The 287,767-nt window shown below is 31.6% G+C and overlaps 18 protein-coding genes and 1 non-coding gene across 57 annotated transcripts; 9 read left to right on the top strand and 10 right to left on the bottom strand.

The window, feature by feature from the left end:
• The first annotated feature begins 68,479 nt into the window (after window positions 1-68,479).
• LOC148229190 (putative ATP-dependent RNA helicase CG8611) lies at window positions 68,480-83,727 on the top strand. Its single transcript, XM_088198405.1, has 12 exons — window positions 68,480-68,618; window positions 68,755-69,731; window positions 69,796-69,964; window positions 70,034-70,191; window positions 70,253-70,315; window positions 70,387-70,880; window positions 70,952-71,664; window positions 82,697-82,785; window positions 82,847-82,948; window positions 83,013-83,185; window positions 83,255-83,453; window positions 83,524-83,727. Exons 1-12 carry the CDS (start codon window positions 68,568-68,570, stop codon window positions 83,690-83,692), a joined length of 3,357 nt encoding a protein of 1,118 aa, XP_088054531.1. The 5' UTR covers window positions 68,480-68,567; the 3' UTR covers window positions 83,693-83,727.
• On the bottom strand, window positions 77,357-78,656 carry LOC148229191 (zonadhesin-like). The gene has a single exon (XM_088198537.1). The coding sequence runs from the start codon at window positions 78,606-78,608 to the stop codon at window positions 77,469-77,471; it is 1,140 nt and encodes a 379-aa protein (XP_088054663.1). The 5' UTR covers window positions 78,609-78,656; the 3' UTR covers window positions 77,357-77,468.
• A 5,835-nt stretch (window positions 83,728-89,562) lies between the features above and the next one.
• Window positions 89,563-90,587, bottom strand: LOC148229189 (uncharacterized). Its single transcript, XM_088198566.1, has 3 exons — window positions 90,552-90,587; window positions 90,175-90,493; window positions 89,563-90,106 (listed from the first exon to the last, which is right to left on the bottom strand). The coding sequence occupies exons 1-3, from the start codon at window positions 90,573-90,575 to the stop codon at window positions 89,676-89,678; spliced, it is 774 nt and encodes a 257-aa protein (XP_088054692.1). The 5' UTR covers window positions 90,576-90,587; the 3' UTR covers window positions 89,563-89,675.
• A 1,501-nt stretch (window positions 90,588-92,088) lies between these two features.
• On the top strand, window positions 92,089-92,795 carry LOC148229188 (uncharacterized). The gene is made up of 2 exons (XM_088198588.1): window positions 92,089-92,177; window positions 92,246-92,795. Exons 1-2 carry the CDS (start codon window positions 92,145-92,147, stop codon window positions 92,657-92,659), a joined length of 447 nt encoding a protein of 148 aa, XP_088054714.1. The 5' UTR covers window positions 92,089-92,144; the 3' UTR covers window positions 92,660-92,795.
• Window positions 92,796-101,213: 8,418 nt separating this feature from the next.
• LOC148229187 (xaa-Pro aminopeptidase 3-like) lies at window positions 101,214-103,946 on the top strand. The gene is made up of 9 exons (XM_088198489.1): window positions 101,214-101,425; window positions 101,497-101,771; window positions 101,832-101,984; window positions 102,049-102,185; window positions 102,598-102,839; window positions 102,917-103,087; window positions 103,155-103,399; window positions 103,471-103,591; window positions 103,657-103,946. The coding sequence occupies exons 1-9, from the start codon at window positions 101,377-101,379 to the stop codon at window positions 103,827-103,829; spliced, it is 1,566 nt and encodes a 521-aa protein (XP_088054615.1). The 5' UTR covers window positions 101,214-101,376; the 3' UTR covers window positions 103,830-103,946.
• Window positions 103,947-105,223: 1,277 nt separating this feature from the next.
• awd (nucleoside diphosphate kinase) lies at window positions 105,224-105,841 on the bottom strand. Its single transcript, XM_088198587.1, has one exon. The coding sequence runs from the start codon at window positions 105,820-105,822 to the stop codon at window positions 105,307-105,309; it is 516 nt and encodes a 171-aa protein (XP_088054713.1). The 5' UTR covers window positions 105,823-105,841; the 3' UTR covers window positions 105,224-105,306.
• Window positions 105,842-109,780: 3,939 nt separating this feature from the next.
• Window positions 109,781-115,712, top strand: LOC148229185 (uncharacterized). Its single transcript, XM_088198469.1, has 10 exons — window positions 109,781-110,019; window positions 110,094-110,289; window positions 110,358-110,734; window positions 110,805-110,892; window positions 110,966-111,094; window positions 111,228-111,342; window positions 111,402-111,844; window positions 112,015-112,182; window positions 114,696-114,866; window positions 115,349-115,712. The coding sequence occupies exons 1-10, from the start codon at window positions 109,870-109,872 to the stop codon at window positions 115,621-115,623; spliced, it is 2,112 nt and encodes a 703-aa protein (XP_088054595.1). The 5' UTR covers window positions 109,781-109,869; the 3' UTR covers window positions 115,624-115,712.
• LOC148229184 (uncharacterized) lies at window positions 115,692-139,078 on the bottom strand. The gene is made up of 7 exons (XM_088198551.1): window positions 138,492-139,078; window positions 117,707-117,822; window positions 117,504-117,638; window positions 117,283-117,436; window positions 116,907-117,157; window positions 116,724-116,837; window positions 115,692-116,621 (listed from the first exon to the last, which is right to left on the bottom strand). The coding sequence occupies exons 1-7, from the start codon at window positions 138,577-138,579 to the stop codon at window positions 116,394-116,396; spliced, it is 1,086 nt and encodes a 361-aa protein (XP_088054677.1). The 5' UTR covers window positions 138,580-139,078; the 3' UTR covers window positions 115,692-116,393.
• Window positions 139,079-141,936: 2,858 nt separating this feature from the next.
• On the bottom strand, window positions 141,937-143,129 carry MED18 (mediator complex subunit 18). The gene is made up of 4 exons (XM_088198579.1): window positions 142,969-143,129; window positions 142,771-142,902; window positions 142,379-142,708; window positions 141,937-142,305 (listed from the first exon to the last, which is right to left on the bottom strand). The coding sequence occupies exons 1-4, from the start codon at window positions 143,074-143,076 to the stop codon at window positions 142,186-142,188; spliced, it is 690 nt and encodes a 229-aa protein (XP_088054705.1). The 5' UTR covers window positions 143,077-143,129; the 3' UTR covers window positions 141,937-142,185.
• Window positions 143,130-145,622: 2,493 nt separating this feature from the next.
• Window positions 145,623-181,677, top strand: fzr (fizzy and cell division cycle 20 related). The gene is made up of 9 exons (XM_088198494.1): window positions 145,623-146,116; window positions 176,190-176,443; window positions 176,616-176,726; window positions 176,809-176,931; window positions 180,113-180,247; window positions 180,321-180,435; window positions 180,510-180,800; window positions 180,871-180,980; window positions 181,205-181,677. Exons 1-9 carry the CDS (start codon window positions 145,912-145,914, stop codon window positions 181,379-181,381), a joined length of 1,521 nt encoding a protein of 506 aa, XP_088054620.1. The 5' UTR covers window positions 145,623-145,911; the 3' UTR covers window positions 181,382-181,677.
• Window positions 181,678-187,847: 6,170 nt separating this feature from the next.
• On the bottom strand, window positions 187,848-189,516 carry LOC148229181 (uncharacterized). Of its 4 annotated transcripts, XM_088198540.1 has the most exons (5): window positions 189,443-189,516; window positions 189,312-189,379; window positions 189,184-189,250; window positions 189,057-189,124; window positions 187,848-188,989 (listed from the first exon to the last, which is right to left on the bottom strand). In XM_088198540.1, the coding sequence occupies exons 1-5, from the start codon at window positions 189,468-189,470 to the stop codon at window positions 187,997-187,999; spliced, it is 1,224 nt and encodes a 407-aa protein (XP_088054666.1). In that variant the 5' UTR covers window positions 189,471-189,516; the 3' UTR covers window positions 187,848-187,996. The 4 variants fall into 4 exon arrangements, 3 of the variants coding, with proteins under 3 accessions (XP_088054666.1, XP_088054667.1, XP_088054668.1); XR_015811477.1 differs by having other exon boundaries at window positions 188,911-188,989; window positions 189,057-189,250; XM_088198541.1 differs by having other exon boundaries at window positions 188,918-189,124.
• Window positions 189,517-190,679: 1,163 nt separating this feature from the next.
• Atf6 (bZIP_ATF6 domain-containing protein ATf6) lies at window positions 190,680-196,140 on the top strand. 2 transcript variants are annotated; one of them, XM_088198455.1, is made up of 14 exons: window positions 190,680-190,780; window positions 191,051-191,207; window positions 191,268-191,356; window positions 191,428-191,540; window positions 191,609-191,669; window positions 191,733-192,139; window positions 192,198-192,389; window positions 192,463-192,596; window positions 193,327-193,668; window positions 193,729-193,841; window positions 193,903-194,091; window positions 194,496-194,804; window positions 194,865-194,968; window positions 195,036-196,140. In XM_088198455.1, the coding sequence occupies exons 1-14, from the start codon at window positions 190,738-190,740 to the stop codon at window positions 195,444-195,446; spliced, it is 2,664 nt and encodes an 887-aa protein (XP_088054581.1). In that variant the 5' UTR covers window positions 190,680-190,737; the 3' UTR covers window positions 195,447-196,140. The 2 variants fall into 2 exon arrangements, with proteins under 2 accessions (XP_088054581.1, XP_088054580.1); XM_088198454.1 differs by having other exon boundaries at window positions 191,600-191,669.
• Window positions 196,141-200,025: 3,885 nt separating this feature from the next.
• LOC148229179 (protein 5NUC-like) lies at window positions 200,026-206,249 on the bottom strand. Its single transcript, XM_088198479.1, has 4 exons — window positions 206,198-206,249; window positions 205,906-206,133; window positions 205,682-205,835; window positions 200,026-201,498 (listed from the first exon to the last, which is right to left on the bottom strand). Exons 2-4 carry the CDS (start codon window positions 206,073-206,075, stop codon window positions 200,104-200,106), a joined length of 1,719 nt encoding a protein of 572 aa, XP_088054605.1. The 5' UTR covers window positions 206,076-206,133; window positions 206,198-206,249; the 3' UTR covers window positions 200,026-200,103.
• A 52-nt stretch (window positions 206,250-206,301) lies between these two features.
• shi (dynamin-1 shibire) lies at window positions 206,302-235,501 on the bottom strand. 28 transcript variants are annotated; one of them, XM_088198412.1, is made up of 15 exons: window positions 235,267-235,501; window positions 235,121-235,194; window positions 218,718-218,867; window positions 217,953-218,559; window positions 217,685-217,892; window positions 217,322-217,617; window positions 217,136-217,260; window positions 216,885-217,072; window positions 216,696-216,815; window positions 216,585-216,617; window positions 213,690-213,902; window positions 213,384-213,621; window positions 213,038-213,209; window positions 210,127-210,285; window positions 206,302-207,734 (listed from the first exon to the last, which is right to left on the bottom strand). In XM_088198412.1, exons 1-15 carry the CDS (start codon window positions 235,428-235,430, stop codon window positions 207,674-207,676), a joined length of 2,808 nt encoding a protein of 935 aa, XP_088054538.1. In that variant the 5' UTR covers window positions 235,431-235,501; the 3' UTR covers window positions 206,302-207,673. The 28 variants fall into 28 exon arrangements, with proteins under 28 accessions (XP_088054538.1, XP_088054547.1, XP_088054539.1 ...); XM_088198421.1 differs by having other exon boundaries at window positions 213,453-213,621; XM_088198413.1 differs by having other exon boundaries at window positions 216,885-217,069.
• Window positions 235,502-239,475: 3,974 nt separating this feature from the next.
• On the top strand, window positions 239,476-240,454 carry LOC148229177 (uncharacterized). The gene is made up of 2 exons (XM_088198567.1): window positions 239,476-240,117; window positions 240,182-240,454. Exons 1-2 carry the CDS (start codon window positions 239,530-239,532, stop codon window positions 240,359-240,361), a joined length of 768 nt encoding a protein of 255 aa, XP_088054693.1. The 5' UTR covers window positions 239,476-239,529; the 3' UTR covers window positions 240,362-240,454.
• Window positions 240,455-244,251: 3,797 nt separating this feature from the next.
• On the bottom strand, window positions 244,252-262,552 carry LOC148229176 (uncharacterized). 8 transcript variants are annotated; one of them, XM_088198361.1, is made up of 18 exons: window positions 262,362-262,552; window positions 262,061-262,234; window positions 258,234-258,385; window positions 257,362-257,494; window positions 257,147-257,285; window positions 256,964-257,076; window positions 256,761-256,883; window positions 256,358-256,488; window positions 256,121-256,286; window positions 255,884-256,039; window positions 254,656-255,692; window positions 250,585-254,575; window positions 250,357-250,510; window positions 248,499-248,684; window positions 247,764-248,293; window positions 247,569-247,693; window positions 246,989-247,077; window positions 244,252-246,913 (listed from the first exon to the last, which is right to left on the bottom strand). In XM_088198361.1, the coding sequence occupies exons 2-18, from the start codon at window positions 262,175-262,177 to the stop codon at window positions 246,717-246,719; spliced, it is 7,539 nt and encodes a 2,512-aa protein (XP_088054487.1). In that variant the 5' UTR covers window positions 262,178-262,234; window positions 262,362-262,552; the 3' UTR covers window positions 244,252-246,716. The 8 variants fall into 8 exon arrangements, with proteins under 8 accessions (XP_088054487.1, XP_088054488.1, XP_088054490.1 ...); XM_088198362.1 differs by having other exon boundaries at window positions 250,585-254,545; XM_088198364.1 differs by having other exon boundaries at window positions 256,358-256,443.
• Window positions 262,553-265,860: 3,308 nt separating this feature from the next.
• LOC148229175 (leucine-rich repeat-containing protein 20-like) lies at window positions 265,861-268,841 on the bottom strand. Its single transcript, XM_088198583.1, has 4 exons — window positions 268,523-268,841; window positions 267,143-267,286; window positions 266,914-267,081; window positions 265,861-266,851 (listed from the first exon to the last, which is right to left on the bottom strand). Exons 1-4 carry the CDS (start codon window positions 268,683-268,685, stop codon window positions 266,688-266,690), a joined length of 639 nt encoding a protein of 212 aa, XP_088054709.1. The 5' UTR covers window positions 268,686-268,841; the 3' UTR covers window positions 265,861-266,687.
• A 7,860-nt stretch (window positions 268,842-276,701) lies between these two features.
• TRNAV-AAC (transfer RNA valine (anticodon AAC)) lies at window positions 276,702-276,774 on the top strand. Its single transcript has one exon. It is a non-coding gene; the product is annotated as a tRNA-Val (tRNA).
• A 3,394-nt stretch (window positions 276,775-280,168) lies between these two features.
• Window positions 280,169-285,502, top strand: UbcE2M (NEDD8-conjugating enzyme UbcE2M). Its single transcript, XM_088198585.1, has 4 exons — window positions 280,169-280,346; window positions 280,583-280,716; window positions 284,510-284,677; window positions 284,744-285,502. The coding sequence occupies exons 1-4, from the start codon at window positions 280,244-280,246 to the stop codon at window positions 284,882-284,884; spliced, it is 546 nt and encodes a 181-aa protein (XP_088054711.1). The 5' UTR covers window positions 280,169-280,243; the 3' UTR covers window positions 284,885-285,502.
• Window positions 285,503-287,767: the final 2,265 nt, after the last annotated feature.

The raw sequence follows: 287,767 nt of genomic DNA, 5'->3' as shown, positions 1-287,767 counted from the left end.
ACGGCGGTCGTGAATGACGTCCGGACTGTGGCTTCTGTCACGTACAGCTGGCATATTTGCGCGCGATCGAAAAATGTGCTAAATAATCGCAATTTTTAAATTGTCATATTATTAAAATTACGCTACTAATAATTATAAAAGTTTGTATGGGCACTAACCAATACAATATCAGTGAAAACTTTTCGGTCGTAAATATTCAACTTACGAAAAATCTTTGTCGGCTTTTGCAAAATGCCATAAGGCATAAAAATGATACTTCAGAATACGATCACAACATGTGTGACTATCCTAGAATTTGTGACCATTGATTCTAAATAAGAATTCGTTATGGTGTGACATTTATATAAACCGATCTAGAAAAATACATAAGAATATTTGAAACGATTTTTTTTAACAAAATCAAGTAACATTAATTATTTTTTAATCATTTAATTTTATATGAAAAAAAATATAATAACGATATCTGTTAGAAGAATATACTATCAAAAATATAATTAATCACTTTTGGTGCCCTAAAATATTCAAAGATGTCAGTACGAGTCTGTTGAAGTCCCCGATAAGCATGTGGTATTGTAACTTGACCACGTGACGACGATGCAGCGCTCGACATGCGTGTTGACCATAGGACCCTACGCGCATACTAAAATTAAAGCGAGGGACTCGTTCTATCTCAATTTGCGAACCACCATATCATTATCTCTCTCACTCTCGTCACTTAACATGCAAAAAAGCGAAAGTATCTCACCGCTCGCGCTTGAAAGAGCAGCTCCGACTTCGGACCCTTTGACTCTGGTCCGTTTGCCGACAATGTTTGGAAGTGCTCGAAGCTGGCCAAGTCGACTGAATTACCCCCACTTTACCTCCCGCTCTCGGTAACCTCGGACAACTTCCGAGAGATTTTAGAGCGGACAGAACCGAACTCGACCGAAGTAATCCACTATATTCTCCGTCCTTGGCCAACCTTGGCCAACTTCCAGAGAGTGTAGTGTAGGCATAATACAGAAAAGTAGTATAATAAATCAAAGCAATAAAAATAATAGAATCACTGTTTTTTTCATTATTATTTATTATAAATAAATAAATAATAACAGAAAAAATTATGGAAATATACGTAAAATTAACTCACTCCCAAGTGTATACTAACAGCTCAACAAATGTTTACAAATTAAGGGTTAAGCATTTGTTTTTTTAATAATAATTAATATATGTACATAAATGAATTAACATATAGTTCATGAAAACTCTCCCTACAAAAATTATTATATATACAGCGATAAAACCCAGAAATAATATAACCAGCACCAATCGGGAGAAAGCTGAAATGCTGGTCAATGCTATTTTGACGTACTATATGCTTACTCATTCGCAAATACAAAAAAGTCAAGTTATGTAAAATAATAATAATAAAAATCATTTGTACTAAATATTTTAATGGTATTTCTCTACTATCTGAAAAAGAGTGAAATTATATTTAAATAAAAACTTGAAATATAAAAATATAGAAATATCTGTAACACGTATATATGTATTTAAAATTGAATTAAATGATATTTCTGATGAGTTAAAAGCCTATGATTATTACTTTTATGGACGAAGCTGACTAATAGATCCTTTCAATGTATTACATTGTATAAAAAATATTTAAAAATAATAATAAAATATCAAGTGTCAAAAATAAAAGCCAACCAGCTACTATATACCATGATAGCCGATCGAAATTATTAATAGCCGTCAATCGTCCGCGAGCAAAGCATTGATTAGCTTTTTGCCCCTCGCATTGTTCCGCCGAGGCCCCAGATACAGAAGGCCCCCATCCACGGCCACTTTGATCGGCGCCATGGGGGGCCCCATTGTCCGCCAAAAGCCAAAGATAGCCGAAATTGATCCTACACGAGAGACAATCTAAGCGAGATCGTTACGCAATCACTGCGTGTACCTGTTATGTATGTAGATAGCACACCCAGCATCCGGGTCTCGATTTTTTAGATAATTACATCTACGTGTGTAACTGCTTGCTGACCGCCTGTGTCGTAATTAGGGTTTTGGAAAAACATGACTAAATCGTTCTGACCTCGAATTTTGTTCAAATGAAATTTTGGTGTGTGTGATACTTTCTAGATGTGTGTGTTTGTGGAATAATTTCAATTAACCCCTTTAAGTAAAGAAAAATTTCTACAGCTCTTCAGACTCATATTGGAGATTAGAAAGTGGCAATTAAAAAAATATAATATTTAGTTCTGAAAGCGTCAAAAGAATAAGATTTAAAAAAAAAATATAGGGCTTCAATCAGCCAAGTTTTGCAAAAATTATAGAAGTGATGGAACAATTAAATTAAATTTTATTATTTTTGGTAGCCAAAATTTATTTTCACGGTTTCTATTTCGTCCTAGAATATTTTCGATATCTTTACGTAGAATAAATATATCGTGCTTTTTTTTATCGTGCCACTAAAATTATTTAGTCTCCTATATTTTTCTTTGGCTTTTCTAGTGTATTTTATTTATATGTTTTCTTATTTTAATAATAATGTAAAAATTCTAATATACAATACTTTTTTCACTATTATATAAATCAATTTATTTTAAAATAGTGTTTATTTATCTCTAATTTTCATACTTGCTTCTCTTTCATTCATTTTGCTAACATCTGTTCTTAAACTATTTTTTGCCACCTATTTTAAGTTTCAACTTAATTCTTAACAAAGTTTTATTTTTATTACTGCTTACTGATAAGTTTTGACAAATTGAAATATAAATATAATACTTAAAAATATTTTATAAAACGTGTATTAATCATTATTCGATTCCTTATATATTTTAGTAAATAATGGCATAAAAAATAAGAACACATATTACTAGATTTTACTTGTCTATGCGGTGACAATCATAAATCGAATTATATTAATTATTTAAAATATAAGTACATGAATAAAACAATTATAAAAAAATATGCGACAGTAATTAAGCCAACAACGATTCCATAAAAATGCATATTTTATCTAATCGATCTAAAAATAAGCAATAAACTAGTCGAGCTCACGCGAATTGAGTTAAGAGTTGTTTAAAACAATTTTAAACGCATATTTACACGATATTTTGAAGACTCAAGAAAGAATTATATTTTTTGTCAAGAGTAAAAGAATTCCGCCAAAGTCTGAACATCGTTTTCCAGCGCTGACAGTTATGATTTTCGAGGCAAATATTATTTTATAGTTTTTTATGATTTTCTTAAAGGTTTTTTTTTATAATAACAATAAGGCTAGCTAACAAACTTTATCGAAATATTAATAATATGTATTATTAAAAGACATTTTAATTGATTTACATTTTTTTTAAATCATTAAGTAGTCACCATGGGTGAAAGTTTATGACAGTTGCGTAAACTATGAGTCCTGGCCCCCTTGGAGGCCAGGAGAAACTTTTTTGATTCAGAGAAATGTATTTGGTAAAAAATATATTAAACTAAAACTGCACAATTTGCAAGCGTTGCTTTGGCGTCAGTCTATTCGTGGTGAAATGGCAAACCAAACTGAGCACAAATCAGCTGTCAGCTGTCAAATTGGCTGTCACTGGAAAAAGTGCTGCTAATTCGAAAAAAAACCTTAAAGAAAAACACCATTTAAAATCAATTTTATTTGAAAATATATATTTATTTTTGTGACGGCAAACAGATACTGCCAAATGGAGTGCCAAGCGACGCGCCGCAGATCGCGTACTCTCTTAGTCTTAAATTTATAATACAGATTTGAACACATTAAAAGAAATTATGAGTTCTTTGCAAGCACATACCTCACATTGAATTCGTATATGTAAAAAAAAATTAAAACTGTTTTAATAAAAATTAAATTTTATTAACACACACTATTGTTTTATAAAATTGTGTGTTTTATTCAGACGTTTAACAAGTCAGAAGCATAATCGTAAGTCCCACAAGAATTTCACTTAAACTACATTAACCATAAAAAAATGTCTATAGTTGCGCAAAATTTAAAAATAAAATTATGTATGGAAAATATAAAAATAGTCCGCGCACTACTAGAATATGATACTAAATGGAAAGTTTTAAATGTATGCTTTTTCAATAAATATATGTATTAAAAATTCTATTTATTGCTATGATATATTTGTCTATATATTTCATAAGAAATTTACTTATTGCTGATTTTATATTCAATACAGCCAATACTAATGGTTTTGAAAAATAAACAAAAACAGCAAACAATAATGGATTTTTTATTAGATATACCTACCAATAATAAATTACGATTTTTAAGCATTAAAAAAATGTCCATATTGCAAAATAATTACTACTGTCTTTAAAAAAAATTCTATACAAAATATGATATTTATTAAATCTTCGTTTGTAAAACTAATCCAGTTTTTCATTAAAAATGTTAACAAGTGAATTTTGCAATGGTTATTTGATTTAAAAATATTATTCCTAAGCGAATTAAAATTAATATGGCAAATATTGTGTAACTTCTGATTATTAATAAATAAAAGTGAGTATTGTAATTCACTATTTTAATCAAATCACTTATAGTTTAACAATTTAAAAAGCATTTTTTTTAATTTAAGAAACTATCCATCCGAAAGAAAACGGTTTTAAACCTAGTTTTCAAAAAGCCGACAAGCCCTACATAAGCATTATTTTTAAATTCAAAAGCAAAAAACATTATTTATGATAAAAGTAAAGCCATTATAACCGCATACTGTATGGATATTAATATTTTTTTACATCATACAGAAAAAATAATGACAAGATTAATTAAAAAAGGTTGTCTACCACTACACGCTAAAAATATTATATACCCATACGCACAGGCAACCATTGCATGTAATAATGATTAATTGATCCGATCTCGTAGGCGGTAGCATTTAGGTGAAACACAATCGTGATTGGATTGTGCCTCTAGTAATCCACCTCAATTTGGTCTAATTATTTCCCTTTTATGACCATGTCCGACGCGCGATGTTCGAAACAAAAAACTTTTCGGCCATGATATCAGTCACCGTGATTAACGACGCTTTCTGAGCATTTTAAAATTTAAAAATTCACTCGCTATAATATAATTGCAATTTGAAATAAATTGAAAATAACAAGAGTTCGCAATCATTCGCCTTTTATTGTCGGCGCGCGGTTAATGCTCGATTTTCGCATCGTTTAGGTCGATCGTCCATCCCCGGTAGCCGCGGCTCATTTCAAAACGGAATTTCAATTTCCAATTTCAAATAATCAAATAATTTTGGAACGATTATTTCAATCATCGCAGATTATTAGGGAGCCCTGTGTGCGCCGATTGGACTCGGCCAAGGAATAGCGTTGCAACTAGATTCGAAAAAAATATATAATTTAATTTTATATTTATTATAGGTATTTTTGTAGACAACGAATCCACATTTGTGCGAAATGAGTTCTCAATTGCTGCGTTTTTTAACGTTTATAAAAAGAACGAAGAGCAGAGGACACAAATTGGATCGCTGCGGTACTCCAAAACGAGCGAAAAATTCAAAACAATAAGTGTCAGAAAAAAGCTAAGAAGACCGTTCGAAAAACTTCAATAAAAGTTTATGACAAACGTAATAGTGGAGTAAAAATATACTGAAAAAGCGTCAACGATAGCATTATAGTCATCACAGAATTTTAATGGCGATGCATCACTGCCTAAGCTCTGATTATAAGCAAAAAATAAACTAAACCCTTTGGGATACATTATAAAGGAACATAAGATCATAAGAACATAACTCGCAAGAAACTTTGTTTCTCGACGCCTTAAATTTATTTAGAAAACATGTTACTTCTTAAGTATTGAAAGAAAATTTAGGTAAACCTTGCCTTGCGGTCTTATTTTCTATATAAAAATTATCAAACGCACCATAAATTTTGATATAGAGAGCGGTATGGGTTGCATTCACGTTGTCGCACACAGATTTGCGCCAAATTATATTTCACCAAAATATTATTTGCTGCAAATATAAAATATTTATGACTTTGATAACAAAAAAGAATATTTTTTTAAAAAACGTATAAGATTTTAAAACATCAAAATAAAATATTTTTTCACAAAATTCTAATTAAAAAAAATTAAATATTTTTTTAAATCAATGATCATTTGCCTGTGTAGCGAGACATTTTACGACATACTAACAACGAAATAAATAGATTATTTATACCTGAAAGAACTGTGTTAGCACCATATAAGGAACCTAGCTTTTTTAAATTTATATCGTATCGGGAATATCAGAATTAATAATTATTATATTTCTATATTTTTTATCTATCATGACAATTAAGGGTTTCCTAGATTTTTATAGTCTTACGGATGAATATTTTGCTACTACGGTGGTTTAGAGTAATATTTATATTTTATAAGCTGTAATAATCGTGTATAGTGAAAATATAAATTATTTAGCATGTATTATTAAAATTATATGATTTCAATTTTTCTATATGTAGTAATATATATATTTACATATTTATCATTATTTATTTACATCCGATGTATAAATGTTACAGTGAATGTATACATTTTGTTATATTTTCACTAGTAAAGTCCAAACACATTTTCACCAGTTGATATATATTTCAACTAGCGAAAATATAATTTAACTGATTTAACGCTAATATGCAGCTCTAAAATGTCTATGAAACTCAATTTGACAGTTGTGAAACGGCTATTTGCTATTCAAACCAAAACCTAACTTTATGAAAGTGCAAAAACTAATTATAGTCTTAGAACTTTTATTACGTCAAGTGCAAAATACATACATAGTCAATTCATCTCTCAATTATATAATAAGCAGAAAAATAAGTACAGACAGACATCACATTTCACATATTGCTTCACAGTTTGTCTACATATCGATATTACGCTATGTTTTAAAAATATGATAGCTATCCTTACAGATATTACTATGGATTTATAATATAAAGGGGCTGATCAAAGTATATTTAAACCGAATTTTGGTCAATAGGAGAGCGCAAAAACAATGATCACTTTTCAGAAGGCAAAAATTCACGTCAAAAGCAATAAAATCAGGTCGGCGTCGTCGCAGTGGAAACGCTCACTGCGACGGTGACGGTTTAAATGTGCTTCATTCGATTCTTATTCGTAATATTGTTAGAAAAAGTCTTTAAATATTTATTTATTTATTTTTATTAATGTTCCGTTGTAACCTAACAGGCGTAAGCCGAATGTGTTACAACGGAGAAATCTGTACCAATTGAATAAGTCAATTGATACATATTCATTATGTCTAATTGACTTACTTAGTTGTCACAGATTAACCCTGTTGTATTATTCTATATATGTGACTCGCTACTTACTTGTACGATTTTTTTAATTTTTTTTATGTACTTCCGCATGAGTAAGAAATAACTCACTTCAGAGATAACAATTTAATAAATTTAAATTATAAATTGAATACGTGTAGTTTAAGAAAAATAATTAAATTGCTGATTGCACTAATCCCATAGTAACGTATTAGGCCAACGCATGTCGTCTAATATTAAAAAATTACAATAAATAAATATTTACTATATAAAAACTGTTTGCGGAACTTACGTGACTGGGTACGAAAACAATATTATTTAATAGTTTTTAAATAAAATAATCAATGATTTTTTTATTTCAGAGTTACTACGCTATACCCAAGAATCGTCAGGCAATTTTCGACGCGGCGTCTGTGCAATAAAGTGAAGTGATTGGTTCAAATTTGAATCCGATACAACACACCGACTGCCAGTTCTGCCAACGTAACCGGCAGCTAGCGAAATTGCTGTTCTCCAGTGTACATTAGCTACCATATTATATACATTTTGCCTTTATATAACATTATAAAGAACGTGTTACGCGCAGAAATGCTGTGATTGTGCCGTGATACTACCGTTTTCGCTCCGAATGAACGTCAAATATTGTATTTTAAACGAAACTCGATCATCTGCCCAAAATCGGTAATATTTAACAACGTTGTCATTCTATGAAATGTTAATCCGGGGATGAGAAATGCACCGCTCTTCGAAGTGCTTTGAAACTGTATATTAGATGATACGTAATTATTTAAAAATACATTTTAATTGCTACATTATTTTTTTATATTTTAAGAGCAAGATGTTTTCGCACGAATTTTTAAATAAATCCGACATTAATCCTCCAGAGCGTCGCATCCGAGTGATTAATTGATCGTTTTCGGTGTTTGAATCTCCAAAGCGCGGTGGTTGATAAGAAAGGTGTCCGTATACAAAGTGACAAAGGTTGTCTCTTATCGTCCAGCTGCCAAACGGTCCGACCGATCACCTCATTAGCCTAAATTTGATAAAAGCTCTCAAAACACGTTCGATTTCAATACACAAAAGTCAATTAGCGTATGAATGCGTATTCGGTCTGAGATAATATCAATCTTGCGGTTTTCGCTCCTCGATTTGTGATTTGTGATTACAAGACCGACCGGTGCCTATGTATCGCAAAGGCAATAATATCGAAGGGGAAAGAGATGGAGATAAGGCGCTCGAGATGACAGAGCACATTGATCGATAATATCCTTTGGCGCTCTGTGTTGCAAGTTAACAGATATTTGTCATTAAAGCTCCCGTTGAGGAGCTTGTTTGGGTTGCCGTATAAAAAATCATCGCGATACAAGTACAAAATCATTATTAACTTATGTATTTATTAACTGTAAATCTGCTATTCCTCATAAATAAAAGTATGTAATATACAATTTTTAAACCTTAAATTAATCCTAGTAAAAATAATTTGAGATATGCACAAGATGGAGTATATTATACTGAACAATAATATTTTTACTATAGATACGTGTTGAATTTAATGTCGTCTAATAAGGTCGTGTCTTTAAATATCATTTTAGCTTTAACTTAAAGAAATTACTCAAATATCATTAAAATTCACCTACTGTGAAACTCATCTACGGTTTAAGAGCATAATTCGTTCCGAAAACTTTAGTATACTAAAGCAAATTACTCTACAAGAAATATTGGAAACTTAAGTTGATTTTGTTCCAAAAGCTAAAATATCGAAATATCTATGAAAATGAATAATACAAAATGCACGAATATTTTTTACTATTTTTATTATTAAATACTTAAATTTATTAATTACAAATATATATATATATATATATATATATATATATATATATATATATATATATATATATATATATATATATATATATATATATATATATATATATATATATATATATATATATATATATATATATATATATATATATATATATATATATATATATATATATATATATATATATATATATATATATATATATATATATATATATATATATATATATATATATATATATATATATATATCGGAATCATTGCTGTCTATCACTGGTATAATGGCTCAATTAAATATTTTTTTTTTCGTGGAACTTCAACTAGAAACCTTTCCTATAAAACTTACTTTTGCCTCCTTTTAAGGATTTGACAGTAAAGTAACACTGCATTGTGATTAGAGACGCTGAAGTCTCGAGACTTGATAATTTTAACACATTGAATACTGGGCATTATTCCTAAAAATGGAGCCGTGCGGCGGGGATTATTTGCGAAAATTAGGATACAAACTTATTTTTTTTAAAACATCGTAACTCTTTAATTAGTCAACGTTTTACCGTCAAATTTTAAAAACAGATTTATGGTGATCGTTTTTTTGTATTCGCAATGATAAAATTAGTAAACGTCAAACTGTGGATCGCGTACCAATAAAATAAAATATAATTTTTAGTTTAAAATAACCAAATATATATATTTTTGAATAAAAACAATAAATATAATAATAAAATGATGATAAAATACTGTTGTATATAATAAAAACCGAAAATATCTAATTTTGTGACCTATACAATCAATTCAAAATTTTTAACACTTAACGGTCAAGTTACGCAGCGATATTTGCACGACACCCAACTGTCCAATTTCGAACAAACGTAACGTTTGCCTATGGCTAAATGTAATCTTTTATTGTTTATGTATTATTATTTTATATTTCTGTTATAATTTATGTATTATTATTTTATATAGTATATTTAATATAATTAAAAATTATCAGTGATTATAAACATTTTATTGCTTTAATATTATATATTTACCACTTTTTGTATTTTTACCACACGGTACGCAATGTGTTAAAATAATGAAAAACGCGCACTTACTGTATACTTCGCATCCAATAAAGACTCGAACCACCAATGTGCTTGGATAGTTACACAAATTAAAGTCCTAATTTTTGCAAATAATCCCCGCCGCACGCTCCATTTTTAGGAATAATGCCAGGTATTCAATGTGTTGGTAATTGAAAACATGTTGAGAACAGTTTATTTAATTTGAACAGATCGGGATCATTTCAGGTTTAAATATTATAAAATATCACATTTGGGATTGATGAATCTGCATTTAAATGCCCACGATACCTCTACATACATATATATAACAGAAAATAATGATAAATAAAAAACATTATATTTTATATTGTAAAAATATGAATTTGATTTACTGTAATTTATTTCTTAGAAAATAGTATCAATAAATGAAGGAGTACGAAATAAATAATAATTACAAAAATATATTGTAAACCTAACAAAATATAATAATGCAAAAAGTTGTAAAATAAATTAACGCAATTAAAAGTTGAGAATCACTGATTATTTTGTTATAATGCTTCGGGTAGATAATATGTACTTAGATATTAGGTCTAGCTCAACATTTCTTTTTTTTATGCGGTTACCTTTGAATATTTTGGGTTTTTTGTAATTTTGTAGATAAGAATTTCAAGAAACATATCTCTAAAAAAATTACCATCTTTACCTGAATCAAACCGATAAGGTGGGGTTTTTCGTTAACATTTTTATAACAGCGTGCGCTTAGCCTAACGAAAACGTTACATTTGTTCGAAATTGGACGGTTGGGTGTCTTGCGAATATCGCCGCGTAAATCGACCGTTAAGTGTTAAAAATTATTTAAATATATTTATATATTATTGATACGTGATTCGCAATTTGGTATTGAGTGATTTCACTATTTCTAATAAATAATATGTGAGATAATTCCATAGAAAAAAATTGTATATATATATGTAAACATACATCTTGAAACGAATTTATTTTACCAGAGTTTTGAGCCTCTGGAATTTAGAATTTCTACTTTTTTGAACTATTTTTAGTTAATATGATATTAGTAACATCTGTAGGTAAATCCCTAAATAAATACGTTACAGTAAATACGCAGTTTACGTGGGTTTTTTTCATATGAAGTTAAAATGACGAAACGCACAAATTTGTGCACACCGACGCAACGGAAGGTTTCTGAAACGCACAAATTTGTGCACACCGTACGCAATGTTCATCAATAAAATTAAAGAAAAAATACTAAATATTTTAAGTATAACGGTTTTGTGTGTGTTAAAAAAGCTAACGTGTTAATTTACTAAAATAAATCTAATTAAAAAACCGTATTTTTTTAATATATTATTTTTAAGAAAATATATAATATATTATTAAAATAAAAAATATTTCCAAATTATTATGTTAAGCATATAGATCTTTAAGAAATGATCCAATTCATTATTGTAATTCATAAATAATATCTTACAATAGAATGGAGTTCTAATAAAATTATGAATACCATTTTAATTGGAAAAAACGTGAGGATTTTCATACTTCAAAAATAGAAAAATGGGCAAATATATTTAGTTTACGATAATGTGTCAACGAAAATACAAGTACAACTAATAACTAGAGTACATTTTTAGATTTAGTTTTTACAAGTAATAAAAGAGTAAAATGTAAAAAGAAGAAATGCAAGAATTACTTATCATTTTATTATATTATATAATATATATATTTATATAAAAAAATAGATTTTAACAAATTAAGAATAGAATAGAATAGTATATTTATAGAAATATTATTAGTAAAATAAAAAGTCAATATAATTTTAGAACAGAACCCATGGTCCTGTATGCGCTTTTATTTTGTTTGACAATAAAGCGCTTCTTTTCAACAAAAAACTTACTTTAGCGCCTTCGAAAAACAGTTTAAATAACAACAGTAGTAATAAAATGTTTATCGGCCGTATCTACTACGACCGAAATTTGGAGAATTCTTACGTTAAACGAAAAAAATGTTGGAAAAGCCCATCTTTTATTATTGTTTAACGCTTATCTCAAAAATAGGTGTGCGTGGCATATTTTTATGAATCATATGTAACGTTTTTGTATTTATTATTTCAAGCGTAGAGATTTTATTTCAATAATTTGATCGCTTTTTATTTATTTCTAGTTAGCACAAAACAAGCGCCGATACGGATCAGATCTTTATCTACATTAAATTCGTTCCAAACATTATTGTATAATATGCAATAATCTGTATAGTATATTATATTATAAAATAAATTCGATAAAATTATGTATTAAAACGTTCCATCAATTTTTCTGAAATAATTCAATCGCTGCTCATTTTAATTTTTGTGGCTTTGAAAAAGCTAAAGTCTCGTCCCTGATCAACAAGTATGTAACAATAAATTGACGCCCTCACATGAATTATGAATATTTTATAAAATTAAAAAAGTTCTACGACAATGAAAGTAATTAATAATCAATTAAAATAATCATTTTAAACCAATAATTATTTTTAATTAAATTATATTTTACGTGCAATTAATTGATATTTTGCTATTAAAATAATCAAATACTTTATCCATTTTTTAATCAATATTTGAATAGTTGAAAGCTATGAATAATTGAGAGCTGTATCGCTGACCCACAGACTGAAGTAATGATGTAGCGATGGGAGAAAGAAACTTCATCTTAATGAACTCGAATTTCTTCAGTAAATCGTGCTCAAGATATAAAGGATGAGCAGGAGCATTACCATAACCAGAAAGTGGCAAATTATTTTCTAAAAGGTATGCTTTTATTGCAAGAAGAATCAGTAACTGTTGAAAAGAATCATTGGCTCAGTTGTGAGAAAGTGACACAATATGTACGACTTATATTGCAATACATCGCTCGCTTATCAACTAAAAATTGATTTCAAAAATGCTCGTATTGTGAAGCACTCGCAATCAGAGGTTCCACTGATTATGATTAGTCAACAAGAAACCTAACCAATAGACAGTATACAGGTGGAAGAAGACGTATATGAATGTTTAAATAGCTTCAGCTATTTAGGATCTAAACTTAATGCCCCATAATATGCTGAACGAAAAAAAAACGTATTATACATAAAAGCCAATGTAAGTATGAATGCTCGAAGGTCATTCATACTTACATATTCAGCAGAAAAACGAAACTCACTATACATATATAAAACTATCCACCCCACCATCGCTCATGGTAGTGAAACGTGGACATCCACACAGAGGGAGGAAAGCCAGTTTGAAATCTTTATAAAAAAAAATGAGAACAACATTTTGTACAAGAAAGCAGATGATACATACAGAACACAGAGCAAGAAAACATCTTACGCTTCTACAAAATCTCAAAGACTACGATGAGCTAGACATCTAATGACCCCGTGGAGACCCCAGAAGAAGCGTCCAAAGGACAGACAGTGAGCATGAAGACTATACGACACTATGCATAATAAATTGTAAGAGAGAAGTAATGGATCGGAAAGGCTGGAGGATTTTAACGGACAAAGGCAAAACCAACCACCTTGAGAAAGAGAAAAATGTTGGAAAATATCTGTTTTAATTTTTATAAATAGTTTTTTGATCACCATTTAATTTAGTCATCAATAAAATACCAGAAGAATTTATATTTATTAATTGGATATGATTTTCTCAAATAATGTTGCTCGTCTCTGATTTGGACGCTCAGGATTGTTACAAAGCAAAGGACTTCTTCATTATAAAACGTTTATTAACATATCGAAGAAAATTTAAAATGTGGTATCCTAACTTTGATTTTACACCGGCGCGTGTATAGCGTCAAGTGGTGTTGCGTCGCCGCATTAGCAGGTAGTCCATTAGCACCGCGGACATGTGCGCTAATTAACCGTCAAAATTATTACAACGAACCGCTAATGGCTGTGGCTGTCGGCTTATTGTCCTGGCCAAACTGCAATACCTGGTTAAGCGCACGAAGCGGACACTTCCGCCGGAACTGGCGATTATCCACACGCATCCGACAAGTGTTTTGTTACACAAATTCGATTAGCGCGTCGCTGACGTTTTCACTTTTTTTTAAACCATCGGATGGAACTAAAGTTTAGCAATGTAATATTCTAAAAAAAATCTTCGTTTATTTTATATATATAAAAAAGTACGGTTTGTGCCGAAACTGAAACATATATTTTTTTTAATTCAACTAAAAATAAAAAGACAGAAATTGTCTTTTAATTTTTAATTAATATCTGCTCTCTCAAACAACTATTGGGTGCCATATTGTGCATTTTACATACTCGGTACTTTACTCTAAAGCGCCTTGGTGTGTTTGATATGACATATCTTATATGGTTTACTGCTAAGATAATTTTATTGCTAAAAAGAAAGCACTCCTTCAATAAGTTATGAAAGAGATCGGGACATTTGTCTGCTCTCAATGAGTTATGAAAGTGTTTGATGTATTTCTGCCATCACAATTATTACAAAAGTTGCCAAAACTAAATTTATAGTCAAGAACTTCGATGGGAAATTTGTGGATGATTCACAAGACAGTTTCGCGCAATATTTATACGTTCGCTTTTTATACATCTTTTTCGCCGTCCACTCAATCGTTTCCTTTAATGGACGTCATTTAAGATATTTCCAGGGTTAGACAAAAATTGGCCAGTCAGTGCTAGTTTTTTTTAATATTTCCACTTCAATAAGATTCACAGTTTTTCATTTAATAATATACATTTTACTAGGCAGGTTCCTTGTACAAAATTCACGTCAAAAGCAATTAAATCGTGCCGTCAGTGGAAATGCTCGATTATCTAGCGTTCATAATATGACTTACAATAAGTGAGAATCGAATGAAGCCTATCTAAACCAAATTTTGATCAATAGGAGGTCGCAAAAAACAATTATCCCTTCTCAGAAGTCAAAAATCCACGTCAAAAGCAATAAAATCGTGTCGGAGCCGTCGCAGTGGGAACGCTCGTTACCGAGCGTTCCCACCGCGGCGGCGCCGACACGATTTTATTGCTTTTGACGTGAATTTTTGACTTCTGAGAAGTGATAATTGTTTTTGCGCCCTCCTAATGACCAAAATTCGGTTTGAATACACTTTAACCAATACTCTCATATAATAAGTTTGGCTTAGTTTGTATTTTGGAATTGACAAAAAAAAGTTTTAAAAATAAAATTTAAAAATACAATTAAGTACATTTAAAAAATAAAAATTCAAAATAAAATCACGGTTAAGTTGAAGGTAAAATTACTCAATTTTTAAAGTCATATAACTATAAGAATCTACAAAAAATTCAACTTTTTTGTCTGGATCACATTTGACTATAAATGTAAATATTTCGGATCATTTCAAAAAAAAAATTAATAATATCACAGAAACTGGTTGTCAACGTTTAAATATGATTGTATTGGTTTAGTGTGCGTGTTTTTTGGATAAAAAGTGTTAGCTCTAGCGTGATTTGCTTTCCGATTAAATTTTAAATGGTATCAAAGTCAGTCTCGCTGCATTTCTAAGATGTATTTTTTATCTAATTCTCAAGAAATCGTAATTTCCTGATTTTTAGAAATGCACAATAGTCACCACAATGCATTAAAAATGTATGGGTTTGAACGGCAAATGAACGTTTCACTACTGTTTACATTAAATTTATAAATTCTACTTTGCAATATCAGTGAAACTGTATTTATTATGAACCATTACAGATTTCACGATGTTTCACCTTAAGACTATTTTTAAGACAAAATTCGCTAGTGACATACATGAATAAACAAGTTGCATTCACAGCTTTCAGTTCAATGACAGTTTAGAGCAGAGTTTAATTACACTAACACCTTTCAGATAAATTTTGTTTTAGCTAATATAAATAAATATGTAAATGTATTTTGAAATGCCAGTAAAAATATATTTTCACTGTAACACATGATTATGCAAAAATGAAATATTTTGAGCCGCAAATCAGTCGTTTCGTATTAGCCAGAGTAACGCCTTTAGATAATTAAGATTTCCACAGTCGCCGCCCACTTTTCTCCCGGCGAAAGGGTTTATATCTGAGGGTCCGCAGATGGAATCGGGCGGATTGGCACAAAGGCTTTGAAGAGCCGCCCGTAATGAAATTACGTCTAATTAACGTCACCAACCGAACTCGCCTCGGTTCCAGAGGTGACATGCAAATTGCTTTCAATTTAATCAACATTATCCCAGCCATTGACGTCCTGTGCCTACCCATCTATCCAGCTGGCTATAATATGGCAAATGTAGACGTGTTTGTCACCAAACCTTAGTAAAATGCTGTGGTAAAATAAATAATCAGTAAGTAATTTTTTTAATATTTAATCATAATAGTGTTTTGGTGAATAACCCCATCCACACATCATCTTTAGGAACTAGAGAAAATATTTTTAAATTAAAATCGATAATGTAATGATGATAAAAATCTATATAATCAAAATAAATTTGTAAACAAACTTTTTTGATCGTATTATAAATAATATGACCAAAATAAAAGCATCAATGGTTGAATTATCTGGTGTATTTATACAAACATGTGAATATAGACTCACACACGCACACGTACCCATACGCATATAACGTATTATTATTGTTAAAACTGTATGTGCTTATTACTCATACGAATACAATCATTATTACACGTCTGTATTATTTATTGTAAATGGAAGTTAGTAGTAGTAGTTTTTGTCAACCTTTTTTTTATAAAAAAAAATGTATCCATAAAACTGATTAAATTATGTCAGTGTGTAAATTTTGTGTGGAAAGGTCATAATGATAACGACTCAGATATGTATCAAATCTCTTTTGCAATTCCTAGGAAGTGAATTCCTTGTCAATATTTGGATCGTCGTACTGGCCCGGTGAATTTGTCCCCTCTATCCCCCCCCCCCTCTCAGCAGGCCTGATCAACATATAAAAATTTTCTATGTCGTTAATAAAGAATGAGCATAATCCTCATTGGAACGTTGATTGCCTTCACTAATAAATAAATAAATCGCCGAACTTGATTTAATGCGTCAACGATAATTGTCTGTAAACACAAACTAAGCATCCAATATTTTTGATAATTGACACGCTTATCACATGCAGTGAAACTAAAGTAAGTAAATTCAATATTCTAATCAAAACAGTTGCTATCTTATTTTATTTTTTTTAGATTAAATTAAGACCATCGTGGCCTAACAGGTTACCCCAATGCGCCACGATGGTCGAAAACAAACTTTAAATTTATAAAACATAAAAAAAACGTATATATACATAATTATAACAATACTTTAACATAACAAAAAATTATAAAATATCAAAATTAAATGATACAAACTGGATCAGATTCTCGTAGCTAACATTAAATAAGTCAATATGTAATGCCAGCGTATTAAGGAGCCGGATGGCCACATCTATAGGCGAGTCGGCAAGTGCGGATGTCCTAGCCCTAACGGCCATCAAAAGAGGTCGGGATCGGGATTCTCGAAAATGTTCCGGAACCCAAAATTGTAATTCCTCGAGAATAGCTGGATTGTCGACAGCACCTTTTAGTAATTTGAAAAAATGCTTAGCGACATACAGCTTTCTGCGAGAACTCAGAAAATCATATCCCAACGCTCCTAAAAGAAAGGCGCTGGGATATAAGTACGGATAATAACCAAATGTCTTTTTGTAAAGGTATCTTAAATATCTTTTTTGAATTTTTTCCACTAAAAGGGAATATTTGGCTATTCGGGGATTCCAAATTATAGATCCCGATTCAAGAATACTACGAACTAAGGTGTCATAGAGGATGCGAATAACTGACGGATCGTCAAAGTGAAAAGCATTCCTCATAACAAAGCCGAGCATCTTGGAAGATTTATCACATACGTCGTGTATGTGTAGAGAGAACCTCCATTTGCTCTTGAAAGTGATTCCGAGATCTTTAGTGGAAGTTTCTCTAGTCAAAATGTTACCACCGTGATGGTAGAAATAAGCTGATGGCGAACGGGTTCGAGAAAATGACACAGTATGGCACTTTCCGACACTAAAGGGCAAACGATTAATGGAAGCCCATCTCCACAGAGAGTCTAAATCACTTTGTAGAGAGGAGTCCACAACAGATCGAATGCATTTATATAATTTTAAATCATCTGCGTACAGACGAAAACTTGAATTAGTAATTGCTGTATTTATGTCATTAATAAATAACACAAAAAGCAGAGGTCCCAGATTGGATCCTTGAGGAACCCCCGAAGGGGTAAAATATTATTTTGACAATCGGCCACCATAGGTTACAAACTGTCTACGATTGCTTAAATAACTCGAGAATAACCAAGTTAAATTATCCGAGCAACCGAGGTTCGACAATTTTTTAATAATAACCCATGACAAACTTTGTCAAATGCTTTCTCAAAATCTGAATACACGACGTCTGACGTTTGACAGTCTACCTAAAATGGCTACGCGGACGAAGTCTTAGTCATCCCTCCTCTACAAGTTACCTTTTTATCGTATTTAATTTTCAAGCTATGTCGATATAAATTCCCTAATTATATACACGGGACCAATTATACGATCCTTGAAATTAATCGCGTCCTTTGTGTGTCGAAGCGAATGTTTTCGTCCCTCGGTTCGCCGGGTGGTTGGTTGGGTGGTTGGTTATACATCCGCGTTGATTAGCCGGCTGAAATCCAGAAGGCCCCCGGTAACGCAATTATCAATAAGAATTCTCCGAATTGAATCACCTCGTCGGTGGAGCCTTTGACTAACGAATCGGTTAGGTGGGATGGATTTCCACATTGTGGATAATTAGCCTGTCGCTAATCGAGTTAATTCGTCTCTTTAACGACATCCATCGGACGCGAACTTTTGCGAAACTCGATTTGCACGCCGAGAGGTGACGCGCCCTAATCACCAAAGGGGTTTTTGTCTCGTCGTTCTTGCCTCATTTGCCCAATCGAAAAGTTTGAGACCCGAGCCTTGGGTCTGACGTGACAAAATAAGGAAACGCTTTTCGTTTTATTATTACTTAATAGCCTAACAAAAACAATAGCCAGTGAACGCGTCATCGCACGAGATATGATTTAAGTTAAATATGCTATTACCTATAGATATAAATCTATATAGCAATGACTACCATTTTTTTAATATTCATGTTAAATAAACTACAAAAAAATATTCAATGATATGATCCAAATATTAATACACGAAGTTTTTCATTTCTTCCATTAAGAAACGCGAAAAATAATCAGTAATGGCGGACATAAAAAGTAAAAAAAAAATCAGTCATAAAAATATCATTTAAACTATTGTATTTTTCCTAAATGTAATTTTGCAGAAAAGCTCGTTGACGATCTTTAATGTTAATGATAAAATTGAAAGTATGATTAAGAAATTAGATTTTTGGAAACAGTGTATCGAAAACAATCAACCGGAAGTATTCGAAACTCGACATACTTTTTTGGTTGAAAATAAGGTTAGCTTGTCTCAAGATTTACGAGAGCATATAAGTTCATTTAACAGGATTAAAATCGTCTTTCGTGGAGTATTTTCCAAGCCCGAAAACAAAGATAAAAATTGTATTTCAAACCCCTTCTATGCAGAAAATTTAGAAAAAGTTTCATCGTTATCAATAAAAGATAAAGAAAATTTAATAGACTTATCAAGTTACAAAACTATAGAAGTAAAATTCGAACGAAACAATCTAATTCATTTTTGGTTAAACATCGATAAAGAATATGAAGAACTTTCTGAAAAAGCTCTCAAATTCTTATTACCGTTCACTAGTACGGAATTAGTAGAAAGAGTTTTTACTTCATATGTTTTTTTAAGAAATAAGTATCGAAACAAATTGGAGGCAGGTGTAGATTTAAAGGTATATCTCACATTTGTTAAAGCAAATTTCAAAAAATTATGTTTTTCGAAACAAGCACAAGGATGTCATTAAATTTATTTTGCTTATATTAATGTGCTTATATTTTCGTAAAATTTGTTTAAAATTAAACTTATAACTTGATAACAATGTATTATAATCATAAGCAACACTTTCATAACTATTATTTTCGATAATAAATAGAAAATTTCGGTAATAAAAATATTTTTAAATACAATTTCATTAATATTATTATATTTAAATGAAAAATTTTGCTGTACAAATTTTGCTGTTTTGTGACAACTTTAAAATTTCACACAATGAACCTATCTGCTATAGATATATTTAACCCAAAAGCTAGAAAAAAATACAAACACTCAGATACGTGTGTAACTAATAAAGAAAGTCGCAATTAAATATTCTTTATATTTCTTTTTAATAAACGGCAACCAAAATTGCAATTGTTATTAATCAAAATATATGTGCATGTATATGTTAAAATAATAAAATTATCTACTTTATATATTAAAATGATATTGCCTGATTTCTTAAAATACAACAATATTAATCTCACGCGTCTTATTTAATTATAAAATTTTAAAAAAGTTTTTTTTACAAATTCAGAGCAGAAATTATTTTTTACGATTAGAATAATAGGTTTTTAGTTGAAATATATTAATTGTTTTAATTTTGCGATACCTTAAAATTTACAGATATTCTAGATTTTTACCTAAACTGACTATTTAATTTTGAAACTAAATTCGAAGTTGCCTTTTGATCTTAAATTAAATATTTTTTTCATATTAAAGAAATTAAAAAATATTATATTTAAAAACTCAAATTTTACTTAAAGATAAAATTTACTCAAACATATAATTGTAGCTGAAATTTTTATTAGACAAAAACAAAAAGTCTGGTTCCGCCTCTAATCATTTGCATTATTCAAAGGACCGAAAATAGGAACGTTGGATATTTTTACATTTCTCAATAATCTTTAAGCCAAAAACTTTCACTAGAACCACCAAAATTAAACCACAAAACACCTACTTCGCTTAGTCTTGGAATAACGACATTTAAGTCGCACCCGTATTAAGCAGAGCTACGCTGAATCGACCAAAACGTGCCTTAGAAGCTTGAGAAAAACTTTTTACTTTGCCAATTTTAATTTGACCGTCCGATATAATCCGGTAAAAAATTATGATTATGGTGAAAAAAGGTTAAAAAATTGTAAACATGTTTATAGCAATATATTACTCAATATTTATTTGAGTAATATAGCAAATAATATTTGTTTTAAAAACAACAGCAATACATTGCTTCTATAAAAATTTTAGATATACTTTAAAATAAAATTTAAGTTAATATCTAGTCACCGTAAATTTCTAAGAAAAAAATCTTCTACTGTCAAAGAATTAGCTATAATTAAAATGTATAATAAACAATTAGATTGTCAACATACACTTGTATCAAATTCAATTCTAAGTAACTTTAATGCAAACTTCATAAATAAACTTATTTAAATAATTATAACTACTGCAACTAAATCTCTTTCTTTGTTGTAAAAGTAAATTAAACATTAAAGTTACTAATATATAAATCTGTAGTAGGACATGCTAAATATTTTAATAATAATCGCATAAACTATGTGGTTAATAAGAAATTTTATATATATATTATCTGTATCCATTTTAGAAAAAAATAAAATAGGGGGTGATTTTAAACAATATTAGTTAAGCAGGTAAACACTGCAAGGATCAATAGATTGTGCAAAAAATATTTGGTTAAATTTCAAACCTTTTACTTTTTTAACTAAATTTGCACTTTATTTTAATACACTAAAACTTATATTGTATTTCTGTGTATACCATATCTCTAGAATTTAATAATTAATAATCTTATCGAAGCCCATAATCAAATAAATTAAAACATAATTAAACCCTAATTCGAATCGATTTTATAATAACACTATGTGTACAATAACCACTATGTGTGAAACATAAGTAATGTGAGTCTCGTATTTCGGATTAGCCCACCCCTTCTGACAATCGGGATGATTTATGATATCGAACTGTTAGGGTGTTGCTATTGTTGCTTGTCAAATAAGTAAATATAAAGTGATATTTCATGAAAAATTAATTCACTCTCACTCTTAATACGAGCTACGGACGTATAATAACTACAAATAAACACATAATTCAATTTATAGCACACAACGTAACGTAGTGCGGACGTTGAGACGAAGGAAGACAGGTTTGTCCAGTCGATTAGTCCGATTTCAATCTGCAGGCAATATGCCGTACTGAAATTGATTTTCTGCAGCGTCTACTAGGGCTGTTCGAAAAGCTATCAGAATGAATTGATTGTCTTTTGAACGTTCTTCTTAGTGCTCCTGATCGAGAAATGGAAAACTAATTTTTATACGTAATTTTATTATTTAAGTTGAGTTGTCACAGCATGATATGCGACTATAGAGATCACAGATGTGCTAATGCAACAAAAAATACAGTAATTCTCCAGTTAAAAAGTGACTAAATATGAGCTTTTTCAATCAAAGTTCACAACGAAATAAAACGAATACGATTACCGCTGGACAAACATAAAAATAAAAACTGATCCTTTTGTTGAAACGTTATCGCTTATTTTACAACCCATCAATAAAACGCTTTTAAATCCGACCCCATTGTCTCAGGGCGTTATACGACTTTCGCAAAACGCGCTTTAGCAACAGAAACGATATAAAACACACTGGCCATTATTCATTGTTTGGCACAATTAGCGTCCGGCAATAAAGAGGGTTGGTTTTTTGGGAACATCTGCGCTTTGTGCCAAAGGGGAGAGTCGTCAAAAGCGGAGATTAGCAGTATCTTATCATATAGCGATCGCATCATCCACCTAATCGGGCGTCGATGATCTACAATCTACAAATCCTTCCATGGGATGGATCCATTAGCGAGAGGATAGGGATCTATCTATCTGGACGTGTGGTGTAAGCGGCTTAACGCCATTGTGACGATGGACTATTTGGTATTATCTGTGGTGTCAGATGATAATTATTGTCGTGTGTGGCGCAATATATTTTTTAAAACAGGCCGAAACATCTATTTCCAGCAGAAAACGAAAACAATATAATTATGAAGTTGATTTATACTATTTTATTATCTTTTAAATCACAACAAGGAAGAGCAAAAGTATTATGGATATTTAAAAAGACTAAGTGGCAAGCTATATTCACTGAAAGAAGACTTATGCAATAAATACTGCTCGTATTGCAAGACATAGCTCGTTTATCAAATTGCAATTGATTAAAAAAATGTTCGTATTGTGAAACACACATAAACAAAGTCACTCGCATTCAGAGGTTGTTCTGTATATTATATGATGCAATTGATGGAGCTGCTTCAATATTGTTAGACATTGAGGATACATCTTACCTAAAAAAAAATACTAAATGTTTTTTAATTAATAGCACTAAATGTATCGCATGTAATGTAATTAGTTGCAAAGCATTTGGGAAAATGTTTTTTCAAAACATGGAGTAACAATTGTCTTTGTCCGGTTCTTTCACTTTGGAACAGTATCACGTATTTCTAAAGCAATAAAAAAATGAGAGTTTATATAATATTAAGTGTGACATATTTTACTTGTCAGGTAGATTTAAAAAGCCTAATATATTATGTGAGTTTCCATAAATTGAAAAAAAAAATTTTTTTATATATCTGAAGCATTTAACCCTTTGAGCGTTATCGCCGTACATGTACGGTGGTCGCTCTTTCATAGTTTTGAGGTACCCTAAATTATATATGCATATATAACTGAAGAAATAATAAATATAAAACGTTTATTATTTTTAATTTGATTTAATATAAATGATTTCTGCAGAAAATAATAGCAATAAATTAATGAGTACGAATTAAATAAACATAACAAAAAATATGTTAATTTATTTAATTAAAAATATTGCAAGCCACTGAATTGCTATAAAAAAAATCTAAAAACGCCAAATAATATACAAAAAACATGTATAATAAATTAATAAATTATTAAAACATACTAATACAAAAAAGTAGTAAAACAAATCAAAGCAATAAAATATTAAAATTCTCTATTTATTTTTAATTTACCATAAATTCAATATAAAATAATAATAAATAAGTAAAAACAAAAATAATTATGTAGAAATACGTAAAAATAACTAACTCCCGGTAGTATACTAAAAAATTAACAAATGTGTATAAATTAACTCATTTCTAAAAGGGGTTAAAACAATAGTTTATTAATATAAAAATCTAATGATATAAAGATTATGTGAATATAGCTCATGTTAAATTATAAATTCAAGAAAATCTTATAAAACTGCAAGGTGATACGAGAGCTGAGATTATATACAACAACAAAAAATAAGATCGCGAAATATCTTAAACAGACTACAGACTCACATAAAATTCTGAAAATTTTATGTTTTGAATATAATATTTATGTATTTATTAAAATTATGACCATCGCGACCTGACAGGTTAACCTAATGCATCACGATTGCAAAAAGTATAAAATATATTACAATTCTAAAATACGTATGCATAAATACAAATTCATATACGCACATATATACACATATAAGTAAAAATACGAAAACAAGATAAAAGAAAAGACACAAATTACCTCAACAGGTGTGCATTGTCCCACACGAATTAAACCAAAAGCAAATGTCAATATCTCCATACACAGTATTGAGCAGACGGACGGCTTTTGCCAGAAAAGAGTTGGCAAGTGCTCCAGTTAGACTTTACAGGCAAGAACAGTGGACGCGACCGAGAACTTTGCCTTTGAACAATTTCCAGAAGTGTTTAATTATATAAACACTTCTGCGAGTTGACAAAGAAACGTATCCCAGCGCTCCCAAAATAAAAACACTGGGAAACAAGAACGGATAATATCCGTATTCCTTCAAGTATAAATATCGAAGGAATTTACGCTGTACTTTTTCCAGCTTCAATTCATTACATTGACTCATTACGCCTGGAATCCAAATAATAGAGCTAGTTTCTAGTATGCTGCGGACTAGAACATCATAAAGAGTGCGTATTTTTAAGATAAAACCGAGCATTATTAATAATCTGCTGTGAGTCTCTGCAATGTGCTGTCTAAATTTCCAACGTTCTTCGAAAGTCACACCTAAGTCCTTAGTAAAGGAAGACCTATCTAGAATATATGACCTATGACGACCTTTAAAATGAAATTGTGTGACATTTATTTACACTGAAAGGCAATCGGTTATAGCAAGCCCACTTTTATAAAGAATTGAGATCCTCCTGCAGGTCGAGGGAATCCGAAATCGACTGCATTTTCTTGAAAATTTTTAAGTCATATGCATATAATAAAAAAATTGAATGATGCATTACAGTTTCTATGTCAATAATGAACAATAGAAACAGCAATGGACTCAAGTTGGATCTTTGAGGTAATCCAGTAGAGGTCTTATATCATTCTGAAAAAATAATGCTCAAAATATTTTTTTGTAAATGTATCGATATATAAAATATACTTATGAACAATAGTTTAATATAATCTCATAAATATATTACATATACAAATAAAAAAATGTAAAAAATTATCCTGCATATTTTGTACAAAAAATATAACTTTTTTCTTCAAAATTTTAATATAGTTTCTGTCACTTAAAATTGAATAAATATATTTAATACAGCATCATCTAATCTAATCAATCACATATAAGTAATTTTTAATGATTTTTTTCTATTTTATCAAAGTAAAAGTATTTAAAAACTATGAACTGTAAATAACTTAACAGCTAAACGCCCGAGGACTCGTATACGAGTCTTGAAAGAACTCAGGCATGAGTCCTGCGTTATGTGGTTTTTTATTAAAAAAATACTGGGATACCACCAAGTTTGTCTCAATATGATAATCAGAGATGGTAGTATACTATTTCTACGTACTGTCTAATGAAAAATTAATTATATTTTACTGAAATTTATTGTAAAAGAGACGTCTTATTCCATTGCAACGCAATGCAATGAGACGTCATTTTTGGCGCATGTGAATTTTTTTATGCAATATATTATATAAACCATAATTATTTATTTCATATAAAAAATAATATTTTGTGTTACACTTATGACAGAAATAATTTTCAGGGTCAAAGTGTCTGGCAAGGTAAACATAAAATCAATCCAATCAAAAGAAATTGAAACATCCCAGTTGGTACATGTTAATGTAAAATTAAATAGTAAAATAGTTACGCTATATGTAGATAAATTAGATATCACAGTAACCAAAGAAAATATCATCCATTAACTTATGAACATTTTTTCTCGGAAAACCGCAATGATTCACAAATTAAGAAACCAGGGGGGAAAAGCTACAATTCGGATAAATTATCGCTGTATTGTAAAATAACTTATGAAAAAAAACAATATTATTGCACTTAAAAGAATTTCTGAGGTATAAATTCATATGCGAATAAATATGTATTTTTCATTCTTAATATTTTGTGTAAATTGCAAATTGTTGCAATGGCTACAAATCAGTTATTTATAATTTAATAATATGCATGTTTAAATGCTTCAATAATTTTGTGTATAAACAATTTATAAAAAATATCCGTTTATAATATAATATAATTTGCACTCACCAAATATTTCGGCGTCCCTTTTCTGCTTACAACTGTCACGGACACATTTATTTTTATCATTACACTTATAAACCACATACACATTACACTTATAACGACCATAAATATATATCATATTTATATTTATTTTTATTATTTACACTTTTTTTATATACACTATTCACATTTTTTAATACGTATAAAAACACTCAATATGAAGAGGAATTTTACAACTTCTGCTATCTCTCCTTATTCCACATGCAGAATAAACACGATATTTTCTTCTCACATATATCACCACACTTTTTATTATATTGACTGATGGTTTTTTAGCTTATCCGAAAGCCATTCCAGTGGATCGGCAGCACGGGCATGGCAAGATGTGGTAGAAACCCGTGAAATGTCTTCAGAATCAATATATTCCACTGAATTCTGCATCCATCTTTAACCACACTCAAAATAAAATCATTGAATTTAATTTTGCTGTTACGATTCAAATTTTGATAGACACTGAACGAAAAAAACAACGCGCATTAAAATAAATAATAAACAACCGTTTTTATTTATTCCATTGTTTTTTGAAATATTAGATAACTAGGGATCGTAACTAGGTAACCACATTGATAGGTGCGATCAACACTTAATATATTTATTACAATCCATTATAAATACTGTAAGGCCGGTTTCACACGTGCCGGATGGATTTGCCCGGCACCGGGCTGGCGGCGTGTAGTGGGGGTGGTGTTGTATGGGCAGCGTCGGGCCGGCGCCGGATGGATTCTGCCGGCACGTCTGAAATGGTAGGTACTAGCCCATACAACACCATCCCCACTACACGGCGCCGGCCCGGTGCCGGGTGAATCCATCCGGCACGTGTGAAACCGGCCTAAGGCCAGTCGCTCTTTTTTTTACTATAATTATAATGTGTGGAATTCCCGAATTCGTCTTATACTCTAATAAATGAATTTTTAAATGGTATGCTTCAATATATTTATGCAAAAAATCATAAGAAAGCTACATAATAAATTTCAATAAAATATCTTAATTGGTTTAAAAGTTCCAGGGAATTTACTAAGAAAGATAATTGTTTGCCTTTATTCTGAAAAATGCCCAGAACACCAAGCAAAGCAAAAAAAACCCGGGCGGTAAGCAGTTAAAAAAGTAAGACCTTATTCAATTATAAATTTATGTTCTACTAATACATTATTTATACTACTATATGTAAAGACATGATTTCGAAAAAAATATCAAACATTTTTTATAATGATTTGTGTATAAAAAAAATACTTTTTTTCTAATTACAAATTATTATTTGAAGTTATCAACCAAAATAAATTCAAAAAGTACGATATAGCATAATATATCATAATCAATCTCTAACTGTGTCCAGTCAGAAGTGCGCAGAACAAAAGAACACGGACAAAAGGGCGCAGCGCAACGACAAAAAAAATTAAAGATTAAAGTACCTTTTTGCCAAAAATATTTTTGTACAATGTTATTAAAATTTACTTTAAAATAAATAAGCAATATAAATATGCATATATAAATGACATAGATATATTTAGTAGCAAGATCAAAACAATCATTAATTTAAACTTAAAAAAATGAGGCTGAACTTTAACGAGCATAAAACACCGTATTGTAAAGTGACATAAAACGAAATTGCCTTTCTATCAATTTATCATTATCAAACTTTAGCACCAATAGACAATACATACATTCATATATTATCAAATTAAATTATTTAATATCACAATGTTGAACGCAGCTGCCACATTTACAATACAATACGATTGAACAATAAACACAGAAAAGTCGAAACACAATCCTCGAAAGCTCGAGGCGAGTTTAAGTTAAAAAAACTCGCTCCGCAATAAAACAATAAAATAAACAATGAATTGTTTAAGCAATTGGAAACATTCGGGTGTACAATGTATCTAATTTAATTCATATACCTAGGGTTAGAGGGCAATTAGTGGGTTGTCGCACACTTGTCTCGTGATTATTTGATGACATGTCACTCTGTCATTGGTTCCGATGATAAATAGCCGAGTAAAGCGATGAATTTATGTTTCGCCAATGGAAGCGGAAAAAATAGTAAATAACTATTCAACGATTTTCCCCCCACAAGGGTTCAGAGTGCAAAGTGATGAAGAAATAATTTTCATTGGGTTTAAATATGCGAACAAATTATATAAATTGGAGTTATGAAATGGTGTTGGCGTGTAATTCGTGTGAATATATCATTCGAGTGCATACTGACAGTATAACATATTAAGCGTTATTATCTCATTTTTTTATGAGCGGCTATCCTCTAATAGGATCGCTGTTGTATTATATTTTTTTATTTGTGAAAACAGAAGCCGTAATAATTTCCGAAACGTCGGCATTAAGCCGACAAACATGGCGGCCTTTAGAATGAAAAGACTAATTTATTATGTTCTTCGATGCGGTGTCGCAACATTGTAACTTAATTATCAAATATAAATTATACAAGAAAAAAATATAATTTACACTAACAGCTTACAAACTAATTCTTTCCAAACGCGTTGTTTACATTAATTTTGTGAAATGATATGCATCCGATTAATTCTCCAAAGGATGCCGAAAAACACTTTCGGCGAAACGTTGAGAATAAAACTTTAACAGACGCAGAGAGAAAAATTCATAAATATAAAAACTATTTAATTAAAATTGCAGTATTTGAATACCAATTTCATTACCATTCATCGGCTACTTGATTTTTCAATTTTATCCCGAGTTTGAAAACTGACACTATCTCAGTATTTCGCGAGAAATATATGATTTTTTTAATCAGCGTTATTATAACACATATCAGTTTTATTGTAATCAATAATTTCAACACCGGTTAGACTTTGAACAATAGTTTATTTTAATAGTCATACTCTCACATATTTTACATCGTAATAATATAATTTTCCATGACCTTTTTATAGTTATAATAATTTAATCATAAGTAAAAATGTAGTTTAGGGTTTTGAATACTGAGTGGTGTTAGTTTTACAGACAGTTAGATGCTGAAAAATATATGTTATTAACTGTTTTTAGTTAATCATGACGCATTGGGGAAATCTATCAGTAAAATAAAAAAATTAAAAAATAATGCACTTCCTTCTTTCATTCTTTCACGTGAATAAATGTCATTAAACACTTCCAACAGATACTCCTGACTTAAGACACACTAAACTGCATTCAAACTCTCTCCAAGCGGAGCTACGTCGAGCATATACCGATACTTAGAAGACTGAGAAAGCAGCCGCTTCCCCCTTCACGTCAACCCGAATCCAGCTACAAATTCAGAGATCGAAAGACAACTGGATTTTACTAGACGCATACAAGGTAATATTAATTTATATGAAAATAACTTTTCTTAAGTAAAAAATAGTAGTGCGAATCGGACGTGTGCATATGTATCTGTGCATATGATTTTGTGCAGCAAATTGCGATACAGTTGACACTTATAGATACGCCAATTAAAGCGCTGGGTATTAGTTAATCCATAGACTCAGCGATAGGTTAGAAGCATTTACATAAAATTAGCAAACCAGAATAACAAAAATGCGCAAAAAAATATTTTTTAAGATTTAGGTGCGAAAAATTATTATTAACTGTCCACTAGTTATTGGATAGTAATGAATTAATATAATAAAGCTCAATATTGCTGTATTAGTATTTATGAATATGAATATATACGTATATATTCTTGTATTAGTCCGTACGTAGAGCTCTATACGACTACACGGATTCCCAGGTTGCAAATGGGGGAAAACTCTTAGGAGTCAGCTATCGTGGTGACGCGAGTCTTGGACAAAGTGACGTGTAAGCTTACAGAAACGCTTTTCTCATAAAATGTCACATAGTTATGACGATTTCGGTACAATGCCCTCGCTCTAAAATAATCACTTCTCGACCTAGAGGATTTTTTTATTTATTTGCGGGTAGAAAGGGATCATCAGTGTTAGCACATCACCTTTATATGTAAATACAATTTTAAAATTCAATTTGTGGAGATATTTTTCATAAGTATTGTCAGACAACTAATCTAAGAGAAGATGACTCTGAAAATAAATCTGAAGAGATAAGCCTCATAAACCTTGAAAAGATCGATAAGGATTGGAAATAGACATTCACAGTTGTATTAAAAAGACAACGTCTGGAATCGTACATGATAGCAATAGAATAAATATAAAACATTAGCCTTTTTTAAACGAAATTCAGTTAGGTCAGATTCAACAACATTTAATCTTAAATTCGAGTACTAAAATTGTTTTTCATAATTCTTTTTTCGCTAGCAAAAATTATACACTTATCGCGTTATGGTTCTACGCCTGAGATTTATAATCCTTTAAATTTAGATACAACTGACCGCTGTGTATGATTGATTGATTACTCGCCATTAGCGATCGAACGAGAGGGAAAATGGGAAAAGCGAACGAGAGAGAACGAGACGGATATATTCAATGGCGTTTTACTTGAACAGCGTCGCCTAATGATCGTACTCACCTCGTTCGTGGAACACTTCAATTTTAATTAAAATATTTAATTGAACCGTAATCGCGCGCTCACAGTTTGATATGAACAGTACGGGTGAATAACAAAATGTTAAATAATAATAATATTAATGTACAATTTAATATATTCTGTTATTTATTTATTTATTTAAATTTAATTTAAAGTATCATGACAGGTGACTCCAATGCGTCACATTGGTCAGAAAAAAAATATATAGTATTATTACTAGTGATGGGACGAATGATCAGAATCGGAAATTTTTTACTTAATTTCTTTGGATTTATTTCTACTTTCGCATTAGTACACCACAAATTAGTTTTGTTAAATGCCTCATCGATTTAAAAAATGGACAAGATAAATATTAAAAAAGGAATCAATATCTACGGGAAGACATTTCTTGAAACGTGAAATAGAAAAAAAATATTGCTTTAAAAATATAAAAGATTATGAAAATCCCCTTTGCTGGTGGAACTCAAACAAAATTTAATTTTCGGTCCTATTATTACTCTTTGGTTGAAAATGAACGATTATTTAGTGTTGGAGGTAATATTTATTTAGCTTGAAAGGCGAAGCTGGAAAGTTAATAATGTTTTTTACTTTATAATTTAAGAATTATATTACTGAAATATGAATAGCTAGGTAGTTTTAAGGCATAAAAATGATGCGTTGCACAAATAAGGTTTGAAAACTCAGGCTTAAATTTTTACGTCAGTATTTATAATAAGCATAATGTCTTAATATATTTTATAAGCTTTAATTTTCGATCAAAAAATAGGACTTATGCATTCTGATTTCTCGATGATTTTCATTTCTCGAGAAATATTAATTCTCGACTTCACCTATCAAATCTTTATTTCATTCATTAAAATTTTTCGATAATTCTCGAAAAATTTTAATGAATGAAAAAATGTATGTAATACAACATATATTGCAAATACATTATTACATGTTATTCCTAAAATAACCCTTTAAAAAACACATGCCAAATATAATAGAATCAAACATCCTCGTTAGTTTTTTTTTTTGTTAAAAAATTTCGGTCATGGAAAAATCCTCTCATTTTGTATTGATTTTATCTTACACTACTCTCTATAATGCTGAAAGAAATTTCTTTCACTAATTGTTGCACCAATGATAAATTCTTAATTTTTTCGATGAATAATCTGATAGATTAAATAATCTGCGAATAATTTCTTTCCCCATTTTACATATTTCTGCTTTTAAAAAATAACTAAACATGTCATTTTTTGTTTTGACTAGTAAAAGATGCAAAATTTTTAATTAATGACTTTTAATTAATGACTTCTTTTTAATTAATGACTTCTTTTATTTATAATCGCTAGACTTTAGAACCACCGATTGACACATACAAGTGTCCAAAATCTCCTTCGCGCCGTTTTTAACGACCGACTATAAAAATTCGCCATTGTAAAACGCAAACGAATTTATTGCCCATAATGGCTTGTGTAAAAAGACACTTTAACCCTTAACAGCTAATTGAGACCTCGGGACATTTGATTTTTTTTATTTATAATTCACTCTTAATGTCTTATATTTTTTAAACATACTGTATATATATATATTGGACTGAGACGGGGTGAGACAAAGGGAGATGCAAGGTGTAATCTTGTGGGATCGCATTTATCATTTTGGCGGTCTCGTGTCTTGGTGTCGCGTCAAAAGTTTAATACGTTATTAAACCCGTTCGCTTTTTAATTTCGTATCATTTGTTACAGATTAACCCAAATAGTGGCAAAAAATGTTGGGAACCGCTGAGCGGGCGATCAATCAAAGCAGGCGCGGCAAACCATCAAAACGCGTCGTTTTATTTGACGCGACGCAATTTATTATGTAAAAAGTATTAACTCAAAATATCGTCAATTGTGTGATGCACTATAAATATACAGGGGTGTTCAATCAGCTTTTTTATAATAATAAATACTCATAGTCTTACCTATTGAATAATTTAAACAATAAAAAATAAGATAATTTAACGTGTTCTCGATACCTGTCTTTCTAATAGATACATATATTTACAATATAATTTTCTAAATATTTAATTGTAGTAAATACATAATTAAAATACCTCTTAAAAATCACATTTTAACAGTAACATATGATACATATGAAACTAAAAAAACAATTAACAATAACTAGATTTGAGGTAATGGGTGGGGATGTGATTGGTAATTGGTAATGTTTGTGTTTGTGAGGGGTAGAGTTTGGGTCAAGGTGTACTATGTATTGTAATTGAGCTCACTTTCGACCTACTTCTTCAGACTTCTTCAGACGGACTCCTTAGACCTCAGAATTACGCCTCGCTTATCACCTCCAGGACACGCGCTCAAGAACAAGCACTGACGCCTTCCAGAAGGAGATATTCATAAGTGTCACTGTAGACAGTTCACAGTAGAAACGTCCTCCACAAATCATCAACTAACGCAACCGAAAACATCTAAGCTACTATCCACGACCAAAACGCTAAAAAAAATTTTGTAGATTTTTATAAATATATGACTTGAAGAATTAGTATTTTTACTTCCAACTTAACCGTGATATTATTTTGATTTTTTATAAATGTAAATAATCGTATTTTAAAGTATGTATGTATATTTTCCATGTAAATTTTCTGTAAATATATTTTCTATATATGTAAATTTATATCTATTATATGTATGTAATTTATATCATTATATAAAAAAAAAAATTTTAATTGTATTTTTTAAATAATATATTATATGTGTAAAATTGTTATCGACCTCTGCTAAACTCGCCAAAGAATGCCGATACACTGCAGTTTCTTGATAATAACCATTATTGCAGCACAGGTAGGAACAAAAACAACACACAATCATATTTTCGTGCAACGTATACGGCTCTAGCATGCGCGAAATTCTTAGGATTACATTGATAAGTTAAAACCATGTTAGTGTACAACTTAAAAATAGTAATCGTGTTATATTAGACATCCTGAAAATTCTATGAATAATCCTTTATAAATATATTAGAATTATTTAACTGCATTATCATTATTGCTTTTGTCATTAGTTCAAATATAAATTGCCAATTAAACATCGCCACTTCTCAGAAATTGAATCATATGATCACTAATGGTCGTGATTTCCACTCTTTGGAGCTTCCAGGAACTCTCTGGCGCCACAATACTCCACGCGTAATTGTCAACTTTTGTTGACAAGATGGCGTCTTTGCTCAGACATATATGGCAACACCTGTCGCAATCGATCCGGATGCTGTGTTTTAACGTCGCATACAAAAAATATCATTAATGCGGAGCCGATAGTAATTAAGGCGGCATAACCACGCCGCCACGGGGAACATGTCGGGTCGCGGTGTTATTCTTGTTATTTTTTTCTTCATATTGTTATTATTATTATTTTATTTTTTATCCGTCTCTCGCTCTATCAGAAGAGAGTGACCCATAAAAAGTGGATTGGTATTCCGCGCGATGGCAGCAAAGATTGATGATGCTGCTAATGGAGTAGGGCTCCCGTGCGGTCGCAGCCCGCCGCTTGCCCACCTCTGGCCGCTGGCTATTAACGACTTATTTTAAATCGACTCTATTAAGCTAGAAGAGTAAAGTTTTCCGAGGGCGATTTGAGCAACGCTCGACGGCGATTTTCCGTAAAAGATTTTTAAACAAACTTGAAGTGGCAAAACGAAATATTGATGCCCCATTTTTACCGAAATTTTGATGAAACTCTATGACTCTTCGGAGATTCCAGGCTTAAAGTTTATCGGGATAGGTTTGAGGTCTTGTAATTAAACTCTTAGTAACTGCATATTCCATGTTTATAAATAAACTAATTGCCGCAACAAAAATAATTGTTATCAAGTGAAAATTTATATTATAAGTGTCCTGACGGACCATATAATACGGAATAATTGTGCCCCCACCACATAACGAAGAATATCTAATTATGATAATTAAAAATTCGAAACAAAAAAAAAAAACATTTTTTGTCATACTGCCTAAAAATAGCTATACAACGTTCATAGATCTATACTATAAATCATATACTACGTGTGTCTGCCACAGGAACTTCTCCCAAATGATGAACAGTGGTGACATGACATTTGCACGTGTCATTATGTTTGCCATTTCTAGGTGCAACGTACTGACGACCGAATACGTGAAACCTCCGAAAAAACTGTTACTATAACACATAAATACCAGATATTAAAAATATTGTAAATAAGCAAGTACTGAAATAAATTTGTGATAGTAGGAGGAATAAAATTAATTATAATGAATGAAAAATGAGTACAAATTTATCCCAATTTAATTTCAATAATATATATAATTGTTCTAAGCCGCTTCCGCTTCCGGACACGCTTATTTTTAAAATAAATATTCCATGCTCAATTTTCTATGCAAATCGTATCGCTTTGTATGAACGGTGTATATAATAATACACGTAAACAAATGAAATATATTTAATTATAATAATAAAAATAAAAATTGAATTTGATCCATAATAATGCATTCTGTTATTACGACCAATGAAAAATAAGCATTCAAATATAAAACAAGATGGCCGACAGTAACGTGACAACCGTTTAAATAATTTTGCTACGCAACAATAATTTTTATTATCTTGTCATGTGCGCTGTTCGATTTAACTGAATATAAATATTCGGATTGTAAATTAACTATGTGTGTTATAACTATGAGATTGAAACATATACATATTGTGTGTGAGGATTAGAAGAATACATTGATTAAACTATATATACAATCATCAAATTTTGAATCCGAGCCGAGGCCGAAAAGTGAGTTTTTCCTTTTACAATACATACAAATTATCATTGCTTCTGATTTAATGCACATATTCGTTAGATTTGACTGAATTTAATCACTCGAATAGCAAATATATGCTTAGTACGTATGAGGATTGAGGTTAATGTCTATCGATCAAACCATATAAATGCTGATAAAACGTATTCTTTTATTTATTGGTATTTGGGAGACTATTTTTCACGACGATCGCGTGACAATGATTGTGATGCAGTCAGTTATTTAGCTGAAGAAATTTGGTTCCATTTTTGTGTAGTCATCTCATTGCTCGCTCATGGCTTATGAAAAATAATTATAAACAATAAAATTATGTATTGTACAATAATTAAAATCTAAGCACAATACTTACATACTGACAATGATATGACATAATAATTTGGCGAGGATGCAAATATTTTAATTTTAATATAATAATTATTGATAATACTTAGGGTAATAAGTGAGTTGTTGTATACACCACGGTATATAAACAAAAGAAATTAAAACCATTATTGCATCAAAAAAAATCACCTAGATCGTTCCGTTCGGAGCGACGATTCGCAATATGTATATCAGCCAATGGCCAGCTTATAAATGTGTAGTTTCTTAGATGCTATCTATTAGACGACATTTTACAATGATTATAAATAAGCGATTGAATGCCTGTAATAATCAATAGCCAAAATATCTAAAAGTGTTTTTTTTTTAAATTCCGATGTGACAAAATATCATTTTTATCAATTTTTATTCTGTGCAGTCATTTCTCTTTCGGAACAGTCAAATTCAGAATATTTAGTTACATCAAACTTATGTAGTATTCTTTATGAAAAGATAATACTTGCCGACAGTGACTTCAATTTGAGATAAAAATTACCACCCTGTCTTCCCTTAGTGGCTGAATTCTCTCGCTTAATTACTTTTAAATGAAATAATAATATATTTTTATTGAATAATTCAATATTTTTATAAATATCAATACCACAATGAATGGAATAATGATAGTGATGATAAAAAAATAGTGTATTATTGGATATTGATTCAAATTGCATTGCCACACTTGAAAAATAAATATTAATAATAATGCTAAAGTGTGACGTAGTCCTGAAAGCCATAGTACTTTATCAAATAAATTTTAACTTTTTAAATAAAGTAGCAAAAGTATTTACCTTGGGAAAAAATCATGCTATTTTTAACTAGTTATTTACATGTTAATTAGTTAATACAATAATAGATTTACTAACTCTAAAATAAAATGTTTCACATTAAACTCGGAAGTCATATATTTAACAACATATATATGTATAAGGTGTAAAATTTTAAAAACGAGTGTTGGAGTCAATGGCGAGCGACTACTGGTGTCACAACAGTAAACGCTTGGATGCAGATCATTAAAATTTAAATATCAGTGAGACACGCGTTAGTTCTCTTATATCGAAATATTTTACGGATTCTAATCTTCGACTTTGCAAATAGAGTTGAGCATTTTTTCTTAAGCATTTATTTTAGATTATGCCTATTTTTCTAAATGCAATATCGGATATACTGAGCCGTACAAGAGCTTATTATGTCAGCAGTGAAAGTATCATAGATTTATATAGCAAGAGTTTGTTTTTGCTAATTATGCTACTTCTCTTTCTGGGTATTGAAGCCATAGTTAAAATATATAAAAGTCCTTTTACTGGGGAAAATGTATTCTGATATGATTTTACTGAAATGATATATTTTTGGGATAGATTCAAGACTATTTTTTTAGATTTTTTTCTATGAATAACCACATGAAACTGGATGTTTTATTTATTTATTTTATTTTGATCCGAAAATTCAGATCAAATATCTAAATTTATTACTACTAATTTACATTCCTTGAATATTTTCTCTCATGTCTAATATTTTTCAAACGTTCAAAAAGCAATAAAGTCCGGAATAATTTGCAAACTAATTTTAACACCAACGGAGCTACGTCAAAAAACTACGATCTGTCCCTTTTAATAATAATATTTATTGCGAAAGTACTAACTAGAAAGTGGGTGCTTTTGAAGGCAATGTTCCACTCCTTATTTCTTATATGTATAAAAAGGGCTGAAGGAACTTATACTTGAAATACATCAGTACATACATCTCAAACAACTGTAGTTTATTTTCGATTCATTATTTGAGGTCGGTTTTTACTTTTTTTATACGAGAATTTGCCACCTCTTCCCCTTCCCCTCTTTCAGCAGGGCTAGTGATCTGAACACATATATTATACATATACGTTTTTTCCTTAATTCTATTAGTTAATTATGATTATCAGTAGCTAATTGACGCTTAATTGCACCAGTTTAAATTTAATAATAATAAAAATATTATTTTCCTCCGCATTTTAATTACTGCTTGTGCTTTCCCGGGGTTTGAACTTTAACATCGATTCTTTACGTCTGCCATTAATTATTACAACACAGCCTGATGGATAAAAAATAACCATCAGAGAGAATATCAAAGGCGGACCGCCAATCATTAAGGAGACTCGGCGGGGGCAAAGGTCTTTGTGGCTGGGAGGGTCTTTCGGACCCCGTATTTCCATTTTTGGTTTTACAAGTAGCTACTACCACCGGATGGCAAATTTTTTACTGGCGAAATCATCATCAGCGGTGACGTATCCTATCGCGAAACTTTGACCCCAGATATTACAGAGCTACCAGCTAATGTATCTGAGACTCGAGACTAAGAACGCGCCGGAGATCCTTAATCAAGTGCAATTAACTGCATGCAAAAAATAGTAAAAAATGCTTATTCATTGGAATTAAAATTAAATAAATATGCAGGTGAAAGAACGAAGACTGTATGATGTAAAAATATGAACTCTTTTTAACATATTATCTTAATTTATTTCCAAATCTAAATCAGTATCGTAGTAAATACAATTAATATAATTTAACTGAAAGACTTTTTATTTATTATGCAAACACTAGTTTTCTCGACCATTTAAATGCATTTTAAATATTTGCAAAAATAATTTTAAAATCTGTTATTGCGATATAATTTTTTTTTATTTTCGGGATTATTAAAAAAAATTTAATTTTTTCTAAATCAAAAAATAACATTATTGTTAAAATGTTTATAGAAATCCATTTGATCCATCGCATTCGTTTCTCGGTCGATGAAGTGGGTACCTTCCATTCCGGAATATAAGAAGCACCACCATACCACCTGATCTCTGGATTTCACACCGTATTTTTTATGTATTTTTCGCTACATTAAAACCAACGTAGTTTACCCTATCGTAATCGTATTAATTTATTTTACTTACTGTAGAAAAAGTCACTTTTTTTTAATCCAACACTGTCCAGCGTTTGTATCGATTGGCCCATTTAATGCGTGCTACACTCATTTCTTTATTCTGCAATGATTTTTTGGCTGGTATTTGATTGCATTCACTCTCTTGGTCGTGGTCGGTAAATAACTGTAAACAAAAAAATGGTTATAATCCAGTATATTTTATAAAATAAACTTGATCTTCACCAACGGTAATTATTTTTTAAATATATATACCTATTTTAATATATTTATAAATATTCATTTATACCTGATAGATCATTGTATTTGTCCTATCAATCACATAATTTACGAATACACAATGATATCGCATTTTTTACTCATACTAAATTGTGGGAAATTCGACATCAATATTTTAACCACGTTATCTGATTTTCATTTGCTTATGTAACTACTTAAAAAAACCCTAAGCGAATGCTTAAAAGAATATAGAATTATAAATAAGAAATTCTTATAATATCGATAAGTAAAGTTTTATTGTATGAAGTATATAAAAGTACGATTAGAATTGTAACTAGATTAAAAATGTCATGTTTAAAAAATAAACGTTAATTTATTACACTCAATGGAAATATATTTTACATTGTAGTAAAAAATAATTTGTAAATTCTATATGTAGCTTAAGACATTTTTTTATTGTCGATTTGCTTTAGAAGAAGTGAGTGTTAAAGAGTAATTTTTTTTATGAAAGTTTCTCTATTATTTATTTTTATTTTTAAATAACCCATTGACATAAAAATATTACACCACGCGTTTAAAAGGCAATCTTCCCATAGCAGACCGCAGCCACTGAATATGTATCACACATGAACACACACCATACCACATACATACATGTCGATGTGTATGTATGTGTTCTTGTTAATAAAACGTCCGTCTAGTGATCCGGTGTCGCAAGTAATCGATGCGACAGTGTGAAATGTGATTTTAAAACGGTTTTATATTTCACGCATTAATTCCAGGGGGGCGCGTCAATCACACGGCCAACACTTTTTTCATCTTTTTTCACCGAGCTTACGCCGAGAGAGCTTATTCCTTTTTTATATATATCAACAAATATTCAATAAAAAAAATGGAGCTAAAAGGACGCTCATCGACGACGATCGTTATCGATGGCGGAAAATTAACGTGTCAAACAATATTTAAATTGCTATGGGATTAAGTCAAAAAAAGTTATAATGAGCTAAGTAAAAATACATTAAATTTGCTTACTTTTAAAAGATATATTCAATACTATTGTTAGTTATGATTTAGTACCCCTAACAATATTGAATATTTAATGGTATTATAAAATATATTTTTCAATGCGATTTTAGCGTCAATGTTAGCGTCAAAGTATTCTAGTAATTTCTCTTTTTTTTTAACGTTAAAACAGTTTATTTTATTATATTATAATGTACATAAACATAAGGCTTCCAAAATCCGTCTGAAAAAAATGACCGATTTTCGATTTTTTTAATCAAAATCCAGTTTTACCCGTCCTCAAAATAATGAGATATTTCGTATGTTTTCATTTTTTATTTCAAACAATAAATATGTAAATTTTTGCTTAAATGATGCAAAAAATAAATTATAATTTCATTGCTTATAAATATAGTATTCGTAGTAAAATAACCAGAAATAGGAAATGAAATGCACGAAAAAAAATATGTATTATTTTTAATAATATACAAATATTTTTTTTGTTTACATAGAAGATGTACAAAATAAATTTAAAATTGTGGAAAATTAACATAGGTGAAATTTGGAGGAATTGCTATATTTTTTGTGATATTTTTCTATTATAATTTAAAACATTATATAAGAAAAATATCAAAAATACAAAAATATCATCTATTGATTATTGATTATATTACACATAATAATTTATAATTATTGTAATAATTTATGTCACCTATTACTAAACTTTTAGTATGGTTAGTAATACTTAATTGTAGCTAATAATATATATTGTCTGATTTACCCCGTTGTAACACACTGGGCTTACGCCTGTCAGGTTACAACGGAAGATTTATCTCGACCAGAAAATACGTTTAACTCCCCATTATTGCTATTCCTAATTTTAATACGTGTGTGATAATATTTATTTATTTATTAATATTAATTTATTAATTATCTATGTATTATTATTTATTTGTACTATTTTACATTGAGTTGATTTTCTTTTAAATATTTTTTTTTAGAAGAAGCTGTTCCAATAACAAAAATAAACTTTTGTTTATAATCAATACCAGGGGTGGCTAAAGCGTCGCCCGCGGTCGACTGGTCGACCGCGTAACTATTCCTAGTTGCCCACCAGAAAGAGAATAGAAAATAAAACAACATATTTTTTTATTTATAAACTATTTTTATGTTTGTGTGAAGTAATAATTAATATCTGTTATTAAAATTACTTGATATTGAATAGGTATTGGTATTATATATGTTTATTTTAAATTAAACTTATTTTTGGCTTTAAATTACTACTTTTCTTATGATCACTTAACTCATACGATGTTAGTAGACCGCCGCCAATAATTTAAAAAGTATGTCACCCGTAGTGAGCAAAAGTTTGGCCATCCCTCATCTATACGATCGCTGATGACATATGTCCAGCATGTTCGCAAAATATGTATTTTGCAAAACAAATGCTTAAGAATTGCCTTAAATGACCACCCTAAAACAAACGTCAAAGAACTTTTGCCATAGACAGACACTTCTCTTCTACAAAACTTCAAAAAGCAGAAATATATATATAACATCTATCTCACTGATAATAATCAGCTACCTAAAAATATATTAAGGAGGGAATCGTTTGAGTAGTTTAATGATCTGCATTCAGGTGCTTATTATTGTGACACCTGCAAGACCCCGGAGAAAGTGCGAGCGTCAAATTTTCGGTTTAAAATCAGCACAAAAATTATCTGCCGCTATCTCTGGCACTCAACATTGAACCAAAAAAAAGTACATCCATTAGTACAATTATTAAAACTGTTAATTAGTTGTACGTTAAAATTGTATTTAAGATCTTTTTCGATGACTCGCCGAAATTGTTATTAAAATTGTTAACTATTTTTAAAAGTATTTAAATTAAAAATAACAGATCCGAAAAAAGGTTTTGGTCAACTTTTTTAGTAAATATGTTATTAATAATAAAATTTAAGGTTTCTAACCCTAAGGGACGCTACTTCATCGCCAGAGAGACACTGTTGGAAACTAGTAATTATTTATTATATAATATTACATATATTACGATAAACTATGGTGGGCAAGTATCGTTTTTCTCTGAGCACTGGTAGAGAAGCTGGCGAAGGAATGATGTCCAGCGAATGGTCCAGTAGTTGTGGCAGCGACGATTTAGTGGAGATTCGTTCCTCTCTGCTGCGGCGATCGTCTCCCTGAGTCCCTCTCTGGCCCTGACTGTTTATGACCGTATGGACAACCGACCTCTCCTCATTGATGGAGAGCTCAGAGACGATTCACAATCATGCAGCAACTATCCAGCCAATTGTTACACTCGTTTCTTCAATCAACGAAATATGTCTATGATTCTATACAATCTTCCGAGGTCATGGTGCAACAGGAAGATTGTGGCTTTATGTTACTTTTTGTCGTTCGTGATGTATTGTTTCGCAACAAATAAATATTCTTTCAATGCATCGGTGAGTAATTACGCGTTATTTATGTGAAACTTTTTTTTTCTGGACGTAACGAGGTCTTTTGTATGGTGTCTTATTTTACACTCTATGTAGTAGTTACGGTAATAAAGGTCCCCACAAAACTATTATTACAGCTAACAATTATTATATGACACTATACAAGACCCAGTTCAATTTATTTTTTAATCCCGATAATCATCCGTGAGATAAGGAAAATTTAGAAAAGCCCATTCTGAGATGATCTATCAAAATTATATTTATATATAAAGTCGGAATAGTGCAGTCAGTAATATCCCAGACTGGTATTCTAAAAGTTGCGGGTTCGAGTCACGTTTTAAATACGCTATTAATAAAAAAAGGTCTCAGCTGCAAAGTTACATCTATTGATTAAAAATTATAATACACATAATTTATAATTAATTATATATATTCCCAGACTTTCAGTCTGATGGTTAATACTTATAGATTTACGTCTTACAACAATTACTTAGACAACTTGAAACCGCCACACGGTAAGACTTTATTACGCTAAATGCTTGTTTACTAATTATACTAATTCTGTTGAAATTTCAACGCATTTATACGTTTTTAACGTTGTAAAAATAATATACAGCCAAGATTGATTAACGACAAGTTGTATTATATACAATGTGCGGTAGTCGATTGTTTATTTTTATTTTCTCAAAATGTCTTACATATGCGTGTGTGCGTATGTGTGTAATGTTATAAAGCTCGTAATGAAATTGTGGTTTTTATAGTTTAATAAATAAGAGTCGTTATTAAAGTGTCCGGGGGTTGAGTGACAGCGGCCACCGCCGAAACGTAATCGCATTTAACTACACATCGCTACTTGTATGATAAGCGACAGTGGTGGCACGTGATTATTTTTTTACAATATCGTATTGAATTGTGAATAAACATATAAAATATATAACCTCTTTTAAAAGACAAAAGTGACAATGAGATTGTTGTCCTAGAAACATCCAAAACCTAATTTTAAGAAAAATGATTAGAACTGCTTAAATTCATTCCTTACCGTTTGAATGGCGTAAGGACGCCGGTGTCTACTTACGAACGACGACATGAATGCCGCTAGGACGCGGGTGTCCGTTCCTAGATTAGTATATTTTTTTATTTTTTTTTGTAAAATTATAAATTAATTTTTTTCGATACGTTTTGAGTACTTACTTGTAAAAACTAGATTTTATTTTGTTCCTATAATAAATAGAAGTTCACACAAAAAATGCTTGGCATTCTTAGCATACACCGTCTAATTTTACTTGGCACTAAAAGGGTCAACCTTTACCGGACATAAACTTTTTTTCTTATTGAATCAACTGTGGACCAATTTATTTAATCACAAAAATTATGCTTCTTACATATTATTTTACAGTTCCCCCATACAGCGAAGTTTTCTATAGCGTATGCGGCAGTCCCTCCTATAGCGTTCCCCCATATAGCGTAGTTTTTGTAATGTTTGACTTTGCTAGACGTATTCTGTGACGGGCGAATATGAATTTATTAAACCCAAAATAAATGTGTAAGTGAAATACATTTATTTTATTGATAAAATAAATATTAATATAAACAAAAATGGCGCGCCGCCTATGATCATAACTAATAACCGTTCAGATACTAAAGGATTATGTTCGTAAAGAATTTGTGGTGAGCAGCAATCTTCCATTTAAGAGGAGACACTTGATGGTATCTATCCTAATATTCTACAACAATTCATTCTTCTTGTCTTCTATCATAAAAATCAATTAATCAAATTTGCATTCAAATAACAACGAACACAACATAAAAACGTTTCCAAACACTATAAAAATAATTTATGAAGTATATCAATTCTTCCTCAAACTTAAAATGATAATTCTAACTTTTTTTAATCCGACCCCCACCTCGATGCGACCCCGCGACACCTGAACGATGACAAGCCCTGTCAAGCATGGGGTTTCAGATGATCGACAGCATCAATGGAATGCTCGCGGCTTCCGTAGTGGGTGACACGACCCGAGATGACGGGATCGACTTTCGATCCATCATCTTCCATAGACGTGAGAACCTCGCGAGCCGCCGTTTTAGAACCGCTCGCGGCCATATTATAATACGATTCCGTCGATTATCATCATCCTCTGGCTTATTTGCGCTCTGTCATCGAAATTAATTAGTAATCATCACAGAAGCATGTTTTGTCGGTGGGTAAACGGCGGATTTGGTTGTTTGTTACGTCATCAACCTCCCTCTCCCTCTCTCACTCCCAGGTGTGAGAACCTAATTATTTTAATAGGAGTGGGGGTAATTAGCTATAACATATACAATTAATTACAATTTAAACATGCGCTAAATATTTTTTTTATTTTTTTTTATTACTCGATTAACTCTAAACTTTTTCAGTAGCTCGCCCCTAATTCAGATACAGTTTTACAGTCATATAGGTAATATATTACTAATTAATAAGCATTGTAATTTTGATCAATGTAATATTTTTTTAATATAAATCAAGAATCGATCAATTAATTTATCTTATACTATTATTATTAAATTTTTAGTGACGTTTTTACTTAATACTTTTTACGTACTTTTCTCTGATTTTTTTATTTATAATTATTATTTTTTTAATAATTAAATTTTATATTTATACAATAGCCAATATTTTATTATTTATACAAAAATATAGAAATTCATTAATCATTTAAAATTTATTTACCGACCGTTTATAAAATTATTTTCCATTTATTACTGATTGCTTGTTATAAAAAAAACTGACAATTATTTTATTTTTTTTATTTAGGCATTTTAATTTCTTGGTCCATATTTTTTTAATAATATTGATATATATATAAAAAAATAATAATAATATTAATATAAAAACAAGTTATTTTTATATAGTTGCTACTTTTACCACGTTATTAAAATAAGCATTATTTACCGACTAACTTTATGAACGTTTTTATCTTATTTATTTTAGTGGCGTTACATAAATAGTTCTCCCACACATATTTTTTAAAAAACTATTTTTATTAATATAATATCTTATAATTAGTATAATAATTATAAAATAATTTTAAGTATACGTGAGGGATTTTTAAACGCACAATTTAACATTTTATTCTCTCACTCTCACTCCCACTTTTACTTTCGCTCACGACTGTTAAATGAAGAGTTGGACTAATTAATAATCTGATTAATATGCTTACAGTGAATTATTAAATAACTTTATAGCTAACCCTGCGAACTTTATTTTTTTAATAGCTCAATAAAACCTATTATTTTTATTAGAGTCCGAAAACTATTAACAATTAATTTGTTAAAATATTTTTTTAATCCTTAAGCTTCCACTTCACTCTCCGAAAGTAGGCGACAGTTGGCCAAGGACGGGAAATATAATGTGAAAATTCGGGCTTACTTCGGTCGAGCTCGGTTGTCCCCGCGCTAAAATCTCTCGCAAGTTCTCCGAGGTCACCGCGAACGGGAGGTAAAATGGGGGTAATTTGGGTCGAGGCGGCCGACTTCGTCGCCTCCGAAAATTCCCTCGCTTTCCGAAAGTCATACCCGAAAACGCTTCGAGCGCGAGCGGCGAGATACTTTCCCTTTCGCTCTCTCGCGTGACGAGAGAGAGAGATAGAGATGGTTTATCGCAAACTGAGATAGAACGATTCAATTTTAATATAGGCGTCTTCACGATCGCGCCACTGTTTGGTATTTTTGCCCGATCTGGACGGCCAAAATTATTTCTCCACTTTAGTTGATTCCATAAGTGCTCTTAGTCAAATATATAATATTATAAGTGCTAAAAAATACAATTATTTAAAGTATTTCTTTAATTGTAGGCCCGAGGAATAGGAATTCCGTGTTGAACGGTCGTGCGAATTTCGCCGCGTAGCGTAAAAAAAAAATTGTATATCTCACAAATTTGCTGTTTTTTATTAAGAAAAAGTATTTGACTATCATTTTACCATACTCGGTATCGTTTTTTTAAATATGTATATATTTAGTCATTCCAAACAAATTTTTATTTTATTTCATTAGTACGCGATCCACAATTTGACGTTTACTGATTTTACCACGGTAACCATATTATTAAAAAATTACAATCATTACAAAACTGTATTTTAAATTTGACGTTAACATTTCTTTAATTGTAGGCCCGAGGAAGAGGAATTCCGTGTTTAACGGCCGTGCGTAGCGTAATAAAAAAATTTAGCCGCGTAGCGTAAAAAAAAAAAATTGTATATGTCGCAAATTTGCTGTTTTATATTAAGAAAAAGTATTTGACTAGCATTTTATCATACCCGGTATCGTTTTTTTTTAAATATGTGTATATTTGGTGATTCTGAACAAATTTTTAGGTCGTAACTTTCGCGACTAAGCCCCGTCCCATTTTTAAGAATAATACATTTTTAAGGTATGCAATGTGTTAAAAACCGCAAAAATCCGCAGTCAATTTTGCATGTATCATAAAGAGAAAGACCTAAGCTATATATTGTATATAAAATCTCAATTCAGCAAATTGACTTTCCATACTTTTCCTTAAAAAATAATAGAAATTATTCATTAGTTGCACACTTGAACGTTTCCTGTTTATTATTTATTAGTGACAGTGAAGCCTCGATTCAACATAAAATGTCTTATTTACTAACATTGATCTATTCCGGTGCATTGCAATCATCCACCATCTCCTTTTTCTCCATTTGGCTTTAATTTTTTTTGTGTTTAAAACACGCACGTAGTTATAATACGCGAGGTTGAGAAGCGTGCACGCGTATGAAATTCCCGGCTGTGCGAACGCTCTTCGAAAAACTGCGACCTTGACCGACTTCGGTCGAACTTCCACTAGGACAACTTTCGGAGAGTGAAGTGCGGGTATTAGTGTTTTATTTAAAATATATATTTCAACGGACATTATATGTATAAAAATAATATGTAATATTATGTAATAATACAAAATTCAATTTAAAAAATAATAATCTAATCCTTAATATGAATTATCATTGCTTATATCATTGTATATGATAAACTTCAATCGATAATAAAACGCAAGGATAATATTGTTTTATTTTATAAAAACATGCAACATAATTTTTTAATTACTTTAATATAATTTTTACTTGTGTATTATATAATATATCTTGAATCGTATTTAATTAATATTTCTGCAAACACGTGCTTCTCATTATTAAGTAATTATCATTAATAGTGTGTTATGTATTAAGTATTTAGTATAAATATGGAGCGATTCAAATAAATAAAGGTCATTAACCAGTCATCACAACAACACACCGTCGTATTATTGCTGGAGCACTCACTTGCGCTAAAATGGTGATCTATCGACGTGATTTGAAAATGCAAATCTAATTCAAGCCACGCCATTCAAGACCAGGATGGCGGGTGCAAAATATTTAAATTTTATATCTCATCTTTAAAATGACAGGCAATTTTTAATCGCTAATTAAAATATTATATCTTAGCTTAAAAATACAGGATAATTTCAAACTTGGCAATGATATCAAGATGTCTTCCTTCAATTTTCTGTCAACCTTAAAATTGTGCTATTTTTGGCTATAATATAATCACGACCGCCGAGAACAAAATGACAAAAATGGCACTTTATATATTTTTTAACATCGTAATATAATTTCTTGAATAAATAATAATAGGTACGAGTTAACCCTTTCTATGCTACAAATAAATAAAAAAATATTTTCTGAAATCATATTTTATGCGAAATATTTTATTTAGACATTAAAAATTAATAAACATATCATAATATTTACCTGATAGTCGTTTTTTTTTTTGCTGCTCAGTGTAGCCATATAGTGAATTTACAGTCCAGGTCAAAATCTTTTTTTATACATAGATTCTTGCTATGATTTCTCGGATGAGTTGGATCCCCTCCTCCCCTCTCGTCAGATCTGAATATAATACAAATATAAAAGGAGCGTCTTAATTGATCGTCGCACTAAAAGATATACATATTTTATTTATATTATATAAAAAACAATTTTAACTGTCTAGATAATATTGTTTTTTTATTATTTAGTGATTGATTATGATCTGAAAATATACAGATATCGATACTCTATTTTTTTATTTCACGGCTATAATATTACACGATTTACTTGAGCACGATCGGATGTCTTCAAACGTCTATTAGTATTATATGAATGCTAATTACTACCAAAGTGTCGATTCGAAACGACACTACATAAAACCGCATCGATATAAATGCAGAGAAAAAAAAACGAAATAGACTTAGTGATGTCAGTGTTTGGAAACCAGTTAGTTGGTTATCAATAACGGCGATGTAGTAGATACATTATTTTTTTTATTATATATACATTTTCCACTTTGTCCCCTATATATGGTATCGAATAACGCGTTCAGCACCACTGATTGACCGCTAAGTGAAATAACTGATATTTAATGAATATTTAGTTTCAATTACAGACTGTTAACCGTCAGCGCATTGATCATTGGATGTCAATGTGTTTTTATTTAAATATATTTTAAATCATGTATATTTTTTGCAGTATATAATTCTTTTGTTTCACAGTTTGGAATCAGTATAAATAAAAATTGAGCCGGATTAAAATAAATCATAGTATTATATAATTTTTTATTTTATATTATTACCATTAGCTAATGGATGTATAAAACAATTACATATTTATTTTTGCTATAAATTTATGTTTTAATTAGCTGAATCGCAATTGAAACGTCCCCTTCCAAAGCGTCTCCTTCTCTTAATATATGTTAGGGTAGTGAATTTGTCGATCAGACAAGGGTGCGTTCCCTTATTAACCATCCGGTATAGAACCGCAGGATTGAAACGGCTAAGACACACAAGACTGGCAAAGCCCCAACTTAATCTAATAATAAGCCACATACTTGATAATCTCCATAGCGTGATACTTAGACAAGTGTAGGTATCTACCCTGTGTGTCTGGTCCAAAGTTTGAAACTCCCCCGCGACAAACAGTATCACAATGATTTAATTACTATGCAACGGAGAAGGTAATGATACTATGTATACAATCTAAGATTAATTGCGTTTATTTTATATCAAATAAATTTTAAATATTATTTATTTATTTATAAAAAACAAAATATAGTTAAAAAGGAAAAAATATATTAATATTAAATAATAATATTTAGACCAGCTTATTGTATATAATATTAAAAAAAAACAATGTGTGCTTCCAGTCTATTAAGGAGCTTGATGGCGACAGAGATATGTGAGTCGGCTAGTGTGGACTTTCTGGCTGGTGAACGCAATCGTGACTCCCGAAGACGTTCTGGAACCCAAAACGGAGTCCGAGCAGACTGAATGCATCTACACTTTAAATCATCTGCATACAGAAGAAAACTGGAATTTGTAACTTCTGTATTTATGTAATTAATGAATAGTAAGAAGAGCAAAGGGGTTAGGTTAAATAATTGTAGAACCCCCATAATGGGTTATTTTTAAACTCGGCTGTAATATGTTACGAACAAATAACTTAACGCCGAATTCGAATTATTTGCCCGATTTTCAACTACATTTATCGAATTTTCGTTTATATGTACTATCTCGAATAATATTTGATTTTTTTAGAATAAACCAAACAATTTGTATACTCAAGCAAAACGGGTGGTCGTTTTTACCAAAACGGGTGGTCGTTTCGTGACTAGTGCCGCTCTAAAATCCTAGAACCGGAAAATTTATTGCAACAATTCACCGCCAGCAATTAATCGCTAGCAGTTTACCACCGCGTCAATTGCTCCCATAAGCAAATTATAACCTACAAAAATCGCTTGCATATTTTATCGCCAGGAATACATGTAATTTATATAAATAAATTGGTCATTTTAAATTAAAAATAAGATTTTTATATAGGTCTTTTCCGCTTAAGACAGTAATTAAAAATATTTTTTTCGAAGCACATACCATTGTTTCTAGACGTTAAATTACACTAGCGATCATTTGTAGACTATCAATTGCCGTGGCGGTAAACTGCTAACGGTTAATTGCTGGCGGTGAATTGCGAGCGATAAATTTTCCTAGACTCCCAAAATGCCAAAAGTCCTTTATGCTCTTTTATTTTGCTTTGCTTTTTTTCTTTTTATTTATTTCGTCATTCTTCATATTTTCCGAAAGTCACTCATATATGAACTGTAAATTTCTTTCCACGGTAATATTAAGAAAAATTTTAACGATTTTCGAAATAGTACATCATAAATAGTTCACCGTCGTCGAGAAAATGTAGAGGAGTTGAGGTGTTTGAATCTTTAAGCAATTTTTTTGTCTAAGCAAACTTCACGGTGTATTTTTTAAGAAATATTACTCAAAAACATATCAAAAACACTTGAAATTGTAATTTGTGGCACTCTGATACGAAATAATACAAACTGACTCTACTGCGCAGTTTTAAAAGCAGTACAAATACAAACACACAGATGATTAGCTTTAAAATTAATGAGCAATCCGAAACCAAGCTCCAATTTAGCAAGCGCGTCGAGAGTCAAAAAAGCTTAGGAACTACTAGGTAAATCTAAATAAAAAATCTAAATAATTTGCTTTACTTTTAAATTGCCTATTGATGTTACTCACAATGTGCTCAACACTTCCAGCAATTGTTTTCACCAAATTCTGATAGATTTAAATTAAGCTGCAATCGTTTTAAGAAGTGTTTGTCTGGTAATGTCATCGCACAAATAACATAATGTTTTGCCATTTAATTCGATAACAACAAAATTACACTCCACTTTGCTTTAAAAGCACGATATTCAAAGTTCTAAAAGTCTTTTCTTTTCTTGCTTTGAAAATGTCAAGACGGTTATCCACGTATAATAAAATAACACAAAAATTGTTACACTTTGCACTAAAGACGCTGTTGAATCATAACTGCGTCACAGTAGTATGCGAAGCAATAGGAGCACCACATGCGTTTATATCTTGCAACTCTTTAACTGCACGTTTGGCCATTACAGATTAAATAGGCAGTGCACTAAATATGCTATACTAAATACAAAGAAAAATGTTTAATTAAAACTTATAGCTACCTGCTTTTGCCTAATTCTTTCTGTAACTATAGAGAATGTTTACAATATTAATCAAGAAGTATATGGCAACCGCTACGTCAATTTAAAAAAGCATCTTTAAATCGCTGATTAAAGTTAGAATGAAGTGCTGACGATATGTAAGCAGGTCTTTATTATGTTTTATCTAGTATTTTTTTTTAATAAAAAAAAACAAATCGAGAATCTTCATTTCTTGAAAAATTTTCTGATAGCTCAAAAATTTACAAATAGCTTTTTTTGGTGAAAAACTAATTTGTTCGAATATGCATTTGTAATTTACAAACCCTGCATTTTTATACCATTGCATAAGAAACGGTGAGTCCGTGATAGATGCTTAAAAATATGTATGCTTTCTTTAAAGCCTTTAGTATGTACAAATGAAATAACGTTTTTTTTCTTTGTATTCAGCTTATTATTTTGTCTTATTAAATTTGTTATACAACTAATTTTTAATATACCATCTTTGCTTTCTATTAACAATGAGTGATATAGTCCATAAAACAAAATAGCCAAAGAACTTTTGTATCAATCAGCAAGTTATTGAATTATTCGTCGTTAATAATTCAAAGATAAAAAATATTCTGTGGCTTATTAATTTGCTTCTGATTTTGTTGATTGCTTTAATGCCATAATGTAGTGCTTTATGTAGAGGCTCAATTTATTTTATGGAGTGTATTATAAGTCAAGTTCTACGGAGGTTTAAATTGGTCTTTAAATATAATTTTTTTATACATTTCATATTTGTTGAATACAATACAACTAATAACATTTATACACATGCGTTCGGTAATCGTTTGTTCTTTTTTTCTCAAAGAGCTTCCGCTAATGATCGAGCTGCCTAATCGTTCAGTAAGGGTTCAAGGAGGTCCCAAGGGGTCCTTAGGAAATTGTGGGAACATCTTCGAAAACGGTAAAAATACGTTTTTAATTTAATTAATTTATCATATGTGATTTTTTTAAATATTCTTAGACCGACGCTCGTTAATTATATCGCCGGCGAGAAAAATTAATACGTTAGGAGTTTTTAGATTGATTACCACAGTCCATCCCTAGTAGCTTCGCATCTTTATAAAATAAGCAATCATTATAGAATATATACAGATATAATAAAGTATATTTATACCGTCGCAAAAATAGCGTAATAATACACTGGCTATTGCGAAATGACCATATTTTTGACTGGTTAACAACAAAGCGGTCCTTTTAACATGGTCAACATAACAAATTATCCGTGACGAATGCGATTTTGCGATGGCAAGAAATTCTGCAAACGATCATGTCTAGGAACGCCCATGTTGTTCGCCAAATTGTAACGCTTTGAGTGTGTAATATTATAGTTTTGTGCCATTGATTGATCTTGTTATGGATATAAAAATTGTTTCTCAGGAATTTAGAAACATTAGTCTTTAAGACGTTTTCCGAGCTATGACCACTGAACCATCACGATTGAAAATTGCGTATCGGTTCTGGTCTCAAATATCACTCTCGTTCTTGTTAACGTCACAAGTTATAGTCGGATATCATTTTGCGGTTTTGTAGCTGCTAGTACTCATTTTTTATGACTGTAATAATAATAAAATAATTGTAAATAAATCTAAATATGATGTGGTATAAATGAACCGTATGTATTGTATATTTATTATTAATTAAAAAAATACATTTTTTATTTAAAAAGCACTTCAATTCAATATCTAAAATAATTGATACATATACTAATATATAATATTTATAGTGTATTTTATATAAAATACACTATGTGTGAGAATAATCTTTATAGATAAATTACAAAACAGATATATCTGAAATATGTATTTTATTAATATTGTATTAGTTTCATTTATCAGTAAACCAAGTATTTTATATTAATTTTTAGGAAGAGATACTGACCCGTGAAGAGAAATAACAGGTGACTCACTAAAATTTCACTGGCGTTTAAAGGGTTAAATAACAATTAAAAGCACTATGAAAAAATACTTTACTGAGTATAGTAATTTTTACATAAAAAAATGTTTAGTGTTAATTTGTTTTTTAAAAATTATCTATATATTACCTTAATGCATACTATTTTTAAAGTTAAATGAAAATCACGATTACAGTGCAGTGGCGTAGCTATGGGGGGGCGGAGGGGGCGGGCCGCCTCGGGCGGCACTTGCTTGGGGGCGGCATATTCGCGATGGAATCGTCTAGTGTGGTCCTTAACCCTGAATAAACTAAAATTTATGTAAATCTACGAACAATAATCAATTTATTATTTTAAGAAATACTGATTTTATGACCCTTCAAAAAAATGCATGGAGGGGGCGGCAATTTTAAGGATTGCCCCGGGCGGCACATACCCTAGCTACGCCACTGTTACAGTGTTTTGTTAGAGAAAACGAATTATGTTAAGCCTATAAATATACTAATCTAAAAAATATTAGTTATTTTACATAAAAAAAATAATTAAGTTTAAATACATCCAAATATTTTAAATAACTACACGTCACACTTTGCCATAAGTAGCCGTAAGAAACAAATAAAAAAACTATAAAAGTTAAACTACATACAACAACAAAAATATAGCCTTTGTAAATTAAAATATTTTTAGGTTATTCTAAACTGAAGTTTTAAATCATGCTTTGGCGGTTTTTTACGTATTTTTTATATCTGTATTGTCGCAAATTTAGACTACATATTTTAATATTAAAAAAAAAGTGAATAATTTTAATAAATTATTTGTTATTTGAATTTGAAAAAAATGGTAACTACGGCAACTAAAAACATTTGTGAGGTGATTCATTTGATATCTATAAATGTCAAAGATGGCTTAAGAAATTTCGAACGGGAAATTACGATATCAAGAATAATCTTGGATATGAGAGACCAGCAAGGATAGACTGCAAATATTCAAGTAAATCATCAGCTGGCCGAAAAATCCGATTCAACAGTGCATATACATTAAGAAGATTGGAAAGGCTTGGAGACAATATGTAAGTTTATTTTTTAGATAATATTCAAAATTTGTATATAAAAATTTATCCCTAGTAAAAATAGTCTATTTCCTTTTCTCTTTCGATTATAACACATAACTTAAACTATCTGAATGTCGATATTTTATTTAAATTCTCAACATGAATACACTTTTAAATGAGCCTGACGTGTGATGATGATTCATATTCACAACATCATAATGTATGAATAAAAAAATACTTCTTTGTTATAATATTAAAAGCCGAACTTCCATTGCAAACCGCCATGTAAATGATGCTCAAGATGTGTAAACATTTACAGAATGTTTTGAATAAAAATACTATTTTTTATAAAATATCTGCAAAGTCACCGCCATGACTGTCGGCAACGGGAGTGAGCTTTGAGCACAATGCACAGAAGCATGAGCGATGTTCGTCAGGGGCTCTCAACCGTTTTTCAATAAACGCAAAACTATTCACACAATATATCAATCATGTCTAATACAATATAAATTGTACGGCTCTCGAGTCGAATGTTTGCCATTTTTAATGTATGCATAATGCGGGAATGATGAGCGTTTTTCAATGTGGGTATGAATAAAAAATATGTGAGGCATTCGATAACCTTTCGAACACTAAACGATTTACATAAACTACCCTTTGTACTGCTAAAGTCACGTAATGACGTATGAAAGAAAATCAACGGCTGCGAAACATAGCACCGTATTTCATCAGAAATAAAATTAAATATATATATAAATTTAAGAGTCAATTTACTTCAACAAAAAAATATTTTATTCAAAAAAATCAGTGATGTAGTCAGAAAATTATCATTTTTTTAGTTGGAAATTTTGAAGAAAATCCATTTTTTGGCCACGAAATTTTGTGTTGATGAATCACATTTATTTTATTAGAAATGTAGCTACACATTAGAAAAAGACAATTTATATAAAAGTATCTATTTCATCATTTAATTGCTTCATTATTGCTGAATGATTACAATTTCTTATAAAACCGTCAGATTTATATTTATAAAAAATAATTTATATTAAATTTTAAGCAGATTAGGTGACAAGATTCATTATTATTTATACATTATATATTATAACATATATAAAGTTAAAGTGTTACGGTTTGGACATATCTTTGCTGAAAAATTGAACTTAAAACGGCCGTTCATATCGTCGTGAATAATATTTTTAAGAAGAATGAACGATGACGTTGTGTTTTGCCGAACGATTGAAAGCTTTAAAGTGTTCCAAAACGTTTTATTATTAACCCAAAGGCCCTTGCCGAACACAAAATCGACACGAACGTGTTGATGTATATATAATATATCAAAACACACATCTATACGAGTCATAAAAATACATATATCTTAAACAGATACTTTTATACAGTAATTGTATTGTATAAGTAAGTTAAAAGAGGGAAAGAATTTTGTGAGGGGGAAGGATCTTTATTGTCTAAGGAACAGATTATTTTAGAATATGTACTATTGTTAATTCACTAAAAAATATGTTCGAAGCTCTTAACTTAAAATTCCTCAGTGCTAAAATATTGTGAATAAACACCTTTATTCTTTACTCAAATTGAAATGAGGTTCATTAGCAAACAATTAGGGGCTGTAGTTACTTTTTTACTAAAACATAAATTTTTATTTTTTAATAAAATTAAATAAATAAATTGTATTAGGTATACTTATGCCTAGGAATAAATGGTGTGCGTGTGTGTGTCTACAAGCGCTCAGTTAGTGCGAAGTAGTCGGTTGGAGCATTAAACGTGGATGAAATCCTCGTATAAAGTGTGGAAGCTGGTGGAACGGAGTGGGTGGGTTGGGTTGGATTTGTGAGCAGACTGGCTTTTGTGCGCTACTAAAGCAAAAATCGAGTTAATGTTTCGGGATGGTGTTATAATGGTGGCCAATTCCAGTAGAAATGCTGCGAGCATAACACGCTCTAATATCTACACTAGGGGAAACAGAAAGCGACCGAAAAAATATACATTAATAATATATATAAAAATGTAGATTGGATAAGTTTATCAACGTTCTGTTTAATAATACTATTGTGCAAAATATACATAGATAGCTCTAGGGGTGTAATTTTATTTTAGGCATTTTTTTAATGATAGTCAGTTTTTTAAATAAATAATCAGTAGCTTTTAAATAAAATGGTCAGCAATATAATTAATATTTACTAATTTTTTGCCATTTGTTACTGATTTTTTGATTCTAGAAAAAAAAAATATTTTATTTAGGCAACATATTAAATATTCAGAAAATTTTTAATGAACATGGTTTTAATTATAAACGATCAGTAAATTTGTTATAAGCTGTCATTTACTCACTCTACTTTTATAAAAATCTAATCAATTTTATATAATAGTAATATTCTATTTAAATTACAGCATTATTAATTAATAAAATAAACTTTTATTAAAGCAGTTTATAAAAGTTTCTGTTAAGATTAATATTTTTAAAGGCAATTAATTTATGTTAAAATTTTTTAATAAAAATTAAGTAAAAAGCCAATAAAATTAAATTATTTTTAATATGTGGTCAGTAACTAATTTATTACTGATTGTTTGTTCTTCGAAAAAATCGGTTGGTTAAAAATTGGCGGTAACTATATCATAAATTCTACGTTTATGGCAATCTTATCTATATGATATATTGTATAATAACACACTGACTGATTTTTAAAATTACAACATTATTATTTTCACGAAAATTATTATTAAAATACAATATGATAATACCAGATTTTAATTGTTAGTATAAGATTATTATTTATAAAAGCAAAAAATATTTTTTAGTGTTAGCAAGTTTTTTTTACTAAATGATCAATAACTTCATCAGTAAGACTAATATTTTTAAAGGCAATGGTTTTAATGTTCGGATATCTTAAAAATAAATTGTCAGTAGCGTTTATAGAAGACAGTCAGTAATATTATAATAGTATTAATATATTATTAGTAACTAATTTATTTTTTCTTCAAACAAATACAAGAATATTATTTTATCACCTCATTATTGCTAAAATACAACATTATAAAAACAAATTTAATTGTTTATAAAAAGAAAAAATATATAGAAATAGCAAGTTTTTTTATTAAATGATCAGTAGATTTTTAATTAAATGGTCAGTATTCAATTAATATTTGGTAAGTCTCTAACCATTTAATATTGATTGCTTGATTTAAAAAAAAAAAAAAAAAACTTTAACGTGAAATAGTATTATTAGAAAAATGAGAGAAATGGTATTATTTTTAATAAACGGTTGGTGATTATTTATAAATTGTCAGTTATTTTGTGATAAACGGTCGTTTTAGTACTCTCTTGATACAAATTTTTTTTTTTTTGTATTATTAATAACATTATGATTAATTGTATAAAGTACAACATTATTATTCTCACGCTTGATAACCAATAAAATACAACATTTATGAAAGCAGTTTTAGGTTAAAATTAATATTTTTAAAAGCAATTGGATTAATGTTCAGCTATTTAAAAATCAAAAAGTTAGTAACTTTTAATATTAATAATAAATGATTAGTAGCATACAATTTATTACTGATTGAATATTAATTAATGAATCAGTGACTCTCTCATAAACAGTCGTTTCCTTACTCTATGTGTATGGCAATCTATATTTAGTATCATACTGATTGATTTTATAAATAACAACATTATTATTTCCACGCGTCATAATAATTAAAAGCATAAGATTATTACACTTTAAAGGCAGTTTTTTTAATAAATGTCAGTAATTTTTAATTAAAATGGTCAGTAAAATAATCAATAAATGCTCAGTAACTTACTATTTTTTAATACTAATTGTTCTTTAAAACTTTTTGTCTTTTTTTAGGCGACAACTTTAAGGGTCAGTAATTTTTCAATGAAGCGAATAGTAATTTTATTGATTAACGATTGGTTATTAATAATTGCGGCTACAAATTCCGTGATTCCGGACGATTAATAAACTCAATCCTGATCAACCTGATTTTTTTGTAAAAATAATCAAGTTGCTCTCTATACAAATTTTAAATGTTGAATACACCTGCACTTGTAACGTGCGGGATCGTCGGATGTTCACGGATAAAAAAGTCATTATTTAAATTAATTTTTAAAATTAAAATAGATATATATATATATATATATATATATATATATATATATATATATATATATATATATATATATATATATATATATATATATATATATATTAAAACAGGAGCTCATAATTTGTAATAAATTACATTTTGATTTATTTAGGGCAAATATAAGATTCTTATAAAAATTAAATGTTTTACATAAATTGTATTTTATAAATGTTATAGATATATAAATTTATGTATATAAAAATATAAATACTAAAACATCTTTTTCATTCTTAAGAACAGTATCATTGTCCTAGTTATACAAAAAAAGCGTTACAAATAATATACAATACAACTATCTATATACTTTTATAAAATACAATATAAATATTAATCCACTAATCTGTAGAATCAATGTCTAGAAAACCAAAGACCAAAATTTTGAAAATATATTTTTAAAATGATTAAACACAACTTATTTTAAATGTTTCAATTAAAAATTCAGTAGCTTTTAGTCTCTAGCTAAGTAAATATTAGGTTACTGAAAAAAATATTTTTCAATTGGTTTATGGCCTAAAATTTAAATACATTTTCCTTAGCTATTAATTAAGTTTATTTATTTAAATTCAAAAATTGAGCTGATTAGATCTTAAAATGTATATTTGAAAGCAGTTCGGTCGTTAAAGACATTAAAATCCTTACATTTTTGCAAGGGCAATAATGAGTTGATGTGCAAGAGAATTATGTATAATTAGATATAATGAAATTCTTTAGAGCATAATTTTTACTCAACTATTGTACAAACCGCCTTCTGTTGTAGAGAATCTCCTTCAGTCGTACATTACAAAACGATAAAGAAATTTATCGTTAATGTTTAGTAAAAAAAAGAGCAATTTTTTTTATTCATTTCTTGCGGTACCCATTTGTCATTTTTTAGTTTTGTTTTTCTAGCTATTTTAAATGGTTCTGATTTAACTAACACCTTCAATTGGTCAACATCAATTGAAGTAGGACACACCACGGCCTTCTTCAGCTTCAACGCTCTCGTCACCAGGACGAAATATTTAGAACCACTTAACATTACCCACACCAAAAGCATTGCTTAGTTTATTTTTACCGTTTCTGCTACTTTACTACTCATTAACTAATCATTTGTTTTAATTAAAGTGATTAAACAATAATAACTTCCAAATATTTTGAGTTCAGATTATTAATATTTTGAATTCCAATTTCACGTCCAACTATCGACTGATTCTCATCGCCACCACGTCTGCAAACGGTTAATTTTTCATCAAGGTCCGTCGAGCGTTAAGGGGACGGAGAAAAAACACATTACCCCTTTTCCGCGACAATCGTCGCCGTTTTCCCGAGTTTTCACTTTGGTACGCCGGCGTCCGGATGACGACGCCATTTCCACTTCTTTCAGCTCCGAAACGTCCTCCCGCACCCGCCTCGTCCTCCTGGCCACCTCCCTCCCTTTCGAATCTCACTCCCAGATACCCACTCCACCCCCCTCTCCGCTCTTCATTCTCTCTCTCCTCGCACTATTTTATTGGAGCCGAAGGCCACGCCTTGCCACGCCGGACACCGATTCCAATAAAAGGGCCATTCTGCCAATCGAGCTGTTGATTTTGTACGTTTGTTTGTAATATACCTAACAACCTATACATAGATATATGTTATATATTTATATATACATGGGTATATCTCATATACTTACAACTAATGAAAAACCAACGAAAAATTAACATAGATTTATGACTAAATTAAAAAAAACACTAGCTAATTACTCATATAATAAATATTTAGCACAACATTTTAAAAAGCAGTTTATAAATGTTTAGCTTAAGATTAATATTTTTAAAGGCGATGAATGAAAACTTCCCCCCCCCCCCTCTTGAATTTGGCCAGAAAAATCCATGTCATTTAATGAAATATTAAAACGACCAGTGAGGAGAAAAATGTTGTCCCACCTCCCTACCTTTGAATAAAGGTAAAATAACGTCCCTGATTCTAAACCAAAATCTCTTGAAAAAATCTAAATAAAACAGTCTCGAACGTTCCCGAAAATATTTTTTTTAATTTGTCATTTAAATAAAATCATATCTGAATACAATTTCAACGGTATATATATATTTTTACCAGTGAAAATATAATTTATCTGGCAGGTATCAGTAAAATTATATGATTTTAATTTTTACATACGTTACATTTTCCATTTATTTACATGCGATGTATATGCGTATTTTTCGGTGAAATTATATTTTCACTAGTGAAGTCTAAATACATTTTTATAAACTTCTACCCGCGGAAATATAATTTTACTGATAGATGCTAAATATGCTGCTCTAAAATGTCTACGAAACTCAATTTCCTAGTTGCGAAACGTACATTTGCTGTTCAAACCCAAACCCAACTTAACATTATGAAAGTTCTAAAACTAATTATAGTTTTAGAACTTTCATTAATTCGAGTCCAAATTAGGAGAAAACAAGCGAAAGAAGTACGGATGTTTTAAAAATATGCTAGCTATCCTTAACGAGGACTTCTAATATGAGAGCATTGGTTAATGTATATTCAAATCGAAATTTGGTCAATAGGAGGGCGCAAAAACAATTATCACTTCTCAGAAGTCAAAAATTCACGTCAAAAGCAATAAAATCGTGTCGGCGACGTTGCAGTGGGAACGCTCGGTAACGAGCGTTCCCACTGCGACGGCGACGGCATGATTTTATTGCTTTTGACGTGGATTTTTGCCTTCTGAGAAGAGATAATTGTTTTTTGCGCTCTCCTATTGGTCAAAATTCGGTTTAGATGATGATATGACGCTAGATAACCGAGAGTTTCTACTGCGACTGCGACGTCACGATTTAATTGTTTTTGATGTGAATTTTTGAATTCTGTGAAGGGATAATTTTTTTCTGCGCTCTCTTATTAGGCAAATTTCAGTTTAGTTTTTCAGCTTTGCTTGACTTTAAAAAGTCTTAATATGAACGCATTTAAACTGCGATTTTATTGCTTTTGACGTGGATTCTAAACTGGGACGTCATTTGGGAGAAGGGCAGGTAAGAGCATTTGCGCCTTTCTTGAATTTGGCTGGAAAAGTTCATGTTGTTTAATGAAAAATCATGAATCTTAAGTAAATCTAATTAATATAAATACGACCATTGACTGGCCAACTTTAGCCCCCCTGGAAAAAGCTGAAATGACGTCCTTGATTCTACAAACTATTGTAAATGTATTCTATTCAGTCTTCAATGATGACATTTGATCCAACAATTTTCGCCGAAGTAACAAAAGTCGATATATCCGATTTCGGCAACAAAAGGGTTAATGTTTCTAACGCCTCATATAAATTTATTTGTCTAATTTAACGCTGTAATTTTTTTATTTTATATCATTATATTACTTAATTGTAAGTTTCATCCCTATAAATGGTATAGAGGCGTCAACCCTGACCGCCAGGGGGCGAAGGCGCCACCCCACCCCCTGCACTATATATCTCGAGCTTACATCGCCATTTCCTCAGCAGTTTATTATTTCTTTTCTTTTCATTATGCGGCGTGTGTTATTTCGCCGTTTGTTACGAGACAGAGGAGCGCTTTATTTAATGTGCCGTTGTATTGTCGGGCGCCCATTGTGCGTGCACTCACTCGCCAAAAGGAAAATCGCCGTTGGTCGCCATTTGTACGGTGTTGCTAGTGCGATTACGCGCGTCTGATTCGAAAGTCTACTACTATTATCTATAGTATAGTTACAAAAAATGAACTGAGTAACACTTGATTTGACTAACAATTTTCTTTATACATGCCTACCGAGAGGGGGAGAAGAGAGAAATTCCTGGGGCCAGTTCTCCTTGAAAAAAATCATGGCAAAAATATATTTATAAAAAAATTAAAAACCGATCTCAAATAACGAATCCGAACTAAACTAGTTTAAAGACTGTACTGATTGCGTCCAAGGTCAGGTTGAGGGGGAGGCTGCACAGGCGGGCACTTGGAGCGATTTAATTACTATTATATTCTGTGTTCTGTGGTTACCATACAGTTGTATTCGTCGCTCTTTTTCAATGTTAATATATCATTTTTATGTCTTGAATGCGTAAATTTAATAAATATTTATAATACAATAAACAACCACTATGTAGTTATTTTCATTTTATATAAATTTGGAAATTATTAAAATAACATTTTGCAATGTCATTTCATTTTTTTCATTTAGACGACGAAGGAGTCATTGCATTTATATTTTTGTGTTGAATGGTGAATGTTTAAGGACAATTAGTGTTGTTTTTGTATCGTAACATAACACTTACATCAAATATTGTAATATATTGTAAGTATTATTTGCAATTCTCTGTCCTTTATCGATACACCGCGCTCACTACCTGTTCTGTATGCAGCTGATTGTAACCTTTAAAAAACGTTAAAAAATATTCGTAAATATTATTTCACAACAAAAATATGGTAAAATAAATCTCTAGAAATTTTCAAAATCACTTTGCATTTTTATCGATTATTTTTTGGGAAATAATTAATGAAAAGTATTAACAGGTAATGATCATGTGTTTATCGTACAAAAAAACTGTAATGCTACTTAGAATAATGTCCAAACTATTAAGTCGTGTAGAGATATAAGTATTTATTTTTAATCTTTTGTCGTAAGCCCAATGCGTTACAATGGAATAAATCTGTAAATTATTCTGATAAGTATGTATTAACCACCAGACTTTTCGGTCTGGGAATCAGTGACAGCTATATAAATAATTATAATTATTATGTATTAATTAACTTATAATCAATAGATGTCATTTTAACTACTTAAACGCCAGTGACACACCGGTGAGTCACTTGTTGATTTTTAATAAACAAATTATTTCTTTAAAACAAGTTAACGAGTTATTTACATTTTTTTTCTATTTAATTATTAAGGATTATTGTACTAGCTTGATATATCAGTAAATCAAATATTTTATTTTTATTTTTAGAAAGAGATACTAGTGACTTATTAAGATGTCGCTTGCGCTTAAAAGGTTAAAATTGGAAACGGTTTTAAGAAATACTGTATTTTTGTAAATAAAATTGTAATGCCGCTATCGTGGCTTAAAGTTATCAGTATAGATTTTTCGGACCTTAAATATATTTTTTATATTAAAGGTCGTAATGGTGAACACCTTGGATATATTTTTCCTAAAATATTTTACTTAAAAATTCCTAATCTTATTTTTTATTGCGCAGCACAATTTTTTGCATTAACTAACATTTTACTTAATAAAAACATTTTACTTAACAAAACAGTTTATTTGATATTTTTACGTTTTTTTTTTAAATATTTCACATTAATTATGAAATAGTCTTTCGACTTTTTTTTCTTAAATATGTTTTTAGAAAGCGCAATTATTTAAATAAAAAGAGCAACGAAATATTTTTTTTATAAATTTATAATACAGCCATTTTCAAAGTCCTAGATCGTAAGATTAAAATAATTATATTTCATAATGATTGAAATACAGAAAATAATCTTATAATTTTTTAAGCATTCAAAAGAGCAAAAAATCACTACCTTTACCGAAAAAACATTTAAGCCGATATGCTTAGAAAAAATCAAGAAAGTCTAAGAACTTTTTATTGAACATTTAAGCAAATTTTTTTTTTTAATATGTAATTTCAACGCTTTAATGTGTATTTCTTAGTTTTTTCAAACAAAACATTCGATAGCTAATGCTTATACTGTTAGTATCATATGTAAAACTATTCACTTAATACTATCACAATCGCATTTACTTAGGGTTTTATAGCAATTAATCGTCCTTATACATATTCCTAAGCAATTCGCGGGGATAAAGTAAGTGAATTCGGCCATTAAGGACGATTTTGACGCCAAAGTCCATTAAGGGTTGAAACCGCATTTTGTCGGAGGGATCGTTCCTACCGCATTATTAATAGCAATTTGCGGATAAAATATAAATATATTTTTACCACTAAAAAATCCCGATGTGGGTCAGATTGAAAGTCACGTGCGCAGTAAATTTCGCAGCAGTTTCTTTGTTAAATAAATGATCCCGAATTTGGGAAGCGGGGATGGGTTCAAGGGTGAAAGTCCTCTACAAAAAGATCCGGTTGCCCTACGGCCCTCGCCCTTTTACCCTAACAGCCTTTTCTTGTTACTCCGTGACCAGAATGCCTCTGATCCTCTCGGTGCCACCATCATTTCCGAGAGCTTAATTCCGATTTTCAAAAGGCTTCATTATTGAAATTAATTAATCAAAGCGCTGCTGTGGACTTGAATTAGCCAATTCAAATTGGGTTGATTATCAATTACTGATCATAATCTAGTTATATTAACAAACACATATTTCGGGTGTACTGTAAAATATATTAGTTATTATTACCCTATTTATTTATTATATATTAAAAAAATCTGTTCCAAAGTTTATCAGCAGCATGGTCACCGATTTTTTCTACTGTGGCTTAACTCGGAGAGAAAAACGGTTGATAGAAAAAGGTTTTGAAATCTTTTACGTTGCCAAAACGACAAAGAACCTATTGATAAGGAAATTGGAAAACTATTTATATTGAGGGCTACAAAAGAGGGGCGATTTTCGGAACTAAATTCTTACAAAGGCGAAACTGTATTACCTACATACATGCATACCTGTATTCAGTATATACATATGTATATAAATTTTAAATTATTATTTTTTTATAATGTTTATAGCTAAGTATAAAAAAATCAAGAATTTATAATAACTAGATTTTATACAAAAACCGACTTTTAAATAACTCGCTTATGAATTTATATTATATTATATATTAAATTATTATTATTTTATAATTCAGTTCAATGTGTGTAAAAATTAAAAAATCTTTTTTATTATATAATTACTAGCGTTTATACAAAAACCGACGGTAAAACAACTTTTCTATGAATTTTAATATTTCCAGAAACCGGTTTTTGAACTTTTACCAAAAAAATAACAATAAAAAATTGTATTTATTACAATTAGGTTTTTAATGCTATTTTACACTTATGTAACTAAATTACTTAATTTTACTCTTTAAAGTTTTGTACTTATTCTAAGACATATTTTGGATTTTATGCTTAAGACTTTAAAAAATACGTTTGTGTTATTATGCTATTTATTTACATATCGTATTAACTTTTGTATGAAAATATTTATTCAAAGAAACCGAATAATCTTAGTGTTAATATATTCAATATATTAAAAATAAATACGTTTTTTACAATTAAAAAAATATTTTGCAAAATAATTTTTTAAGTTTTATTTTTTTTCAAAAACAGTCAAGTTGCCCTCTGAATAAATTCTAAATATTTGATACACCTGCCCTTGTTAGGTGCGGGATCGCTCACAAGTAATAAATAACACTTTAATGATACAAAACGCAATCATAAAAATCTTAGAAATGTGATTAATCTCATCAAGTAAATTAATTTTAAAATTGAATAATATTAAATAATAAACCGAGATCTCATTAATTGCTTAATTTACTTCAGCCATAGAATTCAGAAATAAATTACGCTATATAAACAAATAAATGTATGCTTCTTTTAAAATCGACTAAGGTAAGAATTTATTTGCATATTTAGTGGTAACGCAATTTTTTATTGTTAAATTTTTTTTTTTAAATAAAATAAAAACGAATTATGTATACTGATGTATCTATTAAAGGATGAAATGAAACTTATATGGATGTTAATGAATATCCACTATTCACATAATTAAAAACAATATAAAGATATAATATAATATGTAGTTATAATATTTTATAGATTATACTTTCTTATTTAACTTTAAACCCTATTTTCCTTAGTATTTTAATAAGACGTAATATATGTATATAGAATTTTAAATTCGAATATTAATTATTAATTATATTTAATATGTACGAAATACTCTCTTTATTTGCTTATAAATAATTGTTTATTTTATGGGATTTTTTATTATAAAGTATAAAATTCTATACATATATATACTTAAATATATGTTTATAAAACTGCTCTCACTTTTGTATTGTACAAATCATTATTAATTTAGAATTAAATTGCTGCACAGTAAGAGAAATATATACTTTACTTAATACACTATTTTTCTACTATTATTATAATTTATTATCAATAATTACTTATACTTTTTATTTTGAACGATTATTTTTACTTTATTAACCGTTAATCATTTTTTTAATATTTATTTAGTCATTGTTTGATAAATATTCAATATACTAATACTATTAGTTCAAATTAAGAATTTTCAGGTCTGTTGTCTTTGCTATTCACTTTAATCTAATCTTTCTATCCATAGTTTTCAAGTAATATTTAAAATATTAGTACAATTATATTATATGATAACTTTTAATGTAACTACAATAAAATAATTTATTTCATTGCACAAACACATAAAACTATTTGCACATCTTATTTTATTGCATCTTGCTAATTCAACGATTCAATGGCACAAACGAAAAAGCATGTAACTCGACAAAAGCACTCGCGAGCTTTTCCCCATATCATCATCAATTCGCCACAGAACATTATGAATTTAATGTGGGGTTTATCTTTGTTGAAACGAGAAGGGGTCCCGTTGCGACACTTTCTTTTCTCAGCCACCGTGGCATCCGTGAACCGAATTTTATTTATGTATTTTAAAAATTATAAACCGATCGATGGGTTGTTTATTACTTTTCAATAGATAATTAGGCAGTCGCCATAAGCCGTTTCGCCGCTGGCTATGAAGCGCTAAGAGATTTATCTAATGGCATAACTAAGTGGGTTTATTGGCTAATGCGGCCTGATAGAGGGTGCGGGAGCGGATTCGAAACCCCATTATGGGCGCATTATGCCGTTAAACTAATATAAAGCGAATCACTTTTGTACTCATTGTTTGCCATGATTTCGCCAAGGGATGCCAAATGACATAAAACGAATTGGCAAATGTATAGTAATCTAATTTATCACTGAAAAAATATAAACATAATTGCCATAAAAGATAAAGGAATAAACTAACAAATCAAAGCAGATATAATAAAATAATATATTGATCAGAATATATTTTTGGCAAAAAGGGAGAATTTTGCTTTTTCGTAAATATAAATAAATACATATTAGCATCTAAAAATCGTTAGTTGAACTAAATTTGTGCATTCGGCTTATGTTTAATTATTTTAATATTTATTTGCATGACGTATTCTATAAATGTTAAAATAATTATGATCTTATATATAATATGTATAAGGATTTTTGTACTTCTTTAATTAAAATATTTATTTATGTATTTAAAAATTAAAATTAATATTTTTGTTATTTAATTTGATAAAATAATTCATTTGTTAGAATTAATTTGTTATTATAAACGTAATAATTATGTGATGTAACTTGATTATATTTGTAAATGCCATGGTCAAAAAATGCGCTGTTAAGGCCGTCGCTGCTTTGCGACTAGCGTGTTTACTCGAATGACATTTGCCCGTAACCTCAAAATCGCACGTGAATACAACACTGTGTCTATATACAAATGATTTTATGATGGATTTGCAATTAAATCTATCAACTAGTAACAAAAAACAGAAAAAGGTATGAAAATCGTTCATTTAATGTATAAAACGCGTGCTATAGATATGTATATCAATATAAATGATTTATTTTTATTTGCAATACTGATTAAAATAGTGTTTTATCTGTTCTTTTACATGTTTGTTCAATCAAAAAGAATTGGAAGGTCAGCAAACAGACAATAAAGTTAGATACTTGTACGACGATTAATTTTGTAAAGAATCCGAAATTAGTAGGAAAGACTATTGCTAAAAGAAGGAATGTGACTGAAAATACGCCTAAAAGTTCAACGTTTACATTTCTAAAAGATATTTCAAAAGATCAAATTGATGATAGTCCTTCGAAGAAATTAAAGAATAAACCTGTGGAAGATAAAAGTATTGATATTGATGAAGGAATAACTATTCATATCAAACAAGAAAAGCCTAATAATCAAAAAGGAAAACAAAAAATTCAATCACAGTCAAGTAATAAAAAAGATAGTCAACCTGGAAAAAGTTTTGAAAAGAATAATGTTGTTGAAAATATAAATGTTGCGGAAGACGGTGGGTTAACAATTAACATCAAACAAGGAAAGCCTAAGACTCAAAAGAATAAAGCTAAGGTTCAAGTAAACTCATCAATAAAAACTGATTTTGATCATGTAAATAAAAAGAGGAATACTTTTGAAAATGAAGTTGAAGAAAAAGTGGTTGATTTTGATGATGATGATGATTATGATGAAAGTATAATGTTTGACGCTAAACAAAGCAAACCTAAGGTTCAAGAGACGAGAGAGAAAACAATAAACACAACTGAAAGTCCTATGAAAATCAAGCAGAGAGAGGAAGAAAATAGAGAGTTCAATATGAATGTACGTAAACAACTATCAGAACATGCAATAGATGGAGACAAAAATCCGACGTTTAAACAGATATCGGCTTTATTTAAAAACAATCCTGAAGTACCCAAAATCGGACAGAGACACGTAAAGCCGGTGACTGAAAAACTGTTCACCGGTAAAAACTTCAGCGACTTGAAGATACATAGTTTTAGCATATCGAACTTGGAAAAAAACATGGGAATCAACCAACTGACGGTTGTGCAACAGAAAGCGACGCCTGTGATTCTGAAAGGTCGAGACGTTTTAGTCAGGTAATTATGATTTGCTTAAAATGTGCAACTAAATCATTATTAAAAATATTTTTTCAATATATAGATCACAAACTGGTTCTGGAAAGACTCTAGCGTATGCTCTACCGATCGTCGAAGCCTTACAATCATTAAGACCGATGCTAAAACGACAAGACGGAGTTAAAGCTTTAGTGATCGTGCCGACGAGAGAATTGGCCATTCAGACATATGAATTGTTCATTAAACTGGTCTATGTATGTTTATAAACATATTTATTTTTATTATTATTGATTTATTCATAATTAGTAATCGTATTCATTCAGCCGTTCACTCGGATCGTTCCTGGATATTTGATCGGAGGAGAGAAACGTAAAGCTGAAAAGAATCGTATTCGTAAAGGCTTCAACATCTTAATCGGAACTCCGGGAAGAATCTGCGATCATTTAAAACACACTGCTTCTTTGAAACTCGGCGATATAAGGTTTTAAACATTAGTATTTAAATAATATATATATATAAATTTTACACATATTATGTTTTAGATGTTTGATATTAGACGAAGCCGATCGACTATTAGATATGGGTTACGAAAAAGACGTATCTAGGTATAGTATAAAATACTATTTCTATTCTTTAGATTTTGTTCTTACTATAAAAATAAATATATGTATTTCAGTATTGTGCAGGCTCTTAAAAATCATAAGAAAAATGCAGGTTATAATCCAATGGCTATATTCCGACAGACTGAAACAAGCCACGTTCGTTTTGATGATGCTAAAGATACAGAAGACAAACCTGAAACTGAAGAAGAGCATAACATTAAATACGAACACGAGCTTTCGAACGTATTCTTATCTAATAAACGGCAAACTGTTTTACTATCGGCAACGTTAACTAAAGCTGTAGAAACTTTGGCTGGTTTGACTATGATAGATCCTGTTTTTATCGATTGTTCAGAAGATAGAGGAACTTTGATAGCAGATTCTATCATTAAAACGATCAAAGATGAAGTAAAAGAAGAACCCGATAATGAGAAAGATGATTTAGAAATCGTTCCGCAAGAAAGTGGTAGTAGTGATTCAGAAGATGATGATGATAATAAAGAAAAAGAAGATGATAGTAATGAATCATCTGAGAGCGACAGTGACGAAGAAGTTTCTGTTTATAAAGGTTATTATTATAATACTTATTTATATAATACATATATATTTACAGCATTAAGTTGTTTTATTATATTATAGGTTTAGCGGCATTTAAAGGTCTTCCAAAAGAAAATCCGGTGCAAAATAAAAAAATAAAGAAAAAAAAAGAAGTCAAAATCGTAGTAAAAGAAGATGATTCAGATTCTGATTATGATTTTTATGCTGCCACTAAAGATAGTGATGTAACAATCATCACTGATAGTGGAGATCATAGCAATCCTTTCCAAAATGCTATTAAAACTGCGATAGCTCAAGACGAGATGGTCATACCGTCGTCAGTCGATCAGATTTATATTGTTGTTCCGATGAAGCTTAGGCTCGTCACGCTGGGTGCTTTAATAATCGAAAAATGCGTCACACCAGGTCATGGAAAAGTATTGGTCTTTATGGGCACTCAAGACTTGATCGACTATCATTGCGAAATTCTATCGCGTGTCTTAACCGGCAAGAAACCAAAAAAAATTGAGGCTCTGAAGAGCGAAAAGAAAAAAAAGAAAGACGATGCCGTTGACGATCAAGTAGAAGAGGTAAAAGAAACTGTTTCTTCCAAAGAAATAATAGAAAACGGCGACGAAGATTACGAATACGACTATGACGGAATACCGCTCCACGTGTACGAAGCGAAGTTGAGAGCTGAGAAAGCTTTTCTGGACGTCGAATTCTTCCAACTGCACGGCTCCATGGACCAGAAGACTAGGACGGAAGTGTTCAAGACGTTCAGAAATGCCAAATCAGGCGTGCTACTTTGTACGGTGAGTTTAATTTTCAATGATCCTATAATGAACTCGTTTCGTATTTGCAAAACACAATCGGCAAATGATTGAAATAAATTGTATTGCATATAAAAAATGTGCAGACTGTTGGCGACCGCTTGAAGTCGGTCTTAGGAATGATCTGAAATCCGAGGCATTAATCATGTAGAGTTGTTTATTGTTAATATTACAAATCGTTTTTCAAACGTAAATATTTATTACGACATTGTTGAGCCTCCGGCCATTACAAGATGAGGGTCGTTCGATTCTTCGTTGAATTCAACTCCGGATTCATTTAATTTACTATATATTCAATCAATTCAATACTTTCTATTGTACACACATTTAATAATCTTCTCTACTTCATTAGTCGAATCCGTAAAGAATGAACTCTTAAAAGAGTACTTTAGCTCCCGTTCTTTAAAATTATTATGCTTATCCTTAAGTGACGTCAGCCTATCGACAAAATAAACCTATGAAGGCGACTGTTCTTCAAATATATACAGTTGTAAAATGTCTTTGGGAATGATACAAAGTAATATCTAAAACGCAATAATTTATATTATTACGTGGATGATCATGCACGGCATCGTAGTGTTTGAAGATTACCATTGGGTTGAACCAAAATTTGCTGATTGCAATGGAAAGGCTGCTTTGCTGTCCGGGCTGATTTCAAGATCTATACTTATGTGTCCGCCTTGAAGGGATGTTCCGATTTCAAATGGTGGTGTCATTTGCGACGGCCCAAATAGGAGGTTTTAAAAAATTCACTCTGCAACATTAGCAAAATGTATTCAATACTTTTTTTACGATGCTACATCGCATCAGGTACATTTGATGTTAAATTCCACTATCGAAATAAGTAATTTTTGTAACCTCTTAAGGGCAGTTTCTTATTATGTGATTAAAAATTCTTGATTCAGAAGGGGCAGTTCATTTTTTCAAATTTAAATTCATTAAAATGTAAATTAAACTGTCATAAAATGAGCAGAACGCAGAGCTGAATACAATAAACACAGTCACAGAACGGCCACGCAATGAACATTGTGATGATATAAAATAAGATACGACAAAATTCGTCCCTCCCATTAAAAACGCTAAAATTTGATGACGACTTTTTACGTCACGCCTGTTATGTATGAAATAACATTACAACGCTTTTAGGCGTCATGCGCGGTAACAGAATAAGCAAACGTCATACTTGTGAGCCGGATACTGACGAAGCTATCTCAATATGCTTTACTAGTAGGTATTGTTTGTATCTGATTGACTTAACTCTGGTTCCCCACCAGCTCAAATCTGATTGACTTGTCCAGTAAATACTAATTTACCCCGCTGTAACGCATTGGTCTTACGCCTGTCATTACGAATTTCAATAATAAAAAAAACAGTCAATACCGGTATTATTGGTATTGACAATTATAATATTACATTTAAATTTTCACATTATTTATATTATGCTCTATAAAAATTATTATATGTTACACACTAAGTGTGAAATCACTGTTGCTGTAAACTAGTCTGAAATAAAGTTCTTCTAAATTACAATTTGATATAGCTTAACCCAACACGTGACCCTCGATCAAATATATTTCACAGTGTGATACTAGCTCGTGTTGAGACTGTATTAATTAAAGGTTAAGCATGTTGAACACGAACCATTTAGTGGCTTGTAACCGCCGGCCATAATTCAGTATACTTCGCGGAGGCCCCCGCATTTCTGGGCTTGCCAAAAAAATCAATAATCGCACATCACCGCCATGAATCAAGAGGTCCAAGGGATTGAATCGTTCGAGAGGCTTCTGAGAGAGTGGCGGCGATTCCGCTTCTTCCTATTGTGGTCTGCTCTGAAGGGTAAATAATGATCGTTTCTTTCCGCGTGCCTTCCTCAGAAGTATTCCTACCATGTAAATCAGACCGATTGTTGGTTGGTCGGACCGTGGGCACCGTCACGAATTGCGTGCTTTTGTGCTGTAATTCATGAGGGGCATGCCTCGCAGGAACTAGATCTGGTGTAGCTGTTTTGCGAGATGGGATTCCTTCTCTTCGGGGCAAATATACAATGTCAAAAATCTCCACTAAATACCTATTTATTCCCAACACATAATTTGGTAAAGCAATGGTCTTTGAAACACTGATGCTGTAAAACGTTTTAGAATACTTGAATAAAAAGTTGTTCAGTATTAATTATTAAATTATTATAGCGCTTAAGATCGTCATCTATCTTCCACGTCTAACCAATTTAACTTTTACATATAATACTTGCCTGTTTTTTTTTAGTTTAGAAGTTGACAATCATTTAAGATACCTTCTCAATTGAATTAATCAATTCAGACAGTTGCCAGATGCATCAGATCATTTTAGATTGAGCCGTGGCCGTCGAAGCTCGTTTACAGCCAACAATCAAATTCTGATTAATAGTCCGAATTGCTGCCGATGACTCTGCGACATAAATAGCGACCTACTTGTACCAAGAATCCCGATACTTGGCGGGATACTGCCTCGATAGCCGCAGGTGACCGCTGCCCATCGATGTTACCACTTGGTGGCGTGCTGCGATCAAAATGCGATCCAATTTCTTTTTGCTCGTGCAGATTATATATTTTTCGCGAGCGATCGCCCACGGGAACGTTTTGGGAGTCTGGGGAAGAGGTTGCATGTCCTAAGACCAATGGTCGTATATTATAAATACTGGAAAACTGTCGAAATTGTAATTATTTTTTCTGCTCTGGTCCTTCGTAAAAAGTACATACAATAATATTTTATTTATTTAAACATACGTACAGGGCATAACAGCTTTACACCAATGCATCATAGATAGAGAAAATATATATTAACAGAATAATTAGATAAATATATATACACAATAATGACTACAACTCAAACTGTGGCTATGGCTAAAAGGTTAGATAGCTGTGCTTATTGCGGTACCTAAAACAATACTCGAGAGTAATCAGATGGCACACAAAAACTTGTGAATATACTCTAAAAGCGAATTAAAAAATGTTTTCCTGCGTACACACGTCGATGCGACTCGAGATAATCATATCTCAGCATACCTTGAAAGATTTTTTTGGATATAATAATTGATAATTTATTTATCTAAATTAAATTAAATTAAGACCATCGTGACTTACATAATGCGCGCGATGGTAAAAAAATATACATTGTATTATTACAATAATCGAACGTATGCTAATAGGGGCGTAAACCCAAACTTGCCACCTCTTCCTCAATTATGAATAATGATGAAATGGATAGCTCTCGAACTGACTGTTAACGCAAATATAGTATAGTGCCGCTCCAAAATTCATGTTTTTTTATGTACCTTTCGAAATGCGAGACAATGAGACGCTTTTTCTCAACAACAACAAATGCTTTTACGCCTTCATAACACATTTGTGAATTGAATGTTTTTCGGACGTATCTATTATGACCGAAATACGCAGAATTCGTTCATTGAACGAAACAAAATGTTGGAAAGGCCCGCCCTTTATTATCGTTTAACGCTTATCTCAAAAACAGGTGTGCGTCGCAATTTTTTGTGAAGTTCGTATTTTTGTATTTATTGTTTCAAGACACATAGATTTTATTTCAGTCAATTAAAATCCGCACACAAAAACACCGATATCAAATTCTTTCCAATCATTATTAGCAATTGGATGTACAGAAAATTCGACAAAATTATGTATTTAAAATTTCCCGTCAGTTTTGGTGAAATAACTCAATCGTAGCTGTTCTTAATTCTGGTGATCTAAAAAAGCTGAAATGACGTCCCTAATCAAAAAGTATGTAATGATTTTCCTTTTCGCACAGAATATTTTATAATATTTTTAAATTTTAAGGATTATGAAAGTAATTATTATTAAACAATAATTATTTTTAATTAAATAATACTTTGCAATTTTTTTTATTTAACCTATTTTTCGCTAATTGGTTAAATAAAAAATTATCGGTAAAAAACAAAAAAAAATGCAAATAATTGAGAACCCTACTGGCAATGACAATCACACTTTTAGATCCAGCTTAACCCTTTGGACGCGTTAATCAAAAATAATATTTAATTGTTTTTTTTTTCAATGCAAATTTTACCTTAATACTGTGTTTAAATGTTCTGATTTTTTAATTTTTATTTATTTAAAATGATATTTTATGTTTATTAACAAAAAAAAAGTTTTTTCTTGAAAAGCATTTTTTTATTGATTTTTGCGTAAAGAGATAAAAAAATCAATTGGGCGACTTTAGTCGATTTCCAAGTTCAAAGGGTTAATGTTATTTTAAAAATACATGTTAAAAAATCAAAAAATGTTCACTTATTAAATATAAGTAGAATAGATTAAAAAAAAAGAATATAGCGAAATCACCCAAGAGTCTATCAAAAATTTTCTGTTCAAACTTGTCACTTTCATAGCACAAAATTCTCAGTACATTTTTTTAATTCCTTTTTAATTATTTTAAGTCTTGAAAAAGCTAATGAACAGTTAGAGGCCATTAGGCTAAGAAATAGCCGCAAGGTCTGTAAGAGTGCTTTCTGTGAGCCTATGTCCTTGTCTCACGTATATATGAAAGTTCATTAGTAAGTTTAAGGTCAATATCTTTTGGGTATCCTTCTATCGACAATTCAACATCTTGCTCCCATAATATCAGATTGGTAAGAAACGAAAACATTTTTGAAACATCATTTTACACAGCGCCTTTTCTTCTTATACTTATTTTATAACTATCCATCTCTTTGTGGATGTTAAAAAGAAGATTCATTCAAAAAAAGACAAACGCGAACAAAACACGTAAATACAATTTTTTTTTAAATACATATATATATAATATATGTATTATAATCAAATTATAACCTCATAATGAGTTATTTCTTACTCATGCGGAATTACGTAAGTAATTAAAAAAAATATTATAAACAACTCTACTTACCATTAATATAGAATAGAATTATTATAATATTATTATAGATTTAAGGACGGAATGGCGTAGTCCGTAACGTCTTAGACTAGTAATTCTGAAGTTGCAGGTTCGAGCCCCGGCAGCGGCACTCGAATTTTTATTTATAAAAAATGCGCTATTATTAAAAAAATGGCTCCAGCTTCAGTGATATTTATTGGTTATAAATTATATTACACATAATCATTTATAATCACAAATACCCATACTTTCAGATGGTTAATACTTACTTGTAGGTATTCATTATATCTGATTGACTTACCAAGTTGGTACAGATTTACCCCGCTGTAACGCATTGGGGTTACGTCATGTTACAACGCAATATTTAATACAAAATAAAATAATATTTTCTCATTTATCTATGAACAAAAATATTATATAATTCATATTTTTATTATTTAAAAAATCAATTAATCATATCGTTACTTATGCAAAAAAAAATATATATATATATATATTTATATATATATATATATATATATATATATATATATATATATATATATATATATATATATATATATATTAAGCCAAAGCAAATATGTATATTCTACTCAAATTATGCACACTCGTATCAATCATTTACATGAACTGGTGAAATAACCAAATATTGTAGAAGCTGCGTTGTTCGCTCTCAATTCCTCTTGTGAAATTAGCATAGTATATTAGCGTCTTACTCAAAGGTGAAAGTAATGTTTGTCCATCTTGTTATACACTAACGTTATTCAAACACAACAGAAACATATCTCTAATTCATTTATTATTAAAAAATGCTTGTAATATACAGTGTTTATATAAAAGTATACAGATATACAACTAAATCGATATGCACTAAGCTCTTAAATAAATGTCTAGTTTTTAGCAATGCAACTTTCGATAGGCACACATTTTGCATGATACTCAGACAATTTCACATGACCCGGTTTGCACTGACATCCATATGGAAAAGTGGTTCTGCAGTCTTCGACTTCTGGTTTGGCGCACGTTCCCCCCGAGCAAATTTTGGCTCTCTCCATCAGCTTAGAATTAGGATCCTCGCAGCACATATCGGGAATCACGCAAGCTCCTTCGTTATTCCTCACATAGCCATCCTTGCACCTGCATTTAGGCTTGCAGACCAAAGTAACAGCGCATTTGTACTGTATTCCAGAAAATAAAGATCTACAACTCGTCTCTGGAGGACAAAGAGGTGGACAATCCGCATACTCTTCGTTAGCACCACATTGAAAATCACAATCGTGAGGATAGACACACTTTCCGTCTTTGTTTAATGAAAATCCAGGCTTACATTCACATCCTTCGTCGCATGTTTTAATCTGATCGCAACTGTTATTTACTGGTGTTTTGGTATAGCAAGCGGGTTCACAGTGCTTCTTGCATATTGCATAAGTGGCGTTGAGGTCTTTATTGCATTTTATAATCGGACAATCTTGGATTGTTATGCAAGTTCCGTTGCTGTTTCTAGCATATCCTTTTTTACAATAGCACATCTCGTTGCATTTTATATTGAATATCTGGCAATGCTCTCCTAGTGTATCGCAAGTGGTGTCACAGGCAGATCCGCACGAGAAGAATTCGTTAACACCTTCACATTTGGGACATTCTTCTTTTTTGACGCACTGCCCCCTCCAGTTGATTACGAATCCTTCTTTACAGCCGCATCCTCCTTCTTGGTCATAGATACAATTAATTTCTTCCCCAGCACAGTTCGAGAAGCAATTTCCGAAAGAGTAGAAGCGTTGGTTCTTCTCACATGTCTCGCACTTGTCTGATGGTACACAAACTCCAAAGCTATTCCTGAGGTATCCATTGTCACAAACACAGCCTGGTTCGCATTTTTCTCTGCAAATTGAAGTGACACTGGGAGTTTTGCAAGTGTTTTGGCAGCCAATGTTTCCGCATAATGAGAATATTTCATTCGGTGGACAGGAGCTCGCCGATGCGAATGCAATGTTGCACAAAGTTGACAGTAGTATAATTTTTGACAACATTTTGAAAGCGTGTCGCGACGTGCGAAACGCGAAACGTTCTCTTCGGTACTAATAGAAGGAAAATGGACAGCATAAATATTTATATAACAACCATATGCGGACTATTGGAAACCCCCGTTTACTTTGCAATGCTAACGATGCAATAATAAATATCAAGGTCAAATTTTTTTATTTACCTATTGTAAAGTTTATGAGATTTTTTCATAACCACTCGTGTTATGAAAAAAAAATCTGAAAAGTCTTGTTTATATAAATAATATAATATTTAATAACTATTTTTTTAATGATCAATTTCAATGGAAATACTACAGACCAGGCCTAGCCAACTTGACTGATACTCTACAATCAATTTATTTTAATTTTTGGATTTGAATCGATATTTTTGTGGAATAGACAGATAATAAACTATTTTAATATGCTTAGTACAACATTTACTAGCTGTCGGTGCCTCACTGACGTGTGGTACCGAAGCTAGTGAGTGTGCAGATACCGGACCCTCAACTTTTTTGGTTTTAAATATTTTTTATTTTACCTTATTTTTAAATTTAATAATTGAAATTTGACATTAAAACCATTGTGTATCTGTACGATTTACAATATAATTGGTAAGAGATCGCACATGCGCGTCAGATATAGTGCATTTTTGACTGTTTCCGCGTTAGTGCGTGAATTTACGCACCACATATACCAATATTTAGAATTTCAGTGATTGCCAAAATGATTCAATCTATAAAAAACTACTTAACATTTTCAATTAATTTGAAAATATGCTTACAGCTCAGTTAAATATTACCAGAAGAAAACGTTTTATATTATTCAAAGTTAAATTTGAAACTTAGATATTTAATGATAAAAATAAATATTGTATATCATTTAAGATTAAGTTTAAAACTTAGCTTGATAATAATAAAACTAAACATTGTATAATATTACGTTTTAAAATAAGTTTCGAACTTAACTAATTAATAAAACAAAAAAATACCAAAAGTTTCGCAATATAAAAAATAATATTAAAACATAACATTTTGTATAATTTAAAAATAGGTTTGCAGTTTACGTAAATAATAATAATAAATAGCATCGGTACACATCCACTCAGAAATATGACTGATAATAAATAATATTTTGTTACGCCTTACTGACGCTACAACACAATCGATGATCTATAGTTGGTTCAATGTGAGCGATTATAAGTCATTGATTGTGTTTTAGCGTTTTTTAGGTGTTTGAGCGCCCCTTTTCTTGAAATATTTTTTTTGTTTAAATAACTATTAATATAAAAAAATAGTTTTTATATTACTATGTGATATAAATGACATATAACACAATTTAATCATAAATTTAATTTTTAGTAATAAGAACGTTTTTTAGTTACACCTTAAGTTACTTTATAATTAAAAAAAGATTTTTATATGTTTTATGTGTAAATTTAAAAGCCAGTTTTTAATTACATATACTAATTAGAAAGAAAAAATAAAATTAAGATTTGACTGAATATTTATATTCAGTCAAATCAATCGAGCAAACTGAATTTTTATTTTTACTATTATAATCAAATATATTTCCATTGTTTACGTGTATTATTATATATACCGTTCATACAAAGCGATACGATATACAGAGTAGAAAATTGAGCATAGAATGTTTCATTTTAAAGCGAGCGCGCCCGGAAGCGGAAGCAGTTTAGTACAATTATATATATAAGATAGTATAACATAAAATATACATAACGTAATTTCAATTCGATTCACATCAAACTTTTATATAAATATTATGTAATTATCGGACATATTTAAATATTGTTGAAAGTTAAAAAAAAATGAAATATTCATTCAGACACAGAAACCAATCTGATTCTTGCGGTCAGTGTCGGGATGATTTTTGTTTTTGTTATGAAATACTTTTTTTTGTTTCAAATTTAAACTCTTAGTACTTATTCATTCTTTTAGATTTTTCTCACTCACTTACATGTGGTTTACAATCACTTTATGTCCTTTAAAGTTTTCTCGATATTTCGCCAAAGGTGTCCTTTAGTATTATCCGGAGAATTTACACTTTTTTAAAAACAAATTTTATTTAAAAAAAAATATTTAATTAAATTAAATTTTATTTAATTAAATTTTATTTTATTTTATTCCTTTAGCATTATCCGAAGAATTTACACTTTTTTAAAAACAAATTTTATTTAACAAATTTTATTTAAATTTACACTTTTTTTAAAACAAATTTTAGATGTGATTTTAAAGAATACATTTATTTTTATATTGATATAAAAATAAATGTATTCCTTAAAATCTAATTTATTAATTAAATATTTTTTAACTGGGCCGCATATTAGCAAGTATGGCCAATCGCTTGTGGGCCGCAGAAAAATCAAAATGAGCCGCAAGTGTCCGACTCCTTGTATACATCATGTGGTGATTTTTTTTAATGATTTTTAGTATTGCACTACTCGACTTTAAATGACCCATGAGATCACAAATAATTAAGTAATGTGGGATTTGCACCCACCTTTCATTTGCATATATGTCATTTTGATTTAAATAATAGACTTAATATATCTAATTTCACACACCTAATAATCTGTTAGGTATTGTAATGGGTATATAAAAATATATGTACATATGGCCAATTTTTTTCAATGACTTATTTATTTTTCTTCGGCAACCCAAAGAAGAGACTTAAACCTCCCTTTTTTTCTTTCTCAGTATCTATTTTATCTTAAAATATCAATAGAAACGTTGATGATCGATCGTGACCACTTATTATTCTTCGTCAAAATAGCATCATAATAAAATCTGAGAATTGAATGTGTATTGTTGAATTATCATTCCAAACCAAACGATGTTTACGTTGGGTTCCAAAACCGTTCGGTTCGTTGAATTGAGAGATTTTACCGAGCTATGATGATAAACGGTGACACAACAAAAGCGTTTAGTATGAAATCGAGTTAATCCGTCGGGCATGCGCGGCAAACTGGTTTTCGTCACTCAATCATCGTCCGTGTCTTCGCCTCTTCAAGACTCTGCGGGACGCCTCCAAGTCGTCGCTCCTGACTCTTTGAATATTCAAAGCCCTCTGGTAGTAGTAGTTCGACAAAGGCGTGTCATTACAGGCGAATCAAAGATGAGGTGCCGACAGAACAGGCGGCATCACACCATAAGGTTGTTAGTTGAGACTCAGTAATACTCGCCATACTACAGTGGTCATTACACTCTCCTTGATCTTCTAGTTGTTGTTTTACTTACAGCCTGTATTATAAAAATATGCTTTCTTGCTCATTAATTTATTGTAAATATTTTATTTCAACACCACTGGCGTTAGCCCAGTGTGTTACAGAGGTTATGTAACTCAATTAACAATTACTTAATATATAATGAGACGTCAGACTGACATCCATTTCATTTATTATAAACTATTATTACGCTATGCACGATCTAACTCAAATTTATATTAATTATTCATCACGATATTGCTCCGTGAGATAAGGAAAATTTAGGAAAACCTTGTCTGTGATGATCGATTGCAATCAAATAATAATCTCAAATTTCGATTTCCCAGAAACAATATAAATTGAAAAACGCAGTCTTTGCCGGAGTGTCGAGTTGAATAATTGTCGGCTAATTTCCTCTGCCACTAAGTGTCACATATTTTTTAATGCTGGTTTGAAACAGCCTTGGTGTATTACAGATGAAGATGTTGGCGTACCAGTTGCATCGCTTCTTGAACACACCTACGAAATTTATTTAATATATTCGTTAATCAAAGGAAAACAATTCTTACCTTGCCATTAAAACTCTTGAACTTCTATCAAAGCCCATCATTCCGAGCTTATCATGTGATATCCCACCTTCCATTCAGAGCCATTTTTAAACATGTTTAGGTCATTCGAATAAATATACGCGGCCGAGAGATGAAAGGCGCCGAATTTAATAAGTGCGACTGTTTGGCGCGTAATGCGGCGTGTAAATGAGAATGCCCAACTTTTGATACGGCCACTTCTAATTGCTTCCGATTGTCGTGCTCTCATTCAACGCCCATGACTGTCTGGATTTTATTTCTTAGGCTCTTATTTTTTCTATTTGCAGGACGTCGCCGCCAGAGGATTAGACCTTCCGCACGTAGACTGCATAGTCCAGTATACAGGCCCAATCAGCGCCACGGATTATGTGCACAGGTAATTTATCATTCTGACCCTTGATAGCAGAATGTATACTAAAAACTTGACGCCTTTTCAGAGTCGGAAGAACGGCCAGAGCTGGTAACACTGGCACTGCTGTGATGTTCTTACTCCCTTCTGAAGTACTCTTTGTGAGGCAGCTGGAAGAGAGGAGAATTAGGTGCATAGATTTATTTTTAACTTGATCCAATTCAGTTCCTTTAACTTATTAATCACATCAATAGATTACACCAAGAAAACATGGACGATACTCTAGCGGTTTTAGGAAGAATCAAAACAGCAGGGTCTGTGAATAGAAGGAGGCATGATGTCGATCAAGTGGCTGCAACTGCACTTCAACAAACCTTTGAAGATCTTGTAGAGGCGGATAAAGACTTATATTTGAAAGCCTGTAAAGGTACGTGTATTAATATTAAATAAATTTATTATTTTATAGAATTCGTCATATTAATGTTAAAATGTTTAGCGTTCATGTCTTGGTTGAGGTTCTATTCTACGTATCCTCGAGAAACTAGAGCCGCTTTTGATAGGAAAGCCCTTCATGCTGGACATGCGGCTGGAGCTTTAGCTTTGAGGGCTGCTCCCAAACAAGTTGCAAGAGCAGCACCAAAAGACAAGAAAGAAAGACCCAATAATAGATTGACTAATATGACAGAAGAAGAGAGGTATTTTTTATTCCTAATATGTCGAATATCTTGTGTTTCATGTGACTATGTAAAATTTTAATGCTTTCAGGAAAGAAATGAGAGAAAAGAAGAAGGCTAAGAATAGAGTACCGGCCAGCTTCAATACTAGACCAACGAGTGGCAAAGCAGCCAAGAGGGACAGACAGAACATGATCAGCGAATTCGACAGCGGAATGGAACCTGTCAAGAAAAAAAAGAAAATATCAAACGATACTTGAATTACAATTTTTAAATAAATTTTGTATATAATCAATTGATTTTTACTTATTTTCACAGATTTTTTAAATGAATATTTCAAAACTCATGATGAAAATTAATTGATACTTGAAAATCATTGACCTAGAAATTACAATCATAATAAGCTATGTAAATTCTCAACGTAAGAAAGTTTTTGCAAATTATAATATACACTACCGGTCAAAAGTTTAAGAACAAAACTTGCAACGACACTCATAGTCATTAATCCACATTTATTTATTATGATTATTAAAAATATTGTTACCCAATTAAAGAATAGACTATTTTCTGTATTATCCATATTATGGCATATTGTTTCTAGACTCTCCTTTTCTTATTCTACCCAAAGGGACAAACGTGACTAATCTGGTCCAACTGTTAAATATGCAATGGGGAAAGTTTATCAACTCTTTTTTTATCTATGCACATTCATTTACGTGTATTCTAAACTATACAAATTACAATCTAGAAAAATTTGTCCCTTTTTTTCATTTAGTTTCGTCTTATTAAACTTACTACTATTGAATTGTTACACGCATTGGTTTTGTGGGCGTTAAAAATAAAAATATCTTGCTACAATGAGACGGAAAAATAATTTTATAGCAAAAAAGAAGTGCTATTGTCACTCTTCACCAGGACAACAAAAATAAAATATATATTTTTTCCTGATTTTGTTGATGCAAACTGATCAATCACATAATATAAATCAATTTTTTTTTAAATAAACATAATATAAATCAATTTTTTTTAATTTATTTTGACATATTTGCTCGCAAATATGTCAAAATAAATTTTAATTTTTTGTTATACCGCAACAGTTTAAAGAATCTGCAGTGAAATGAAAAGATTTGTAAATACAACATCCCCATACGAAACAGCACTTTAGTCTTCGATTTCTGTTAAATTTTTTTACTATCGACGTCCGTGCATTTTGTGCAAATTTGACGTAGTTTATTTTCCTCTATTATATAAACAAAAGTTTCAATGTCCAGCAGAAATACAAATAGTCTTGAAAATTGCTTTGATATTTCTCGTTACAATCCGTCAAGTACGTTTTTCATAACACGTATGATTTTGTTCTCCACTGAAAGCTCTGCATCAATTAATACTTCTTCTGGCCTAATTCTTTTTTTAATCTGTGTATTTTATTTTTATTATTTTAACAGAATTTTGGCATAAATCATCGCTAAGTTGGAACAATTCTAATTCCAGAGATTAAAGTTCTGTTACTGTTTATTTAAATTCATATTAAGATCTTGCAATCACTTATGATTTGCTTTTTTTAATAACGTCCCAGAAATTAAACAAAACAATGAAATTAAAATTCAAAATATTTTATAGCAATTGTTTTGTTTCAAATCAACATTTCTAAAAAATCGACTAACGTCTCCTCGGTGAATAGCCGTGACAGGTTCTATTCTTGTGCTCCAGCGTGTTCCCAAATCGCGTTTTAGTGTCAGTGGTCAAGCTTCTTTTAATCCTTCCTATGGAGTGCCCACCACTGGATCTTACTTGGGTGAGTGTCTCAGCCAAATTTAAATTATGATTATCACAGTTTACAAATAATGCCATGAGACTCCAGGCAAAATCAAATATATTTCTTGAATATGGATTAGTACCAACTTAAGCGCCCCCATCGATCTTGCGCCCGGGACCATATACCCCTCTTACCCCCCCCCCCCCTACGCTACGGCCTTGAGTAAGTGCAAATGATACAATCAAAGATAACTAACGAGTTTTAATTTTTCTCTGAATATTCATATTATTCACATAAAAATATATCGATCAATTAACTAAATTTTCGCAACTTTTCCACTTTGTAAAAAATGATCTGGGCCCCGAATATTTACATTGACTGCTTCCCCCTTCTCGTCGGGCCTGAATGTAAGTATTGCTTACATACAACGTACAATTTATTTACACATTGATATACCGAAAGCTATATGAATAAGAAAAACCTTTATTTTTACATAAATGACGTACCTTGTCTCCAAATGCATTTCACGTTGCGTCCGCTTTCAATGAAATACATTTACACGCGTGACATAATAGTATAATATTTGGTGAAACTCAATATTGGTGACAACGACGAGATATGAACACGCGTCTTTATTATATTTCTCTGTTTAGCCCACATTAGTGATCTCGACGTGTGCTTACCTAAATTGTTATATATCGATCCTCACCGAAAGGAAAAAACGGTACCCTTCCCGTTCAGGAGTCACCATCAAAAGTAGAGGGGGTGGCTGTGCAGCAGCGGTGAGTGCGGGTGGGGGTGATGCTATTTCTGTTTATGTTATTAAATTCCGTCTGTGCGACGAATCTCTTTAGGTTTTCTCCGCGCAGCGCGCCGGCCCATTATGGAAATAATGTTTGTTTAAAACGGCATTAGACAAATTTGCATAACTGAGGGAAAGTAGTGCCCTCGCCTCCTCTCGACGGGGACTCTTTAAAGCAGGCGCCATTTTTTTGCGCGCTGTCCCCCACCATCACAACCCACCCCATCACCGTACGTACGGTTTAACGTGGCGAATCACGGCTTCTCAAATACACGATTCGACCTGGAGCTCACTGTATTGAATATAGCTTTATAATGAATATTTGATTAGTTTTAAATAGTTTATTGGTTAATCTCCATTTGGATAATGACATTTTTAAATTCATTTTTAACATATCGTATAAATTTGTCAAAATCAATCAACGTATGACGCACGGCAGTCGATGCGAAATGGGAAGCAGCTGTTTTAAAATGAAAACGCCTCTCAATGAGCATACTACGCTCATATCAAGCTGCGTTCCATTGTGCTATTTTATTTTAGTACGTCTGTATTCCACTAAGCCCAGTCTTTCTTCTAGTTTTTGTCTGAACAATACGAAAACGATCTACATGTTATTGCCTTATTATCTAACTAAGCTATCTGCGTCCAATGATTCAACAATCAGTAGTATTATCAATGATATAATTTATATGTAAGGTGCTACCTGTCGGCAATATGCAACGCATTCCTTTTTATTTGGCACCGACCGCTTTGATTGAGTCTTTTTACCAAGTACTTTTAAACCCGTTAATATATGTACGAAGCCAACGAGAAATAAGCATCGTTTGAGTTTCAAGTACAAATAGATCAATTAATTTTATAAGCCTTTAGCAAATTTTGTGACTATAAACTAAAGTTTCTTAAAACATGTTTTTAAATACGAATATAATCTTAAGAGCCTAATTATAATTGGTATTAAATTTAATACGAAATTTATTAAAAAGCACTATATTCAAAATACATTTTTTTAAATATGTTTTACTTGGATTTATACAAAGTATTGGAGAATAAGATGTAACCTTTGCTCTATGTAATGTAATAACGCGTACTTTCAGTATTGTAGAATAATATTTAAATTAATTTGATGTACCCCCTTTTTGAGAAGTGCAGCTCTAAATAATTCCAAGGTAATTGGCGCTCGCGGGAGTAATTTGTCAAGCGACGTTTTTTTAAAGCGGCAACACTCGAGGGTGTTAATTGGCGGGCTTTTTAAAAATACACTCGAAAGGCGGTCGAGTGGAAGCCTTTGTTGGAGGCACCTTCATAACGACATTATTCACATCTGCACGCCGCCCCTAATGCATTAAAAAAAGAAACATCGATTTTCATTCCAGTCCGGCACTGTCCGTCTATTATATTATGTGCAAACGAAAATAGTTTGTCACATAAAAAATACGTTGTTTACTTACGATATATTGGTGTTTTCATAAAATTTATGATTTAGACTTTCTGGCTCAACGTTTATCTCTCTGTTTTTACACTTATTTATATTATCTTTCCTGTTTTCACTTCTAGAAACTAAGAAGAACATAATGTTTTATTCTAACTAGCTTTTTCTCACAAATGCAAAATGACTGCATCATTATTTTATTCGTAAAAAAATATTATTTTTAAGATAATTTTATTTTTATGAAAATTAAATTTACAATGATTTTTGTATATTTTGCCAAATCAAAATAATTAAAAAATGAAGAATTGCACAGAATAAAAATTTAGTCGATTTTGCATTTTTATATGCTAAAGTTTTAAACTTTTAAAATTTAATTATATTTTTTTACTAAAAATTCAATCAAAATATTTTTTTTAGTATTTTGTATAAATATTTTATATGCTATACTATATAAAATACAACGATGCAACTACTTTAAAAACTACATTTAATGAATCACATTTTATCATATTTTTAATGGTAAAGAAAATATAATTCATATTTTGCTATATTTTTTTATTTTTTTCTGTTGCATTTTTAATTAATATTATTACAATATGACGTAATACATATAAAATCGTTTGATATATATAAACGAACCAAAAATGTATGTATGGAATATTTAAAAGCTCATTTATAAATGCAAATGGCTCGCTTTAGGTAGCTTTCAAGAGCCTTTTTGCAGGGTTGAAATTATGTATAGCCCATCCAGCCTCCCTGACGTTTCGTTTGGCTAACGTCTCTCTCTCTACAATTGTTCGCGAGAGCTCTCACCTCGTTATCACATCTCGAATTATGCTCGCACAGTCTCAACAAGTAATTTCACATTTTAAAAATTAAATAAAAAGTTTTGTTTTTATAAAATTAATAATAATAAAAAAAACTATAAATATTCAAGATTTTTTTCTGGAATAATTTTTCTATTTTTATTTTTGTAATTAATATAAAGTAATTATTGATAATATTTTAGTCTTAAAATATTATAGGTGCCGTACACTTTTTTTAAATTAATATCAAAAAAACTTAAATTGTTGAGACTGTACGCATTTAAAATGTTTAAAATGTGTCTATCGCGAGGGCGGCAGCACTCTATGTTCACTCTTTCTGTGAATGCATGAATAATAATAAGAACGCGACACTTTTGCTTGTGTGTATGTATGTATGTATGGATATATGTATATGTATGTTTTAACATAAATCATTTTTTTAAATCAACAGCATAAATCAATTTACTTATATTTTTAAATATTTTTTCTTAAACCTGTTCATGTATGTTTTATTACGCTTAAAATTATTTTTTGTATTATCTCACCAAACAGATCAATAAAAAAGTTTGAATATTTAGAAAAAAATACACTGCTTATTTAAAATAAAAAAAGATAAGTAAAAATTAAATAATTCGTTGAATTTTTTTCATCATCTTCGCAGCATTAAATTTATTGTACTATACTTTTAATGTAATTTTGCCGGCACTACACTCTCTGGAAGTTGGCCAAGGTTGGCCAAAGACGGAGAATATAGTGGGTTACTTCGATCGAGTTCGGTTCTGCCCGCTCTAAAATCTCTCGGAAGTTATCCGAGGCTACCGAGAACGGGAGGTAAAGTGGGGGTAATTCAGTCGACTTGGCCAGCTTCGAGCGCTTCCGAACATTGTCGGCATTATTTTCCGAGTCAAAGGGACCGAAGTCGGAGCTGCTCTTTCGAGCGCGAGCGGTGAGATACTTCTCCTTTCGCTCTCTCGCGTGTTAAGCGACGAGAGAGAGAGAGAGAGAAAATGATATGGTGTTTCGCAAACTGAGATAGAACGAGTAACTCACTTCAATTTCAATATGCGCATAGGCGTCCTATGGTTAACACGCATGTCGAGCGCTGCATCGTAGTCACATGGTCAAGTTATAATACCACATGCATATCGGGGACTTCAACAGACTTTTGAATATTTTAGCTCACCAAAAAGAATTAATTATATTGTTGATAGTATATTCTTCTAACAGATATCGTTATAATATTTTTTTTCATATAAAATTAAAATTTGCGACAGTGTGGTAGCTTACTCAAAGTCGTAGGTCTCGGCCGACTTCAGTTGTAAATTCGGTTCGGACAACTTCCTGAGAGTGTAGTGCAGGCATAATACATTAAACGAAAATAGTTTTTGTTAGCTTTTTTTTATTTTATGCTACACAAATATTAAAAAAAACATAATATCGTATTTTTTCTCTATATGCATTTTGATGTTGCTGGATCGAAAGTCTTAGTTCCAGGACATTTACTTTTAAACAACTGATAAGTGCCATATGGTCCCGATGGCAAGCAGTAGTAATATTCTTGATTGGTCGCATCGTCATAATTAGGAAAACTATTCGACTTCCTACATTTGGGTTTGCATTTCATAGAATCATCTAATTCGTAATTATCGTTACAAGCTATGTAAGTAGCTACCAGTGGATTATTATCCTTACAAAACACTCCCAAGGAAGGCCAATTAGGATTAGTAGCCACAGTCTTACCATAGCAATTTATAACACCGCAAGCAACCTGATTACACATCTGAGCTTTAAAATCGAATGGAAAATATAGAGGACATTGATACGACTCTGTTGCATCTCCAGCACTATCGCAATAAAAATATTTATAGCAATCTTTAAGATCTGGAATAAAAACAATATTTAAAAATCGAAGCATTTCTATTATAATTAAATATATATAATGACAATACCTGGATAGAAAAAGTCTTTTCCTGGACAATTTATATCTACTGGACAGCCAGAAGAAGGCTTTGTTTTAACACATTCTCCTTTGTCACAATATGGTAGTGAAGATGGACAAGGTATTACTGCAAGAGGATCTGTAGATGAACTATCGCACACCAAAACGTTTAAACAATCCGTTGAACATTGTTGTCTATCACTGTTGGTAGTATCGCATTCTGAAGTAGATGCATATGGTATTATATTCCTTCCTAGACCGATTGCAGTGCTGGAATTATTTCCATTCGATTCAATAGATAATGACTGTGTTGCCAGTAAGATAATAGCCTGAAATATGTAACAAGTTTTTATTTAGATATATAACAATAACTAAAACAAAACTTACTAAAGCTATTATTCTATTCTTCATTTTGATATTCAAGTTCTCTATAAAAACTGAAAATGCATTTCATTTCCAATAGTCTTATGTTATATACTATCATTATAGTTCCTTGATCAGTGGTTGTCATTTACCGACATTAATAATATATTTTGATTATCTTAAAACCATATTATCAGTAAACAGGAAAAGAGTAACGGTGATGAAAAGTATCAATAGTTCTTGTACGGATTTTTAAAAAAAGCCCGGTTTGTAGATAGAAACATACTTTAATTTTCAAGTCGTATAGCCTTTTTCTAAGCTTTTCTGGTCTGGTAACCGTAGTTTAACACCACTGAATTTTAACAAGAATATTAATTATGCTCATAAAGATAATAATTTTATAGATACAAATAAAACAGATAATTAATTATATCCAATTAACGCTTTATGCATTTATATTTATTTAATATTAATTAATTTAATATATGGAAAGTGTATATTTTTTATAGACCGTGTGAAATAACCAAAAAAACATATTTTTTAAATTGCAAATATATATGTATATATATTAATAATAAAAAATATTAAATTTAATATTTTTTATTATTAATATATAATAATAATATAAAATTAATTAAAAATATATAATAAAATTCCAAAGTCACTCACAAAAAAATAATATAATGTTCTAATTTTATATATTAAAACCTATTGTTAAGCTGATTGTTGATATTTACACGGCAGTAACCGTTTCGCAGATTTATTTAATCGTCTTTATTTTCAGTAATATATTTTTTTTGTATTGTTTTCATCGTGACGCATTGGGGTGACGAGTTAGGTTAAAATAAAACAACGAATAAAAATGTTTATTCAAGTCATAAATTCTAATTAATTTTAAGGATATTTTTTTCTATTTTTTCATATTGCAGTTTAACAGTGAAATATATCGTCCAATTTAGTGTTTTAAATTTTACATTTGTTGTCATATTTAATTTGACAATTTTTGATAAGAAAAAGTACATGTAACATAATTTTCACTAAAACATATTTATTCTGTTAATATTTTTTTTAAATACCCTTAATATTGATTATTCTGAGTCGGCAAAAAATACAACTTAAATTAAATGACCTACTTCAATTATTATTTAAAATATACGATTGATCGCAATCACGCATGTACTGTTGCGCTTATCACTATAGCCAAAATATAACGCAATTCTAATTAGCAAATGATACTACTAAATTATTTTTAAACCATAATATTTTTCTTTAAATTTATAACTATTAAGACTTATTCACGGTCATCAAATCTTTCAGCGTCACAAAAATAAACATTGAATCATAACTAATTATCTATTAAATACGTATCATGTACTTTAATATTTGCAATCAACTTAAGCAAATATTTGTATGTGACAGATTCAGAATGTTATTTTCCGCACACAAAATAAGCAGAATCACATTTCTGACTAACACAAGTGACATTTCAGTTTTTTTTTATGTTTTAACAGATAAAACTAATTCAAACTCAAACATACTACAGTGTTTATATATGAGTTTTCAGATTTTTTAATCATAAGTTGTACCGTATTCGCATTGAAGGGCTGAATTGTAAATATGGCAGGTTTTCGATATGTTTTCATTTTTATGGTGAGTTTTTTTATACTTTATGCTATATTATTTATTATTTTTTGCTCTATATTTAATATTTTGTGAAGGTGTGCTTCTATCTGGCTGACGCAAGAAGAGGTAGAGAATCCAGAGACGAATTAGAAGACAGACCTTTGGGATCTCTCCATGGCTTAATACGAGACATCGGGCCTAATTATTGTATTGGCAAAAATGACATCGCTATGATAATTGATCGAATTGCCGATCGTATTGATATGATATCTCATTTTCTAAGAAGTGTATCAGATTCTAAGCCTACAGAACGTAGAAGCAGAGACAAGGATTCGCGTAAAGACGAAGAAAATGGAGATGAAAAGAAACCGGAGAAGTCTGAAAAACCTGAAAAAACTGAAATGAACAAACCTGAAGAGCCAAAGAAACCTGGCCAAGCATTTCCTGATATAGATCCAAAGGTTTTGGATGATTTATTGAAACGTTACCAATCAGAAAAATTCCCTTGAATGACGATGGAATTAAAATTGTATTGTGCGTAATTTTGCAAGTTTACTTTAGCATAGATAAGATGTTCATGTTTGTTTTCCATATCATTTAGCGAATGTATTTTATTTTATTTAATTACACATATACAAAATTTAACCGTTTTAATTTATTTCTTACTAATTATATTTAACCTATATTGACAGCACCGACGAACTGTTTTTAGTGCTTTAGAAAACAATTATTATTAATATTTATAATTCGTAATAAAATCGTAATCTATCAACACTATCAACATTATAGTGTGTCTAATTATTATTTTTTTAACCCCAACTTCCGCTCGCCTCGCAAATTTGGGTCCCAAAATTTCCAAAAACTCAGCGTATGATAAATGATGAAAGTTACTTTGTGTGTCACATCAAGTGCCGATATGCAAGCATAATTAAGCCGTTGACACCCATAAGCCCGACGGGGGCGTAATTAATAGAATAAATTGAACAAAAGCACCCCCGGCGACATTTTGTGTGTTAAGTGAAGAGCCATTGTTCTAAAACTCGATGGCGGCGTCGCCAAACGTGGCGCGAGAGGGTTAACATTTATTTAATCATAATCTATAAAATTATCTAAATGAAAGGCAACTCTAATCCATTATCTAGTAGACTCACTGTATAACTGCTACCGTTATGACCTAAAACTGTGATGCAGTTTGAAAAAATATATTAAAATCTGAAAAGAACTTGTTATATTTTTTTTATCTAATTTCCTTTTTTTACAATTTCTTTCTCGTCAGTTTATTCTAAAATGTCTACTTTTTTAATCAATATATTTCTTATTTTTATTTTTTTTAAATAATATTTTATTTTGTAAATATAGTTTTTTTTTAATTTGTTTTTTTAAATTATTTCATTTTTCAGACAATATAAAATTTCAAGTAAATTTTTTTATTGGTACTTAATTCTTAAATGTCTACTTTTTTAAGCAATATATATATATTTTTTTTAATTCATATTTTTTTAAATTTACTTCTTCTGATTATTTAATTTTTCAGAAAATATAATATTTCAACTGGGTGGAGGCAGACGGCAGACGTAAAAAGAAGCTTAAGAGACTCAACCTCAATGATTCCCAACTCAAGTCATATCAGCGGATAGTCTTGAATCATCACAATATCACATTACGACACATCTCAACCACTGGGTAGCAGCGGCTACATCTCCATAAATATACGGTAATTAATATGTTTACAAAAATTTTTCTGGCGTCTATTTTGGCTGCAAAGTCACACTTTTTCGGTCTCAATACCAGATAATACCTCTCTATATCCGTATTCGACGGCGGCTTAATCATGACTGTGACTTAAATGACCCATATACTAAGTTTTGAGAACACTAACATAAAGATTTGGATGCTTCGTTTCAATTTAAATTGATAAGTCATCCCTTATCTTGCCGTGCCGTTGAAATTTATTTTTATTTTTGTTTGAGGCGGCATACATGAGGCGGCCACATATAAATATTATATTTGTATATCTGATTAACAAAAAAAATGTATATAAAAGTGTATAAATGAAAAATCTTCTTTTTCAAATTTTTCTGATTACCTATTCCGTGCAGTTTTATTTTTAAATCAAATTTTCTTAACTTAATTATTTAATACGGAGATTCGGATGACTAACAGAAATTAATGAGCCATCCCTTATCTTGCCACGCCGTTTTTTTGTTTGGTATGGCATATTTGATATATATCTGAAAATTTTTATATACATAATATATGTATAAATTATTATAAAAATAGTTTTTCTAATAATTTTATTATCAATTTTATTTTAACAAGTATTTTATTTTAAATACTACATAACTAAAAATACTTTTTTCAATTAAAAATAAATTTTATTACATATTAATAATCAAAGTATAAAAATTTTTGATTTGAAAATTATTTTACTCTGAATATTTTAAAACGTTTAACGTAATGTTTTATATAATTATTATCAATATTAAATATTAGCTTTTTAATTAATTCAATTTTTCAAAAAAATTAAAAATAAATTTTCATTTATAAAAAAATATTTTCTATATATAATAGTTAGCTAAAATGAAATTATTTAATTGCCAATTATTATATTTTGCTGTCTCTAAAAAATAATAAAAAATAGCTACAATATTTTCTATTCAAATAACGCTTTTTTAGCATATTAGAAGTACTAAATCTCGCCCAAATTTTTGGGTTTTTCACACTAACATCATAGGTGAATAACACGTATGTAGTTAGAGCAAAAGGTTATCGCGTTTTGATCGGTTGTCGACCCCTGTCGCTAAAAGATCGATCGCAGAGAGCAAATACTGTGTAAGAAACGCCGATACCGCATGACTGGAGAGAAAATCGGCCTCCGATGTTGCTCTCGCAAAATTCAGGCAATTAATAACCACGACTGACACTTGGCTATTGCTATAGGCGAAAGCAATACCACAGCTTCTAAACAGGAAGGACACTTCTCATTTCTGACACCCAATCGATCCAAATCCAAAATCCGCATGCAAAAGGTTGTGAAAAAAATTGCAAATCTGATTTTTTTAAATCGTCAAATCTGGATTTATTGATATTATATGTATTGATTGTCAACGTATTTATGTGTTGCTATATATTATATACGTATATTTATTATTATATCTGAAATATTACTCAGTAATTATCTGAATAATGACACGTATTATCCATTAAAGCTGCGTTTATTAATGAGGTTCCGGTTGTCAACCCTTTACACAGAAATATCGTTATGCTTTTGCAGCCGATCTACTGGAAACTCTTCGAATCATAAACCCTTCAGCATATTATAGCTCTTAATATACGTAATACACTCTATAGATTAATATATATTTTATTATTGTACAAATTTCTAAACATTAATAATATGTTAAAAAAATATATATAATTATTTTAATTAATAAAAATTCGCAGTCGAATTTTCTATGTTTAAGTGATCTATATTATTGATTTTAAATGTACAATAACATACTGTTCTAGTATGTTATTGTACATTAACATAAGGGCGTTTAAGTTTTTTTCATAAATGTAACTTCTGACCAAGATTTATCTCTTAAAACACCTTCAATTTGACGTTAAAATTAACCATGTTTCTGCATAAAGAAGCAGTTTCAAATGAGAAGATTAGCAACACGTTAGCTCTCCATCAGCCACTCAAGCCACTCGTTCTCCCGTCTGTAAATAAATGGTCTCGGAGGGTATAACGAATGTGGGCTACTACACATCGTTATGGTGTTATGAGTGTTATTGTGGCGGGGTGTGTGCATGTATTATACATACAGTGTGTTATTAGAGGGTTAGCCCTCTCCCCTAAATAAAAACTGGAGTGACATCATTAAAGCACTCCAGGGCAATTAGTGACACCTCGGCTTGTCCTTTGGGATTGGGGGAGGACTGAGTTGAGGGATTAGCCCCATACGCCCCGTATCAAATAAGTCATTTTCAGAATCGTTTCGAGTATTCCGGACGAGCATTGTTGGTGGAATTCAATTTGAATGAGAGTGTGTAAAGCTTGTAGGTATTTGGTCGTGTTAACTACGCGGGCGTATAAAGGATTATATTAAACGATTTTATTAGTGTAGTGATTGTTATCAATGTCGTTTTTATTATCTATAAGTGTAAATCAACGGTAATATTAATATAGGCTAAATACTTAGATTAACTAGCAGACATTATTTTTATATTTTATATAAGCAGATTGCTTAAAATTCGTTAAATCAATTATGACGCATAAGAACAATACTGATATGAATCTTGAATTATCTCTGGAATTCAATTTATAATATTAAAAATAGCCTACATGAGTAGCATTATTTATTCGTCAACTTGAACGGTATTTTTATTTTATTTGGTAAAGTGTCTTTTTATTATCTGCTAGCGGCAATTTTTTAATGTGACTTAGTTGGTGTCTTAAATGGAATTTTAATGGAAATTATTTTTTAAATAATACCTGTGTTTTGAAATTACATTATGTTTAATTTATTTCGGGTCGAATATTACATTATCTTTTAGCGATTTCCGTTTTTACTTTTCGGAATATGCAATCGTTTCTCATCGAGGATATATTTTCGTTATAATTTCCATAAGACAAATGCTTTTATTCACCGTTTTAAATGCAATTAGCAGATGCTTTATTTGCAAATATAGTTTTAATTAGGCAGAGGTACTCAAGACGCGACTTTTTATCATACTATTTATTATATGCTGATGATTTGAAAGTGTTGTAGAATATTCGCATTTATTTGAATTCACTTTGCATCACTAAATGTCATGTTGTCACTTTTTCCAGATCCCCTTGGCCGCCGAAATTTACTTACAATTTAAGCAGAGATGTTTTATTCACCGAATTTCAGAGACAAATAGAACGAGTTTTGCCGAAACCTGGTACTGAAGAGCACCATGTACGTATGGCCAATCAACTTTACCCGCATTATAAGAGATTACCTCTTACTCAGTTCAACAAGGAAGAGTCCATTCTAAGAAGATTTCTTGACTCGCATCCATCGTCTCTAGAGGCTTTATCGATCTAATCGATAATATATTTTTTTATTGTTTCGTATCGTTTCGTTCATTATCGATTCGAACATTACGCTCCTTAGTACATACAATCAACTACTACTAAGTAAGTGGTAAGACACCAGACTGAAATCAAAGTCTGTAAATGAGTGACATCTATTGTACTATACTATTTTTATATTATAATTTAATACAGCTTACAATCAATAGATGTCACTATGCACAACCTAGCTCGATATTTATCATTGATATAAGGAAAATATATAAAAAAAATAATCCCTATATTGTATAATAATCACTACTTCCGATCTCCTTCCGAAAGGTTCATAATGGATTCGAATTTATGTTTTTGAGACATTAGTCGCCGACTTATGCCAATTGTCTATCGTGCTAATAATATTCAGATTTTATTTTCGTTTTCACTAGTGTATTCAATCATGCCAAACGAAAGTACACAAATTTGCAAATAAAATCTCTCTCCGATATTCGATTCCCCTTGACCCCTACCCTTATATACAACTTAAAGAAAACGTTCAAACAAAACAAATAAATAATAAATAATCTCAACGCTCATAGGTATAAAATGCCATTCGCATTCCGTTTGATGTGTTTCTCTTTCAATACTCGTTTACCCGTGAACGTTTCAGACGTTTCGGGGTGGCGGCCATGGCAGATCGGAGCCCAAAGTGGTGGTGCCCAATGAACCATTGCAACAGTCCATTTGGGTCTAAGTGCGTTTTTAGTGGGGCTATGTCAACTCAGATATAGCAACCGAGCGTCCCGGCGGACAGGACGCGGTCTGGAGCGAATATCAATTTTTCATAAAATATACAAGACTGCGATTTCGCCTTTTTTTCACTTCCTGACCACCAATCCACAGAGGGGTTCTGTCCGCAAATCCAATTTCGATAACCTGGAAACAGATTTGTAAATGTATCGCATGAAAATATGGTAGAAGTATTCGAATGTGAAAATCAAAGGAGCATGCATTTTCAATACAGGGGGCTGGAATAATACTAATCATAATTTTTTATAAATCATCGCTGAGATTAGTTTTTTTAAATGGCATTGTCTGGCGTGTATTAATTAATAAGATGATTATGACTACCTGTCAAACGCAGTGTCACACTTTTAGATCCAACCCTATGTTATAAAAAAATACATGTTAAGAAATAAAAAGTTTCAATTATTAAATAATAGATTTTTTGTAAAAAAATTCATAACGAAATCATCTAAGCTTGTCACTTTCATGGCACAAAATTCTCAGTTCATCTCTTTAATTCCTTTTTAATTCTTTGAAGTCTTAAAAAAATCTTCCTCCTAAACAGTTAGTGGCCACTGAACTAAGAAACAGCTTAAAGATTGCCTTCTCATTGAGGAAAGCCATAATGTTTATATGCAATCAAACTGGCGAAGATTTCAAGCAACAAATATAAAATTGTGATGAACTTCTTTAAAATGTTCATACCGTTACAAAATATTATATTATTCTGAAAAAAATTAGGTTTTGAGTTGTGATCACTAATTCGAATTATTTATACTTTAAATAAAAAGATTTAATTGTATTTGTATATGTTTCATTAAGTGTAATTTTTTAATTGTAAAACTACCCCTACTCCCCTCTTACCGGGCTCAATGTCCCGGATTGCACCGCAGAAAAAATGCAGAGACGTCACATAGGTGGTTGCATTTGCCCCCCCCCCCTCTCCGTTAATTTGGCCAGAATTATTAAATTACATGTAATTTAATGAAATACTATAAATTTTATTATTTATTTATTAAAATTAAAACCATCGTGACCTGACAGATTAACCGAATGCGTGTTCGCCAAAAGTACAAAATATATTAAAATTTAAAAATAAATACAAATATATACACATATACGTATACATACACGCACATTTTATTACTTTTTACGTGAATTGTTGACTTCTGAGAAGGGATAACTGTGTTTTGCTCTCTCCTGTTAATCAAAATTCAGTTTAGAAATGATTCTTTCGATTCTCGCTTATTGTTGGTCGTAATATTGTTATAAAAAATCTTAATATGAAGCCTATATAACCGAGCGTTTCCACTGTGACGGCACGATTTTATTGCTTTTGCCGTTGATTCTAAACAGGGGCGTTATTTGGGGGGGGGCGCAGATATCGGCATTTGCCTCCCATCTTGAATCGGGCCAGAAAAATGCATGTCATTTATTGAAATACTAGGAATCTTAAGAAACCGACCACTGACTAATCAACTTTTGTCCCTCCCCCACTTCCTGGAAAAAGCTTAAATGATGTCCTTGAAAAAACTTATGTAAATCTAGCCCTATTCGAACCCATGTATTTTTGGTATTAGTCACCAATTTATACCACTACTATTTGCTTCCGAAGCCATAGCAAACACTTTTTAAATAACTATTGGCAAGAAGGAAATAGATTTACTAAAAAATATCTATTCAAAAATAAATAAACGCAATTAAAATTTTGATGGTTATGTTATGGCTGATTCAATTCTACTATTTATTATATAAAAAATCAATTGCATTGCTAAACTTTTTTTTCGGATTTCATATTTTTTTAAGTAACTGCCCGCTTTGTCGAGAGACCGAAATATTTTTAATCGAACGTAGAACGAGACCATGCTATGCCTTTTTGTCATTGCTTATGCACGCTCACAAACGCATTTCCTACTCAGACCTGATGACGTCAAGCACACGCGGCTTCACAACATATTTTTTTTAATTCTACAAATAATAATATTAAGAAAATAATGATAGAAACATATCTATAAAAATTAAGCCTTAATTATTTTAAATAAAACATACATCTATAAAGATATAACACACAAAAATAATAAATTTAAAAATCTAAGTGCCTAGCAATCCGGGCATTTTAGTCCATTATGTATTTGACAAACAGCTCTGTAACAAACCAAACACGATACCTACAAAAGTTACACATATGTCTTCGTTCAATTATACGAGTACTATTGGGCGAAGACTATGTAGGAAAATCTTCGGGGGCAAAAGTCTTCATGAATAATTCTATCGCTGACTTTTACGGTTTATGCTGATAAACGTTCTCCTGTCTTCAAATACAATTTTTTTACTAAATCTACCGATAGCAGGCGTATAAAATAATTTCGACGGCATCGATCGTTGATTCGATTCATCAGAATCATTACATCTTTCGGCCATCGCTATAAATATTATTTAAACTAAAGTTAGTTTATATTAAAATTATTTAACAAAAAAAAATATTAACTCGAAAAATAATTGAGAAGCGCAGGAATGTTCTACGCTTCGACGTAACTCTCCCGACGACAAGCAAACAAATACTGACGCACTATTGAAACACCGTCTGATGCGTACTTCAGAGCGATTTAGAGCATTAGGAACCTTGCCCTAGCTCTTTCGCTCTGTCACACGCATTTGTGCATCTCGCTCGCACACATACAATAATATTATATTATATACACACCCATCTCTCTTGCGAAATTCTCTAACAAAGTAGTATAACATGGGCCCGTGAAGGTTAAGAAAAGTATTTAAAAAGTTATAAAGTTTATCAAAAGTATATCTAAGTTAAAAGTTATAGAGGTTATCAGTTGATCATGATATAGTAAAGATTAAAGGATTTCATGATGGTTAAATAATCCAAGCGAATGCTTTTAAATTTATTTTATTTACACCATTTCAAACATTTTTGCGGATTGTGTTTAATTGTCGGTGTTTTCAATAGTCTATCAATTCACTTGTCACTGTGGAAAATTGTGTTCAACTGTCGTGCGTTAAACAATCGCGTGTTTTCTTGTCACGTGTTCAGTTGTCTGGCTTATCTTAATTAGTGGTAAGAATGTGAGGGGGGGATATTTTTACATCTTGCCCCATTTTAAAAGTCACAATACACATTTTTTATGTTTACTTACTAAAATCGCATTGTATTATGGTATTAATTTATTTTTTAAATCGCTGAAATGCCCGTGAAAAAATATTGAATAAAATATTTTTTCTATGCGATTATTTTCATCACTTTTATATGCAATGGCAGCACTGATCCAAGTGTCAAAATCTTTTCTCAAGTTATAGGTTATGTGTCACTCATTAACATAACACTAATGAACTATTCTGTGTTAAAATTCGTATTCTAAACACATACTAAACATTTTTTAGCATAATTTATTATTAAATAAAATGTTTAATCTGTCAAAGAAAACTGTAGTAAAATTATTAAATGAATTTGGTGAGCACTTTGAAATTATCATTTAATTATACACAATCTTTCAGATTACTAATTCTGTAATACATTCACAGTGTATCAACACCGTCAAAATTCACAACGGTTCTTCGGATCGACTTCCACTTTGCTTAAAAGCGCTCAAAATTTCATCAATGAACACAATACTTCAGACGGAGACGTCCCATATGGTGTTATGGGACAACCTACATGTCACACACATCCTCATATGGTGAAACCAGGTGAATTAGTGCCAGGGTTAACGGCAAATGAATTCAAAAATAGGAGGCAAGAGCTGATGAAGAGATTGATACAATCTGTTCCTAAAGACAACCGAAGCAATGGTCATACTGTGAGTATTTTTAAAAATAATGCATGTGTTTTATTAATTAATAATGTGATTCATTCATAGGTGATAGTACCTTCAGCATCAAAACAATACATGTCGGACAAAATTCCGTTTATATTCAGACAAAATTCTGATTTTTATTATTTGACTGGATGCCAAGAACCCGATTCTGTGTTAATCATGACCAGTCTTCCCGGTAGTGAGACGTTACATAAGGTACTAATAAACTCAATTATGAACATCAATCTTATTTAGATAAATACATTTTTTTTTAATTTAGACGGTGCTACTAATACGCGGTAAAGACGAGCATTCCGAGCTTTGGGACGGACCTCGTACATCCATAGATGATGCGACTCAAATGTTCCGCATTGATGTTGCACTTCCTTATACAGAATTAGTTCCGTATTTAAGCAAGTAAGTCTTAAAACTTATGTTTATAAGAATTATTTATTAATTTGAGCGGTATCGCCATACATGTATGCGTGGTTTTGAGGTACCTTAGATATTAATATATTTATATATATAACTGAAGAAATAAATAAAAAACATTATATTTATATAATATTTTTTTTAATTTGTTTTAATGTAAATTATTTCTATAGAAAAAATAGTAATAAATTAAAAATACGAAATAAATGAACATATTAAAAAATATTGAGAGCCTCTGTATTGACATAAAAAAAATCCATAAAAGTCGAATAATATATAAAAAAAATGTATAATAAATGCAATATAAAATAATAATAAATAAATAACGACAGAAATAATTATGGATATATACAGAAAATTAACTCACTACTCAAAGGGCTAATGTTGTTGTTTATAGATATCTATCAGACCACAAAAGCGATCAACTTTGGTACTCGCCGAGTTCGCCGACTCATTTTGAAGTTGATTCTTCGATCAAAACAATACTGAAAAATGCCAATTCGAATCCGCCGTATTGTCCAAGACGCATATTAGCTACGCAGCGTTTGATTAAGAGTTCTGCCGAAGCTCATTTGATGCTGGAATCGTGTAAAGTCGGAAGCGCAGCGGTTAACAATGCCATGTCCTGCACGACTCCTGGTAAGTTATTCTCTATTATGTATCTTTTCTGCCACTTTTACTTCACTCGACTCTAAATTGTTTAATATTTATTTCAGGTATTAGCGAGCATGATATACATACATCAATAGACTATTGGTGCAGGAGATCTGGTGCAGAGCATCTTGCTTTTCCACCAGTAGTTGGCGGAGGACCCAGAGCCACCGCAATTCATTACATACACGACAATCAAATCCTTTCGGAAGGAGAACTTGTACTAGTCGATTCTGGTATATAAAGTATAAAAAATATATTATAATCAACTCTTAATTCTAATGAAGATTTAATTTAAATTAGGATGCCAAAGATACTATTACAATTCGGACATAACAAGAACATGGCCCGTCTCCGGTAAATTTACAAAACCCCAAGCCATACTTTACGATATAATACACAGGGTTCAATCAGCGTTGTTCGAAGTAATCAAGGATCAAACCGTCACTCTAGACATGCTGTTTGACGCAATGTGTCATTATCTCGGCACATATTTGAGAGAGGAGGGCATTATTCCAAAGTCAACATCTGATTCAGAAATAACTACTGTTAGTATCTTATTTAATTTTAATATCAATACATATTTGCATACTATTATAATATTATATTTCAATTATAGTTGGCGTTTAATCTGTGTCCGCATCACGTGTCTCATTACCTCGGCATGGACGTACACGACACTCCACAGGTTTCGCGTAGTATCCGGATAAGACCAGGAATGGTTATAACAATCGAACCTGGTGAGTTTCAATCGTTACTTACTTATTGTTATATATAATAATTTAATATTACTTATTTATTTCAGGTATTTATATACATCCGAAGAATAATACAGTTCCCGAAGAGTTTAGAGGAATAGGTGTTAGGATTGAAGATGACGTTTTAATTACTAATGGAGAGCCATTAGTGCTTACAGAGACATGCATGAAAGACAGGCTTGACATTGAAGCTATCGTCGGCACAAAAAGTCTACCTTAATTGAATATTAGATATAAGATAATAATGTAAATGATTCTCTCAAATTTAGTGTAATATATCAAGTACTTTTATTTTAAATTGTGTATTATTTAAAAATAAAAATATACAGACAGACAATGATGATTTTAAAAATTGTATAAACATTGCGACAATATATCTAATAAGTGACGAATGAATTGCAATTATCTAAGTGTCATTATTAAATGGTTTTAAAATTATGTAAAAACTATGAATACAAGCTATTAATGAAAATGCCAGTTGTAGCATGTTTATTTTACTAAATTACCATGATAATGGATGAAAAAAGAGAGTTCTTTAATTCCCTGAATCCAAGTGGATTACCACAGCATAAACTAACTCTTAATGTGCATCCACAAAATCTGTAAATAGAGTTGTCTTAGGTTTATAACATATATTATTGAACTCATTAGAAATACTTATTTGTGACGAAAGACTGTTTTTTTTTAGCTCAAGTTGGAGTCAGGAGACAAGTCCTAAGACGGAGTCAATTGGTGATGAAGTCTTGTGAACATTTCGTTGAACGAATTGGAAATAAGGCTCACTTAGACCAATAGCCATATAAAATTCCACCTATGTATGTAAAACTATTGTAATGAATCAAAAATTATCTACCATGTGGTCTTTTGTAGATAACTATTAGATTAGATTTTGATGATAACTATTATCACTTTCGAGGTTCAATGCGAACCATTTCTAAATCTTTATTAGATAAGGATTTTACAGCCCGTTTGTAAAGAAGGTAGGCTTTGTAGAATATGTTGTGTTGTTTTAGAAAGTAAATAACAAACGCAATACATCTTTAAGTCAATCTCTTTATAATATTAATCCAACTTAAATGATTTACCACAAAGAAGAGGAAAAGAAATATTATTAAGAAAGTCAGAGATTACATCAATGGATATGTTCTGGCCTAATGCCAGTTTTAAGATAAAACATGTGGCATATTCTATAGGTTAAGAAGTATCTTAATGTATAAAAAAAATTATCAATATTTGAATTAAAAGAAACGACGCAGACTCAGACAGATAGATAGATACACTAAGAAAATTAAGTTTTTAGTCTCTATAAAAAAAAATTGTTTGAGATATGAATATCATTTTAGAAACCTGACAATATTTATATTAAATTAAATACAAAATGTATGATTTTTTACATATTGGATTCGAATGTAGTTAGATCTGTGAAGTGGTCTAAAACCTCAATGCAAGCATGAGCAATAAAAGAATATTACAAACTACTTTTACAAATATAGTTGAAATAAGTAATTAATCATACTCAAGTTCAAATAAAACGTGTAATTAAGGTCAACTTCAGTGTACTGTGTACATTCAAACTATTTTCCTGTGAATAGGGATGTAATGAAAAAAAATCGATTTTTTTTATCAGAATAATTTATTTTATTAGCGCAAAAAACATTCTACGATCTTAAAATGTTTAAATAAGGCGTTGGAATAGTTTATTCGTTGGGTTCGATGACCCATTCTTGGGCGGCTGGCTTCCATGCGACGAGTTCTTCGTCTTTGAACCAGAGAGCGATCTCCTTGTTGGCTGATTCGACGGAGTCTGATCCGTGGATGATGTTGCGGCCGACTTGAATGCACAAGTCCCCTCTGATGGTGCCCGGAGCTGAGTCGGCCGGGTTGGTAGCGCCCAGCATGACCCTGCCGGTCTTCACGGCATTCAAACCCTCCCAAACCATGGGTACGACTGGGCCGGAGTTCATGTATTTCACCAAACCAGGGAAGAAAGCCCTGGAGGAGAGATCGGCGTAGTGCTGCTGCAAGAGTCCCTCCGACGCCCACATGAACTTCATGGCGACCAGCTTGAAGCCCTTGGCTTCGAAGCGCTTGATGATCGTGCCGACGATGCCGCGTTGAACGCCATCGGGCTTGATCATCAAGAAGGTCCTTTCAGTGTCTGGCATGATTGCTTGAGAGATGAAGCGCAGCAGCAGAGACAGCAGTCCTATCATGCACCGACGGACGTAAAGTGCCGGTAGTGACGTAGGTGACCACGCGCTCACGATCGATTATGGCCACCCTTTGGCTTCAAATCCAATTAGGGGTTGTTGCACCCCCTAAATTCTAAAATATTCAAATGTCAAAATGACGTTTCGGTTTTATTTTTAAATTTCTAAAAAGACGAAAAAGGCGCAAAAACAAATAAACTTTTCCATCATTTTAATAAATAAAACCATTTAAATTATAAATATAATCAACCTGAATGCTTGAAAAATCACCTTATTACTATTAATATACAAATATATATTATATATTAGTAAATTATTGTTTAAAAACGAATAACATTGTTCAGTATTACCCCGTTAAAGATAAAATAATAAATAAATCTTTAAAGGCACTTGAATAAATAATCATAAGTTATAAAATATAGTTTATTACAATTATTCATTTTACGTTTCCATCCATATAATTTTGTAGAGTAATTAAGTGGATATTTGTAAATATTTTAATTTAGCTCTTACAATTTGTACTGCGTTATTATAGCCAAATTACAGGTGGCAAATCACGCAGCACCTACACGTCATACTTACAAATTTATTTCACCGTAATACTGACATCTTACGCAGTAATATTGTTCTAAAAAAATAAATACTGATAAGCTACTCACTTTTAGAGTAATCAATAAGATTTCAGTTTATGTGAACCCAAAGACCAATATCCTGGTTAAATTATTTGTTGCATTGTGAATGAGTTGTGTAATGTGCTGCCGGTGACTAATCAATTAAGATCAAATAAATTTTACTAGATCTTTTATCGGAACGGAATGCGTTCCGTTCATAGAAAAAAATACGGGAACGATGTGTCCGGTCCGTTCCAGCCCTACTACAATAATTTATTATTACCGATCTTCAATGTAATGTCTTTGCCTATTTTGTTACAAAAAAATTGAACAAGTTTGCTGTAAGTTATTGAATAATTTTTATATCAAAATTTAAATAAATATTATTAAATTCATGGTTTATCAATGCCAATCATCTGTACACATCACAAATGTTTTTATTACCTGTGTTCCTGATTAAAGACTCGGCCTCACGGAAAGCGGTCTGTCTAAATTTATTAAAATAAAAATAAATTTATTAATATAAAAATATTAATTATGAAAAATACAAACTTTTTACGAAGTTTGAAATAGGTAAAAAATACATTAGTTATTTTTAAATTTTCAAAATACGTGTCTTCAATTTTAAACCTATAATATGATCAACTGACATAAACGTAGTTTTGAGTTATACTATTTATATACAAAATGGTGTAATATAAATTATGACAATTCCAACGCTATTTTATATAAGTTACCTTTAATACATATTTTACTTTCTTCCCTCTAGGAAAAATTGGCGTGCTTCTATACCAGCGGAAAATTTGTTAAATAGCCTAATGCTCTCGAAGAATGAACCTTATCCCTCGTGGTAAGGCTATCTATACGGAGCTTCGAATGACCTGTGAAACTCAACATATTCCCATGAAAACGTTTATTTATTCAAATGATCGCCCGACGGCTTACAATAAATACTATCGAGTGAGATCGCAGTTGCATGACCAGTCGCTACGATTGTCGGACGACTATTTTGGTATACAGGGCGCGATTTAGGTTCAAGCTCAGCCGTCGACCGCAACAATTATATTGATTATATTCCAAATAAGTCAGAACAAAACACATTTTTTAAATTCTTAACCGTAAATCTTTAATTAATTTTAAAGCACGGCTAAATCTATTTGTAATCTTTTTTGTTTAATAATAAGTAAAAAATGAGATTTGTACAAAAAATTATATAAATGTTTTTACAGCAAAAACAAATTTATGTTATAAATAGTATCATTTTATAATTTGTTTATTTGCCACGAAAGGTGACGGATGGCAATTAGGCTCAGATTGAGCCACTGCAGTAGTATTTTATTTAAGATTTGAAGTTACATGTTATTTATATAAATGAGTGAGTGAATGGCTCGCACCGGCCGTGCGAGCCCGCCGCACAGTGTACGATTTGACCAATCTAGCTGGACAAAACTCAGAATCAGACGTATAGGATTTTAAATGGTCTCAAATTACAATTTAGAGATGTGGCAGCAAATAAAAAACAATTTTGTTAATTCTACTAAATTTATTTGGATTTTAACAAAGTTTTTATGTGAGCAAAATGTTTTATGCTGCTTTTCTTAGGCAGTTTCCGTAACAAATAAATGTAAGGATCAGACGACATTAATAAATATTTAAATAAATCATAATTTGTGCGAACACGAGAAGTTTTTAATGTGTGACCTAATTTGACCTTTCTGATTTCTTTGTTTTGCCCTTTAAAGCCTCTTCAGACATTTGTTCTATTATTTCTGCTCCGTGTATCAGGATCTCGTGTTTCCAAACAATATTGCTTAAATTTGTCCGGGTCCATTTTATAGCTAGACGCTATGACTGTAAGAATAGTAGATAAATTAAATTTTCTTTGATACTGGTGATACGAGCCGTTACTTTAAAATCGTGAAAAACGCCCTTGCGGTGCTCCCATCGTTGCTCGTACCAAAATCTGGTTTAACTTTGTCTACTATGAGACTGATTTCTTTGAATTTACCCTTTATTTCATCCTTCTTCTTCTTCAGCATACATTTGCACAGTGAAATTGTTTGCAATAAATAAAGCCAACGCTTCTTCCGGGGTGTAAGACCGTTGGTATTTTTTCACGCTAATTTATCTCCGAGCTTTTTTATAACCAGTAGCTCGTTTTGGTAAAACTGTAGATACTTCCTCCATTAAATTAGCAGCGTCTCATTTTCCACTGGCTCGCACACTTAATTGTGCAGCAAAAAATAGCTGTGCATCGTTATATTTTTCCAATTGAACTTTGCGCTTTTTCGTTTTTGTACAACTATCTTCAAAACGCTTTTTCGGTCTACCAATACTGAAACTTGGTTTCAGTGACTATTCGTGGAACATATAAAACACTAATTCTTAATTTAACCATTTTTCATAGACACTTAAAAATAAGTCTAATCGTACGAAGCCATTTCACACGAATCTTCTCACATTCTTTTTTCAGAAAGGTCCATAGGGGCTTCTCCTGATCTTGTGTAAGGAGCAAATCAACAAATCTTGACTTTACAAACATAATAACTTTGTTTAATCTGCCTTTGGAAGGGATAGAACGCCAAAAGTCAAATAATGACTTTCGTGAAATTTTGGCACTTATAATGAAACAAATTAAAAATCTTTAGAATCGCACATAATCGCACAAAATAATTATGTTCTTAAAAAACTATAATGATGCGAGAATACGTTTAGAGCTTTGTCATGCCTTGACTCAACTTGACTACATACTTTAAGACCATCCAAAGTTAATTTTTGTGTTTTTTTTGTTATTTTGAAAATGGTATATTTTAAGACAGTATTCCTAAGTATTCACGAATATTTTGGTGGATTAAAATGCAATGATAGATTGATAATTACCTCTAGTTGAAGAATCCATCACTAAAAAGTACTTAAATCACACAAAACACAGTAAGCCAAGCACAAACGTCAATGTTCACAGCTGCACTAAGCGGCTAATCGCGGCTACCTAGATCCAAAACGGTAACTTTGCCCATTTTTATTGAAGGGATTGCGACTCAAAAACTGTTTTGGAGTACGTTACCGGTTGTAGGGAACATTCAAGGGTATTATAATATTAAAAAAAAGCAATATCTGAACATTATAATTTTAGACTTTTGTCCACCTAGATTAGTCAAATCGTATACTGTGCGCCGAGTCGCCAAGACACGCTAGTGTTATTAGAGTACCGCCAAGTTTTGGCAATTATAAAATTTTTAATAATTAAATTTTTGCACTCTTTTACAAAGAGAATATATTCTCTGTTTTTATTTTATTTATTCCATTATTATTATTTCTATACAAAATTACGAGCTCGTTACATCGAGTTTGTTGTGAAAGAAATGTCAAATTTCCTAGCGTCTATCAAACTTGTTTTGAACTGTTTAATGTAGTTTTTAACCCAAAAAACGTATATAAAATGTCCAATCTTCAGCTTGAGTCCATGTGTAGAACTTGCTTGAACGAAAACGGTGATTTGGATCTCTTTTCTTCGTATAGTATCGAAAATGCAAACTATCCAGCCGAAACCACTATAATGGAAATGATTGCCGCTTGTTCGCAAATTACGGTAAACTAATTCTGAATCAACAGTATCAGTCAGTTTATTAAAAAGAATCTCATGTTATATAATATTAATTTCAGATACAAGACGATGACGGCTTGCCGAAAAAGATGTGCAATTTATGTGCCAATAGAGCTGCCGAATCGTATTCATTTAGACACCAAACTCTTCAATCAGACGCTTTATTAAAAAGACTATTGAATATCGATAACGATATTATACAAGAAAATATTTCGTCTAATGATTTATCAAAATCTTTGGATCAATCGGATATAGGTTGATATTTTTTTTATTATAATTATTTATACTAATTTTATTATCATGTTGTGTTATATATATTTTAGATCATAACAAGCAAGATGACGATGGCAAAGAAATATCTAGCACTGAGACTAACATAGATAATAGTTTCAATTTTGACGAAAATATTGATAAAGTTGATCTTAAATTAGAGGAGAATCTCAGTGATAATATAAATTTACAAGAAAAGGTTGACTGTAATAGTACATTTGACGATATATTGATAAAATCAAGTGATTCGGTAGAGAAGAAATTGAATGGTAAAAGAAAACATCGCCGTATAAAACAATCTAAAAAAAAGGTTAAGAAGATAATTATAGAGGAAGATATCATAGAAAATAAAGTTGAAGTTATTGAAATTGCGGAAAGCGATGAAGTTAAGAATGATGTATTAGAGACTGATGATCCAGAAACCTTAATGGTTTTTATAATATATAATTCATTATTTAAATTATTTAAGAGCTATTACTATACTAAGATTTAAATTTTAGATATCTACTTCATCTTTGAATGAAGACTCGGACGATAATGATAATGTTACAAAAATTAAAAAACGATCTACGAAAGAGTGTTATCCCCGTAAGTATTTTATATTAAAACACGGAGGAGTATGTTGTGTCTTGAGACAATTTTAATTGTTTTATTTTTATAGCCTTATACGAAAATCCCGATAAACCGCAAGTTTGCAGCGTTTGCCAAATGAAATGTCCAAATGTTTCTTCTCTCACAAAACACAGATCAAACGCTCATGGTGCTAAAAAATATCAATGCCTTATTTGTGGTAATAAAATATTTTATCTATATACATATGTACATACATATCGTCAGGTTTTATTTTAAACTAACAATATACTTGAGTAATTTACATATATTGTATTTCTATTTATATATAATTTGAATTAATAAATCCTCAGGCAATGGCTTAACAACGACGAGAGGTCTCCGAATACATATGCGATTACACACAGGCGAGAAACCAGAAGTTTGCGTCACATGTGGAAAGGCATTCTCTGATCCTAGAACGCTCAAGTTAATACATAATAATTTTATCAATACATATAAAGTATCTAATCTTATTAATATTTTAGGAGTCATGAACGAATCCACACCGGTCAACATCCTTTTCCGTGTTCAATGTGCAGTAAAAGATTTCCAGCTCGACTTTCGTTGACTCTGCATCTTAGATCTCACACTGGTGAAAAGCCATACAAATGCACACAATGCGATAAATCATACGCTCAACCAAACTCGCTACAAATTCACATGAGAACTCACACCGGCGTCAAGCCGTATCCATGCGATAAATGTAATAAAGCCTTCACCAACAACACGGCTCTATCCACCCACAAGTTGATACACAGCGGAGTTAAGAATTATCAATGCACCGTGTGCGGGATCAGGATGGCGAGATCCGGAGAGTTGACAGTACATTTAAGGACTCATTCTGGTGAACGTCCGTTCGTTTGCCGGGTGTGCAGTAAAGCGTTTACAAACAGTAGCGCTTTACGAGCTCACATGTTGGCTCACACCGGTACGTATTATTAAAATATAAAAATAACGTGCTATGTATAATGAATGAAGTTAGTCACGAGTTGAATTGTGTTTTTAAACTTTGCTAAATTTATTTATCATTTATTCATAGGTACTACTATTTTATTCATTGTCATTGTGTATAATATTAATATGAATATAATTTAACAGGTGAGAAAAATTTCATGTGCACCGTTTGCGGTAAGAGTGTAGCCAGAGCCATGGAACTGCAAGTACATATGAGGAGTCATACGGGCGAACGGCGATATTGTTGTCCGCATTGCGATCAGCGCTTCTCAACCAGCAGCAATATGAGATTACATATGAGAAAACATACTGGTATATTCTTTATTATTTAATATGATTAGAATTTTTCTCATTAACATGTTTAAAATTTCAAATGCAGGGATATTTCAATTTCTTCCACTGGTGCAAAGGTTGGCCAGTCAATAATCGTTTTTTTTTTAATATTTCGATTTCATGAAGATTCATAATATATCTGACCAAGCTCAAGTTCATTCCCTGTTTAGAATCCACGTTAAAAGCAATAAAATCGTGCCGTCACAGTAACGTTCGGTTACCTAGTGTTCATATTAAGAATTTTTAAAACAATATTACAACTTACAATAAGTGAGAATCGAATGAAGCATATCTAAACCGAATTTTTACCAATAAGAAGGAGCAAAAAAACAATTATTTCTTCTCAGAAGTCAAAAATCCGCGTCAAAAGCAATAAAATCGTGACGTCTCAGTAAAAACTCACTTATCTAGCATTCATATTAAAACTTTTTATAACAATATTAAGACTTACAATAAGTAAGAATTTAATTTAGTCGCAGTGGAAATGCTCGTTTATAAAGCGTTCATATTACGATTTACAATGAATAAGTCTCGAATGAAACACACTAAACCAAATTTTTACCAACAGGAGGGTGCAAAAAATAATTATCCCTTCTCAGACGATTTTATTGCTTTTGACGTGAATTTTTGACTTCTGAGAAGTGATAATTGTTTTTGTGCCCTCCTATTGACCAAAATTCGGTTTGTATATACCTATATCAGAAGTCCAGTGGAAACGCTCGGTAACAAACGTTCCCACTACGACGACGTCGACACGATTTTATTGCTTTTGATGTGAATTTTTGACTTCTGAGAAGTGATAATTGTTTTTGTGCCCTTCTATTGAACAAAATTCGGTTTGAATATACTTTGACCAATACTCTTTTATTAAAAGCTCTTAGTAATATTAGTAAGGATAGCTTTCATATTTATAAAACAAAGTGCAGACAAACTATGGAGCAATATGCTAGATGCGACGTCTGTCTGTACTTCTTCCGCTTATTTGCGAGAGATGAGTTGGCTTAGTTTATATTTTGGATGAAAGTTCTAAAACTATAATTAGTTTTAAAGCTTTTATCCTTAGGTTAGGTTTGGGTTTAAACAGAAAATGTACGTTTCACAACTCAAATAGAGTTTCATAGACATTTTAGAGCAGCATATAATAGCACTTATCAGTTAAATTACATTTTCGCAAGTAGAAATATATATCTACTGGTGAAAATATATATATATATATATATATATATATATATATATATATATATATATATATATATATAATTTTATTGAAAAATACACATTCACTGTATCATTTATACATCGCGTGTGAATAAATAATAATAAGTACCTAAATGTATATACTACTACGTATGAAAATGTTGAAATTATATAATTTTACTAGCACTTGCCAGATAAATTATATTTACACTACTCAAAATGTATTTTAAAAATTATTTTCGGAATAGATTTTTTTGAGGGATAACTTTAGAATTTCTGGTTTAGAATCAAGGACGTCATTTCAGATTTTTCAAGAGGGGAATTTAATGCTCTCAAAATATATTGACTAAATATTGAGTTGAATTTTTAGCGCCAAAACTCCAATGGGCGCAGATCAGTGAAGATGATAGACGAGCTCTCCGTAAATAATACAACTGTATGTTATTCAGATGACTGGTTAATGACCTTTATTTATTTTAATCGCTCCATATTTATACTAAATATTTAATACAATACACGTGTACTAATGATAATTAATTATTAATGAGAAACACGTATAAATAATTAATTTGTAACATGTGTATAAAAAATTAATTCGTTGTTGCTATGCGAGCTTGTATCATAAAACTTGTTGGCTCCGACAGTAATTTAATTTATTTAAATACGTAGATGTAAAACCAAAACTTTTTAAGTTGAGAACCATGGATAACAAATCACACGTCCAAGTTTTGAGTGGTTGGTACAGACTGGTCAAAAAATTGTTTCCAAAATCCATCAATGGATTAACAGATTTTACGACGAATTTTAGTAATTTGACAATTCCAGGTAAAATTTTTCCGTAATATATTGATAGAAGTATCTCTGAGTAACTAATGAAATAAAAAACTGGAAATTTTATAAACAAATCAATTAAAATAGCTTTAGAAAATAGAAAATATATTGGGCAAGACATAGATGCCTTTGGACTGCAATGGTAAAACCATTTTGGGCATGACATAATATGCCTTTGGACTTCTAGAGGTTAACCCCTTCGTGTCCGTCATGCCCGAGTTAAATCGGAAATTTGTATTTTGTTAATTCTCATCCCAAAAATTATCATTGCCGTTTTTTGTTTAAAATTAAAATTTTACGAATATTTTTAAATGTTTTACAACCCCTGCATAGGAAAAGGTGGGTCCGTGCAAGAAGTTTTCAAGTAATTTTTAAAAAAATTCTGTGACCAGGAAGTTGTTAGTGAAGATGTTCTACTGCCTAAAGAATTATAACATAACACTAGATTATTTTACTTTTTATAGGCGAAAAACCGTTTGCATGCGAAATATGCAACAGAAAATTTGCTGATTCTCACGTGCTCAGAAACCACATAAGAACTCATACCGGAGAACGTCCTTACACGTGTAACACATGTGGAAACTCATTCGCACAACACGCTTCTCTCAGAACACATTTGAATACACATCATAAAGGTAAAAATATTTTATATTCAAAATATGTTTTTAATTTTAAAAAGCCAATATATCGGCTTAGTGTTTTTTGCTGTTCTACAAAAGTCAATATATTGGCTCTATGGTATTATTATAAGGACAACCGAAAAATTTGTTTTTGATCTTTGATTTTTTAAAACGAATTGTTTATGCATTATTGTTAGACAGTGCCTTAAAAAAAATCCGAAGATTTACCTTACACAAAAGCACAAACAATTTGTTTTATGGAACAAAGTATTTATTTTAATGCACATATCTCTCAAAATAATTCCATGTTATAGTAATATTTAATATTTAATTGATGAACAACGACTTTGACCTTAAGGCCGAAAAAGCATTTTTGACCATTTCCTCCTTTCACACAGCAAATTATTTATTTATATATTAATTGGTTTATGCTTAAATGACTGATTTACCAAAAAATCCCGAGAGTATCACCTATTTATAATCGATCATTGTTTCAGCAAACAAGAAAGCAAGCGCTGTATGTAAAGTTAAGAAAGAGAATCAACACTCTGATAAGCAAACTCAGCAATATGTGAATATGGACGACATCAGCTTATCCAGAATCTTGACTACGACAACTAACGTCGATCGTAACATAGACTTGCAATGCATGCCGATGGATATCTCCGACACTCAAACGCAGACTTACAATTTACCGATGAGCAACATGGATCAAATGATGGAAGAAAATATTGAATTTATACCTTCGTGTCCTTCCACTTCTACTCAATAGCGTATTTACATTATCAACGTACTGTGATATTAATTTAACACATTGTATTGCTAGCAATAAAAACAGTATTTGATGTTTGTATAAATTTATTTATTCTATTATTTAATAAGTACATTATTACGATTAAGTAATCAAGTGTTTCGTAACCATAAGAAAAGAGCATAGTAATGACGGAAATTTTGAGCAAATGATTCACACGTTTGGATAATAGCTCTTTTAAAATTAAGCTTAATAAATTAGATTAATTATATAAAAAGCATCGGAATACAATCAATATTTATATCTAGGAAAAATATGTTGATTATAAATAATATATAGTAAGTACACGATTTACAGGAGATATTGTTTTTTTCGTTTACCCATTTTTTGTATAAAAAATATCCTAATATGAAGTACTATTAATTTAATATCCCTTCATTCTCCAAACGTATCCGGCAACATTCACTACTAAAATATCTATATTTGCTACAATCAGTCAATTTTTACCTTGTATCATTTTCCACATTACACAATTTCGATGGAATGCTAAAGACTGTCTTGATTAAGAAGAAAAAAATGCTGACGGCACTATGTTGTTTCATTACAGTGAACACTAGATTAAAAAACGATAGTAGTTTAATTTCAAATGTTATCATTAAGCGTCGCATTATCAAGGGGGTATTTGCTATTATAATAATCGTAAAGTATAAATGTTTATCATATGTAAAATATAAATATGGAACACATAAAATTCGTTTAAAAAATTAAGCACATCTAGTTTTAAGTAGTCGTCATGCGTACGTTTCCCGGAAACGCTTTTGTATATGATGGTATGCGTTGACAACTCGGTTTTGTAGCCCTTTGCGTCCGGCCATCTCGCACGTTGGTGGCAAAAGAGGAGGAACAGGTGCTGGAAGAGGCTCCATAGCGACGCTGTCGTCTGGGTGGCAAAAGAAAGCGATGGAATGACGACCCCTGGCTCTCGCATAAGACTGTTCCGGAACGACAACTCTATGCAACTGGAAAATAAAGTATTAAATTATCATGGATTAGTTTTCAAAAAATATTTAAATGCATAAGTAGTTATACAGAATTGATACAGAAAAAAAACTAAAACTTACAAGAGCTGGAAGACGATCTTGAGTCCAAGCGGCTAAGAGTTCGCCAGTGTTGACCAAAAGAGCGCCCGGCAAATGACCGACTCGTTGCCAATTTACACTTCCGTTCAACTTGACCTAAAAAACAAATTAAAATTAACACTTGCATAAAAAATGGCATATATACATATTTTTTACGATTTTTACCTCCAAGCCACCTTCGCAGTCTTGAGCCAACAGAGTAAATGTACCATAATCGCAATGTGCTCCACAACGAATATAGTCTCCATGGCAAGATTCAGGAGGATAAAGAAATCCGTTTAATTTTCCGTTAGGGGCTTTACGTTCGTCGCTGGGAGGAATGGGTGGATAATAGAGTAAACGGAGAGTAGTTTGATTCTCGTTGCGACCGTTCATCATAGATTGATGCCTCTCGATAAAGTATGTGGGAGATAATTCTGTACAAGGATTAGAAGAATAAATAAATATTTATAGTATAATATAATATATCAATTCTTGCAGATTATTTATAATATGTCTAATATTAAAATATTCTGTAAGGTTTAGTTCATATCATAAATACCAAGAGCAACGGCGAGAGCTTTTAACAATAAGCTACTGAGATTAGTAAAATCGCCGACAAGTGTTTTAACATTCTGTCCAAATTCCGGTATGATCTCCACTTCCGGAAGCTCGTTCTCATTTAAGGTGGTAATATTGAACGAATGACGTAGTTCCTGTTATTAAATAATAAAATATAAAATTAAATTTTCATCAAAGATAAATCGTCAATCGAAAACGTACCATAGTTTTGCCGTCAAATCTCTCCATTCCCGGCTTAACATAACCATGATTGGTGGAAGGTGTTCGCAAGAAGCGAGATTGGGTGTCTTCGGGTAGGGCGCAAAAGTCGTCCAAACAATGATACGCAGCCTTCAACTAAAATTAATTTTATTGTGAACACAAAAATATATTTTATATAAATATTATTTATATTTGATATGAACCTTATCATCGCTTATTCCGTGATTAACTAACAAAGCGAGTCCTTTCTCACTCAACGCCTTGTACAACTGGGCTCCTACACGTTTCACCACCGATTTCATAGGACATGTTTCAGTTCCTGAAAAAATATAAAATAAAATAATTAGTATTGTTACTTCATATCAAACTAAAGCAATTATATTTTTTATGATTAAATTTCACGTGATGAATAAATGTAATATATCTGTAACCATTAAAAACAATAAATACTTAGATAAGGTAAAACCAGAACTAATTCCAGTTAATTGATTAGCAATATTAATTCTTAGATATCGCTTATCTTTCACGCAGTATAATAATATACAACGTGTACTAACAATAAAAGATTAATCGCAAAAAATATTTGTAAAATTAAAATTTCACATAAGCGAATATTTTAATTTTCGAGGAATTAAACCAAAATTGGCAGCGTTTAATTATTATCGGCTTGACATACATAATTCTTATTAAGAAATAAATTGAGACAAAGGATCTATTTATTATTTAACCTTGACTATCCTATGATGTATACTGACTGTACATATATGTCATTTATTATGTGAATATTTATATAAATAGGTCGAATAATATGTGACAAAAATAAATATTCCATCAAAAAATCAGTGTTGCTCTGCACGGAAGTGACGTTTTTCTAGTTTTTAACCCTTATAATTTTGGAACTAAAATATTATGAATTGAAAAAAATATAAGGTACTCAGAATTTAATATGTTCAAACAAAACCTAACATAAACGTATTATTCATTATATCATTATATTCGTTTAGGTTAGGTTTTGGTTTGAACATCATAAATTCAGAAACGCGTCAAATAATAAAACAAATTAAACTGTCAAATATGGGATATTAATAATTAGCAAGTAGTAAATATTATAGCGATGCTGAATTAAAAATAAACAAAGATTGAGTCTCATGAAGTCTGGTTTTATGAGATTCACTATAACCTCAAAATGTCGAGAAAGTAATATAAATCAAAATTAAGAATAAATAATGATTGAAAAAAAGCAACTACTTTTAGAGAAATGTATTTTTAAAATAAAATAATCTTCCCTGTTTTTTAACTGCTGAATATTTTAATTTTGATTTCTCTTAATTGAATACTGTTTTAATTTTGCCATTTATATACAATACCGTGGTATTTCTAGAAAAACTATTTAATATAATAGCTAACGTTTCTAAAACTGTTATACGTATAATAAATTATTGTCGTAAAAATGTTTTTATTGTATTTTACATATCAGGGATACGACAATAATTAGCAATAAAAACTGCTATTTAAACTGTATTAAAAAAATGAAATGGCACTTATTTGAAACATTGCGGAATTTTAATGAGAACGCAAGATTTAATATCTAGAATCATTTATGTTTGAGTTTATTATTAAATATTTATATTTTCCATTATTTCTTATGGATATTACGCTAAACATTAAATTTAATATACCGTAATAATGTCTGAAAATTAAATATTAAAAAAAAACAGTGGCGTCATAAAAACAACTCGATAAAGTAATCGATCACAAGACCAAAAGGTAACCTCTGATAAATTATTAGTTAATTTAGTCTTTTAAACTAATTTTACAAGATGCATTTAGTGAAGAAACCATAAATAAACGGAACATGTCGAATCAGAACGGTGACAAAACAGAACCATGATACTCCTCAAAGTGTTAACAGTTGATGAGTCGCCCTACAACTATTTTTTTAAACAAAATTCGCTAATTGAGTGTAGGATTTAGCAATAACTGATCAGAGGTTACTGAAAATTTATTATTTCTATTGATCATTTAGTTATATTTACGGACCATTTATTTTATTTTACTGATCAAAAGCTGAGTTATTTACTTATCAAATAATTAGATGCCAGTATAAAATAAATTATAAATCTATTTTTTTAACATGTTCTGGATTGTCATTGTTCTATTTTGTAACAGTTCTGTTTCTTCCGGTTACAGATCATCTATGCATTGTTTTTAATCTTACATTCCTGTGATGTACACTGAGTGTACATGACACTTTATTATGAAAAAAGCTCAAAAATATGCATATTGATATTTTAGGTATTCATATTGAGTTTGGTTTTGAAAATCGTAAAATTATGGTAAATTGTTCGGTATCTATCTGGAAATGTAACATTTTGAATTCCATACGTTAATTTCATAACGCTCTTGTGTTTAAAATTGCTGCTAATGAGAGCAAAAAATCTGATTATCAGTGATTATTTTTTGGATGCATTCTATGATCAACTTTTTACTATAATACTCTTCAAAGTCTGGAATATTATTATGAAATAATAAAAAAAAAACATATTGATCTTCGCAGAAAGAAGCAACTCTTTTTGAACAGCAAAGATTAAACTATGTTGATTGACTATTATTATGCTAAATATAAGAACTACGGTAATAAAAAAAATAGTGTATATTTGTATTTTTGGAACTAGGTAGGAGGATAATATTTTTTGCTAGTTCAAATGTGCTAATAATCTAATTGTCCTCAACCTTAATCTATGTTTTAAAAAGAGCATGGCTTTCCTTTCACTTCATAATTTTTAGCACTGTTTTTTGTTATATTATACAATACATTTATTTCTCAAAGATACACAAACACACGTGGATTGTTGAATCTGTGACGTCTGTAAGTCCACCACCTGAATCGACTTTGAACGTCATCGAATGACTTTAACACCTGGCCATAACTCACTGTGTCCGATCTATCGGAGACCTTCCGTGACCCTAGTCGTCCACCTCGACTACTTTCCATCTCCACAGACGTCTTGGCGTGTTTCCTTCTTTTCGCGTATTTTTCGCACTCAAGGCTGAGCGCGACTATTTCGGACGCCTGCCATCGCCGATTGACTCTGCTCAAAAGTCACATTTGACATGCTCGCGCGCGATGAATGAATGAGATTATGCACAGATTGAGAAGCTCAGGTAGCCGATGCGCCGAGACGAATCTCTTGTGCATGGGGAAGTGTTGTGACGACCATGAAGTCCAAGGCGGCTGGTACATTGCCATCGAAAGAGCGACGACACGGCTAGCGGTCGGTAAACCGGACAATGTGCGGCGATTCGCATGTCAAAACACAGAATCTGCTCTGAAATACTAAACAGGGAATTCCAGCGAAGTGGAAGAACTGACCTAAGACACTAATAGAGCAGAAATGGTAGAACTGTGAGCTTTGTCAAGCGTTTAGTTACGGAACCCTTGCATATGTTGAAGAAATGAGTGCCTCAGAGAGTCGCGATTGCGTCCCTTTTCCTCGCCGTTGCGGCCAGGACGTCAGCGCTCTAGAACTCTCCTCTTAACGATCAATCCAGCTTATCAACGAGCTTGCAAAATCGTAAAGAAATCCAGTCAAGCGATGAAGGTGGGTCGCGATCATCATTAACCAGAGAACTCCCGTAAAATACGACAAGGCAATACATAACATTTAAGAACATTCGAAGTTATTTAGTATTACTATTTTTTACGCATTCAATATTTTATACAATACTTAATAGTACCCAAATCATCCCGGAAGAGTTTATGTGCAAACAAAGAGAAGCGATTTCCTTCTATATATTTTTATTATTGTTTATTGCGTAGAACAAAACAATCAGCGACGTTATGAATAATAATGTGTTTTATTTTTATGTCAACCATCAATGTAAGCATGTTCGCATAAAAATACAATTAAAATGACAACTTTACCTACAAATACAGAAACAAAATTAGTCCAAACGCAGGTTTATATCATTAGAAGTATAATACAACATAGTTTATTCTTTCTGTATATACTGTTTTAATTAAATAATAAATAACAATGTCAAAAACACAATAAACAACATTTAAAATATATAGGAACACATTCTTGATAGTCAGAGACGTCATTTAGGGGGAAGCAGCTGTTGGCATTTGCCACCCCTTGAATTTGGCCAGAAAATGTATGTCATTTAATGAAATGCTATAAATCGTAATGAAATCAAAACATTAAAAAAACGACCATTGACCAGCGAACTTTTAACCCCCCCCCCCTCCCCCAAGAAAAATCTGAAATTAATAATTCTTTGATTATAAACCAAAAATTCCTCAAAGATAATAAAAAAAAAACAGTTTCGAATCTCTACCAAAAATATTTGATAAAATATATTATTACAGTGAAATAATATCGGAATACATTTTCTCCGGTAGATGTATATTTTTACCAGTGAAAATATATTAATCTGGCAGATGCTAGTAAAATTATATGATTTTAACTTTTTTTGTAATATATACATTTATATAATTATCATTATTTATTTACATGAATTTTTCAGTGAAGTCATATTTTTTTTAGTTAAATCCAAATACATTTTCACCAGTTGATATACATGTATATTAACGAAAATATAATTTAACTGATACGCGCTAGTCTATGAAACTCAATTTGACCATTGCGAAAGGTCCATTTGCTGTTGAAACCCAAACCATCATAATGAAAGTTCTAAAACTAATTATAGTTTTAGAACATTCATTAGGTCAAGTCTTAAATACAAACTAAGCCAACTTAACTCTCTGGAAAAAATAAGCGGAAGTATAAGTACAGACATACTATATATTGCTCCATAGATATAGGTGTGTTTATCAAAGTTCAAATATTCAAACCGAAGTTTGGTCAATAGGAGGGTGCAACACTGCGACGACGCCGGCACGATTTTATTGCTTCTGACGTGGATTTTTGACTTCTGAGAAGGGATAATTGTTTTTTGCGCTCTCCTATTGGGCAAAATTCGGTTTATATGTTTCTCGTTTATTTTGTGATATTATTATAAGTCATAATATGACCGCTAGTTAACCGCGCGTTCCCACTGCAACGGCGCCGGCACGATTTAATTGCTTTTGACGTGGATTTTTGACTTCTGAGACGGGATAATTGTTTTTTTGCGCTCTCCTATTGATCAAAGTTCGGTTTAGATATGTTTCAATCGATTTTTACTTATTATAAAGTCTCAAATTGAACACTAATAACCGAGAATTTTCACTGCGACGGCACGATTTTATTGCTTTTGACGTGGATTTTAAATATAGCTTGAAATGCATGTCATTTAATGAAATACTATGAATTTTAATAAAAACGAAATATTAAAAAAACGACCACACTAGTCCTGAATTTACGTCAAAAGCAACAAAACCGAAACAGTGAACGTCCATGTAATTTTTCTAAGACACGTAATTTAATCTATAGCATATACTACTCCATTTTTCTCAAGAATAAGTGAACAAAAACAAATAGACGCAGAATCCACGCGATTGCTAATAAGAACAACTTTTTTTAAATAAATAATACAGTATTAATTTCATAAATAAATAAAGGCAAGTATTTTAATAAATAAAATAGTGAAAGAGGCGATAAGATAACAATATTTACTTACACATACCAGTTATTATAAATTAAACTAACTTACACATGGTTTAGAGATTTTCAGACAAAAAACAATTAATTTATTTAGCTAATTGTAAAATCATTATAAAAATATGTATTATTTCACTCGCGATTAACTTCATGCGTTACACACGGAACTGGGTGTTTATTATATTAATAACCAGATCAAAACTCTTGACACACGTGTAATATATATGCCATAATATAAGCACATTCCAATTACTTTTATCGCAATACCATATCAATGCACATCTGGAACCTTGTTCGTTGTTATCTGGGAGGTCGCAAAGTATGGGTTGCAAGATCTGAGGAACAATTTGCAGACCGTGACCGAGATTATGGAAAAATCTGATTTGAAAGCATACATTATATATATAAACTAGCAGTTTTTCCCACCCATTCACCCAGATGAGCAATGGACGCGTTTAAAATTTGGTAAAATGTGACTCAAGACGACCTTCTCGTAGACGCAAAAAAAACGTACAACTTTTCAACACGTTTGCCAATTCTCACATGTGCGGAATAGTAGATACAATAGATAGGCAAGTGCAACTAGCGTTGCTCACCGGCGGTAAATTATCAAAGTCATTAGACAAAGAACCTCGTTAACGTCGCGTTCTGGAAAACTCAATTGCGTTCGTGTTAACTCCAACAAATAGCGACCGCAGTCTATTTGTGCTGAACCGCAATTGTTGTTTTTTCTGAATGTGTATTAAAAACTAATACCGCTGAACGACAGACATGTACTATGTTACAAAAAAACAATTATTTTTGTCTTACTCCCCCGTGTAACGTTAAAAATACTAGATTTTTCCCATGCAGAGCAGTGGGTTAAGGTCGCAGAGAAATGGGGGGCGGAAACTAGGGTGAACCACATGTCAACAAATGCTTGACAATTTTCTTATCATTTGAATACAAACATCCACACGATTTCTTGTTGTCCTCTGCGTGGAATATTAGTCAATATTATATGATATATACCGGAAAGATTTTTCAAATGTATCACACCTGTTAAGTGAGTAAACTATACTAATGGGCGAAACATAACTTATATTAAATTTATTTTGCGTGTTAACAATGATATCACGCTTAGTTTTAATCAAAACACCAGTGACAATAAACCATTTTGATTTTTTATATTCGTGATCTTTTAAATATTTGATTAATTTAGAAAATGTTTCCAGTAGCTCTTTTATATTTTACACACTGGAATTAGACTACAATGAAATTATAGCAATAAAGCTATGGAAAATACAATAAATAATTACAACTAAAGGTTACGAATGAATACTTGTTAAATTAATAATGGGATATCCGATGCAGTTAGAGAATGCGTCCATCCGGCGTAAAAACCGCTATTGCAATCTAACCCTTGAATTAACGACCTTCGAAATGGACCATTTTCAGTCTCACTTATTCAAGGCGTGAAGATATTTCATTGATCGAATATGAAGCGATGCAATTGGCCAACCAACATCTGGATCCGTGATTCACCAGAGGCGTCTCGAATCAATAGTATAAAAAATCTGACACTTTATCACATCAAGCAATTCGAGACAAGGCAATCTTATGATTCAAAATAGCAGAGAATAAACACGAGAGACCTCAGCGGATTATCCAGAAGACATCACTTCTCCACCAGCGCTCAGTCTACGAAATACAACTCGACACTCTATGGTAAACTGTTATTGTCTATATCAAAATCAATAGTAATAAAAATGATCCATGATGAAAATATTGTTCAATTAAAAGACAATGAAGAGTACATAAAAGTAATATAATTTTTGGCTAAACAAAACATACAACAACATAAAAACTCAATAAACCCAATTTTAATAAGCTTCAAAAACAGGCCTAGAAACGACACGTTGCTATTGTTGTACGTATTCTTTATAATTATCGAATTTTCGCTAAGAGATGTATCGGAAACGGAGCTCAACAATAACGCAATTGGTTCTAAATTGACTCTGTCTCCCGTTCATCCGAGCTTATATGGAAGAAGAATTTTAATGAAGATTTATGACAAAATTAATTTTTATTTTAATAATTCTACATATTGATACATTTACACATTTCCTTTCATTTTGAATTCTTAAGAATCGAAGAAAAAAGATATAGGGCTCAAAACTACTCCCGTTAGTCGCAAAAACTTTAATACATCATATAGCCATATGGGTGTTTATAAAATTAATATTATTTACAATAATAAAGATATGTATACACATTTTGAGAAACTGCAAATGCGCTACCTTTGACGCAATACATATGTAAGTCTAGGTTTTTGACAACTTCTCTTATAAACATTATACACAAGTAGAATATATAAACTCCTAGACTTTTATAACTTCTTTTTAGAATAATGATACTGGAAGATTAACGGAAAATTATTAAAAAAAATATTTTCTAAATGTTTAAGAAAGGTAATAGTATAAAGTTATATAGGAAAAACATACACGTGATTAAAATTAGACAAAATTTATATTATTTTCTATCATTAATATATATATAGTATGTATGTCTGTATTTTTTTCCTGTAGAATTTCATCCTGACGCCGTTCTATTCTTTTCTCGCGGATATACACGTTCGCGGGGAAATTGGTGTACGCATATTTTATGTTTTGAAACATCCGTGAATAGTAAGTGGTTAAGTTAAGTAATAAATAATATGTTACATAATAAAAATGTATTCTTTTTCTTTCTAGATGTATACATATTATATTAAGCAAAAACGACAGTTTCAATGCAAATACTATTTAATTAAAATGTGCTTTCGAACGTTACTTTTTGCATATTATACAGAAAAAAGTTTATATACAATTATTCGGTAATTAAAGTATGACGACAATAATATCATTGGCAGTAAAATAAGTTAAAATTGGCGTCATTTAAAGTGACGTTTGATATTATATATTTGCTCAAAAAACCTAACAAATCTGTCGATAGATAATTTTTATTAAGGTCTTATATAATGATATATTCATTCATACAAAGTGCGATTTAAAAGGATTTTTTTTGTAAAATACATGTGCATTTAAATAAATACTTTGTTCCGTAAAACGGATTGTTTGTGCATTTATGTAGGGTTAATCTTAAAAGTATTTTTTCAAAAAAGATACGTTGCAGAGTTATTCATAAGCTCGCTCGCAACTAATCTGTCCAACACTAATGCACAAACAATTCGTTTTATGTAGCAATTAATAAATTTAGAAATCGCTGAATATTTTTATAATAAAAGGCCTTAGATTTTGCACTAAAAAAGTTTTATCCGTCTAAATGTATGGATCGGATCACATAGGTTTGAGAATATTTAACCGTCGCTTTCACTGCGGAAGTGGGAACCTAAATTCAGATGCAATTTCGCAAATTGGCAAAATCCGGAATTGCGTCAAACACAAAGTCCGCACTCTTTTGTGTTAAAATATGTGCGAATAATTTTACGTGACGCAAATAAATTGCTGTCAAAGCATAAGACACGATTTGCGCTACACTATCTATGGAGTTGATTATATATGGATAAAGACAAGTTTATCGTTGGAAAGTCTAGATTGGCTGCCGATAATTATTGTGATCATTATTATATTGCAGGTGAGAGCTAAATTATAATTTAAAAAAACTCTCACCAATGTTTTATTTATACAATAAAATTAAAGTCAATCATCGTGGAAACGCTAGTAAAGCAAATAACTCATATCAGAGATAATCAAAATTCCCGTGATTGTGACTAGCGAGCGATGAAATAGGCGCTTCAGAAATTATCGCAAAAACGATTGTCACGCAAGACTGAGAGCGCATTGAGGAAGTCGGATTTTTTTACAACCATCGCTTATGTTTTGATTATAGCATAGCCTCAACGTTTGTCGAAATATGTTTGCAAAATAAGCGTGAAATGCGAGATTAGGTAGATGGGTAAATAAAGTCATACACGAATATTAAATTGAAAAATTCGCCATGGGCAATGGAAAAGTATAGAAAAGACGAGAAAAGGTAATTTAGATAAGGTGCTAACAATCTTTGCTTATGAGACGTAAATAAACTATTTATTCTACACTTTAATAGAAAAAAACGTAACATCTTTTTATCTTGGTTCATGAAAATATTAAAATGCGACAAGATTATACATATATACATACATATTTATTAAAACAAAAAGTCTAAAAAGGTACAAGGTACATTTTTACAAATTTTGCCTTAAAAAATAAATAATTTAAAACCGATTAAATTAATACATCAAACAAATAAGGTAACGCATAATTTCATAATACTATATACCATAAATTATAATGGATTTTTAAAATTCTCAGGATCTAAGTGGAATAACGAAAATTAAACCTAGAGGTTGGTAGTCCTATAATGCTGCTGAAGCATTTACTTTCACTTAAACTATGCAATGTAACGCGATAGTGATTGAAACAAGTGAAAATATATTTATTTCTAGAATCGCAATGACTATTGACGCTTCAAGTTAAAAACTATAAATAGTACAATTAAATTTGAAACTTACACATATATTTATAATTCGAATACATTGGTTTCAAATTTCATACTGTAATAATCTTTCAATGCAAAATTCAGAACAGCATCTTAACTGGTAATTAATCAACATATATATATATATGTATTATACAGTACACATGTGAATAATTGAAAAATTATTATATTATATTATTAAATGTTTATGAACAGCTCAAAAATATTGTTGTATTTTACATATAAAAAACACACGTTTAATATGTGCTTAAGCAATGACGCAAGAGATTAATTATTATTTATTTGATGTATCATAAATAAATGGCATTTAATGCATTCAAAAATAATACAAAGAATTTTATAATAAATAAACACGCAAAGAGACATTTATGGAATAATAATAATAATATATAAATATCTATACAATAAAAAATATATAATATTATTTAACCAACACTCGAATCACAATTACAAACAAAAGACATTTATCCGATACTATAAGTAGTATATTATTAAAATGTTATTATTTAACCCTTTGATTGCCGAAATCAGATATATCGGCTTTTGCTTTTAGCGAAAATCGCCAGATCAGAACAATCGATTACATTTTTAGTTGTAAGCTATATGTTTCAAGGATTTTTAATTTATTTATTAAAATTAAATTAAAACCATCGTAACTAACAGGTTATCCCAATGCGTCACGATGGTCTAAAATAATATATTGTATTATTTCAATACATAATTAAAACTAATACATAGGAACAAGCGAAAAAATCATAAAATATTAAAATTATATGATACGAATCGGACCAGCTCCTCGTAGCTGACATTTAACAGATCAATGTGCGGATGGAGCCAGACAGACAAAGGCGAGTGAGAAAGAGCGGATTAGTGCGGTAGTAAATAATACATCGATATGTATATAGTAATCCAAAAAACTTTGGCAATAAAAGAGTTAATGCCAGATTTATAGCTCTGAAGATGATTTAAAATGTGTTTTTATTGCAACCCATATATAAATATGAAGTATACATAATTACTTTTTTTAATCCTTTATTATAACCTGAAAGGCGTTAGCCCAATACGTTTCAACGGGGTAAATCTGTCATAATAAATACTCACAAGTAAGTAAAGAAATCTGTAACATCTATGTAATTACTAATAAATTATTATGTGTGCTATAATGTATAATCAATATATGACAAATTACAGCTAAAGCCGGTTTTTTAATAATAGTGCATTTTTATAAATAAAATTTCGGGTTTTTTGCAATGGGACCTTCATATATATAATATATTACTATAATTTCATTAAACGTTTGAAGAAAACACCATGAAATTGAAATAATTGCACTGCCATATAATTACATAAAAGTATGTTTTTTTTTAGTAAAATAATAAAATTTTGGTACTAGTTAGTTAACACAGCGTCACGCTTAAAAACTATTAATTGTTACTCCCCGCCGCGTTTCCTGTGCTGTTCAAACCCAAACCTAACACAAGCAAATAAACCGTTATTATATTCATTTAGGTTTGAATAGCAAATGTTTTGCAACTGGCAAATTTGAGCGTAGCACTGTACAAAATTTCTCGGCGCGCGGTCCCCCATATGTCGCGAAAATTCGATATTTTATAAAGTTTGGAAGCCACTAAGATAAAACGTATTTTTATACAAATGTGACAAACCAGGCGATTCGCTACGTGACTCATTAGGCGTATCTAAAAATAATGCAGCTTCCCGGAAGATACAACCAAAGTTCAGAAGCTCCATAAAGGCGCAATCACATATCACTCGCTCATCTCGTGGATCTTCTATGGAACATTTCTACGAGTTCAAAGTAAATCTTAAATTTTTACGCTCTATGGTAAATTTATACTCGACTTTAATATCACATCAACTAATAGCACGAGACTGAAAATGTTACATTACCATGCATTACCTTGTACATACATACATACATAAATATAATCATTTCTACTCCTGGAAGTAGATAAGTTTGAGACTCGTGTTTATATTTTTATAAATTTATTTTAAACTGCCATTTTACGCGATATACGACTTAATTCATAGACCAATCAATACTACGCGTTGACCGTCTTGAAAAGAAAGTTCCAAGTAAATATGGTAAGGCAACAAATTAAATCGTCAGAATAAAAATCAAATCTCGGTCAGAATTTTATTAACAGTCTGGTCATAATTATATTATTTAGGGTCAGATTAAAAATAGTATATGGTTAGAATAAAAATACAGGACGATCAGATTTAAAATAATGAATGGTCACAATTATATAATATAGGATCAGAATAAATATCAAAATGTTAGAATAAAAATTGCATATATCTGAATAAAATCATTGAATTAGAAAATGTTTATTTTAGAAATAGCTTATAAAATATGTTGAATAGGTTAGGTGCGAACGAGCGTTGGTCAGAACATTGAACACCCCATGAATACGTATCAACGATTATATTTAATTGTATGTAGGACGAGAAGGTATTCAGAGCGACGAGCGCAGTGGGAATAACGACAGAGCGGCGGAAGAGAGCACGCTTAGCTTGTTGTCTGACCATGACATCTGACAATATTGCGAGTCTAAGTAAACAAGTTGACCCTAAAACACCTTGAATGTTAATGAACTGCTGACATGCGAATGACAGATCGACCAGTTGTAGCAATCTTCAGCGTTACAGGAATAACAACACTATTGATAGCTGAAAAAAAAAATTCTAACCATTTAATATTTATAATAGCCCAATACGTTACAACGTGATAAATCTGTGCCAGCTGAGTCAGTCAATCAGATATAATGAATACCTATAGGTAAGTATTAACCACTTCAGAGAAACCAGTCTGAGACATTACGGATTAAGCTATTCCATTCTTAGTCTTAATAGGAACGCTACATAACGAGCGTTCCCACCGCAACGAAGACGGCACGATTTTATTGCTTTTGACGTGGATTTGAATTTGGCCAGAAAAATGCGCGTCTTTTAATGAAATACTATGATTCCTAATGAAATCAAAATATTAAAAAAACAACCACTGATTAGTCAACTTTCACCCTCCCCCCCTCCCCTAGCTAGAAAAAGCCTAAATTACATCCCTGGAAGTTGGACAGCGCTGGTCAATGGATTAAACATATCCATGATATAGTTTACAATACATTTCGAGCATTATGGATATGGTATTCAAAAGCAAACATTCGACCAGAGGCGGGCCTTCTCAAAATTTAACTCAAGTCCGTCTTGGCCACTTGAGACGACCAGTTCGTCCTCGCATTTGAAGCAGTTACGTCTTACATCCACACAATCTAATGATCTACACAGCCCTGAATCGACAGCATTTAGCTCAACAAAGCTAATAAAATATATAGTGCGTGTAAGTATATCAAGCATGAAAACTTGATATAATTAACCCATAAACCGTTGAATTAAAGGCTTAAAATATTTTGCTAAAAAACTGTTCTTAACGCAGAGATCCTTTGTCTAGAGAAAATTTGATTATAAAGGATCTATCGAAGACACGTGTCTTTACGGTGATCAGTCTATGATTCTACATACCAACAATATGCATTGTTTCCTACGTCACCATCCTTCGGCGGGTCGGTGAATGTGTCCGCGTCACCGTTGCGACCTCAAAAGCGAAAACGAATGCAAAATATCAAATCACTCGACTTTCGATTCGCCGACCAGCGGTTGGCGTGTTGCGTGTCAAAAAATGACGTTCGCTCTCGTAACTCTGGTGGCCTATATCAAACGGCGCTCGTCTCCTTTCGTCGTCTGCACCCACAAACACCTGCCAACCCATCATCGCAAGAGCACACAAAGCAGACGCGGATTCCAGAGAAACAAAAATGTTAATTACTCCATGGATGCTCGAATGGCCCGTATCGTATCGAACGTTTCACTTTCAACGAGTGTTGATATTAAACGTTAATCCTTTGCATTCAGGATCGATCGTTTCAAAGTCCAAATAATGTAAATTCAACTGACAAGGTCGCGTTTGTCGAACGACACTAACTGATAAAACGCTTTTTACGCCAAACCAATGTTTATGTTTCCCATTTTGCATTAATAACTATATTTTGCGTATACGTATATGGCAAAGAAGAAGCTTGTTTATAGAAACCAATCTGGAAAAACCAGTACTTCAGCATATATCATGACATTTGTCTTTGAAACTAAAAAAAATACTATTTATATATTGCTATTTGCATTTATGCATTTAACGATTTTTTATATACTAAAATTCAATGGTTTAAGAAATATTTTGGTTACAATTTCATTTACACATCGATTGCCTCGAGTGTAAATTGGCTAACTTCACTTGAAAATTACTTAATAATGCAACTTTGCTTCTACTGTTTCATTGTCACTAAAAGCAACATTACAATTGCAACATTATCAGAAAGTACGAACTTGTTAAAAGAACAACTATGAAGTTAACTAACGTTGATACATTGTACATACGCATATATTAGAGTGCGTGGAATAGAAAGTGACATTGGTTCTTATTTGGTTTCGAACGCAAAGCGCGAATTTATGAGCGCGTCACAAAACAATATTGCAAGAAAGTCATTTGGTCCGATGAATCCAACTTTAAAGTAATTTAAAACTAAAAGTGGTAGATATAAAAATATATTAAAAACTTAATTTATTCAAAAATTTCTAAAGCAATATTTTTTTAAATAATCATACTTTTTTTAAGACCCCTGGTGTATATCACGTGCGTCGAAGAGTGAGAGAACATCTAGCTGATTACGTAGCACCCAAAGTCAAATATTGTGGCGGAAGCGTTATGGTCTGGGGTTATTTCAATGTTGATATCCACATTAACGGATTCCTACTGGAAAATATTTCTAAGTAGATACCACGCTACCATCCGATTCCAGCAAGATGCCATACTTTGCTAAGAATTAGGGGTTGGTTTAAGTCAAATGGTTTGGCGCTTTTAGAATGGCCTATACGTCTGCTCAATACTGTGCATGGAGATATTGACATTTTCTCGTGCACATATGGAGTTTTGGTTCAATTCGTGTGGGACAATGCACATCTTCGAGACACGAGTTGTCTCACATATTTTTCCATCATCGGAAGAGACCACAATGGTTTCGCTTACAAAAGGGCACACGGAAGATACTCGTGCTTTATTAGAGGAGTTGTCCACTAATAAACGGGGCTCAAAAGAGTATGGCCATTGGTCGAAATTAGCCTTTTCAGCGCGACAACCTAGCCACAATAAAACTGTTATTCATGGATATTTTCATTGTACGGTTTGGTAACTCTAGCTACATAATCAATGATTTAGTGATACTAACCAACACTATCACTAAATCATTTGACTCGATCTCCAGTATTTAAAAAAACTTGGGGGAGATACCATACTATTAATAACTCCACATTTAATTAGCAGTTGCAATTAAAGACCCTTGTGCTATGTAATTTAAGTTCAAGGCCTTAACAACTATCTATTGTCTTGCCTTTTAATTATATACATACGCATTTAAAGATCATCCTAAGAGATAGCCACATGCTAGCAAGCATTCCACACATCCAACAAATATAGACATGGAAACGCCTGCCACCTAGCTTCTTGCAGACTTTCCAAAGATTTCCGCGTGCAGTTTGCGCCAGAAGACGGCATAACCCTTGCGAAACAAAGCATCCAATGCAGCGGCAATACCACGCGGCGCTGTCGCATCTAAATTTATCTACTACTAAGCTTTCACACTCTCACGAAAAGGGAACGTGTCGTGCGTGCGACAGAGCGAGATCCAATTTATAATTGGAACATAACGCCGCCTGCTACTCGTGCGGCCGGGATCTTCTTACCTGTGCAAAAACGCACGCCAGGAAGAAGGAAAAAATCAACTCCAAACCCGACAGACGGGAAGGGATGCTAAAAAATTCGGGTTCAAGGATCTGAGCGCTTTGTCTCTAAGCCAGACAGACACGCGATATACCACCGCATTAAACATGAGCTGAATTACTATCGTCACGATAAGTGTTTTTTATTAACACATAAAAACTTATCGCATTTAGCAATTATCTTGATGATAATGTCAAGCGAGGCGGATCAATCGTTTCTGCGTTACCATGAACTCGAAATATAAGAGAAAGTGCAAAGTTTTATGCATTCGAGAGCAAAACGAACATTTATTATCGTAAGTGCTGTTTCTTTTTATTCAATTCAATTTTTGTTATCAATTACTTTTGTAAACATCTTGGAATAACATTAGCGAGTTCTGCTAAAGATGAATGCTAATTGTCTTGTATTGTTCGAAATGTTAAAATTTTACAAATTGGTATTGAAACAAAGGACAATGGTGTTCCTTGGTATTATTAAAATTTGGACAAGATTTTGTGTGGTTTTGCAAATCCATTACAGGCTCCAAAACCGAAAAATGAGTTTTTATGTACGTTGACAATATCATTTTGCACATAAAGTTTCTGAATCGTGTGTTGTAATTTTAATATGTCGTTATCTTCTATGACTATGACTTATGAATGTGGCTTTGTTACCAATCAAACCTGACTTTGTTTTCCTTGTATTGAATTCAACGAAATACTTTTTTCAATAATTTTCCTCGTATCGCAATCGACAGGTAGTTATATGCCCAAATCGACTTTGACGCGTCACTCGTTTTCTGGCGTCTAAATGACTAAATATCTGAAACTTCAATTGTAGAAGTACTCTTACAACACAACACAGAAAATATAGCCGACAATCAGACACGTCTTCCTTCAAAAAGAGTAACGACTTCGACGAGGTCGTAACTTTCTAATTACGTCGTGCGTGTGTTTAAAAAGTACACTGTGGTTATTAAAATTTGCATGAGTTACGAGCCCTCTTTCGATGCGTGTGTAATTCAATAGCGAAAGACTGCAATTTTCTGAATAAAAACCATCAAGTTTTCCTTGCGGTATTGACCTCAATTTATGGAGCACATGCAAAGCAAGAATCTAACGTAAACCTTGCTGATAATGGAAAGTTGAGTAATGCTTAATTGTCATACTCTTTTAATAGTGTAATATTTCATTTGATTCAAAAATGGCTTTAGACATTAAATATATGTATGGCAAAACTTTGACATGTTCCAAGAAGAAAATAAGAAAGGGGGGAGCAGAAAGATGTAGTCACAAGGTGCTCGGAAAAATACTGCGTTTTAATTTATTCAACTATCCTATTCTAGGAAATACGTATCATTCAGATAAAATCGTTACTTATCCTCAATTTATCGCGTTCATAAAAAAAACATTTAGCAATGTTTAGCAACTATAATACAATGACGTTAATATTATCAATCAAACCTTGGGTTTCTTACATTTTCAAGATAACGCCACTGATGTGAGTCAATCGGTCGTACAATCATGTTGAAACCTCACATTAATCCCAGATATTTGTTATATGTACCTGGAGAAACCACATCCCACCTGGTATTGCACAACCTCCAAAGGCCTCTCTCGGCTTGGGTGTTCCCCGGGCGAGAGAATACATAAATATATATTAATTTTGCTTGCGGATTTGCATAGGACCCATTCCTTGACCGTTTACGTCACGCATTGTCTGAAAGCAATGTAGAGCAGTAAGAATACAATAAAAGTGCATGCCTTTAAACAAAGTCATGGACGATAATAGAAAATGCATATTTGAAAACACAATATGGGTCATTGTATCCACATATATAGCTTTCCTAATTAATTAGTATTTTTTTAAGTAATGATATCATTTTCAATAGGCGGTTTTTGTCAACTTTTCCTATACTAAAACACAGATAACATACTTAAAAACATAACTACAAAAAATTGTACATTAATAGTTTATAATAGACACTTAAATTAAATTGTACATCACTTGCGCCTGTAAATAATATGTTAAATGAAGAAATTGTTAAGTTTTTTTATATAGCTCTATATAACTATGCCATTTTACATTCATGCTTTTACTCAGATTTTGTGGGAAGTTGTTCACAGACAAAAATTCTCACGGGAATCACGTTTCAAAAATCGGGACGAGAAAATATCTGTGATATTTTAACATCGATAATATATTGATATTATTCCGTTAAATATATTTATTTAAATAACATTGTATTGATGTTGCCTGTCCACATTTGTGTAGAAATTACAAAAAATGAAAACATTTCTTAAATCTAAAAAATAATGTACTTGATTATACCATAGGTTTATGTTATATGAAACGAAATAGATCTCATATATGAGCCGTTGTTTTTAAAAGTGGTATAAGTCCATTTATTTATATATTGAGACACTTAAGGGTTTGCATTTGAATCAACTTAAAAATATTGGCAAACGTTAATAAATTTAAATAATGCTTCTAAAACTATAAACTTGTTAAATTTTATTATGCAATAATATTAATAAAAATGTTTTTTAAATACAAATGCATGTATACCACTTTTAATAATAATAATAAATTATGAAAAATATAGACAATAGCAATTTAAAATTTATATTTTACTTTTTTGAAATGTATTTTTTAAGTAAATAAATACAATTTCACTGATATTGACCAGTGAAATTATAATTCAATTGTTTGATACATTTTAACTAGCCTAGTTAGTGAATTTATATTGTTGCTAGTGAAAAAATATTTGGAAAGTTTATTTTCATGTCTTGATACAATGATCAGCCTTTAAGCAATTGCTGTTATGAAAAATACGGCTTTTACATTATTTTCTATATCTAGTATGGTATAGTTGGTAACAAAAATATACTATATGAGTGCTCTTTGACTATTAAATATTTACACATTATAAGAAACTAAAACAAGCTATAATTCAGTGTTCAAAACGATAAAAAATATACATGTTAGATGACGAACAGAAGGTCGCCAGATGAATAGGGAGTCATTAATTTTAATAACTCAAAAACTACATACATTATAGAGTACAGACGATATCATACTATCTACGTACAGCACGATAGTCGTGATTTTTTTATAAACGTGAGCTAAACGTTAAACCGTGTCTTGTCAGCTGGTTAGCTGGTTAAACCCGTTCCATAAAGAGAACCATAATTCATTTCGCAACATGCATCGAAGACGATGATGATGATCACGATGACGATGGACGATCGACGACCTATTTGAGGAGTGGACGATTCCGTTATTCGTCCGTCCTGAGATGAACTTGATCTTGATCTTTGCGCATGCGCAGATTTAATACAGCCGACTTTTAGTGGAAACGTTAGTAATATAAATTTGCTTATCAATGACAAGCTCTGCCTTATTTTGCTTTGCGGTGCGATTCGCGCAATTTAGATAAGACAACATATTATTAAAATAAATACGGACAGATAATAGACGTCAATTGTAGTTTTTTCGTATCGCTAATTATAACAGATTGGTCGATTTTTTGCTGATTTATAAAAACATTTGCTGAAAAATTGCTATTATTCCTAGTTAAGTACGTTAATAAGTTAGACTACGTGTGTTCTAATTTTTTTGTTTTTAATTAGCTTATGTTCTTTGGAGTAGCACATACATAATCAGTGAAGCATACAATCCACTAGAAATGTAGTAAAAGTAGCTCATAAAAAAATGTTAAATATATCAACATTTACAGAAATAAATTTATTTATAATCTGGTGATACGGCTTTTATTTATGGTGCAATTTTATAATATAAAAAAACAGCAAACTTTGTGGTGTTTTTTTTTCATAAAATTAAATTTGATACTGTTTTTGTAATTTATAATTAGATAACCGTATGGCAAAAAAACAAAAGATATATCTACGATATATAAAACAAACAAAAAACGTAGTTTTTCGTAGGAGTGACAAACAAACCATTGTGGGTATACGAACGGCATCAACTAAGTTTATTACCATTTCCGAACAAATTAAGTAAAAAACGTACACGATGTTTCTTTTTAAAGCTGAAGCATTATGATTTTAAAACTCATAAATTTATTAATTTAAGGTCTCCGATATAGTTGTTAATATATGCATGGTCATTAAACGGTTGTTCAAGAATTTTGTTGAAGAAAATGATTTATTTTACCAATAATATAGATTTATGTCTCTTGGATTATATAAGAATCCGAGTTTTTTATAAGCGAAAATAAACAATTATGGGTACCCAGCAGACGTATATTATAAAGTACGATAAAAATAATCCGCGGACCTTACTTTAACAAAGACTTGGGTTAGCACCATATAACTTTCCCGAACAGATATCAAACACAGCAATCGACGACATCGACAAATGCGTCGATTTCGATTTTACGTTATTCCTTTATACACGGCAGAAAGATAAGACATGTTTTATATACCCCCCAAATCGTCGATATTAAACAGAGAAAGAAAATATCATCTGAATAATATTTTTTAAGGGTATAGGTCGATTAGTGACAGGCCAAAATGAACATATAATTGTATATAAATAATTACTACTGATAATTTAAACATATGCACCAGTACAAGTCTAATTAAGCGTTTTTTTCTCAGTTACCACGTGATTCTGCATGTATTTGTTTGTGTGCACTGACTTGATTGAAACATGAAACAACAAAGGTAAGTATGTTTATAATTTTTAGTCGTAACATAAATTTACAACGGGGTGAAACAAAGCAATAAAGTTGATGGTAGATCAAATAACAAAGGTTTTATATGGGCGTATACATATTTACCATTCGAGTGAAAGCGAAACACGAAATTTATTTTTTATAATTAAATTAAATTAAATGTATAAATGATGATATTCGTCAAAGGTGAGGTTTAGACCAAAAGTGAAAACAGTTCATGGCCGGAAAGCTATGTTCGATCGCCATTATTTAAATTCGAATGGCCGACTTTGGTATCGTTAAGGTCGCGTTTTACTTTTAAAATGGTGGCTTTTTCAAACGCAAGATGGAATACGAACCGATATGGGCCAAATCGATGATGGGAATCTCGCACTTGGAGAGCAGCGTCTCGGCCGGCTTGGGCGGGTTCATCTTGGCGCTGAGCATGACTACCTGGCTACTCGCTGCGCTGGCGGAACGTTCTCACTGGCGATCGTCGTCACAGCTCCACGCGATAACGACTCATGACAAACGAAACGAACGACCGAAACGAGTCGGCGTCACGGGCACGCCGTTAGAGTTTGTTAAAGTTGTGAATGGTCTCTTGATTGTTTCGAGTGTAAAAACGATCCTTGCACTGCATCTGCAACACAGCGTAGTGCTTCACCTGCCGGCGGTAGACGACGTCGAACCGACTGCCTTTAAACATTAAAACTACCGAAGGGCCACCGAGCGAACGATTCACTGTTCAATGTATGCTAAAAAAAACGTCTGCTTTCGCTCTGTCTGAACGCGCTTGCTTATTTGCCTGGTATACTCGGCGACAATTGAGACATTTGAACCGAATTGTAAATTAAGTGAGGGCTGGCGGATTTCAAAACGCGTGTCAACTGCGAGAGACAAACCGCTGCGAACGAACCGACGACTCGAAGAGCAAACTTATACTGAAGCTAAAATGCCACTCGCCGAGGCTTTGTAGCCGTAGCGCCATTAAAACCGACCATAAACTTTTACCTTTCAATTATAACAAAAATATTATCTTTTGTCTAATAATAATCTCAAGATAATGACACTTTTTTTACAACATTAACAACGTTTATCGTATCAATTGTGCAGATTGCGCATAATCACAAACAATTATATAGATAAAGATTTATTAAATACCAACATCAAGAAAAATATAGCTATTTATAGAAAATAATGATAGTGACATTTTTACATTACGATTGCTATATAATGATTCTAATTATTACATTCACTTCTAGCCATGGCCACTATTGCGAATTTTAAATTAGCCTCTCCTTTTCCATTATAATTATAAAATATAAATATTTTAACAAAATGATGCAATTATTATTATTACACTAACTGATTTACTTATTTTTGCCTTTTCCTTTCTGTAAGGCGACTTCAATTAATGATATCACAAGTTTTTCGTGATTTCTTACCCCCCACTCCCTTCCTCCTTCTTCTTTATGTTACAAGATTTCATTGAGGCAGACTCCTGTTTATTAAACACTGTCACAATTCCGCTGATCCACCCTCCCCTAAACCTATGTCATAATTTATGGAAGCTGTCTAATGTAGTGTGTATATCATATCGCTATGTTAATATCTAAAAATATATGCCCAATTAAAAGATTATACTTTAGATATTTCCATAAATTAAATTATTAAACAGTAGTAAAATTAATTAAAGTTAAGTTAAAGTTAATAAATTAAATTATTAAACATTAGTAAAATAAATTAAAGTTATAATTTACTATAAATGCTATATAAAATAATAATAAATATATAACAATAAAAATAATTATAGACAACTTATGACGAATTTATTAATTTAATGGGCAATGAAGGTAAAGAAAAATAACCTTATTACTTCAGGAAACTTCATATTTTCGATTAATTATCGATTCTTCGTCAGATATAAGCCATACAGAACAATTAATGTTTATTTAGATATGTTATCGTAAGGGGACAGTTTTTAGGATTTTTTTAAATTAAAAGTCACAGTGTTGAATAATTAGAAGAACAAGTTTTTAAAATATTGAATATTTCTTTAGATATATTGTCACGGTCAAACTTATGACAATGCCGCTAATATGGCCAGCATATATAATAGTTTGCAATCCGCTTGTTTAGAAGCAGTACTGTATTTAGAATTTGTTCAAAGTATGTTTTATTTCTTTATCCACACATTTGATTAATAGATTTGGCAGTTTGAATAAAAAATATAAAAAGACTTAGTAACACTAGATAGCCAACAAGAGCAGATGCAATTTCTGCCTTTCGCTTCAATTGCAAAATAATCAAATCCGTTTTTCTTAAAATAAATAAAGACGTAAATGAGAAATTGGTAAAAAAAAGTGCGGGGAAAAAACTTCAACGAATATATTTATGAATACAATGTTTTTTATTAACGTTTCTGACAAAGAGGAGCTTCATTCTCTTCTTTGTGTAATATATAATATAATATAAAAATATATGTTCTATTGTAGTTATAAAATATGTTATGTGTAATGGAGGAGTGGAGGGGTTTGTAAACTTATAGAGCCTAGCGAAATAAATACGCCACTGACCATAATAATTAGTTATGACGGCTGTGTCGTCAGCACATACTGGTGTTAGTGTTTTAGTCTAATATAAATACCAAAAGTATATAGAATAAAGAGAAACGGCCCAAGCAAATTACCCTGTGGGACCCCAGCTAGAATTTTACGCGGTATCGAGAGTTCATTATTTCCCGAAACAACATAATTCAACATTTCAGGTATGAGCGCATTATGTGTATAATAAAAATAATGATATCTTTACTACACTATATTTTTTCTGAAGAGTCAGTTCACAAATACAAATACAGCGGAACCTTTATATTCGTCAGCCACTATATTTGTCCATATTTTTTCACCATCACACGACACTGGCTCTGCAATCGCCGAGCATAGGTTTTGAAGCTTATAGTGAAAATGTATGTATATGAATTGGTGCTGAAAAAGAACTTACCATAGAATAAATATTGGAGCTTCATAAAGAACAAAAGTTTCTAAACATTACAGATTCCGTATTCGTCAGGCCTTCAGGAACGGATTAATAACAAACAGGGTGAAGGGGAAAACAAGGGTAGATGACCCCAAGCGCAAGATTGAGAGGTCCGCCGAAATAAACCGCAAATATATATTTTTATCAGAAAGTCTTACTGAAAAATATAATCAAATTTAAGTGAGAATAAAAATGAAAAGATATTAATATTTGTATAATTAATAATCTAATAACTTAATTTTAACGTATAAGTTCATTCATTTATATCTTATCTATAAATTAATAAATTCATGTTATCGTGAAATTTTATTTCACGTGTAGTAGATTGTGCAAAAACGTAATTAATATATGTTTAAATAATTGCTCAAGTACTTCGAGCAAACGAACAATGCTTCTACTTGTAAAAGTAGATATTATTAAAATCTCGATTAAAAAGATGGTGTCAATTTCAGCGTATTTTTTATTCCAACTCACAAGATATAAAACGGATCCTATATTATGCTGCTTAAGAACTTTAAACCACATAAAATGTGCAATTAAAAACACATATATGCCTTTGCGCTTCAATTCCCAATTCACATTGCCTCATCATGACGATAAATATGTTAAAAATAAAGTTGAATACTTATACTCTTACAATCAAGTAGATTATATTTCTATAACTAATCACAATTAAATCACCGCTTGAATCAAAAAATAAATCAAAAAATTATATATGTAGAATGATAAAATTTACTGTAATACGTGGGAACAAAAACAATAACATATCTTGATGCTAAAACGTTTTATTGTTTTGTTTATTAAATCTGATTAGCATATGCCATATTCATGTTCTCACAATCAATATACGCAGGAAACATTTGTATAGAAATTGTGACAAATAAACTTTTATTACATCTATAAACATAAACCATAACAATAAGAACGTAAAATATTTTCATCTTCTATTTTATTTATTATTTAAATATTATAAATTAAAGATATACATAAAATTGAACAAAATGAATGATACATTTACGGAACGTGTCCCAGTCTTTTATAATCTATCTTATCTAATTGCACCAAAGGTCGCAATTGATCAGCAAAAACTTTCATATCTTCGGCGATTGCATCTTGACCTGACGGTGTTATGACCTGAAAATAAATAGATTTTAATTATTACAGTAATTATTGTGACTAATAATAAACAATTGTAACGTTGCTATACCGATAATTCTACCAAGTAACTCTGAGATATTGGTTCGTATACTTCGTTGTGTTTGGCATGCATTGGACTCATTTTGAAGACTTTAGCGACGGTGATCTTCATTCTGCCTTTTCTGAACATATACCCTCTGATCGTATATTCGAAATCTATTCTGCATCCGAGTTCTGTGAGGAATTCTACAACCATTCCGGTACAAGCGACGTCGATGCTCGACCTCACTACTGTAGGACGAGTTTTATCTCCCAGTTCAGGCTGGCCGATGTATCTTAATTGGTAAGGCATTTCGGGACAATCGAGCGACTTCCTCACTCTCAACAGTATAGGTGGTGCCTAAAGTGATGACATATTATTTATAACATATAGAGTAAAAGCATTTTAAAGTTTTGAATCACCTGAGGGGTCGCCCCTCGTAAACTAAAGCAAACTTCTTGATCGTTGAAGGTTTCAGGTCCGGCGTCAACGTTATCACAGAGACCTCTCAATCTGTGTAGTAAAACTTCAACAGCCGAATCTAATACTGAGCCCTATGGCAAAAATAATAGTAAATATTAAATTTTAAGGTTATAAAATATTATAGTATTTAGGCATACCTGTAGCAAATACTCTTGATTTGGAATAATATTTTCGTTTAGAGCTTGAATCATATTATCGAATGCATTTCTCACTGGAGAATTAGACGAAGGCGGAACGGTCGCCATTTTTGAAGCAAAACAATCTCACTTGACAAGTTGCCGCTCGAGTGTTACCAGTCAAAAATATAATTTGCAACATAAAATGCAAATCTACGAGCATTAAATAAAATGAATTATAATTTTTATTTAAAATTTAATATGAATAAAATTACTAGATAAATTTTATACATAATAAACCGCAAAATTTTAAATATTAAGACTAATAAATCGTAGTTAATATAACTAAATGTGTATTTAAAATGAGATTATAAAAAAGAGAGGACATGTTTGAATATATCACTAAATTGATGTAAGAAATTAAACACACTCTAAAAAATAAAAAATACAATTAAATAAGTGTGAATTGGCACAAAACGATTGCAATAAATACTGCAACCTATTGAAAAAAAGTATCTCCTGTAAACTTCTAAGCTACCATATAAATCGTTATTACCAAAACTTACAATAGTATTATTTATATAGAAAAATATTCCTGCTACATTAATTTAAAATATTTACCAATATATTTTTTTAAATAAATTTAAACTTAAACATGTGCAAACTCGTTACGTTATGGGTAAATTTCATACTTTATTGCATCGAATGTTTTTGTGGCAGGCCTATGTTCGAACCCGGCTTATATTTGAGGGCTCACTAATACTTTTCCGCAAGAAATACAGAAATTAATAATGCAAAAAGTATTTATACGTATTACAATTATAGCCACCCTGTCACACTCGAGCAGTCAAGGGATGTGTCAAACTTGCTACTGAGGCCTTAACTAAAGTATGTAGACAAAAAGATAGAAATAGCTACATCAAATCTAAACTGTTATCAAGATCGGTTATGCCTGATTTCTCTCAAAAGTCCGACGATAAAGATGTGCATATTAAAAAGAAACAGTAGAAGTAACCGACTACCACTGAATCCATGTTTATTTTTGTAAATGTTTTCTTTGGATGGTTTGTTAGGTAAAGTGTGGATGGAATTTGCTGTGCAGCTACCTTCTCATGGTACGATCTGTGTCGTTTTATTCTGACGAAACGTACAAAGTGCTGCACAATAAACTTACGAAAAATTTGTAAATATATTTTTTCGAACACATTACGCAAATGGAAAACATTTTAGTATTATTGATATTTTAATTTATTTAACTTTAATAAACTTTATAATACGCATAACAAGCTATAGTATGTCGATCGTAAAATTTTAATTGAAAAAAATATGAAAAATGGTAACAGATTTTTAATTTTTTTGCGGCGTTTTTTCTTATTACATGAGGCAACTTTTTCGCACTATAAAAATTTTAATTTTCAACCCACTCTAATATACATGTGTGATGGGATGAACTATTTAATTTGCCTCTACACCACAGAATTACACTTTATAATATGTAAGTTTTGATCTGTATGTGCCTGTCCACCACACGCCGGAAGCCCGTCATTCTAATGTGAAAGAGTATCGTGAACTTCTTTCGAGGAGCAAAAGATTCTCGGGGGTGGGCAACAGAGTATAATAATGACATCTCTCTTGATGGTTCCTAAGTCATTAGATGGCGTTATGGGCGATTCTCGAGGGGAAGACCTATAACAATTACGATAACGCATGCTAACAAGAGCCCGTTTTCTAACGCTTGGAGAATAAACTAAAAATAAATAGTATCGCTGCCTGAACGTAAAAATCCAGCAGCCCACCTGATGGGGATGGACTCGTATGGCTTCAAAACTAATGTGCTGGTAGAAGTGCATGCATCTGAGTTAGCACTCGCATGATATCTAGGTTGGTAGTGAAAAAAACGGTTCTCGTCCAGGCGTATAAATGCAATAGTAGCTTTACTTATTTTAAGGTGTCATTGTAATCTGTCAAATATAATTTAATTCACTCTAGAGTTTTTACCATCAGGTTAAATATATTGTCGCCCTTTATCATACTAAAATAATATATTCCTTAATTAAAAATATTTTACTATTTTATTTAAAACACGTACAGCGATCACTTCCCGCTTCTATGCAACCGCCTGCTCGCCATTGTTCACTGGGGTGGGGTCTCCGGCGATTAATTTAAATCTTCATAAAACATAGTTAACATAGTGATTTAGAAAAGGAAAAATGATTTAAAACTGAACTTCAAACTACTATTTAATGACTTATTAGCAAACAATAATATTTATGAAATGCAATATCAACAGATTATAAATGTACTTATTTAATAAATAAAACAAAAAATGTATCCAAATATATACGACATATGATAATAATAATGACAGTGTATATTTTAAAACACGTGTAATAGATATTTGCGCATACCATAATGTTTAATTATTTATTTTAAGTAATATTTTATTAGAATAAAAATATAAAAGGGGTAATACCGAACACGTATATTTTTAATTCAATAAATAATTTTAATTGCATAAAATGTGCAATTTATAGTAGAGAATTATAGAGATATAAATTTTTGATTAATAATTTATTATATTTACAGCACTGACTAGATTCTGTATGAAATAATATTAGCGTTCAACGGTCGTTGGTTTGAATTTGGGCCAAATTTTGGTGCTGGCAACCCCGCCTAGATGTCAACGGCTCCGCGATCAGAGACGGATCACAGCGGCTTCGCTCCCAGTCCGAGACACTTCTCGGCTGTCGCGACGACCGTGCAATCGCGCAACTTCGTTTACTGATCAACACAGAAACGTCAATAGTCGCGAGAAGTTTCGCCGCGGTCGCATAGTCGCACAGTCGCACAGTCTCGCTAACCCTCCGAACCGCGACCGTCAGTTTCGAACGCCGAGCGTTAGCGCTAACGCTCATCTGACATCTCACCCTTGACCGCCGATGCATATAAGTTCACGCTTGCGAAATGTTCGATGAAGAGAACCGATACGAACAGAAGTCCCCCGTGCCCCTGCACAGACCGATGTTCAACAACCAAGAGTTCGAGCGTCGACTGAAGAATCAATGTTCGCCAGTGTATTCTTATTCGAAACGTAGAGGACCGCTGTCTCCGGGCTACGACAGATTCATACCTTGTCGACTGGGCAACAATTGGCAGACGTCCTTCGCATGTGAGTAATGTTTGCTAATTTATGATGATACTATTCCCACATTATGTATCGATGTTTCCGAATTGCCCTTAATGTGCCTCACGATGACATTCATTTCGCTGTTGAACCACGTAGGTAGACATAGACATAGACATAGACATAATCGTCTCAAACTTCTACTCCCACTGACGTCCAAAAACGAATTTGTTTAGGATGATATATGTTTATGATTCTTTTAACTTTCTCAATTAAACTAAATTTCTTATAAGAATTCAAATAAAAATTATGTTTAATACTCACTCATTTGCGTCAATTTTATGCTTGCATATAATATTTCAATTTTTTAAATAACAGATCAGACTTTGCCAACATATTCACAAGGTCAATTTTACAGAAAAGTTTAATGTAAATCAGTTAACGTGTTTTGCTTCTAGTCGAAGAAGCTGTATTTCTATCGAAATCTATCTAATTCACTTTTTCCTTTTACTTCTATCATAAGTTTAGTCTGCAATATTGCCATTCTATGCAATATTCGCTGCCCTCCGAAATAAATATTTGCAAATCTACGTCACTTATATTTGCCTTTTTAAAATTTGTAACGAATCAAGTGTCAAATAAAGGGTCATCCAACTTTATTTTTTAAAAATATCTATCATTAATTATAAAAAATAATAGCAATTCAATGGCCGCCTCTGGACCTTTTTGCAGCAGCCTATTTTTTCGATTTTTTTTCATACATCTCGGACAATATCTCGGCAATAACGTAACGGATGCTGGTTTTTAGGTGCTCCAACATTTCGGGTTTGTCGGCATAGACACGACTCTTAGCGTAAACCAACAAAAAAATCCAACGACGTTAAATCGCTTGATATTGGCCTTCAGTTGACGTCATTAAACGTGAAATAATGCAACCTGGGAACGTTTCACGTAAAACATCCAACATTGCACTCGATGTGTGACAAGTCGCGCGTCTTGATGGAACCACATGTCTTCCACGTCAATATATTCAATTTCGTGCCAAAGGTAATCGGTTATTATGCGCCTATAGCGCTCACCGTTGACTTGTTACAGTCCGACCCTCGTCATTTTTAAAAAAAGTAAGGCCCAATGCCGCCGCCTGACCACAATGTGCATCAAACAGTCACTCTTTGGGCATGTAATAGTCTCTCGTGAATCACATAAAGATTTTCCTTGCTCCATATGCAGCAATTTTGCTTATTAACATACCCAGAGAGGTATAAATGCGCCTTATCAGCATCAACTTCCTGCTTCTCTAACACCAGTTTTGCGTAAGTTTTTCGCTGTCAATGTTCTTTGAGCTTCAGTTAATGTGTTATCTGAATTTTATACGGATGTAGGTGCAACGAGCCATAAAAGTGCCCAAAATTATTTGGCCGCGCTTTCACTTACAGCAGCAATATTCTCGTCTGAACGGGCGCTACGATGTTGCACTGGTCTTACCCTATATCCAGCGCTTCCAGTGTATTCAATTTTTATCACGACGTAGCTAATTTTTCTGGTCAAATTAGAAGGGGACAAATGACTACCTGCCCCTCCCCTTCTACCCCTAAAAAATTCCGTCCCTGCATACGAACTTTATTTATATTTAAAAAAAATTATTGTCGTTTTTATCATACACCGCCTAATTTAGTTTGCCACTAAAAGGGTTAACATATTGAATACCGTGTGCACAAATTTGCGGGTTTCGTTATTTCGACATCATATAACAAAATCACGCGTTAATTAACGTATTTACCGTAACGAATTCATTTAGTGTTTTAGCCTAAGATTTTACTAATATTATACTAATTAAATTCCAGAGGCTCAAAACTCGGATAAAAAAATTCGTTTCATGACAGTGTTTACAGATTTTTTTCTATGAATATATTACACATTATATATTCGTAATAATGAAATCATTTACCATAAAGCTGTGGATCGCGTTCCAAAAAAATAAAATATTTTTTAACACTTTACTGTCAATATACGCTGTGATATTCATGCGGCACCCAACCGTGCAACTTCGATATTTCCACAATGTAATAGACAAACAGTTTATTTTTACTACTAACAAATACAATGAAAAACGCACACTCACCTCCAATAGGGATGCACACTCGTAAAAACTTAATCTAATATTATTTATACAAATTATATATCTTAACACTAATTAAACTTTAAATTTAATATTTATGTTTTTGTGGTGTGGAATCGCTGTTTCTTTAAAATATTTGGTTTTAATTCTAGGATTGGTATTTTTTCAAACTATTGCCATAATTATTAGTAGAGCTAATCATTTTTTTTAATTCAGGGACATCTGTACATTTTCACGAGTGAGCCGAAGTAACATATTTACGGTTATTTTTCTCCCGATATCGATTTGTCTCCTCTGATATTATCTGGAACGAATCATCATTGTTCAAACTTCCTGGAGAGTCATATTCTGCATCATGGATATGATTGATAAACGCATAATACGCGATCTTGCACATACGTGGACTTCTGACCCAAAAACTACTTTAAAAGCATTGATCATTGACGTCTTCTTTATTTTCGTTAGAAGGTCTTGAAAAGTTTTTTCAAACAATATTTTTTATCTTTAATCCATTTTTTAGCAATCATAGTTAAAATGACAAAACAAAATAATTACAGTTTTAAAGTCGATAAAAAATCTTTCAATACAGATAATGTACTATCACAAAATAGTTTAAAAAAAACAGTAACACAAAGTAAAAAAAATTGTAGTAAAAAACAAATATAGTCTACAAATGTTTTCTAGTAGTGTGCAGAAAATAACTAAAATATCCGAAGCTTACCTAAAACGTTATAGCGCTAGACCAAAAACGCCAATATTGGCTGCACAAATTTCGAAGAAAATTTCGCCATTGTTTATAATTTCTCTTTGGGATATACCTATAAATTTTGGTTTCCGTCCTTCCATAAAATGTTATCTCTTTTATGACTACATAAAATTTGAGTCCCTTTTTTATTACTTGAACCTACGCATATCACAGGGTTAGAGTCGCTAAAGTAGGTCATTGTTACTAATATGATAGCTGAGAATCTGGGATCAAAACATGTAACGACGTATCGACAGTTTTTCGCTTTCAACAACAGTAGCAAAGTTGAACGGTCGTGCGAATATCTCCGCATAAATCGACCGTAAAGTGTTAAGAATAAAGAAATTATTGTAGAGGTCACAAAGTATGATATTTGTTGTTTTACAAATAAGTAAAAGTATTTTATGTATTTTTTCTAATATGTATATTTGGTGATTCTAAACATAAATTTATTTTCTTATTTTATTTGACGTTTACTGATTTTACCATTGTGATAAAAAAAAAATTAAAAAATCATTACGCAGCTGTATTTAAAATTTGACGTTAAAACGTAAAATGATTTAAAAAATAAGTTTTAGGAATAATGTCCGGTATGTAGTTTGATTGAAATGTATGTAAAAATTTCGCGCTGCGCTGATAAAAAAGGACTCGCTGTTTTGAATTGTATTTTTTACAAAAATATATTAATAGTTCTCCTCTTTAGAATATGTTCATAGAGTTGAATTGCGGATCGAGGGGAAGATGGTCGTAAAGTGGTATTTTAGTGCGCCGCATTTGAAATTCATTAAGATAATTGCATTCTATGCATCTTTATGCACATACTCGATAGAAAACCGTTTTCGAACCTCATTGCTGGGAGAAACCGCGAGGTCAATGACGGCTTTCGATTGCCACATTTGAAGAATAATGGCTTGCATAGTTTTTGGGCGATTTTTTATCTTCTAGCTCGATTCCTTTTTGTTTGCGATATTAGATCATCGAGCTGGTCGCCAGTCGGAGATCGTCGACCCTGTCGCGTTTCCTTCAAATAGACGATCACTTCTCCGACGCTAGAGTCGTCATCGGACGCTTAGGTGTAACGCGCGATCCTTTTAAGTTATGCGGTGACGTTTTTTCTGCCAATCGAGACCTTCGCCCACCGAATGAGGCAATGCGGCGCCGAAGTTAACCCGCGGAGCCCCAATTTTTTCGCCGCGTTCCTATTGCGGACGCGCATTCGAGACTATCCCATCAAGAATTATCTCGAATTTCACCTCTGTCCGTGGAAATTTTGCATTAGACACCGAAGATGTCATGTACCGTGGGAGCACGCGGCGCCGCCGGTTGCTCGTCGCTGTTTTGCTATTACAGCTGTTTTTGACATTAGCAACAGACCGTCTGCTTCGTGAACGCCCACCGCGTCAACAGCTGACGCCTTTGCATAATGCTTTTTATTCCGAAGAAAAATGTCAATTGCCGAATCGACTGTTCGATGATAATAATTAGAATCGACGCTGACTCATTAGCATATTCTTTTTCTTTACGGAGTCTAATGTCAGCATGACTATTGCGGTTCAGCGTTGTCGCCTATTGGTACTTATTGTAGCAGGGAAGGCCAAAACGTGGACCACGAATACACTAAAAAGCCTAAAAACACGCGAATGTGAATTATAACTCTAGATAGAAAAACAAAATAAAACAAAGTCAATTATATTTAAATTAAAGTTAACTGTAATAATATAATTGCTACCAATAAACAAGCGCATAAACTACAAAATCAGACTTACTCTAACATATGCTTGCTCGGTGTGGAGTACCACTATCATTCAAAATCAAGCTAAAAAATAAATTAAAATACACATTTGTATTCATTTTAGTTTATAATAAGCGACATATACCAAAGATTAAATATAATTATTATTATCACACCAGAAGGTACTTTTTAATTAGCACGGTGCAACGCTCAAAAACACGTTTTACCCCCACTGCGTTACCGTTCTAAGCTAAACGAATATAATAGTTTGTTTAGGTTAGGTTTGAGTTTGAACAGCTCGAGAAACGCAGTAGTAATTCATTTCTGCACATTTCTGTGGTGCAGGCGCGCATGCGCACGGCAGCGAGACCACGGCATGAGTGTCATAGGGAGTAAAACTGATGGTTTTTGAGCGTTGCGCCAGTATTGTAACATTTTAAAGCATTTTTAAAGAAAAAATGCACATTTAAATGGTTCAAGATCTTTAGCTAAAAATACATAGTATTATTACTAAATCTTTTTTCTCTATGTTTTCCTTCCTCTTATCCAAATTAAAAATGGGGAGTAAAACTGATGGGTTTTGATAACATTTTAAAGCACATAATGCTTGCGAGAAAAAGTGCACTTTTCAATGGTTCAAGATCTTTAACTAAACATATAATATTAATACTAAATGTATTTTCTTCTTCCTCTTATCCAAATTTAAAGTAAATAATTTGTATCCACTAAGCTGAGCTTTATTTTTATATGCATTATAGCATTATACGCTTTATAAATAGTCAGTTAAAATTCGGTCCGACAAAGGTCGCAAGAATTAGGTAGATTTCTGTATTTAAAAATCTTTTTTATTTCAATTGTCATTTTATTTTTTCAATTTAAAGTTTTAATGGAGTGACGATTTTTTTAAATGCCTGCTATTTTGTAACAAAGGTTGGCTAACATTTACCTGTTCTCATCATGTCGATATGATTAAAACTACGGCAGTTATCGTGTCTCTCTTTGCAATAGGTAGTATTTTTGTAGAGATGTACTTAATAAATATAAATATATAGAGACTACTATCAGATATTATGTAAAAATAAACGCTATTTATAGGCAAATTGATCAAATGATAGTGACAGTAAAAATGAGAACTATTACAATATTGCACAGATATTATTTGGGTGTAGTTTCACGTCCAGAATTGATCTTGGTATCGCTATAGCAGCAGAACGCTTGCGAATCGATAAGCCCGGATCTTCTCGTACAGACTCGTTAACTTGCGCGAAATTCTCTTCGCTTCTCCTGCTCCGTTCCCGCCCGGTTTTCTTATTTAGCGTTTAACCCACGATTTAATTTAATTAACACTCTGATTGATTCACAGTGTGAGCAAAAATCACACACCGAACAATCACGTAAAAATCGTTGTCTTTGTAAAACTGTTTTACGCAGAACGCGCTTTGTTCCACCGTAAAGCGATCCCTTGCGACTAAATTTCCAAGCGATTTAAAAAGTGCAAAAACTTTGCACTTTTTAAAATGCGAAGTAGCATAGCATTAAAAAAGTTAAATTCAATTTTTTATTTTTTTATTTTGATTTAGTCTTACTGCGGTTCTTGTTTTTTTTTGTGTTATTTTGCTTTAGTTATTAAAGTTGTTAGCTAGTCAGATCCGCACTCTTGTTTTAAAATGGCGGATTTTTTTTTATACAAGTTTAAAATAAACAAATTCAATTTAAAAAATATAGGTATTGGATAATTAAAATACAGTAATAAATATTCTTTGATTCGAAAATACTTCAGAAGCAAAAGGCGTCATAGATCCCCTATTGTTTTTACTCAGGCGTTAACTATATATACGAGAACATAATACGATGCATAGAAAATAAGTGGACCAAGATTTTTGCACAGTACGAAAAAATTGCGCTGCGCGGTCAAATATTTTTTTGCTAATACTACACTGAATCTTAAGTGGGATAGAGAATATTTTATTTTAAATATTCAATATTGAAATATAATACTCAGGTATCTCATTTTTTTAATACCATTTTTAAATACTATTTTTCAAAACATTTTTTTTAGTAATATAACAATGAAATATATAAAACATGTGTATTTGAAAACATTGTATTTTTTTAATATCTATGTATTAGCATTTTCTTTAGGATAAAAGTAGTTTGCGCTGCCCGGCAACATAAACTTATTTTTTTTATTTAAATAAAGTTCAACTATATTTGCATCCCCTGAGTATGTTTATAGTATAATATATATACCCATTATTATTTAAAAAAATTATCAATAGTAAATGTGTAAATTGCAGTACAAAAAAGTTTGGCCACACATGAATTATAGGAATGCGTTGAAACGCCTTTGTGCATATTGTTAAAGAAACACGAGTCTCAAAAATATTTTCCTGTCAATAACCGCGTGTGTCATTTTAATTGTCGATGGTACGTCGATGCTTCCGTCGATGGAGATTATCAACTATTACCAAATAGTTCGGTATCTAGGTCTTGTTTCTGCATCGCCTTGTCAATAAACATGAACTCTGACACGCCGCTTATCGCTCAGATACCATTTTTGAGTCGATCGTTGGCAACTTCTGGCGAAAGGTGCGCAGAATTTGTAATCACCCGCGTTAATGACTTGATTGTCTTGGCAAGTCTTAATATGGAAGGTAACAATTATTTTCGTCGTAAGGTTCGTCACCGGCAGGAGAAAATGAAATAAATTTCCATGCGAATAATGACATTGCGACAATTGGGTCGACAGTTATTTCATAGGGGTAATTAGGATAAGCGACGGTGTAAAACGGTAATTTTTCGCTTATCAGCAGTTTGGTGATAACGCCGAAAAGGTATATGTTTAGGTAAACAATAATGCTATCTAAAGATAAATTTCGCTTTGGTGTATTATTATTTTTATTTTATTTTTAACATTGGTGCTTTGCGCTATCTTAGAATTTCTTAAGCCGATTTGAACCATTTTTTGCTATTGTTATTTATTGTAATAATAACTTCATTAGTTCATTATATTTATATATAACATATATAAAAATAATATATTTTTTTTTTAATTTCACTACGCGGCTTTTTCAAATATATAAATAAATCGCGTCATTTTCTTCAAATAAAAATACTAATGTAATAATTATATTTTTATTGGAAAAATTGAGCTGATAAAATAAACTGTAAAAATCACACTGCGCGGCCAAATAATTCGTGATTTATAATATGATATACATATAAAAAAATTTAATATAAATTGTAATTTTTAAGATCTTAAAAATATTTTATTATTTTATATATTTGTTCATATGTATATAGACAAAACTAATATTATAATAATCAGTGAATCAATTTAGCCAATTTTAAAACCAATATTATTAAATTTTTATTGATTTTGCTTTAGAGGTGTTTTGCGCTATCTTTTGGCATTATTCGGCTTTTTCCAATATTTTTTATCAATATCTTATGATTAGTGTTTCTATATTGTATATAGATGTATTGTTTTGGTGAAAACTTTAATATCTACAATCGCACTCATTGTCACTCTTATCAGTAATTTGCCTATACCACAAGCTATAAATAAATACCCAGTAACAAATAGTTTCACTCATTAAATATATGAAAATGTTCCATAAACCACTCCCGTGTGATGTCATCAAATGCGCATGCTTCAGAGAACCGTCATTCTTAACAATTGTATATATATATATACCTTCGACTTGAACTCAAATGTTTTGACCAAGTACTCCCTTGTTACACATTTCCACACATCTCGCAGCCATAATTTATAATAAGATTATGATTGGCGTGAAGTAAATTTAAAGAAACTATAGATTGCCTTTTGTAATACCGTATGCAGATATTATACATATATAGAGAACGTGTTGTATAAAATAATATTTACCGCAAGGAGTAGTAAGCGCGCTTAGTTGACGATCGTTTTTATCGCATTGCATTGTGTGCACTGCTCATAAATTTTATATGCAAATACGTAATAATAACCAATAGAGTTTATCCGCAAGGTGGCTTTGGTTGGCGGCTTTTAGAAAACGGCGTTCGCTACTTTCGGGATGTTTCTGTTGAGATGATGCACTTTCTACGTATAAAAGTCGAAGATAGGTGCAGTCGTTTTTAGACATTACGACACACGTCAGTTGTGAAAATGCATCGCCTATTACGATAGTGTCCATTAGCATAAGTGGAGTGCAGGATAAACATTCGTAAAATTTCTAATCGTCTGAGTATGCACCTATCTGCACTTTTTTTTGGTAGAAATTCTCGACTTGGTAATAAAATGCTTCCTGCTGGTGTTTGAATATATTTATATATTGTCACACTAATTAGTAATGCATGCGAATATAGAACAGGACCAACGTCTGGTTTCATTACACAGGAAGAGCTTTTTTTAAAGCATGCCATAAGTTCACTTGAGCACGAGTCTGTTTATTTATAGATTTCAAAGAAGATGGAGAACTATTAAGAATATGTGTTTCGCTTTGTTTGAGTAATTGTATAAATGTTTTCAGTCGACTATAACAAAAAACTCAATTGCAGCAGCACTGTAATTTATAACAAAACATTTAACTTTAATAGAAAAAATCAGTGCTATTAATACGTTGTATAAATAATATTAAGGTCGGAATAGCGTAGTCCGTAATGTCTTGACTGGTAACACTGGGTTCGAGCCACGGCAGCAGACTCGAATTTTTATGTATTAAAATACGCTATTATTAAAAAAACCGATATAAATTATGATGCACATAATTATTTTTATTTAAACTCTTTCCCGGTCATGCCCGAGCTTACTCGAAAATTAGTATTTTGTGAATTCTCATCTCAAAAATCAGCGAATTTCTCGAGATCATAGCAATTTTTTGTTAAATTATATTTGTACAAATATTTTTAAATGTTTTGCAACTGCATATGAAAGGATGGGTCCGTGCAAGAAGCTCTTGAGTCATTTTTAAAGGAGTACTGTGTCCGGGTAATGGTTTTATATAAATGAAAAGTGGTGGTTAATGTCTGATTATGTATGATTAATTCACTCAGTTGGTATAGATTTACAGCGTTGTAACGTATTGGGCCAACGATTTTAAACGTTTCTTCTGAAAACTTCATATTGATATAAGTTGCATTAAAAAAAATATTTTAAACTTTTCTTTGGCGTAAAATTCTTGCATTTTTTGTTGTCGTGGTACAGATTTACTCCGTTGTAACGCATTGGGCTTACGCCTGTCAGGTTACAATGAAAAATAATTTTAAAAATGCTCTATTTAAAATGCCTTAATAATTATTGAATTATAAATAATTATAAATACATTTAATGAAAAAAAAAAATTTCATAACAATAAATAAACTTTTTGTTTGATATATTCGACTTTATTTTTTAAGTTCTTTGAAATAACTTCTGATGGTAGGTTTTAATTTTTAAAGTAAAAACCCTAAGAATTTCAGCAAAAATGTTGCTATAATTGTTTTTTTACTATATATTATAATTTTAGCATTGCAGTAATATAAAAATATGTTTTTGCTAGTATGTATTTATAGAGTTTTTTTGTCCATTCTAGGATGAAACTAGGGATGAACATATTAATATTTTTTGGCATAAAATTATTAATATGGGCTATAACCAAAAATTACATTACGTTAAACTACATTCATAAATTTATAACAAAACATTTCAATTTGTAGGAAAAAATTTGATACACGAGTTTAAATCGTTTTTCTATACTTTCAAGGTTCAATAAATATAATCTAAAGTCAAAACTTAGCTGTAAATCAACGGAATATTATTAAATATAAAATATTTTGCAATGTTTGCCACAAAAATATTTTAAATGCTAAAATCGATTTTAAATTAAATAGCAATATGTTCTTTAAAATACATTTATATATTTATTACAAAACATTTTATTGTTGGAAAAAGTCCATAATATAATTACTTATAATATTGATTTAATTAAGATTCCTAAACACAATTTTAATTGTCTAAATTTTCAAAAACACCCCAGATATTTAAAAAACATTTATTCTAAAAACTAGGAAAGGATTTTTTTAATGCATTCAATATTTTTTTAAAAACACATATGCATATTTTTCAACTCAGTTTGTGTTTAAAAAATTTTCAAAATCGACTAATATTTAAACGTTACAGATATTTTAGGAAACATTTTATTAAAAAAAACTAATGCCATAACTTGCCCGTAGATGTATCTATATATATATATATATATATATATATATATATATATATATATATATATATATATATATATATATATATATATATATATATATATATAATATTTTTATGTATATTAGACTTTTTTGGTTCGGCAATTTTATTTTTGTATGGTTGATTATTTTATTAGAAATAATTTTTGCTAGAATTTTTTAATCGATTTTTGTAGTAATTAACGTAAAAATTTCGACAAAAAGCTAGTAATAATACATAATACATTGTTTTAATAAAGTTTTTGCTAATATGTGTATATAAAAACCATATTTTTTTATCGAGATTAATATTTTTTGACATAAAAAAAAATAATATTTATGTTACATATATATAATTTCGCAAAAATTGAGACACGTTTTATAGCGAGTTTTTTTTTATATATATATAGCTTTAAAATCCTTAAATATAATTTAAAGTCAAAGCTTTTTAAATCAATACAATATCTACTATGCATCAATAATATTAATTTATTTGAATTTTAAATATGAAAAACGTCTCAGAAAAAATCTTATAACTAATTTTAATTTTCTTCAGTTTATTTCAATTTAATTATTTTTTAAATGCTTGAGAAATAAATTCACAGTTGATTATAATTTTATTAATGTTAAAGGTAAAAGTAGAAAATAGTCTAAAATGATTTTGACATTGTATTAATATATTAGGATTTATATATTTTAATAAATCAATTTTAAAGTTATAGGTGACGCTTAACTATTTGTAATATTTCGCAAAAAAATTTTCACAAATATTCAATAATCTGATTTATATGCAAAATTATGCGTCAAACTTTAAACATTCATTAATATGTTTTTTATCAACGATTTTATTAAAAAAAAAATGTATAATACTGCGCATCATACGTACACATAGAAAAATATTACCAATAAAAAACTTGATTTATTTCAAAATAAATCAGGTTTTTTGAAGTTTTTTGACAAAAAATTGTAATCAAATATAATGATAGGAAAATTTTAAATCACGCTGATACGTAAAAAAAACAATTATGATTTTAACAAAAAATAGCATGTACAAGCAAAAATTATACATCGCGTTGGGCGTGAATAAGTTGACAATTCGAGATGCATGAAATTTATAGTGATTTGTTTTTCGAAGTACAATTTTTTTTGAACAAATAATGCTGGACAATAAATTATACAAAAAACTTCACAAAAGTATATTGCTTCATATATCGAACCTTAAAAAGGCACCATTGGGAATTTATCAACTTATTCACGCCCACTATAATTAATTTAGTATATTATTTATAAAAAAAAACATGCTATTACAGAATCAAAAATATTGTTTTTCAGTGTTATGATATAAGTCTCATCTTGTGTTTATTTAATTCGGTACATTGTTTTAGTTTTGATATTTAGTCATATGATATCAGATGATTAAATGACACATGTTGTCGGAAATGTAGATAATTATATTTAGGTCAGTAAATGCTAATGAGCTCCAATTACGTACCTATGGGAAGCACATAATCGGCGTTTAACACAGGAAGGATCTTATTTCAAAGTTGTTTTTTTCAAGTCAGTCTTGGGTTAACAACTGTCTGGCATCTAAAATGACACCTATTTAAATACAATAATAGGTCAAGTTCGCTTATGGTAATTTGCTATGTTAATAAAGGAAATTTATGGAATTTTTAAGAACGAAACAAAACGAGAGCTTATCGCAGCGACTTCCTGGAGGGTCGGTGCGCTTTTTATGTTCTTTAGAGTGCAATCGAATCGAGTGCAATTTGCCATCAGCTGATTAAATGTCTTAAAAAAAAGACTATTGTGAAAGCAATCAGTGAGTGTCTCCTCGATCGATCTGAGAAAAAGTGCGAGGTCCATGACCAGACGACACCGGAATGTCCATGAGAACAAAAAGCTTATGTAACACACGAGTGTGTTAATCAAGATTCGCTTAATTCAACCAAATATACTATTAAAAGTACTAGAAAGTTAACATATATTATGCTTTAATAAAAATAATTGTAATTAAGTTTTACAGTAACATTTTTAACATGAAAGTTGAAAATTACAGCTAGCTTAGAATTGATTATGTTGAACGTTGAAAGCCATCCGTACTGACTGATTATCTTATTTTAAAAATGAATGAAAACAATCGTTTTGATTGGCGTTTAATGATCGGGTGCCGAAAAAAGGAAATGTAGGACTCGTTCGTTGGGGTTCATTGTGACTATTAATGTATTCAAGTCAGTCTTTAATATTAAAGAAATTCTAAGTTAGCGCAAAGCACCACAAAACCACTAAAATACAGGACTAGGTTAAAAATAAAATTAAAATAATAATACGCCAAAGCGAAATTTATCTTTAGATAGCATTGTTGTTTACCTAAACATACACTATTTAGTATACCTTTTTGACGTTATCACCAAACTGCTGATAAGCGAATTTTTTTTTAGGTTTTATACTTTTACCTTCTTAAAATCTCTCGTGAAATAAAATTTTTCATTCACGCGATTGTAAAGTATGGGAAATAAAGCAAATAATTGCGAATTAAGCATCGCGTGCGGATGCTCATATAAATGATCTTTAAAGTTATTTATAATGAGTTAAACTATGAATATAGATGTTTTATTTCGCAATGATAAAAAAACAGATTCACGTATATTATTTTATTTTATTTATACTATTAAAAGTAACATATTGTTTTGAGTGATACGCGCCGCGAAAAATATCCGCAACTTACATATACGTCTAGTTGCTTATAGACGTTTTTATAAGTAATTTTGTTTTTTAATGAAAACTCTTATTATTATCTGTTCGTCCTACTTCGTTTTAGTTTACAGATCACTCAAGATATGCTGTTTCAGGTTGAGGAATGTACGTAAATGATCGTTAAGCTATAACGAGATAGATCATTATTTAAAATATTATTATGGTAATGTTTTAAAACAAACAGACTTGTATTGCGAAACCCTGATTTGCCAGTTAACACTTCACGCTGCAATGGCGCCACAGTTACGCTCCGATCTTTTCAATAGCTCGACAAACATAATCATTATCTGACATGCTTTAATGTTTACATTTAATATCTTGTATGCTTAGCAGGTGCGACAGGTTGATTAGCGCGAAAAAAACGTGCAAATATTGCATGCGCTATCGGCAATTCACTACACCAAATCGATACACGGAAGTCCTGCGTGATATATTTTCGGCTAGCCCTTGCATCACTAGTCAGGTTTTTCACCTGTCATCCGTTCCGTTGCGATGCATTCTAAACGTTCGCGATAGTTCAGGTCGAGTCACTTCGATAAAGACTCGAGTGCAATGTGAGAATGTTCAACGTGCGACTGGAGCGATAAAAATCGGCGTCGCACCAAGGCTACCCAGCGAGAGAATGAAAGCGCATAATTGCACTTTTCAATTTATGACTTACATCGAAGAAAATCGAAACATTCCCGGAGTTTGTATGATCTGGTGCTACATCGTATCTTCGAAGGTCTTGAGCCGATTTAACCCAAATTCTCATATTTTGTTTATAATCATGCAACTTAAAGATCAGTAAATTGTACTCGTTGATTCTAATAAGTGGTTCTCAATTTTTGGACATTAAAATATTTTTAATTCTAAAATGTATTTTATTGCAAAGATATTTAAGGTAGCCAGTGAAAGTAATAAAACTAAAAAATACTAAATACGCCTCTGTGTATGTGGTCAGTAGAAGTAGTGCTTCTTCTCTATAAAAAAATTCTAAATCGAAAATTCTCATTTCTCGAGAACTTTCAGAGCCTTTTTTGCTAAAAATCCAATTTATACCAATACTATGAAATATTTTACAATCACAGCATTTTTTTCATAATGCTGCATATGAAAGGGTGGGTCCGTGCCTATGTGAAAATATACATGCTCTCTTGGAAGCTTTTAAAAAAATTTACAATATTCTCTAATCGGCTTTATATTTACTTTGAATCGGCAGATAGCAAAAATGTATGGGGACTGTGAAGGGTCTGAAGCTTTTCAGCTTTCAATTTATTGCAGTAGGTTTAAGGTCTTCTAATTAAACCATCGGTAACTCTTATTATCTTCCAGGTTTATAGATAAACTTAATTAAAGATCGATATTATAGTGTCTTGACGGACCGCATATTACTGAATGTTATCTGATAATGCCCCCTTTCTCTGAAAAGAGTGATTTAGATTATATATTGAAATAAGCTATCCTCAATTAACGCCTTTTAGTATCAGAAAATGACATTTTCTTGATTTTATTCATTATCATAATATTTCTACGCTTGCGGTCGGGACGTTCTGTTTATAGAAACTCACTAAATATTTCGTAATCAATTTTGAAAGCAAGTAGGATTATCTACGCGTAAACGTCGTTTATAAAAATCTTTCTTGATGCTATGCTTTGAAACACGTTTCACTTAAACGATTAGTTATTCGTGTCTTTTACATATACACTTTAAATCACATTATTTTTGAATCGGAATCTATAATTTGAAATCCTTGAATAACCAAATACTCACTATTAATATAAAAAGTTCAGAAAATATTACTGTGATACTTTTATATGAATATATTGTGTAATGCCTGCACTACACTCTCTTGAAGTTGGCCAAGGTTGGCCAAGGACGGAGAATATAGTTGGGAACTTCGGTCGAGTTTGGTTCTGCCCGCTCTAAAATCTCTCGAAAGCTGTCCGAGGTTACCGAGAACGGGAGGTAAAGTGGGGGTAATTCAGTCGACTTGGCCAGCTTCGAGCGCTTCCGAAAATTGTCGGCAAACGGACCGAAGTCAAAGGAATCGAAGTCGGAGCTGCTCTTTCGAGCGCGAGCGGTGAGATACTTCCCTTTTCGCTCTCTCGCGTGTTAAGTGACTAGAGTGAGAGAGATAATGATATGTTTTTTCGCAAACTGAGGTAGAACGAGCAACTCGGTTCAATTTCAGTATGCGCGTAGGCGTCCTTTGGTTAACACGCATGTCGAGCGCTGCATCGTGGTCACGTGGTCAAGTTATAATACCACATGCTTATCGGGGACTTCAACAGACTCTTACTGACATCTTTGAATATTTTAGGGCACCAAAAGGGGTTAATTATATTTTTGATAGTACAGATAGCGTTATTATATATTTATACATATAAAATTAAATAATTAAAAAAAAATTAGTGGTACTTGATTTTGTTAAAAAAAATCGTTTCGAATATCCTTATGTATTTTCCTAGATCGGTTTATATAAATGTTACACCATAACGAATTCTTATTTAGAATCGATGGCGACAAATTCTAAGATAGTCACTGATGTAATGTTCGTATTCTGAAGTATCATTTTTATGCCTTATGGCATTTTGCAAAAGCCGACAAAGATTTTGCGTAAATTTAATATTTACGACCAAAAAGTTTTCACTGATATTGTATTGGTGAGTGCCCACACAAACTTTTATAATTATCAGTAGCGTAATTTGAATAATATGACAATTTAAAAATTGCGATTATTTGGCACATTTTTCGATCGCGCGCAAATATGCCAGCCGTGCGGATGTCATTCACGGCCGCCGTCCGGACGGCATGTGAAATTTGTGACAGTGTGGCCGCTACTCGGAAGTTGGCGACCTCGACCGACTTCAGTTGAACTTCGGTTCGGACAACTTCCAGAGAGTGTAGTGCAATCATAATAATCCAGCGCCTTTCTTTTATGAGCGTTGGGATACGATTCGCAGAAAGATGTTATCACCAAGAATTTCCTTCTTTCATAATTTTTTTGCTCCCTGGTTTATCAGGTCGAATTAACATCTACACAAATTTAGATATACATATGTAAACATATGAAAGTGTACTCATTTCTTATTATGCCTGCATCCAAAATACCCATCGAACATTTGTATTTGGTTAAAGAACATCTGAAATTTAGCTACTATCTATGTCATCTGCATAAGCAAAGACTTTGTTTTTTCTTGCTCTTCTTTGGTACATTTAATCCATATATGATTGTTTATAATTCAAATGATGTGTCTCTAGAATTTGTTTAATTAAAAAGCTTTGGTCTAGTGTTGATTAACCTTTGTTTTCTTACATATGTTCACCCATTCTATTTAGTAATAGTATATTTCTATACACTGGACATATTCCTTTGTTCCATTCAGAGGGCATGCCTACTTTATATATATTTTTAAAGCAATAAAAAAGCTTTAACACAGTTATTGATTCTGTTTGTAAAATTCAGACAGAAATTATCCGTTCTATTCTCAACGTTCGCATCATTTCACAAAGAGGTAAAAAATGCGTTTTATTTCGAGTATTTTGGAGAGTTTCGTTTTACCTCAATTACTGGTTATACTGTATATATATTATCTAGCTTGTTCTATTTGCATAAAATCAGAACAACGTTTTGCCATTGAGTCCGCTCACGATTTTTTAATCGTCGTTCACACCTAATGTTCTCAAAAGTTTAGCCATCCCTATTACATGCTAACTTTCAAACGAGTGGAAAGTTGCTGTAACGAAATGACAGTTTGAGTCAATTAACTATGTCCGTTATACGGTCCTCGGCCATAACATATAAAACATACAGCACTAAAGTAGGCAATCACATTTTATTTACGCTCGGTTGAACGCCTGTCGACTTTTCCTAATGCGATAAGTCTGAAAGATAAACAAAAAAGTGATAGCATTCGTGAAAAAATGCAACCGTTCAGTCGTGTAACGGAATTTTTCATGAAGACTCGACTATTAAACTCGTATTACACTTGTACCTACAGTGCAATGCGCCCACCGTAGGCTAATTCCGAAATGCACTGGCGCTTTTTTTAGCCTCTTATTATCGGTTAACGACTGTTAAACTTTTTTTAAATATCCACCAGATCCGTTCGGCAGTCGTTACTGAGGAATCTAGTAGATCTAATTCGAGTACATTATTTCAAGCGCCGATCCAGTGTCCCGTTGCTCCAGACGACCAAAAAATAGTGGTTTTCAGAATCGGCGATGACGATGAAAGCATGAATCGGAATTTGTTGAAAAACTTAGCATTCTTTCCGATGAGAGGTGCATAAACTTTGAGGCACGCTAGTGTAACTAATCTGAAGAGCTATTGCATATTGTAGACTGACACAGTTGTTTTTGTCTTGGTCGATCAGCTGAAACTTTTTGTTTCAAAGGCAAAGACCTCTTCGAGCGAGGTCGTCCACACTTCCGAGGAACAGGAAACGAGCGTTCCTATTTGGGACCTCTTCCGCTGCCGTATCCGACGGGCTTCTGATTTATATTCTGAAAGCTTCGCCGCCGTTTGCAGCGGCTTTCGCACGACACCCAAAGAGAGCCATTAAAAATCGCATATGTATCTATCAGCATAATGATACCGTGGCGAGCGTTTACCGTTTTCCTAGAGTGCACAAGTGCAGCGTGCAAGGACCTTGGTCAACGACACGGCACGTGCTTTTCGTCACCAGATAGACACCAGACAGTTTTTTCAGCTATGCCTTGCGACATGTCTGAAATCCGTTCGTCTGGCGTAGCCACACCGGAACGAAGTTCCATTGCCGTTGCGGATGGCTGACTTTTCTCTAAATCGATCACTAGTAAGTGTGTCGTCCGGTGCAATATGGGGAAACCTTTGCACTTATCGACTTCCGACTCAACGCGGCAGTAAAACTTTGTAGGTCGCGCCGATATGGAGAATTCGACAAGTGGTATTACTGGCTATCGGCAAAGCACCTGCGGGTGGTAAATCAACTAGAATTGCATAGATTCTTTCAATTCTAATTGCTACTATAGAGCTTGGAATTTCGATAGCTTTTAGTTGACCATGGACTATCGAAAGTACACAAATTCACCCAGATCAAATAATATTGTTAATATCTAGACCACAATGCGTCTACAAACTGTAACTACCTGAATGAAAACAAATTAATACTATCCGACAGATCGTTACTAACAGTCTATACACAATTCTTACAGAATGTATATTCTTGAAGAAGTCATTTCGCATGCATAGTGTAATTATTTGGATAATAAATAGATAATATTCTCAGTTGCAATCATACCAATCATGCATGTTCAAGTGTGTTTATTTTCCGAATTAGCAACACTTTTTTGTCAGCTGATTTGTGCTCAGTTTGGTTTGCCATTCCACCATGAATAGACTCATGCCAGAACAACGCTTCGAAAATCGTAGTTCCCGAAATTTACCGTGCGCTACGTCCATCCAAGCAAGTAATTCGAATAACCATGGATTATTTCCATACCACGCATAATAGATAATACGCATCCGCAGAGATGTCGTAAGTTGTTTCTGCTGTGGAGCGTAGTATTGAGGAGGACCCGAATGAGTCGATTCGCCATCGTGCACAGCAATTGGAGCTGCATCCATCCATTTTATGGAAGATTTTGGTTTACGAGCTTACAATATCCAGCTCGTGCAATAATTAAAGCCGGTGAATGGAACGCTCGTTACCGAGCGTTCCCGCTGCGACGGCGCCATCACGATTTTATTGCTTTTGACGTGAATTTTTGAATTTTGTTTTTGCGCTCTCCTATTGACCAAAATTATGTATGATTATATCTTGATTACCCCTCTCATATTAGAAGTTCATAGTAATATCAGTAAGGATAGCCATCATATTTTTAAAACATAGTGTAATATCGAAATGCAGACAGACTATGGAGCAATATGTGAGATGCGATGTCTGTCTGTACTTATTCTTCCGCTTATTTTTCCTGAAAGATGAGTTGGTTTAGTTTGTATTTTAGACTTGACCTAATGAAACATCTAAAACTATAATAAGGTTTGGGTTTTAACAGCAAATGGACTTTTCGTAACTGTCAAATTGAGCAGAGACATTTTAGAACAGCATATTAGCGCCTATCAGCTAAATTATATTTTCGCTATTAAAAATATATATCTAGTAGTGAAAATGTATTTGAGCTTTATTAGTGAAAATATAACCAAAAAATACACATTCACTGTAACATTTATACATCGGATGTAAATAAATAACGATAAGTATGTAAATATATGTATTACTACATATAGAAAAGTTAAAATCATATAATTTTACTAGCACCTGCCAGATAATTTATATTTTCATTGGTAAAAATATATATACTGGTGAAAATGTATTTCGATATGATTTTACTAAAACGACGTATTTTAAAAAATATTATCGGTATAGATTCCAGACTGTTTTTTTTCTAGATTTCTTTTTAGGAATAGCCCCATGAAACTGAATTTATTTATTTTGCTGCATTAAATCCAGTTGTCAAATTATTTATAATACAATATATAAAAACATTAAATTTATATAATTTCGGTATTTGACCCAAATTTTCAGATCGAATACCTAAATTTACTGCTTCTTACATTCGTTGAATATTTCCTCTCATGTCTAATGCTTGCACTACATTCTGGAAGTAGGCCAAGGTTGGCCAAGGACGGAGAATATAGTGGGTTACTTCGGTCGAGCTCGGTTCTGCCTGTTCTAAAATCTCTCGGAAGTTGTCCGAGGTTACCGAGAACGGGAGGTAAAGTGGGGGTAATTCAGTTGACTAGGCTAGCTTCGAGCGCTTCCGAACATTGTCGGCATTATTTTCCGAGTCAAAGAGACCGAAGTCGGCGAAGAGCGAACGGTGAGATACTTCCCTTTCGCTCTCTCGCGTGTTAAGTGACGAGAGTGAGAGAGATAATGATATGGTGTTTCGCAAACTGAGATAGAATGAGTAGCTCGGTTCAATTTCAGTATGCGCGTAGGCGTCCTATGGTTAATACGCATGTCGAACGCTGCATCGTGGTCACGTGGACAAGTTATAATACCACATGCTTATCGGGGACTTCAACAGACTCTTACTGACATCTTTGAATAGTTTAGGGCACCAAAAAAGATTAATTATATTTTTGATAGTATATTCTTCTAACAGATATCGTTATTATATTTTTTTTCATATAAAATTAAATAATTAGTGGTACTTGATTTTGTTAAAAAAATCGTTTCGAATATCCTTATGTATTTTCCTAGACCGGTGTATATAAATGTCACACCATAACGAATTCGTATTTAGAATCGATGGCGACAAATTCTAGGATAGTCACAGATGTGGTAGTCGTATTCTGAAGTATCATTTTTATGCCTTATAAGCCGACAAAGATTTTACGTAAATTGGATATTTACGACCGAAAAGTTTTTATTGATATTGTATTGGTGAGTGCCCACACAAACTTTTATAATTATCAGTAGCGTAATTTTAATAATATGACAATTTAAAAATTGCGATTATTTGGCACTTTTTTCGATCGCGCGCAAATATGCCGGCTGTACGTGACAGAAGCCGCCGTCCGGACGGCATATGAAATTTGCGACAGTGAGCTCGCTTATTCGAAGTGCAGGCATAATAAATTTTAATAAAGTTAACAATAATTTACAAACAAATTTTTGCATAGGAACTTATACCTGAAATACATCAAAACATACATCTCAAACAACTGTTGTTTAGTTCAGATTTATTATTTGAGGACGATTTTTACTTTTTTTTATACATATATCCTTGCTATGATTTTAATTAGTCGGGCCCCGGAAATATGTCCCATCTCTGCAGGCCTAATTATAACCAATTGACTATATTGTAGTCGTAAAGTAGTTCCTGCTCTTAATAGTAATTATTTACAAAGACAGATGGGCTATGTTATGTAGAAGAACGAAATTCCAACATTTCAGTACAAAAAGAGTTTCGTCTTTGTCTCCCGCTTTTAACCGATAAAGCGTCTCGAATCTAAGATTTTCGTCTACCGCATACAGTTTTAACTCGGTGAATATTTTAATTCGATATGTTAAGAATGTGATGACTAGATTGGGAATCATTTTACAAACTGTCTCCGGTTTCAATCTTGACTGATGCTTTAAACAATATCAGAATATTGAATCTTGGGCGATGAATTCAAGTGGCTATTATTTGTAAACCCAATATAAATGGGTCACTTCCAAAATTAAGCAGAATTGCGAATGAAACGTGACCTCCCGCAGAGAATCGCCAGTGGGCGTCCCTCGTTTATCTATGACAATCGCAGACTTTTTTGAATAAAAAACAGATGTCATTATTTATCGCCACATTTCTGTCAATTCAGTTGCATAGACAATGGCATGTAATCAACCACTTTAACATCATATAACCAAACCAAGCGTGAAATACAGTGGCACTACACTATTACTACACACGTCCAATAATTTCTGTAAAAAATAGTACTGCTTAATTCGATCATGAACTAAAAACAATTGTGGTGCATTTTATAGGTGAACGTCAATCGGACGCAATAATAATATATTTTTTTCAATCGATGTCATTAAGAATGCACGTAAAGTTGCATAAATTTATGATTGAACGTATTCAGACACGGTTATGCAAGCTATATATAGAACCACTTTTACCGCCGGTTCCCCGGAAAAGTCCTGAAATGTGGGCCACGGGTGCATCACCTACTACTATGCGCATGTTCCACGTTGCTCATCGATTTCCGCCTCCTGCACTCGCCATGCGTTTGAGATGTGATCTATGGTGGTGTGGATACGATGAACCCGAGGCTGAAGTCCTTATGCTAATGCCTTAAAAAAAGGAAGGTGTCGCATAATCGTCATCTTATGTCGTAACTTATCCGATCATAGTGCAGAATTTACCGTTTTTCCGTTAATCGCACGTGCTATTGTTATGTATTATGTGTATAAAGAAGCTCGGGTTCATTGTGTTCGTTTTTGCTGCACATGCTCATCTGCTGCTGTCTATTGTGTGTGATTCATTGGCGACGCATGCCTTGTCGGAAAAGTGCGCCTCTGGTGTAATATTGCTGACTCGTGTACAATAAACATACATCAGTGTGATGTTATATCTGTATTCGCTGTAATGAATCCGCGATTTTGTTGCATTATTCAATTAAATTAGAGTGATTTCCTTACACCAAACTATGTAAGTACCATAGAGTAAGCGATAGGATATATTCAGGGGGGAATGTAAAATTTATCACGTCTAACATGTTATCAATTACAGGCGGCCCTCGACTTTCGCACATAATTGCTTCCTGAAAATGTGTGCGAATGTTAAATGTACGAAAGTCGAGGGAAGTAAAAAAAATTGAAATTGTGTGTATTTTAAAATATTTATTTATCAAGTAAATATAAAATATTTAAGAGACGTTTAAGTTGGGTTTGCGGGTGTTTTCTTTGAAAAGTTATCAAGAGTTAGCTGTTTTCCACTATTCTTTTTCTTTTCTTCATATAGTATTTTATAACATGCTATGTTTTTATTGATCGCCCCACGCACTTGAGATATGCGTTCTCCATTAGGATCACAATCTTCCATAATATTTAAAAAATTGTCAAGGTGCGTGAAGGCTTCATTCATATTTTTCATTGTTAAAGAGTTTTCCAAAATAAACCTGTCTCATCTACATTAAATATTTGGCTAGAGACATATTCTACATCTTCAATAATTTTGTATAATTAGGAAATAAATTCTTTTGCAGCATCTTTATCCGCATCAGCCGATTCTCCAGTAAATTTAATATTATGAAAAGAACACTTCATTTTAAAATTGTAAAACCAACCGTTACTTGCTTGAAAAACCGTGTTAAAATATTTTTTTAATCTATCCTTCCAATCTTTGTGCAAACTAAGAGCTTTTGCTTGAATAATTGAAATACTCAGAGGGACATCTTTTTGATGTTGGTCATCGATCTACAATGACAAAGATTTTACATTTCATCCATGTTTTTTTTTTTGCTGTGTTTTTTTGGAAACATATCATTAAAGATTATGGAAATAAATTTTTATTTTCCACAATTTTGAACGTATTCTCTAATGATATTTTTATTTTGCAAAATTGAACATATCGTAGACCTGTTTGTATCATACGAACATCCGATTGAAGCAAAAGATTCACCGCTAGCAAAACGTTTTTTAAAAAAAAAATTTTAAAAAAATTGTTTTTTTTAATGTGCGAAAGTCGAGGGCCGCCTGTAATAATAAAATACTTAAGCATGCTAATAATGATCAATTTAAAATATGGAAAAATCTAAAACAATTATCAAAAATACTCCAGAAAATAAAAATGAGAAAAAAGTTTAAATTTTTTTTTTGCTTTTGGCGTGAATTTTTGACTTCTGAGAAGTGATAATTGTTTTTTGCGCTCTCCTATTGGTCAAAATTCGGTTTATATGCGCTTCATTCGATTCTCAGAGCAAAATAATCGGAAGAAGTACAGAGAGATGTCGCTTTTCGCTTCTTGATCCATAGTTTATCTGAATTTCGATATTACGATATGTTTTAAAAATATAGGAGGGCTCAAAACAATTATTACTGCGATTTTATTGCTTTTGACATGAATTTTTGACTTTGTAGATTTGATTATTGTAGATATCTTTATATTATAGATGAACAGAGAACTGGATGATCGTTGAAGAGGACGATTATTTGTATTTATGGACGCGAATAATTAGAAGGACCGGAACGGACTAATCTACTAAGATTAAATACAGAGCGTAACGTTACGAAGGAATTTCGATTTTTTTATTATAAAAAAAAATGGAGAATTTAGTTCGCCGACAGGCAAATTTTGTGGCTTAACTCTATGGAAAGCCCCCATGCATTTTTGCAATATGTCGATTCACGTGCGGAGCGTAGTTCTTAGATTATCAAAGAAAAGGTACGGCCGATTGGAGTAGTTATGATAATCGTAAAAATATATACCATTTAAAAGCTTTCATACATATTTTCAAACATCTGGAACGGACCTACCATTTTTATGCAGCGGTTGTAAAACAATAAAAAATATTTGTACAAATTTAATTTTTGATTTGGAATTTTTCTCGAGAAATATTAAATAAAAAAAAAACATGTACGTAAAACATCTTTAGGTATACAATATAATACATAGCCCAAAGTATCAATAAGCTCTCGTTATTCTATTTAATATTTTTCGATTTCTAAATTAATTTTATTATGTAAAAAATATTTACGTATCCTATTCTGTACAAATTGATTTAAAAAATAACCCTTATTATAAAATAACAAACAAATTCTCGCTGCATAGCTCAACTCATATGTTATCTACAAGTTTAATTTAACAACATTATTGTAATAAAAATGCAGTTTTAATGAAAATTCGAATAGTTTCGCTTCTTATTAAATCCGATTTCGATTCTTATTAAGTCCAAGAGATACAAATCTGTTTTGACTATGGGTGCTCAAAAGTCTTGGACAGATATTAAAAATGGCACCGAAACTATCGGTAGTTTGCAATCAACCTTTTGATATAAACGACTATATTGGGCCTTTTTAATTATTATATTTATGAGCTAATCATAAAGTACCCGTTAAACTATCTGTAAATAAAATAATCGTTTTTTTATGGAAAAATCGTAAATTTTCTAGCTACAATAACCTTTATAATTTAACTTGTATAATGAGTTTTGTAATAAACATGGGAGTTTCTTTATTAGATTTGTACATTGTCCACTTCATAGAAATTGTATACGTCGTATCGACGGACTTTCATAAACTTAATGCCCATCTTTTACGATCGCCGATCGTAAATTTACATTTACAACTTTGCATCGATATTCAACCATGACGAATGTGCACTTTTTGCATGAAATTACATATTTCGGCGAAGAGCCTCATGATGCCAGCCGTGTGACAAAACAATAGAGTCGTGCTTGTTACGGTCCGTGTAATGAGCAATTAACACCTTTTTCGAGGGGTCTCTGACCGTCGTCTTTCGACGCCTGAAAGGCGCCTCTCTTCAGATGCAGATGAGGCCCTCGTCTATGTATCATTTGAAAATCTGAGACCCGATGGAGAGCGACGACCTGCAATTGTAGTGCGTGCATATGTCATATTCGTGGTGTCATGGGTTATGTTCTCGCTATGTGCTCTTTATTGATTCAATTAAGGTCTGCAGCAGGATGATTGCACAACGACACGCCCAACTAGACGCAATTTCCAAATGCACTTTTCGACGGTCATAAAAATCGATTAAGTCACTGTTTGTGCAAGGTGCTTTTTTTTTCTTCTCAATCTATAGTTTAATTTTGTTGCATTTCGCACGTCTAGGTTTGCACTTTCCATTATACGGTTGCGAAAATGTTTGCATGTCTGTCTGCATGAAAAATGTGACCCTGTCTTTCAATTGTACTTCAATATAAATTTATTCATTCCTCATTTAATCTAATTTTTATAACACATTTATTTGATCAAAAAAATAATTTGACTATTGTGTAAATGTACCTTTACGTCACTTGACGTAACTTTGACTTTGTTTATGAATAGTAATAGTAGCACGTAATTATTTCGTTAAAATCATGGCATGGCATGGCATGGATTAATTTAAATTAGTAGTGAATGTATTGAAGTGACGCGTTTACTTTACATTTTTTTTCTAAATAATCAATTGAAAAAAAATACATATCAAACTAAAATATAATGATTGATAACTAGTTTTGGATTCAAAAGCCCATATTGAATCTAGGACAAAACATATTATCGGTGTTCGTAGTTTTACATTAAAAAAAAATGCTACCCTGTGCACTTACACGTACTGGTACATCACCCACTACATAAATTTAAGAGCATACGTTAAACAATTTTATTGTTTACCGAATTTTAATATATTTTTTTAATCAATATGTAGTCGATTTCTCTTAATTGGACCATTAGTTTATTAGGACAACCGGTTATTTGGGACAAATCCCAAGGAACAGAAACCAAATAACTACTAATAGTAATTTAATTAAGACATTAAGAAATTTTGCACTCCAATTGTTAATTATCCAGAATTTTTGATAATGGATGACTATTTAGCATGTTACTATGAAAATGAAGACTGAGGAAGTGCAATTGTTGAAGTCATTAATTCAAAGTATCAAACAGCAAGCGTAGACGACGACAGTAATGATGAATATCCCTTGTTCGTGAGACTAACCAGGATGCAAAAAATATATCACCGGATTTCAGCGTTATTTTATGCGCAGGAGCCACACTGAATATATCTGTGGTGAATTTGAACAATTGCAATTCTACAAAAGCAGTCTTGAACCTAACCCGAAAATGTATAAATTTATTTATTTAAATTAAATCAAGATCATCGTAAACTAACAGGTTATCCCAATGCGTCACGATGATCTAAAAGAGATATAATTAAAACATTACATATAAAGAAGCAAACAAAAAAAATCATAAAATATCAAAGTTAAATGATACGAACCGGACCAGCTCCTCGTAGCTGACATTAAACAGGTCAATATGCAATGCCATTTCAGTGCAATCATAACGGAATACATTATTTTTACCAGTGAAAATATAATTTATCTGGCAGGTGCTATTCAAATTATATGATTTAAACTTTTCTATATGTAGTAAATATATATGTACATTTACATACTTATCATTATTTATTTATATGTGATGTATAAATGTTACAGTGAATGTATATTTTTCAGTAAAGTTATATTTTCACTAGTCAAGTCCAAATACATTTTCACCAGCAGATATATATTTCTACTAACAAAAAATATAATTTGACTGGTGAAATCATATGCTGCTCTAAAATTTCCATTAAACCCAATTTGACAATTGCGAAACGTCCATTTGCTGTTCAACCCCAAACCCAACCTAGTTTATTTAAAATTAGGTTAAGTCCAAAATACAAACTAAACCAATTCATCTCTCATTGGCTATTTGATAGTAAACTGTTTTAAAAATATAATAGCTATCCTCTTTGATATTACTAGGAACTTCTGATATAAAATAAAAGTCAAAGTGGATTCAAACAGAATTTTGGTCAATAGGAGGGCGCAAAAACAGTTATCGCTTCTCAGAAGTCAAAAATTCACGTCAAAAGTAATAAAATCGTGTCGGCGCCGTCGTAGTGGGAACGCTCGGTAACGAGCGTTCCCACTGCGACGGCGCCGACACGATTTTATTGCTTTTGACGTGGATTTTTGACTTCTGAGAAGCGATAATTGTTTTTTGCGCTCTCCTATTGGTCAAAATTCGGTTTAGATGTGCCTCATTCGATTCTCACTTATTGTAAGTCGTAATATTATTATAAAAAGTCTTAAAAACCGAGTGTTTTCACTGCGACGGCACGATTTTATTGCTTTTGACATGAATTCTAAGCAGGGACACTTGAATTTGACCAGAAAAATGCATATCATTTAATGAAATACTGTGAAAAAAGCTGAAATGGCATCTCAGCACAAGACAGGCTACAATATTGATGAATTCTTGCAAAAATATTTTTGTTATAGTTGAAATTAATTATGTACATTATTTTCATGTCTATATTTTTTAAGACTGTTTTTAAAAAAAATTATTAGTATTATTATTTTATTTTTTCATATTTATATTCATATATTTACTTAATAATTACATATAATATTTCAGTAAATCAATGATTTAATAAAGTTTAAAATTTCATATTGTGTCATATTTCGTTGAATTTCGCTCATTTGGGACAAAATGTTTGAGGTCCAATGTGTCCCGATTAAGCGGAATCGACTCTATAATATATCAAATGAGATATCAACCTAAAAATGGCAAACGTTAATCAATTCAGATAATGTTTTTAATACTGAATGCAATGATAATTAATAAAAATAAACGATTTTTAGCTTCAAATGGACTTATACCACTTTCAATAATAACAAATGTCTCTTTTTATATATATTTTCTAATCAACGTGTATAATGTGTCAAATGTAATTTATATATTTAGCTATATTATTGATATAAATTAAACGAAATTTAAATTAGGCTGCGCAATACATTTATTTCTAAAAATATTTTTTTTAATATATTATTTATACATTGTAAATTTTTCACTAAAATTGTTATTTTATTTCACATGAAATTGCCATCGTAATTTAAAAATATTTTGCTACGCAGCACAAAATCTGCAAATCCATGAAATGGTTAAAAAAAATGTAAGGAACAATAATGTATTTTTAATGCTTACGTTTTATATATGTATATTATATCATATTTTTTAAATATAAGCACAATTTCAAGAAATACATATTTTTGAATATATTATTAAAAATTACAATATGTTTTACTAATTTTTTATTGGATTAAAATAATATATGTACATTACTTATAATATTAATATTTAATGCATAAGACCCGACATTGATTATTTGTTATTATAGTGAATATAAGGTATAAAAGTAATTAACTCATAAATAATGATTATTAGGAATGGACGTATTCAACTTTCAACAGAAACATTCATGCGAAAACATTTTACAGTTCAACTTATTTTGAATAATTTGTGAGGATATTGTGTGATTAAAAATACATATATAAAGAGTATATTATTATCTGACTCAAACAACCAATAACCTATTTTATTTTCAAAAAGGATTTATACCACTTTCAAAAAAACGGCTCATATTATTAAAAATGAAAATATGTTTTACCATATTTTTTATTGGACAAACCTCGTCTATATATTTTTAACAAAGCATTTTAATATCTGCCCTGTAATCGGTCCGTAGCCCTGAAGGGCGGCACCGATGCATGTAAGTACACAGCGATTTTTCGTTCTCGAATAGCACGGTTGTCGAAATTAATTTCTTATCTCTTTAACTATTGTTATAGTTATATATGTATTATTTAATATAATCCTTTCCTTGATTTATCTAATTTAAAAATAATTATAATTTCGATAGGTTCAGTTTTCTAAGATTTTCCTAACCTATAAATATAATTAAAATAAAATCGAGCTAGGTCATGTATAGGGAGATATATTGATTATAAGCTGTAATAATATTTTAAAATTAATGACGCGTTATTGGTACTTATTTGTGTTGACCCAGTTGTAACGCATTGGGCTAACGTGTGTCATATTGCAGCGGAAGATTTACAATAAATAAATTTATGCATTCTATACATGCCGAGTCATCCTGTCATTAAATCGGCGCATTCTCCAGCTTCTCAACTACATTGTTAGTTTATTTAGTACACTAAAACCAGAAATTGTACGATTTTCACTCGTAGTCTGCGTATATTAAAAAATATGTTTTTTATCCATATATTTGTATATATAGCTCCTAATTTTCAAGTCGAAAGATTTTACTTTCATGTCGTCATCTCTTATTTTCCTTCTATTATCAGTTTGGTTTCAATTTCCCATGACAAATTTAAATTGAAGTAACTTCTTATCATCTCTCCAGACAATAAAGAAACATTATCAATGTTAATTTCAATAGATACGCCCATTGTGCTACAATTGAGTCAATTAGAAAGCACAATACATTCACCGAGCGCTTTCATCTTTATTAATCTTTTGTATGTATCGATCTTTCCAGCAATCCCCCGAGCCAATGAAGCAGAGAAGATAACCCGGATAGACATTCCGACAGCGGCCGGATCCCCAGATGCCACCAACGGCACTGGCACGAACGGCAGTCGAGAACCACTAGCCTACAACTGTCTGCTGCGAAACGAGCTACTGGGCGCGCACGTAGAAGAGTTACGACCGCCGCCTGACGGCAGAGGAGCGCCACAGCCGCCCGTAACACCATCACCGCCCGTCTTCAAGTATCGCTCGCCATCCAAACAGGTGTGTATTATCTAACGTTATATAAGTCAATTGTGCACAAGTGCCACACAAAAGAGCGAGTTGACACATTGCATTTTTCATTCATTGATACGTGCTAATTATGGAACAAACATTAGATAGATGCAAATTAAATCAACTCCTTGATGTTTACTTATGTGATTATATGTTGCAGGAGAATGTCGATCCATCTTCGTATAGTTTATCACCGGTTTCGGCAAAGTCGCAAAAGTTGCTTAGATCGCCCAGAAAAGCTACTAGGAAGATATCCAGAATACCGTTCAAGGTCGGTTTTGATTGAATTTGATGAAGTAAAGTATTTTTCATCGCTTCTGATTATTTAACCGTGCTTTTCTTTTATATTGCAGGTTTTAGATGCACCTGAGTTGCAAGATGATTTCTACTTGAACCTCGTCGATTGGTCGGCGCAGAACGTGCTAAGCGTTGGACTTGGAAGTTGTGTTTATTTATGGAGTGCATGTACTAGTCAGGTATTATCATAATTTATCTAACCTATGCGCTAAAAAATCAAAATAAACTCCATACAAGTATAAAACGCCGATATGCTATAGTGGATATAAGCAGATAATTACATTTTTAATAGTAAAAGTACAGGTATAATGACCACTCACTGTACAAACAATCGGTCTATCTATCTTTTAATAGAACGAGAACACACCGGTATAATCCAAATATAGTAATAGTAATTGTTATTTATTTTAAATGGTTGATCAAAGGGCAATGTTACACCATCAGATAGTATATGGTATTCATGTAATTTCGATTAATAATTATTATTCAAGGTAATCAAGATAGGTTGTGAATTCAATCTTGAATATCAATAAAAAATGTTTATTGTTTCATGCAGATTACATTAATTATATTAGCAATTAAAAAAAGAAAGTTAAAAGAGAAAACTATCGACATATAAACATCATTAATTTTACTTATTTAGTTGAGTTCTTACATTCCCTGAATTAAAAATTACTACAAACTAATCCTTATTATGCCGCTGAGAAATTTGAATCCACAAAAAAATGTGCAATACATAGTGATTGGGACAATACATTTATAAGGTACTTATTGTCAGAATCTTATAAATTTTGAGCGATTTGAATTTTCAATTGCTAATCTGCTACAGTAATAAATAAATCATAATAACAGGAATACATTTAGGGTAAAATGAAAATAAAATTATCGTATATGATATAACTATGAGCAAAAATTAGTAATGGAACGAGCAAAAGAATGAACAAACTCTTCTTGAGACATTTGGCATACACTTTCTGACCTACATGACTTTTCTCACTAATGTAAATTATCAGATATACCTGTTGCGTATTTTTTATCTGTACTACAAGTTCCTCTTGTGTCTGCTTCGAATTTTTGTACAACAGTGCCTACAATTCATCAGTTTCCATCATTGAAACTCTTTTAGACAGCAATATCAGATTGTCCCATTAGTCTTTGCGTTTTTTTTTAAATTACTTTTTATAATTTCACTATTCTTTCGGTGTTTGTTAACAGTAATCCTATCAATGATGCTATTTAGTAACGGGATATTTTTCGTTTTGATATTTTCAACCCTAAATCAACAATGCCATTAAAGATAAAATAATCCCAGTTAAGCTACAATATATTATGATTTATGAATTTCAATTCGGTCATATGCAATGGGCAGGAATGCCCTTAAATTTATAAAATGTCAGATGTGGTTCTAAAAATTTCGTTCCGGGAATTTATTAGTGAGGATATTAGTGCTGCCATCAAAGCAGGTCCGAGATTAACAATACAAAAGCTCACGTTGTCGCCTACATTAATTCACAGATATTCGGAAAAGTGTTAATTTGTAGAAAATCAGTATCCCACAAATTGTTTGAAAAAAACTATGCTAATAATTAATGATTCTAGATTTATACAAAAAGATTTATTTTTGAGTCAAATTGTAACTGAAAATCAGAAGTGGATCCTTTACTTTAACACGGGATGTATATTAAATAATTAGACGCCAGTCAAACAGGATAACACCCCAATAAGATAATGTTATGCATTTGGTCGATCATGAAAGGCATAATTTATTATGAGTTATTGAGTTATCTGATTATAGGCAGACAATTACGACAGACACATAGTGTGCTCATTAGCTCATTTATTTAAAAGCGACTCAGACCGTAAAAAAGACCTTTCCTTATAAATCAAAGAAGGGTAATTTTACACCAAGACGGCGCTCGCCCTCATATAAAAAAATACAAAGGATAGAAAATTTAATGGATTTCCTTGGGGACTCCCATCTCATCCACCGTATTATTCTAACACTGCTCCAAATCATATATTTAAATCGCATATAAAAAAACGACATTAACCACCTAACAGTTGGTTTTGTTGTCCATAAATTGTCACCTTCTTCTTTAAAAAAAATAACAAACAAAAGTTTTTTTTTAAGGAAAATAATTACCGACTAATATAAATAATTACTGAGTAATATATTTTTTAGATCTCAAAAAAAAAATTCAAAAAGTTGCAATTAATTCAATATTTTTTTTTTGTATGATAAATTTTAAAACATTCAATACACAACCCTACATCACAATCCGGGCAATAAAATCTACTCTTTTTTCGAATTGATCAATTCTGTCAACACCACCCATGAAATTGTTGTAGTTTCCCCAACAAGTTTCGGAATTCTTTTCGAATCTAACTATGGATCACGTTCCAACCAAAATAGTAAAGTTTTAAAAAATACAACAATATTATTCTCACCCGCGTTTTTATAACTTCATAAATAATTAGGATTAGATCAATACTTTTTAAATATAATAACATATTATACAGTAATTTTTCACGGGTCGTGATACCAGGCGTGTACGGTGAGATACTTTCTCTTTCGCGAGCGAGTGAAAGAGTAAGTATCTCACTATACGCGCCTGCGTGATACTAACACTAAAATATGAGTCATATGTATAATTAGTAAAAATGTAAATAATATAATAACGATGATCCTTAAATTATTTTTTTTAAAAATGATTTCTTATTAAAAAAACATTGAAAATTGTTAACGTAAATTTCTGTACGTAAAAAGTTTAAAATATCTGTCCAATATATATATATAAATTCGTATTAATTTACTTGTTTTGCGACTATGGCAAAAAATCTTATTTTTAGAGAGAGTACTTCAGAAGTTATAGATTTTACAAAAGAGTTAAATATTTGATATAATCTTAAACATAACGGCCAGTATTTTGTTCTTAAAAAGCTAGTATTTGCTTAATAAAAATACGTTAAGAGCCGATGACGCAAATATGCGTCATCATATACAAATAATATTTATGTACATATATCTATTGTGTATTAATTTATTAAAAATATCACATTTATTTATTTACTAAACAACACACAGCACAAAGCATTTGTACTCAACAATTGTCAACAAAAATCTGATCCTTAATTATTTTGCAAATGATATTGAGTAAATATACGCATGTCTGATACTGCGACTCGTGATATTTATCAATTAATAAATTATGATAATTTAATTAACCTTTTGCACTCGTCAAACTCACATATAGATTAGATCTTGTATTTTAATACAATATACCTTTAGCATAAATGAATGTATATGATCTTAAATTATTTGCTCTCAGATATTAAACATATTCTTTTTTATATTTACAGGTAACACGCTTGTGTGATCTATCGTCAGACGGAAATGCTGTCACATCGGTATCGTGGAGCGAACGAGGCAGCCTCGTCGCCGTCGGAACACAAAAAGGCTATATCTCAGTGTGGGATGTGGCCGTCAATAAAGAAGTATGTTTTACCGTCATCAAAATATAAAATATGCTCATCATTGTTTATCATTAATGATTTGTATCTCAAATAGGTCACAAAGCTCATGGGACACATAGCGAGGGTGGGAGCTCTGGCATGGAACGGCGATATCCTCAGCTCTGGCAGTCGAGATAGGCATATCAAGCAACGCGACACTCGGACACCTGGTAATAATCTAAAATTACATAATTGAATATCACCCGTTTCAGTGAATTAACGAATTGTATTAAAATGATTATAGCCTTAGTTTCGGAGAGGACTCTTATCGGACATAGGCAAGAAGTGTGCGGGTTGAAGTGGTCGCCGGACGGACAGTGCCTGGCCTCAGGCGGCAACGACAACAGACTGTACGTGTGGACGCAGCACTCGCTTTCGCCCGTCCAGACGTACTCATCACATTTGGCGGCCGTGAAGGCGATAGCGTGGTCTCCGCACCAGCATGGATTGCTGGCATCGGGCGGAGGAACGGCCGATCGGTGCATACGATTCTGGAACACCATCACCGGACAACCGATGCAATGCGTCGATACTGGTGAGTTGATTATAGATAGATCTCGACACTCGTTAAGTATTACGATTGTAAACATATTTTGCATTTGCAGGCTCCCAAGTTTGCAACTTAGCATGGTCGAAGCATTCAAGCGAGCTCGTCTCCACGCATGGCTACTCACAAAATCAAATTTTAGTCTGGAAGTATCCGTCATTGACGCAGGTAATTATTTTGCTATACCACGTTTTATTTTCATGACCTTTTTCAATTAACACCGCTGTTTTTTATTTATAAAATCGGTCTAAATTCAAAAATTTTGCTATTAGACGTTCGCTAAATAAATCAATAAAAACGAATTTGCGTATTAAGAAGATTTTAAAAAAAATTTAAACATATATTTGACTCAAAATTTATAATATTGTTAACCTTTATCTTTCTTTAATCAGGTTGCTAAATTGACGGGTCACTCATACAGAGTTTTGTACCTGGCCTTGTCACCAGACGGTGAAGCAATTGTGACTGGAGCTGGCGATGAAACGCTCAGATTTTGGAACGTTTTTTCAAAGACGACCTCACACAGGGAAAACAAGAGCGTACTCAACCTCTACACGGCAATGCGGTGAAATTACTGTTACTCGCTCTTTGTACAATTTGTATATAAAAATTTGATATTATATAATTTATTTGCTATATAACATTACATTCGCAGCATTAATTTGATTAATGCGTTTAATATAGAATGGTATTTCTTTATCATTAATTATTGTATGATAACAGAATATATTTATGGAGTGCAATGTGTATGTGAACTTAAAAGCTTGTGTTTGTGTTTGCCTTAAGAATTTGTTATTTGAGTGTAAAGATTTTAGTCAAAAGCTTATTATTTGTTATTTAATTATTTTCTTAGATAACGCGTACATATTTAATAATAACATATTAATTTAGTTTATTTTATAATTTATGTACTTTTATATATTCTCTCTAAAATGTACAAATTTACAGTTGAGAAAAAATGTTTATGAAACATTTTTCATACATTCAATATTTAGTTTTATAATATTTTTGTAAATATGCCATTTTTTTATTTAAAGTATATTTTGCATGAATAAGTATTACACAGTTTTGTGTACATTCTTGTGAAAGATTTTTCAAATGTATTTACATTTTTTTCATAATTAAACAGATGTTAATAGATTATGTAACTACTAGTCTGAATCGCTATAATTTAATCGTCAGTGTGTATGTTATAAATCCAATGTATAGTAACTAACGGTACAAATCGCTGGTAGATGATTAAGAATACAAATTTTCGTCGCAGTATGTATGTAAATACATTATGTTTATTATTAGTTATATGAATTATGCAAGACGTTGTGCCGAATGATTTTTTTTGTTGAAAAAATCATAGTTGAAATGTGTCGTAAGAGCATGATTTTAGTTTGAGTAAAAATCATAAATTACATGTACGGAAGTATAAAATGTTAATTTAAACTTATCGGTGATATTTTTTATCAAATGCATTTATGAGTTGACTTCTCGCTGTGAGCGTATTATTTGCACTGAAGTTTTTTAAGTTATATCCCTTATAATTTATTTATTAACTTATTAATTAACATCTACAGATAATCTATAACCCTTTTCGTTATATAATATTAAAAAATATATAAATCATTATTTTTATATAAACTTTTTCTTAAGAAACTTTAGTGCGAAAATATGTTGAATAAAATAAAATTTTATAAAATACCGAATAAAAATTTGTTGTAATAAATGTTTTTTTTATATCATATTTTTAGATATATTTAACCCTTTGGCTACCGAAATCCGATATATCGGCTTTGGCTACACTAGCGAGAACTGCCGGATCCGACGGCTCCGAAATCGAAGTATCCAATACATTTTCAACCGTCTGTAGGGTAATTGCTTCAGGGGTATATAACATTTTTTCAAATATATGTTATAAATATATTATAATCATTATTTTTTTTTAATTTCATTATTATTTTTATTTATATATATATATATATATATATATATATATATATATATATATATATATATATATATATATATATATATATATTTATGTATATATATATATATATATATATATATATATATATATATATATAGATGTATATATATATATATATATATATTTATATAGATGTATATGTATATATATATATAAATATATATATATATATATTTATATAGATGTATATGTATATATATATATATATATATATATATATATATATATATATATATATATATATATATATATATATATATATATATATAAATATATATATATATATATAAATATGTATATATATATATATATATATATATATATATATATATATATATATATATGTATATGTATGTATGTATATATATATATATTTATGTATATATATATATATTTATGTATATATATATATATTTATGCGTATATATATATATATATATATATATATATATATATAAATATATATTTATGTATATATATATATATATATATATATATATATATATATATATATATATATATATATATATATATATAAATATATATATATGTATATATATATAACTAAATATGTATATATATATATATATATATATATATATATATATATATATTTATATATATATATATATATATGTTTATGTATATATATATATTTATGTGTATATATATATATATATGTATATATATATATAGATGTATATGTATATGTATATATATATATATATATATATATATATATATATATATATTTATATATATATATATATATATATATATTTATATATTTATATATATAGATGTATATATATATATATATAAATATATATATATATATATATATATTTATATATATATATATATATATATATATATATATATATATATATATATATATATATTTATATATATATATATATATATATATATATATATATATATAAATATATATATATATATATATATATATATATATATATATATAAATTTAACCAGCTGTAGGGTATTTTTACTTGAACCATTATTTAAAAATATCATATTTTATTAATTTACGAAAAGTTTTATTTACATTTTAAAAATAAATAACATATTATATACCATTGTTATCGATTCCTGTCGGAGCGCCGCCGCTCACATCTCGTAATTTTTAATACGTCATGCGATAATGACTCTTATTACAGCGTAAATACGAACTAAAATAACACACAATCGCATATTCATCATTAATTAGGTCAAGTTCGTTGCAGACAGCGTCGCACGTGCGACCGTATGTTTACAAACTAAAATACACATTTTGAGTTTTTAATTATTTAATAAAAAGTCCCGGCAGTTCTGGAACATTTTTCCAAAAATGCCCGGCATCCAAAGGGTTAATTAATCAACACACATTTTAGAGATTATTTTATTCAATTGCATGGAAGGATAGGTCAGGAAAATAAAAATTATCGCAACCGATGTGATAATGACAGAGGTCATATAATATGGAAAAAATATTATAATAATAAAAATACATAACAAGCATATTTAAAACTTAATTAGTAACTAAATATTTTCACGGTAATTAATTTGAGATTAATACATAAATATATATATGATATATCTGCAATGAAAATAAACATATTTTTTTAGTGTACGTGTACTGAAATTTGTTGAACAAAAATATAACACCTGATTTTTAAGAAAAGTTTTATGAAAATCTGATTAATACCACAGCAGTTATCGACTCATCAAAAACCGTTAGTATCCCATATATATACATATGTATGTACATAGATATATTTATATACATATAAATAAACAATTTGACTGGTTTTAGACTATCCTGGTGATAGTCTAAGAAACTGCAAGTCTCATCATGAGATCCTTAATAATAAAAAAATAAATGAAAATTCTTGACTACAGGCGGCCCTCAACTTTCGCACATAATTGGTTCCTGAAAATGTGTGCGAATGTTGAATGTATGAAAGTCGAGGGAAGTAAAAAATATTTAAATTGTATGTATTTTAAAATATTTATTTATCAAGTAAATATAAGATGTTTAAGAGGCGTTTTAAAGACACGTTTAAGTGGGGTTTGCGGGTGTTTCCTTTGAAAAGTTATCAAGAGTTAACTGTTTTCCACTATTCTTTTTCTTTTCTTCATATAGTATTTTATAACATGCTATGTTTTTATTTTATTGACGCACTTGAGATATGCGTTCTCCATTGGGATCACAATCTTCCATAATATTTAAATAATTTTCAAGGTGCGTGAAGGCTTCATTCATATTTTTCATTGTTAAAGAGTTTTCCAAAATAAACCTGTCTCATCTACATTAAATATTTGGCTAGAGGAATATTCTCCATCTTCAATAATTTTGGATAATTGGGAAATAAATTCTTTTGCAGCATCTTTATCCGCATCAGCCGATTCTCCAGTAAATTTAATATTATGAAAAGAATACCTCATTTTAAAATTGTAAAACCAACCGTTACTTGCTTGAAAAACCGTGTTAAAATATTTTTCTAATCTATCCTTCCAATCTTTGAATAATTGAAATACTCAGAGGGACATCTTTTTGATGTTGGTCATCGATCTACGATGACAAAGATTTTTCATTTCATCTTTTTTTTTTTTGCTATGTTTTTTTGAAAACATATCATTAAAGATTGTGGAGATACATATATCTTTATTTTCCACAATTTTGAACGTATTCTTTAATTATACTTTTATTTTGTAAAATTGATTTATTTTGTAAAAAGATTCAGCGCTATCAAAACGTTTTTTTTTTTTAAAATTGTTTTTTTTTAAATGTGCGAAATATCGAATTGTGCGAAAGTCGAACGTTCGAAAGTCGAGGGCCACCTGTACTTTAACATAAAATATCAGTAAAACTAAAAATGAATAATAAAATAAACTCATATATTGTGTCACAAAATGATTCAGAATATTGCAAACACGTCCATTAAAAAAGTTGAGTGGCCTGCAATTTATAATTTTAGTATAAGTTTACTAATAAAAAAATTTGCTCATGATATTTCCATATTAGACAGGCAAGGACCACGCACAATTACGTGACAGTGATAAAAAAACAATTGATCTTTCTCTATCTTACTAGAACACAAAAAATGAAACAGTAAGATGTTTTTAATTTGACATTTTTTCTTTAGTCAGTGTTTGATTAACACATTGAATACTGGGCATTATTCCTAAAAATGGAGCCGTGCGGCGGGGATTATTTGCGAAAATTAGGATACAAACTTATTTTCTTTAAAACATCGTAACTCTTTAATTAGTTAACATTTTAACGTCAAATTTTAAAAACAGATTTATGATGATCGTTTTTTTGTATTCGCAATGATAAAATCAGTAAACGTCAAACTGTGGATCGCGTACCAATAAAATAAAATTTTTAGTTTAGAATAACCAAATAAATATATTTTTGAATAAAAACAATAAAGATAATAATAAAATGATGATAAAATACTGTTGTATATAATAAAAACCGAAAATATCTAATTTTGTGACCTATACAATCAATTCAAAATTTTTAACACTTGACGGTCAAGTTACGCAGCGATATTTGCACGACACCCAACTCTCCAATTTCGAACAAACGTAACGTTTGCCTATGGCTAAATGTAATCTTTTATTGTTTATGTATTATTATTTTATATTTCTGTTATAATTTATGTATTATAATTTTATATAGTACATTTAATATAATTAAAAATTATCAGTGATTCTAAACATTTTATTGCTTTAATATTATATATTTACCACTTTTTGTATTTTTACCACACGGTACGCAATGTGTTAAAATAATGAAAAACGCGCACTTACTGTATACTTCGCATCCAATAAAGACATGAACCACCAATGTGCTTGGATAGTTTACAAATTAAAGTCCTAATTTTTGCAAATAATCCCCGCCGCATGCTCCATTTTTAGGAATAATGCCCGGTATTCAATATGTTGGTAATCGAAAACATGTTGAGAACAGTTTATTTAATTTGAACAGATCGGGATCATTTCAAGTCTAAATATTATAAAATATCACATTTGGGATTGATGAATCTGCATTTAAATGCCCACGATACCTCTACATACATATATATAACAGAAAATAATGATAAATAAAAAACATTATATTTTATATTATAAAAATATGAATTTGATTTACTGTAATTTATTTCTTAGAAAATAGTATCAATAAATGAAGGAGTACGAAATAAATAAGCATTACAAAAATATATTGTAAACCTAACAAAATATAATATAATAATGCAAAAAGTTGTAAAATAAATTAACGCAATTAAAAGTTGAGAATCACTGATTATTTTGTTATAATGCTTCGGGTTGATAATATGTACTTAGATATTAGGTCTAGCTCAACATTTCTTTTTTTTATGCGGTTACCTTTGAATATTTTGGGTTTTTTGTAATTTTGTAGATAAGAATTTCAAGAAACATATCTCTAAAAAAATTACCATCTTTACCTGAATCAAACCGATAAGGTGGGGTTTTTCGTTAAAATTTTTTTTTAACAGCGTGCGCTAAGCCTAACGGAAACGTTACATTTGTTCGAAATTGGACGGTTGGGTGTCTTGCGAATATCGCCGCGTAAATCGACCGTTAAGTGTTAAAAATTAATTAAATATATTTATATATTATTGATATGTGATTCGCAATTTGGTATTAAGTGATTTCACTATATTTTATAAATAATATGTGAGATAATTCCATAGAAAAAAATTGTATATATATATGTAAACATACATCTTGAAACGAATTTATTTTACCCGAGTTTTGAGCCTCTGGAATTTAGAATTTCTACTTTTTTAAACTATTTTTAGTTAATATGATATTAGTAACATCTGTAGGTAAATCCCTAAGTAAATACGTTACAGTAAATACGCAGTTTACGTGTTTTTTTTTCGTATGAAGTTAAAATGACGAAACGCACAAATTTGTGCACACCGACGCAACGGAAGGTTTCTGAAACGCACAAATTTGTGCACACCGTACGCAATGAGTTAAGTCTTGAAATAATAAATAAATAAATTTTAGCTAATAATAAAGTATGTTAAATGTTCCAACTAGATTTTACTTTATAATCATAAAAATCCAGTAGTGACTAAATATATGTTTAATATAAACATAAATGATATATTTTCAATGGTCATTTATTTTTTTTATATATTAATTAGGGAATAATATTGATTTAATCCTTCAAAGAATCTCTTTTATTATGATTATTAATATGTCTTAAAACAGAATATTTAGTTTTGAATGCTTTTCCACATAGATCGCATTTAAAATTAATAGAATTATTATGTTTTTTCATATGGTGTGAAAGATCAGATTCAACCCTGAATGCTTTATGGCATATACTGCATTTAAAATCACGAGAATCAATATGGACAGTCATGTGGCGTAAAAGTCTCGATTTAAAATTAAATACTCTTCCACATTTGTTACATTGGTGAGAATCAATATGACTTTTCATATGTTGTGAAAGGTTACATTTAAGTTTGAACGCTTTATCGCATAAATTGCATTTAAATATATACGAATTCCTATGAACGTTCATATGTATTGAAAGTACATCCTTATTTTTGAATTCTCTTTCGCATATACTACATTTATAGTCGCAACAATGAACCTTTTCAATGTGACGTGAAACGGATTCTTGACTCTTAAAAACAATACCACATTTATTACATTGGGATTTATAGTGAGTTTTTAAATGTTGAGATAGATCAGATTTAAGCTTAAAAGTTTTTTGGCACAAGTCACATTTAAATTTACGAGTATGAACAATCATGTGCCGGGAAAGTTTTGAATGAGATTTAAATACTTTTTCACACTTGATACAATTATGAGAATTAATATGTAAATGCATATGTTGTAAAAGATGACTTTTAGTTTTGCATACTTCACCGCATATGTTACATTTAAAATTACAAGAATCGCGATTCACGTGTCGCAAGAGGCTCGAAACAGCTTTAAACTTTGTATTACATTTGCTGCATTCTAAAGGCGAAGAATCGCTACCATCTTTTACGCGTTTATAATTTCCTAAGTCTGAATGCAAATAGAGATGTTGTATAATAGCTTCTTTCTTGGAAAACGACATATGACAATGGGCACAAATAAACTCCTGATCGAAAGGTTGATATTCGATACTCACTTCATATCCTTCTATTTTTTGTACCTAAAAATACATTCAATCAAATCATTAATAATTAAACAATAAATATCATAATATATTCGATTAATACTTCGCCCGAAAATCGATAAGATGAAATATCATTATTTGCCACAAGTATATCTTTTACATCGTGTGTTTCTAAGACATATAATTAAATGTAAGTACAAATACCATAGTCATCATATTACACTTCTAACCTATTTCAATTCTATCTTCTATTTCAACTTTTTTTATTTGATATTCTTCACTGCAGTCGCGTTCGATCTGAAAAATAAAAAGAACATTCAAAATACTTATGCTTTAAAATTAATTCACATTCAATTACCTTAATTTCATATCCTTCAACGTTATTAAATTCTTGCAAGTGATTTTCTTCATTTTCCACGTCTGGTTCTACAAAAATAAATCATCTTTTATTTGAAGTTCAAAATATCAAATTGACTAATAAAATGATACCGGTTTTAATAAAGACTGGAAATAACATTGCAACGATTATACTTTTTGACAGACTACTGTCAAAAGTACGAGAAACTAATTTTGGTCTAAACAAGAGATTTTGTAAGTATTATGAAAATGTAAAAATGATAATATTGGTACAATTAATTTGTAAAAATAAAAACATTTTATTTTGTTGCTATTGCAAAATTCAATTCAAGAGTTTTATTTTAAAGTATAAAAAATTAGGATTAAAAATAAAATAAATTAGTGAAGAATGATAAAGTCGAATTCCACTGTATAAATAAAAGTATTATTTTATAGGAATACTTTTTTTTATTTATGCACTAATTTACATTTTGGCAAACATTATTATCGTTCCACTATATAATAGGTTCTCAAAGTTAGCAACATCGCCCTAAGGTAAGCGATGGACGAATCTCGGTGGGCAATGCTGGCTCTAGGGAAATTTAGTGGGCGATGAAGGAGCCACGGAGGGCGACGGAGTAGTGGGCATAAAGTTTTTTGTTCAAAAAATAATGTGCGTAAATGTTTTAGGTATTTTATATTTATATTAAGGTAAATATATTTGGCATAAAATATAAAGTGTTTTAGGATCTTTTGGAAGTAGCCGCTGTATCCGTTTATTATTTTATAAGTAGCAAATATTTATTATAAATAGCAGAAACGGTATTTGAAGAGGGGACAGGTGGGTGCATTTTGCGATGTCTATTATAACTTAAATTCTGCGAATTTCAGTCAAATTAGATGCGGCCGATATACATTATATTCACAAATGTTTTTCGAGGGCGAAAAGTATTTTTTTGTAAGGAAGATGCGTTCATTTTCTAACATTTCGAAATAAAATAAAGACCATAGATTTTGAAGTAGCACTTGACAATTATGTATATTAAAAGAAAAAACGATTACCTGTGTTGCTCCAGCATATAAATTGTTGGATTCTAAGATATTTTCAAATGTTATTCGAGAGTGTATCCTTATAAAAATATTATAAGCTAGAAGGATTCCAAAAGTTGTGGAAGGTTCAAGTACTACGTATATTAGCACCACCCACTCTTAGAAATTCATTTGGTCATATGCATTTTTTAAGTGTTAAATATACACAATCATTGGGAATATTGCCAAAAAAGATAAATAAACTCGCAAAATTTAAAAAAGTAAAAAAAATCTCCATAATTTTATTATTTAAAAAATCATGGCCAATTTTTCACTTGTTACAATAACAAAAACAAGTGACGTTTGTGTTGTGCGTTTCGGTAGGGGCGTCACTCGCCGGTGTTTTGCTCCATCGATATATGGACTTAGGCGGAGCGTCCGCCCCCGGGGGGCTTCTCTGCGGTCAGTGTTCAATCCCACAATCATGAATCCCTCCAAAATTCAATTATTAACGTGCATAACGTGCATAATCTTGATCATGAATAATAGCCACGTCCTTATCGTTTTCCCTATCGTACAGCCACTCTAATTGCACAAATCGTGTGCGTATTTTATTTAGAATTAACATTTTTTAACGCATCAAAACATAAGAGTTAGGTTATGTGCCACACAGTCATTTTTGGCAAGGTCGTTCACCTTTGCGCGAACTAAACAATGCATTGTTATTTTCAGACGACGCCGAAGACATTTTTAATTGTTTGAATAACGACTTGAGCTTTCATTCTATTTTGGAAGAAGATGCTTCAGCTGAAGAAATTTTAGCGCAAGCAACTCTAGGCTCTCGTTTATCAGATTATTCTAACCAAAACAGCGATGATGATGGAAAAGGGTACTATTTCAATATTTATCATATTTTTCATTTTGGAATTAATCTTGTAATTTATTTTAGTTATCAAAGTAACAACATATTATCTAGTTCGCCGAGTAGTAACTCTAGTGATACTAATTCAGATCTTGGAAATGGATTATTCGACTGGAGTGAGTGTATCTTTTAAATTATGTAACCAACATATATGTTTATTATAATTATTTTTATAATATTATTGTAGGTGAAGTTTATGCTAATATAAATACATCTCAGAATCTAATAAGCAATAACAATACGTTCACTTTGCCGCAAGATTTATTTACTGCGCAAAATGGCAATAGTTTTCAAACTGAGGTTGTAATTAAATATTATTTATAATTAATAAAAATATATTGAATACATTATATTTATAGGATTTACAGCAAATCATTAAACAGGAAGATATTGAAGTCGTAGAAGACAATCGTATAACTATAAATCAAGGTTTGTTCTTATTATAATAATATAAACAGTACGTGTTTTAACATTATCAAATTATTTTTACAGGTAAAAATCTTCCCAAGATTAAATTTGAGCGCGAAAATAACATTAAAGAAGCCTGTAATTTTGTACAATCCGTTCCTTTAAACAAAAACATCTTACTGTCGTTTAATCAAGACCCGAACAATCAACTATTGAATCCGCCGTTGACTCTGAGTCCACCCGAATCTCCGCCTTCAAATTTCAACGCAAACGTATTCAAAATAAATAGTAATTCAGCGCCGAACCTTCGTCTACCCATAAACAGCTTGAGAAACATCAGCATTTTGCCTCAAAATATACCGACTAATGCTAAATTGTCAGGAGTCGTGCGAAAGATTAAAATTCAACCAAAACCTTATACTAAAAACGCAAAATTATCGACACAAAATAGCATAGTATTGAACGCCCAAGAATTTGCAAATATATCTAAGGTATTATATTGAATTAAATCATAATATATAAGAGGCACTTATTATTTATATATTTTAGGTATCAATCGTTCCCAAATCACATAATTCAACTTTAGTAAAAGATGCTATGAAGCTCTCTTATGTGAAACCGATAAACATACTGCCAGCTAAAGAACAGAGCTTTAAGACTAATAATCTTATAGTTAAAAATACGGAAGAAAGAGTTCAAGATAAAAATGCAGCTTTAACGAACGGAAATAATGATTTACAAGTTAATATAAACACATATTATGATATGTTTAATGTTGTTATTAGATGTTTAATTCGTTTTTTTAATGTTTTAGTCGTTACTTATAAAGAGAGAACCTTTGTGTCCGATCTCAGTCAGTACTACTTCAGATACAGATAACGGAACTAAATCTGGATCTAATTTGGTAATCAAAGCCTTAAAGAAGCAACAGAGAATGATAAAAAATAGGTATTTTATCCAATATTACGTATATTTTTTTATTATAGTTCACTGACCGATAAATTTGTCAAAGGGAAAATTCACCGACCCGCTCACAAATAGCACCCAATTTACCGTGTATTGGGGGGTCTATAGTACTTATACTTAAAATATATCTTATCCTAGATAATATACCTATTTTTCTACTATTATTTTTGATTATGTAATTATAATGTTCCTTAACACTAGGTTTGCGTGTATAAACGTGACGGTTGTTATTAAAAATATTATAGAATGCTAATCGAAAAAGGTTATACATCAACTGCAACATTTGATGATTACAGATTAACTTTTCTTTAATGAGATTATCAAGCGCTTATGATTTTTTTGGATCTAGGAAAATTTACCGCCTGCAATTGATCGATAGCAGTTTTCCACCGTGTCAATTTATACCCTACAAATGATCGCTAGCATATTTTATCATCTAGAAAAAAATGAGATGTTTGTTCAAATCATAAAAAGTTTTTTATTTTTTAACACTAGATTTACAGGCATAAAACTGTCAATTTGACGGGTGTCATTAAAAATAGGTATAGCTATGGCCAATTGAAAGTTGACATGGCCGTTCTTATATGTATTTTGATTTGACGTTGAGGAACCCGCCCCTACATATTCCGCACCGCAGCGACTTTCGAGTTTCATTTCACAATTCTACGTGAAAGTCTCTTACAATCTTGTTTGACAAATTATTTAATTATAGGGAGTCCGCCTGTCTATCGCGGAAGAAGAAAAAAGAATACGTGACATCTTTAGAGCATAGATTAGCCACAGCCGAAACCGAATTGGCCGAGTTGCGATGGGAAAACGCAACATTGAAAGCTCGTTTATCTCTAATAGAGTCCAAAAACAGATCGAATGGAAACGTATCTGTACAACAACCGAATCGAACCATAGCCATTAAACCGCGCAAAGGCAATCAAGTAGCGTGGCCTTGCTTGAAATCAGCTTCGAATCTATTCAACGCCTCTTTGAACACCAAGAAGAACGTCGCCATACTCTTCGCTATGATGTTCACGGTCTCTTTGAACATCGGAGGTTTCGGGTAGGTCTTATTTGCCATTCAAAAACACCGATCAATCCTATAATCGCGTTGATGTTTCAGAACGAATTGGATTCGAGGCGAATCGCAAAGAGTTTCGAAGCTATCAGTGATGCCGCGACACACCAGAAGCTTACTTTGGGCGCCTGATTCCGACTTTAGAATAAATAATTATAGTACGATCCGTACAATCTAGTTATTTTGTATTGTTTTATAATAAAATAATAATCATTTTAGGCGAAGAGTTTGTAAATAAATCGACCGTTAATATGTGTACACCGTCTCAATTGAATACGACAGAAAGCGCTAGACTAGCTGATGAACTGCATAGATGGATCAACGGCGCCGATTATGCCAATCTATCGCTCGATATTTCGCATAAATCTTTAGAGCAACTGTTCGTCGACGAAAACTCGATAAATATAGGTGATTAGATTTAATATTTATATTTTTAATATAAAAGGTATAAATAGACAGATAGCATAACTGACATTTTTCCTTATTTACTATTGATTTTTACCACAAAGATAAGATATAAAATAATATTTGAAAAAAATATATATCATATCTTTGTGACAAAAATATTTTAGTGATATAAAATACATATATTATCAATAATTTCACTTAAAAATTGATCAACATTATTGAATTCAAATTTAACCCTTTACCTGCCAAGTCTTTCGGAATATATATATATAAAAAAAAATTTATCCCTAAAGCAAATACAATACAGCCCATTAAAAATGTATGTGATGATGAATTTTTAGATCTGATAATTCTCGCTGAAGTAGCAAATTTCATAACAAAAGATTTAATGATTATTATTTTAGGCAAAACTATGAATATAAGCGACGGTGTAGAAACTCGGAATCAAGATAAGAGAACAGTGAAAGCTAGAAACAGTAGAAGGAACTCAAGATCGGAAGAGAGACGCAAAGCAATTAACGATTTTGTTATAAGCGAATCGAACGAAGATGAAAATGAGATATCCAATGTGATGGGATTTGCATTACAACGAAGACCGGACACTTTCTATTTAGTTGCCATTGGAAAAGAGCGGCTGTTACTTCCGCCCAAGATTCAAAATTACACTTTGCCGCCTAAGATGGCTCTGGTTTTGCCGCCACCGTCTTATAATGGTAATCTATTAATTAATAATGAAATAATAATAATAAGACTGATAACAAATTTATTTTCAGAATCAATGTCGAATGAATATGTTACGCTTTTACAAGTCGACTGTGCTGTTTTAGACACATCTTTATTAAGATTGCGAGCTGATTCTATTCCACAACAATTAATGGTTTTTATTGTATATTATTTATTTTAATATATTTTTCAATAGTATTTAATCCGATTGATTATTTCAGGGCGAAGATTATCAGTTCAACGAAATAGCTAAGAAACGGAATAGAAAGAACGGACCTCTTATGAAAAAGCCTATCAATCTGAAAGTACCCAAGATCAAACGATTCAACAACACCGATAATAGTAAGCCGATCGGCAACGAACTGTTGCTAGAGCACGAGATGAATATATCAAAATGGTTCACAAACACAACTATGAAGAGATTGCTCGATAATTATAAACGGAACAATAGAAAAAATCTACTCGAGAACGGCCCGATTTTTGATAAATTGCGAAACCAACCCGACGAGATGATGCTCGGTAAATATATAACTAATTTTCGAAAAACTGACGCGGTTAAGGATAATACTTCGTTAAACACTGACGAACGATTAAAAAAGATATATTCGTTGAAAGTGGTCGGTAGAAATTGATATAGTCGTACAATCAACACGATTGAATGTCGTGTATCGGCTGTGTTATGAATGGTAGTATTTTGTACCACTTACTATAATAATATTTCAGTATTAAATATACGATTACATTGTAAAACAGTAACAAATTTGTAATATATACTTCATTCCCGTTGAGTTAAGTTTGCAATATTAACAAATCGAAACTGTGCAATTTTAATAATACATATACTTAGGCTAAATTGTTTTGTGTTTGTGAAATTTTATATGTATTTATTCTGTGCAATTTGCTGGCAATAAGAATTTAACTCATCACCAAGAGTAAACTTCACCGTTTGATTCTTCAGTCGTTAGATCACATTCCAGTGCCAAAGCAAATTAAATACGAAACAGTCTATTGCGTGTTATAACTTTCTACTTTCCTATATACTTTATTTCTGTTATATATTGTTGAGATCTTTTATAGATAATGTATTATTTAATTTAATCAAAGTACAAAACACTTTCGATAGCGTGGAAATATTATTAAGAAGTAAGATTGCTTTATTTTCCATAAATATATTTCAGTTCCTAGTTTTAAAACGAAAAGTATCATCTTTATTTCTTTCACTGTGGCAATTTGGTTTAATATAAAAAAATGTTTTAATGCGAAAATTCATTATAACACTTTACCGACCGATGGATTTTATGTCAATTTTTTCAAACATAAGAAAAATTATTCAACTCATACAAATTATATTTTTTGTAATAGTTAAATTTCAATATAAGTTTTTATAACAAAAAAATATAAATCCAACTGATATTTATATATAATATATATAAAAAAAAATTTAATAGGTACATATAATTATATTTTAAGGTACGACATATTTTCAAAAATTCAATTAGTGGTTCTTAAGTTATTTATGATATAGTATGCTTAATAAAATTTTAATTCATGATTTGAAATTATAATTCTCAATTTTTTTCTGCATACAATTCATTATTTAACTTTAGTTAAATACATTTAATTAAACCGGAGTTGACATATGTACATATGTGCAATAATTTTTATATAATTAACTTAAATATATATTTACTAGTAATTAAGACAAATTTCAAAAGTAGTTCTCTATCTTTATTTTTCATTGTATTATTTAAAAAGTTGTACTTACCTTTTATTAAGTATTATGTTTGAAATTATATATTCCATTTTTATAACGTAAATTTAAATATATACATATGATAATGTTTAAGAAACTTCAACAAAATTAAACATCACTTTACAGTTTTTATATTTTAACATTTATTTTTCATCTTTATGTCTTGGAAAAATTGCTATAACTTTCAAACTATTAAGAATTTTAAAACAAATAAATAAAAAATAAAAGTACAAATACATTTTCACCAGTAGATATATACTTCTACTATCGAAAATATAATTTAACTGATAGGCGCTTATATGCTGCTCTAAAATGTCAATGAAGCTCAATTTGACAGTTGCGAAACGTCCACTTGCTGTTCAAACCCAAAACTAATTATAGTTTTAGAACTTTAATTAGGTCAAGTCCAAAATACAAACTAAGCCAACTCATCTCTCAGGGAAAAATAAGCGGAAGAATAAATACAGACAGACATCGCATCTCACATGTTGCTCTACAGTTTGTCTGCATTTAAATATTACACTTATGTTTTAAAAATATGATAGCTATCCTTACCGATACTACTATGAACTTATAAGAGGGCTGATCAAATTATATTCAAACCGAATTTTGGTCAATAGGAGGGCGTAAAAACAATTATCACTTCTCAGAAGGCAAAAATTCACGTCAAAAGCAATAAAATCGTGTCGGCGCCATCGCAGTGGGAACGCTCGGTAACGAGCGTTCCCACTGCGATGGCGCCGACATGATTTTATTGCTTTTGACGTGGATTTTTGACTTCTGAGAAGGGATAATTGTTTTTTGCGCTCTCCTATTGGGCAAAATTCGGTTTAGATGTGCTTTATTCGATTCTCGCTTGTAATATTGTTATAAAAAGTCAATATAAACGCTTGATAATCGAGAATTTTTACCGCGATTGCACGGTTTTACTTTTATTATTTCTAAATGGGGACCAATATTTTCTTTAATTCATAACTTTTTAAAATAGACAAAAATTTTGGCTAAATTCATCACCCAACCTTATCCACCATTTTGTTTAAAAATGGCGTCCATTCAAAATATGAATAATATAATCGTTTAAATAATTCTGAAGATAAAGTGAAAAGGGTCAAAAATTAATGAAATACAAAAAATGTAAATCTGAGACTTGTTTGAATCTCAGATATGCTCGGTTTATTTTATGAAACTTGTGAAAGTGACCAGACTCCTTAAAAATTTTGAAATGACTTTTTCATTTTTTTTAGCAACAATAGTAATTTGCCTCCTCAACAAAAATTTCCGAGATGGTCTTTTTATTTTTCCTTTGATATTTTTAAAATCTGGTCACTATGGTATATCAAAATAAAGATATTTCCCTTTTGTCGAGAATATCGAAAAAAATATATATATATACCGTACACTCCCCAATAACACGGTAAATTGGGGACGTGCTATTTGGATGTCTGTTTATATGTGAGTGAGCCAAAGGAAGGATATCTCACCACACGCACCTGATTCGTACGTACGTATTGCAAAGAATTGTATGAGTATTTTCTAGTCCCCAACTACACGCACCCAATTTACCGTGTTATTTGGGGGTCTACTGTATAGTGATACATTAACTTTAGTGAGTGCTAATTACAATATCCTTATATTGTTTTTTTGACAATCGGTCGGTGAAGTGTAAATTAACTTATCATATTTACGTTATTTTTGACACAATGATTTAAATAAAGCATATCAATGCGAAAATTCATATTAAACAATTGTTTAATATTTTTAGGTGCTAAATTTATTATATTTTTCAATCATTAAAATTGTCTTGATCTCTGATTTTTAAAATTATTTAGATTTATTTTACGTTTAATGAAAATTGATGTATTAAAACTGTTTTATAAAAGTTGTCTTTAGACTAAAAAAAAGGAATATAAAATTCATTAATAAAAAGATTGATTTTTAATATTGTTTTATTTTTTAAATCCAATAAATTATGACTACGTAACACAATACAATAACTAGAAATCTCCCCATATTCCTGTTAACTTGATCTGATCTCTGGCCGATCTGAAGTTCTCCTCCATTATGAATACTTTCTGGTTCTTGAATGCGAATCCGGAGCCTTGGAAAAGCTGCGGTATATACTTCCCTTTAACCACTTCGACGTCTTCCACTGTAAAGTACATTTGTTTTTTTTTCATCGGATTATAGCTCGTGAAGATGGCCACGTACTTCTCGCCGCTGTTGTATATTCTCAAAACAGTCCTATTGGTCAATGTAAAGATGAAACCCAAGAGAATAGCATAAAAAAAAAACAGTGCTCCGATCTCCACGTCGCTTGTAGCCAATGCGAACTGCTGGGGACCGTAATATTCACCCAATTCGTACAAAGGCTCCTTCAATATAAAAATTCTGTAAACTATAACGATTGTGGTCGCACTGATAAGTAAAATGGCCAGACCCAACACAAAGTTGACGTATTTGTCTAATTTCCCTTTGTATATGAGCTCATAGGTCGGGGGTATCTCGTCGTATTTCAACCATTTCTCTTCAGCTTCTTTCGGTAACTTGTTTCCTACGCCTCTGTATAAGTAAACTTTCTGGGTAGTGAATTTGATCAATCTTTCGTTTCTCAGCAACAGAGAATTTCTGCTCAAGATGGGGGCGTACCGACAGCATTGTCTTAAGCTTCGCAAATGACTCAACATCTTGCAGTTAAAACGTTTTCAATTGTAGATTATTGAAATATTTATAACACTGACATTACGGCACCGGAGATAAATTTGAGGTTCAGTCAATGTTGCCAGTGTAAAAAATGTCATAAGCTCTCAATCAATTAATATAATTTCACAATAATAATTATTTGAAACATTCTAATTGTTTTTTAGTATATTCAATTAAGAATTACCTCTATGATTTTTTAAATCGAAAAGCCTTTATTCAAACAAAAGATTCGCAAACAAATTTAACCGAATTATTTGTTAATTTTTTAGAAAAAACCGTCATATTTTATATACAATTGCTGTATAGTGACTGGTTGGCAATAAGACATCAATTAGCCACATTACCGTAACTAAAACAATTTGGCCCGCACGCAAAAGTTACTAAAGCCTCCCCTTTCTTACTATTTTTGCTACAAAAATGAAATTAATAAACATTCAGATTATAAATTTCCTTATTTCTCACCTTTAAATTTCAAAATTCTGCAGTCACGCCTTGCAATGACATGTTTTGTTTCTTTAAAAAATCAAACAATTTAAAATCACTCAAAAAAATAATATGAACAAACGATACAGCCAATGTCAAATACAAGGGAATGCGTTACAATATCCAAAATAAATTATGTTTTACAAAAAACAAATAATCTGTTTCTCCCCCGAATCACCGCATTGACCAGATGATCGAAAGCTGGAAAATCGATGAACAATGGACTTATTCCAATCACTTATGTCAGGAACCTACATGTCAAAATAAAACCATACTTTTAAAAAAAAATATTCTTTAAAATTATAAAGAAATAATGATACAGAGGTTTTGATATAAAATACAATTCATTATCATTATAAACTATTCATAATCACTGCAATAATCATCAAAATTATCAATGAAAATGGATTAGAACTAACATGTTTTACTCCACTTCTGTCCCATTTATCGATTATAGTAATTCTGCCGTAAACTCTCATATAATCAGAGTTTTCATATTGTATGTATGTTACCACGGATTCTACATCGCTAAAATTTAACACTTCGTGGCTAACGCCTTTGTTTTTAAACATACTGTATCTTTCACCTCCTTTAAACATAAATATTGGCATTAAAATTTTATAATAATTGTTATCTTCAACAGAAAAGTACTCCGGAACGTTGCAAGAAGCACAGCGCGCCTTTACCGATACTACTCTAGACCCTGGTGATTTTTTAAGATCATACTTTACTATCAGACCGGACAATTGCAAAAACGCTCCCGGTCGTTCAATCAGATCGTATTTATAAACCGAGTTCTCTAAAGCTTCTTTAATATATCTCCCACTAATGTTGACAGCGACGATTGGATCTTGATATGGCAAAGCTGCTAATAGGTTGCTTTTACTTATATTACCATCTGATGCAATAATGGAACTCCTAACACCGCCACTGTGCAGCATAGACACGGAAGCATCAGTTTTGTTATAAGTATATTTATATGTAAAAACCATTGCGTCTGCTAAAAAATTTCCCAACTCGCATTCTTTAATTCTACAATTGGATACAGATCCGTCAAGTAGTAATTTAGTAGTTCCGATTATCTGATCCTTCAATGCTACTATGTCGTATCTGTATTTTTCTAATAAAGCAAGCACGTCACTATCTTGAGGTATGTTATTGTTCAATAAGATTGGTTCCCCGTCAAAACTCAGAATCTCTCCATTGGAATCGAATTTTATATTAATCCTTCCTATATATTTGGTGAAGGCGTAGGCTTGCACTACTAGAACTTTTCTACCCGATCGCTGTTTAATGATCGTCGGATAAGGACCTCGACTTTCGTCAATATCAGGTGTTTCACCACTCCATAGGAATGTATGAGAATGTCCTCCCACGATTAAATCGATTCCTTCTACGTCTCTAGCGATTCTTTTATCGATTTCATATCCAGAATGACCTAATGCAATCAAAATTTTCACTCCCTCTCTCTGAAGTTTGTTCACTTCGTATCGAATTGAAACAACTTCGTCTTCAAATACGATTCCATTCGGAGATGCTAACGTCTTAGTCTCCGATGTCAAATAACCGATAACACCGATTTTAATGCCTCGCAAGGTGAATATATGCGATTTCATTAGATTCTTCTCCTTCGCTAAATCTGGTTCTTTGCTAAAATTTAAATTGGCTGCTAAAATAGGACATTCTAAATTTGCGATGAACGGAACTAATCCATTAACTTTGTTGTCAAACTCGTGATTTCCCAAAGACTAAAACAAATAATACATGTATGAGGTTGAGTCAAATACATATTTAGTATGGTGATACCAGGGACGTCATTTGTGGGAGGCATTCCCCCTCTTGAATTTGGCCAGAAAATGTATGCCATTTAATGAAATATGTACCCCATGAATCTTAATGAATTTAAAAAAATTAAAAAATACGACTACTGACTGGCCAATTTTTGCGACCCCCCCGCTAAATTACGCACTAAATACAAATCAAAGTTTTTTGGGTAATCCCTCAAAAAAAATTTAAAAAAATAGTAACGAATCTATCCCGAAAATACTTTTTTAATTATGTCACATATTCTGCAAATTTCGGTCATAGTAGACACCCCGATAAACATTTTATTCACAGATGTTTTTCGAATGCGTAAAAACATTTTTTGTTGTTATGAAGAAGCGTCTTATTGTCTCGCATTTTGAAATAAAACAATTATCACTTTTCAGAAGGCAAACATTTACGTCAAAAGCAATAAATTCGTGTCGGAGCCATCCCAGTGTGAAAGTGGAAGTATGTAGAAAGATCATTTTCTACAATGAAAAGAATAAAAATAGTCAAAATGAGAATAAATTGTCAGCTCTTGCATTAATATCATTCGAAAAAAATTTGCAATTCGAATAATTATATTAAATCGGTAAATCAATGGAAAATATGTCATTGCGTTATCGGCCACCTTTTTTTTATTTTATGTGAATTATTTCAATTATATTTTATGATTAATCAATATAAGCTCTTCAAATTAGAACAATAACGTTATACAGTGTATTTTGTTTACTTATGTACATAGTAACCATTTTCTAACATCGAGCGTATCCATGGAAATTTAAAATAATTAAATTCTTTTTTCTGATTGGTCGAATCAGTTGAGAAATGAGCTTATGCAATAATAGGCTTTATGTGTATGTAAATAGATACTATTATTCCATAGCAGATAGAGCATTTTGCCCTGGTAGCTTTTAAACCAATTACATATATATAATAATAAATAAATTATTAGCTCCCCTACCTCTTCACCTATTCTATACTCCTGGTAGATTATGACAAAAAACCCGTACAAAAACCGTTTCGTGTGTCACAAAATGGTAGTTAAAAGCGATAATGTTTTAGCATATGCTTTGGTGATTGCAGGAATTAAGGAAAAACACTTTTTGTAATAATTACAACAATAAATCAATTATCTGCTTCACAGATCGACTAATTTGAGAACCGCTAAGGAATGTGTTGCCATTCGCCGCCATCACGTCAGTGTTACCGGAGTGCCAACTAATTTTTGGCATAATGTATAAGTATGTCTTCACAATAAAATATTTCATTTATCATAAAATCAATTTAACCTAAAAGTAACATTTTAAGTTGAAAGCTAAGTTAAACAGCAATGTGCTACTGCATAGGTGAAGACAAGAGACTAAAAATTGTATATAGGCAAGTAATAAAATAAATTTGTAATAACAGGATAAATAAAAGCAATTATAATGAATACAGAATGAGTTTGGATCTATCTCGAGCAGAGTTTTAATGATCTAAAAGATTTTTTATGTCAAATAATAAAATGTCTTAAATTAAATTATAAATTGTAGCATTTCTCATAAAAATCTCATAGTATTTATTTATTATTATTATTTTTGTCTTTATTTCTGGATTTATACATAATTTATTCTCTTAGTCTTGTCTGTATCTTTGTTTGTTCAGTGTCTGTCTTAATTCATATTATGCTTACTTTGAAAAAAATATTTTTTGCCCCCTGGCCCCACCTGTTTCTATTGTCACCAGCCACCACTGCATAAAACGTTAATTTAGTGCCAAAATTAAATAAAAACCAAATTGTTACAGGTCAGTAATTTTGATGTAAGATATTTACATGTAGTGTATAAATCGTATCTATACTGATAAATGTTACTAGCTACAGTTTTTATAAAATTTCCACATACCGAAAAATATAATTGTTGTCTTTATCTACTAAATACAAGCAGCTTGCTTTTTAAAAATCACTTACATAAATATTTAACAAAATCTTTTTCAAAGGCTTTTTTTAAAATTATTTATCTCAGTAATGAGTATTTGCAATTAGTGACTTTTGTCAACATATAGACGGTATATTGTATATTTATTAAGATATTGTATTATAGGAAATTTGGCACTTTCCTTTGCAGCTCTCTCTGGCAATACTAATAAAATTTGCAGATCTTAATATATAATAATACACCCATACCTCGCTTTACGGCCTAGATACGTTCCACGAAACTTGGCCGCAAAGCGAAAAGCCGTATAACGAATCAATTATTCTAATACAAATTCATACAAATTCAAATGGATCGGTTCTAAATTTGTTAAATATGTAACATGGTTTATCATTTAAAATGCATTTTATCTTTTTATTTCATTTAAATCAAAAATACATACATAACAAGTACATACATTTGTACATAAAATAATAACAGACTCCAAAAACCAACAATAATCCATAAACAAAAATTAAACAACTTCATGTTACATAAAATATGTGTATCAATACATACATAATTTTTTTTTAAATGGCTTTAATCTGAAGACGATGAAGAAATGGTAGCCTGCAGATCACTGTCGTTCTCATTTTTCGCTGGTAAGGATGGACCTGGCTTAAAAAAATTGTCCAACGTTGTTTGTCTTGCCTTTTTGTCTCTTTCTTTCTTCAGTGATTAATAACAGCTAATGGCTGAGTTAATTCCTCGAGAAACTTTAGCGCTACGTTCGACGTCAGGATCGTTTTCAAGGAAGATGTTTATTCCTTGTTCGAAATAGGAAAAAGCTTTTGACAATTTTTTCGATGTTAGCTGTTTGGATACAACGGCTCTGTCTCTTCATCAAATGCCGGTTTTGCTTGCAACTGAATGAGTTCCTTACATGAAAGAGGTTCCCTATTAGCTTCAAGTAGATCAAGCACATCACGTTCGTTCAAACCTTCAAAGTCGAGATCATGTGCTAGATCCAAAATGTTTTGGCTAATTTCAGGAAGGCAATTAACTTCTGCATCAGTACTTTTTACACATTCTGGCCATATTTTTTTTCAAACATGGTTCATTGTTGTTAATTTTAATTCCTTCCATGATTCACTGATGCTGTCAACAGCATCCTTGATGTTATAGTTTTTCCAAAATGTTTTAATTGAAGATTTACCATCGGTTTCCCTTATAAGTTGTCGGAAAGTTTGGCGTATGTAATGTGTCTTAAAAGTGGCTATTGCACCCTAATCCATTGGTTGGATCAGAGCTGTTGTATTTTTCGAAAGATACTCAATCATGACATCTTCAGATAGTTCGGATAAATTAGTAGGATGCCCTGGTGCATTATCCAAAATTAGCAAAGCCTTGTTGCTTAAGTTATTGTCTCGCAAATATTTTTTCACTTCTGTGCAAAAGTGATTTTTGCACCAATCCTCTAAAGTAGCTTTAGTCATCCAAGCTTTCTTGTTGGATCTCCATATGACGGGTAATTGATTTTTATTTAGTCCTTTAAGAGGTCTTGGATTTTCGGACAAATATATTAAAAGTGGTTTTAGCTTAAAATCACCAGCGGCATTTGCACCAAGTAGCAAAGTGAATCGTTTTTTAGACACCTTATAACCAGGCGCAGATTTTTCGGTTTTTGAAATGTACGTGCAATCAGGCATTCGCTTCCAATAAAGCCCTGTTTCGTCTACGTTAAACACTTGTTCAGGTTTATGACCACCTCTTTCAATAATTCCCTTTAAAATTTTGGGATATTCCTTAGATGCGGCCTCATCGGCGCTAGCTGCTTCACCTTTCATTTTAAAATTATGCAAATTAAATCTATTTTTAATTTTTTTTAAAAATCGATATCGAAAAAAAGTTTTTTTGCCGTTATAGCGAAACATTTTAGGCCGTAAATTGAAAACGTGCCTTAATTGAAGAGGGCCGTTATGGGTGTATATGTATGATAGATACGAGTACAGTCCTGTGAGGTAATAGTTCAGGCTTTTGACGCCAAAGTCAAATTGGCGCTGCAAATGACTTATCTCACAAATAGCATGTTATTGGGGGAGTCTACTGTATTAAAAATAAAAAACGACCACACTGGAAAAAACTGAAATGACGTCCCTGGGTGATACGTGTGTATCACTCTAGAAAGTGTACAAGTGGAGATAATAAATATATTTATGGTTTTACTTACTACAGCGTCTGGTTTAAGGATGTTGATAAAATCTGCAGCGATTTTCCATTTGTGAACTGCGAACCATATGGTGCCAGTGAAAGTATCGCCGGCGTTTAAGTACAAAACTGCCGGACCGTTTTCTATTAGTGATTTTCTTCGAGCATCTCTTACACTAAAATTAAATAATACTCTATAGTTACAAGCTTTTTCCGAGTTCCTCACATCAATATTATGGCACTTACACATTGGCTATTCGAGCGAATCCGCCGAAACATTTACTATTATTTGCATATTTTTCATCACAAGTTTGCTCGAATCTTGCATGCATATCATTATTGTGCAAAATTTGCAATAAGAATGTCGATTGGCAACATTTAACCAAGATACATATTATCAGAATGAATATATTCATTATTCGAGAGAACAGAACACTTGCACTTATTTGATTGATTTTGTATAATTTATACTACCTACAAATATAATTTATCAATAATTTTTACATTTTTATTCATTATATTATGAGCGATTATTAACCTCAACCGTAAGTAACTCTCGACTGCGAATTAAACACACTCGTGGTCAATAAAAAAATAAGATAATTTTGGACACTGATAGGACGTAACATTAAACACGTGATAGAAATTATAATAATTTATTATATAAATTGTACATCAGTTATTTATATTGAAATACCCAATCAGGACATTTTTATGATAGACTATGTTATTGATACATGGCATATGTTCATCATATAATATTGCTTTAGTTATTTTTATTCCAAAAATATTCTCCCTAAAAATATACATAATTAACAATTCATATCATACGCGTATAAAATATATAAATATGCATTTATGTATATATTTGAATGGTAACTGCGTAATCAGTTTTTCAAAGCGCGATGTTATACACCCGTTGTAATTTACACACATATAACCTAAATGTCGATAATAAATATATCATGTTTGCATTAAAAAATGTAGTAACTATAAACATTAACTAATAAAAAACATAGAGGAATGATGCTTTACTTTAAAGTTTGCCATGCATTAATATGAGAGATTTGCCAAAGAGAATGCAATTAATATCACAAATTTTCCCTAAATATATTCATCCTGATTTATCCAATTTTAAAAGTAAATATCAATTTTTAATATTAATAAAATTATTTTCATACAAACTTAATAAGGTGACCAAGAAGTTGTGTATCACATTATTTGTTTAAATTATCTATTCATGAATATCGCAAAATATGATGATAAATAATAATATATTTGCGGGATATATCACAATAACCCTTATAAAAATTGAAAAACCTAGATTAAAATACCATCAAACTAATAATAGTCAATTTATCGATTCATATGGGATTGAAAGATAAACATATGACATTTAAAAATAAGTCATATTTATTTTCTTTGTACAATGATACATCATACTCAATTGCTCCACTTTTCTACATAAATATAATATGCATTCTAGACGTTGTAAATCAAAACTAGAATCATATTGTTTAGGCAACAGTAAATTTCTTCTTTTATTTTAAAATATTGGATATGAAAGTATCTTTGATCCAAATTCTATTAATAAGTTTAGGTCAAAAATACTGATAGTTTTTATATAAAAAAATAGATTCACAAAATTTTTGATCACCTATAACTGAATGAAATATTAACCACATTGTAATTCATTATAAGTACTTCATCTACGTTGTCATGCTGTAATTTTAATCATCATTCTGAGCGTATAATAACGATAAAAAGGCACTAGTTTATACAATATTTTTGGTTGAGACGTTTCATTTCTGAAATAGCTTAACGTAATACTTTACAGCTCAATACGAAAAAATCAGTTCGGCCACTAAACATAAATAAACTTAACAATCTCAAATTTAAAAAAAATCTCGTCCGCTTTTGTTATGCTACATTTATATACATAAACACGCACACAAATGAGGTTAGTTTCACGTGGTGCGTATAATTTTACGCGGTCGCACTAAGACACTGTCTATCACTGACGTCCGTTCTGCGGCCTCTCGGGCATCCTCGGAGGTATGTTCGGTACCGGGCGACTGAAAAAAACACAAAAACAATCAGCATTTTATCGATAGCTTAACCGATATGATTCTACATATAAAATCAAACGTCGGGAGTTATGAATAAAGAAAAAAAATATTTTTTTAACAATCAAAAGAGGCGGCGAGATGATAATGTACACTACTGTAACGAACTATACTTACATTTTTTCATGGTAACGCTAGAATGAGGGTTAGTGCATTTTTTTAAAATAAAAGCGTCTTTTCTTGGTTCAACATGTATTTTCAATTCATATAATTCATAATGTGAATTCCTCAATAATATTTGCAATACAGTCTCTACATGCTAAACATATCAATGTTAGTAATACGCATGTAATATATAATGTTTATTTTAATATATATATATATATATTGTTAACAACAACAATATAATTGCATGGATGCGTCGTGCGATGGATAAGTTACATTTTATAAGACATCAACGATGAGGATGAAGATTGAGTTATACAACTTATATGGATATATATAGACACAGATCATTCTACCAATGTAATAACTATTTATGTAGTTATTTCACAAGCAAAATTTTTCATATATTCATTAAACAATATACAACAAACGTTAAGTCGATAGATACATTATGTATAAGATAAACTTTCTAATCAAAGGCGTAATTAAACTAACGTCTCCACAAGATCAACGGAGACTTAAGACGCTTCGAACTTTGTTATAATAATGATTAAAAATCAACACAAATCAAAATAATCATTATTGTATCATTATGGAATGTTAACACGAATATACAATAATTGACTTGTATTTATTATTCAGAGAAAATTTCGTCTAGTTTTCTATATACATATATATATATATATATATAGTAGAGTTGATCTTTGTATATGTCATTTTTTTAATATACATAAATATATATAACATATACAGAACACTAAAATTTATACATTTAGTGAATTTTTCAAAAGCTTTCAACAATGCACGTGAATAACCGAAAATCAATTAACAACCTTACGTACAAAAATATATTAATATTAATTAATTCGCTGTAATCACAAAATTAAAAGGAACGTAAAATCACTATTCAAAAAAAACTAAGCGTCATAAGCTACTCGAGTGCAAACACGGAATCTATGCATCAAACGGTTAATCTATATACTGATTCTTCGATAACACCTCGACTTCTATTTATATCATTACAATAGTTATATTTATGTATATATATATATATATATATAATATAGCGGTTTGAAACATTGCAAGCCACGATAAAATCACGAGAATAGATTGAATTTATATATAAATATAGTAAGAATTCAACACATAAATTTTGACTATATATATATTCTAAACAATTAGCAATGAATCAACAACCTTAAATCATTATTATAACATCGTTAAAATATTTTCCTCGTTCGTTCGTACTTATTTTATATATACGGATACGTTCGCAAACTTATATATGTATAAAATATACACGTATATTAATAGAGACATTAGTTCTGAATGCGAACATTTTAGTACGTTATCAATCATATATACACACACAAAAATATTCAACACTGTAATTTGTATATCTATATATATATTTTTTTAATACATGCGTAACGAGCAAAAAAATAGTTTAGCTACTCTGAATGAAAAATATATATTTGCTTACGCCATTCCTCTCTTTTGAAATGCTACAATTTATATTAATTTATTTATAATATAGAGATAGAGATACAGCCAGATACAGGAGTGACGACCGATCAAAATCCACCATTAAGAAGGTAGATACATAAATCCTTAAACATTTCGCCTTAACAACAACTGATGAATAAATACTAAGTCTTAATAAAACGTTAAAAATGATATTTTCGATAGCAAATTAAACAGCGAAACAATACAAAATTAATGTGGGAGAATTTAATTTTTTAAATAGTCATTGTGTGTATGAACAAGACGATCAAAAACTATAGGATGTAGATGAAGAACAGTATCTCTTAACTAATGAATAATAATAATATATAATCAATACACTTTGAAGGTACATATGAACTTTGATCGATCGGTCTACTCGAGTCTAACTTTAAAATTGATGCGCACACTCTTCGACGGCATGAAAAAACTCATGCCGTTTCATTACAGAAAAATGATATGGTATTGTGCTCAGATACGGAATAGACGTCAGTTGTGTATACATTAGGTCCCAAACGCTGTACAATAATGATAATCGTCAAAACACAATCGTAATAATATAATACACATGAGTTGTTAAAATGTGATCCGTACACTAAGCATATTAAGAGTTAAACATAAGAACAATATTCTACGTTAGCTGTTGATTAGATTGTTAACACACACGCGCACGTATTTCAAAGCGTTTTGTTAGTTATATAAATGTATGTATGTAACGCCAAAAACGGTTTACTTGAAACGGCCAAACGCGCTGCTCAGTTCGCTTATAGCCACGTTCGTCACGGCTTGCCCGACGGCCTGATTGATCTGCTGGCGCATTTGCGGCGGCATCTGTCCGTACGCCGCGGCGGCAGCACCTGCGGCCGCGCCACCGCCACCGCTGCCAGGTCTCCTACGTGCCCAGCGACATTCGCATTATTTTCAAAGCATTACGTATGACAGTCAATGATTACAATGCAACAATGATTTCATCAAAATTTTAGCGTATGGATCACATTTCAAGACCACTCGTAGCTGAGGGTATAATCTCATCCGACACAGTGACAAATATACATGTACAAAACTAAAGAAGCCCGCGTGTTATTATTAATTATATGCACGTCCCGCGAAAATATTAAGTCACAATTATATTAATATGATATAATTCAACGGATACAAAACCAAAAGCCTTTACCGCGCCAAAATAGAGAAGCGTTCATTATCCGTACATTTAGTAAATAACAAAATTCGTATCGAATGTGAAAATACACAATTTGTTAGTAAACATACATAACTCACACAAAATACAAATTAACTTTGTATACATATTATATATAATGTATATATATAAACAGATTTAGTCAGGTCAGGAGTACTCCTTAACGCCGTCTGTAAAAAGACAGGACAAATAGTATACATTCGAGTAAGAGCGTCTATTTTACACTATATACTATTTTATAAAACATAAAACAATAATATTTGTGCCAAATATATTTAATTTGTGAATAGGGTAGACATAAAACAGGGTACAAAGCATTTGTATTGAGTATTTAATAATATAAGAAATGCTGCCAAATATAGCATTATTTATTTCAATTTATATTTGATACTTTTTTAAAATGAGTTTTGGTTTAATTAGTGATATAGTAATGGGGTAAAAGTGCGCATTATAAATACAGCTTTTCTCATGATGTTGTAATTGCAGCCAGTTAAAATTAACTGAGTTAAGATTAACTTTTTATCTTCCTAGTGTTATATTTTGACTCCTCGCAAGCCATATTTCATAACAAGATCAAATAACCAGCAATGGAAACATTTGCTGATGACTAAGAAACTGTCTCTTGAGGAAAAAGTTTGCATTACTACTTTTTTAAAAATTGCACACACGAAAGTTCTGAACATAGATGATTGTTTGATTGTCAAATATATTTACTGCATTATATTTTTCCCTATTTTAAAGTAAAAAAATGTGTAAGTGTATCATAACAATTTAAATTACTAACATAATTATAAAATATTTTTAAATTAAAATCATATTGACATCTGTGATACATAGACATTATTTTTTATACATTTTGACGTATTCTTAACCCTTTAAACACCAGTGACTAATTAGTGGGTCACCTGTTATTTCTCTTCACGCATCAGTATCTTTCTTAAAATAAATATAAAATATTTTTTACTGTTAAATAATGCCAGTACAATAATCTTTACGAATTAAAAAAAAATTATTATTTTTTTAAAAAATAAATTTGTTTTAAAAAAATTATCAACTGGTAGAAATTTTCGCTGTGCGCAATATTCATCGAACCAAAATAATCGGTAATGGAAACATTTGCTGATGACTAAGAAACTGTCACATGGGACAAAAGTTTGCATCACTGCTTTATTAAAATTATTCATATTATGAACCTGATGCATCATCCCGAGTAGTGGCAAAACCAGCCTCCTCTGCAGAAAATGGGCCACTAGCTAAAAAGGTAGGGCCGATATAATTATTACAAATAGATATTTTAAGAATAATTTATGGAATGTAAGCCAAAGCCGATGAAATTAAAAAGATTTCTAAAAAACAGTCTTCATATAAGGGCAATTAACCCTTTGATTGCCGAAATCCAATATATAGGTTTTTGCTACTTTGCCAAAAATTGACGTCATCATTGAAGAAAGAATCGGATACATTTATAATGAGGCGGGTAATTAATTTTTTTCGAATTTCATTAATCCCAAAAGGCACAGCAACCAGAGGGTTAAGCATAAACAAGGTTATGCTGATGAAGACATTCAAATTAATAAAAATAAAAAAAATAAGATTATCGTACTTTATAAGCTTTACACAATCATGTGTAAAAAAGGTTCTGGTGAATATTGCGCAAACGAAAATTACGCAGTGAAAATTTTGATTATAGATGATCATATATGTATATTTAAGAATACAATAAGCCCCCCTATAGCGTATGCGGCAGTCCTTCCTATAGCGTTCCCCCATATTTATATACTCCTTGTTACTGTTTGTGTGAAATTTTCGTGTGCGCAATTTTCATTTGCGTAATAATCTGATCACCGTAAAAAAGCGAGGAGCAATGGAGTCATATAAAGTATGCTCCATCTCAAAGATAGACATGCAAATATTTACCCTACCATATATGTAAGTGTTTTTTGGTATTGATTAAAAAAGTTGTTGAAACGTGTATACAATTCAAAAGAATTTTGAAGCATAAGTGTAATGTGATGTATACCATACTTTAATTAAAAACTCATTTTATAACTACTCATATTTAAGCAAGACATTTAGGCGTTAAAATACGTGAGTTTTGATATACATTTTTTATGTAACAGTTCTTGAAACAAAATCATTTTTACTGCACTTCTCGGTTTTCTTCGTTTATATATTATTTGAAGTAGCGCTACAATAGTTATTTTTCAATCGTTGTTGTAAGAGTAAATAAAAGAATTAATTATGTACAGGTTTAGGTTAATACATGCGCTCAAAAATATTACCAACACAGTATACAGAATAGAAAGAAAGATGCATATACGTAAAAATAATATCACAACATGAAGTATCCGTATTTTTTTTTAATTAATGAAATCATTTGCATTGTAAAGTGATATATATTATATTTTGGTCACTGATTAATAAATGATTAGTCAAGATAACTTACGTCGGTATCAATGGTGCCGCCAGCGGCTGTGGCCTTCCACCCGGTACAGGCGGAGCCGCTCCTCCGGGACGGGAAGGCAGAGGCGGAGCCTGTCTGTTGGAAGCGGGCGGCGGTGGAGCTCCGCGCGAATTTCCTCCCGGCGGTCCTCCCCCGCCCATGGAACCTACCGAACCTACAATCACACGCAAAGTAGTAAAAGACGTAAAGGGGCATCGTAATCAGACAACTACGGTGCAGGAGGGGGTACGGTGGTAGCGAGGCGGACGAACAAAGTATAATTTAACCATTCTTTCGAAAAGGGACCGGGGATGCGGAGCCCTTTCAAAAATAATAGTTAAAAAGATACCTTGATGTGCAGGTGGCGCTCCCCTACGAGGACCGCCTGGACTTGGTGGAGATAATCGTGCACTTTCACCTCCAGCGTTTGCAAGCCAATCGTTCTTTACTGGGGGCGGAACCGGTGTCGTGACTGTCGCCATCGATACATCGCCAATTATCCTCAAGGACTCTTTGCACGTGTGGTACATTCGTAGCATCTCCTCACGCTTGATCGCCTCCTCTGGACTCTCCTCCATCATTTGCGACTAAACAATCAAATAATCGTCAGTCTCGTGCTTACAACGTAAAGTTATATTACTTTTCAACATCATACCTGATCTCCCGATGCATATAAATGAGCCAAGAGTTCGCCGTTGATGAATTCTTTGGCATTGTTGATGATCAACATCATGATAGTCTTGGGCACTAGATCGCGAGTCGTCTTTGTCACTATTCGCATGTACGAATCGACGAGATTTCTTATGGTTTCGACTTGTCGCTCCAATTGAGGATCCATGCTGCTCGTAGGCTCACTTTCGCCTCTTCCCTATAATCACAAAATAGTATGAATAGACTTATTAAAAATAATTTTGATTAACCGTTGTTAAAAAGTAACACAAACAAAAACACTTCCATGATATATTTCTTATAATACATAAGAGGATAAAATGCTAAAATACTGTGGCTGTTTTGATATATTTTATTATAGCAGTGCAAGGCAGTATTGACAACTCAACAACCATTAAAACCGTTAACATCTTAAAACTAAATAAATCATATTTTTTCGAACATAAACATAAATTGCTTGGCTTTTTAACATATATCTCATAACTAAAAAATAAGTGTTTTGATGTCATTGTTATATAACAATACACTCATTCCTCGATTTGCGTGATACCCGTTTTACAGGATCCATTGTATTACACTCGTTTTTAAACCTATCTTCTTATTTTATATCAAGTTTCAAGTCTTGTTTTACATGGATTTTTATTTATGGGTTTGAATTACGCGATATTTCGTGGAATTACAGCGCAAATCGAAGGATAGGTGTGTATAAACAAACGGTGAACGGACTATTGCTCACATGACACTAGACACACGAAAATTGGTCACAAATCGATCGCTCACAATCATCATACGAATATTGCTCACAGGGTTTAAGGAAAAATAATTTTGTGATGAAACCAAAGTAAGATGGAAAAAAATGGCAAAGAAATATTTCAGAACCACTCATGTTTTGCTTTTGTCTGTGAGCATGGAATAATTTTAATATATAAATTTGCTTATCGTAAAAACATATGAAAGGGCTCACCCATCCCAATATATTGTTAACAGCAAAAATGTGTTTCTACTACGAGTCAAAGGACTAACAGAAACTTTATAGTGCCGATCATTGTCATTGTCATTGAAAGCATCATAAAATTTTGAATAAAATTTTATAATCTTCTATTTATGAATCACCTAATTGTACAAACAGAATTTGCTCTTTTTATATTTCCAAAAGTGAAGAATAAATATTTTTTATTACTTCTATATCGATTTAAACAAATACTATTTTTTTTTAAACGGAAAATGTTTTGAGGTGTTGAAAGAAATGTGTCATAAAACTTCGGATTGTTAAATACTGATTTCCTGTCCCTTTTCGATACAATGCTCTCACTAACCACTTAAGCTCTAATTGGGTTTTGCAAAATAGAAGAATAGCCGGAGAATTTTGCATCTTGAAAATTGTGTGCGATATATATTTAATATGGAGAAATCAAGTATTATATTGAAATTAAAATAACCGGAAAACCATAAAAAATAACAGGATAATGGGTTCTTTTTAAAATGCGCATGTAACCATTCTACCCGGATCAGAAGCTTTATATTTAAAAAAAAATAGAATTTATGTGTCTATAGATTAATTTAATATGTATTTTATTTTAAACTAAATTAATATATCTTTACAATTTTTTTTCTTAATGATATCTATTTACTTATTAATAAATTTGAGAAAATTATTTATTTACTTATTTGAACATTGCAAATAGAACAATCAAATCAGATACCCATCAATTTTCTGGGTGCCGTAAATCTAGCGTTAAATCAAAAATATACAATTGGCACATTATTATTTAACCCGGAGTAAAACTGGATAAAAGTATTTAAGAAATAGTGTATGAATATTTATTAATACAGAAGACCCCCCCAATAACCCGGTAAATTGAGGACGTGCTAGTTGGGTGCCTGTGTATGAACGAGCCAAAGGGAGGATATCTCACTAAACGCGCCTGATTCGTACGTTTGATTGTAAAAAAATTATGAATATTTTTTGGTCCCCCAGCTACACGCTCCCAATTTATCGTGTTATTGGGGGGTCTACTGTATTTTATTTCAAGCAAATGAATTTTTTTTACTTTGTGTCTTATTATTTAAATTAAATAACTTTCCTTAAAAAAATTACTTATCCTCAAACTGTGTGAGTGATGTTTTAAGTGAGCGATCGATTTGTGACCATTTTTGTGTGAGCAAGTTACTTTGTGACAAATATTGAGCAATGATCACCGAACCGAACAAATTGATTCATTTACTAATATTCAATAAATTATTTGTTATTGTACAATAAATAATAAAAAATCAATCATGCTAAAATATTAATGTAATAATGTGTTACATAACGGCATTAAACTTTTGAAAAAAATACAATGTGTATTTTCCATCATAAAATATCTTTTCCATTTCTCTTTTGTGGTTAAATGCTTATTTTATCGTTATTTAAGACAATGTGTAAGTGTAAGATCAAATGGAGAATGAAAGTGTTAATTATAAATAATGATGATTCAAGATGCAAAAAACAATAACTACTATTAACACTAAAAATGTAAATAATTGCGTTTTAATATAAAAACGTGTATACTTTTGGAAAAGATATTTATTAATAAAAAACAAACCTCATATCCTTCACCCTATCAGGATAAATTGGAATAGAACGAGAGAATAAAAAAATATATTAATAAATACATAAAATAAAAATATATATATAATAGAAAGGGATAAACAAATATATTATTTATATATATATCAATACTTATAAACATGATTTATATTATGCACCGTAAACCTCCAGGTAGAGCATTCTGTTCAAAAAAGGTTATGAAAAGCAATTGTTATTCAAAACGGAGTGAAATAAAAACACTAAATAATTAAAACCACTTACTACCCCTGTATTTGGAAATAACCTACCCACCTGTTTTTCTTGCATAGGATGAAAAATGAGGAACTATTTTTAATAACGCAACCATACATTAAAAACTTGACCCGAAAAAATTAACCCGAAGAGAACCAAAATATAAATTACCTCTTCGCCGTTTGCTGCTTCGGTGGCCTTTTCGGGATATACGCCAGCACGAAGGAACGACGCCTTCCACGAGTCAACGTCGTCTTGATTTTCACAGGACAACTCTAGTTGTTTGAAATCCTTTAAAATAAAATAATTGTTAAATTTCAGATGTACCTTCGACGATAATATACTAAATCAAAATTGCACCTTATAAACGTTCCTTCCTTCCGGATTGAACAAAGCGAACATGTGCCTTCGGCTCATGAAGCCCTGCTCGATATCTCTAAGCTTGAGACCGTCCAATGGAAGCATGTATTTCTTATCTCGCTCCTCTTCGTCCTTGAACCAAGAAATGCTCTCAGCCGTCAATACGAACCAATAATCGCGGGATCCTCCTTAAACCATACTCACCATCAAAATGTATCACAACCACAAGGTAATAAAGCAACGCAACCAACCTTTCATGATGCCCAAGTTGTGAATGCACATAAAGCCCTTCCTGATGACCTGGTTACCGAGTGCGCCCCGTGAATGCGTCTTAGTGGCATTCTCGGATTGATTTTGGGCACTAAAAAAATCACCGCTATTTTCATTTAAAATAAAACTAAACTCATGCTATATAACGCCATTGGTGTAATCCTCACTTGGCGAATCCAATGAAGTCCTCGTGGTTCGTGTTCATGTACGCCAACTCGCAATCAATGAGCAAGATCAACTGCTCTTTGCACATTTGTTCGCGACATCGAACGTGACCGGTGATGATGCGCTCTGTCTCCTCGCGTAGCCGAGGGTATCTGCCCATTCTATCGGTGCACAATCTGACGACGTTCGAAAGCTCCTGCACGACAAGATCGACACACTTCAGCGACGGCTCTTTCAAACGGTTAATCTGTTTTTTAACTATAGCTTCAAAAGCCAAGTCCGGAGTGAAGAGTCCCACCTAAAATAAAACCATCGAAATAAATAATATATCGACTATGTATTGATATAAATCGTTATGTACTCACTCTGACACCGTGAATATTTCTAATGGCAAAAGCGATTTCTTTTCGTAGCTCTTTCTCGTCGAATTCCATTTTAACAATCTCAAATGGAAAACGTTCATGGAACAAGCGGTTAATTTTGGCACCGCCGGAAAGTTCATTAGTACTGATCAACGCCGAACCGGAACCTTCGATGGTACGTTCAAAATCAGATTGCAATTGTTGAATCATTCTAAAACATTCGCAAAAATAAATATTTATTGCAAAAAAAAAATAATTCAGATATACGTACTGCAACATAGCTTTAGTCTTGACGGCCGGATCTCCCGGTTTGAAGTATTTATACTGTTCGACATCCTTCTCTAGAGTCAATAGCTGCTTTTGCAACTTATCTCGGAGTCCAGGCAGAGTATCGCGAATATGATTCGTCAGCTGCTGGTTGAGTACCCGTTGAAGATACGGCGTGCCGAGTCTATCGGCGATGTGACGATAAGCCGGATGACTCAAAAAGAATTTTCTCTCCGCCGCCATAGCTGCGTTAATATCTTTCTTTCCATCTATATCCTTTTGAGAGCGATTCACTACACCGATGTATCCCCTCCTAAGAGGCAATAGTTTATTTTCGAGGATGTCCCTAGCGTCGGTTCCGTCGTCCATCAAATCTAGCTTTGTGATGACGCCGATGGTGCGCAAACCCTGCGGATCCACCTCTTTGGATAGCTTAAGAGCGTCAGAGTTGGCTAAATCGGTATTGGCCGGAGTGACGGCGAGGATAAGTGTAGCCTCCCGCTTGATGAATTGGAAAATCATGGCTTTGATTTGATTTTCGATGTCGGCCGGTTGATCTCCGATGGGGACCTTTGTGAGACCAGGCAAATCGATCAAGGTCAAATTGAGAACTGTAAATATAGAAGAGTTTTATTAACTTAACATTGATACGTCCATCGTTGACCCAATAAAGATGCTTTTGATTTTTCTAACGACGTTAGCGAGCTGACCCGAAAATTATAAAGGCCATCGATGTGAATTATTACTGCCAATAAAATTAAACAATCACCGTTGGGAGAGTAGACCCTCAAGTTAATGGGAACGTTAGAAATTCCCTTATTGCCTCCGGTGATCCGTTCCGTCTCACTCTCGATCTCCATACGGACTTCGTTGAAATCGACGAACTTCTTCCCCTTGCAGTGCAAAAATTCGGCATATTCTGTAAACAAATAGAGAAATTTAATGCAACAAAATCTGATTAAGTCAGTTACGCTTTCTAAAAGAACCACAACGATAGGTGCTAATGAGCAATACGGTCGAAATTTTTATAACAATTTGAGCATGTTCACTAAGTGTGATTCGTACAATGGTTGCAACGTTACGCTTTTTTATCTATTCCTCGCGATAGGGCACAGGATATTCCTACATCAGCTAAACCAGATGCGAGCTACAAGAGCAGATAACTCAACGGGTTTAATTAACTGCAGCACCGCGAGGGGAACAGACCCCAGTCTGTCCGACGGGAATCTCGAGAGCCTAGTGTCTAATTTTAATCAATTGATTCGGTGGTAGTAATAATTATTTCAGGAGTATTATTAACAACCAAGATTATTTTTGATTTGATTACAAGCACAGCTCTATCATAATTTACTTTATGATGAAGACAAACTATTATTTTTATTGTAAATCTACCATTGAAACATAAAAGGCCATAATAAATATAATGTTATACTACAAGTAGGTATTGACTAAACAAAATTACAGACTAAAAATGAAACGTTAGTCAGTTATTTTCAATTCTAAATATTTAAATATTTTTTCAATCTGCTTTTAAACTCAGAATGTTAAGCGTATTCTTATTAAATGTAATTTATATTATAAATAGAAATCAGCTTCCAGCAATGATGAGATATCTCATCCAATGTTAGCATTCAATTTTCGAGAATCAAGAATCATTGTTTATATTTAAAAACTATAATATTCCGCACCTCAACAACATTCTCGACAGCATGTGTCAAATAATGGCGAGATCCCAAACGAATTGATTGTTTTCTTCATAGTAAAAGTACCAATTGTATTTCATTTCTATATAGTCATACCTCGATTTGCACGGTAGATAGGTTCCGTGAAATTTCGTGTAAATCGAAGCATAGAACATACACAAAAATGGAAGATAGATTACAAGAAAATCCGTATTAATCTAGAACTAAAAATTTAAGAGAAGCTACAAAAAAATCTTGTAAAACGAACACATACGATTATATATTAACATTCTCGTATATCTATACAAAAAATGGCAGTGTCGTAAAAATAATATTTATTATTACTTTATCTGTACAATACAGGAACGTCATTTCAGCGTTTTCCAGGGAGGACAAAAGATGGCAAGTCAGTGTTCGGTTTTTTTTTTTTTTAATATTTCGACTACACTAAGATTTATAATATTTCATATGACTGGCCAAATTCCTGTTTAGAATCCACGTCAAAAGCAATAAAATCGTGCCAAAGAAACGCTCGGTTCATATTAAGACTTTTATAACAATATTTCGACTTACAATAAGTGAGAATCTAATGAAACACTAAACTGATTTTTGATCAATACGAGAGCGCAAAAAACAATTATCACTTCTCGGAAGTCAAAAATTCACGCCAAAAGCAATAAAATCGTGTCAACGCCGATGTAGTGGGAACGGCGCCGACACGATTTTATTGCTTTTGACGTGAATTTTTGACTTCCGAGAAGTGATAATTGTTTTTGCGCCGAATAAATCCCACTCTTCGCGCTAGCTATCTCTTGAATTGCAATCTTTACTTCGAGATATATTATTATTTTAGATTTTACCATGAACGACATTTGTTTAATCAAATAAAATCGTGTCGGCGCCGTTCCCACTGCAACGGCGTCGACACGATTTTATTGCTTTTGGCGTAATTTCTAAAATATTAATTGAAACATAAAAATGACGTTTAGACTTTTTTAATTAATCGATAAATATTTTTTTCAAATCGATGAACCAAAATTATATTACATAGGTGACCACAATTTTCTGTTTCGCACAAAACTACTAGTTTCAATGCATTTTCACCGACCTTCCTTAGTATTTCAGGCTGTACTGCTCGAATTTTTTTGTACTGAACATATTTCTCATCGTAGATGTTATACCTATTTTTCTAATATTTATTTTTTGATTATGTAATTACAATGTTCCTTAAATTTTTTTTATCTACAATTACTCCTAGATATTTTATATTATCAACTATTATATTTATATAATAGTTATCTATATATATTTTTATAATAGTTATCTATATATATTTTTATAATAGTTATCTATATATATTTTTATATTATTATCTAACATATATTTATAATTAATAAACATACATTTAGTTCTATTCTCATTTAGTTATATAGTATTCGGCTTTTTTGGATTTTTTTATATCAATTCAGAGGCTCTCAATATTTTTTATGTTTATTTCTTTACTTATATATGTAAATAAATAACTATCTGGAGTACCTCAAAACAACGAAAGATCAACCGCCGTACATGTACGGCGATACCACTCAAATGGTTAATAGATGATATTTTTTTAATTTAATTATTATAGTTTTACATCTATAATGAAGTTTGGAAATAATCGTGAACCAGAGCTCGTACGCGGCGACTTTGACCCTAATTCGATTACTGTTCCCGAGAAATTAAAAGTCTCAATAATTTATTCATTCGATATATATTAAAAACTATATATGTATGCACATGCTATACACTATACATATACTTTTGGCAAGGCGCAGTGAGTCAGCGCGACAGACAGGTCACGGAGGAATCCCTCGCAAATGATCCAATTTACAACAACGACACTTCGGCCGGGCTTTCGCTGCGCAATTCGAGTGAATACAATCGTCTGGTCTCTCGTTATCGATCTGTGCATACACATGTATTGTACATATGCGTAAATATATATGACACAGTATGAGCACGGACCTCTCTCACGGTCAAGCTGCGAGGAATCAATCGGGTCATTTGCGAACATGTGTTACGCGCACCTTGAAATGCCGTCAATTGGTAAACGTTAAATAAATTATGGCAATTGAATATGATTACAAAAAATAAACAAAGTTTAAAAAACTCTATTAACACTTTCGGGCCACAACTTCGTGGATACGCAGCGCGCGATGCGATGTCACTGTGACATCACACTTGACGATAAGCTATCAAAAATGTGGGGAAAGCAGGATACAGGTTCGTTGTATTGCTATCTAGCATTCACAGTGAGCAATAAGTGGCTCTCGTCAAATTTCTTACTGCGTAGCCTAATTTTTTTAAATATTTTCGTAAAAAAAAATCTAAAATTATTTTTTAAAATAACTATTATTTTAGGAAAACACGTAACATGTTGCGCTATGCGTTCCAATGTTGTATTTCAGCCCTAGAAGATTGTAAATAAATATTTTAAGCAATAGCCAAATATTGTTTGTGGTTCGATACTCAGCAGCATATTTTATTTTTTATATATATTATAATAAAAATTGCTCAAAAACCACGTTGACATCTAGTGATTGAATCTGTATTTAATAACTAGATTACTAGATTCTCAAAATAACTACTAGTATACAAACCGATGGCTTAAAGTGTAAATTGACAACTTCATGAGAAACAAAAAACTAAATAAGACAACTTGAAAATAGGAAAATAAAACATTGTTTAATTGTAGATTTTGAAGATAGAAATTTTTTGACCATGTTTATTTCGATCAAAGGTACAAGATGACATTGTTAAGTCATTTTCACCCAAAAGTGGAGTTAGTAATGTTACACTTTCGCTGGCTAACGCATTTCGTGTCACAACGATAGGTTTAATGTAGATAAGTTAATATAAAATTAATTTTATGTATGTGCATATCAATCACTCATGCTCGGGCATACACGCTGAGTCACCGCACTCAGCCGTTATCAATTGCCAGTATTTTTATTTTATTTTGTATATAATATAATCATTTTAATGTTCATATTGTATAATAGCACTTAAAACAAACATTGCCAACTATTATTATAGATTTTTCGATGTGTTTTATTATATTATCCGATTAACTATGGAATATAGTTATGGAATCACATAAAAACACAAAGCAACCATGGTTTTGATCGTGTCGATGGATTATTTTTTATTGTCGTGCGATAAGATAGAGCCGCTTATTGCATTTTGATGTTTTGAACGTAAATCTGACTAAGAATAAGCCACGGTTAAAAACAAGAAATGCGGTTCAACATCGTAAAGATTAACCAAACAAAGGATTAGCGTCATGTTCCGGCGTCGTCAATAAGGCCAACGGCGCTGATGAATCAAACGATGACAATGACTTTATCATTGAAAGAACAAAGCCTACCGTTTTAAAATACAAAAGCAACTTGTTGAGGATTTCACTAAAAAAACAAATAACTCGAAACTGATAGCTGATTGGCTTATTTGAATATAATCGCGGTAGTGTTAGAAATATCACATTAACTATGCGCGAATGCATTTCACAATGCTTTGTACAGCATTTTTAAAATATACGTAAAGCGTATGTATATATTTTTTGCTATATGATGTTGAACCTATACAATATACAAACCGGTATTCGGAATTATGAATCATTCTAAATATTGATACATCGATATATTTATAAATGATACCATTGATAAAAAAAACTATATGATGGTATAACTTTTAGATATGAAATCGAAGATAACAATACATCAGGTGTATATGTTTGATAACTTCATCTCAGTCGAAAAATTATATTCAATTTTGACATTGAGATATCACAATGAAAGCATATCGAAATTGTTGATTTAGTTTCTTTTTAGTTTGAAGGCATTACATGATAACAGTTATATGATAATTTTATGAATAATACTCAATGCATACTCCGTTAGTGTTTCCAAGTAGTTGATTATATTTGTTATTATTCTATTTAGCTAATTGTTTATATACTAAACAAATAAAACATACATACAAAACATAATAAGAGATTAATATTATAATTTATTTTTTAATCCACGAAGGTGTCCTTTTATTCCATCGAGTAAACCCGCTACATTTTTATTTTTGCGGATTATTATACAAATTCACACTTCCATACAATATTCCCCTGGCCGTACTCGTTTTCTATCAAGTTCTAGTGTTAAATATATGTTGAATGAAACACACTAAACCAAATTTTGACCAATAGGAGAACGCAAAAAACAATTATCCCTTCTCAGAAGTCAAAAATCCACGCCAAAAGCAATAAAATCGTGTCGGTGGCGTTGCAGTGGGAACGCTCGGCAACGAGCGTTCCCACTGCAACGCCACCGACACGATTTTATTGCTTTTGACGTGAATTTTTGACTTCTGAGAAGTGATAATTTTTTTGCGCCCTCCTATTGACCAAAATTGGGTTTGAATACACTTTAACCAATCTCATCAAAAGTCAGTAATAATATTATTATTATTTATTTTAATAATATATTAGGTTAATATAACCAATTGTTTATACACTAAACAAATTTAATTAAAACAATATAAACATAAAAAGCGTACAAAAAATATTTTAATATTATATACTTCTAGAAATAGAGAATAAATACGTAACTATCCTTAAATTTGCTCTATTTCTAGTAATCTATGTACATTTTCATTTCTTATTAAATACTTTTCTAACTTACATATACCTATATAAATACTAAAACATTCATCTTCAATGTTTCTTGAATATCCAACCATTCCAATCAAAAAATAATTTTATTTAAAATATCACAAAACATATTGCGGCAAAGTCATAATGATAATTTATATTTCATGATCAGATTTAAATTAACAAATATGTGTAGCAAATTCATTTAAATTTAAATGCTAATTACGGAGAGTATATATATGTATATGTACATACGAACAGAGGCGCACTTTGTATTAAAAATTAATGCTTTATTATAAATAATAAATAAATTAATTTATTTTTATGTGATTAATTTATTTTATTATATTAAAAACTTCTTGCACACATTCATACACAAGAAAGAAATCTGATGTAGAAGAAAATAAGTAATAACTACTCCTAATTCGTTTTCCAGAAAACTATCATTCTTACACATTCGAATCTCTTGCTTAAGTGTTGCCGATTTTCCATCTGTTTGCAGTTCAACAATTTTTTTATTATTAAGGTCCACTGCGGTCCAATTTATTTAATCAAAACAATTAAGCCGCTCACCTATTATTAATATAATACTTATTTAAAGTTATACACTGCACCCATTCAAAATGTTGGGACCACTACCTAAAAAAAAACACCTAGGAAAGCAATGACAAAAGAAAGTATGTAAATCAACATATTTGTAATCGCACGGAATTTATACTTGTCCATTGTATAATATTTTTTTAAGCAATCTTCTATATAAAGATATGATTATCGATCAATTTTAAAAAAATATTTTCTTTGTTTTAATGTTTTTTACATAATATGAATGAACAGTACATTTTCAATAAGCAACTCCTAGTGCACATCGCGGTTTTTTTTGTCCTTCTATGCAAATAGATTACAACTTCTCTCTTGCTTATTTTTTTATTGCTAGACTACTAGTCAATTATACTTTTTGAAAAAGTAAATTATCTGCAAGTCGTACTGTTTTGTTTTCCTATATTTATTAATAATCTATTTATCAGTGAAAAACAAATTAAAGAAATCGATAAGCTCCTGAAAACCTGATGACATGTTTGTCTGACTCATTGTCTATGAAAAATGACCGCTGTCCCAAAATATCATCGCTTTTATTTAGATTTACCCAATTGCATTAAAATAATCTATAAACATTTCTTTCAGATTCATCATCGTCATTATCAATAAATAAATATTTACGATTTAAATTCATAAGCAAAATCACTTTCACTATCGAAAATATTTGCACTAGTTTCTTGATCATATTCACTAACATTTTCATAACAACGCAAAGGTTTTTATGTCAAATAATTTATCATCGTCAGCCACATTATAATTGTAAAAGAATCACTACTTAGCACGGTCAGCTATAGTTAAAATCAATTATTTAATTTATTTAAAGAAAATATTACGTAAAATTTTTAGATTGAGAACCATAGATAACAATTCGCACTTTTGGGTTTTTACAAGTCAGGTTAGCATAGACTGGTCTAAAAATTGGTTCCAAATCGATCGATGAATTAACAAAATTTACGATGAACTTTAGTAGTTTGACAATTCCAGGAAAAATGGTTGGGAGTTACCAAATATTTTTAACGTATTATATTAATAGAAGTATCCCTGAGTAACTAACGAAATAAATTTTATCATCAAGTCATTCAAAAAGGCTTCATATAAGAAAGACGACAGAAATATACAAATCTACTTTCATAGGGTCGGTTTTATAGATCGTCGCTAATGATGCGCACGTCGAGAGAAGTCAGAGTAAAGAAATATTAGAAATATTACGAGAGTTCTACCGAACTAACACCAAGCGAAGCTATGCTAAACATCGTCCGAGAAAGCAACCGCTTCCCTCTTCCCGTCAACTATGGTCCAGCTATGACGTCTTAAATTAATAGTTCAGCCAGATCTTTTAAGACCGCGCAATAAGAATTTCAAGTATGTTTTTTTTACAACATAAAATTAGCCAACATTTCGCGTTCTATTAAATGAAGTTTACAAAATCGTGTTCGTAAATTATTTTTGCTACACATAAGAGGAAAACAGACGAAAATTTCCCATAAGCGATGTCATCGTTTGCACAGTCGTTATCGCCTCGCTTCCGAGCTGATAACGCCCACTCTCAGTTTCCACTGGAAGAGTGGAGACCGATCCGCTCATAGGTACTTTCTCCTTCTAATCGAAATCGCGGAGAAAGAAGTCCACCACGGTCGACGACGCACGACCACGCAAAAAAAGTCTACAACAATTACAGTCGAACACAACAATAATTATATGACCCGAGCCACTCGCGCTCCAAAGACGTGACCTCAGCGGTGTTATTTTTAAATAAGTATCAAGAGACTGTTGCGCCGTGTATCGATTTTAGTCTATAAAAAAATAATACGAGAAAAAAATCTCAATTATAAACACGTAGTTATATAACCGACAACAATCGATATATTTTCGTAGTCTCTCCGGCGGAAAGGGATGGCGCCACGCATACATTATTTGTGGCGTTGGTTGTCAAAAACACGCCCAAGATTTAATTTTTTGAATTCACGAATAAATAGCCGTGCAACGAATAACTGATTTTTAATAAAATAGGAAGCTTTCAAATCGATCATCTTTTCAAATATGTATTTGGAATTTTTACTTATAGATAAATATCTCAATGAAATAAAAAAAAATACTAACGACGCGTTTTATTATGTCATGAACGTGGTTCAAATGACATAACAAGAAAGCGTGCCATAAGCGCAGCTCGTATCGATTCGCGAATTGTAGTTCCAGACTTGCATAACGCTCAGTTCGTTGCATTCCTGAGCGAAATAAATTTCCACGAAAATTTTAACGAACTAGAATATGCACGACATCCTAAAGGTTCATTCTTGTAGTTCTCAAATATGATTAATATTATTTTACCATGTGTATGCGATCAACAGTAATAGCATAAATAATGAATGTGGCATAGTTTCAAACAAGTCAATCAAAAACACTTGTTAAAACAAACTTCGTATATGCACAGACATTGCCATTGAAATTAAAAAGCAGCTCGAAAAGTGAGCGAAGGTCGATTGCCTTGTGAAAGGAAGGATTCGTATACATTCCCAGATTCTCTTATAATTCGTCATGAGCTAATTATAATTTCCCTATATCTGTACGCGCCCCCTCGCACGAAAACAAAAAAGGTGTCAATATTTTTTAATTATAGGAGCGTTAACTTCACATTTCAAAAAAAAAAAAACGCAAACGGCTAGTGTGAAAGTAACTGCTTTTGTCAAAATATGATCAAGTCTGCAAAATATTTACAGGCAACTTATGTTAAATTAGTAAGAATATGTCTACACTGGTGTGACAAAATAATTGGACCAGACATTATTTTTCATATTTTTATTGTTTCTCTGCACACTTTTATGTAGCCAAAAAATTGAAAACTAATATTTTTATACATTTTTCTTTATTTGGCTCTCTATACTCGTTATTATAGTTGTTTTTTGTCATTTAATCACACATTTTCAATGATTTTTTTCTTCAAAATATCTAAATCAGGTGAATTACCTGGCCAAGGCAAAACTTGTATGTTTTTGCTTGTCAAGTAATGAAATATTTTTTTCTATACTTTGTGTATTTAATTTTTATATAAACTAAATTTAATTTTGTTCTATTAATAAATAGTGGTTCACACAAAAAAATTTAAATTTTATTAAAAATCGTCTATTTTTGCTTAAAAATGCTTAGCATACACCGCCTAATTTCGCTTGGCACTAAAAGGGTTAACACCCAGCTCGCGTAATCGTCGATGTAAATTTTTCTTAGATATTTCGATCATTTAAAACAGTTGTTACACCTTCATTTGTAAACTCTCTATTTTGCATTGCGATTCAAAAGAAACAATTTTTCGTCCACATTTATGTCATTGTAACGTATAGGGTTACATGTCCAAGTGCTAACATTTTTTTAATTCTTATCACTCATTAACGATTGATTGTTGATTTTTTAGACAACTTCTCGATTAATATGAGTATCTTCACTAAATAAAGTACAAATAGCAATTTTCTCTTTAGAAGATTTTTTTTCAAATAAAAATTATATTTAAATACTATCGAATTAATCCACAATTTACCAATCACTAACAATTTTGATATGGGTGTTAGTTAAAAAAAATATTAGAAAATAAATCGTAATTATTTTATCCGAATGTTTTGAAAGATTCGCAAATTGCTGCAAAATATATGAATGGTCCTATTATTTTGTCACACCACTGTGAATGAGCGTACGACAAATATGCATAATTATATGCTAACTGTGATAATCACGCAACTCTAGATTAATGAAATGCCAAATTCAATGTAAAAAAGATCTTCAATACTTGTAGTATTTATGTAATCATTACATTCTCGAATCGACGTAAACATAGATTGCGTCAACGATTTTCAAACATTACATATGTAGTTTAATATTGATATCGACATTATTTTCAGTCAGGTCAACTGATTTTTTACGTATATGGTTTATTATCCGATGATTTTTCAATAGAATAGATAATATTCTCATTTATGAATAAATCACGCCCCTTGACATAATCATTAGCATTTGAATCCGTATATGATTACGAATTCAAGGGAAATTGATATTGTCATTCAGAATTGTAATATTTAATTAACAATAACTGATAACGGATTTGAATAGCATACAATTACAATATCATCTACAAACAACGATTAAAAATTGATTTACATTTAATTATCAATATATAATATAAATATGAATCAAAGAGGTGCAATACAAATATTTATGTGCTGAAACATGGTCAATTTTCATACAGGTTTTTATAACTATCATAATTTCCCATTTTTTCAGAGTAGCAATTCCAAAATAAAAAGCAACTCGAGATAAAACCTTTTGGAAAATGTGGAAAAGTTTATATCTAGCGTATAGTACAGCACTATTTATATTAATATTAAATAAATATAAGGTTTAGGCTGAGATTTTAAAATGCGAAACGAGTTTGTTACTAAGTTCACATCTTAGGGGCAATATAGAAAGACCTTTGTAAGGCAAAATATTGTTAGATAAAGCAAAAACGAGTTTCTATTGCTAGTACGCCATCCCCGCTTAACATTTCTGGGAGAAAAACTATTTTATAATTATGATATTTGCTATATGGATAAAACATTAATTAAAAACCTACTTAGTAATTGACAGAAGTGTCGACAGTAAACCACAAATGATTCATCAGAAGCGCCTTCTCATTTCGAACAAGGAATAAACATGCTATTTCAATGTGATTCTGAGGCCATTATCTGCTACATAAAACTTAAAAAAGAGGAAACAACAGTAAATGAACAATATTATAAAATACTTGTTACATAAAAGAGCCATGTTTTTTTTAATATTTATGATCCCTAGGATTTTGTATTTTATACAAAACAAACAGATAACCCCTATTATGTTTGACTTATTGTAGGAAAAATGTGTAACAAAAAAATATTTTACTTCTTTGAGATTCAACGGCAATTACACATATAATGTTTTTACAAACATTGCTATAAAAATATTTGATGAACTGTCGGCGAACCTTCTTTTGTTAATGGCATTTTGTATATGGGAACAAACGATTGAGGGCCACTGTTTTAAATATCACAATACAATAATCTTGAAACGAACGGAGAAGACATTCTCCCGTATATTATTGACTCTTATTTTATGCGCGCACCTGTTCAATCATGTGTGACCACGAAGGATCTCGCGAAAACAGTGCAATTAAAAGTTAATTATCTTCTTGGATATAATTAAATATAACTGATCTGAACCGAGATTCTCACACCAAAAAGGGAAATAAAATTCAATTGCTTGTCTATACTTATTCTATTACATTGAATTTGTTATATTTTGATCACCAATCTGCGAGTTTTGAGCAAATATATTTTATTATGTGAATGAAACATGACCAATCGTGAGAATAAATAGATTATATTTCATGCAGAGCATTTATTCGATTAGTGAAAAATAGCATTATAGTTTAAGATTGGATAGCATTAATTACACCCGTATTATTTCAATATAATTATCTGAATAGACACTTCACACTTTTACCGTTTCCTGCCAATTAGGATAAACGAGAATTCAACCAAATTCTGCAAGAGACATAATTGCCAATTCTAATGATTATGTAATCGTAGTTACGCAGATAGTTTAACTAGATATTTATTAGACAACATCAAATAGTTCGTTTCCGCCCCGAATCATCGCATTGGTCTGACGACCAAAAATAGGTAATAATAATAACTCGAGAGTGACGAATACTAAGCTTTTTATCTATTGAAATTAGTAATGATAGTAGGATCTGATAAAATCCTTAAAACCATATAAATATTCTTAGCCTTTATATTTGTGTAGGAAATATACGTGATTTTTTTAGGGTGGTTTGGCCGTTTTGGTCAAATTTTACTCAGCATCCATATAATACTAATATTAGACCACAAGGGCTGTAATGGGATAGTTAAATTTGACCGTAAAAGGTTAATGAAAATTTTTTATTTGATTTTTATCGCCTACTTGACTGTCGCCCACTTTGGGTTCGGTCAGTTGACCTTTCCCGTTTCGACCGGTCTATAAAAGAAATATATATTTCTTGAATACAAAATGTTTGAAGTTGAATGCGGTCGTTCGTTATTTTTTTTCCGGTGTCAATGATCATACATCGAGATTACGTCATACAAATAAACGCAAAATTCGATAGCAAAATATTTGGCGCTTGAGACCTTATGACAGGGACGTCATTTCAGCTCTTTAAATTTCAATAAGATTCATAGTATTTTATTAAACCTATAAGTAGTTAGTTAATTTTACGTTTTTTTTTTCACAATTTCCATTTTTTTATTTTACTAATTGTTCGTATTAATATGTTTAAATAATTTGTTTTAAGACATTTATATTATTAAATACATATTTATTATAAATGATTAGGCTTCTGTGGGAATACAGAGGCATTATGCTAATTTATTTCGTACTTTTTAATTTATTGTTATTATTTTCTATAGAAATTATTTACATTAATTAAAATTAAAAAAATATATACTTATAATGATTTTTTTATATTTAAAATACTATCTGGGGTACCTCAAAACAGTACAACATCGACCACCGTACATGTACGGCGATATTCCTCAAAGGGTTTTGCATTTTTCTGAGCAAATTCAAGAATGGGGCATATGCCCCCTCCCCCCATAAATAACGTCCATGTTTAAAATTCACGTCAAAAGCAATATAATCGTGCCATCGCATTGGAAACGCTTGGTTATGTAGCGTTCATATAATATTTAAATGTTTATAACATTATTACTACTTATAGTAGATGAGAATCGAATGAAGCATATCTAAACCGAATTTTGACCAATAGGAGAGCACAAAAAACAATTATCGCTTCTCAGAAGTCAAAAAATCCCTTGCAAAAAATTGATTGATTGGAAAATGCTAATGATGGAAAAAATTATGTTTTAAAATTTATTTTTTTCAATACACGCTAAAAATTTTTACAATATTTTTTTGTATGTTTGTTTCTCTGATGATACAATCATGAGCACGTTGACGGAACAACGCGATTATGTGTATAGGCGACCTTCGGAGAATTACAGGGAAGAATGTATAAAATGAGTCATAAAATATATAAGTTCAGTGATGTTATGGTCAGTTATTAGCGGCAAGAGTTCCGGTCCCTTTTATTTTGTTCGAGGAACAATGAATATAAATCAATATAAAACAGTTTTAGTTAGAAATTTTAAACTAAATTTTATTGATAAAAACATGAAAAACAATAAAGAAAACATTTATGCAAGATGCAGTTCCCTGCCACAATGCAAAATCAATATAGAATTACTTGGCAAGCAAAAATTTACTAGTTTTACCTAGGCCAGATAATTCACCTGATATAAATTCAATATAAAGTAAGTGAGCGGTTCTTAAATACAAGTGCTCAAATACAAATTCAGATATTTAAAAAAAACATGATAACGTGGCTAATCGACCCAAAAATAGCGAGTCTAGAGAGAATGCCTATAAGACTTAAGTAATAAAAGTTAGAATTGTGTTATAAGATATTCATTTTTTAAATTACATAAAAGAGTGTAGAAACAACAAAAATGTGAAAAATAATGTCTGGTCCAATTATTTGGCACACCACTGTATATTTACTAGTGAAAATGTATTTGAATTTCACTAGTGAAAATATAACTTCACTAAAAAATACATTCAATGCAACATTTATACATTTCTTCTAAATAAATATTGATAAGTATGTAAATGTATATATTACTACGTATGGAAAAGTTTGAATCATATAATTTTACTAGCACCTGTCAGATAAATTATATTTTCACTAATAAAAATATATATCTACATGTGAAAATGTATTCCAATATGATTTCATTGAAATGACATTTTAAAAACTATTTTAGGGATAAATTCTTTTTTTTTAGATTTTCTTTGAGGGATAACCCGAGAATTTTCGCAAATTCAGCTTTTTTCAGAGTGGGGCAGAAATTGGCAAGTCAGTGGTAGTTTTTTTTAATATTTCGATTTCATTAAATTTCATAGTATTTCATTAAATTACATGCATTTTGAATATGAAATTTGGGTTTCGGTCCAAATCGAGCGCATGCCTAGTGGCCGCCTGGGGTCGATATTTTTCGCTCAGCCGTTTTCAGAGCCCTTTTCTCCATCGACCGCCTTTCCGTTTTCGTTGTCGCTTCCGGCGGCGCAGCGGATAACAGAATCGCACGCTCGAAAACGAACGCAGACGACCATGAAATAGCGATCGCTAAATAATTGAATAGCAATTAACGCGCAATCTGTAAAAAAATGGCGGATAAAAGAAGAGGCGATGACGCGGCTGCGCAATGAGTCATCGTGCGATTTTTCATATAATTTATCCCACCGAACGTTTCGCATTCGTTACCTCGCCGAATCTTAAACGACAATGGCGCATCTGAGCAATGTTTACGTCGATAAAGTTTGAGAGCTGGCGGTGCGCGACCGCGCAAATCGATATCGCGCAGGTTCGTGGGTGTGCGGATTTGCGTTGGCAACACTGTTCGCGTATTTATAACACGAATAAAAACATTGGGAGAAAATTTTATTTTCAATTTAAACACATGGACGTCGACTAAAATGTGGTCTTAAGAATTTCAAATCGATTTTATGCAACTCTAATGTATGGCAACACTTTTTAATGAACGTAATTAAAAATCGCATACAACTGAAAGGCAAATCAATATTGTGCAAATCTGAATACATGGCAACACTTTGATGTACAAAATAATTTATATAATCAATTTAAGTATCTTTACGAAATTTATAATCATACAAGAGTTACGATCGATCACTCGTTTTACAATAATAATGGCGTACTTTGAGGCTAGAAAAATTCTCGTGTGAATTTATTGGATTAATATGTAGATATTATATTATAATGTTCTGCAATCCTTAATTTAAAAACTTTTTTTGAGTATCAATTTGTAATATCCAAAAGATTAGGCATCAAATGCGCGTTTGATGCAATCAATTCCAAAATAAAATGCTCAATCACTTCTATGGCAAAATTGTAATTAATTCAAAGGAGGAGGGGTAATTCTTTAGTAGCAGCTTATACCCCCAGAATAATGATTTAGAATAATAATAATAATAATAATGTAACCTTTAGTTGCCGAAATATCGGCTTTTGTTTCTTTGATGAAAATTGTCAAATCCGACGTCATCATTGAAGAAAGAATCGGATACATGTTTAATAATCTGTATGGTACTTGCTTTAGGAGCAAAATATTTTTTATTATATAATAAATCGATATTCAGAGAGTAATACCAAAAAAACTGACAATCGGTCGATACAATTGGAAAATGTGATATTTTCCTTATATGACCTCAACATTTTTGCCATTCCATAAATATTAAATTTGGTTAAAAAATCACTAGTTGGCTTCTGTACAAGATATTTGCCACAAATATTACCAACAAACTAATCAGCTAAGGCAACAAAGGATTAATAAATTAATTAGTGACTATAGATTTTTTTTATTAATAACCGCCATTTTGAAAGTAAGATGGCGGATCAGGCCCACTCAATATAATTGGGTCAATTTTTCAGAGCATTTGATGAAAATCTGATTAAAACTACAGCTTTTAATGTGTTAACGAATACATTTTGAACGATGTTAGTTTTGGAGTCTCCAATAGTATTATATATATAATTTTACATAAAACTGGCTATGATTTGTGTTTTTTAGCTGAGTTACGATTTTTTTAATAATCATTAGCATAAAACAAGATGTTAGTGAACTTAGCTGAGATATTTATAATAAAATTTTATGGGTATCTGATTAAAACTACGATAGTAGTTCGGTAATAATTATATGATCTCTCGGTGATAGTCAAAGAAAATTGCTACACGAGACCCCGCAGGACTGGCACTTTATTTTAAGTGGGGTTTTTATATGTTATTTTGAAATCTATTATACAATTTTTTAATTTCATTTTTTTCTGATCAACCATCGAACGATTCAAATTGTGGCAGTTATAAAATAAACCATCAAGTTGCGACTTGAGGCCCTGAGAGAAATAAAATTCGACCTAGAACTTTTTTCTACAAACAAGATGGTTTCTAATGACTTGTAATTAATAGTATAAAAGTAATCTTACAATACAAAAATCATGTTTAAGCATGGTCGATAAAAAACGTGTTACACACAAATAAAAAAAATGCCGACCCTGAAAAACGGTTGTAAACAAACAGATTGTAACAGAAATGCAACGTACCAGCCGGATTGTGCATGAGCTGCAGAATGAGGGGACGTCGAGTGACGATGCCCGAGCCTCGCGGAAGAAAATCCCTGAAAATCGAGAGCGCAAGATGAAAATTGGTTCCGTCGGTGTTGCCATGTCGATAAAAGATGGATGCCCACCTGCCGACGAAGTTCTCGAGCACCGAGCTCTTGCCTGCCGACTGACCGCCGACGACGGCGATCTGCGGCAGGTCGAGCTGCATATGCACGCCCAGCTGCGTGAAGGCATCCTGAAGCTTGTTGACGATGCCGATGAGGTGCTCCATGCCCGTGTTGCCCGCCATGGCGGCGGTGTCCGGGTGACAGCCGAGGGCCGCCCGCACGATACGGCCGCCGCCGCCGCCCAGAACAGACTACCGACACTGTGCGCCGCGCACACGCTCGATATTCTGCGCGGTCGCTGCGCGCGCAGACTCGCTGCCTACTCCGAACCCCGATAGACGCCCGACGAATCCGAAACCGAATTACTTACTACCTTCGACGAATAATTTCAAATATATATACCAATAGATTTTAAACACACCTATTCAATTATACATACGAATCTTTGAACCTCCAAAGAGAACAAGGAAGTAATATAACATGGAAATCGAGCGTTAAATAGTTTAGGAACTTCGTTCTACAGAATAAAAGACATAAAAAATAAAGCCATAAAAATAATTAACAATTCACTTTTATATACTAATTTTGTGTGAACTTAAGTTCAAATTACCACAATTGATATTGTGGTTGTACCAATCTGTGCAATAAATCATTATTTGAATATTCTTTCGTGCCCATATCTCCATGTATTATATTTTACATCGATATCGAGCTTTCGTATATTTCATAGTCGGAAAAGAAGTGGGAAGTTTTGGAAATTTATATGTGTTCGTCGAACAAGATGCAATTCAGCGTTTTATAATTAAAAAAATCATCCATTCAAATTCACATTATACATATATATAAACATATGAAACTGCGATGCGCAATCCGTCCTTCCTCGGCTATCTATTACTGTCGACAGTGCCTCGAATCGATTGTGTCTTTGGCGTCTATCGGAGAAAAGTTCAATTTTGACCAGCGCAATAGAATAGTGAGTAAATGCCTAAGATAAATTAGTTTGAATCCCATTTGAATCTTAGTGCTTTTTAATTTCTATCGTGTCTGGGAGATCAATATTAGTTATTATTATATCATTTTACTTCCAATTGATCATCACAAATTAGTTTTTCCTAGATTTTTTATAATTCCATAGATGAATATCGTCAGGGCCAGCTCTGAGCATACGAAACCGATTCAGTCACATGAAATTGTGCTAATTTCGGGGTCGGTTTTGCCGTCTCAGACTTTGTGTATTTTTGTAAATTTCCACAATAAACCAAGAAAATACACAAATTAAACTATGGCTCATTAAGATGCACATATTCGATCCTGTGATTTCTTCTGACAGTCCATGTATCGAAAATAATAAGCGTTTCAAATTTCAACACACGTTGATTGTTAGCAGTGATTTGAAAACTTTTTATATCGAGCACCTTTTTTATTTTGCCAAAATATAAATTTAATTAAATTCAATAATATAAATAATGTTGACCCACTATTTTATATACAGTTTTAATATTATTTACTTTGATATTGAAAATTAAAAACGATTTTTTTTGCAGTTTGTATAGTCAAGTTACTTTGCATGCTCTATATTCAATTAATTTATTTATTATTTTGAAGAATCAAAATGTCGACCTGCTTATATTAAAATTATTTAAAATTTCATTTGGATTTTATATTTGAATTTTGTATTCCTTACATAACTTTTTTGGATTAAAGGTCCTAGCGCTATACTCTTGTGTAGGTCCCTGCACTTGCCAGAACCTGAATAAGGTCATGTACAATTCAAATTGAGCTAGGTCGTACAAATTAATTAAAAACTGTCTAATGAGCTACATCGTATCATATATGTATAAAATAAAAAAGTTGTTTTTTCCAACAAAATATTATAAGATATGACCCCCAAAGTCAGCATTTTCTTAAGAGCGTTATTTATCTCGTTCCGAAACCTCTAACTTTTATTAAGATGAGAAAAAATGCTGTTTAAATGAAAATGAGACATTTAAAATAATACGATAAAAATATGACATATTCAGAACATTTCATGTTTTTACGAAAAACGCTTCATCAATCACAAAATATACATGTATTTATAAAACTTCACTAATTATATAAGACTATTTTTATATCAAAGGATTAAATTTTATATTATGAATAATATGTTATTTTACATTTTACACAAAAATGCATATAACATACATATTATGTATTTTTTGCATGTATTTTTAAAATACATAAAAATGAATGATGTATCAAAATTCACGATTTTAATTGTTTCACAATGTCACATATGTTAATATTGATTTCTTTAACGTAGCAAATTATTGATTTTGAAATTATACCTAAAGCAAAAGCAGAAGAAAGCATAACTTAAACACAATCATTGGCTGAACTAAATATATATTGTAAGCAGTATATAATACTAGAAACAAATAGAATATGTACTGGTGAGTTCACCACTATTGTCATTAATTGATTATTTATTTATAAGTGAATTTGATAGAAAAACGATTAAAAATCGACATTATGAGATGAAACTTTGGATTAATTATATAGACGGCATATTTGTATTAGACTCTATCACGGGTCGTCAACCTGGCCCGTAATATAGCCTAATAGTCTAATATAGCCCCACTAGTGAGCGTTAAAGGCTTCCGTAGTGGGCGGTGGGCGATTTTTGCTCTTACCCCAAAATCTTTGAAGATTTTGCTTCACAATTTTGTTTTTCGGCATAGCAAAATAAAAACTTGTTTTTTCAAATTTCCTAAATTCCTTCTAGAATTTTTTTCACCTATATACTGGATTGAAATATAGCGATGTTGCTGGGCGGTAAGGAAATTTTAACCATAAAAAATAAGGAAAAGTGGGTGGTAAGCCTAAAAAGGTTGACGACCCCTGGGCTATATGAAAATATACAATTTTATGTGCTACTTAATTTCTTCGGTGAAAATAAGAAAACTAATTAACAGTCCCACAAAAAATAGCATGGTTAACCATAATCAACGTGTGAAAACTTATTTTTTTAAATATCAAGATCACAGCTCTTTTAAAAATGCAACTTACAAACGATTGAGTTCTTAGACATAGATAAAAATGTCTGCCATGTTTACCTTGTCGTGATGATAAGATACAACAAAAAATATTGGAAATGCAAATTATAAAATAATAAAATTCCTCAATGTTGCATTTTTTGTAAAAATATATCAATAATAATGATATACTGAAAGAATAGAATAATGGTAATTAAATCTGAGCATTAAATTTACAATGATATTACCTAACATTTTTGCGTTATTAATGTTTGATAAACATACGTGATTTTGTGTAATTCGTATTATTTATCAACCTCTCATTTATTACTAGAAATATCGAAGTATAGTTTCAAGTGTATATGCATTGTCTTCAATCGTTAACTTTTTCAATAATAATTTACCACGTTTTATAATGTTGAACGTATATAGGTTGCGTTATAAAATCTTTTTTCTCTTTTTATCGCGTTACCGTTCGGTAGAGGGAACAGGACAGACAGATTCTTAAAATTGCTTAGTAGCGAGCTGATCATCACGATCGATTTTTCGACCATTGCCACTAATCGTTTATTATTTAATCGAAAATATTACATGGTAAATTGAAGTTTTGATTACATTCTGGACAGTTAAGGCGCATTTATTCTGAAAACTTGTCAACGATTGGAAAATCAATATGCTTTGTCTTGCGCACAAGGAATATAGGCCAACAAAGATTAATTTTCCTACGCAAAATTAAATCATGTAAACAAATAACTGAACATTCATGACATAGTTATGTATTATCTTACAAACCTTATTGATGAGTTATCAAAGCAATATAAGATTACAAAGTATATATTGAAAGTAAATTAAAAGCGTTCATATTATGGATCGAAGAGCTCCCATGTAAATGTCAAATGTCATTCAGGTAACCAATATCATACATATAAAATAAATATAAGATTAAATATTTATTATATATTGAAATATTTGATTAAATTAATTTAACTACTTTTGATTTTTATTACAGAAAAATAAATTTAAGTGCTTTTATATAATTATTGTAAAATATATATTATAAATTATTAGATACAATTACACGTATTAGATTAATATATTTTACTTATTAAGATCACCACCGTTTTATATTTTATTTATTGACCAAAAGTTGTACATTATATTTATTTTGTCTACGGTCGAATTTTTTCGTGTTATGGTCTTAAGAGTCGTCGTTCGTTCGTTAGAGATTCAAGTTAGTTGTCAGTTGTCATCTTAATTTTGTATCATAATGCAAACCGATATATTTTCTAATATGTCAAAAGTGGCATCGGAAGATCCAGATTTAAACTTAGGTAAACTAAGCAAACAGATAGAAATGAAAGAAAATGACTTGAAAAGATCTCAAGAAAAGATTTATAACCTATACATTAGTAATGCGAACTCCAAAGAGTTGGATCCCAAAATTATGTATCAGGTCAATAGCATGGTTTCAAATTTGTCTGACGGTACACTAAAGGGCTTTATCAATAAGGATGTATATAACGTAAAGACTGGTTTACCTTTGGAATCAAACACAGAAGAAAGATCAAACAGCATAGCCGAAGTGAACGCTTTGATAAAGAATTTGAATGCCAATCAAAAGGCAATCGATTGCAGTATTGACAAATTGGATGTCATGACTAATATAGAAAATCAGAGAATCAAACTCGAGGATACTAATCGTAACTTAGAAAAACTGATGTTTTCTATGAATCGCTTGCAATCTAATATGTCGAAATTGTTTACTCATCCGAGTCTCGACGAAGCGGCGCAGAGAGATTTGGTGTTTGAAAACAATCTGAAGAAAATGTTTGAAAAGACTGAATTATTCAACCAAGTAATTAGTTTTAACATTTGCTTTTTAATGTATTTACAAGATCCTTTAATGTTATTTGTTTTAGTACATCGTGGCTGCAAATAAAATCGAGAAAGCTTGCAAAGAGGCCAACACTATAGCTGGAGAAAATAGCCAGATTTATTCAAAGTTACCACCTATAATATCTTCGGTACTTCAAGATGTGGAGAGCGTTTTGTTGTTTGATGATTATGATTCCGATAGTCAATCTTTACTTAAAATTTAAGTTATGTTAACTTTAATGAGAATAAACCATTTAAAAGGATTAAATTGGGACGTAATACTAAAACTAGATTTGCGAATATTATTTATTTTTGTAATATTTTATTTTTAATTTATGTATAAAGTAAATAAAATAATATTTTCTTAGAAAAACAGAATTTATTTTATTTATCATTATTCTGTTCCATTTATAATTTTTTTTCCAAAGTATGAAAATTTACTTTCAAACATGTATAATTATAATATACCAAACTTATAAATCAATATCTAAAATTCGTCTAAAAAATATAAATAAGAAGCATACATTTTTATAACAGCCATAAAAACAAATTTTTAAAAAATTGTCAATTGACAGGTTAAAACATTTTTTAACCGTTTGGGATTACTATATAAATATTAACGTATTACTTTAAAAAATGAATGCTTTTCTCTCAAGCAATCCTACAATTTATTAAAAATGTATCTAATTCTTTATTTAATAATGGCAATTCTCACAAAAGTAGTATTAAACACTTAGATTGCTATTTGAATATTTTATTCCGTCTTCTTAAATATTTAATAGTACGTCCCTAGATCATGAACCCCAACGCTATAAAAAAATGTTGAAACTGGCGCTTGGGTTGGTCAAAGCATCTTGGCCATAACAAAAGTATTGCTTGGCATATCCTGACAATAATAAAAGTTCATTTGGGCTTTACGGATTGAACTGTCTTCTCTATACATTTTGTAGTTAATACATATAGGAAACGTAAGCAAAACAGCTTTTTTACGCTAAACGGCAAATAGGATTATTCGTTAAATTGAAGTCTAATGAAATATAAAAATTGTTGTTAAGACAGCACGGCAAAATATTTTAAATTATTTATATTAATCATAAAAATTTGTTTTTAATTTCATTGCTTTTTTGAATGTCTTACTTTTTTTCTCCAAACATGTCATTTAGAACATCAACATCGAGGCAGCAAACTCCTCAATGTGGATAATTTGAAAAGATGGCTGAAGACAGTGACGTCTCTAGGCTATGTGCCGCCCATAGACAGAATTAAAAATAACGCTTTTACTATTTTTCGAATTAATATTTCTTAAATTACATTACATTTTATATGTGTAACTTGTTTTACAAAGATTCTCACGAGCAAAGTTCTGTACAAATATGATCCAAAAAACCTATATTATTGTCAAATAATTATGTAAAAGATATCTATTACAAATTACTATGAATTAGAAAAAATATCAATTTAAAATGCACATACAGGATATAAGTATCGACTCTTGATGATCTTGTTAAGTATATATATTCGTAAATATTAATGTTTCGGAAAATATAGTTTTAATTACACTAATATTGAAATCATTATAACTATTGAATATGTATGAAGAGGTCAAGGTATATATTAATATTATAAATAAATGTCATTTAAATATAGAATATGCTTTAAACACTAAATTTAAATTTAACTTTTTTTGCTTTTATTTTTGCAAAATCATTGACGACTTCTTGCAAGTTGAGCTCATATACCATCTCAGTTTCAATAAGTAAAATTGAAAGCCCTCTTAATCTTTCTTCGGTCATTCGTGACTTTAAATGTTTTTTAATGAGGTTTAATTTTAAAAAACTTCTCTCAAGACAGGCTACAGATATAAGAAATGTCAGAATTATTCGAATTGCAGCAACACCATTCTGTATTATATTCTATCTAGGTGGTGTTGATTGCAGTCACTACGTTGGAATATATCCATCTATAATGTGGCTTAACCAATCTCCAGAGTAATTTTAATTATTCACAGAGCTCAATGGCATCAATATCTGATGATTCAAAATCGGTGAGCTTGGTCTTTATTTTTTACAATTTTCCATCAATGCTTCTGGCGAAACATTTATTAAACCATTGATGCTATTCAATATTTCAAAAAAAGATACATGATATTTCAAGTAATCAAATCTATCTTCAATTTCTTTTCAATATTATCTAAAGGTTCATCACAACTTTCATAATCGAATTGTTTCTTTACTTTTCGCTGTCTGCAATCAACTTCTTTGGGAAATAATGCAAGTATTTCGAGGGCTGCTGATAATTCACGAGCTGAAATTTTCATTAATTTGAATCCATTTTCTTTGTAACCTCGGAAAAAATCAAAAGAATGAAAGTTCTAAAACTAATTATAGCTTTAGAACTTTCATTAGGTCAAGTACAAAATATTTCTCTCAGGGGAAAATATTGCAACGCAATTGCAACATAATTTATCTGCACTTTGATGTTACACATGTTTTAAAAATATGATAGTTATCCTTACCGATATTACTATGGACTTCTGATATAAAAGGGCTGATTAAAGAATATTCAAACCGAATTTTAGTCAATAAGAGAGCGCAAAAAACAATTAGCACTTCTTAGAAGTCGAAAATTCACGTAAAAAGCAATTAAATCGCGACGGCGATGGTTGTCTTTTGTGCTTTCCTATTGGCCAAAATTCGGTTTAGATGTGCTTTATTCGATTCTCACTAGTAATATTGTTATAAAATGTCTTAATATGAATGTTGCCATTACGACGACACGATTTTCTTGCTTTTGTCGTGAATTCTAAACAGGAACGTCATTTAGGGGGCGCATTTGCTTCTCTCCTTGAATTTAGCCAGAAAATGCATGTCATTTAATGCAATACAGTAGACCCCCCCAATTACACGGTAAATTGGGAACGTACCATTTAGGTGCGTGTAGTTGAGGGACTAGAAAATATTCATACAATTTTTTGAAATACGTACGTGCGGATCAGACGCGTGTGGTGTGATATCCTCCTTTTGGCTTGCACACACAAAGTAACGAGCACCGAGCACCCAAATAGCACGTCCCCAATTTACCGTGTTATTCGGGGGTCAACTGTATATTGTAAACTAAATTCGTGTGTTAAGAATATTTTAACATTTTCCAAACTTGTTCTGTGATCATTTACCGCTCCTAGGCAACTGCTTACTTGCCTATGAATGGCTGAAGAGAACTAAGCCCTTTGATCTGGTCTAGTTATCATTAATGAAACTCATTTACTATTAGTGATTGTGTAGTGTAGGACAGAAAACTTTTGGACACCAATGGATGAACAGTGTTTACAACATAAGGTAAAATTAATTGTTGGTCATAAACAAGACCAGTTTTAATGAAAAAAAAAATTTAAACGTTTGAATCAATATAAATATCACAATAATTTGCGAGTACCAACAATTACACTCTAGAAAAACAATTGTGCATTACCATTGCCCAATAATGTTCACAATAACCATGCAGATTATCAATTACGTAAACATAAGGACTCGCAAATTTTGATACACAGACCCAGAAACAATACTCACGGCATAGCGCACCAAATAGCATTGTATGTATCCTTTGTCATTATTGGATCGCCCACACATAGTCACCTGCAAGTTATGCTTTCACCAAGAGATAAGGAGGAGTTAAACAAATATGCTATTGGTTCTAAAGTGTCCTCTCTCCCCACTTGTCGAAAGAAAAGTATAAAAGATTTGACACTTGTCAGCAACACTCACGTGGAGGCATTAAGCTCACCAACTCGACTTAGCTAAACACAAGAAACCAGTGATTCACTATTTTGACAACCGCCTCATACTGACACCTGAATTTTATTGTATAATTTATATCTTTATGCAATACTGTTTTTATCTTGTATATATACATGACTTAATTTTTCAAACATCAGCATGTTTCTTAGCCATCACATGAATTCTGTTTATACTTTGCGAAACCAAATTTTGAGAAAAAATAGTGTAATTTGAATAATTTTTTATTTATAAATTTTTAAACAAAACAAAGTTTATCATTTGTCTTTGTAATTTTAGATTAAAATAGGTGTCCCTAATTTGAGTTGAATAAAACACAAAAATCGGATCGATATATTTTTTTATTTGGATATTATCCCTTATATTATACAGGAAACCTATTGAGATAGCATTTCATACCATAAGTAATATGCATAAAGTTTTTTTAAGGTATATTATTCGCTTCATTTTTTTTAAACTAAATCAAACCCATCTCACTCAACTCGAGGCAAAAATTGTTCGCGAATTTGTCAAAAAAAATTATACCTAGCTAAAAAAAATAATGAGATACGCAATTCTTCACAAAGCTCAGAATATATATATATTTATTAAAAAAAAACGACAGTCTTATGTTTTATATTCCTATGGAAATCTTACTTTTATTAATACCACTGTTTTGACTGTCCTCGTCAAACAAAACATCAATTTTGACAAATAATACGCAACAACGAGTAAAATAAATAACATGTAATCGTAAGTCATATAAAGTGTGATACTTTTACCCATTCGTCGGATTCGCTTAACGCATCAAACCTACGTTTTCATTAAAAAATAAACTTACTAAAATTATATATTTGCAATAAATTAAAACATACCTAATATCAGTAACTGTCTGCTATACATATGCATTAGCAAGCGAATCCGCCAAATTCATGTAAAAATTTGCATAAAGTATATAAAAGAATTGAACTAACTAAGTTTACCAATAATATGAGAAGCAACAGTTTTCACCTCAAGTTTTGGAATAAATTATATATAACGTTACATAATGTACAAAAAATATTCAATAATCGTGAACCACCGTAATTTCTCACCCTTTAAATTTTAAAATAATTGAAACTTAACATCTAGTGTAAGTTTCGATTATACATATACGCGTATATTATAGTGTTTCCGATGCGATAAATAAAAAAAGAAACCAAATTTCCATGTAATTTATTTGATATAATTTATGCACGTATAAAAATGTATATGATAGAATTTTTAAATAAAAATATATAAACTAATAGGAAGCGATAATTTGTTATAATCCGGTGAGAAATTTTTCTTTATTTTCATGAGTATATTATACCTTCCGCTCTACTCCCCCAAACGAATCAATAGGAAACCCTTCGGTGTGCTCCGTTCGCATATAAGATCCATATTTTATTATCGTTATTATATATCGTACATATGGATGTGAAAATTATTATGTGCGCGTTCGTACAAAAAATTATACGTGGAAGCAGCTCGAATACGTTCAGGATAGGAATGCATAACTCGCGATTACTGCTAGTCCTAGCCTATATATATATATATATATTACATAACAGAGGTTCGAACGACGCACATTAAATAAAAATATAAATAAAATAATCCCAAATCTCATCATCATCAATAGTTTGTCGCTTCATTGTTAACTTCTTGTATATATAAGCACGCGTTAAAAACTAACTGAATATAATCTGACTTGTAAATTACCTAAACCGTCAACTATAAAGCATGCTGGTTATTATTTAGTTTATTATTATGATCTTTTAATCATATATAATCGTAATGATTCACATACTCAGTCTCCACGACAAATGTGTCTAAAATTGACCAAAGAACGCACCGTAAATATAGGCTTGACTGTCCTGATTGGTCATAATATATTATTAATAATAATAATAGTTTTTTGATACGGAACCCTGCAACTTCTGGACAAGCTATCTTTCATACGGCACGATCGATACAATCCAACTAACAATGCGTGTACAATTATTACAAAAGATACAAAAAACCCCACTAATCGTTTTTAGAAAAGTACATAAAGTCACTGTTAGTATAATTTATAATAAACTTGCGCACATAAACGTGCCGCGTGTCTCATATTAGGGTTCCATCGTAAGCGGTTAGATATACAAAGATGATCATTTTTACACAATCGATTTCCACAAATCTTCACGTCGGAATTCATATAATTTTTAAAAAACACTTAACGTTCTTAATGTTGGCACAGGAAATACGCACTTTCATTTAAATACTTCCCAAAGCCTCCACAGTGTCCAGTCCGATAGAATAAATTATCACAAGTTATCATACAATATTTTGTATTAAAAAGTCCACTCCGACGACACAGGTTTATCTCCCTCTTCAGCGTGAGACTTTGCATAAACTGTATATACATAAAAAAAGCTTCACTATTCAAAATTCACTAAGTCTTTTTGTTTCGACTCGATCGATTGCCATACAATTTTAATATATAAATATTTATATATCTCTACAAAGAAACATGTATGATAACGTTATTTATCACATTCATAAGATCAACAATAAAAATTAAAGCAGAAGTCGATCTCGCCTTGTCGTGTGTGCGCGCGAGACGAACGAAAATAATCATTGTATACAATTTTTGTTATACCGCGTGTCTCAACGTAATACATGTATATATCACAGTTCCGACCTGCAAACGTAGAATTCGATTCGTTTCTGAGACGATATTAATAACTTTAATTTAGATTCCGACAACAAAAAATAATGAGCTTCCGTATGTTTGTCTTGTTTCGGTTTATTCAGATTTTTTTTCTTGAGTCGCTTCTGTCGCCGCGGCCGTAGCGTTCGGTGCAGTCGCGGTAGTCGTAGTGATGGGGCTTTCGCTGATAGCGGCAACGGCCAGAGTCGTCGTCGCCACGGTCTCCTCGGCCGAAGGAGTACTAGCAGGTTTCTGAGGTTCAGCTGGGGGAGTCTGAACAGTTGGCGGATGATCTAAAACGATAAAATAACATTTAAAACTTGCACAATACACACCCTGAGATTGTATTAAATAAAAAAATATTTTACTTCTAGGGTTGTTTTGATAATAACCGCCTCCGCTATTGTTGTGCCTATTGTGAGAAGGTCCATTTCCAGGATGTCTGTTGTTATTGCCCCTGTAAATCAGATAATTACAATATTAAATATAAAGTCAGTGCACAAAAACTTTAATTTCTGCACTGTTATTGGTCAATCGCCCCGAGGAGCGGGAACAATATTTATAAGTACACAGAGCAGTATTTCGTTCTTGCGTTAAGATTGTCAAAATTATTATATAATTGCACCTTTCACTATTGCTATAATTATATATGTTTTATTTAATATAATTATTACCTTACACTACAAAAACTTTTTAATATAATTTATTTATAAAATTAATATTGTTTTATTTATTTTATTTGTTCTAATTCATTCTAGTGTAGTACCAAATAATGTGAGATATTAGGTATGTAGTTGGACTGAAATGATGTCATGATTATTTTTAACCAAACATTTTGGATTCCAACATATAGTCTTGCATTTTATTAAACATACCAGGTTAATAAACAAGAATGTGGCTTAAAAAAATGCAATTTGTTTCTAAATAGAAAATAAAAAGTGTACTTACATATACCTATTATACATCGGATTTTGGGGTTGAATGGGTCGCTGTATAGGCGTCGGGAAACGCTGCATACCGCCTCTATTCATCGACATATTCAATGATGTCTGACGTCCATTCGGCTGAATCACCTTTAATCAAAAGCAATCATTAGCGCAAGAACTAATAAATTAAAAAAATAACTAAGTATGTAAATCGTACCGGATGCATAGGTTGATATTGCTGTTGCGGCGGAGGCGGCTGCGATTGATATTTATGATGCGGGGGACTGTGCTGCTGTTGAGATCCTTGCTTGTTGCCCAAATTCTGCGGCCCACCAGCAGGCCCCCCTACGAAGCCGCCTCCCCCGCCTTTCTGATTCGAGTTATTGTTGTTCTTAGGGGAAGGAGCGCCGCCGCCAAAGTTTCCTTGGTTACCCATGACTTGGGCGCCGATGTTTCCACCACCGAACATACTATTCTGGTGATCAAATACTTGCAGCGGACTCTTTAATTGTTGTGGTCTGCTCAAGTGCGGATTGTGATCTTGCTTTCCGCCGCCGGCGCCACCTGCCCCAACATAGGCCGACTGATGCGTGCGATTGTATTGCGGTTGCATAGCTATTTGAAACTGAGACGATAGCAACTGAGAGCCGAAGCTTTGAATTCCGGCGCTGTTGTGATTTTGATTTGGCTGCCCAAATTGAATTCCGTAATTACCGCCAGTTTGAGGATAAAAACCAGTTTGGCCACCTGCGGAACATAATAAAACGTAACAATCTGCAAAAAAACAATTCGGATATAACGTGTAGCTGGACTGAAATGATGCTGCGATTATAAAGAACCGAACACCTTGGATTCCACCGAATAATCTTGCATTCTTAATAAACATAACAGATTACCAAACCTGAATGTGGCTTTAGACAAATGCAACGATCCAACTGATATGAATAATTACCTGCGTTTTGCGAATAATATGTAGATGCCGGCTGTGGAGGTGGCAACGGTGGCGGCTGCGCTTGAGGAGCTGAGCGCACTATTGATGGTGGAGGTAAAGCTGCTGCATAAGGCGGAGGTGCTGGTCCTTCGTGTGGCGCACCATAACTTAAATATTGCTGAGTTTGATATGAAGTACCTTTAGTTCCTAAAAGTGTATAATTATTTATTAGACATATAGTTAGGTTAAAATAAAAAAAGTTCTTGAAGAAAATAAATATGATCTATAATTTTATATGTGAACATTAGTAGCATTTTTAACGTTATTTATTGTTTTAAATCATTCAATTTCTTTTTTATTTTATAAAATATATATTATTCGTATTATCAATAACAAAAAATAATAATTAGTGGTAATGGATGTGTTTACATTTCAATGAATGGTGTTTATTTTATTGATGACAAATTTTTCATTTTTGGTTTATTTATTTTTATTTTGAGCTGGAACAAGTGTGACTGTTTTACTTTCAATAAACTAATCTTTTGAAATTATGCACTGACACCCATGTAAGATATGAAATAGGAATACCCAGCTGTCATAAGCAGTGTAATCAACATGGAAATTTATGTCTCAATATTCTTGCTCTCAAGGACTTTTATCGTAAATTTAAAATTTCGTATCAGTTTGAAATATTGATTGATCGAGTTCACAAGCCTTCGTGTTCTAAGACACGCATGAGCTAAGAACGATTTTTTTTTTAATTTCAAAAATCTTCACAAATGAAATTTATATTTTTGAGCTTTATAAATGTTAAATAAAAAAATGGATTTTTGATCATGAAATGTTTTTTTATTTTTTTCTATTTATCTATGATCTTTTTTATGATAAAAATATGTTTTTAAATATAGTGGAATTTATACGTATTACGTATAGTTCTTAACACAGACGCCAGGACTTACACACGTAAGCGCCAATTTTTGTTTTTTTGTTGCCAATTTTTATTTATGTATATATAATACAAATGTAATTTACTACATTAGTAATGAGGATTATATAAAATATATTACTGTTACAGTAAATGTTAAAAAATTAAACTGAACACTTCATAAAAAAAAAGTGAGCATGTGTGTGTCCACAGAGCGCATATTAAAAAAAATGACTAAAATAACATAAAAAATACGAAATTTATGTTTTTTTTTAAATTACGCAAAATTGCTTCTGGTTGGGTTTGCAGTGAATGGGGAATTTTTTTATTAGTGATTGATTTTCAGCCTTAAATTATATAAAATAACCATATCACAAGACTCAAAGGTTCAGGGTGCCAAATGCGTACCGGCGATTTTCTTGATGCATATATAGATGTTATCTGAGGTGAAAGGGTTAATAGTTCACCAATGAATAATATTTCTCATAACGCTGTCATGCATAGGCTTTAAAAACGGACCCACAGACTAAGCGTAAAACGATATTATTTTAATACTGTGAAAAAGTCTTGGATTGAGTTATTTCCCCGGAAGCAAATCTTAATATAATTGGGACCTAAATTTGTGGGATCAATTATTACTATTAATAAAAAATTTAAAGTTATAAATGAAGAATTATTCTAAAAGTGCTAGAGTCCAAAAATAAAATAAAATAAACAAGCAAATACGCAATGTATAATTCATTGATAATTAAATGTGCATTAGTCTGCCCCAGATTTTTGCACAATAGATGTAGAACAAAAGGTAAAAAATAAAATATATAAATAGTGATAGCCATTTATCAGTCAACTAGATTTTTAAAATCAGGGCTTCCACTAGCCTCTTATAAATCCAGGTTAAATTGATACAAAAAACTACCGACAGGTTTAGTTATTATATAATGAATTAAAACTCACCAATAGCTCCGATTTGAGGTTGGTTCGATGGTTTGACACTTGCGGACATCAAAGAATTGGAAGTGCTCGATATCAATACCGTGTTCGGATTAGTGCCTAGCTGATTTGACTGACCGAATGCTGCAGCACTACCGGCTGCTTGGAACAGATCTTGCTGCATTGAAAAAAAAAGGTTACAATCAACATTGTTGAACATTCTCAATGTATACAATAAAAATGATGCCTCACCATTCTGTACTGATTCTGCACCGGTCCGAGACTTTGGTACATGTCAGGTTGGGGATAGCTGAACGGTGCGGATCCGGCACCATAAGGCGCTCCCGGAAATCCACCGTATTGACTGCGACTTTGATCGATTTGAAACGGAGCGTAGAGACCGCTCTGCGAGGGCATCTGCTGCGAAAGTTGTTGGGTCGAATTGAAAACTACGGTGGGCGGAGATGGAATGGCAGATATGCCTCCATATTGACTCGGTTGATAGTTGATGTGGTTGTATGTGTGTTGCATCGGTGGAGGCGACAGTCCCATGACTCCGCCGACGCCGCCAATGCTACCCATGGATTGGAGAGCGCTCGCCGTTGCTTGAGATATACTTTGAATCGTATTTTGATTCAACAGCGTGGCTTGCATGCTCTGTAGTGTATTTTGAGTGAGTCCCTGAGCCGAGTGTAAAGCTTGCTGGGTGGGTTTGACTTTGCAGACGTTAGTGGTTTGATTGTTGACGCCGTTTCCGCCTGGCGAAAATCCTTGCGATTGTCCTACGTCGTTCATGCCTTGATGATCTTCGAATCCGGAGTTGAATTGAGCGACAGTCGAGTTTACGGACATGTGCTGAGATCCGAGATTGTGTTGCGATACTAAATTGTGTTGGGCCATTCCGTGCGGAGAAGCTAACTGTTGAGATAGATTGTGTTGGGACGTCAAGTTGTGCTGGGAAGTCATGTGTTGAGGACCCATGTTGTGTTGAGACGATAAGCTGTGAGGCGAAGAAACCGACATGTTATGGGCTGACAAGTTGTGTTGCGAATGTGAAACGTCATCAGACACCGGGTGCTCCATAACCGTCGGCATTGAAGTATTGTCCCACACTTTCTTCACGCTGGCAATTTTAAGATTTAATTCTCTATCTGTCGTCGATAACGACATAGTGTTCTGAGAAGAACTGATACCGTGGATGGACCTCGCTAATCCCATATTCTTATTAGATTTATCGTCGGTCAATTGACTCAGTTCGGGATCAAAAGCAAAGTCTAACTTCATATCAGAATTATCTTCCGAAGATTTAGAGCCGGATACAAAAGACATTTGCAATTGAATGGAAGCGTCCTGTTTGACTGTTTGATTGTCGCTATTGATGAGATCGGCGATAAATGGCGCACTTTGTTGCACGTCACTGGTGAATCCTAATATTTGATTGTCTAGTTCTGAACCGGGTAGATGATTGACGGGCATTTTCGGACCGCCGCACTGAAGTTTCATGTTGTTCCCGTTAGGGTTCGCCTGTTGAATGATGTTAGGCGATATGTATTTTTGTTTATCGGGAGCAGATTTGTAATTTGTATTTTCGAAGATTATAGTCTGCACAGGCGTGGTCGTACCGTCCAGGAGACTCGACTTGTCCGAAGTTGCTAAGCTGCCGACGTTTTTCTGATCTAGCGCAGCCGAATTGTTAGGGGTGCTTCTTTGACTGGAGTGACCGGAATGATTGTCAATCAAGCACATATCGATGCACTCTAAAGTAGTGAGACCCGTATTTACCATCGCCAGTTCGTTCATCGGCTGACTCATCGGTTTATCCCATGCGCTGGCGTGCATAGGAACTGTGTTCATATCCATCATAGGTGCGTTAGAATTGAACCCTTGACCTATGTTTTGTTGCTTCTTTTGTAGACGCGGTGGCAAATTTTGCCGGCACCTTTCGAATTGTGGAGGTTTGCCGGAATTTTGCGCAGAGCCCGGTTGTCGATCATGAGGCACGTTCGGCGGCCCGTTCATTTTCGGCGGTCCGGAATTACCGCGCATGCCGATATTTTTCTCGCTCGAATTCCGGGTGGAAGAATTGTTTCTTTGGTTATTCTCGTTCTTTCCCGGATGTTTGTGTATTCTTGCGGGCGGCATATCGTCTTTGATGTTTTGGATTCCACGCGTGTCTTTAATGTTTTTCTTATTCCTAACTTCTTGGAACCCATCATCGGCCATTTCGATATCGCCACTCAGATCCTTTCTGTCTTTTGATTTTTGATTCTTTAAATCAGGATGGATACCATCAGCGTTCATATCCTCTATTCTATTAACAGCAGGGACGCCGAATGGCATTGAATCTTTTTTATTTTGATTGTTGCGAGGTAAGTTGCCTGATGAATTTTGACGATTTGCTGCATTTTGTCCCCTACCACCCTGAGAATTCATTTTTTTATCGGGCAATCCTGACATTTTTTGATTGAAACCGTGTTGAGGTCGGTTTAGCGCTTTCTTATGTCCGCCTTCCGAATGCTCCGATGTAGTTTCCCAAGCTTCTTCTTCGCCTGGAGCTCCGTCCATTTTCTTATTTTTAGCATTTTTATCTTGCATTCTTGGAGGTGGCATGTGACGTTGATGTCCGATTATACCGGCATTTTGAGCTTGTTGTTTCGATCGAATCTTATCATCGACAATATCACCTTTTGAAAGATCGTTTTCAGAATCCATAGTAGGCTGAGTAGCGTTATTCTGACCGAAAGGACTTTTGGTACTATGCGGTCCATAGCCCACCACGTGAACGGTGACACGAGGCGCTCGAATTCCACCGCGACCGCGGCGCGAAGGTTCTCCGATAGGTTCGAAAGCTTCGCGTCCTTCTCCTCTCTCGTGTCGCGATTGATTACCTTGATTGTTATTGTTGACGTTCTCTTTCGACAGAAAACGATTGTCATTATGAGAAGCTTGTAGATTAGATTGATCTTTACCGCCGTTTCGGTTTTTGTCATCCTTATCGCCTTTCTTATGGTTCGATTTTGGACTCCTGGCGTTTCTCTTTTCTACGTTATGTTGTTGATTAACCTCGTCGCCGGATATCTCGGATTCGCTATAATCTCTGTTCGAACGTTGTAGGGGACGACCTACGCCGCGGCGATGCGAATCTACACCTCTCGGAGCTCCTACCCAATTGCTACGATTATAAACAACACCGCTGTAGCCCTTTTTACCACCCGAATCGTGTCGATTTCGACTACCCGCATTGGATTTTTTCTCTGAACCGGAACTACTCAATTTTCTTTCGAGTTTTTCTTTTCCAAATTCTTGATCCTTGGACCCAGGCGGGGAGGAATCAATTTTGATATGTTCAACTTCCTTCTCTTCTTGTTTGTTCAAGTCAATCGGCAGTATTATGTCGTTTATGTTACAAGGTTCTGACCCGACCTCCAACCGAGGTTTATCTTCGAAAACAATCGCAACCTTAGAAACGTCAACATCGGTAATAACACAACTAATATTTTCTTTACTAATTTCGATCACATCTTGAATATCATTTGAAATTTTCTTTAACGGCAGTTGAGTACTACTCTCTCTTATATTATCATCGGAATCGAGATGTTCTTTGAGTGAGCATTGACTATCCTTTAGAATATTGCAGGTTTCTACTTTGGTGACAACATCGAACTGCATTTCGACAGCAACTATCTTACTCAGATCTTCTTTTTCTTTTTCACAAGATCTCTCTTTTTCGAACGCAGGTTTATCTGATTCCTTTTCATAATTATCTATTCTACATCCATCTGATATTGGTTTTATTACAGAATCTATTCTTTCTATGAGTTTATTTGAATCAAGTTTCTCATCGCAAACTTCAGATTTTTCTACAGATTTTCTATCACATAAGTCGGGTTCTTTTTTGTCTTGTAAACTACATTTTCTATCCAATGAATCTGTCAACTTTTCTACTGCCCACTTGTCATAATTTTCGGACGTCTGTTGCTCTTCGCTCTTTCTGTTTCCGTCGTACTCCTTCTGAGACTCCCTAGAATTTTGTCGGTCCATATCGCGCGAATTATAGCTGCGATTTTGTTTACTGTTAAAATCTTTATCAGACCCTCTCCAATCGTACGACCCTTCTTTCGACGCTTCCCTTTGAGGTGGATGATCATTATAGTCAGCGTTCTTTTTATCGTCGTAGTTGCTGACGGATCTCCTCTCGTGTTCCTTCTCCCACCTAGAATCATCGTCCCTTTCATTGTAATCTCTGAATGTGCAGAAAAAACAAATAAAACAAAATGAAAATTAAATCAAAATAAAAAAAAACCAGTAATAAATCAATTTTACCTATTTGACGAATGTCTCGTGTCGCTAGATGTGGATAGTTTCCTCGGTGGTTGTCGAGGATGCCTCGGTTCGTCTGGCGTGTGTCTTTCTCTCCTGCGATCGTCAATTTTATCCCCATCCTTGGATATTTCAGAATCTGTTCTGTTGCGTCTCATGCTCCCTTTATTCCCAGGCGGATCGTCAGATCTCTTCCCGGAATTACTGTGGAAATTTTCTCCCCTAGCATTACCGCCGTGAGCAGATCCACTTTTAGAATTGGGGTAGTTCCATCGATTGTTATCATATTGCTGCCCGAAAGGCATCGGAGCTTTATCATCGTTTCTCCTTCCCGGGGGCTTATCGCCGTCGGGATTCAACGCACTCTCGTGGTTTTGTCTATTAAATTCACCCCTATCGGACCCGGATGACGACATTCTGTCATAATTGAGACCGCCGCCTCTAGTTTGTTGTTTTTTCATAAATCTCGGAGCCACGGAATGAGACGACCTGAAGTAATCCCGTTCTGATCGCATTTCACGTTCTCTCTCGCGTTCGGTTCTGGGGTGATCTCTTTCCCTGTTACGGTCCCGATCTCGATCGGACCCCCTATCTCTGTCTCTATCGGAACCCCGTTCGCGATCAGATCGTTCTCTCTCTAAAGGCCGATCGGGTCCTCTTTCTCTTTCTTTTTCTGGTACTCTCTCTCTATCGGAGCCCCTATCTGACTCTCTATCTCTATCGGGTCCCCTCTCCATTCTTGGAGGTCCATCTCTGTCTCTATAAAAGTCGCGATCTCTTTGATAATCCTTTCCCCTTTCTCTATCGCGTTCTCTTTCCTTAGGCTGCTCCCTGATACCTCGACCGTCGCCGATCTGAGTCATTTGTCTGAAATCAGACTGTTCATTGTTACTCCTCACATTGTCTCTGGAAGTTGAACGGTCTAACCCAGAAGAGTGACTTCCTGACCGATCGGACTCTCTCGAGTTATCTAATTTGTTTTGTTGCGATTTATCTTGTTCTTTGTTCCTCTCTCGTTCTACCGACGATGGTTGAGAAACCTGATGTAAAAAAATAGTCATTAATATATTACCAGCAAATGATAAATCTACTATGAAAAAATATCATTTGTTCGCATTCCCTCAGTTTACAAAAAAATCTTCAGATATGTTTAAGACGGCAATTCCTATCTTGTAAATAGTATCATCATTGGGAATGTTTACATTTTAATTAAATACGAAAAAAATAATACCTGAGAAGTAACCGCACCGGATTGTTCAGTTGACGCTTTTTGTTTTGCGGCTAACTCCTCCTGATAACGTCGTTCATCTTGTTGCTTACGTTGTTTGGCACGCTCGACTACAGCGGCTATTTCATTTGACTGCTGTCGTTGGCGTATTTCCCAAACCTAAAATATTCAGCAAATGATTTTGTAAAAAATAAAAATATATAACACGTGCGCGTAAAGAATATATGGAAAATGTCTCACTTCGTCGTCTTCCCAAGTCTTCGTAGAAGGTTGCATCTGCCTTCTTTCTTGAATTTCTTTATCGGACGGACGCGCAGACTGTGCGTTTCCATTAGGTCCTTGTTTGTTGCGATGCGGCGGATCTTTACTCGGACTGCTCTCGTCATCGGAGAAGTTCAATTTTTGACTATAATAAATGAGAATAATAAACTCATTGTTCATCATTATGTTGAGAAAATAAATGTTTAAATGTATTACTTGTAATCGATGTCCTCCTGCATCGCCCAGCCAGTATCTCTGGCGATCTCGTCCATACTTCTTAAATCCTCTTCACGTATTATCGGCTTTTGTACCAATAATTTATCGGTTGTTGGCACATCACGTGCACGCTAGGACATAATGATGTGTGATATAAGTAAATGTAAAATTTTACACTCACGTCGAGTAAAAATTATTTTTATTAAATAAAATTCAGAATATCAAATACATCTTCAAATGTGTATCAGTCGGCAATTCCTATCGTTTGATAAGGATCATCATGATATGCATACGTAGAGTAAATTGAGTCAAATCGTATTAAATATGTGCTTTTATTTGAGTAGCTATTTGATAAGATTTTACTGCAACGAACTATGATAAAATATATAAACGAGCGACTCACTTGAGGGCCACGAGACGCGGGAGGCGCGTGAGCCTGGCGCGGTCCGGGCAAAGGAGGACCCTGGGGTAGAAGCGCGGGCGGAAACGTTGGCGTTCCGCCCGCTCCTGTACTACCTTTGCACATCTAAAGCGAAAGAAAACAAGTTAAGACCAATACATAACACGGTTGGGCAGACGAGCGATAGTTCAATTTTTAACACTCACAAAGACGGGGACGAGATTCCTGTGGAATTGAGTAGCGAGACGCGAATCGCCGGGCGGCGTCGGGGCTTCGGGAGCTCCCGGTCGAGAACCTCCCGCAGTCCAACTGCCTTCCGCTGTAAATCGAACGCGATTAAGAATTGTCTACGGGTATTTTTAAACTATACGCAATAAAGTTGCGCATACTCTGAGGCCGAAGAGAAGGACCGGCGGCTTGAGGAGGCGGCGCCCCGTCCAACGAAGGGAACTCTTGTTGAAATTGGGACGTTCGGTGAGGTGGCAGAGCGGCCCAGCCCGCCTGGAACGCTGCTGCATGCGGATGGGACTGAAGGCGAATAACCACGATTAAAAATTGAACGATCGCTATACAAACGGAAAGGGAGAAACCTTGCTAGACTTACCGTGTTGTTCTGAGGTGGGCATGGTTGATTAGAAACTGGAGCGGTCGCTACAGGAACAGCCGCTGGTGGCGCAGCGGGAACGACTGCACTTGGTGCGGTTGAATTAGGAGCGCTGTTCGCTTGAGAAGATGAACTAAAATTGCACATTGATTATTGATTTATCATTTTCGAACGCTGAGCTTCTGTATAGAAAAAAATCAACCGAGTATATGAAAGTAGCATAAATTTTCCAAAACATATTTTCTATTTATAAAATATAATTCAAATTTAACCATAAAAAAACATAATTACTTTTATAACTATAAAAACTGTGAAACACATAATTTAATATAATTATTAATTTCTTACGATATAATCATAATTTTGAATGTATTAAATTAGGTATTGAGTTATTTAAAAATTCCGCGGCAGTAATATTTATTTTATTATTAATATTTAATCTACTATTTTATGTTTGTTCATTCATATCAGTACCGTTAGCAATAAAATACAGTAAAATGTAAATAAAATATTATTATTAAAAATTATTAGTTTAATAATTTCAATAAGTTGAAGGAATTTAATTTAATTTTTTTAATAAAAAATTTACTGCAAATTTTCTGCTATTCTAGTACAATCATAAATACATTATCTATTATAGATTTTTCATTGGTCGAAGAATGGTCCATTTTTTGTCTCCTTCATTTGTCAGATGAATGTGTTTTTGAATTCCTGCATTTTTACGTATATTTATAAAAACCTAATTTAATAATGTTAAGAAAAGTTTCATATTTACCCTTATATTGGAAAGGGTTAATTGTACAATATACACTCAGTTAATTTACTTTATTTTCTACACAACCATCGCAAACCGTAGATAGAAGTCAACGTACCTAAAAGAAGATGAATTGTCGTGTCCAGACTCGGTCTTCAAGGAGGGCAAGTTAGCCGGAGGACGACGGGCAGAGGGTACCTTTCCCAAGCTTTGCATGCCATGTTTGCGAGATAGTTGTGACTTTACTGACGAAGGCTCGGAACTTTCACCCTAAAATTTCATTTCACATATTACATTTACACGTATTGTACATTTCGAGAAATATATATTTCACTTCATTTTTCTTATCAGTGTACGTATGCGTCTTCAGCTATGTTCAGACGGCAATTCCTATCTACATACGGTATCATCATGTTATGACAAATAAACCCAACCCTGTCGTAAATACTCAGTGATTATTGCAAGCATCATTAATTTAAATAAATAAATATGATCTATATAATTATATAATATCTTCAATTGCACTCGTGTGTTTTTGATTTTAGAAAGATGGGTCACAACTACGAGAATGTGTCTTTAATGTAGGAAAAATATTTAGACAATGTAAATGCCATTTAAAACCTGGCCGTAATATTTTGCAGAAATAACATAAACATTTATACTGGAACTCTGCGTATTTCCTTTGAATCCGTTCTAATACTAATTAATATTTTATGATGCAGAGATTCCATGTTCTAATCTAGAATTTTTAATTCTTATTAAAAACATTGATCACGCAATCGTTGTTGCTGCATGTCTTTTGAGAACAATTACTCATAGATTGTAGAGAAATCGTGCGAGGTCTAGCTTTCAAGAAAGGGTTACAACATGACAGATCCTTGCGACATGAATCATAAGCAACAAATTATCGACAATTCTCTATAGTTAGCAAAGAATTCCATAAGGCTTGAATGAAGAAAACATGATATTGATTAAAATGAAATGGTTCATTTTATCAGTAAATATTACTATTAAATTTAGTATAGTCAACTCATTTGTGAATATTAAAAGATTGTGGGTTGACATTTGTTTTGTTGATCAAATCTATATATAACGAATAGCAGAAAGAGCATCAGACGTAAACTGGAAACCTGCGGTGCTCCAAAATGAGCGAAACAATCGTCGGAGTGACGCATACAAAACTATAAGTTTCAAAAGTTTGACAAATTTTGTTGAATGCAGTGTAGACGTCGACCTAAATTTTTGTTTCTGCCTTTGAGAAACATAAGAAATTAGTAACGCTTTCATACAACTCTACTAATTAGGAAACAATATGGAGAATACAATAAATTGTAAAGGTGATCCAAATTCAGTTAACAAACTTCTTTTAAAAAAAACCACAAATTTAAGGATATTTTCTTATTAATCGGACGTTTGATGTATTTAATTAAATAAGGAAAATAAGATTCTTTCAATGTAATTTTCAATGACTTTTTCGTACATTTTGGGCATTTTCTCAGCTATAACTTTACGGGTGTTGGTTTTTAGATGCTCCAACTTTTCAGATTTGTTGGCGTACATGACTCTTAGCATAACCACACAAAAAACCCAATGGTATTAAATCGCATGATTTTGGTAGTCGGTTGACGTCACCAAAACGTGAACCTGGGAACTTTTATGTGTGGCAATTTGCGCCATCTTGTTGGACCCATGTGTCATCAACATCAATATCTTTGATTACGTGCCAAAAATAAACAGTTATCATGCACATATAGCTCACACCACCGATTTTCATCGTTTTAAAAAAAGTAAGACCCAATGACGCCGCCTGACCACAATGCGCACCAAATAGTCACTTTTTAGGGATTTTTGGTCCATATGTTGCAATTTTGCTTATTAACATACCCAGAGGTGGAAATGTGCCTCATCAGAAAATTTTTATTTGAAAAATCAGCACCAACTTCCTGCTGCTTTTACACCCAATCTGCGTAAATTCTTCGCTGTCTATGGGCTTCAGTTTTCCTGTTATCTGAATTTTTATATGGGTGTAGGTACAAGTCAAAATGTGCCAAAGGGAGCAATAAAAAAGCCTAAAAGCTATGAACGCCAATGAATTGACAATTCCGGGACTTCGGCCACTTTCACTTGCAGCGAAGGTCACCAAGACGATGCACAGACCTTACCCTATCTCCAACGCTTCCAGTCTTTTAAAATGTTTTCACTACATTGGGAATTGTTCGCTCACTAGGACGATGAAATTGACTATAATCTTCCCGTAAATTTTGAAACAGTTCATACAGAATTGTTATTTCTGTGAAACAATGTGTTGTTACAAACAAACATTTGACACTTTAAACACGCATGATTATTGACAGCTGTCTAATACAGTGCTGCCAACATAGGAAACACGAATTGGATCATCCTGTATACAGATATGATTTGTACTTCAACTTGTACTTCTTCCATGTTCGAGAATGCTACTAACATATCGTACAAAACTTTCAACCCTTTTGAAAAGAATTGACATCGCTTTCAAGTACTCGAGCACGAGATTAGTGAACAAAGAACGACGTGGATGAAAACCAGGTTACTGGTCCACTAAAGCATAGCGACGGTGTTTATGAAACTATATCGAACAACTTAACCTTTATTAGTCTAAAAATAGTATTACCATTGCAGTACAAAGGCTTCTATGTACTACTTTTGAATGACTTGATGACAAAATTTATTTCGTAAGTTACACATGGATACTTGTATTAATATGTTACGTTAAAAAGATTTGGTTATTCCCAACCATTTTACCTCGATATGTCCAATTACTAAAATTCGTCGTAAAATCTGTTAATTCATCTCTAAGTTTTGTTATTAGATTTAAATACATATTTTCTTCAAAACAAGCCGACCGTGCTAATAAAGAAAATTATAAAATCAATAGTAGTGATGACGAAAAGTTATTCTTTTACAATTATAATGTGACTGACGATGATAACTTATTTGACATAAAAACATTATTTCTATTGGTGAATATAATGAAGAAACCAAGACAAATATCTCCAATAGAGAAAGTGATAATACCTATGAATTTAAATCGCTCTCAGGTTATTTTAATGCAATTGTGATAAATAATGATAATTTTTCTTAGGCAATGAGTCCAAAAATTCCAGAAGGATTTCAGGAGCATATTGACTTCTATAAATTGTTTTTCACGGAAAAATTGATTAAAAATGAATGTAGAAATACAAAAAAGTAATTAATAACAGATAAATTACTTTTCCAATAACAGAATAATAGAAAAATAAGCAGGAGAGAAGTTGTAGCCTATATTATAGACAAAAAAAATTGTCACAATGTGCACTAGGCTTGGCTTATTGAATAGCTAATATTCTTGCATAGTAATTCCTATATAATGTAAAGAAGAAGAGAGAAGAGATGAAGAAAATCATACCTTTGTATGGAAGGTTGCTTCAAAAAGTACATAAATACATCAAAGTAATAATAAAAACAAAAAATTGTGTGAATTACAGTAGTGAACAATTTAGAACTAAATACTATTTACATTGAGAGAGAAACCTTGGTTCTTTTGTCATCATATTCTTGGTTGTTTTTTACAGAGTATACCGTAAACGAATGATCCTTTCGTATATCTCCACGAATAACAATATAGGTAACAATGACGTTTTTACGGAGAAACGTAAAATATATTGACGAGGAACAATCACCACACGGTTATAATACTCAACTCGTAATATGACAACTTGTGGGCGTTTCCATTTTATGTATAAAATTCATTATCTTACTGATGACTAATCATATCTTATTGACAGCCTTCTTCACTGCCGTCTCAATTTGACCCTCATATGTATGTGAAAGTACAACGATGCCATTTTAGTAAATGTTCTTATGTTTACGAGTATTTACGACGAAACTGCGTATATATGGATGATAAGTAATAAAAAAAACACTCACCCTGCTGCTGCAGTACAAATTATTGATGTCTAGCGTTTGAAACTTGCTCTTGCCCGCGGCGGGTTTCGTCTGAGCCGTAGTGGTACCTCCGCCGGCTGGCGCCGAGAGTGCAGACATGCTGCAACTTTACCACCATTAGAGAACCAACTAGACGTCTGCCTTCTAGACCCTTAACTGCAAAAACGAAGGTCGGGGCGTCGACCCCTTTAAAAGTCAGCGCAAGGTCGAAGCGAACGCACGACGGGCGAGGAGTGACGGATCGTCGGACGGGGGGCGGGGACTGAGCGGAGCCCCGACTGACCTGAAAAATAAGCGCTCGGGGCGCGGGGCGGGCCTTCGGGGGGGGAGGCACGTCTAAAATGTCCGCGAGGTGCCCCGGTGAAGATTACGTTCGCGACGCCGGCGGCCGGGGGGCGATGCGCGCGGATGCCGGCGGCGGCTGATCTCCCCGACCAAGATGGCGCCGCCACCACGATCGATGCCTGACGTCACAAAGACGCCCGCACGTGAAGGGTGTTCAACGCGAAAAATCACCGTGCGGCTGAATACGCTGTTCTGGCCAAAACTCGATGCGTCGACGCTAATGCGAAGCCTTTTCGTCAGCGAAATGTAATTATCGGCGTCAGCGATATTTTATATTTTTTATCTTTATTAAAATACATTTTATTACGGTATTTTCAGAAAAAATATTAAAAATAAACAGTTTTAATAATTTAGTTACATTCTAATTTTAGTATTATTAATATGCGTTGCTTTGTCGGGTTCTCAGTGCCAAGCGCATGTATACATGCGTTCGTATAAACCCGTGTTTTTTAATGAAACTAGAAGAAGATAGATAGCTATAAGTATTTTAAAATCCAAGCCTGGCCACCTTGTTCAGAATTGCGATCGACTATATTGTTTTCTGATTATTGTAATTTTTTGATTCGAATGGATTTTTTTGTGAAACAGACAAACAATAAACTATTTTAATATTTTTAGTGCATTTATAACGTTATAATACAATATAAAATATATATAATCTAGAAAAATTTAATGGATATATTGTACTACTTTTATTTCTTCCGTCTTAATAAGAAAATGAGGGAAATAATAGATTAACGCTAAAATCAAAAAATCTTCAGTGTAACTATTCGTCGAACTCAAGTCCATGTGAAGCCCAGGGCAGAGCCCCTTTCCCTCCCTCAATGAGTAGTATGTACTGATAAATATCATGTGACACCTTGTTGAAAAGTGTAAAACTTTTCATTTATTATTATGATTATCGCGTTTCTCAATTTCTATTAAATTACTAACATAGACAATTATACTTTTTTCTTGTAGTAAATTATTGACGTTGTGTATTTCTTCTCAGAGGTTACCCACACTGCTAAGCTGCAGATAAAATTTAAAAAATTGAAGTTGCTTTTTAAACATTTTTTCCTTGGTAAGTTTCCTCTTTTTTCCAATTTGTACAGTCCTCTAGAACCTTAAAGATATTGTTTTTTTGATGTTCACCGAATATTGCAATGTCTCTGTAAATACACAGACAAATTCGACTTACGGATATTCCACCTATTAGGCGAAGAGGAAAAAACAACCAATTTTGTTATCCCAAAATGTCACCATTTTTTTTTGGGATACACTGGAAGCGTGTACTCCAACTAGATTTAAAAAATGTAATGAATATGGTAAAAATATACAAATTCATTTACTTCAATAATTAGAGATGGCACCATTGTCATACAACTGAGCTCTTCTCTTTAAATATGACGAAAAAAATATATAAATTCCCATCCTGCGCGACCTAATAAATTCGTTTTCTTCATATAATATAGATTTTTTTATAAAAAAGTCTAGAACATGCAAATAACTCGCGACAGTGGACAATGATATACAGTGCACAACTTTATAAGAAAAGTTATTTTGTAATACACTTTATTTTATCACATTTTTTGTCTGATGTGGGAAGTTAGTCCTTCAATACAATTGAAATCTTGGCTTTGTATTTGGGTGAAAATAATTAGAATATTTAATAAGTAATGAATCCAGCGTTTAAACTAATTATTATTATATATTCAAAGCTATAACATAAACATTTACTCATTTAAAACTATGTATATTAAAAATTTAATGATTTTTTTACTAGGTATCGAATTGAGACTTCACAATTTAATCTTCGGCAAATGTTTGCTGTCGAGTTGACAATGAGACACTGACTAACCACATTACCAATGGCGAAGCTAGGGCATGTGCCGCCAAGGGCAATCCTTAAAATTGCTGCCCGCCTCATACATATTTTGTAGGGTCATAAAATCAGCATTTCTTAGAATAATAAATTGATTATTGTTAAGCTCTTGCTATTTGTAGATTTGCATAAATTTTAGTTTATTCAGGGTTAAGAACCACACTAGACGAGTCCATCGCGAATATGCCGCCCCCAAGCAAGTGCCGCCCGGGGCGGCCCGCCCTCTCCGTCCTACCATAACTACGCCACTGTGTATTACATTATTGAAACAATTATAATTTCAGGCCAAGAGCAAGGCACCGACTGGCACGTTCTTCTGTCGCGTTGCCAAACAGTCAAGTCCTACCATCGCCGTTTCGTATCAGTATTATCACATAGCTCTAGTATTGTTCGCGTAACGTAAGTGTGCGGACTGAATTGCCTACACACAAGGCTATAGAGTATAGATGATACATTTCTACTGACCCTAACATAAAATCTGACTTCACATGATTTCCTTTGAAATACAAAAAGTAAACAGCTGCGTCAAAGATTGTATCATACAGTGTGGTGTTTTCGGAAAATAAACATCAAGCTGTTAAATGCAGGTTGTATGAATCCAAAGGGATTAACGATACAATAAAGTATCATCAAAAAGGTATAAAAGTTCAAAAGTTCAGTGCGCCGTGCGCGCCATTTGAACGCTGGATTTCTATAGCTGGATAATTTCGTCACTTGCTTGCCCTGCAGCAATGTAGTGTTCGCGAACACATATAACATGTGAATCTAGCGTACAGTAATCAACTAATGATATTGTTTTTATTAATATGCGAGATTATGATTAAAAAACATGATTTCCTTAAAAATATATTTTTTTAAATTTTATTTATAAAATTGTGTGATCCTCTGCAGTAAAAATTTATCAATATTAACCAGTTTAAAGAAGTCGCTCGATATTAAATTTTGCGCATATTTTTACGTCCTATTTTATAACAAATAAATATCACCTAATTTGATTATAAATTCCATATATTGTCTTATGTTTTAATATACGTTTTGTTAAAATATTAGCCGTATAAACATTTTATTTAAAACAAATAAACTAGCATTTCAATACAATCGGGTTTTTTAATTTACGTAAAATCCTTTTATTATGCAACTTAATATAATAATCAAATTATTATTACTTAGATTTCCATATGACCCTATTGATTCAGTAAAAAAACAGCTCCCCTTTCGATAAAAAAATAAATAAATGTTTACAGATTAGAAAAAATCGTGGCTTTTACTTAACTGCAAATTACTCCTACTAATTAAATTAAATGATTCTCATATATTAAAAATTCAATATTATCCATTATATAACAATATTATGGTTAAAAAAACATGCGTAACTTACTCCCCTCTTAATCTATTGCTTAGTGAATGGTCGATTTTGAAATAACATTTTTATTTTTATATAATGCCTATTTATAATTTTTATTATATTATTCTAAAATGTGAATAACGATTGCTCTATAAAATAAATCATTATTTTTTTAACGTAATTTTACTAACATATATTATAAGACCTAATGTAGAAAAAAATAACAGATTAGAGATCAATAATTTATTATTATTTGCTTTTCAATTTTATTACAATCAAAACGCTGAAATAAAACTATACAAATTAATATTTAATCAATGATACATCCTTTTTTATAATAATAAAATTGCGATAATCTCATTAGATATATTTAAAGCTTTCACATAGAAAAATAAAACATTTTTATTTTATAAAAATACAAAAATTAAAATAGCAAGATCTCAGCAAGATAATTTCTTTTCTTTAAAAACTAAATGACAAAAATCATTATACTATGTTTTTTGGCATTTGCATTATGTACTATTTTAAGTTGTTTATTATACACATATAAATTTTATATAATTTATAATCATATATAGCACCTTTCTTATTCATATCAATTTAGATATAAATAAACGGGACGGATGAGAACAAACAGAACACAAATAAGTACATGTATTAAAATTAACATAATTACATAATAACACCCAATTTTTGTTCAGATTATCGATTAAAAACGCAAAATACTGGTGACAGGTTAAAATAAATTCGTATATATCAATTATATTAATATATACAGATTTGTTAAATTGATATAAAATATATTATCTATAATACTTATCTAGTATCTATGAATTGCTTTGGTTAGTATAAAATTATCAATTAAATACGTTCAAAATGTACATCGCCTTTCAATAATTCCATCACACTTTAGTATGATTTCATATAAAAATACCTCTCGTGTGTGTTAATAATATAATAATAACCACGCAGGGTGAGTTATCACAATCGTATAACAGTGCATCCTATATATATCACAGGAATGCAGCTTTATCCATTTAAAATTATTTAATGCATCAAATGGTTAAGTCCTCCCAGTCTTCGACTTCTCTCTCGCTAACGGCGACCGAAGGTCTCGGAAGGGCCTTTAACTTTGTGTGGCAATTCGGGCCCAAGGGGTTGTTCGTTAAGTCGAGACGTCGCAAAGACGGAGAATTGGATAGCATTTCAACGTCGACATCTATAACAAAATATGATTAGAATATGATTTTATTTAAGCGATGGCGATTTTAACGGTATTACCTATTATATGATTGTGGCTGGCGTTCAGCGTGATTAAATTAGGGGCTTGCGTGGCACAGCGAGGTAACATAATGAACGTGTTATGTGAAATATCGAGTCTTTGGAGCGCACGAAGACCGACTAATTCATCGGGCAACCGTGACATTTGATTATGCGATAGATTTAAATCTGGAATTGTAAAAAATATGTGTTATCGAAGAATTTGAAACAACGTTATGTGGATATTTACCTGTTATAAGACTGAAGTTGTCTGTGAATTTAGGGGGAATTTTTGTGATCACGTTGCCGCTGAGATCGCATGTCTGAAGTTCCGTATGTCGGAGTAAATGATAAACTGCATCAGGAACTTGCATCAACTGACATTCTGATAGATCTGTAATGAGAAATGTTGAAAAAATATTAAAATCACGAACATGTGGAAAGTCTATTTTTAAATACTTTGGGAAGAACTATTTATAACTTGCGATTGCGTAATATTAGCAATAAATGGTTAAATATAAGCATAAAAGTAATTTTTTAATAAATTTAAGTCACTTGGAAGCGCAAAAAGCTCACCTAAACTCTTATTTTCTTGAGCATCGTTACATCGGCATATGATACGAGTGACAGCGTACGCCATTTTTATTTTGACTGTTGGCTTAAAGTACCAAAATTGACGACCATTAACCATGATTGAATTAAATAAATTAAAAATAACCGGTGAGAATAGTAATTAATCGTTTTAATTATTAAATCGAAAGTTTTTATATTAATTAAATGCAGTTATTGCAGCAATTTTTATTTATTAAATAATATCTTCCGTCGTAGCGTAGCGATTCTTTGTCGTGTATTTTTTTATTGTATCGAGTAAAATACTCATTGATTTTGTATACGATTACACTTTTATATTACTCGCTTCCGATTTACGTAAAACTCACACGAACGCATTTAACTCCTTTCACTTTCGTTTTGAATCACAATTACATATAATGTAAATCAAACGTATAATTCCCACTGCGCGTTACGTCAATGCGAGCCGCAAGAGGAAACAAAAATATTTTCATTAAAACCGCATAAACACGTTGTATGTATTTAGTTCATCCCGTAAACACAGTATATTCAAGTTTATCGATGTTTGTTACGAGATTTCGTCGAAAGTGAATTTGACTCGGTCGTATAATAGTTTTTGTTTCGATTGAGGAAGAAACTGTAATAATGAGATCAGCCATGAGACTTGAACTTGTGCGTCGGTTTGCCGTAAAAGGATATAAGGGAAGGTCGCGACTGCCATTTTTGGATAAAACTGCTTTCAACAACACAAATCTACGACCATATACGCACAAAACAATCGCTTCCGCGAAAAAATGTAAATCGCTCGTCTTAGTCACGGTCGCTAAATTAAAATTTAAATTAAAATATATTTTTTTAACTAAATTATAAACGTTATTTGAACGCAGTGCATCCGAACTGCATTGACGAACTAATTAACTCTGTTATAAGGAAAACTAATTAAAAAAAATCGTATAAGGATAGGGAGGCTTTTGGATGATTTAAAGGTCAATGTATAACCTTCATGAGATCGGATCCTTTGTGTCGTTCCTCTTGATTGCGTTTTCCATATCCAACTTACCGAGATTGTTATTTTCCTGCGCGTCGTTGCATCTTCCCACTACTCTGATGATGGCCCTTCCAGCTAATCTAGTACATATCATCATCGCTCCCATTCTGGGGTCGATCTCCGTGTTGTTGGCCTGAGCCGTTATGTCGTTTCCGAACTGTGAAGGAGGCTTCATCTTTCTCGTTTGGCAGATCTTTCGTTAGACGCGTATTCGATCACGATTGTGCACAACACTCGATTTCCGCTCTATTGTTTTACGCTTCACTCTCGCACAAAGGGTTTTATCCGATTCGATTTCACCGTCACAGAACAACTGCCAAACGTCAACTGCGATGAAAACGCGACGACGGTCTACTTATACCTTCGACGCGTCGGAAAGAGACGGATGTATTGGCGTACGAGTGCGTCTCGCTCGATTTCTCGACGAGCAAACAATAACACAGTCACGTGGTTTTGTTGTGAAGAAACTACGGCTGTCAAATGTCAATCCGTCCCGGTTCAAACAAAAGACAAAAATTAATATTCATTTAAAATTAATTAAACATTGAAAATAAATAAATTACACGATGAAAATTCGGTGTTTTGTAATTAGTCACTGGCAATACGAATCAAGTAGATTTCGTATAAATGAATATTTTAAAATGTATTTATGTTAATTTAAAATTATAATATATATAATTTAAATTGAATATGAACTTTGAAACAAGATGGCGAATCTGGCTAACGAATGTGGCCGAGATATTTACGAGAGCAATTTTTCAGAAAAGTTTTTAGTAAGCCTCTTAGCGCAAAAAATGCCATAATTTTGATCAGCAATCAGGGACGTAATTTTAGCTTTTTTCAGGGAAGGAAAGGGGGCAAAAGTTGGTGAATCAAAGAAATTCAAAGGGGTCCATTATCAGAATCCACGTCAAAAGCAATATAATCGTGCCGTCGCCGTCGCGGTGGAAACGCTCGGTTATCTAGCGTTCATATTAATACTTTTTATAACTATATTACGACTTACAATAAGTGAAAATCAAATGAAACACACTAAACCGAATTTTAATGCTACGCGCGCTTGCACATTGCTCGACTATTGGGCTTGGGGCTCGTGACGTCACGACACCGTTCAAGTTTAACTATTTGGCCCTTGTATAGACGGTAGTGTTTACCACCCGCATAATTTGTCGGTAATCTATATTGAAAATATTTTATGACTAAATAGTTCATATTGTCATTGTGACGCTTAGTATCATCATCGGTCAATCACATCCCTTTTTAAATCCTGAATCACGTTTCATGCCGCTGAATGCTGAAAGTCTGCTGAATAGTCACTGCGTAAAAAGCTGTTATTTTTTCTAAATTTCGCGACACGCGCGGAAAGTGCGCAGATCTTGTTATTGGCCTCAAAAATAGTTCTAGACCTCGCGGTTTCCGCGAAGCGTTTTCTTTGTTGTGTGAAAATTCGCCTGAAAAAGAAAATTGCGCATCAGTCGTTTAGAAACCGACTGGAAGTGACGCGATAAAGTTTTGCGATACAACGAAAGATAATAACGATGACAACGAAAGACAATGCACGTGCTATTTGAATTAATCAAAATAATTTTACCAGTAATTGTTAGATCGAGTAGTATAAAGTAAATCCTCAAAACTTATATTAGGGGTCTCCAAACTTATTAAGAAGCGAGCTGAACGAAATAAAAAATTCGTAACTCCATTAAAAAAATTCTAGATAAAAGTAACGATATTAAAAATGTTCTGTAATAAAAAAAAAATTTAAAATGGTGGTAATAATAGCAAAATTGCGGTTATTATTCATATAATAAAATTCTATAAAAAATATATGGAGGTCAAACATATTTATTTAATTTAATAGTTATTTTTTTAATGGAGATAAAATTAACTTTTTATTTATATGGAATATAACAATTTTTGTGACCATGATAATTGCCACAGTTTTAATCAGTACGCTATGAAACTTTTGTCAAAACAGCTAAGGCTGTTATCCAGTTTAATTCGCTATTTTGTTTCAAAATGGCTGCTTTACAAAAAATTAGTAGCTTCGTTAAAAAATTCTACAGAAAACAGCGAATAAGCAAAAATTGTTCTTAAAAATAGTTGAAATAAGATTAAAAAAAATTATACATATTTGTATATAGAGAAATTAGCTACTTCGAGAAAGAAACAATAAATCTTCAATCTTTCACATATGAGCATATTATGTGTACAAGATAATAAGGGGCTGTGTCGAATGCTTTTTCTATATCTAACATTAATAATCCTGTACTTCTTTATTTACTTCGGTTTCTATACTTGTTCGTAAATGCTAATGGATACTTTTTCATTTGATAGACGTTCGCTCGGATACGCATTCTGAAAAAAATCAAAATTCTCAGTAAGTCTATGGGTTAAAACTCATTAGTGTTGACGCCTTTAACCAGTTTTTAGCAAATAATTTCGACGTAACCATTATTGGTGGTGCGACGGTGCAAATAAAAAATGGACAAAAATTCCCGTGGTAGTGTGAACGGTCGTTTCAAAAGCCACGTACCGGATAAAATTTTATATCTTTTTTTATTTTTTTATTATCTGAAAAAATATTCCAAGTTCTTACACTGTGGTCAAATAAGTTCGCATTTTCTGAAGTAAAATATAGAGAGAGGAACGTGCAAGATCTTTACAAGAAAAATAACAACTAATGGGGAAAAAATACTTAATTCTTAACATAAAACAAATATTCGAATCAAATCAAATAATTTTGTATTTTAAATCAAAATTCAGCACAATAATTGATTTATAAAAATAGATTTTTAATTATATGTCACTAATTTATAAGATGTATTCGGATGCTCGTCGTCTATTTTAGATCCACGTGCCAATTTTACGTTTGCGGAAGGAAAAATATTTGCGCAGAATTTATTCCACCGAGTCGTCTGGCTCTTCTACAGTAAACTCATAACGAGTTGGCTAAATCGATCGAACAAGTAGCAATCACGAGCAATATTGATAAGAAATTCAATCGTTAAACGCAGCTATTATGCTCCAAGAGAGATTATAGAGCAGTTAGTGGAACTTTCACAATTCTCGAGGTTATTAAAGTATTAAAAAATCGCAGTAGACGCACTTTTTCCTCTGTATTTTGGAAGGTCGTTAATAAAGTAAATAAGAGCGTTGTGCCAAAAGTCGTTGAGCTTGGAACGAACGTCTTTGAATCCATTCACGAGCTTCTAAATATGAACGCAAAATACTTATATTCCAGATTCGTTCTTTTGCGCTGAATGGATAAAAATGTTGCAAATTCCAACCAAATATAACTGTGGAAAAATATTCTCATTCTTTAAAACTTGAGGTTGAACATACAAAGACACTTTTGCAAAACAGTTTCTATTTTAAGTACATATACGTATAATTAAGATTAACCTATAGATATACCTCAAATATACAGCTTATTAATATATCTAAAATATTCGCGTTGCGCGGTTAAATAAACTTCGGTAGTTTATTTAATGAATATTGTAGTTTATTAGAAAAACATCTAAAAATGTTGCTATGCATGCCAAAATGAACTTTATGTTTGGTTAAAAATTGTACTGCATATATTTCTGGTCTAAAAAACTAAAAAAAAATCGCAACCGTTGCAATTTAATAAAAAAAAAACAATTCTTCCAAATCTTCCAAAAGTTCAGCAAATAAAATATCAGTTAATGAGTAAAATTTCACTTTACGTACTTATCTAGTATTGATTACATTAATATGCTTATGTCTTTCATTGAACGGATTAGGCCAAAAGACATTTTAGTATCTAAAGAGTTAATAACTTTTTCGGGGTTATGTATTATTCTTTTTTTTTAATTCTAAGAATATACAAAATTTTAAAATTTAGGAAGGAAGTACGAGTATTACTTATTAGATTTTAATTTTAAGCGTTCAATTGTATTTATCCACAGAGCATACATGCTTCACTATCATTAAATATATTTGTTTAAACCTTTGGGATTCGACAATGTTTTTGTATGTATGAATACTGCCAACTCAATTTATTTTTCACAAAAATGTTTAAATACTAAAATGAAATTAATCTGAAAATATATCTTAGAGAAGTAAGGAAGGCAAAAATATTTATTACTAGAAATAAAAATAATTTAGAAATTAAAAAATTTTTTTTTGTCAATTTTGACCAAAGTAAAAATTTGTAACTCCGTTAAAATTTATATTGAAAAAGTGAACGTATCATCAATTCTATTAGATACATTTAAATTTAAAAAAAAAGCTTTTTTACTTTATTTTTTGTCATTTATATAGGATACAAGGATTTTTGAGTAAGTACACGATAATTGTCGATGTTTTAATTATATCGACATGAAACTAGTTTTAAAAATAGTTCCTGCGAATATCTCATTTGAGTTCGTTAGTTAGTCATGTCCGGCTTATTGTTTCAAAATAGTAATTAATTAAAAAATTGTAGCCCCATTTAAAAAGGATGTGGCTATTTACACTTACTGTAGGTAGGAATTATTGACTATTTGCACCTACTATAAGTACGAATTGTTGGCTATTTGCACTTACACTAGGTAAGTGGTGGTTTTAAACTGATTGTTATCAACAAGACTTGTAAATCCTGTACGCCCCTAGCGAATTTTATATTAGAAAATAGTTGTAGGGCGACACATCAACTGTTAAGGAGATTAATAGTAATTATAATTCAACTATAATTATAATTAGGAAAAATAATATAATTTTTTATTTAATTTTGACAATATTGAAAATTCCAAACTGTGTTTATATATTTAAAAATAATAGAGAAAAAAGTAAACGGACAAATATTATAAACAATAAAAATATTAATGGATAATAAAAAATAAAAACAATTTTTTTTTATTCTCTTTTATATTCATAAATCCTCCTAAATTCTTGTTGCCTTTACCGGACATTATTTTATTTGATAGTACCATAGTTATATTGAAGTAATCTTCAATTTGCGCCATGTAGTTCCGCATGTAGTTATTATGTGCATTTATCTATTTTCTTAGCTCTACAACAGTCAACTCCATCTAATTTAGAATTGCGTGAACTTTTTTCAAAATGTTCACTTTCACCGCACTAATCACAAACTTTCAAACCCATCAATGACATTTTGTATTGTCCATTAAGTGGATAAGTGCTAAATCGTATCGCGTTTTCCACACACATGCTATAGACACGAAGTTTTTCAGTTACGTGTTTGACGATGATTCAAGGTCTCCCTCGGTTCGACGATGATCCAACTCGTAATCATATTATATGGTTTCGTGCCGTATGAAATTTTGTGCAATTACACCGAACGAGTGTGACGAGCTGATTGATTGCGATTGAGCCAGCGAAGTTACGTTGAGCTGGTCGTGTGCCGCAACAACCTGAAGAAGTCGGCGGTACCTCTTGGCACACCGTCGTCGACTTCCTCGTTTCCACACGCGTTTTTACCAACTTTCCGTTGCTACCGTCGTCATTGTGCCTAAAACTAACGGAAATGACGATAAGTACGTTTGAGGTTGGTCAAAAATGGTTCATGAACAGTTGATTGGTTTTCATTGTTCATAATAAAATGATATCAAGCAAGCAACTGAAAACATTTTTAATATCTTTCGGGAGTATACCGAAACATAAATGAAAGAACGTTTTATTGCTGAAGTATATAAAATAAAATTTTATTTTTTAAAGCTTAGTCTAATCCAGAAGCGGAATTAGTAGTTCTAGATGAAGTTCATAAAAGAAGTGCTTTAGTATGGCTGAGTTTTGACTTATACTTTATAATTGTTTTCTTCATCATCTTCAGGATATTTTTTTCCTAGGGGGAAATATTTAAAAGACTATCCAAACAGCATTGCTGATTAAAACGTTTTTATGTAGCAAAACGTTGTTGGCAGCTAAAGCAAAAAACAAACATTCATAACTATTGGTTTCTGAACGTAGCGCCGATATAATTAACAAGTATCATATTAATGATTAATGATTTTGCTTCAAAATAGTAAAAAGACAAGGAGTTAGGGCTGATTTACACGCTGCCAGTTGCTGGCATGCCAGTTGTAAGTTGACACTGACACGCGACGACTGGCATTCCAGTCCACTGGTGCCTTACCGTTTACATAGTGCCAGCAACTGAAAGAATTATTGTTAAGAAAAAGCGCCACTAACCTTGCGTTAGTACGGTAGTGTGGTGGTAGCTGGCGTGCCAATAAAACAAAAATATTGGCGTGCCAGTGGCGCATTGGCTTTTCCAGTGACTGGCGTTAAGCGTTTACACGGTGCTAGTCGCTGGCATCCAATGACTGGCAACTTTGGCTAGCGCCGACTAGCATTATGTAAATCAGCCTTTAGGTTATATTAATAATATGACAAATGATTTTATTTATTTTGACGTTTACATTTTTTTATTTTGGCCATAACAGATTTTTCTGTTATGGCCAAAATAAAAATATATAGTAAATATTTTAATGGCGCATTAAATTACGAAAAGTGGAAGTAAGATATTAGTTATCTAAAAATAAACAATATACAATACCAATGATTAAAGAACATAAATACATTAATTATTTACACAATAGATGTATTGCAGATAAATCCCCCCCCACTGATGAGATATTAAACGATAACGACGTTGAAACATGTTTTAATGTAATTTTTCAGTAATTACAAAAATCCAATAGCTACTATAGCGGAAGAAGCAACCGAGCATGAAACATGTGAAATAGCCATCGATATTTTAATGTCCACCTTAATGTTATTAAATTTTAGAAGATTAGTAATAAAATTTGCAAATCAGTTCCTGTAGAATATTCCAAAGTCATCGAATTATAATTTATAATTATAATATATTTCACATCGCTTATTGCGCACACTTTTAGGCCGACAAACGTTTGTGCAAAAAGTCGTTTGCCAAATAGGATACGGTTACTTTGCCCTTATTTCATACATTTTTTCTCCCTTCCATAACGATATTTAAAAGTTTTTAACGCCTTTCCGGAGTTGAATAAATATTATTCACCGAACAAGTAGAACGATCAATAAAGCTTTCATATAATTATGATATAATACGATGATTTAACAGCAATTGTTGCATAATTGAATGATTGGCCCAAAAGCTCGGTTTCTGGAGCGAAAAAATGAAAGGTGTACGTTCGTACGAATTTCCGGAAGTGGACCGAAGCGTCAGTATCGCGCAACTATGATGCGTAATTTGCAATTTGTTAATTGGATATAAGCGATTAAAACACGGCCTTATCTCTATAGAGTGTATATTATTTTTAAATATTTATTTTTTATTTTTACGGGTTTGCGTGATTATATACAGGGTTGTAAATTTAATGCAATGTATGAAAATTCCCTTTTTAAATACTATCTATTACTTTTTTATAGAAGTAAATGATTTTCTTTGTGCCAAATCCTCGTGTTCATGTCGTTGACTCTTGTCCAATTTTACAGCTTCTCCCTTGAAATCCAGGTTTCATCAAAAGCACAAAGCGCGAATTTCGGGAACTGACCGCTGAGTTATATTTGGATTTATGCCGAACAAAGACGCATTTCGTACTCCTTGAAGTGATGCCAACAAACTTCTCTCAGTTGACCTATCAGTAATGATACACAAAAACGCTACTATAAAATTTGAAATACGCTACTGTAAATGCTCTCTTGAATCTATCATCATTAATAATGGTTAAAAAATTGCTAGGATCTTGGACTTATTAACGATTTTCAACGATATAAAACGTTATAAAATCCCGTTTTGGACGAAATCCAAGTAAAAGCTCCGAAATTAGACTTGCTCCGTAAACACACATTTGTATATACATGCATATGTAGAAGTAAGTAGTCTGAAACAGCTCTGGTTTTTCCGATAAGTCACGAGTAAGCAATTTTGCTTACAGGGGTTTCTTTGTCTTGTAATCAAATGTAAACCAGCATTTCTTCATTAGGTTTTTGTCAGAGTACTGAATGAAAAGTGCAGATAATTGTAGATAAATTATTCAATAGCACTTTTTCGATGTTGTTTGTTTAGCTACATTATATTTTGAATAATTAAAAATATTTTTTTCAATATTTTATCAACTATATTCGAGTTGAAGTATATTCGGGAAAAATATGATACTTAAATTATGTACATTTTTTTTGTTACAATAGTGAAATACTTTTCAATTAACTTGATATGTAACAAAATTGTGTAGCAACCTCAGCTGTTTCCGTGGTGTAGTGGTTATCACATCCGCCTAACACGCGGAAGGTCCCCGGTTCGATCCCGGGCGGAAACACTTTTTTGTTCTTTTAGGTTTAATTTTATATAGTATTATTTTTATGAACAAATAAAATAATGTTAATTAAATAAATAAAATAATTGTATCACAATGTAAAAATAAAACACATTTTTGTTCTTAAAAGTTAGATTTAATTTTACATCTTATTTTTATGAAATAAGTAAAATAGTGTTAATTAAATGTAAGTTTATCGTATCATAATGTATAAATAAAAACATAAATTGATCAGTTTTGAATTTTATGATAAAATAGAGAAAGCACGCGTCGTTACATGCAATCTAAATCAAAGTGGTTTAAGTCATGACTATAATAAAATTTTAAATGAAGCAAATGTTACCCGCTTAAAAATAATCAAAAAGAGCTAACATATATACAAAAGAAATTTTCGATTCAAACCCTTTCAGCGTGGATGGCTTCTATAGTTGTCATCAAAAAATCGCCAGTACTCATTAGGCACCTAAAGGTAATATAAAACTTTGAGCCTAATAATATGGTTATTTAGTATAATTTAAGGCTGTAAGTTACTTGAATTTATTGAACCATAATATTTTAAAAATGTGGCATAAATAGAAGCCCTTCACATATTAAAAAATGCTTAATTAAATTGTGAGAAAAATATTATTTGTCGGATTTATTATAGATAAATATCATTATACTAGATAAAACATAAAGGTCTGAGCAAGTGGTTAATTTTGGTTAATTCCCTACAATTAAAACCATTGATTTAAATTAGGAAGAAGAAAAAAAACAATTTATTAGCAAAGCATTCCAAAGTTGAATAAATCAATAATTATACTTGATCCTAAATTATATTTCAATTTACAAAAACGTTTCTTATTTTGCCAATTTAATATCCTGCTCAAAATTATGTTATATTTCGGCATTGTAAAATGATTTTGATGTGGCTGCAATGGCGTTGCCGAGCTTATTGCCGTTTAACGACTTCATTCATTGCGTTAGGGAGGGGGTATCGTCAGGAGCTTAGATGCAACGATAATATGTCACATTTTGAACACTTATGTCTTCGAAACTAATAATCTTCGAGCAATAAATAATACATTATAAGATAGCTTATAGAGTCATATTTATTAAAAAAAAAACAATCAATACGCTACAATAGTGTAGTGTTATAAGTTAAAGCTAAATTTTCCACAATTTGGTTTTGATGTGCTTTGTTTTAAGATTGCTAATTAATGAATAAATATTTATAGCAATTATCTCCCCCCTGCATTCCATAGCTAATGGACATAAGTAATAAAACTATATCAATAGTAATTATTAAAGGCAAAAAAATTGAAATGTTACGAAAATACAGGGAAAATTACTACAAAAACCGGCAAAAGTTGATGAAACTGCTAAAGAAGAGTAAGCTGAATCTAAAAATGCCCGCTAAATCATCAACAGAAAGATCATGCGAATTTAGGGAGCGTCAAAGATCCGCACACCTTGAATCGAAAATCGGTATATTTTAACAATTTTATTATTTTTAAACATGTTTTCGTTTAGCTCTTGTCGATACTGTTGGTGTTTAGACTTTGTAATTTTGTTTTGTATTGCCCAGTTATTTAATAGTATAAAAGCCACTAGCTAGATTATAAAATTGTTTTAGATTCAAAGGTAGAATTGGTTTACACGATTCTATCAACAAGTACCTTTATTTTCTACGTGACTAAAGTTCCTTAATATTTTTACTATCCTGACTGGTGGATGACCACCCTAAATCTTTTTGTTCCTGGAAGTAGTTTAGCTGTTAATTTTTTTTTTTTTAATTATATGGTAGGTATTATTATAACACCTGACTGAAACTGGGAATTCTGGGTTTATGTGATATTTATTTTATTAATGTTAACTATTGTATTTCAACTACTAATTATTGTGTTTTTATTAATATTTTTTATGAAATACAAATTTCAATTCTACTGCGGTAATCGTACCCATGGCGCTACATATACAACCAAATTAGATATCTCGTTAAAATATTAAATTTTATTATTGCAGAACCTAAAATTGGAAACGGCAACGAAACTTTTGCCGATGTTAATACAATTGAATGTAAAGTTAAGGTAAATAAAATATAATATAACATTCATAAAATTTATGATCTCAAATATTGAAGATATTTGAATAGACAATGTAGACAATTTGTTGGAAATAGGTTATATATACACTATTTACATATTGTGTATTACTATATTTTCATATATTTAAATACTTGATTTTATTTTATGATTTTAGAAATGCGTAATGTGAAAGACAATTAAAGTAAATACTGTAGATGTGGATATTTTATCTCACCAATCTTATGCTTTTTATCAGTTTGAATGTAATGAATGTGGAAAAGCATTCCTAACCAAAGCCAATCTATTAAGGCATATGAAAGTTCACAGTGATTCTTATGACTAAAAATGTAAAAAATGAAAAATTAATACTCAAATACATATAAGTTTAAACTTTCACAGTATATAAATGTAAAATATGTGGAAGAGCATTCAAATCAAAGTGCAATCTTTTCATGCACATGAACTTTCTTAATAATACTTGTGACTAAATGTGAAAAATGTGAAAAAAAATCATATCATAAGATATGTAGATATGTGAATGTGTGTTATATTACATATTCACTTTTGTGCTAATTACCAAGTACCTTAATTATTTATTTATATTTTTCCGCGGAGTATTTTTTTTATTAGGAAATTAGAAAAATTGCACTGAAGCGGCTTCCATAAATTATATCACAGGTTTTTCGTAAATTTTTTACCCCCTCCCCCATGTCACAAAATGTCACAAGATGTCTTTAAGCTAGATTCCTGTTCGTTTCACACTATCACGATTCCTCTTATTCACTTATCCTATATCAACCTGTGAAATAATTTATGTAAGCCGCTTTATTGTGCCTGTGCTTGACTTTTCATGACATGACAAGTCAAGTAGAGTACCGACCTGCGTAAACTGTCGGTGTGAGACAAAGCACACATGAGGAAAAAGAAACAGTGCTTATTATTAATAAAGCCTGCCATCTATACGTAGGTAAGATAAACCAACAACTTTGTGCTCCTGCGAATATGTTGAAAAGGTAATACATATATATTCTGGGATGATGTTCAATGCATGACAAACCACTTAAATTAAGGACAGTCTCGCACACTCCAGAAATTCTGTTCACTTTTTGTATAATGCTAAATAAATATATTTTATTTTTTTCTCTTATTAGTTATTAGATTATTCGAATTTAAAAAAATAAAAAGGTTATTTATTATTAAATTGAAAAAAGCGATGTTACTAATGCACGTAATAATTTTATGCTTGCTTTATAAGGGCTAACGTTGTATGTTAGCTCTCACAGTAGCGTCTCACTTAGCACTTCAAGTTCAGAGTCATCTCTCGGCGTGGTGTGTAGGCATAGATCCGTGTGAGGTTGTCAGCGGGTTTTCGGGCGAGAGTGCGGAGCGTCCGATCAAACGGAGCCATGATCAAGCTTTTCTCGCTTAAGCAGCAGAAGGAGGAGGAAGGAGGCCCTCGTGCTCACCCCAGGCACCGATCTTCGGCCGCGCAGCTGCGCATCACCAAAGGTGCGTTATCGCCACTCAGCTGATCGACAAAGACATCGCTAGCTTTCTTCCGCTCGGCCACCTTCCGACCCGCTCAATCGTCTCGCGCCCCTTTCTCGCGCTTCGCTGCGTGTCGCCATCCCCGCGCCCTTCTCTTCGCGAGCGCTCCGTCGTGGTACTTTCCAATTATCAAATAATTGGACAGTCATCCGCGTTCGATTACTTCATAATCTACTCACTGCTAATCTCTATTTCAGATATCAACGAACTGAACCTTCCTAAGACGTGCAGTACCGAATTTCCAGATCCAGACGATTTGTTAAACTTCAAACTCATCATCTGCCCAGACGAAGGCTTCTACAGAGGGGGCAGATTCGTTTTTAGCTTCAAAGTTAGTACTCTTCTTCACCGAACACTACCTGCATATGAAACCATTGTTACGGTTTTCAAAAATCGATTTATTTTAATAACAAAAAATATTACATTATGAAATGTTAACCCTTTCACTTAAACAAGTAAAAATCCTGTGTTGTCTTGTTGAGCAAATACATTTTATCGTAAAAATTGATTGCAGAAAATAATTTGTTTCACTGAGAGATTTGTATTGTCAACGATTAATTAGCTTTCTTCAATTTAAAAGGCATGACGATGTTTCAATAAAAAAATCAACACATCCAATGAATAGGCAATGAAAGAGTTGAGCCAAAAATACCGGAAGAATGTTACGAGCCAATCAATTTATTTATATCGTTTTTCACTATCTATACTGAATTTTTATAGAGCTTTTGCAATGCATGAAAATAATACACTTATAAAAAAATGTAAGGATATTTAAAAAATAATCGTTATTTTAATTTTAATCATCTAAAAAAAATTCGACTTTCTGGTGGTAAATGCATAATTAAAAAGTGTTTTTTCTTTAAGAAAACAACATTCCTCGTGACTAGGTTTTGCGATACCGGTAGTACTGATTCTGGTAATACCAGTATTGGGGCAAAAACGACCTTCAATACTATCGGTATTAGAAAATGAAATACCAGTACTACCAGAAAAACAATTATTTTTTATATTTGTTGAAAATTATGTATCAATAGCTAAGAGCTACGAAAATAACGATGCCCATATTGCTGGAAAGAAGAAACTGAGAATAAATGTAAAGAATTAGCCTAGTTAGTGTTATTGGCTTAGAACAATATGCAGTATTTACGTATTTCTTATTCTATAATATTCACATAAATCTTTTAAAAATAAATATTTTTTGGACATTCTAAAATAAATATTAATTGTGCAAACACTAAAATAAAAACATAAAAATAAATCACATAAATGTCACAATCATCAGTCACATAAATCTGTTTTTAAAAAAATGTGTTGCTTTTTAACAACAAATTTACAATTTTGTATAAACTCTTTTCTCATAAGACTCTTTCAGATAATCATAACTGATGAAAATTTATGAGTAATATAGGAATATATTTTATTGGAATTAATTAGCTAGTGGTGCTGTGGCCCCTGGTATAAAATCGATAAAAGATTATGTTTTTCTAGACCTATTGTTCCAAAATAAAAAAAGATTTGCGGCATGCATTTTTAAAAATATTTTCTCATGACTACGTAATGAATGAATGAAAGTGAAGAAATAAATGGGACAAAATTTTTTTCTATACAGTCGTCTTATTGCTTTTTATTGGTACTTGTAGATAATACAATAAAGGATCAGCGCATAAAGTATTTTTAGAAGTACCTGAATGTAAGGAAGATTGTGTAAACACTTTCTAATGTTTGAAGCACGAAATATTCATTAATCGTCAAACAAATAATTAGTCATAAATGTCGGCAACTTAAATTAAAATTTGACCTGCTTGCTTATTATATTTCCCAAAAAAATAATAATATAAAGACGACAATAGTTATTATACTTCGTTTCATTTAACAGTCACTTGGAGGCTTATCTCGTATTTTACAAGTCCGCTTGAGCCGAGTAAAGTTGTCATATACGTTCCAACTATATAATTTTTATTCCGACACTCGCAGCGCGTGGACTTCTTCACATTTTTATCACTATACATACGTAAATGATAACTATTGATTTTGATAGCTAATAACTTTCACTATTTCAACATAAAAAATATATAGTAACATTTCTAATTTCTCTTAATTTGTTTAAAATATAGAAAGGAGTAATGATAAGTATATCGAACTTATATCTGCATCTTGTACATCAGAGCAAATTGGTGGAGGGTACACCTAAAGTTGTCATCTCTCTTTCACTTATGAATAATGACTGAATAGATACACCTCAAAGTGACTCTGTTAAAAGAAACGGAGTATGCATCTTTATTTAATATCTTCAAAGAAAATGTTCCAACTCTCAAATCCTTGGATTTTTTCGCAAAAATCGCAAACATGTATTAACATTCAACTGTATATTACAGCATAAATTTAGCAATAAAGCATTCAATTTCACTTAACAATGTTTAAAGATACTTTACATGACAATTAGGTATAGTTGTAATTTAATTGTAACGAAATAAAAAAACAATTCAAAATCAACAAGTCACAAAACATAATTACCTCTACTGGATGTAAATATAGTAAACATTAAAAGTGGTAATAATATTTTAAAATATTTAACACATCGAAACAATAAATGTCGGGGTATTTAAATGCTTTGGTTTTGCGAATCAATAAACATTTTTTTTAAGTAATAATAATGTCAATACCTGTAATATTGGTATTGACTGTTTTTTCTCTCGATAATACTGGTATTATTCGCGGTGTTTTGTTTTATATTTATATCGCGGTATTGTTATTAATTCCGGTAATAATGCAATCCCTACTTGTGACTTAATAAATTTACCTAGAATAATTTTGACTTATATAAACACAATTTTTTTTAAATAACTTTCTACTTAACTTACCGTAGATCTATCTGCAACGAAGTTCTAAAGTGTACTGAATACTTAAACTATTTTGTTAAGCTTCCTAGTGATAACAATTTTCAGCTTTCTATTTATTTTTCTCTTATAGTAAATCTAAGATTTTCAACTAATAGATAGTCATAAATCAATGTCACCGCTAAAGGTTATTGCAGTGCACATCTTGAGAAATCTTCTATTCCTTTAAACTCTAAAATGGGATGAAATTTCAAGAAGTGCGTTTATGTCGGCTTAATTTTGATATTTTGCGCTCAAATTAAATAACCCATTACATCGTTACAGTCCACGTTATTTTTAAGCTTAAGAAAATGATCAATACAGGTTGCCCTGCTCCAGATTTAATTCTCGATTAGTCTATCCACTTTTGAGGTACATAAAGTAGCGTGGAGGACAGTAGTCCTCCACTTTATTTTTTTTCATTTTTTCATTTTTACTTATTCTATATAAAACCTTGTGTATTACATTGGAGAAAAGACAAAGAAGTTCGTCTAAACCTCATGTTTTTAATTAATGTCTAAAAAAATTAAACTTTACTGATGGGAATATATCGACTTTTACTATGTTGGCGAAAATCACCAGATCCGAAGTCATCTTTGAAGAAAGAATTAGATATATTGTTAATGTTAATGTTAATTCGGAATATAATGCTTATGAAATTTTTGATTAAATATACTCATTGTTTCTGTTATAAATTGTAAATTAAATATCTAAAGTTGGAGAAGGCGTTGCTATATATCTTCACAATAAATAGGTTCTTTGTAAAATTTTGTCATTAATGTATTCTTATTAATTTCACTGATTGGCTCCTCGTGTTCTTCTGGTTCATTTTGCTCAACTTTTTCATTACTTATTCATTGTACATGCTAATATTTTTTTTTTTGTAATAGTATAATGTATATTTAACCTTTTTGACATGGTGCTGTTTTTACGCGAGTGTCCCAACGACGTGGGTATTCTCTAGACTTTGACATCTACGTTTCAATATTTTTAATCGCTCATTAGTATGTTATGATAATGAGGATTTATACGATCTAAATAAATACACAAACTATTTTGATCGTATTGCAAATATTATGACATATCAATCGCAAGTGTAAACAATAGCAGCGTACACTCGTGTGTATAAAGCTCTATAATGTAGTAACATTTTACTGATAAGTATATTTATAAAGAATTGAGATGATTTTATATTTGTTCCCGTGTTTTTGATCGTGCATTATTAATATTTTTGTTGTTGAATTTTAGGTTGGCCCCAATTACCCGCACGAACCGCCGAAAGTTAAATGTGAAACGTCAGTCTACCATCCAAACATTGATCTCGAAGGCAACGTCTGTCTGAACATTTTACGCGAAGACTGGAAACCCGTACTCACCGTCAACTCTGTCGTTTACGGCTTACAATACCTCTTTTTGGTACGAATTTCACTGTAATAACTTATTCTGAATTGTCTCGACTCTAATTTTTACGTCGACTTTCAGGAGCCGAATCCCGAAGATCCGTTAAACAAAGAAGCTGCCGAAGAGTTACAGAACGCCCGTAGGTTATTCGAACAGCACGTCCAGAAAGCGATACGCGGAGGCTACGTCGGTTCATATTATTTCGAGAGGTGTTTAAAGTGATCCTAACAATCTTGTTCCATCATGTCATCGACAAAGTAATCGCTAATCAACAAACGTGAGCAAAGAACTGTCGACGTGCGCGTGCGCGCTCAACTGTCACGGTTGTAGCTTTCAAAGCACTTAACCGTTTCGCTGAAACCCTTTAAAAATATGATTATAGTGAAATAACGCAAATAACCTATTTAAAACAAAATGATAATTCATCGTGGTGAAAGTTGATATTTTTACTTCTTATATTGATATTTATGTTCTTCGTAACTTTATATTTATTATTATTTTTGTATATCTGCGTATGTTACGAAGCGAAAAGTTTGTGTAATGTAATATTGACATAATTGTATCGATGGTAATGTGAATGTATTTATAATTTCTTCGGTAAACATAACAGTATGTTTATTTAGTTTACGCGTGTTGGATTGATTCAATTAAACTGAAGTACATAATGTTTAAATTTTGATTCTGATTAAAGAAAGTATCTGTATTATCTCATTCTTAAGTTCGTAATTAAATTACTTTTAATTGAACATCCAACTCGTTTTTATTTTAATTTCATATCTGATAATATGTATGAATGAACTAGAAAAATAAACATATTTGATACAAACCATTACAAAAAAATCATATTTTACAAGACAGAATTTTATTTTTCTCATATCAATTTACTTGTTTATTATATCAATTAATGCGTAATAACCTAATGTAAAATATTTTAATGCTTCCCATATTATAGATAAGAGCTGATGTTATTGAAAACATTCACATTAAAATTTTCCTTAAAAAGACACCAATTATTGAGATAAGAAAATAATGAATTATTTAACATGTATTAAAACTTTGATATATTGTTTAAAAATTATTTATTTATATTCTCAGTGAAGTGTATGATATATACATATATTTGTATTTATAAATATTATTTACTTTTCCCAGTATAAAGAAATATTGGATTCATCGTAAAAGTAAATTCAAATTTCAACGAAAATTTGTGAGATTAAAAATCAAATATTGTTATACATGTATATGTATTCATTGACAAGTCAGTGCTTTCAAGCTTTTAATTTTAAAAATAAAATTCAGATTTAATATATTTGATTTCAAACAATGCCATACTGTTTTTCTTTAGCAAAGTTGAGTCATTTATTTTAATGTGCTATGGAATATTTAAACTGAAAGGAGACTTGTGTGGTATTCGAATCGGAACAAAAGTTGTATTATACAGATACATTTGAACTAATAACTATTAGCTGGGGTGTCAGCAAAAACTAGGTGGCAATCGACACACTATATTTATATATATATCGCTCTTTCAGGACCTATTTTTGTGTGGGTGAGCGAGATAGACAAATATTGAAATTTTATTTTTCAAATGACACAAATGCTTAAGTAATTTATTGTACTTTCTTGGTTGGTTTTCATATATAAAAATGGTCACCGATTTGTCGAATAGTATGAAATTTTTGTTAATATTTTCTTAAATATGAACAGATTTGTATAGAGCAAATCGTTTGAAAGTAAAAAATTAGCAGCGAAAATATGATGAAATATTTAGATTCTGTATATCAACAAAAACCAAAAATGAAGAAAGTTACAGTGTATTGTGTATGAAAGTTTTGGCACAAAACTTCACGCTGGTGCTTATCGTGACCAGTGGTGTAGTGCTAAATTAAATAGTGCCAGAGCGCTCATTTTGACCTAACACATCCCCGTGCACCGTTATGCATGTATATATATATGTACATATATGATTTTCATTATGGAATTCTAGTAACACTGTACGGCAACACATTCCTTGGCGGATTTCAACGGGAAGACAACGGTCAGCGGGGCCATGTTGTTCAAACTATAATTTTTGTGTACAAATGTATGAACACGAACCAGTTCAGTGTGCCTTTCTAAACCACGCGGTAGCAGGAGCGCATACTGAGTAAACAGGTACATGAAGCTGACAAATAATTTATTATTTTAATAAGCTAGAAAGTTATTTTTTTCGTAATTACTGAAATTTATGCTTGAATACGAATCACTAGAGTCGCGTCAAAGCGTATACTAAAAAAGCACTACTCCAAACTACCGTTTTGTGTACAAATTTATTAACACGAACTGGTTTAGTGTGCCTTTTCAATCACGCATACTGAGTGATCAGGTCGCATTTGTCTTTTAATTATTGGAAAAGTTATTTTTTTATTAATTTCTGCAATATAGAATTATTTTTCAAACAAGCAAAAATTGTCAATTTAACACAAAATGCGTGATTTTAAGGGACTTAAGTGTATTTGTTAGCTTAACTATCAAGAGGCCGCAATATTTTCATTTCAAATGCACGCAAACACACATTTTCGCAATAAAACACTAACTGTTTTTTACATATAATAATATTAAAAAATAAATTATACAAAACATATCTATAAAAATTAAACCTAAATTACTTAAAATAAAACATATATCTATAGACATATAAGATACTAAAATAGCAAATTAGAAAAATTCTTAATGTCTGGCAATCCGAGCATTTTATTACTTTATGCGACACAGCTATGTGACAAATAAAACACGATACACGCGTAATTTTATTACTAGAACAAAGCTACACGTACAGATAATAGTACTAGTAATAATGGACAAAGACGATGTAGGAAGATCTTCGGGGGCTAAAGTCTTCACGAATAAATCTATCGCAGATTTTTGCAGTTTATGCAAATAAACGTTCTCCTGCCGTTCAATCACAGTTTTTTTTATTAAATCTACCGACAGGAAGCGTATGAAATACTTTAGACGGTATCGATCGTTGATTCGCCACTCAGAATATTTATGGATCCATGTCTTATAGGCATTGAAAGCCGTAATATCAATATGCATAAATATTCTGCATATTATTTGTAAGCA

Source organism: Plectrocnemia conspersa, unplaced genomic scaffold (genome assembly GCF_051122295.1).
Source record: "Plectrocnemia conspersa isolate PC_06_02 unplaced genomic scaffold, ASM5112229v1 ptg000011l, whole genome shotgun sequence".
NCBI classification, from domain to species: domain Eukaryota; kingdom Metazoa; phylum Arthropoda; class Insecta; order Trichoptera; family Polycentropodidae; genus Plectrocnemia; species Plectrocnemia conspersa.
The sequence above is the reverse complement of the archived record's forward strand: the minus strand, read 5'-3'. Positions and strand labels throughout refer to the sequence as shown.

Bases quoted from the DNA above. Each gene is read 5' to 3' on its own strand.
- LOC148229191 (XM_088198537.1), bottom strand. From the start codon at position 78,608: ATGTTGTCAAAAATTATACTACTGTCAACTTTGTGCAACATTGCATTC.
- shi (XM_088198412.1), bottom strand. From the start codon at position 235,430: ATGGCGGGCAACACGGGCATGGAGCACCTCATCGGCATCGTCAACAAG. The intron at 235,195-235,266 runs GTGGGCATCCAT...CTCGATTTTCAG, and splicing joins CTCGAGAACTTCGTCGGCAG to GGATTTTCTTCCGCGAGGCT. The intron at 217,618-217,684 runs GTGAGTACATAA...GTTTTATTTTAG, and splicing joins GAAATATTCACGGTGTCAGA to GTGGGACTCTTCACTCCGGA.
- LOC148229190 (XM_088198405.1), top strand. From the start codon at position 68,568: ATGATGGATTTGCAATTAAATCTATCAACTAGTAACAAAAAACAGAAA. The intron at 68,619-68,754 runs GTATGAAAATCG...TCAATCAAAAAG, and splicing joins GTAACAAAAAACAGAAAAAG to AATTGGAAGGTCAGCAAACA. The intron at 69,965-70,033 runs GTATGTTTATAA...GTATTCATTCAG, and splicing joins TGTTCATTAAACTGGTCTAT to CCGTTCACTCGGATCGTTCC.
- LOC148229184 (XM_088198551.1), bottom strand. From the start codon at position 138,579: ATGCTCAGCGCCAAGATGAACCCGCCCAAGCCGGCCGAGACGCTGCTC. The intron at 117,823-138,491 runs GTTCGTATTCCA...ATATTTTTTCAG, and splicing joins CATCGATTTGGCCCATATCG to GAACTGAAACATGTCCTATG. The intron at 117,437-117,503 runs GTACGTTTTCGA...ATTTAATAACAG, and splicing joins GATTTGACGGCAAAACTATG to GAACTACGTCATTCGTTCAA.
- UbcE2M (XM_088198585.1), top strand. From the start codon at position 280,244: ATGATCAAGCTTTTCTCGCTTAAGCAGCAGAAGGAGGAGGAAGGAGGC. The intron at 280,717-284,509 runs GTTAGTACTCTT...GTTGAATTTTAG, and splicing joins GATTCGTTTTTAGCTTCAAA to GTTGGCCCCAATTACCCGCA. The intron at 284,678-284,743 runs GTACGAATTTCA...GTCGACTTTCAG, and splicing joins GCTTACAATACCTCTTTTTG to GAGCCGAATCCCGAAGATCC.
- LOC148229181 (XM_088198540.1), bottom strand. From the start codon at position 189,470: ATGTTATTTCCAGTCTTTATTAAAACCG. The intron at 189,251-189,311 runs GTAATTGAATGT...TTTATTTTTCAG, and splicing joins TTGAAGGATATGAAATTAAG to ATCGAACGCGACTGCAGTGA. The intron at 188,990-189,056 runs GTATTAATCGAA...ATGTATTTTTAG, and splicing joins CTTATCGATTTTCGGGCGAA to GTACAAAAAATAGAAGGATA.
- MED18 (XM_088198579.1), bottom strand. From the start codon at position 143,076: ATGGCGACCGTTCCGCCTTCGTCTAATTCTCCAGTGAGAAATGCATTC. The intron at 142,709-142,770 runs GTGATTCAAAAC...TCATCACTTTAG, and splicing joins TACGAGGGGCGACCCCTCAG to GCACCACCTATACTGTTGAG. The intron at 142,306-142,378 runs GTATAGCAACGT...ATTTATTTTCAG, and splicing joins GTTACTTGGTAGAATTATCG to GTCATAACACCGTCAGGTCA.
- Atf6 (XM_088198454.1), top strand. From the start codon at position 190,738: ATGGACTTAGGCGGAGCGTCCGCCCCCGGGGGGCTTCTCTGCG. The intron at 194,092-194,495 runs GTGATTAGATTT...TTATTATTTTAG, and splicing joins CGAAAACTCGATAAATATAG to GCAAAACTATGAATATAAGC. The intron at 194,805-194,864 runs GTAATCTATTAA...ATTTATTTTCAG, and splicing joins GCCGCCACCGTCTTATAATG to AATCAATGTCGAATGAATAT.
- LOC148229179 (XM_088198479.1), bottom strand. From the start codon at position 206,075: ATGAATATATTCATTCTGATAATATGTATCTTGGTTAAATGTTGCCAA. The intron at 205,836-205,905 runs GTAAGTGCCATA...ATTTAATTTTAG, and splicing joins TTCGCTCGAATAGCCAATGT to TGTAAGAGATGCTCGAAGAA. The intron at 201,499-205,681 runs GTAAGTAAAACC...TATTTGTTTTAG, and splicing joins TCCTTAAACCAGACGCTGTA to TCTTTGGGAAATCACGAGTT.
- LOC148229177 (XM_088198567.1), top strand. From the start codon at position 239,530: ATGCAAACCGATATATTTTCTAATATGTCAAAAGTGGCATCGGAAGAT. The intron at 240,118-240,181 runs GTAATTAGTTTT...TATTTGTTTTAG, and splicing joins AGACTGAATTATTCAACCAA to TACATCGTGGCTGCAAATAA.
- LOC148229185 (XM_088198469.1), top strand. From the start codon at position 109,870: ATGTCCAATCTTCAGCTTGAGTCCATGTGTAGAACTTGCTTGAACGAA. The intron at 111,095-111,227 runs GTAATAAAATAT...ATAAATCCTCAG, and splicing joins ATATCAATGCCTTATTTGTG to GCAATGGCTTAACAACGACG. The intron at 114,867-115,348 runs GTAAAAATATTT...TCATTGTTTCAG, and splicing joins TTTGAATACACATCATAAAG to CAAACAAGAAAGCAAGCGCT.
- LOC148229189 (XM_088198566.1), bottom strand. From the start codon at position 90,575: ATGAAGAATAGAATAATAGCTTTA. The intron at 90,494-90,551 runs GTAAGTTTTGTT...TACATATTTCAG, and splicing joins AGAATAGAATAATAGCTTTA to GCTATTATCTTACTGGCAAC. The intron at 90,107-90,174 runs GTATTGTCATTA...TTTTTATTCCAG, and splicing joins AAAAGACTTTTTCTATCCAG to ATCTTAAAGATTGCTATAAA.
- LOC148229175 (XM_088198583.1), bottom strand. From the start codon at position 268,685: ATGAAGCCTCCTTCACAGTTCGGAAACGACATAACGGCTCAGGCCAAC. The intron at 267,287-268,522 runs GTAAGTTGGATA...TTCTCATTACAG, and splicing joins GCAGGAAAATAACAATCTCG to ATCTATCAGAATGTCAGTTG. The intron at 266,852-266,913 runs GTAATACCGTTA...ATTTTGTTATAG, and splicing joins CAGCCACAATCATATAATAG to ATGTCGACGTTGAAATGCTA.
- LOC148229176 (XM_088198361.1), bottom strand. From the start codon at position 262,177: ATGTCTGCACTCTCGGCGCCAGCCGGCGGAGGTACCACTACGGCTCAG. The intron at 254,576-254,655 runs GTAAAATTGATT...CTGCACATTCAG, and splicing joins ACGAGACATTCGTCAAATAG to AGATTACAATGAAAGGGACG. The intron at 250,511-250,584 runs GTGAGGCATCAT...TTTTCAATGCAG, and splicing joins TGCAGAATCAGTACAGAATG to CAAGATCTGTTCCAAGCAGC.
- fzr (XM_088198494.1), top strand. From the start codon at position 145,912: ATGTTCGATGAAGAGAACCGATACGAACAGAAGTCCCCCGTGCCCCTG. The intron at 176,444-176,615 runs GTGTGTATTATC...TATATGTTGCAG, and splicing joins ATCGCTCGCCATCCAAACAG to GAGAATGTCGATCCATCTTC. The intron at 176,727-176,808 runs GTCGGTTTTGAT...TTTATATTGCAG, and splicing joins TATCCAGAATACCGTTCAAG to GTTTTAGATGCACCTGAGTT.
- LOC148229188 (XM_088198588.1), top strand. From the start codon at position 92,145: ATGGCAGGTTTTCGATATGTTTTCATTTTTATG. The intron at 92,178-92,245 runs GTGAGTTTTTTT...TATTTTGTGAAG, and splicing joins GATATGTTTTCATTTTTATG to GTGTGCTTCTATCTGGCTGA.
- awd (XM_088198587.1), bottom strand. From the start codon at position 105,822: ATGATAGGACTGCTGTCTCTGCTGCTGCGCTTCATCTCTCAAGCAATC.
- LOC148229187 (XM_088198489.1), top strand. From the start codon at position 101,377: ATGTTTAATCTGTCAAAGAAAACTGTAGTAAAATTATTAAATGAATTT. The intron at 102,840-102,916 runs GTAAGTTATTCT...TATTTATTTCAG, and splicing joins CATGTCCTGCACGACTCCTG to GTATTAGCGAGCATGATATA. The intron at 103,088-103,154 runs GTATATAAAGTA...AATTTAAATTAG, and splicing joins ACTTGTACTAGTCGATTCTG to GATGCCAAAGATACTATTAC.